Raw genomic sequence first — 241,294 nt, 5'->3', positions numbered from 1 at the left:
TCCCAAGCAGATAGCTGTAATTTCACTTGCTTACTTTGTTTTTTGTAAAATGTAGATTTACTGAGCTAGAGCGGGTTGCATAATCGACTTTTCCTCTACCCATCTTTTCACATGTAAAATGCAGATTCACTAAGCGGTAATCAAAGCCTCATTGCCTCCTGTCTCTCCAGCTATTTTTCCCTTCCTCCTTCCCCTCCTTTTTGCTTATCCCCCTTAAAATTGTTTTAATTCTTTCTCTCTCTTTTTTTTTTGAGACTGAGGAGTCTTGCTCTGTCACCCAGGCTGACATGCAATGGTGCAATCTCTGTTCATTGCAACCTCTGCCTCCCAGGTTCAAGGGATTCTCGTACCTGAGCCCCCCAAGTAGCTGGGATTACTGGCGGGTGCTGAGATGAAATCTCACTCTGTCACCAGGCTGGAGTATAATGGTGCAATCTTGGTTCACTGCAACCTCCATCTCCTGAGTTCAAGTGATTCCTTTGCCTCAGCCTCCAGAGTATCTGGGATTCCAGGCACGCGCCACCAAGCCCAGCTAGTTTTTGTATTTTTAGCAGAGACAGTTTCATCATGTTGGTCAGGCTGGTCTCAAACTCCTGACCTCATGATCTGCCAGCCTCAGTCTCCCGAAGTGTTGGAATTACAGACATCAGCCACTGTGCCCAGCCTGAACATGTTCTTTTGCCACTTGCTTTGTTATCTCAACTGGAGGTTTTACACTGTGACATGGTAAAAAGCCCCACCGAACTGCATACCTCAACCACACCTCAGCTTTCTGTTGAAACTGCTCTCTAACCCAAATGTGAATAAGTCATTAAGGACGGTGATCACCACCCTACCCAGACGATGTGTAAACGATACTAATCTTGACTTTTGTGAACCACTTAAGTAACAACCAGAATGTCAAAAAGTCCCCTGGCCCTCGGAGAGTCCGGAGCCCCTCACCCTCATCTCCGCCCAGAAGGTGATTTGCAGAATCCACTACCCCTCGGAATGTCTGAAGCCCCTCACCCCCACCCCCGCCCCTCACCCTCACTCCCAAGTGATTTTTACGGGTATAAAAGGTCTTGACACCCTCCTTTCAGGGCCACGGGTTGGAGAAACTCGAGTCCTCCGTGGCTGCCGGCAATAAAGATACTGCAATCTGGCATACTTTTGTGTTGGTGTTGACTTCTATGCTCAGGCCAGTACAACATCTCCTTGTAAATACAAGTATTTCTCTGTCTCCTCTCTCTCTTTCTCTCTCTCTCTCTCTCAGACAGAGTCTTGCTCTGTTGCCCAGGCTAAAGTGCAGTGGTGCAATCATAGCTCACTGCAGCCTTCAACTCCTGGGCTCAAGTGATCCTCCCACCTCAGTCTCCCAAGTAGAAAGCGCAAATCACGAGTAGTACTTTCCGGCGCTGTTGACCTTATTTCCCGTGCTGCACTGCAGCTCCTTTCTCTTCCGGTCCTAGGAGCTTCGGGAACCGCGGCTTGGGTGCAGACATGGCCAAGTCCAAGAACCACACCACACACAACCAGTCCCGAAAATGGCAGAGAAATGGTATCAAGAAACCCCGATCACAAAGATACGAGTCTCTTAAGGGGGTGGACCCCAAGTTCCTGAGGAACATGTGCTTTGCCAAGAAGCACAACAAGAAGGGCCTAAAGAAGATGCAGGCCAACAATGCCAAGGCCATGAGTGCACGTGCCGAGGCCATCAAGGCCCTCGTAAAGCCCAAGGAGGTTAAGCCCAAGATCCCAAAGGGTGTCAGCCGCAAGCTCGATCGACTTGCCTACATTGCCCACCCCAAGCTTGGGAAGCGTGCTCGGGCACGCATTGCCAAGGGGCTCAGGCTCTGCCGGCCAAAGGTCAAGGTCAAGGCCAAGGCCCAGGATCAAACCAAGGCCCAGGCTTCAGCTCCAGTTTCAGTTCCAGTTCAGGCTCTCAAAGGTGCCCAGGCCCCTACAAAGGCTTCAGAATAGATATCTTTGTCTGCCAATGTGAGGACAGAAGGACTGGTGTAACTCCCCTGGGGCTGCCATCTGCATGGGGCTGGGGTCCTCCTGTGCTATTTGTACAAATAAACCTGAGGCCGGAAAAAAAAAAAAAAAAAAGAAAGCGCAAATCACCACGCCCAGCTGATTTTTCTGTTTGTTTGGTTGGTTTTGTTGTTGTTGTTGTTGTTGAGACGGAGTTTCGCTCTTGTTGCCCAGGCTGGAGTACAGTGGCACCATCTCCATTCACCGAAACCTTTGCCTCCTGGGTTTAAGTGATTCTCCTGCCTCAGACTCCTGAGTAGCTGGGATTGCAGGCATGAGCCACTGCACCCGGCCACTGACCGTGTCTTTTGCGCACATAGATAAATGTCTCTAGGGTGTATAGGTTGCTAAGAATGGAAATTCTGGGTTATGGGGGAAGCACATGTTCAGCTATCCTGGGTGTGGATTTCGTGCGGGTCAGCCAGACCTCACCCTGTCCCTTTCCTCTCACCACTCTCCCAAGGCTTCCCTGTGGACCCTAAGTAAACCCAAGTCCTCCAACATAGAAACTTAGGCCTCCCTTGTCACCATCTCTCACCAGGTGACATCACCCTCTGAACCTTGCAGCCCTGGGGCATTTGTACTGGGTCTTCTCACTGCCCACCGAGCCCTGCTAGCTCCTCCACATCCTTCAGGTGTCAGTGTCTGCCCCGATGCCAAACAACCCAGGCTACATCAGGACCTCCCATACGTGCCCAGAGAACCTCATCTACTCGTGCTCACACCACACTCTTGATTCTAAGTTATTTGAGGATGGGGCTGGCTTTCTCTCTCTCTCTCTTTCGAGACAGAATCTAGCTCTGTCACCCAGGCTGGCATGCAATGGTGCAATCTCGGCTCACTGCAACCTCCGCCTCCTGGGTTCAAGCAACTCTCCTGCCACAGCCTCCCAAGTAGCTGGGTCTACAGGCGCCCACCACCATGCCTGGCTAATTTTTGTATTTTTAGTAGAGATGGGATTTCACTGTCTTGGCCAGGGTGGTCTCAAACTCCTGACCTTGAGATATGCCTGCCTTAGCCTCCCAAAGTGCTGGGATTACAAGCCTGAGCCACTGTGCCTGGCTCCCTCTTCCCTCTCCCCTCTCCCCTCCTCTCCCCTCTCCCCTCCTCTCCCCTCTCCCCTCCTCTCCCCTCTCTCCTCCTCTCCCCTCTCCCCTCTCCCCTTCTCTCTCTCTCTCTCTTTGGTGGAGTCTCACTCTGTTTCCCAGGCTGGAGTGCAGTGGCGTGATCTCAGCTCACTGCAACACCAACTCCCTGGATTCAAGTGATTCTCGTGCCTCACCCTCCCAAGTAGCTGGGATTACAGGCACCTGCCACCACTCCTGGCTAATTGTTTGCATTTTTAGTAGATATGGGGTTTCATCATGTTGACCAGGCTGGTCTCAAACTCCTGGCCTCAAGTGATCCATCTGTCTTGGCCTCCCAAAGTGCTGGAATTACAGGCAAGAGCCACCGTGCCCGGCTGGAGCTGGCTTTTTCATAGCCATAAATCCAGTGCAGCTGGGCCAGACATCAGTGCTTGATCTTTACCTGCAGCTTAAATGGAGGGGTCTTTGCCTCTACCACGGGATGGGAAAGGAGGCTGCACAGAGAGATGGGCTTGAACCCTAGCTCCTACATGTCCTTGCTGTGTGACCTCGGGCAAGCTGCTTCACCTTTCTGAATGTCACCTTCCTCCCTTATGAAGCCCTTCCCAGGATAGCCCAGGAGGTCGAGGCTGCAGTGAGCTATGACTGCACCACTGCACTCCAGACAAGGCAACAGAGCAAGACCCTGTCAAAACAAAAAAAGGTCAGGCCGGGCGCGGTGGCTCATGCCTGTAATCCCAGCACTTTGGGAGGCTGAGGAGGGTGGATCACGAGGTCAAGAGATCGAGACCATCCTGGTCAACATGGTGAAACCCTGTCTCTACTAAAAATACAAAAATTAGCTGGGCATGGTGGCGCAGGCCTGTAATCCCAGCTACTCAGGAGGCTGAGGCAGGAGAATTGCCTGAACCCAGGAGGCGGAGGTTGCGGTGAGCCGAGATCGCGCCATTGCACTCCAGCCTGGGTAGCAAGAGCGAAACTCCGTCTCAAAAACAAGAAAAAAGGTCAAGAGGGGTGGCTCATGCCTGTAATCCCAACATTCTGGGAGGTCAAGGTGAGTTATCACTTGAGCCCAGGAGTTCAAGACCAGCCCAGCCTGGGCAACATGGTGAAACCCTATCTCTCTTATTTTTGTTTTGAGATGGAGCCTCACTCTGTCACCCAAGTTGGAGTGCAATGGTGTAATCTTGGCTCACTGCAACCTCCGACCCCAGGTTCAGGCAATTTTCCTGCCTCAGCCTCCTGAGTAGCTGGGACTACAGGCATGCACCACCATGTCCAGCTAATTTTTTGTATTTTTAGTAGAGATGGGGTTTCACCATGTTAGCCAGTATGGTCTTAGTCTCCTGACCTTGTGATACCCCTGCCTCGGCCTCCCAAAGTGCTGGGATTACAGGCATCAGCCACCATACCAGGCTTGAAACCTCATCTCTACAAAAAATGCAAAAGTTAGCTGTGCGTGGTAGTGGTATGCAGCTGTGGTACCAGCTACTCAGGCTGAGGTAGGAGGATCACCTGAGCCTGGGAATGTTGAGGCTACAATGAGCTGTGATCGTGCTACTGTACTTCAGCCTGGGTGACAGAGTAAGACCCTGTCTCTAAAAAAGAAAGGGTCTGGGCTCAGTGACTCACAGCACTTTGGGAGGCTGAGGCAGGCTGATCACTTGAAGTCAGGAGTTCGAGACCAACCTGGCCAACAGGAGAAAACCCGTCTCTACTAAAAATACAAAAATTAGCTGGGCATGGTGGTGGGTGCCTATAATCCCAGCTACTCAGGAGGCTGAGGCAAGAGAATTGCTTGAACCCAGGAGGCGGAGGTTGCAGTGAGCCGAGATCATGCCACTGCATTTTAGCCTGGGCGACAGAGCAAGTCTCCATCTTAACCAAAAAAAGAAAAAGAAAACAAAAGAAAGGAAAGGAAGAAAAGGAGGAAGGAAGGAGGGAGAGAGAGGAAAGAAGGAAGGAAGGAGGGGAAAAAGAAAGAAGCCCTCTCCAGGACTATGGGGGTTGAAACGAGCACCCCCGCTGGGCCTGGCTTGGGGCAGATGACTCTGCCTTAGGAACGGCTGGCTGCAGTTCTGAGCCAAGTTCCGGCCGCATAGCTCAGATCAGGGCCTTGCTCCTTCCTGCTTTGCTAAGGCTGGGAAGCGTTCCTGGGTCTCCTTGTCCCGCCAGCTCCTGCCTCAATTCCCAGGCTCCTAATGGGAACCAAATGCGCTGGATGCCTGCCCTCCTCCTTCCCTCCTCCTCCTCCCCCAGAGAGGCCTCCTGAGTCATCCCCTCCACCTCACTCCCTCCTCATAGCCTCATTCCCACGCTGCCCTGGCCTGGCGTCCTCGTGTCAGAGGAGGGTTGCGTCCTGGGTCCCCACGGGTTTGTTAGTTTATGTGAACTCTCCGCCTCTACCGTGCCTCTGTGGGCGTGACTCCGTGTCTGAGTTATGGATCAGACACTGTGACTGTGCTTTGTATATATTCTGTGCTTCTGTGCGTGTCTGTGCAACAGTGTGTTGGCATGCGAACTGCCTGCCTGTTTTGTGTGATTGTATTGTGGGTGTTTGCGTAAACGGATGTCTAAATATGTCTACACTGGGGACCTGCGTGTGAGCTGTGTGTTTGAATTGCGGGTTTTGTGTGTATGTGTGTATTTTCTTTCTTTCTCTCTGTCTTTCCTTTCTTCCTTCTTTCCTCTTTCTCCCTTCCTCCCTCCCTTCTCCTCTCTCCTTTTCTTTCTTCTTTCTCTCTTTCTTTCTTTTGTCTTGCTCTGTCACCCAGCTGGAGTATAGTGATCTCAGCTCCCTGAAACCTCCACCTCCAGAGTTCAAGCAATTCTCCTGCCCCAACCTCCCAAGTGGCTGGGATTACAGGCACGCACCACCATGCCCAGCTAATTTGTGTATTTTTAGTAGAGACGGGGGTTCACTGTGTTGGCCCGGCTAGTCTCGAACTTCTGACCTCAAGTGATCCACTCGCTTTTGCCTCCCAAAGTGCTGGGATTACAGGCGTGAGCCACCACGTCCAGCCCTTTTCTTTCTTTCTTTTTTGAGACAAGGTCTCACTCTATTGCCAAGGCTGGAGTACAGTGGTGCAGTCAGCTCACTGCAGCCTCAATCTCTCAGGCTCAAGCAATCCTTGTGCTTCAGCCTCCAAAGTAGGTGGGACTACAGGCACAAGGCACCATGCTCAGAAAATTTTTTATTTTTAGTGGAGACAGGCTCTCGTTAATTGAAAGAATTAGCTGGGCAAGACCCCAACTACTTTCCTTTTATTTTTCTTTTGAAAAAAAGAAAAGAGACAAGGTCTTACTTGGTCACCCAAGCTGGAGTATGGTGGCACCATCACAGGTCACTGCAGCTTAGAACTCCTGGGCTCAAGTGATCCTTCCACCTTGGCCTCCCAAAGTGTTGGGAATACAGGTGCAAACCACTGCACCTGGCCAATAGCTTGGCTTTGAGTCAGATAGAGCTGAGTCTGAATCCTGTGTCTGCCCTTTATAGCTGGGTGACCCTGGGCAAATTACTTAACTTCTCTGAGCCTCAAACTTTTCATTTATTTATTTATTAGAGACAGGGTCTCACAGCTCACTGCAGCCTCGACCCCGTGGGCTCAAATGATCCTCCCTTCTCAGCCTCCCAAGTAGCTGGTACTAAAGGCACAAGCCACCATGGCTGGCTACTTTTTGTATTTGTTGTAGAGACGGGTTTCGCCATGTTGCCAGGCTGGTCTCAAACTCCTGAGCTCGAGTGATTCTGCACTCCTCCACCTCCCAAAGTACAGGGATTACAAGTATGAACCACTGCACCTGGCCTGCATTTTTAAATGGAGGATAATAATGCATACCCTATCGGGTTTTTTTGTTTTGTTTTGTTTTTATTTTGAGACGGAGTTTCGCTCTTGTTACCCAGGCTGGAGTGCAATGGTGTGATCTCGGCTCACCGCAACCTCCGCCTCCCGGGTTCAGGCAATTCTCCTGCCTCAGCCTCCTGAGTAGCTGGGATTACAGGCACGCGCCACCATGCCCAGCTAATTTTTGTATCTTTAGTAGAGATGGGGTTTCACCATATTGACCAGGATGTTCTCGATCTCTTGACCTCGTGATCCACCCTCCTCGGCCTCCCAAAGTGCTGGGATTACAGGCTTGAGCCACCACGCCCAGCCCTATAGGGTTGTTGTAAGAACTCAAGGAAGTAGCCTGGCGTGGTGGCTCATGCCTGTAATTCCAGCACTTTGGGAGGCCAAGGTGGGCAAATCACGAGCTCAGGAGTTCGAGGGCCAACATGGTGAAACCCCGTTTCTATTAAAGCTACAAAAGAATTAGCCAGGCGTGGTGGTGGCTGCCTATAATCCCAGGTACTCAGGAGGCAGGAGAATCACTTGAACCCAAGAGGTGGAGGTTGCAGTGAGCTGAGATCACGCCATTGCCCTCAGACTGGGTGACAAAGTGAGACTCCATCTCAAAAAAAAAAAAAAAAATTAAAAATAACTCAAGGAAGTAATCTATGGAGAGGATGTATCCCAGCGTTGAGTGCTTCATTGGAGCTCAGTGAGTCAGGAGGATTGGTGTTAAAGAGGTTTCCAGCATGGTCTGGGAGGGAGTATTGAGTAGGTAGGTCACGAGTAGCTTGGAGTATTAGGGCTTCGTGAACTATGAGGTTCTCTTCAGTCAGATAAGAGGAATGAACCCTCCAAGCACATATCAACCTGGGTTTAGCTGCAGGAAAGGAGAACCAAAACCAGGGAACTTGGTGCTTACACAACCAAGGCTGGAGGATAGGCATCTAGGGAAAGCCTACAGAGTGACCTGCTATAAAACATCACTTCCCGGCCGCGCACAATGGCTCATGCCTGTAATCCTATCCCTTTGGGAGGCCAAGGCAGGAAGATCACTTGAAGTCAGAAGTTCAAGACCAGCCTGGCCAACATGGTGAAACCTCATCTATACTAAAAATATAAAAAATTAGCTGGATGTGGTGGCACAAGCCTGTAATTCCAGTTACTGAGGAGGCTGAAGCAGAAGAATAGCCTGAATCCAGGAGGCAGAGGTTGTAGTGAGCTGAGATTGCACCCTGCACTCCAGCCTGGGCAACAGAGCAAGACTCCATTTCAAAACAAAAACAAAACCATCACATCCCAGCTCCTCCATGCAGGAGCTTCTGCCTCTATTATTAGCAGGAAGGTGGGGAATTGTCCTCTGGAGTGGGGATCTCTGACCTTAAGACTACATCTCCGGCTGCATGCAATGGCTCACACCCATAATCCTAGCACTTTGGGGGGCTGAGGCCAGCAGATCACCTGAGGTCAGGAGTTCAAAACCAGCCTGATCAACACAGAGAAACCCTGTCTCTACTAAAAATATAAAATTATCTGGGTGTGGTGGTGCATGCCTGTAATCGCAGCTACTTGGGAGGCTGAGGCAGGAGAATAGCTTGAACCCAGGAGGCAGAGGTTGTGGTGAGCTGAGATCATGCCATTGCACTCCAGCCTGGGCAACAAGAGTGAAACTCCATCTCAAAAAAAAAGACTACATCATCTTAATTAGTGAACAAAATATGGGATATCCATACAATGGAATATTATCCAGCCATAAAAAGGAACAACATGGCCGGGTGAGGTGGCTCATGTCTGTAATCCTAACACTTTGGAAGGCCAAGGTGGATGGACCCCTTAAGCCCAGGAGTTTGAGACAAGCTAAGGCAGATGGAGAGACTCTATCTCTACAGAAAATACAAAAAAAAATTAGCCAGGTGTGGTGGCATGTAACTGTAGTCCCACTTACTCGGGTGGGCTGAGATGGAAGGATTGCTGAGCCTGGGAGCGGGAGGTTGCAGTGAGCAAAGATCCCATCCCTTCACTCCAGCCTTCCAGCCTGGGTGACACAGTAAGACTCTGTCTCAAAAACAAAAACAAGCCGGGCACGTGACTCACGCCTGTAATCTCAGCACTTTGGGAAGCCAAGGCGGGTGGATCACCAGGTCAAGAGATCAAGACCATCCTGGTCAACATGGTGAAACCCCGTCTCTACGAAAAATACAAAAAATTAGCTGGGCACAGTGGCGCGTGCCTGTAATCCCAGCTACTTGGGAGGCTGAGGCAGGAGAATTGCCTGAACCCAGGAGGCAGAGGTTGTGGTGAGCCGAGATTGCGCCATTGCACTCCAGCCTCCAGCCTGGGTAACGAGCGAAACTCTGTCTCAAAAAACGAAAACAAAACTACAACAGCAGCAACAAAACAAACAATTAAAACACCAGTAAAGTTGCAATTTAGAGACACAGAGGCTGCTATCATTGTTACTGCAATGGCCTGTCAACAAAAGCTGGTGGTTGCTGACAACTGGAAACAGGAACATCCCAGCAGGAAAGTGTAATGTCTCCCAATTGTGCTTAGCAGCTGCCTCTACCAGCAGAGCAGGAAGATTAATTCCACCCTCTTCCACCACCCACTTCTCTTGCTTCTAATGGGTGAAATCTAATTGGCACACAGAAATTTAGCTGCAAGGGAGTCTAGAAGTATTCCAGCTTTGCAGTATTCCAGCTTTGCAGGCTGTGCAATAAGAAATGCATACTAGGAGGTTGAAATGGTACCGAGAGTCACCCCCAACTCTATATTTTAGTTTTGCTTGTACAGTGTCCTTTCTCTCTTTTAATGATCAACATTCTATAGCCCCCTTTACCTCCCATTTCCTATCCAATGTAGGCTGAATAAGGCTCACTGCACTCTCTGGCTGCTTGGGGGTGATCTGTGAGCCAGATCTAGTCAAGGCACACAGTCAAGTCCTCTGAACACATCATTGGTTCAGGATGGGCCAATAATAACCATAATTATTTTGCTGATGCTGATGAGTTTGGAAGAGAGAAGCTACTCGAAACCAGCTTTGTCATCTCTTGGCTAAAAGTGAATCCTTCCCAGAAGACAGCATGGAATGAGAAATGAGAGATGAATAATACAGACAGAATCCTGATGATGTAACAGAACTCCTGGATCCAACCATGCCTGAATTCCACTACCCTCATTTTAATTTTAGTTATATAAGCCAATATATATTTTTTCTTAATCCAGTTCAACTTGAGTTTCACTAATTTTTTTTTTTTTTTTTGAGAAGGAGTTTCGCTGTTGTTACCCAGACTGGAGTGCAATGGCACAATCTCAGCTCACCGCAACTTCTGCCTTCTGGGTTCAAGCAATTCTCCTGCCTCAGCCTGCCGAGTAACTGGGACTACAGGCGTGCAACACCATGCCCAGCTAATTTTTGTATTTTTAGTAGAGATGGGGTTTCACCTCGTTGACCAGGATGATCTCGATCTCTTGACCTCGTGATCCACCCGCCTTGGTCTCCCAAAGTGCTGGGATTATAGGCGTGAGCCACCGCGCCCGGCTGAGTTTCACTAATTTTTACCAAAGGACCTCCCTCTAAGTAATATATCCCAGGATTAGCAAGAGCAAAGGCATAGGTCAACAGGCATCCACTCCTTGATCATTTTCTCTATGAAGGGCGTGGTGCAGGGTGTGGGGAAACAAAGGTGTGGGCTGTGTCCCTCTCTGGCTGGAAACAAGAAAGGGTGACAGAAGAGCAGAACACACGGCTGTCCAAGTGCTAATTGGAAAAACCCAATGGCAGGCCAGGTGCAGTGGCTCACACCTGTAATCCCAGCGCTTTGGGAGGCCAATTCAGGTGGATCACAAGGTCAGGAGTTTGAGACCAGCCTGGCCAACATGGTGAAACCCCGTCTCTACAAAAAATATAAAAATTAGCTGGGAGTGGTGGTGGGTGCCTGTATTCCCAGCTACTTGGGAAGCTGAGGCAGGAGAATCACTTGAACCCAGGAGGTAGAGGTTGCAGTGACCCAAGATCATGCCATTACCCTCCAGCCTGGACAACAAGAGAAAAACTCCATCAAAAAAAAAAAGAAAAACCCAATGGCCAGATGGCAAGATCCAGTGCCCTGCCTCTCTGCTTCCTACGTGTCATGGAAAATGACCTGTGCCCAGTGCCAGACCCTGAGTCCCCAGTTCATCCATTTTGCCACAACAGGTCCTTGAGAAGCAGATCAGGATCTCTCTGCAATGATGGCCCACAATTCATTCTTTCTTTTTTTTTTTTTTTTTTTTTTTTTTTGAGATGCAGTTTCTCTCTTGTTACCCAGGCTGGAGTGCAATGGCACGATCTCGGCTTACTGCAACCTCCACCTCCTGGGTTCAGGCAATTCTCCTGTCTCAGCCTCCCGAGTAGCTGGGAATACAGGCTGCGCCACCATGCCCAGCTAAATTTTGTATTTTTAGTAGAGACGGGGTTTCACCATGTTGACCAGGATGGTCTTGATCTCTTGACCTAGTGATCCACCCGCCTCGGCCTCAGCATCAGGACACCCAGAGGGCCGCTAACCATACCTGCCAATGGCTAATGCCATTGAATGCATTAGCTCGGGTCCCATCAGAAAAACAACCCACTCCAGGAAATTCAATAGAGAGAATTTAATATGGGGAATTAGCCACACACAGAGGTATTAGGTAGTTTTTAATCACCATTTGTTTGTTTTTTTTTTTTGAGACAGGGTCTCACTCTGTTGCCAAGGCTTGAGTGCAGTGGAGTAATCGTAGCTGACTGCAGCCTCAGCCTCCCAGTCTCAGGTGATCCTCCCACCTCAGACTCCTGAGTTGCTGAGACTACAGGGGTGCACCACCCTGCCTGGCTCATTTTTATATTTTTGGTAGAGATGGGTCTACACCATGTTGACCAGGATGGTCTTGAACTCCTTGGTTCAAACAACCCACCTGCCTTGGCCTCCCAAATGTTGGGATTAGAAGTGTTAGCCCTGGAAACCCAGCCGACGTTAGGTAGGGTTTTTTTGTTTTTGTGCTTTTCTTTTTTGAGACGGAGTTTTGCTCTTGTTGCCCAGGCTGGCGTGCAGTGGTGCAGTCTCGGCTCACTGCAACCTCCGCTTTCCAGGTTCAAGTGATTCTCCTGCCTCAGCCTCCTGAGTAGCTGGGATTAGAGGTGCCTGCTAACATCCCTGGCTAATTTTTTGTATTTTTAATAGAGACGGGGTTTTGCCATGTTGGCCAGGCTGGTCTCAAACACCTGACCTCAGGTGATCCAATCACCTCAGTCTCCCAAAGTGCTGGGATTACAGGCATGAGCCACCACACCATGCCCTATTAGGTAGGTTTTAAGAGCAAACTGGAAAAGGTGAATCAACTCTAATTGCTAGCTATCATCTTTGCAAGGATTGAAACAACAAAGGGAGGTGGTAGTTACCTGAATCCAGGAGCTTCAGTCACCTAGCCAGTCACCTGCCCCCCCTCCACCACCATGGTGGGGGCTACCTAATGGGACTGAGACCACAGAGGAGGCACAGCAGCCATCCTAGAGACACTCAAAGGGGAGGGGGAGAAATTCTCTGGTTTCTCCTTTCTTGGCACCCTCCAATCTCCCTCCAGACCTCCTACTGGCTGAGCCTAACCAGATGCAAGGAAGCTTGGGAGATGTAGTTTGCAGAGAACATGGGAAACCATTTGTAGGGGCCATTGCCCCAATACAGAGGGGAGCAGGGGAAAAGTGGGGAATAGATCTAAGTGTGTATTGACCAAATTCCAACCATACAACACAGGCCGTAGCTTAGCTGTCACCGTGACCAACTCAGTGACCAGAGCCCAAGGAGGACACTGTTCATGGTCCTGAAATGCAGCACTCATGGGGCAAGCATCATGAGACCCACTCTTGGTCAAGGGCTTGTGGGTTTCACCAAGCAATGTCCTCCTTCTATGCAATGCCAACTGCAGGCTTGGCCTGAGGGGCCCACAAAGGACCATCTCCCATTTGGGAAAAGGAGATAGAAGAAAAGCCTGGGTGTGGTGGCTCATGCCTGTAATCCTTGCACTTTAGGAGGGTGAGGCAGGCGGATCACCTGAGTTTGGGAGCTCGAGATCAGCCTGGCCAATGATGAAACTCTGTCTCTACTGAAAATACAAAAAATTAGCCAGGCATGGTGGTAGGTGCCTGTAATCCCGGCTACTTGAAAGGCTGAGGCAGGAGAATCCCTGGAACCCGGAAGGTGGAGGTTGCAGTGAGCCAAGATTGAGCCACTGCAAAAAAAAAAAAAAAAAAAAAAAAAGAGAGAGAGAGAGAGAGAGAGAGAGAGAAGAATAAATGGGATGTCTTCCTAGGCTCGGACTCTATTTTATGTCCATATCCCATGATGAATGTCCTCAATCCAGCACATGGTTGGTTGTTGCAATGCATGCTGGGGAGTGAGTGCTGGCTAGGTGCTCTCTTTGCTTAGAGTCACAGATGTCTCCCAATAACTGCAGAAAACAGGGCTTCTAAGAGAGGGAAAGCCTTTTCCCTGAGGTCACATGGCCAAGAAGTGGCAGCACCAGGGTTGAACCGAGGTCTGTGGGACACCAAGCGCTTTCTCATTGACCTGACAAAACCATCAATAACATCTTTTATCCGAGACAGGAATGATACAGGCTGTCACAGGCAGCCATTTCACATGACCAGAGGCTATGGGCTGATAAGACACTGAAAACCAGGTGTGGACCAAGCTGGCCAAGACCTACTGGACCCAATATGGTGCTGGGTTCTACCTAGGTTTCACCTAGGATCTCATTATGAATTCATTAGAATACTAAATTACCCACCCACCAGCACCTGTGACAGTTCCAGGGACACCCAAATTGGGTGTAAAGATGGGTGGCACCACACTCCACCTATTTTTCCAGTTTTCATGAATATTCTGTCCCTTGGCTAAAGGGACACCTACAGGTGGCACCCCCAAACCACCTTGCACATCTCTCTCTTGAGTACGCCCACTCCCTTTTCTTTTCTTTCTTTCTTTTTTTTTTTGGAGACAGAATTTTGCTCTTGTTGCCCAGGCTGGAGTGCAATGGCGAGATCTCGGCTCACCACAACCTCCACCTTGTTCAAGTGATTCTCCTGTCTCAGCCTCCCGTGTAGCTGGGATTACAGGCGTGAGCCACCACATCCAGCTAATTTTGTATTTTTAGTAGAGACAGGATTTCTCCATGTTGGTCAGGCTGGTCTCACACTCCCGACCTTAGGTGATATGCCCACCTCGGCCTCCCAAAGTGCTGGGATTACAGGCGTGAGCCACCACGCCCAGCCTCCCTTTTCTTAAGTGTAGACTTTTTCCTTAACAAAAAATCTCCGATCTTTCATTGTTTTCTGATTCCTCCTTGAATTCATTCTTGCGACGGTATCAAGAGCCTAGACATCAGCTGGGGTCGAGGTCTCACCAGCGTCTGGGGAGACCTCTCCTAGCCCACTGGTATCAGGGTCACAAAATTGCCAGGCTTCCCGTCTCGCATATTTTGTGCTCGATTTCCTTCTAATCTGACTTACTTGTCCTCCACCCCGCCCCCCCAACACATCCGAATGCCAGGAGGGGTTATGGGAAGGAAGACGACTAGGGACACTTTTGGAGGAGTGAGAGGCAGAGAAAGGCTGGAAAGCCTCCGGAAAGAGAGGCAAGACAAGGACGCCCTTCATATGCAAATGGCTTAGCGTGGAGGCGGTGTTAATATTTTGATTCTCTCAGGGGATGTGGTCTTTCATCTTGGGCTATTGAAACAGGAGCGAGGAGAAACTCTTCCAGGTGTGGCGGAGGCGGGGAGGCTTCCAGCAGGAGGGCCGATGGGGGAATGGGGCGCCCGGGGAAAGTGAAAAGGAGACGCCCACTTTGGGGGCCAGGCCCACCCACGTGGCCATCTCTATCTGCCTCTTGTCTGTTTCTCGGTCTCCTGTTCCCACAACCCCAATTTTTTCCTCTTATTCCCGGTCTCCATCTCTGCCCCGCCCCTCTTGTCCTGGCATTGACTCCTCCTCCAACTTCCAAGTTCAGACCCTGCCTCAGTTTCCCTGTTGACTCTTGAGTTTCTAGGGAGGGGGCGTTCTTCATTTCTCTTCTCTGCTACCAGGCCTTCCTCCTACTCTTCTCTCCCAACCATTCATCCCCCTCCCTCCTGCAAGGTGGGAAATGCCCCCTGGAGGGTGAAATTTACAAACACGTGACGGGCACCCCTCCCCCACCTCCGCGACCCGCTCCCGGAATGGCCTGGGGGTTGGGGGGCGCTGCCGAGTGTTGTCCTCAGGTCCCCTCGCCGGTAGTGGCTCCCCCACTTCCCCGTCCCGCGGCCCCCCCAACCCGACCCTGCTGGAGCTGCTCCTGAGGAGGAGCTGGGGGCGGGGCGGGGGGCGGAGCCCGCAACAAAGACTCCGAGCGAGCTAGGGGGCGGGGGTGGGGCGGAATCCCGGCCGCCGGCTAGGCGGGGGGAGGCGGCGGCTCAGGGTCGCCCCGGCCGGGCGGGCGGGGTCGCGCCTAGTGGCGGTCCCCGCGCCGAGGCGCCGCTAGGGCGGGCGGGGGTCGGGACGCCGGGCCGGGGGCGCGTCATGTGGCCGCTCACGGTCCCCCCGCCGCTGCTGCTGCTGCTGTGCTCAGGCCTGGCCGGACAGGTAGGGGCCCGGCGGGCAGGTGCGGGCGCGGGCGGCTCCGGGAGGGAGGGGGGCGCGGAGGGTTCCAGGAGAAACGGGGTCGGGAGGCTCCACGAGCCCCCCAGCTGCTGGGCGGCGAGGGTCCGGGGTCGCAGCGGGGGAGGGGCCGCGACGTGCACTCTCTGGCTTGGGAGAGGACAAGGGGGGCTTCAAATCCAGCCTCAAGCTGAGCTGCCTTGAGGGGGTGGCATCTTTGGGGTTCTCAACCCCTCCATGACCTGGAGCCCCCACCCCGCCATCTCACTGGAGCTGAATGGGGTTGGGAGGGAAACTTCGGGGGGCCCTGGAGCGGGGTGGTCGCTTACCCTTGACTTTCTCATCGGGGCCGAGACGCCCAGTTTCCGAAGCCCCCCACTCCTCGCCTGCCCCCCCAGTGTGGGGCTGGGGGCGGGACTCACGTGAGGGTGACTGACGGGGACTAGTGTGAAATGCTGTGGGGGTGCAGGGTAAACGTGTGTGTCTTTGTGTCGTGGTTGGGTGTGACGGCGGGGCGGGGGGAGTTTGTGTGTGTGGCCGTAGCCGGGGGGAGGGGGTTGTCCAACTAGTGCATGAGTTGGGGTGTGATCGGTACGTGAGACAGAGTCTGTGTGTGACCGTGTCCTCATGACTGACTCCAGATGACTGGGTGTTGTACAATACGTGTGTGGCCAGGTGTGTGGCTGTGTGAAATCCTTGGAGTGAGCATGTGCTATTCTGTGCCTTTGGGTAAATCACTCTAAAAGGGTGTGTGTGTGTGTGTGTGTGTGTGTGTGCAAGCGCTGTGTGTGCAAACGTGTTCATCCATGCACGTGTGTGTGTGTCTCTTGGTGCCTCAAACACACCATTCATGCCCTTACAGAAGCAGGTCTCTCTCCACATGGCACCCCTCTCTTGGGCACGTTCAGGGAGCCTTGCAAAATGTGGGGCATCCAGGCTCTCTTTTGCTATTGGAAAGCCCCTCTCCTCCTCCATCTTGGGGTTGAGAGCACCCCCAAGTTCTCAGATCTGTAGGAGTTCACAGGGAAGCTGGGATCAAAAATAATAAAATAGTCATTATAACAGTGATCATTCATGCTTATGTGAGGGGTGCTGTTTCAACCACACAGCACCCCTCACATAGACATTTAACACTAAGGCATTTAACCCCCTCTGCCTCCTCTCTACTAGGATACCCTCGTTTTATAGATGGGGAAACTGAGGCACAGAAAGTTAAATCACTTGCTCAAGCTCTAGAGTGACAGAGGTGGGACTGAACCAAGGCAGTCTGGCTCCTGAGCCCACACGATTACCCTCTTGTTAAACAATCCACTCCATACGTGTGGAGAGCGTCCGTGAAGGCTCTGGTTTTTTAGGTAGATACAAAGAAGAAAGGCAATCTGGGCACCTTCCCTTTCCTCAATCAAGAAAAGAATCAGACCCTTGTACTCATCCGGAGGGGGATGTTAGGAGGAATGGAGGTTAGACTCCAGATAGAAGGATTTCCAGGCCACGAGGAGAGGTTGTGGGGTCGCCTTCCTCGCTCCTCCGTTTCCCCACGAATCTCAGCACCCACGCACTGGGTGGGATAGGGAGTGTACCCAGCGCCAGGCATCAGGCCGCACACAGTAGGTACTCAATGGATGTGTGAGCCCGAGAGAAGCAAAGAGACACAGCTGAGAGAGACAAGAGAGCAAAAGAGGCATACACTCGAGAAACCTCTGGAAAAAAAAATGAACCAGGAATCAGGTTGAATTATCCTTGGAGCCACCTCCCTGGGGTTTCTCTCCTCCACCCCCTGCTAGGGGGACCCTAGATTTTCTGCCTTCTCACCAACATTGGCTAGGGTGCCAGAGTTTGCAGCCAGAGGTGCAATTGGAGAGTGAATCCTACAGCCCCCCAGGGCTGGGCGGAGTTGCTTGGGGGCGGGGCTAGCAAGGTCATTGGAGGCGGGGCTAAAGGATAACGGGGGCGTGGCCAAATGAGGTAATCCATTAGGGCGGGGCTGGTGGAATCCTGCTGCAGGCTGCAGTGTCTCCAGGCGGCTACCGCGGGAACTACATTGTTGTGAAACAGCGCCGGCGCCCCATACACCCCCTTGGTGTTGGCCCACCCAGCCTGGCACCCCAGGGAAAGAAGGGATCTGCAGAAAGAATGCTCTGCCCCCTCTTCGCGACCTCCATCCCTTTCCAAAGACTTCTTCCCTGTCCCTGATGGGCCCGGGGATTCTTCCTAGAAATCACTCACTAATCCATTCAGTGAACAGATATGATTATGCACTGGTCATACAGCCACCGACCGAGTCAAATATCTGCTCTTCCGGAGTTGACCTAGCAGAGGAGACGGAAAATAACAGAATAACTGTGTGATAGTGTCAACGACTAAATACACATATAATACAATGCAGGTGGCATGAAGAATAACAGTTAAGGTATAGAAGATTAGGCCAGGCGTGGTAGCTCACCCCTGTAATCCCAGCACTTTGGGAGGCCGAGGCAGGCGGATCATGAGGTCAGGATTTCCAGACCAGCCTGACCAAAATGGTGAAACCCCATCTCTACTAAAAATACAAAGTTAGCCGGGTGTGGTTGTGTATGCCTGTAATCCCAGCTACTTTGGAGGCTGAGGCAGGAGAATCCCTTGAACTCAGGAGGCAGAGGTTGTGGTGAGCCAAGTTCATGCCACTGCACTCCAGCCTGGGCAACAAGAGCAAAACTCCGTCTCAAAAAAAAAAAAGATTAGAGTGATAGCAGCCAGGCACAGAGGCTCATGCTTATAATCCCAGAACTTTGGGAGACCGAAGTGGGTGGATTGCTTGAGGTCAGGAGTTTGAGACCAGCCTGGCCAATGTGGTGAAACCCCGTCTCTACTAAAAATACAAAAATTAACTGGGCATGGTGCACCCCTGTAGTCCTAGCTACTCGGGAGGCTGAGGCAGGAGAATTGCTTGAACTCAGGAGGTGGAGCTTGCAGCGAGCTGAGGTTATGCCACTGCACTCCAGCCTGGGCAACAGATCAAGACTGTCTCAAACAAACACACAAACAAATAAATAAATAAAATAAGAGCGTGGGGGCTATTTGAGCTGGTGTGGTCAGAGAATGTGTATCTAAGGAGGTGACATCTGAAGGAGGTAAGAGAGAGCCTTGTGAGTGTCCAGGGGAAGAGCATTCAAGGTGGGAGGAACAGAAGTTGCAAAGACCCTGAGGTAAGAATAAGCTTGGTGAGTTTCAGGAGCAGTGTGGATGCTGGTGTGCCTGGAGAGGAGTGAGTAATGAGGAGGTGGGGGGAGATGAGACCGGGGAACCCAGACCACTTAGGAACTTGTAAGCTGTAGGCAGAAGTTTGGATTTGACCCAGAGAGCAGGAAAGCAGGGCCTGTCAGAGGCATTGTCCATCCATCCAGGGTCTATCCAAAATGTTCTCGGTTCTGGCCTGGGAGACACTTGGGGTTACGAGAGAGCTTGATAGTTCTAAGCCCCACTATTTTCCTTACGGAAAAGATGCCTTCCTGATCCCTGGGAAGTCCTCCCTCAGATCTAGCTACATCATTGGCACTATCTGGGTTTGGGGCCAACTCTTTCCTGGGGCCTGCAGAGGATGGGGAGAGGGAATAATTCAGTTCAGATAATGTGCCTCAGGGAGTGTTGCAGGAAGAGGGAACATCAAGTTCGAAGTTCCCTCTTCCTGCAACACTGTTCCCCCCAGTAACTATCTCTGATTTCTGCTTAAATGTCACCTCCAAGAGGCCCATCCTGGACAGCTAGGTAAAATAGTCCCCTTCTGCCCCTCTCTGAGGGCTTACTCCATGTTATTTTTCTTTTCTTTCTTCTTTTTTTTTTTTTTTTTTTGCTTGCATTTTTTGATACTGAGTCTCACTCTGTGCCCAGGCTGGAGTGCAGTGGCATGATCTCGGCTCACTGCAACCTTTGCCTCACGGGTTCAAGCGATTCTCCTGCCTCATCCTCCTGAGTAGCTGAGACTACAGGCACATGCCACCCCATGCCTGGCTAGTTTTTTTGTATTTTTAGTAGATGGGATTTCACCACGTTGGCCAGGCTGGTCTCCTGATCTCAGGTGATCTGCTGCCCAACGTGCTGGGATTACAGGTGTGAGCCACCGTGCCCAGCCATATTTTTCTTTCCACATTTCTATACCCTCGTTTCCACATTTCTATGATTCTTCTATTCAGTCATTGTCTTATTTCCCCACTAGAGCGGCAGTTTATCAGGGTTCAGCCAGCTTTGTTGTTTCTCCAGTGTCTAGAACAGAGGCTGACACATGTAAATGCTCAAGAAATACCTGCTGAATGAATGGATGGACCCCATCACACACACAGAGTGTCTTTCTTTCTCAAACCACATGATTCTTCTATCAAGAGAGTATCAGAGGAACACTTGCTCCTGGATCAAAGGCACCAAGAAAACCTATTCTTCAGGCCAGGTGTGATGGTTGACACCTGTGATCCCAGCATTTTGGGAGACCAAAGCCAGAGGGTCTCTTGAGGCCAGGAGTTTGAGACCAGCCTTAGCAATACAGCAAGATCCCATCTCTACAATAACTTTCTCTTTCTTTTTTTTTTTATTTTTGAGATGGAGTCTTGTTCTGTCACCCATGCGGAGTATAGAGGTGTGATTATTTCAGCTCACTGTAACCTCTGCCTCCCAGGATCACAAGATTCTTGTGCCTCAGCCTCCCCAGTAGCTGGGACTACAGGGGTGAGCCACCACATCCAGCTAATTTTTGTATTTTTAGTAGAGATAGGGTTTCACCATGTTGACCAGACTGGTCTCGAACTCCTGACCTCAAGTGGTCCACTTGCCTCAGCCTCCTAAAGTGCTGGGATTACAGGTGTGAGCCCCCGTGCCCGGTTTTTACAGTAACTTTGTAAAAAGTTGGCCAGGCTGGTAGTTCTACTCAGGAGGATGAGGTATGAGGATCACTTGAGCCTGGGAGTTCAAGGCTGCCGTGAGCTATGATTGCACCACTGCACTCCAGCTTGGGTAACACAGTGAGACCCTGTCTCCATAAAAAAACAAAGAAAGAAAACCCATCTTCTTTACCCGTGCCTGAAATTCCACCCTGATAGGGCACTGCTATTTAGGGGCAAGACGCTGTTCACCTGGGGCTCCTTTAGAGCATGTAAATGTTCCAGGGGAGGGAAGTAAAAGGAGATTTAAAGACTGAGTTAGTGTAACACGTGGGGGCTGTGTTTAATATTGTGGAGCTTGAGCGCCATCTAGTGGTAGAATGAGGTTTGTTCAGGGACGCTGTGCGTCTCTGTGACTAAGGTGGGTGAAGGTATGTGGTTTTGCACCTGTGGGTTTGCATGTGAGTATGTGGGATGGGGGTGCCCAGGTCAGGGTAAAACAGGTGAGATGCTCGCCGTGGGTGCAAACATGCTTAAAATTTGATGATGATGATGATGATGATGATGATGAGTTTTTGGAGATGGAGTGTTGTTGCTGTGCTGCCCAGACTGGAGGTCAGTGGTGCAATCTCAGCTCACTGTAATCTTTGCCTCTTGGATTCAAGTGATTCTCCTGCCTCAGCCTCCCAAGTAGCTGGAATTACAGGCGTGCATCACCACGCCTGGCTAATTTTTATTTATTTATTTGTATTTTTAGTAGAGACAGGGTTTCACCGCGTTGGCCAGGCTGGTCCCGAACTCCTGACCTCAGATGATCCGCCTACCTTGGCCTCCCAAAGTGCTGGGATTACAGGCATGAAGCACTGTGCCCGGCCTATTTCTGTGACGGGGTATGCATGCTGGAGTGCAGTGGTGTAATCAGACCTCACTGGAGCCTCCAACTCCTGGGCTCACGTGATTCTTCTGCCTTAGCCTCCTGAATAGCTAGAATGACAGGTACATGGTACAGTATTCAGCTATCGTGCAAAAAAAAATTTTTTTTTAAATGGGGTTTCACCATGATGGCCAGGCTGGTCTTGAACTCCTGACCTCAGGTGATCCACCCACCTCAGCCTCCCAAAGTGCTAGGATTACAGGCGTGAGCCACCTCGCCCAGCTTTTTTTTAGACGGAGTTTTAGCTCTTGCTACCCAGGCTGGAGTGCAATGGCGCGATCTCGGCTCACTGCAACCTCCACCTCCTGGGTTCAGGCAATTCTCCTGCCTTGGCCTCCTAAGTAACAGGAATTACAGGCACGTGCCACCATGCCCGGCTAATTTTTTGTATTTTTAGTAAAGACGGGGTTTCACCATGTTGACCAGGATGGTCTCGATCTTTTGACCTCGTGATCCACCCGCCTCGGCCTCCCAAAGTGCTGGGATTACAGGCTTGAGCCACCCCGCCCGGCCTATCATGCAAAATTTAAGGGGATGCAAAAAAAAAAAAAAAAAACCCAGTAACTAAAATATTTTAATGGAACATTTTAAGAAAGTCTAAATTAATGCAAAAGAAATCCATGATGAACAAAATCAAAATTTTAAATAAATGTGGCTCCACCTCTGCACTTGCACAATTCTACTCACTCTAATTTTGTCCCCAGGCATGTGTCTGTGGCGTCGTGTGTGTGTGTATGTTTCGTGGCTGTGTGCATGTTCAGGGACCATGAGCAGAGGGACATGCTTGTGTCATCATCACACCAGTGACTGTATCCATGTAGGCCAACCATATGGGTATGTGTGGATTTCTGATGAGCCTAATGGCCGGTGTGAGTAGTGACTTTGTAGCTCCAGGATTCAGTGTCAACGCTTGGGAGGCATTAATGTGCTGTTTTCATGTGTTTATTTTATTTTTTATTATTTTTATATTTATTTTTATTTATTTTATTTATTTTTTTTTTGAGACGGAGTTTCGCACTTGTTACTCAGGCTGGAGTGCAATGGCATGATCTTGGCTCACCGCAACCTCCACCTCCTGGGTTCAGGCAATTCTCCTGCCTCAGCCTCCTGAGTAGCCAGGATTACAGGCACGCGCCACCATGCCCAGCTAATTTTTTGTATTTTTCGTAGAGACGGGGTTTCACCATGTTGGCCAGGCTGGTCTCAAACTCCTGACCTCGTGATCTGCCTGCCTTGGGCTACCATAGTGCTGGGATTACAGGCATCAGCCACCATGCACAGCCCTATCTATTTATTTTTAGAGATTCATTCTTGCCCTGTTGCTCAGGCTGGAGTGCAGTGGTGTGGTCACAACTCACTGCAGCCTCAAACTCCTGTGTTCAGGCAATCCTCCCACCCCAGCCACCTGAGTCACTGGGACCACAGGCATGTGCCACCATGCCCACATAATTTTTAAAAATTTTTTCTAGAGACAGGGTCTCACTGTATTGTCCAGGCTGGTCTTGAACTCCTTGGCTCATAAGGTCTCCCTCCTCAGCCTCCCAAAGTGCTGGGATTAGAGGCAGGAGCCACTGCACTTGGCCTAGAATTTATTGAGCTGGTAATAGTGACTCACAGAAGAGGGTGTGTGTTTAAATGGAAGACTTTAAAAATTTTTAATTGTGGTAAAATATACATAATATAAAATGTATCACCTTAGTCATTTTTTAGGTGTACAGTTCAGTAATGTTAAATACACTAACATCGTTATGCAACTTGCAAAACTGAAACTCCGCCCCCATGAAACACTAACTCCCCACACCCCTCCCTCAGCCCCTGGCACCCACCATTCTACTTTCTGTCTCTATGAACCTGATGGCTCTAGGGACCTCATGAGTGGAACCACACAGTATTTGTCTTTATCGTGTCTGGTATATACCTCTTAGCATAATGTCCTCAAGATTCATCCATGTCGTAGCATGTGTCAGAATTTCCATCCTTTTTTTTTTTTTTTTGAGACAGGCTCGCTCTGTCGCCCAGGCTGGAGTGCAGTGGGATAATCTCGGCTCACTGCAACCTCCGCCTCCTGGGTTCAAGCAATCCTGCCTCGGCCTCCCAAGTAGCTGACAGGCACGTGCCACCATACCTGGCTAATTTTTTTTCGTATTTTTAGTATAGACAGGGTTTCACCATGTTGGCCCGGCTGGTTTTGAACTCCTGACCTCAAGTGATCCTCCTACCTCAACCTTACAAAGTGATAGGATTATAGGTGTGAGCCACCACACCCAGCCTAGAATTTCTGTCCTTTTTTTTTTTTTTGAGATGGAGTTTCGCTGTTGTTACCCAGGCTGGAGAGCAATGGCACGATCTCGGCTCACCACAACCTCCGCCTCCTGGGTTCAAGCAATTCTCCTGCCTCAGCCTCCTGAGTAGCTGGGATTACAGGCACGCGCCACCATGCCCAGCTAATTTTTTGTATTTTTAGTAGAGACGGAGTTTCACCTTGTTGACCAGGATGGTCTGGATCTCTTGACCTCGTGATCCACCTGCCTCGGCCTCCCAAAGTGCTGGGATTATAGGCGTGAGCCACCACGCCCGGCAAATTTCTGTCCTTTTAAAGGCTGAATCATATTCCATTTTATGGATATACTACATTTTATTTATCCTTTATTCATCAATAGATAGACACTGGGTTGTTTTCACCTTTAAAAAAAAAGTTTTGGGCTGGGCACGGTGGCTCATGCCTGTAATCCAAACACTTTGGGAGGCCAAAGCGGGTGGATCACCTAAGGTCAGGAGTTCAAGACCAGCCTGGCCAACATGGTGAAACCCCATTTCTATTTTTTTTTTTTTTTTTTTTTTTTTGAGACAGTTTCGCTGTTGTTACCCAGACTGGAGTGCAATGGCACAATCTCGGCTCACTGCACCTTCCGCCTTCTGGGTTCAAGCAATTCTCCTGCCTCAGCCTCCCGAGTAGCTGGGACTACAGGCGCACACCACCATGCCCAGCTAATTTTTGTATTTTTAGTAGAGACGGGGTTTCACCTTGTTGACCAAGATGGTCTCGATCTCTTGACCTTGTGATCCACCCGCCTCGGCCTCCCAAAGTGCTGGGATTATAGGCATGAGCCACCACGCCAGCCTCTATTTTATATATATTAAAAATTTTAATTTTAGAGATGAGGTATCTTTCTGTCACTCAGGCTGGAGTGCGATGGCACCATCATAGCTCACTGTGGCCTTGATCTGCTGAGCTCAAGGAATCGTGTCACCTCAGCCTCCCGAGTAGCTGGGACTACAGGTGCATGCCATCACACCTGGCTAATTCTTACATTTTTTTTTAAATTTTCTTTTTTTCAATTTTTTTAACTTTTTATTTATTTATTTTTTTAAGATGGGGTATGTTGGTCAGGCTGGTCTTGAACTCCTGACCTCAGGTGATCTGCCCACCTTGGCCTCCAAAGTACTTGGATTATAGGCGTGAGCCACCACGCCTGGCCACAAATTTTTTTTTTTTTTTTCTTTTGAGACAGGGTCTCCCTCTGTTGCCCAGGTTGGAGTGCAGTGGCACAATCTCTGCTCACTGCAACCTCTGCTTCCTGAGTTCAAGCAGTTCTCTGCCCCAGCCTCCTAAGTAGCTTGGATTACAGGTGGCCACCACTATGCCTGGCTATTTTTTTGTATTTTTAGTCAAAATAGGGATTCACCATCTTGGCCAGGCTGGTCTTGAACTCCTGATGTCGTGATCCATCCACCTGGGCCTCCCAAAGTGCTAGGATTTCAGGTGTGAGCCACTGTGCCCAGTCGCTCATTTGTTTTGTAGAGATGGGGTCTTGTCATCTTGCTCAAGCAGGTCTTGAATTCATGGCCTGAAGCAATCCCCCTCACGTCAGCCTCTCAAAGTGCTGGGATTACAGGTGTGAGCCCCCACACATGGCCTGTTTGTTTTCACCTTTAGGCTTTTTTGAATGATACTGCTATGATCATGGCTGTACAAATATCTCTTTGAGACACTGGATTCAATTCTTTTGTGTACATATTCAGAAGTGGTGTTGCTGGGCCAGGCATGGCGGCTCACACCTGTAATCCCAGCAATTAGGAGGCTGAGGTGGGCGGATTGCTCGAGCCCAGGAGTTTGAGACCAGCTTTAGCAACATGGCGAACCCTGTCTCCACAACAAATACAAGAATTAGCTGTGCTTGTGGTCCCAGGTACTTGGGAGGCTGAGGTGGGAGGATCACTTGAGCCCGGGAGGTCAGGGCTACAGTGAGCCATGATTATACCACTGCCTGAGTGACAGGGTAAGATCCTGTCTCAAAAACAAAAGTAACTCTGCTTTAAGTTTTTGAGGAAGTACAATAATATTTTCCACAGCAGGTGCACTATTTTACAAAGGGTTCCTATTTTTCCATTTCCTCACCAACACCTGTTATTTCTGTCTGAAAGCTTCTGACCACAACGTTTTTGGCAACTGAATAATATATAACTTGTTTTGTTTTGTTTTGTTTTGTTCAAACAGGGTCTCACCCTGTCAGCCAGGCTAGAGTGCAGTGGTGTGATCTCGGCTCACTGCAGCCTCCGCCTTCTGGACCCAAGCCATTCTCCCACCTCAGCCTCCCAAAACCCCTAGTAGCTGGGAATACACATGGCCACGCCTGGTGAATTTTTTGTAGAGATGGGGATTTCACTGTGTTGCCCAGGCTGGTCTCGAATTCCTGGGCTCAAACCACCCGCCTGCCTCAGCCTCGCAAAGTGCTGGGATTACAGGCATAAGCCATGGCGCCCAGCCATAACTTTGTGTTATGTGTGTTTCTGGAGTATCATATGTATATATATAAATCAGATATATATATACCATATATATTTTTTTTGATTCATTAACATTGAACTCCCGGCCAATAGCACTAGATCTGATGCCTGAACGAAGCTTCTCTAACACGTTTTTTTCTCCATGAGACACATCACAGCCTTCTTGCACTTTGAAACACTAGACTACACTTTGGCACCATGCGTGGGGGCCACTGAAGATAGCAAAGTCATCAACAAACAGCACAAAAATATGAAAAGCTTGGCACTAAATGGAGCGTAAAAAAGACGCTTGCGTGTAGTTTCAGAGCTGAAGCAAGAACAGCGCATCTCATTGGACCTCAGCGGGGAAGGTGCGTGTCCGGTAACTAAAGTATGTTGTCAGGCTGGGTGCAGTGGCTCACGCCTGTAATCCTGGTACATTGGGTGGCCAGGGTGGAAGGATGGCTTCAGCCCAGGCCCATCTCTACAAAAAAGAAAAAAGACAGAGATGGTGTCTCACTCTGTCTCCTAGGCTGGAATTGAGTGGTGTGATCTTGGTTCACTGCAACCTCCGCCTCCCGGGTTCAAGCGATTCTTGTGCGTCAGCCTCCTGAGAAGCTGGGACTGTAGGCACATGCCACCACGCCCAGCTAATTTTTATATTTTTAGTAGAGATGGGGTTTCGGCATATTGGCCAGACTGGTCTTGAACTCCTGACCTCAGGTGATCCTCCCGCCTCAGCCTCCCAAAGTGCTGGGATTACAGGTGTGAGCCACTGCACTCAGCCAGGATTTCTTAATTTTAATGTGGTTCAAATCATTTTTTCTTTTATGGCTAGTGCTTGTTCGTGTCCTGTTTTAAAAATCTTTGCCTAGCTGGGCGCAGTGGCCCACGCGCCTATCTTCCCAGCATTGTAGAAAGCTGAGACAAGGGGATGGCTTGAGCCCAGAAGTTCGAGACCAACCTGGGCAATGTGGCAACAATGTGTCTACCAAAAATAAATATAAAAAAAAAATTAGCCAAGTATGGTGGCATGTGCTGTAGTTCCCAGCTACTTGGGAGTTTGAGGCAGGACGATCTCAAGCCGGGGAGGTTGAGGCTGCAGTCTAGCCTGGGTGACAGGGTAGGCAAAACCCTGTTTCAAAACAACAACAAAGAAAACCCCAAAACAAACAAGAGGGAATTATAGTTCTGTCTGTTGCATAGGGGTATTCTGAGGGTTAAATGAGTTATGACACGTACTTTGCTGCCAATGGTGTCTGGCACAGGATAGTGCTAAATCTCAGCAATTATTGATATTTTTCCTACAGTTATGAAATTTTTACCTCCTGGGAATTTCAAGGGAAATTTTTTTTTTTGTGGGTATGGAGTCTCACTGTGTCATCCAGGCTGGAATGCAGTGGTGTGACCTCTGCAACCTCCATCTCCCAGGTGCAAATGATTCTCCTGCCTCAGCCTTCCAAGTAGCTGAGATTGCAGGCATGCACCACGCCCAGCTAAATTTCTTTTTTTTTTTTTAGACTGAGTTTCTCTCTTGTTGCCCGGGCTAGAATGCAATGGCATGATCTTGGCTCACTGCAACATCTGCCTCCCGGGTTCAAGTGATTCTCCTGCTTCAGCCTCCTGAGTAGCTGGGACTACAGGCACTTGCCACCACGCCCAGCTAAGTTTTTTGTATTTTTAGTAGAGATGCGGTTTCACCGTGTTGGCCAGGATGGTCTGGATCTCTTGACCTTGTGATCCACCCACCTCAGCCTCCCAAAGTGCTGGGATTACAGGCATGAGCCACCGCACCTGGTCCCAGAAGAAACTTTTTTCAGTGGCTTATTAGTGTGATGCCTACAGTGAAGATGATGGGGAAGAGGGTCACTTTCTTGAGATATTTCTGCATCAGGATTAGCTGGCTGTGGTGCTGGTTTGGATAGGGAAGGGGGGGGTGAAAAGTAAATAATCTCTCATTTCTGACCATGGGTACATCATTGATAGGACCAGGGTGATGTAAGGAAGGAATCTTGGGCTCAAAATTTAAGGAGACACTTACTCTCGTGTTAGTACAGTGCAGGGCACCTCAAAAAGGGAGCTTGCAAGGAAAGTTTAAAAATGCCTCCCCCAGCTGTGCACCATGGCTCACGCCTGTAATCCCAGCACTTTGAGAGGCCGAGGTGGGCGGATCATCTGATGTTGGGAGTTTAATACCAGCCTGACCAACATGGAGAAACCCCATCTCTACTAAAAATACAAAATTAGGGCTGGGCATGGTGGCTCACGGCTGTAATCCCAGCACTTTGGGAGGCCGAGGCCGGTGGATTACGAGGTCAAGAGATCCAGACCATCTTGGTCAACATGGTGAAATCCCGTCTCTACTAAAATACAAAAAATTAGCTGGGCACGGTGGCACGTGCCTGTAATCCCAGCTACTCAGGAGGCTGAGGCAGGAGAATTGCCTGAACCCAGGAGGCGGAGGTTGCGGTGAGCCGAGATCGCGCCATTGCACTCCAGCCTGGGTAACAAGAGCGAAACTCTGTCTCAAAAAAAAAAAAAAAATTAGCCAGGTGTGGTGGTGCATGCCTGTAATCCCAGCTACTCAAGAGACTGACTTCTTGAAGTAATGGGGCGGGGGGCGGGAAAGGAGGCTGAGGCAGGAGAATTGCTTTTTTTTGGTGAGCCAAGAGCACGCCATTGCACTCCAGCCTAGGCAACAAGAGTGAAACTCCGTCTCAAAAACAAAAAATGCCTCCCCCTTTGGTAGAGACAGGGTCTTGGTCTGTTGCCCAGGCTGGAGCGCAGTGGTGCCATCATTGCTCATCGCAACCTCCAACTCTTGGGCTTAAGCAATCCTCCCTCCTTAGCCTTTCAAGTAGCTGGGACTACAAAGACATGCCACCATGCCCAGCTACTTAAAAAAAATTGGGAGGTAGGGCCAGGTGCGGTGGCTCATACTTGTAATCAAAATCCCAGCACTTTGGGAAGCGGAAGCAGAGGTGGGCAGATCACCTGAGGTCAGGAGTTTGAGACCAGCCTGGCCAATAAGGCAAAACCCTGTCTCTACTAAAAAAGATAATACAAAAATTAGCCTGGCATGGTGGCACAAATATCTGTAATCTCAGCTACTCAGGAGGCTGAGGCACCAGAATCACTTAAACCCTGGAGGCAGAGGTTGCAGTGAGCCAAGATCTTGCCATTGCACTCCAACCTACACGACAGAGCAAGACTCTGTCTCAGAAAAAAGATTTTTTTTTTTTTTTTTTTTTTTTGGGCAGGGGCCAGGTGTGGTGGTTCATGCCTGTAATTCCAGCACTTTGGGAGGCTGAGGCAGGTGGATCACCTGAGGTCAGGAGTTCGAGACCAGCCTGGCCAACATAGCAAAACCCTGTCTCTACTAAAAATACAAAAATTAGCCAGGCGAGGTGGTGCGTGCCTGTAATCCCAGCTACTAGGGAGGCTGAGGCAAGGGAATCACTTGAACTGGGAGGGGAAGGTTGCAATGAGCCGAGATGGGGCCACTGAACTCCAGCCTGAGTGACAGAGCAAGACTCTGTCTCAAAAACAAACAAACAAAAAAATTGGAAGAGAAGAGGTCTCACTGTGTTGCCCAGGTTGGTCTCGAACTCTTGGCTTCAAGCAATTCTCCCACTTCAGCAGCCCAAAGTGCTGGGATGACAGGCATGAGCTACCACACCTGGTGGATCTCCTCTTTTTAGCAGTTTTATGGCGGTATAATTTACAGGCCATGAAATTCACCTGTGTAAGCGTGCAATTCAGTGACTTTTCGTAAGTTTACAGAGTTGTGCAGCCATCACCCTGATCCAATATCAGAACATTTTCATCACCCCCAGAACGTCCCCATGCCCATTTGCATTCCATCTTCACTGCCACCCCCAGTTCCAGGCAATCTCTCGTCTACTTTCTGTCTGTATTGATTTCCTCTCCCTGGACATTTTGTATAAATAGAATTATAAGCTAGGTGGCCTTTTGTGTCTGGCTCCTTTTACTTAGCAAAACGTTTCTGGGGATTGTCCACATTGTGGCATATATCAGGAGCATGTTCTTTTTTATGGCTGAAGGGCATTCCGTTGTATGGATGTACCGCATTTGTATTTATTCATTCACCAGTTGATGGGTATTGGGATTGTTCATTATGACAAATGCTGCTATGAATATTCATGTGTAGGTCTTTTCCCGGACATATGCTTTGGTTTCTCTTGGGTAGATGGAATTGTTGGGTCTTTACAAAAAGCTTTTAGGCTCTGGTGTGGTGGCTCATGTGTACAATCCCAGCGTTTTGAGCGGTTGAGGCAGGTGGATTGCCTGAGCCCAAGAGTTTGAGACCAGCCTGGGCAACATAGTGAGACTCCGTCTTTACAGAAAACTTAAAAAATTAGCTGGGCAAGGTGGTGTGCCTCTGTAATCTCAGCTATTCTGGAGGCTGAAGTGGGAGGATCACTTGAGCCCAGGAGTTTGAAGTTACAGTGACCTATGATTGCACCACTGTACTCCAGCCTGGGCAACAGAGTGAGACACTCTCTAGCCCCCCAGCCTTAAAAAATAAAAAATGATGAAAGAACTAAAGTGGCCAGGCAAGGTGGCTCACACCTGTAATCCCAGCACTTTGGGAAGCCGAGGTGGGCGGATCTCTAGAGGTCAGGAGTTCGAGACCAGCCTGACCAATATGGTGAAATCTCATCTCTGCTAAAAATACAAAAATTAGCCAGGCATGGTGGCATGTGCCTGTAAACCCAGCTACTCAGGAGGCTGAGGGGTGAGAATCACTGGAACCCAGGAGATGGAGGTAGCAGTGAGCAGAGATTGTGCCACTGCACTCCAACATGGGCAACAGAGCAAGACCCTATCTCAAAACAAAACCAGTAAAAAAAGAACTAAAGTAGGGTAAGTGACCGAGTGGTGGGGGGCTCCAATTGTAGATGAGGTGACCAGGGACGGTCTTTTAGATAAGATCGCCATATCACTGAGGGTCTTGTTAGGGAAACAAACCACTCTACATGTTTCAGAGAAGGGGGATTTATTTTTATGTATGTATGTATGTATGTATTTTTATTTATTTATTTTTTGAGACGGAGTCTCACTCTGTCGCTCAGGCTGGAGTGCAATGGCATGCTTTCGGTTCACTGCAAACTCTGCCTCCTGGGTTCAAGCAATTCTCCTGCCTCAGCCTCCCAAGTAGCTGGGATTACAGGTGTGCACCACCACATCCTGCTAATTTTTATATTTTTAAGTAGAGACGAGGTTTTACATGTTTACAGGGTTCTAGTTTAGAACCCCTGACCTTGTGATCTGCCCGCTTCAGCCTCCCAAAGTGCTGGGGTTACAGGAATGAGCCACTGCACTCGGCTGTATTTATTTATATTTTGAGACAAATTTTTGCTCTTGTTGCCCAGACTAGAGTGCAGTGGCGCAATCTCGCCTTACTGCAACCTCTGCTTCCTGAATTCAAGCCATTCTCCTGCCTCAGCCTCCCAAGTAGCTGGGATTATAGGCATGTGCCACCACTCCTGGCTAATTTGTGTATTTTTTTTTTTTTTTGAGACGGAGTTTTGCTCTTGTTACCCAGGGTGGAGTACAATGGCGAGATCTTGGCTCACCGCAACCTCCGCCTCCTGGGTTCAGGCAATTCTCCTGCCTCAGCCTCCTGAGTAGCTGGGATTACAGGCACGCGCCACCATGCCCAGCTAATTTTTTTTTTTTTTTGTATTTTTAGTAGAGACGGGGTTTCACCATGTTGACCAGGATGGTCTGGATCTCTTGACCTCGTGATCCACCTGCCTCGGCCTCCCAAATTGCTGGGATTACAGGCTTGAGCCACCGCGCCCGGCCCAATTTGTGTATTTTTAGTGGAGATGGAGTTTCATCATGTTGGCCAGGCTGGTCTCAAACTCCTGACCCTCAAGTGATCCACCCGCCTCAGCCTCCCAAAGTGCTACAATTACAGGCATGAGCCACCACACCCGGCTGAGGGGGAATTGAACACAGAGAATTGGTTAAGTGGGAGAACAAAGAGTTGAGAAGCCACGTGGGATGATGATGAAATCCAGAATAAGCTACAGCAGAAAGCTATAGGAGGGACATGGCAAAGAGGGCATGTGATGAGGAAGGGACCCTTGGGTGGGAACTGGGATGATGGAGGAGGCGTAGCCACTGTCGGGAAACACCCTCCACCCCAAGCAGTAACAGAGGGGAGAAACATCCTGGCTTCTCCCTTCCTCTCCAACCTCCGATCTCCCTCCGTTGTCTCCCATTGGATAAACTGAATAGGCAGCCAGTATGCAGTGAAATCTGGGAAATGTAGTTTTCTGGGGGAAGGACAGGGCATGGCTCTGACCCACACCGTGACAGAGCAGAGATATAAATTAAATAAAGGGCTGGGAGTGGTGGTTTGCAACTGTAATCCCAGCTACTAGGGAGGCTGAGGTGGGAGGATGACTTCAGCCTAGGAGTTAAAGGCTGCATTGAGCTATGATTGAAACACTGCACTCCAGCCTGGGTGACAGAGCAAGACCCTACCCCTTAAAAATACATTCATTAGGCAGGGCACGGTGGCTCATGCCTATAATCTCAGCACTTTGGGAGGCTGAGGTGGGTGGATCACCTGAGGGTCAGGAATTCAAGACCAGCCTGACCAACAAGGTGAAACCCCATCTCTATTAAAAATACAAAAATTAGCTGGGCGTGGTTGTGTGCACCTGTAGTCCCAGCTACTCAGGAAGGTGAAGTAGGAGGATTGCTTGAACCCAGGAGGCGGAGGTTGTAGTGAGCCGAGATCGTGGCACTGCACTCCAGCCTGGCGACAGATCAAGACTCAGTCTCAAAAAAGAAAAAAAAAAAAAAAAAAGTAGAGGAACAAGCTGTGTGGGCATCCTTGGTAATAGTGTTTTGGGCAGAGGGAACAGGAAGTTCAAAGGTCCTGAGGTAGGAGTGTCCCAGGTGGAGCCAAAACATTGAGAGTGGGTATGGTGGTCCAGGCAAATGAAAGGGGCAGGGAACCTAGGACAAAGCCCTGAGAGTTACAGACTTTTAGGGAGCAGTAGCAGACAGAGTAGCAGACAGCCACGGCACGGCCAGAGAGGTGGATGCAGAACTGGGAAGTGATACGTTGTCTCTGAAAGTCAAGGGAAAAAGGAATTTCAAGAAGGTGATGGTGTGCTGAGACCGCCTTACTATAAGAATGACCTAATGAGGACTGGCATGAGGGTGGGCACCTGGCAAATTGGCACCTTTGGTGAGAGGAGTTTTGGAAACATGGGGGAGGTGGCAGGCGAGGAATTAAATGCAAGCAAGTGCAAACTCACACTCCTTGGATAAGCTTGGGTGCACTGAACTAAGGCAGTTTCCCACAGCACCCGTGGCCAGAGGGTGAGAAAGTATCTCTGGGGTCCAAATTGTCTAAGCCAGGAGGCCGGGAGCTTAGTTGGTCTTGGGGTCTGAAATCAGACAGACCTGGGTTCAAAACCTGGGTCCCCACTTCCCTGCTAGGTTCCCTTGAACTGGGCACCTCTCCTCTCTGAGCTGTTTCCTCACCTGGAAATAGGGGTGTCTCTGTACTGTTCATGGATGTTGCAGCAGCAGTTAACCATGCATCTGCAAAGTGTTCAGCACTCATCAATGAAAGCTTTGGAACGAGCTGGCAAAAGCTCATCTTTTTCTTTTTTTTTTTTTTGGAGTCAGGGTCTCACTCTGTCTGTTGCCCAGGTTGGAATGCAGTGGCTTGATCTTGGCTCACTGCAACCTCCACCACCCGGGTTCAAGTGATTCTCCCGCCTCAACCTCCCGAGTATCTGGGACTACAGGCATGTGCCGTCATACCTGACTAATTATTGTATTTTTAGTAGAGATGGGGGTTTCATCATGTTGGCCAGGCTGGTCTCAAACTCCTGGCCTCAAGTGATCCACCTGCCTCAGCCTCCCAAAGTGCTGGGATTATAGGTGTGAGCTACTCTGCCCGGCTTCAAATAACAACAATGGCAGCTACTATTTGAAAAACCCACCACGTCCCAGACACTCCTCAAGTATTTTACAAACATCATCATCCTTTATCCTCCCCTGGCTCACTCCAGCCTCCTCGGCCTCCTCCTGGTCCTCGAGCACTCCTGCTTCAGGGCCTTTGCACTTGCTGTTCCTGTTGCCTGGAACTCTCTTTCCCCAGAATCCGGATGGTTCCCGTCCTCAGTTTCTTCAGGTCTCTGCTTAAACGCACCTTTCTCCAATCACCCTGTTTAAAGTTTACTTCCCCCTCCTCCTAATATCCTAAGTACTTAACCCTTTCCCTCTATTTCTTGACTGTCTCACCCCCTAGAATATTCATCTTTACATCTGGCCTGAAGGCTCACTCCTGGAATCCCAACATTTTGGGAGGACAAGGTGGGAGGATCGATTGAGGCCGGGAGTCCAAGACCAGCCTGGGCAACATAGCGAGATGCCCATCTCTACCTTAAAAAAAAAAAAAAGAAAAAGCGCTAACGCCCTTTTCTGCCTTAGCCCACCTGCACCCAGGTGAATAAAAAGAAAAAGAATATTCAATTTCACACAGATGGGCATTTTCGTCTGTTGTTCACAGTGCCTGGGACGTAGTAGATGCTCAGTAAATTACCTGATTGTCAGGATAACCAAATCCTTTACAGGTGTTAGGTTTCCATTACCCACTTGGCAGATGGGGAAACTGAGGCAGAGGCGAACCGGCATCACTGTAGGTTACACCTGCATCTTCGTGTTGTCCAGCTCAGAAAAAAAGACGGTTCCGGATCCCCTGCCCCACACCCCACTCGTGTTTGGCGCTTCTCCCGAGCCCTAGCCCTCAGCCCGGGGCCACCGCCTGGAAAGGCCTGAGTCATCGCCGCCTCCAGACGGCGGCGGCCGGGGGCTGAGGGCGACGGCGGCGGCGGCGCGAGGTGATGCGGGGACGCCAGGAGGGGGCGTGAGTGCAGGCAAAACAGAGGAAATTAAAACCCGCCAGGCGCTCCTCTCCGCTGCCCCACAGCCGCCGCCGCCGGCTGGTGCGTGGGCGGACGGGTGGGCGGCGAGGGCACTGCGCTTCCCGCTCCCCCGAGCGGGCGGGCCCGGAGCGGGTCCCCGGGGTCGCGAGGAAGGTCCGAAGTGTGAGTGCCCCGCCCCTACCCCAAGTTCAAGTTGCGACTCTACACCCGCCCGGGACTCGCCTCCTTAAAGCTGCGTGCTGGGTCTCCGCGGTCCCTGGGTAGGAAGCTGCCCTTGGTAGTCGTGGGAACTCCTCCCCCGGCTGAAATGACCCCACGACCGCACCTGCACCCAAGCAATTGCGTCTGCTGGCCCTGGATCACGCCACCCTGGGGGCCCGAAATGACCGAGGGATCCCTAGAGTGATAGCGGTGCCGGGAAGGAAGCCCCTTCCCCCAGCTAAAGGAGACCCTTGGAGACCCGATTCATGGGAGCGCACGAGCGTGTCGCTCCCCACGCCCCCCAGTGCCGGCTCTCCGAGGTTTCAGGGAGTCAGGGTGGGTGTCCCAACAGTAGGTGGGTGGGGACTTGCGACTCCGGCCCCCTGACAGCGTTGGGTGGGCCAAGTGCGTCTTTATTCTTGGGGTCCGCGGCTGGGGCTCGGAGAGGGGCTGCGCGCGGGAGGGGCCCGGGAACACCGCCTAGAGGGAGGGGGGCGGGAATACCGCTGGGGGGCGGGACTGGGGATGCCACCGCGGTGGGTGTGGGGCGCTTGGGAAATGCCACCGGGGGATGTCCCCCACCCCTTGAGCGGTCCCCGGCGAGGGGCGGGCGAGGCCGCCGGGTTGGGGGTGAGGGCACTCTGGGCGCCCCCCACCCCCCGCCGGGCTCCAGGCCGGAGCCGTGACGTCACGGCGGCTGGAAGTGCCCGGCACGGAGGCGCGGGAGGGGGCGGGGGGCCGAGCCGGCGCTTTATAAGAGGAGCCCGCCAGGCGCGCGGAGCCGCAGCCCGCGTCCCCTAGCCCCCCCCGGTCCCGGCCCGGACCCGCCCCCCGCCCCGCAGCTCGCGCTCGGGCCCCCTCTCCCAAGTCCCCCGGGGCGTCTGGGTGGCTAGGGCCGGAGCGCCCCGCGGCGGGCCGGAGCAGGGACGAGCGGCGGGCGGCCGCGGGGCATGAGGCGGGGGCGCGATGTCGGTGCCGCTGCTCAAGATCGGGGCCGTGCTGAGCACCATGGCCATGGTCACCAACTGGATGTCGCAGACGCTGCCCTCGCTCGTGGGGCTCAACGGCACCGTGTCCCGTGCGGGTGCCTCCGAGAAAATCGTGAGTAGCCGCCGCGAGAGGGGCGCTCCCGGGGGGCGTGGTGCCGGCGCCAAAACGCTGCCGCCGCCGCAGCCCCCTGGGGCCCCCACCTGTTCCCCCCCAACCTCCGTGCTCCCCACGACCCTGCCCTGCGCGCCTGGGTAGGGGACGCCCTCTCGGGGCTCCATGGTCTGACGTGGAGGCAGAAGGAGCCCCGGGACCCCCGGCCACCTCCGCGCCATTTAGCATGGTTCTTGCTGTTATTATTGATTATTATTATTAGTGAGCAATGTCTGAGCGCCAACGTCGTACCAGGCTCGCTCCGGCCCCAGGGCGGAGGCGACAAGGGCTGCGGAATTGAGCCGGGTCCGGGCTGAACGGGGTGCATCGGAAGAGTGAGACACAAGGGACCCTGGCTCTGAAAGAGGGGAGGATCCACGGGTCTCCGAGTGTTTCCACCTTCAGGGTCTCTGCCTGGCTGCGTCTTGGCGTCTCTGAGTAGTTCTCTCTCTATTCATTTCCCCTGCTTTGCGTCTCTGGGTCTCTTTCTATAAATATTTCTGTCTCTGCCTCTGGCTCTGGCTCTGTGGCACTGTCTGAGAGTTTGTATCTCTTTTTGTCTTTTTCTCTCCCCTGCATCCCCGCCTCCATTCTTGCCTCGCCATGTGCTGAATATTTATCCCCATAACTCACCCTCCCTGGGAGGTAGACTGGGCACAGACTGGGGCCGGAGCTGATGCTGCCTCCAGGAGCTCCGGGATTGCGCCTTCCCATCCCATCCCCCTTTGTGGCTTTATCTTCCAGCTTCCCCACCTCAGAACTTCCCTGGGTCTGGGGAGAAGGAGAGAACTCTGTCGGGTTCATGTTGGTGTCCTGGGGAGAGAGGGGAGGGGCTTCCTTCATTGCAAACTTTCCTGGGCCTCCTCCAGATATGCCCCTCCCCTCCCACTCCACCACCCTCTGGCAGCCACACTCCCCTTCCAACTGTTTGGGGGGCTCCTCCCAAATCGTCCCCCAAACCCAGGCTGGGATGCCTGGGGCTCCCTTTCTTTAGCTCCAACTTCACCAGCCCTCCCTTGCTTAGCCCCAAATGGTCATCATGAAGCTTCTTTCTCTCTCTTTGCTAGGGGCAAAGAAGAATTTGCTCCCTAGGGTCGTGTGTGGTGGTGGTGGGGACATCTGAGAAGGCTTTGTCCAACCCCTGGTTGGGGTGGTATTAGGCTTGACACAGGTGAGAGCTTTCAGGCCAGATTCTCAGACTTGCAGCCGAAGTGTGAAGCGGTGTGTTTCTGTGTGTCTGTCACATCAAGTGCTGTTTTTTGGGTATGTCCTGGTGTGTCTATATGTACGTGTTTCTGTGTGTATATTGGGGGAATGGGAGTGGAGAAAGTTGATGTGCATTGCCGGCATGGGGTCTGGATATGTCTTCTTGTGTGTGAGGGTACATCCCAGAGTGAGTGTGGGTGTGTCCCAGAGTGACTGTGCTTGGGTGTGGACATATCTGTGTGTGTATCTGTGTGCATATTTGCATTGTTACAAGATTGCGTGTGTGCATATGACTTATTATACATGAGTATGACACAGGCTTCTTGCTGTTGTCATCTGAGAAGGGAGAGAGATGGTATCTCATTGAAATCCGAAGCTAAATTCCCCGCCACCACCATCGAAAGCGTGTGTCTGTGTACATGTGCTCTGTGCAGGTGTGTGTAAATGTGTGTATATGGTGTGTCTGCAGAATGTATACATAACTGTGTAAGCATGTCTGTGAGTTATGGTTTTGTGTGTGTATACGTACCTGTGCAGACGTGTGTGTGCAAGTATCTTTGTGTGCATATGTGTGGACAGATAGGTCTTTGTAAGTGTGTGCATATAAGTGCAAACGTGTATTTATGAATGTGTGTGTGCGCCTGCCTTGTAGGCATGCGGGTAGGATGCTCTGCGTGCTGCATGTTTTCCATAAGCGTGTATACGTCTGCCCAAACAGACCTGATCTCTACTCTGGCCCATTTGTAGCTAACAGCACCTTCATCCAATGCTTCCATGAATTCACCTGCTGAAAGCCAGTGGCTCTCCCATCCCCGATTCCACCCCATCCCTCAGTCTTATTATACTTTGTCAAAAGGGAACTGGGAAGTGAGATGTTAAGGTACTCAGGGTGAGGGCTGGGAGGGGACTGTGACATAAGAATGTCTATCTTGAGAGTCTGATAGACCTACGTTGAAATCTAGATTTTGTCCCCAACTTACTCTATGACTCTGGCCAGTGACTTTGTCACTCTGAGCTATTGTTTTCTCATCTATAAATGCGAATGATGTCTCACCTCACAGAATTGTTGTGGGTAGCAGAGATCTGCTGTTCAAATCCCCATCCTTTCACCCTTCCATGTATCTCTTCATCCATCCATCCTTCCATCTGTTATTTCATCTATCCATCTAACCCTTCTATATCTCTTCATCCATCTATCCTTCCATCTATTATTTCATCTATCCATCTAACCCTTCCATATATCTCTTCATCCATCCATGCTTCCATCCGTTATTTCATCTATCCATTAACCCTTCCATATATCTCTTCATCCATCCATCCTTCCATCCGTTATTTCATCTCTCCATTAACCCTTCCATATATCTCTTCATCCATCCATTCTTCCATCCGTTATTTCATCTATCCATCTAACCCTTCCATATATCTCTTCATCCATCCATCCTTCCATCTATTATTTCATCTATCTATCTACTTTTACGTACATCCTTCCATCTGTCTTGCTATCCATCTCCATTCATTCATTCATCCACCCACCTATTATTCCATCAGTCCATCCATCCATCCATTATTTCATCTACCCATCCATTTTCATGCCCATCCTTCCATCTCCCTTGCTCTCCATCTCTCTATCCATTCACTCATACACCCACCCATTATTCCATCTATCCGTCTGTCTGTACATCCATCCTTTCACACATCCATCCCTTTATCCTTCCACACCTCTTTTTCCATCTTTCCATGATTCATCATTTGTCTCTCTGTCCTTGCATGGATTCATTCTTCTATCTATCCATCTCTCTATCCATGCATTCATCAATCCCTCCACTGACCAATTATTTATCATCTAACCATCTCTATTTCTATATTCTATGCATCCATCCTTCCACCATCCATCTAACCTCTCCATCCATTCATCTGTCCTTCCATCCATTTTATTTATTCCACAAAACTATTTTCTTTAAGAGATGAAGGCTCACCATGTTTGCCCAGGCTGGTCTTGAACTCCTAGACTCAAGGGATCCTCCAACCTCAGCCTCCCAAAATGCTGGGATTGCCGGCAGGAGCCACCAGCACCTGGCCTAGTCCACCAGACTGTCAAGTGCCATACATAAAAATGCTTTCGGTGGTTTTCATACATAAAAATGTCAAGCATTTTTATGTTTGAAAACCCCCAGCTCAGTGCCTAAGATAACAGATGCTCAGTTAGCAATAAGATGTTGAGTTAAACATATCGATGGGTTTGAATTCTGACACTTTAATTTACTAGCTGTGTGACTTTAATTTCTCTAAGCCCCAGTTTCCTTACTGTGATGATGATGATGATGATGATGATTATTATTATTTTTAGAGAAAGAGTCTCACTCTGTCACCCAGGCTGGAGTGCAATGGTATAATCACAGCTCACTGAAATCTGGAACTCCTGGACTTAAGTCATTCTCCGGTCTTAGCCTCCTGAGAAACTGGGATTCTATTTCCTTGTTAGTCAGGAGGAATTTAGAGTCTTCATGAGACCGTAAGATCCTTGAAGATGTCTGTGTTTTGCTCACTACTGAACCCTAAGGCATGACACATAGTAGGCCTACAATAAGTATTTGTCAAATGACTGAATCTACAATCAAACTTTCATAAGGATTTGTGGATTCCTCCTCCAAACGAAAACAAACAAATAAAGGGCACATAGTAGGTGTTTAGTAAGGAGGGGTTGTTTCGTTTGCCCTTTAGCCACACCTGGAATAAATGTTTCTCAAGTGTCTAAATCAATTTCACCTTCCTCTCGACTGGGGAGAACAAATGGGAGGTGACCAGGCACATAGTAGGTGCTCAGTTAGGAGGAGATGTCAGAAGGTGAGCGCACCAACATTGGGGAGGCTGAGGGGTTCAGGAAACGAAGCAGTGTGGATTCCCAAAGTCAGGAGGGTTGGATGCTGGTGTCTGGCTTTGAAAAGGACCCAGTGGTGTGGTGGGGGTGAGCCTAGAGCCTCGGAGGTCCTGCTTCTCTCTGGCTTCCTCCTCCTGAATTGCAGAAGCAGCTTAGCATTCCTGTGGTTACAGACCATCTCTGGAAGCTGCCGCTACAACCTTTGGCCAACTCCCAGCCGTAAACCATCCCTGTGAGACGGGAGCCTTGGGCGGAATGGCTCCTCACCTGGGGATCATAAATCCAGGACCAGACTAAGAGCTGTCAGCTGTATTGCCAGCCGTGGCCATCATTTCGGGGCTTGAAGTGAAATACCTGAATCTTGCATGTTATACCCTTAACCATCCCGTCCTCCTGGAGAGAAGGAAGAGGTGATGGGGAGGAGTGTGCTATTTTAGCAGGACCTTTTGCTTCATGGGAAGAATAGGGAGGGGCTGAGCAGCTCTCAGCAAAAAGCACTTAGAGTGACACCAGGGCTCATGCCTGTAATTCTCAAGCTTTGGGAGGCAGGAGTGGGAAGATTGCTGAGGCCAAGAGTTCGAAACCAGCCGGGGCAACATAGCAAGATCCTGTTTCTACAAAAAAATTAAAATAGGCCTAGCACAGTGGCTCACATGTGAAACCCCAGCACTTTGGGGGGTCTAGGTGGGAAGATTGCTTAAGGCCAGGAGTTCAAGACCAGCCTGGGCAATATAACAAGACCTCATCTCTACACAAAAAGAAAATCAATTTTTAGCTGGGTACAGTGGCTCACGCCTGTAATCCCAGCACTTTGGGAGGCTGAGGTAGGTGGATCACCTGAGGTTGGGAGTTCAAGACCAGCCTGGCCAACATGGTGAAACTCAGTCTCTACTAGAAATACAAAAATTAGCCAGGCATGGGGGTGGAAGCCACCTGTAATCCCAGCTACTCAGTAGGGTGAGGCAGGGGAATTCAGGAGTCAGAAGTTGTACTGAGCCAAGATCCAGCCATTGCACTCCAGCTTGGGTAACAAGAGCAAAACTCCATCGAAAGAAATACATAAATAAAAAGAAAAAGAATTAGCTGGGCATCCTGGTACCCACCTGTAGTCGCAGCCACTCAGGAGGGTGAAGCATGAGGTTTGCTTGAAACCAGGAGTTGGAGGCTGCAGCGAGCTAGGATTGCACCTGCTCTTCAGCCTGGGTGGCAGAGTGAAATTCTGTCTCAACAACAATAGCAACAACAATAGGCTGGGTGCGGTGGCTCACGCCTGCAATCCCAGCACTTTGGGACGCCAAGGTGGGTGGGCACCTGAGGTCAGGGAGTTCGAGACCAGCCTGACTAACATGGAGAAACCCCATCTCTAAAATACAAAATTAACTGGGCGTGGTGGCACAGGCCTGTAATCCCAGCTGCTTGGGAGGTTGAGGCAAGAGAATCTCTTGAACCCAGGAGACGGAGGTTGCGGAGAGCCAAGATCGTGCCATTGCACGCCAGCCTGCACCCAGGAACTTCATCTCAAAAAAAAAAGAATAAGAGAAGAATTAGATAGAGTGGCCTCTCTGAGGAAGTAACATATATGCAAGAGATGAAAGGCTGGGACAGGGGAGAGAGGGAGGATTTGGGGAGGCAGAGAGTTACATGTGGAGGGAACAGCCCTGTAAAGGCCCTGAGGCAAGACCTTGCCTGGCGTATGGAAGGAACAGGGAGGAGGCCCATGTCTGGAGCATAGTGAGCAAGGGGAAGAGAGAGAGGAGGTGAGAGAAGGGAGGTGATGAGAGCCATATCGTGTCAAGGGCAGAGGGATCTTGCAGGGACTTTAGATGTTTTTTAATTTTAATTTTTTTTTTTTTTTTGAGACAGAGTCTCGCTCTGTCGCCCAGGCTGGAGTACAGTGATACAGTCTTTGCTCACTGCAACCTCTGCCTCCTGGGTTCAAGTGCTTCTCCTGCCTCAGCCTCCCAAGTAGCTGGGATTACAGGCGTCTGCCACCAAAATTAGCCAGGGTAATTTTTTTGTATTTTTTAGTAGAGACAGGATTTCGCCATGTTGGCCAGGCTGGTCTCAAACTCCTGACCTCAGGTGCCCACCCACCTTGGCGTCCCAAAGTGCTGGGATTACAGGCGTGAGCCACCATGCATATATCTGTCTCTTTATCTCTTTCGTGTCTGTCTCTCTGCATTTGTCTGTCTCTGTCTCTGTCTCTGGGATTCTGTTTCCATCTCACCACAGGACCCCGACAGGGACAATGGGAAACAGAATTCTTGGACCAGAGAGACTCTAGGGCTAGGACCTGTGCTGGATGTTAAGAAGGATTTGGTGATAGAGGCCGGATGACCCAGACTACTTCTCTCATTCATTCATTCATTTATTTTGAGATGGAATCTCATTCTCACCCAGGTTGGAGTGTACTGGCAAGATCTTGGCTCAATGCAACCTCACTCAGTTGCCTCCCAGGTTCAAGTGATTCTCTTGCCTCAGCCTCCGGGGTAGCTGGGACTACAGGCGTACGCCACCATGCCTGGCTAATTATTGTATTTTTAGTAGAAACGGGGTTTCAACCATGTTGGCCAGGCTGGTCTCAAACATCTGACCTCAAGTGATCTGCCCACCTCAGTCTCCCAGAGTGCTGAGATTACAGGTGCTAGCTACCATGCCTGGCCTCAGACCACCGCTCTTGAAGGCCCCAGAGAGAGGTATTGGGGGTGTCTGGACCCCCAGGTATGCTGGTGATGGGGCTAAGCATTGACTGGAGATGGAGGTGGGCTCCCGCAATCCATGTGACCCCTTACCTCCACTGCCCCCCCAGCACCATTCCCTCTCCCCTGCTGCCACTCAGGAGGGTGTCCCTCTAGGACCCAGCCACCGGGCCCAGTACTGGCTCCAAGATGGAACAGCTGTCTGGGCTGCAGCTGCAGAAGCTCATTTTGAACAAGGGAGATGATTGCAGGAGTGATTGGGGGAGGGAGAGGGAAGGGGAGGGTAGCTAGGGCCAAAAGGAATCAGGCCTGATTGTTACCGCTGCCACTGCAGAGAATGGATTGCCCAGGAGATGGGGGAGGCCAAGCCAGGCAGGAAAAGGCAGAGGAGAGGTTTGTCTGCCCAGCCTTGCGTCCATCTGTCCCTGCTCTGGTCCTCCCAGTTGCAAAGTTTCTCTGCCTGCGTCTCTGTCTTCCTGCATCTCAGAGTCTGCGTCTCTGACTCTGCAGTTCAGTTTGTATTTCCGCATCTCCCTTTGCCTCATCTCTCTGTCCCTCCGCCTGGATCTCTGTGAATCTCTGAGCCTTCCTGCCTGTCCCTCGGTGCCACTGTCATGATCAGAAACACAGCTAAGATTCCAGCAGCTCTTGGGAGCACTCTTTCTTGTCTTGTCATTTATTTCTGTGATACTCCGGGGCCGGAGACACATAGAGGTGACAAATTCCCAGGAAACGGATGGAATGGTGTCCTTCAATAAAGGGATATTTGCAAAGATATCTCAATTAGGACTAATTAATTAAGCGAGCCACTTCCCCTGCCCTCTCCCCCCACCCTGCGTGCCCGCAGCCTCCTGGGAGGGAACCATCCAATGAGTGGATGGCGGAGCCTGGTGCTCAGACAGTGTCTCAATGTTTAATTTATAGCAGCCTTCTCCCCGCCGCCCCATCAATCCATCTGGAAGGGCAAGGTGGCCACTGGTGTGGAGACTCTGGCAGAGGCTGGAGACCTGCCTGGCCTCCGCAAAAGCGTGCTTGGGAGTCTGTGCACACCCCTGCGTGTCAGAGCATGTCATAGCATGTTTGAGTGTGTCTTCATGGTGAGCATGCCTCATGTAAGGGGAATCTGATGGCCATCGGCTGTGTCTGGACCCAAGGGACGTGTTGGCGTAGATTAGAGCGTGTCTTGTGTGTGAGATGTCTGAGTGTGGCAAAGGCAGGTCTGACTGTGTGGAGGTGCCAGTGGGGTGTGTGGTACACATCTGAGGATGTGGCATGTGTTGGGGCTGCTCAGGGTATAGTTCCTGTGCCAGGCTGCCAAGGCCTGTACTTGCAGGTAAAGTATCTCTTCTCAAGAGCATGGCAAGGTAGGTTTTTGGCAGGGGCTCCTGGGAGGAGCAGCAGAGACAGGACAAGGATCTACCACTTCTAAGAGGAACCAGTCTGAATCTTTCCAGCCCCTTTAGCACTAGGGCTTAGGAAGGTTGAGTTTCAACTTTTTTTTTTTTTCTCCCAAGACAGGGTCTCACTCTGTTACCTAGACTGGAGTGAGAGGGCATGATCATAGCTCACTGTGGCCTGGACGTCCTGTACTCAAGCGATCCTCCTGCCTGAGCCTCCCAAATAGCTGGGACTACAGGTGTGCACCACCACACTATGCTAATTTTTTTTTTTAGACAGAGTTTTGCTCTTGTTGCCTAGGCTGCAGTGCAATGACGTGATTTCAGCTCATTGCAACCTCTGCCTCCCGGGTTCAAGTGATTCTCCAGTCTCAGCCTCCTGAGTATCTGGGATTAAAGGCACCGACTACTATGCCTGGCTAATTTTTGGTATTTTTAGTAGAGACAGGTTTTCACCACATTGGCCAGGCTGGTCTTGAACTCCTGATCTTAGGTGATCCACCCGCCTCGGCCTCCCAAAGTGCTGGGCCACCTGGTTATGCCTGGCCACCTGGCTAATTTTTAAAATTTGTATTGAGATAGAGCTCATATGTGGCCCAGGCTGGTCTCAAATTCCTGTCCTCAAGTGATCCTCCCGCCTTGGCCTCCCAAAGTGTTGGGATTACATGTGTGAGCCAACATACCTGGCCAGAATTCCAACTCTTGATGTAATAGTTGCTTTTCTGTCCTCTAGCTTCCCTCCCCCAGTGTGTGGCTTCAGAATCCCCAGTTTTCCTCATCTCTCTAGTTCTCACAGGCCCCCCAGAGTCACTTCTCAACCCCACTTCTGCTTGCCCCTTCACACCCCACACAGGGGAGCTACCAGTGCTGAGGGAAAGTGTTGCCTCTTAAGTGTAGTTTTCTAGTTATGAAGCCCTCAATATAATACTCATCCTGGGCTGGGCACAGTTTCTCATGCCTGTAATCCCAGCACTTTGGGAGGCCAACATGGGTGGCTCACCTGAGGTCAGGAGTTCAAGACCAACCTGGCCAACATGGTGAAACCCCTTTTCTACTAAAAATACAAAAATGAGCTGGACATGGTGGTGCATACCTGTAATCCTAGCTACATAGGAGACTGAGGCAGGAGAATTGCTTGAACCAAGGTGACGGAGGTTGCATTGAGCCAAGATTGTGCTACTGCACTCCAGCCTGGGTGACACAGCAAGACTCCATCTCAAAAACAAAACAAAACACACACACACACAATAAGGGTAGTTCAGGCAGGTCTGATGATGCAGCCCTCAGTGTAGTGCCCATCATAGTGATGTGAGCTTCAGTATAATGACAAGTCTGGTAATGCAGCCCTCAGTGTAGTGCCCATCATAGTGATGTGGGCTTCAGTATAATGACAAGTCTAGTAATCAGCCCTCAGTGAATTACCCATCAGAGTAATGCAACTTTCAGTAGAATAACAAGTAGATATAGCCTTTAGTGTGATGCCAGGATGGTATTGGGGCCAAAAACGTATCTCGAAATGTGACTTTGTTTCTGCAGATAGATGCTGGCTGGGGCACTTGGTGCAGTGAGGAGAAAAGGAAATTTGTTTATTCTTGGGAGTGCATTCTCTGGCTATTCCAGGAGTCCAGGGTTCCCTAAACCTGCTGGCCAAGGCTGGCTCCATTAGCCGTTGCAAGTGCCATGTGACCTCAGCAGGACATCAGGCTTATTAGGAGAGCAGAGTTCTGCAGGAATATTTCAGGTCCCACTGTAATGCTAATGAGTTCGTTGGGGAGATGGCAGCTGACAGATGCATACAGATGCCAGTTCCTCCTGAAAGGAGCGTAGGAATGTTCATGGATACAGGCAGCTGGACACAGATGAGTGGAGAGTTATGCATGGAAGGGCACAGTTGTTACTTGAATGGACCCAAGCGTGTGGCTTCTGGGTGGATGGATAACACATTAGTGAATGACATGTGTGTAGCTCCCGGTGGGCATATATGTATGTACCTGGCTGTTCAGGAGAGCACAGAGAGGGCCATGGGTGTTCCTAGGGAGGCGTTCACCTGCGTGATGGGCTCACACACTGGCACCCGTGGCAGAGCTAGTTGTGCATATGGGTATGTGCACTTCTGTGCATGGCTGCAGAGTGGCACAAGTCCACGAATTATCAAGGATAGAAGCAATGTCCGGGTGCAGTGGCATATACCTGTAATCCCAGCTCTTAGAGAGGCCAAGGTGGGAGGATTGCTTGAGCCCAGGAGTTCAAGACCAGCCTGGGCAACATAGTGAGATCCTGTCTCTACAACAAAATATGTAAACATTAGCCAGGCATGGTGGTGCATGCCTATAATCCCAGCTACTCGGGAAATTGGGGCTCTCTGTACGAAAAGTACAAAAATCAATGGGGTGTGGTGGTACATACCTTTGGTCCCAGCTACCTGGGAGGCCAAGGCGGGTGGATCACGAGGTCAACAGATAGAGACCATCCTGGTCAAAATGGTGAAACCCCGTCTCTACTAAAGATACAAAAAATTAGCTGGGCATGGTGGTGCGTGCCTGTAATCCCAGCTACTCAGGAGGCTGAGGCAGGAGAACTGCCTGAACCCAGGAGGCGGAGGTTGTGGTGAGCCTAGATCGCGCCATTGCACTCCAGCCTGGGTAACAAGAGTGAAACTCCATCTCAAAAAAAAAAAACAAAAAACAAAAAAAACCCCACACAAACAAACAAAGAAACAAAAACAAAAAAGGCTGGGCGATCCTCCCACCTGGTCTTGAAGTTCTGGGCTCACACCTGTAATCCTAGCACTTTGGGAGGCCACGGCGGGCAGATCACTTGAGGTCAGGAGTTGAAGAGCAGCCTGGCCAACATGGTGAAAACCTGTCTCTACTAAAAAACAAAAATTACCCGGGTATGGTAGTGGGCACCTGTAATTCCAGCTACTCGGGAGGCTGAGGCAGGAGAATCGCTTGAACCCAAAAGGTGGAGGTTGCAGTGAGCCGAGATCATGCTGTTGCACTCCAGCCTGGATGACAGAGAAAGACTCCATCTCAAAAAAAAGGATAAAGGCAAGTAAACACAAATATATCCAGTGTACTCAATATAGAATCAGTGTATAAAGTCATTACGCAGGTTGACTTGTGGGCTCGTGAACTGTACACAGAAACTGTGGAAATAGAACGGTCGTGAACACCTATGAACACAAGGAATGTTTATTGCTGCCGGCAACAGCGCACAGACACACATCTCCTCTAATGCACAACAGCATGTTCCTGGATTCCACTGATGCGCACGTATGTACATGGCTAGTCACAGGCATGTCCAGATACCCCACGTGTGCCCTGAGCGGGGAATTCACAGGCGCCTGTGGATAAACATCACAGGCATCCCTAGCTGGTTGCAGAATCCCTGCGCGCTTGAATGCTACATGCTACTCTTTTGGGACACGAATAACCATATCTCCAGAAATTCTCTGAACTTCTGGCAAAGCGAGATCTCAAAGCCAACAAAGGTGGCCTCAGAAGCGCCCTCAGGCTCTTTTCAAAAGAGCACAGAGGAAGTTTAGAGTCAGGTGCATGTCTGGGTAGTCAGCCGTCCTGGATAGTGAGTCAGGAACACAGAGCCCCGAGCATAGCCTTGCTCACCACACCAACTGTTAGTACATATACAGTTTCACTCTCCCCCAGGCTGGAGTATAGTGATGTGATCTCAGCTCAGGGCAACCTCCACCTTCCAGGCTCAAGCAATTCTAAGGCCTCAGCCTCCCAAGTAGTTGGAATTACAGGCACAGGCCACTGTTCCCAGCTTCCTTCCTTCTTTCCTTCTTTCCTTCTTTCCTTCTTTCCTTCTTTCCTTCCTTCCTTCCTTCCTTCCTTCCTTCCTTCCTTCCTTCCTTCCTTTTTTCCCCTTTCTTTCCTTCTTTCCTACTCTCCTTTCCTCCTTCCCTCCCTCTCTTTCTTTTTCTTTCTTTCTCTCTCCTTCCTTCTCTCCTTTCCTCCCTTCCTTCCTTCCCTCCCTCCCTCCCCTCCCCTTCCCTTTCCTCCCCTCTCTCCCTCCCCTCCCCTTCCCTTTCCTCCCCTCTCTCCCTCCCCTCCCCTTCCCTTTCCTCCCCTCTCTCCCTCCCCTCCCCTTCCCTTTCCTCCCCTCTCCTCTCTTGAAACAAGGTCTTGCTCTGTCACCCAGGCTGTGATGCAGTGGTGCAGTCATAGCTCACTGCAGCCTCAACCTCCTGGGCTCAAGCCATCCTCCTACCCTCAGCCTCCTGAATAGTTGGGACTATAGGCATGCACCACCATACTCTACTCAGCTAATTTTTAATTTTTTGTAGAGACAGGGTTTTACTATGTTGTCCAAACTGCACTCAAACTCCCAGGCTCAAGTGATCCTCCTGCCTGAGCCACCGAAAGTGCTTCCCCAGCCTTTCTTAGGTTCCCCTCCTCACCCCTGTCACATTTCACACCTTCCCTCCACCCTGTCACAGGGGCCAGTTCATAGAAAGGTGCCTGGTGCGCCGTGCAGGGTAGAGAGCGTGATTTTCATTGAGTCGAATCCTGATTGCTATCATGAATATTCTCCATCAGTGCAGTGCAGACATCCCAGCCCTTTTCTGTCTCATCTTCCAGGCTTTATCACACCTCTGCCTGTGCCTGCATCCACCTCGATGATGCCCCAGCCTCGCAGCTCCATCAGTTTCTCTCCTTCCCTGCTCCAGCTGGAGGAGGTCCATCCTTTCAAGTCGTCCCCTCCTCCCCTTCCCAGGTTTCCTCTCTCAGCAGTTAGCTCTTTCTTGACACTTCTCTTCATTTTCATTTGCCTCCTCTCGGCCAGGGGGTGGGTGGGAGGGAATCAGAGAGTCTGTTTGGAATTGAAAGCCTCCTAACCGGCCCAGGGAAATAGGAGCTTTATGTAAGGAATACAGGGAGTCTCACAAAACCCAGTAGCTCAGACTCCAGGGACTCAGAAAGCCATTATTATGCACCTACTATGGGCCAGGTGGACATGTGAGACAAGGGCACTTGCTCTTGTGAAACTGGCATTGTTGTGGGAGGAGACCAATAGCAAACCAATAAATAGGAAACTATCGCTGGGCGCCGTGGCTCACTGAAGCCCAGTGCTTTGGGAGGCTGAAGTGGACAGAACACTTGAGGCCAGGGGTTCGAGACCAGCCTGGCTAACATGGCAAAACCCTGTCTCTACTAAAAATAGAAAATTTAGCCAGGTGTGGTGGCAGACACCTATAATCCTAGCTACTCGGGAGGCTGAGGCACAGGAAATGCTTGAACCCAGGAGGTGGAGGCTGCAGTGAGCCGAGATCACACCACTGCACTCCAGCCTGGGTGAGCCATAGTGAGACTCTGTCTCAAAAACAAACAAGCAAACAAACAAAAAATCCCCAAAAACCCAATAGCTAGGGTTCCAGGGACTTCGAAAACCATCATTCACTCATTTATCAATTCAGTTAACAAATATTTATTATGCGCCTACTACGTGCCAGGGGGACACGTGAGACAATTAGTCAGGCATGTGGTGTGCACCTGTAGTCCCACCTACTTGGGAGGCTGAAATGGGAGGATCGCTGGAGCCCAGGAGGCCAAGGCTGCAGTGAGCCATGGTTGTACCACTGTACTCCTGCCTGGGTGAGAGAGCAAGCCTCTGTCTCAAAGAAGAAAAGAGAAGAACACAACAGGTAGATGGGAGTGAGTATGAGTTGGGGAGCCCCATTATGTCAGGTCACTGGGGTAAGCTCTTTTGTTTTTTTTCCTTGAGATGGGAATCTTTGCTCTGGCACCCAGGCTGGAGTGCAGTGGCATGATCTCGGCTCACTGCAGCCTCTACCTCCTGGGTTCCAGTGATTCTCCTGCCTCAGCCTCCCAAGTAGCTTGGATTACAGGTGGCTGCCACTATGCCTGGCTAATTTTTGTATTTTAGTAGAGATGGGGTTTTGCCATGTTTGCCAGGCTGGTCTTGAACTCCTGACCTCAAGTGATCCACCCACCTTGGCTTCCCAAAGCTGTTGGTTTTTATTCTAAATGCAGTGAGAAGCTACTGGACAATTTGCAGTGGGGAGGAGGGACTGGATCTGATTCACATTATTTAAAGATCTCTCTAGCCGCTGGATTGGGTAATGGATTCCTGGGGGTGAGAGTGGAAGCAGAAGGACCGAGCAAACCCAGTGTTGTCTGAACCAGAACAGTGGCAGCCGGAATGGTGAGTAGTGGGCAGATTGCTACAGCTCAGAAGTAGAGCCATCAACACATGCTGATGGATCAGATGTGACGAAGTGGGGAAAGAGAGGAACACAGGAATGGTGTGGTGGCTGGGGAGACATAAGTGATTCACCGCACCCAGCCCCGGCTAATATTTTAAAACAGATTTTTTTTGCCAGGAGCGGTGGCTCATACCTGTAATCCCAGCACTTTGGGAGGCTAAGGCAGGTGAATCACTAGAAGTCCAGAGTTCCAAAACAGCCTGACCAACCTGGTGAAACCCCATCTCTACTAAAAACAGAAAAAATTAGCCAGGTGTGGTGATGGGCACCTGTAATCCCAGCTACTTGGGAGGCTGAGGCAGGAAAATTGCTTGAACCTGGGAGACGGAGTTTGCAGTGAGCCGAGATGGCACCATTGCACTTCAGCCTGGGCAAGAAGAGCCAAACTTTGTCTCCAAAAAAAAAAAAGTTAGCTGGGCACAGTAGCATGCATCTATAGTCTCAGCTACTTGGAAGGCTGAGGTGTGGGAGGACTGCTTGTGCTCAGGAGGCCAAGGTTGCAGCCTCGGTGACAGAGCAAGACCCTGTCTAAAAATAAAAAGAAAATAAAAGACAAGGAGAATCAAGGCAGAACAGACATCAGACAGGTTAATAGCCAGGAAGTAGCAATGATCTGAACTCCCTTGCATGCTCCGTGGAAAGAAAGCTAGCGTCTCCCCCAAGATTTACGTGGAGGGTCCTGAATTGCCTTGCTCACTGTTCTTCTGACTTCCTACTTTTGCTGAATTATTATTCCCCACCTGACATCTCATGCCCTTGGGTTTTTGCTCTGACCTTTACCAAGACCGGGAGGGAGCGAAGCCCCGAGTTCATGGAGAGCCTCAAATGCCAGGCCAAGTCACTCAGACTAGATCCTGAAAACAGTGGAGCTGTTTATCCATCCGTGTGTTTATTTATTCAACAAGTATTTTGTCTTTATTTTATTTTTATTTCATTTTATTTTTGAGACAGGGTCTCATTCTGTCATCCAGGCTGGAGTGCAGTGGCGCCATGCCAGCTCTCTGCAGCCTCGATCTCCCCAGGTTCAGGCGATCCTCGCCCCTCAGCCCCTCAAGTAGCTGGGACTACAGGCTCACACCATCATGCCCTCTAGTTTTTGTTTTTTTTGAGATGACGTCTCAGTCTATCACCTAGCCTGGAGTGCAGTGGCGCCATCTTGGCTCACTGTAACCTCCGCCTCTGGGTTCAAGCAATTCTCCTCCCTCAGCCTCCCGAGTAGCTGAGCTTACAGGTACACACCTCCATGCCTGGTTAATTTTTGCATTTTTAGTAGAGATGGGGTTTTACCATGTTGACCAGGCTGGTCTCGAACTCCTGACCTCAGGTGATCCACTTATCTTGGCCTCCCAAAGTTCTGGGATTATAGGCGTGAACCACTGCGCCTGGCCCACATCCTCTAATTTTTTGTAGAGACAGGGTCTCACTATGTTTCCCAGGCTGGTCTTGATCTCCTGGCTCAAGCGATCCCCCCATGTCAGCCTCCCAAACTGCTGGGATTACAGGCATGAGCCACTGCACCCTCAACAAGTATTTCTGAGAATTTCTTATGTGCTTTTAAGGGAGAAATTATGTTCAAACAAACAGACGTGGATTTGTGGCGTTTCCTGCAAAACAGGGAGGTAGGTGATGATTATGTACTTGCAAATAAATATAATTAGCAGCTGTGATAACGGCTTTGAAGGAAAGATTCTTGGTGCTCTAGGAGCTTCTAATAAGGAGATTTGATGTAATTTAGAAGTCAGAGGAAGCAAGAGCTGAGATCTGATGCAGAGGAAAGGATGCTCTGGGCAGAGGGAATTTCTTATGCAAAGGCCCTGGGGTGAGAGGAAGGGTGGAAAACGTGATGGACTAAAGCAGGCCTTGCAAGGCCAGGTGAGGTGGCTCACGCCTGTAATCCCAGCACTTTGGGAGGCCAAGGCCAGAGGATCACAAGGTCAGGAGTTGAAGACTAGCCTGGCCAATATGGTGAAACCCAGTCTAACTAAAAATACAAAAATTAGCCAGGCATGGTGGCAGGTGCCTGTATTCCTAGCCACTCAGGAGGCTGAGGCAGGAGAATCGCTTGAACCTGGAGGCTGAGGTTTTGGTGAGCCGAGATCGTGCTACTGCACTCCAGTCTGGGCGACAGAGTGAGACGTTGTCTCAAAAATATATATATATTAAAACAAAATAAAGTAAAGAAGGCCTGGGAGCAAGGGGACAGTACCAGATGAAAGCAGAGAATAAGTGAAGTGCAGACCCACAGGCTCTTGTTAAGGAGTTTTATCTCTATCCTCAGAATAAAAGGAATCCACCAATGTGGTTTTAGCTGGGAGGATAATATGATCATACCTGCATTGTGACGTTTCCTGACTTTCGGAGGCCAGGGCGGGTGATCACCTGAGATCAGGAGTTCGAGACCAGCCTGGCTAACATGGCGAAACCCCGTCTCTACTAAACATACAAAAATTAGCTAGGTGTAGTGGCAGGTGCCTGTAACCCCAGCTACTCGGGAGGCTGAGGCAGGAGAATCACTTGAACCTGAGAGACGGAGGTTGCAGTGAGCTGAGATCATGCCCCTGCACTCCAGCCTAGGTGACAGAGCAAGATTCCATCTATAAAAAATAAATAAATAATAAAAATAAATAAAATTTCCCAGAAGCTCCCATGTGTAGAGTTATTGACAAGAAAAAAGGTAGATCGAGGTAGACCAAATAGACTTTCTTTTATTTTTATTCAAATTTTGTGTCATATTTTACAATTATTTATTTACTTGTTTTTGAGACAGGGTCTCAGTGTGTCACCCAGGCCGGAGTGTGGTTGTGTGATCACGGCTCAAATGATCCACCCGCCTCAGCCTCCCTAGTAGCTGGGACTATAGGCATTTGCCACCACATCCATCTAATTAAAAAAAATTTTTTTTTGTAAAAGTTGGGGTCCTAGTATGTTGCACAGGCTGGTCTCAAACTCCTGGGATCAAGCAATCCTCCCACCTCTGCCTCCCAAAGTGCTGGGATTACAGGCATGAGCCACCATGCACCACCTAGACTTGCCGAATTGTCAAAGTGGCTCGGACCATTGTGTGGTGACAGAGATGAAGAGGAATGCATGAATTCTAAAGATACCTAGGCATTAAGGTCGGCAGGATTTGGTGAAGGATAAAATGAGGGTGAGGATAATGCCTGGGTGTCTGACCCACCGACCCAGGGGTGGGGAGGATGGAGATGGTGGCATAAGGAGTATCGGATAAGAACTAGTTTTGGGAGGGAAGTCTGTGCACTTCAGTTTGAGCACGTTGTGTTTGAGATGCCTTAAAGATATGTGGGGCGGGGGAGTGGTCAAGGAGTCAGATGATGAATACCTGCATTGGAGCTCTAAGGACATATATACACGCAGGTGTCGATGGACGCTTTGGTAAGGGTAAGACTCCTTAGAGAAAGATAAAGAGAAAACGCAAGGCTAAGTCTAGAGCTGTGGTTCTCAACTGGGGAGAGGGAATTGATCTTATTTTATTATTTTATTATTATTTTCAAGAGAGACTCTCACTTTGTTGGCCAGGCTGGAGCACAGTGGCATGATCTTGGTTTCACTGCAGCCTCAACCTCCCTGGTCTCAGGTGATGGTAGGTTTTTTGTTTTTTTGAGACAGAGTTTCACTCTGTCACCCAGGCTGGAGTGCGGTGGAGCGATCTCGGCTCACCACAACCTCCACCTCCCAGGTTCAAGCGATTCTCCTGCCTCAGCCTCCCGAGTAGCTTGGACTACAGGTGTGCACCACTATGCCTGGCTACTTTTTGTATTTTTAGTAGAGACAGGGTTTTATCATGTTGGCCAGGCTGGTCTCGAACTCCTGGCCTCAATTGATCCACCTGCATCAACCTTCCAAAGTCGCTGGGATTACAGGAGTGAGCCACCGTGCCTAACCAAGAAAACCCTCTTGAATGCTCTCTCCTGAACTCCTGACCTGAGATTTGGCATCTGAGGCTGGGGAGATCTCAGATAGAGAAATGTCCAACTCTAGTATCTATGAGGTGACACTCAGGATGGGTTCTTGTAAAGTCTTGAAACCTCTTGAAGATTTATTCTGTGTGTAATAGCTCATCAAGAAACCCTGGTAATAATCCTTGAAATAGACTTGTGAAATCCGCTTTAATGAATTTTACATGATGGCATTGGAGAAATGAAATCCCGTTACCCTCATTAATCCTGAGACACAGCAATCATTTGCAGTAGGCGTTCACCCAAGAGGCCCTGAGCACTTTAAGAGAAGTGCTCCACATGTGAGAAAGGGCCCAGGAAGAGGAAACATCTATGAAATTCCCACCTGATTGTGAACTTTCTACCCAGGCAAGGTGCACCCAGGTACTGAGACAGAACAGGCTCAGCTCAGGCTCCAAGATGGGATTCATTCAAGTCCTGGAACAGAACAGGGATATATTCCTGAGCTTTTAAGATGCTCCATGGTTGGCCGGGCATAGTGGCTCACACCTGTAATCCCAGCACTTTGGGAGGTGGAGATAGGAGTATCACCTGAGGTTGGGAGTTCGAGACCAGCCTGCCCAACATGGTGAAACCCAGTCTCTATTAAAGATACAAAAATTAGCTGCACATGGTGGTGGGCGCCTGTAATCCAAGCTACTCAGGAGGCTGAGACAGGAGAATTGCTTTAACCCAGGAGGTGGATGCTGCGTGAGTTGAGATTGTGCCATTGCACTCCAGCCTGGGCAACAGAGCGAGACTCTGTCTCAAAAAAAAAAAGGATGCTTCATGGTTTGACTCTATGACAAACTAGAGTCAAGCCAAGCTGTGGACAGACAAAAGTTAAACTGGGATCTAGGGAGAGACCAAAGAGAAACTTGGTTCTAGGAGATGAAGGAGACCAGGACCAAATCTGAGTCCTGGGTAGATCAGGGCTACACTGTGGACTTGAGATAGACAAGACCAAACCCAGGACTGAGGTCGACCGGAGTTTAACTTGAATTCTGAGATAGACCAGGGCTGAACCCACATCCTGAGACGGACCAGGGCTGAACCCACATCCTGAGACGGACCAGGGCTGAACCCACATCCTGAGAAGGACCAGGGCTGAAACCACATCCTGAGACGGACCAGGGCTGAACCCACATCCTGAGACGGACCAGGGCTGAACCCACATCCTGAGAAGGACCAGGGCTGAACCCACATCCTGAGAAGGACCAGGGCTGAACCCACATCCTGAGAAGGACCAGGGCTGAACCCACATCCTGAGACGGACCAGGGCTGAACCCACATCCTGAGACGGACCAGGGCTGAACCCACATCCTGAGAAGGACCAGGGCTGAACCCCCATCCTGAGAAGGACCAGGGCTGAACCCCCATCCTGAGAAGGACCAGGGCTGAACCCACATCCTGAGAAGGACCAGGGCTGAACCCACATCCTGAGAAGGACCAGGGCTGAACCCACATCCTGAGAAGGACCAGGGCTGAACCCACATCCTGAGACGGACCAGGGCTGAACCCACATCCTGAGACGGACCAGGGCTGAACCCACATCCTGAGAAGGACCAGGGCTGAACCCCCATCCTGAGACGGACCAGGGCTGAACCCACATCCTGAGACGGACCAGGGCTGAACCCACATCCTGAGATAGACCAGAACCTCCTGAGGATAGAACCAGAAAATGGGCTTATCTTAGAGAAGTTGTGGAACAGCTTTGCTCTCCCTACTTGCTGAGCCGAGTCACCCAAACTGTAGAGTGCCTCTGGGATGAATGGCCACTGCAGATGACTCAGAATGTCCCAAGACTCATGAGGGAAAGAGAATTTTATTTTTATTTTATCATTTTATTTGGCACAGTGTCTAACTCTGTCACCCAGGCTGGAGTGCAGAGGTGCCATCTTGGTTCTCTGCAACCTCTGCCACCAGCCAACTGGCACACTCAGATGTAGCCTTCCCTCCTATGCCAGTTTCACATCTGCAATAGCGCACGACTCCAGGGTCACGGTGTTCTCGGAGAACAGGTCCCTGGAGTTTTCTCACTCACATATACCATCTGACACCATCCTATTTTATACATTCTTATGCATTGTTTTATACACTTAAGCCTCACACAAGCCTGTAGATGACTACATGCTCATGTGTGTTCTTGATCACATAAACACAGACCTCAGTCTCACTCAGTCACTGGCTCTGTGCCATTCAGCATAGGCTAGGTTTTGCTGTGTAACAAAACAGCCCCCAAGTCTCAGAAGGTAAGTACAACCAGATGAGATTTTGCTCATGATACATGAGGGTTGACAGGGTCTCTGCCTAGTCTGGCCATTCGGGGACCCCCACCCAGTGATGGAGGCTTCATACCAACATGACCAACATGCACTTTTTTTTTGAGACAGAGTCTCACTCTGTTGCCCAGGCTGGAGTGCAGTGGTGCCATCTCAACTCACTGCAACTTCTGCCTCCTGGTTCAAGCGATACTCCTGCCTCAGCCTCCCAAGTAGCTGGGACTATAGGCATGTGCCACCACACCTGGCTAATTTTTGCATTTTTAGTAGAGACAGCGTTTCGCCATGTTGGCCGGGCTAGTCTTGAGTTCCTGACCTCAAGAGTGATCAACCCACCTCGGCCTCCCAAAGTGCTGGGATTACAGGTGTGATCCACCATGCCCAGTCCCAACATGCACTTTTGGTTTTTTTTAGACAGAGTCTGACTCCCATCGCCCAGGCTGGAGTGCAGTGGCACAATCTCAGCTCACTGCAACCTCTGCCTCCCAGGTTCAAGTGATTCCCCTGCTTCAGCCCTCCAGGTAGCTGGAATTACAGGTGCCTGCCACCAGGCCCGGCTAATTTTTCTATTTTTAGTACAGACTGGGTTTCACCATGTTGGCCAGGTGGTCTTGAACTCCTGACCTCAGGTGACCTGTGTCCCTCAGTCCCCTAAAGTGCTGGGATTACAGGCATGAGCCAACATGCACGTGCGCAGTTGCTGAGGGAAGACTGTGGCATTGCACACTGGCTTCACTTTTCTTTTCTTCATTTTTTCAGGGACAGGGTCTTGCTCTGTGCCCAGGCTGGAGTGCAGTGGTGTGATCGCAGCTCACTGCTGCCTCCAGGTCCTGGGCTTAAACAATCCTCCTGCCTCAGCCTCCTGAGTAGCTGGAAATACAGTGGTCCCCCTCCATGCCCGATAAATTTTTAAAATATTTTGTAGAATGTGGGTCTTGCTATGTTGCCCAGGCTGGTCGCAAATTCCTGGCCTAAAGTATTTCTCCTGCTATGGCTTCCCCAAGTGCTGGGGTTACAGATGTGAGCCACCACACCTGGTCCACACTGGCTCTTAAAGTATTCACCTGGAAGTCACTGCTGCTTACATGGGGTTGACTAAAGGAAGTCATGTGTCACACTGGGGAAGTCCTACAGACACATCATGTGCCTAAGAGAAAAGAACTAGAAAATTTGTCAACAATTCTATTGACTACTGCAGTCTCTTACACGTTCCAAGAGTTACTCACTCCTGTGGATACGTCCACACACACACACACTTTATTCCTTCTCACGGGCGCCCATTCTCACGACCTGTTTCCTTCTTTGAGGCAGGGCAGGAGCCACAGTGCTCCCGCCTAGAGTATTCCTTTAGCTCCAGATACATCAGAGGGATCTCCCTGTCCTTGCTGAGCTGGGGGTCCCAGAGGTAATGATTCCAAGCTGCAGCTAGAGCTGGAGCTGAGAAAACAGTGCAGACACCTCCTCTGCCCCCAGAGTGGGTGGTATTTTTCCACAGACACTGGGGAAGAATAATAATAGGCACTGGTAGATCTCTCTATCAGCCAAGTGCCTTCCCATCTTGCCAGCTGCAGCTTGGAAAGGGGGAGCCAAGAGAAGAGAAGGCAAAGCTGGAGGGGCCCCTGTTGGCCTGACCCACATGATCTCCCGGTGCCACTGGGGACCCTTCGTCTTCCCCTCTCCTCCCCACTCCTTCTGACTACTCAAATATTCCAAGGCAGGAAACTCATGAATATTTATAGGGGCCTGGCAGTGAGGGAGATAAAAAAAAATTTTTTTGGAATTTATGAACCAGGATTCGTCTATAAATAACAGGCCTGTGGCTGGTGGGGTTCTTCCCTCACCCACAACATTGCTTCAACTGCGGCTCCAGCCCCATCCAAGGCTCGCAGAGCCTCCCCTTCACACACATACACACAGCTTCACTGTGGATGCACAATTTCCCATCCCTGCATTGGCACACACACGCATTCATGCCCAACCGAACACACAGACACGTGTTCACACCTGCCTGGGTCTGGCCCACTGCCTCCCTTCCACTCACAGACATCCCGATGCAAAGGGAACCTGAACACTTCCTCCTTTGTCCACATTCGGGCCAATGCAGCCACTCACACTGCATCTGCACAAAACACACAGGCGGGCTGGGCGAAGTGGCACATGCCAGTAATCCCAACATTTTGGGAGGCAGAGGCAGGAGGATCGCTTAAGCCCAGGAGTTCAAGACCAGCCTGGGCAACATAGTGAGACCCCTTCTCTTAAAAAAAAAAAAAACAAAAACAGATGTTTGGCATGGTGGCTTACGCCTGTAATCCCAACACTTTGGGAGGCCAAGGCGGGTGTATCACAAGGTCAGGAGTTCGAGACCAACCTGACTAAAATGGAGAAACCCCGTCTCTACTAAAAATACAAAAATTAGCTGGGCAAAAATTAGTTACTCAGGAGGCTGAGGCAGAAGAATTGCTTGGAGGCAGGAGAATTGCTTGAACCTAGGAGGTAGAGGTTGCAGTGAGCTGAGATGGCGCCACTGCACTCCAGCCTGGGCGACAGAGCGAGACTCCATCTCAAAAAAAAAAAAAAAATTCAAATGTTTGCTGGGCATGTGGCTGTACCTGTACTCCTGGCTACTTGGCTGAGGTGGGAGGATTGCTTGATCCTGGGAGATCGAGACTGCTGTGAGCTGTGATCATGCCACTGCTCTCCAGCCTGGGCGACAGAGCAAGAGCCTATCTCAAAAACAAAAAACAAAACCAAAAAAACACAGTTTCATACATACACACAGTGGAGAGACACATGGCCACAGCTCACTCCCTGACCCACGACCCAAGCATGGCGCCTCCCATCTCCGGGCCTCAGTTTCCTCACCCACATAACGGGCACACCAAGAGTTCCTACCTCATGTCGTGGTTGTGTAGAGTTTTAAAAATAACAAATGGATACCAGGTGCTTGTTGTGTGCAAGATGATCTATTTTAAGTGCTGGCAACACAGCAGTGAACAAAAACAGGTAAAAACTCCCGCCTGACATTCTGGAGGGGAAGAAAGATGATTTGCAAAATTAATGCGTAAATGATGTGGCGGAAGCGGATGGAGTAGGGAAGTGGATGAGGGATGCTGGGGCACTTGTAGTTCTGGGGGGGGGGGTAGGGGGATCAGGAAAGGCTCTTGTTTTTGTTGTTGCTGCTGTTGTCATTTTTTGAGACAGGGTCTCCCTCTGTCACCCAGGCTGGAGTGCAGTGGCATGATCTCAGCTCACCTCAGCCTCCGCCTCCCAGGCTCAAGCAATTCTCCCACCTCAGCCTCCCGAGTAGCTGGGATTACAGGTGCCCACCATCACACCTGGCTAATTTTTGTATTTTTAGTAGAGACAAGGTTTCACCATGTTGGCCAGGCAGGTCTCAAACTTCTGACCTCAAGTGATCCACCCACCTCGGCCTCCCAAAGTGCTGGGATTACAGGTGTGAGCCACCACACCTGGCCACCAGGGAAGGTCTTTTGAAAGAACGACATTTCAGTAAGGATCTGAAGGAGGTGGAAGGACATTCTAGGCAGAGGGAGCAGCCAGTGCCAAGAGGTGGTATAAAAGAAGCATGTTTGGCGTTTTGTAGGAGCAGTGTGGCTGGAACAGAGTGAGCAAGAGGGAGAGTGGAGGGAAGTGGGGGCAAGGAGGTGATGGGGCAGATTGTGCAGGATTGACGTTCCTTGGGGAGAACTCTACTAAAGAAAAAACTTTTTCTTCTTTTTCCTTTTTGAGACAAGGAGAGATCATGGCTAACCACAGCCTCAACCTCCCAGGCTCAAGAGATCCTCCTGCTTCAGCCTCCTGTGTAGCAGGGACTACAGGCACATGCTACCACGTCCAGATAATTTTTATATTTTTCTTAGAGATCGGATCTCACTATGTTGCCTAGGCTGGTCTCAAACTCCTGGGTTTAATTGATCCTCCTGCCTGTCTCAAAATACTGGGATTGCAGGTGTGAGCTACTGCGCTCAGCTGAGGAGTTGGGCTTTTAACCCCAGGGGAGATGGGAGCCATGGAGGGCTCTCAGCACAGGAGAGACTCATCATGATTCAGGTGTTCACAGGTGCTCTCTGGCTGCTGTGGGGAAAGCAGACTGGGGGCAAGTAGAGGGAACTGGGAGACCACGGCAGGGATGAACTATGCTGGTTCAGGTGAGCAATGCCAGGGGCTTGACCGCAGAGATGGTCATCAAGAGGGTGGAGCAATTGGTAGATTTTAAAGCTAAGGCTGATGCATTGGTGTAAGAGAAAGAGAGGGTGAGCTGGGCGCAGTGGCTCATGCCTGTAATCTCAGTACATTGGGAGGCCAAGTGGGGGTGGATCACTTGAGGTCTGGAGTTTGAGACCAGCCTGGCCAACATGGTGAAATTTTATCTCTACTAAAAATACAAAAATTAGCTAGGCGTGGAGGCAGGCACCTGTAATCCTGGCTACTTGGGAGGCTGAGTCAGGAGAATCGCTTGAACCTGGGAGGCAGAGGTTGCAGTGACCCAAGACGGTGCCATTGCACTTCAGCCTGGTCAACAAGAGCGAAACTCTGTCTCAAGAAAAAAAAATACAAAACTTAACCGGGGTGGTGGCGCACTCCTGTAATCTCAGCTACTGGGGAGGCGCACGCCTGTAATCTCAGCTATAGGAGAATCGCTTGAACCCTTGAGGCAGAGGTTTCAGTGGGCTGAGATTAAAAAAAGAAAAAGAAACAAGATGAATGTAAGGTGGGGCAGGGAGCGTGATGAGTCTCACGCAGAAAAATGCATCAGGGCTGGCTGTGGAGCATGACAGGGCCTGCGCATGTAGACGAAGTGGACCGGGCAGAACTGGGGATCCATTTTGGAGCAAGGACTGCTCTCAGGGTTGCGAGGGATGGATTGCCTATTTAAATGGAAATAGGATGGATTGCCAATTTAGGTGGAAATGACAGAACTCGGCGCCAGGTGTGAATGTGAGCCTGAAGGGACACCAACATAAATACTCTCAGGTTGAATGTTCATCGTTTCCCCCCTCTTAGGTTGGGTTCCTGAGAACCAGAACTAGAGATGTATGTTTCCAGCACATGATTTTTTTTCTTTTTTTGAGACAGGATCTTGCTCTGTTGCCTGGTCTTGAACTCCTGGGCTCAAGCGATCCTCCTGTCTTGGCCTCCCAAAGTGCTGGGATTACAGGCGTAAGCCACCCTGCCTGACCTTGGAGCACATAATTGAAAGTGGGGGCAGGGGCAAGGGGAGCAGGACCTGGAAGAGAATGGATTGAGCAAAGATGAGATCCTCAGTAAAGTCCTGGCTTGGCTTGATCCAAAAGGGTCGAGGGCACTGTGGATTTATCCCACCATGAGACAGGCGGTGGACTTTTCACCACTGCATCAGTCATTAGCTGCCTGGGGGTAGGTGACACATCCCAAGCATCTCCAAGGCGGTCTCAAAAGCCATGGGCAGGTCTCCAGAGAAGATCACAGCTGCTAGCAATGAGCCTCCGTGCTCAGCAGCTGCAGGGTGGGTACATCTAGGCAGTCAGGAGCTCTGGGCAGAGCCCCAAAAACATCTCCCACACCCCTGCCCCTAAAGAGGGGGGTCATAGGAGCACCAGGCATTTATGCGAATCACAGCGTGGATGTCTGACACCAGACCCTGTTCTCAGCTCTCTCGAGATGAAAACCAGGCCAACTTGGCACTGAGGCGTCTCTGACACAGCTGAGATTTTTTCCGGATTCATTAACTGCCGGAGACTCAGCCCTCTGTCTCCCACTCTGGGAATTGCAGAAGGGAGCAAAAGGAAGAGACATTGCTTCTAAACAGGTCAGAATCACTCAACAGTAAGGTGCCACTATCAGTCCCATTTTGCAGGTGAGGAAAGTGAGGCACAGAGAGGGTAAGTCACTTGCCCAAGGTCACACAGCTAGAAAGAGAAGCCGGCATTTGAATTTCAAGTTGTCAGCCTCTGGGGTCCATGTGCTGCAGAGCTACACTCAACTACCTTTGACCCCATGACCTCTTCAAAACCCAGAGCCCCTATATCTACCCTGTGAGGGGAGAAGGAGGAAGAGAGCAGACAGAAGGTGTTGGGGAGTCGGGGAGGGAGGGGCCACATGGAAAGTTTGGAGTGTACGGGAAGCATTCATTCATTCATGCCTTGATGCCTGTCCATTCTCTGCAGCATCTGCTGGTGTTGGGGCCATAGCAGAGAATAAGAAAGACTCAGCCCTGCCCTTTTGGAGCTCACATCCTAATGGGGCGGGCAGATACCCACCAGGCAAGGAAATGAATAAAATATAAGGATCTTGTAAGAGGGAAGGGACAGGGAGCTGTGGAGACATGCACAGGAAGGAACATAGACCTAAGAGGATGGAGAAGGCTTCCTGGAGGTGGTGATGTTTGTTACAAGCCTTGAAGAATGCCTAGAACTGGGGAGTCCTAGCTGTAGAAACACCAGTATCTCTGCAGTTCCATAGACCTGGGGCTGGACTGCAGTAGCATGATCTCGGCTCACTGCAACCTCCACCTCCTGGGTTCAAGTGATGCTCCTGTATCAGCCTCCTGAGTAGCTGGGATTACAACCATGCACCACCACGCCTGGCTAATTTTTTTGTATTTTTTTAGAGACAGGGTTTTGCCATGTTGGCCAGTCTGGTCTCGAACTCCCGACCTCAGGTGATCCGCCCACCTTGACCTCCCAAAGTGCTGGGATTACAGGTGTAAGCCACCACTCCTGGCCTCTATCATTTAATATATAAGGCAAACAACATTGCCTCAAGGTTAGAAAAATTATATAAATATTTATTGAGCATCTACTATGTATGGGATTACAGGCATGAGCCACCTCACCTGGCCATCCTAAGGAGTTTGTGGCTAGGGTTTTTAAGGGTTTTGGAGGGGGCCGAAGAGTGGAGATCATGGATTAGTGAGAGTGCCAGGTGAAGTCAGAGGACAGGGAGAGGAAGAAGGTGTATTTTCATGCTGATCCTATTCCTCCTTGAGGGTCTTCAAACTGGTCGCCCAGACTAGAGTGCAGTGACATGATCACAGCTCACTGCAGAGTCCACCTCCCCATGTCAGGTGATCCTCCTCCATCAGCCTCCCAAGTAGCCGGGATTACAGGTGCACACCACCACACCTGGCTAATCTATGTATTTTTGGTAGAGGTGGAGGTCTCACTATGTTACCCAGGGTGGTCTCAAATTCCTGGGCTCAAGCCATCCTTTTGCCCCAGCTTCCCAAAGTGCTGCCATTATGGCCACCGTGCCCAGCCAAGACTGATTTTAAGCTGTGTGTGTGTGTGCAGGCATTCATTCAACCTCTGCGACCGCCCTAAGAGGTGGATGCTGCTGTTTGCCTCGTTTTACAGATAGGTAAACTGGCATACCATGAGGTTCAAGTCGCTTATCTGAGGTCACAGCCAGGCGGTGGCGCGTGAGATCCCCCATGCACACATCCTGCATGCAAAATGCCTGGCACACAGGCAGTGCTTGGCTAGGCTGGTGAAGATATTACTATGTGCTGGATGGTGCTCTTTGGTGAATGCCGTGGCTAGAGGTGATACTGAAGTGCGTGCTCAGCCGGGGATGGATACAGGCGCTGGCGGGTACAATGCAGGCTGATTGAAGGCCCGCTGAGTCCTGCCACCTGGCAGAACAGACCTCAGCCTCCTCTGGCTCCACTCCCAGCCCTGGAGGGGCTGGAGGGCCAAGGGCCTCTCTCTGGCAGCTTTGGCTGGGAGCAGCTGCTCAGTGCTTAGCCAGGATTGATTTTCTTTCAAGTGGCCCATTCTCACTAACAAAGGGCTCTGGTGACCCAGGTGGCCGCCACTGCCCCCTCCCCTCCAAAGAGAGGATCTGCCTGCCTCCAGGCTGGAGCTGTTTTCTGCCTCTGAGATTGATTCCTTTGAAAGTCTTGGAATTACTGAGAGGGATGGGATGAGTTAGCCTGGATATGCGTACCTGGAATTCGTTGGATTTCTCTGCCTGTATTTTGCCCTGGCTGGTTCACCTTTCATGGTCTCCTTCTTGGCCACATTCTCTTTTTTTTTTTTTTTTTTAGACGGAGTCTCACTCAGGCTGGCGTGCAGAGTGCAGTGGCATGATCTTGGCTCACGGTAACCTCCACCCCCGGGTTCAAGTGATTCTCCTGCCTCAGCCTCCTGAGTAGCTGGGACTACAGGCACTTGCTACCATGCCTGGCTAACTTTTTTTTTAGTAGAGATGGAGTTTTCCCATGCTGGCCAGGCTGGTCTCAAACTCCTAACCTCATGTGATCCACCTACCTTGGCCTCCCAAAGTGGTGGGATTACAGGTGTGAGCCACCGTGCCCGGCTTTTTTTTTTTTTTTTTTTTTTTAACAGACAGGGTCTTGCTCTGTTGCCCAGGGTAGAATGCAGTAGCACAATCATAGCTCACCCCTGAGCTCAAGCAATCCTCCCACCTCAGCCTCCCGAGTTGCTGAGGCCACAGGCGTGCACCACCATGCCCAGCTAATTTTTTTTATTTTTTGTAGAGATGGCGTTTCACTCTCACTATGTTACCCAGGCTGGTCTCAAACTCCTGAGCTCAAGTGATCCACCCACCTCGGCCTCCCAAAGTGTTGAGATTACGACTGTGAGCCACTGCCCAGTCCCTGACCACATTCTTACCCCACTTAACACACAGCCATGAGCTGAATTGTGTGCTTCTGCTCCCCCAAAATTAATGTATTTTCTTTTTTTTATTTAAAGGAAAGAAAACCATCGTGATTTATTTTTTATTTTTATTTATTTATTTATTTTTTAAGACAGGGTTTCACCATGTTGGTCAGGCTGGTCTTGAACTCCCAACCTCAGGTGATCCGCCCACCTCAGCCTCCAAAATGCTACGATTACAGGCGTGAGCCACCACGCCCGGCCTATTTTATTTTTTGAGACAGGGTCTCACTCTGTCGCCCGGGCTGGAGTGCAGTGGTGTGCTGACGGCTCATTGTAGCCTTGACCTCCTTGAACTGAGGTGATCCTCCCTTCTCAGCCTCTGGAGTAGCTGGGACTACTGGTGCAAGCACCATGCCTGGCTAAGTTTTGTATTCTTGTAGAGATGAGGTTCTGCCATGTTGCCCAGGCTGGTCTCAAGCAATTGCCTGGGCTCACGCCATCCACCCGCCTCGGCGTCCTCCCACAGTGTTGGGATTACAGGCGTGAGCCACCACGCCAGCCCATATGTTTAATTCTTAACACCCAGCACCTCACAATGAATGTGACTATATTTGGAGATGGGTTTTTTTTTTTCTTAAGAGGTGATTAAATTAAAATGAGGTCCTTGGAATGGGCCCTAATCCAACATGACTCATGGCCATATAAGAAAAGATTAGGTCTGGGTACAATGGCTCACACCTGTCATCCCAGCACTTTGGGAGGCTGAAGTGGGAGGATCACTTGACACCAGGAGTTCAAGACCAGCCTGGGCCACAAGACCCCCAACTGTAAAAAAAAAAAAAAAAAAGAATTAAAAATTAGTGGGAAATGGTGGCATGCACCTGTAGTCCCAGCTACTCAGGAGGCTGAGCTGAGAAGATCCCTTCAGTCCAAGAGGTCAAGGCTCCAGTGCGTGGACCTCTTACTTCCAGCCTTCAGAACTGTGAGACAATGCATTTTGGTTGTGTATGCCACCCAGCCTGGGATACTCAGCAAAGGCAGCCCGAGCAATCTCATATACATGCCCTTGGAAGTTTCCTACCCCTGAGTCCACCTCTCAGTAGCCCTGCCTGGCCAGGCTCCTGCCCAGCATCACTGGATCAGGCAGGGTCCCAGGAAAAAGCATAGTACCTTCAAAAAGGATTCCAGAGGAGAATTCAATGAAATGACTATTTTCAGAGATGTGGGCAGGGTTAAGAGAAGGAACAAGGACAGGCTCGGGGGCTCACATCTATAATCCCAGCACTTGTAGAGGCTGAGGCGGGTGGATCACTTGAGGTCAGGAGTTTGAGGCCAGCCTGGCCAACATGGCAAAACCTCATCTCTAGTAAAAATACAAAAATTAGCCGGGTGTGGGAGCAGGTGCCTGTAATCTCAGCTGCTTGGGAGGCTGAGGCAGGAGAATTGCTTGAACCTGGGAGGCAGAGGCTGCAGTGAGCCGACATCAAGTCACTGCACTCCAGCCTGAGTGACAGCACAGGACTGTCTCAGAAAATCCCTTGGGTCTGCAGCTGAGAGGAGCTATTGCTACCCCCAGGCCACAGAGAGAGGGCCGAAGCTGCAGGAAGCTGTATGCGATCGCTAGGTCTGCTGTCATGCGGTGCTTCGGGCTAGGTGGCTTAAGCAGCAGAAATTTAATTTCTCATACTCTTAGAAGCGTGAATTCTGAAATCAAGGCATGGGCAGCGTTGGTTTCTTTTGAGGCCTCTCTCATTGGCTTGCAGGTGGCCACTTTCTTATCGTATCTTCATATAGTCTTTTCCTATGTGTCTATGTGTATCTGTGGCTTCATCTCTCTTTTTTTTTTTTGAGACAGAGTCCCACTGTATCGCCCAGGCTGGAGTGCAGTGGCACAATCTCGGCTCACTGCAACCTTCGCCTCCCAGGTTCAAGCGATTCTCCTGCCTCAGCTTCCCGAGTAGCTGAGACGACAGGCACCCACCACCATGCCCCGCTAATTTTTAAATTTAAAATTTTTTTTTGTTTTTAGTAGAGATGGGGTTTTGCTTGTCTTGAAATCCTGACTTCATGATCTGCCCACCTTGACCTCCCAAAGTGCTGGCATGACAGGCGTGAGCCACCGCGCCCGGCCCTCGTCTCCTCTTTTATTTATTTGTATTATTTATTATTATTTTTTTTTTTTAATTTTTTTTTGAGACGGAGTTTCGCTCTTGTTACCCAGGCTGGAGTGCAATGGCGCGATCTCGGCTCACTGCAACCTCCGCCTCCTGGGTTCAGGCAATTCTCCTGCCTCAGCCTCCTGAGTAGCTGGGATTACAGGCACGCACCACCATGCCCAGCTAATTTTTGTATTTTTAGTAGAGACGGGGTTTCACCATGTTGACCAGGATGGTCTCGATCTCTTGACCTCGTGATCCACCCGCCTTGGCCTCCCAAAGTGCTGGGTTTACAGCTGTGAGCCACCGCGCCCGGCCCTTATTTATTTATTTTTAGAGATGGGGTCTCACTCTGTTGCCCAGGCTGGAGTGCAGTGGTGTGATCACAGCTCACTGCAGCCTCACTCCCGGTAGAAAGCGATCCTCCCACCTCAGCCTCCTAAAGTGCTGGGATTACAGATGTGCCCCACCACACCTTGCCTGAACTCCTCATTGAACAACTTTCAGGTCCCCCATTTGCTGTTCCCCTTCCTACTAAAGCAAAAGTTTTATGAGGGTGGGGATGTCTGCTGGTCTCCTAGACAGTAGTGACCCCAATGCCTAGAACAGTGCCTGGCACGTAGCAGGTGCTCAGTAAATATTTCCGGGATGAACGGATGCTTTGCCCTCCCTGCCTTTGCCCATGCTGACTCTCGCTCCTACATTCATAGGCTTATCTATTGCTTCTTCCAGAAGGCCATTGCTCCACCCTCAAAACCAGGCTCTGGGCCAGACATGGCTCACACCTGTAATTCAGGCACTTTGGGAGGCAGGGGTGGGAGGATCACTTGAGCTCAAGAGTTCAAGACCAGGGTGGGCATGGTGGCTTATACCTGTAACCCCAGCACTTTGGGAGGCCAAGTTGGGCAGATCACCTGAGGTCAGGAGTTCGAGACCAGTCTGGCCAACATGATGAAACTCCATCTCTACTAAAAATATAAAAATTAGTCATGCATGGTGGTGTGCACCTGTAGTCCCAGCTACTCGAGATGCTGAGCCAGAAGAATCACTTGAACGCAGGAGGCTAAGGTTGCGGTGAGCTGAGATTGGCAACAGAGCAAGACTCCACCTCAAAAAACAAACAAAAGAAAGAGTTGAAGACCAGCCTCAGCAACATAGCCCAGGCTCTTAAAATTTAGATTTAACATTTTTAAATTGAAAAACCTTAGCCAGGCTTGGCGGCGCACACCTGAAGCCCCGGGTATTAGTTCATTCTCAGTCTACCCTAAAGAAATACCTGATACTGGGCAATTCATAAATAAAAGAGGCTTGATTGGTTCACAGTTCCACAGGCTGTACAGGAACCATAGCTGGGGAGGCCTCAGGAAACTGACATTCATGGCAGAGGGCAAAAGGGAAGCCGGGGGTCTTACACGGGAACAAGAGAGAGAAGTGGGAGGTGCTACACACTTTTATTTCATTTTATTTTATTTATTTTTTTGACGAAGTCTCACTCTGTTGCCCAGGCTAGAGTGCAGTGATGCAATCTCAGCTCACTGCAACCTCCACTTCCTGGGTTCAAGTGATTCTCCTGCCTCAGCTTCCAAGTAGAGGGAATACAGGCACGTGTCATCATGCCCAGCTAATTTTTGTATTTTTAGTAGAGACGGGCATTTCATTATGTTGGCCAGGCTGGTCTTGAACTCCTGACCTTGTGATCTGCCCACCTCAGCCTCCCAAAGTGCTGGGATTACAGGCATGAGCCACCGTGTCCTGGGCTACACACTTAAACAATGAGATCTCATGAGAACTCACTCCCTATCACAAGAACAGCAAGGGGAAAATCTGGCCCCATGATCCAGTCACCTCCCACCAGGCCCCTCTGGGAATTACAATTTGGCATGAGATTTGGACAGGGACATAGATCCAAACCGTATCACCCAGCCACTCAGGAGGCTGAGGTGGGAGGATCGCTTGAGCCCAGGAGGTTGAGGCTGCAGTGAGCCATGACTGCACCACTGTGCTCCAGCCTGGGCTACTGAGTCACAAACAAAAAACCCAGGCTCTCTGGAGCCGGCTCTGCTCTTCCAGCCTTGTCTGCTTCCCCGGCAAGGCCACACTTGTCACACCCTGTTAGAATTACCTCTTCCCTTTTCTTTCTTCCTTGCTTATCTGTGTGGGGAAGCCCTGGAGGGTGCTGTCCTGTCTGCCCTTGCAAGGAAAACAGCCGCTGGCATTTCCTGAGCAGTCTCTCAGAACCGCACTTTCTGTGTATTAGCTCGCTGGACCCTCAAAAGCCAACAGGTTCATCTCATCACCTACTGCCAGTTTCCCTGTTAGGGAAATGAAACTGATGCCAGGTGCAGTGTGGCTCACACCTGTAATCCCAGCCACTCTGGAGGCTGAGACGGGAGAATCGCTTGAACTTGGGAGGTGCAGGTTGCAGTGAGCTGAGATCGAGTCATTGCACTCCAGGCTGGGCAACGAGAGTGAAACTTTGTCTCAAACAAAGAACAACAAAAAAAGAAATGAAACTGAGGCTCAGAGAGAGTCACTTGCCTGGGGTAACGCAGAGCCAGTTTTGAAGCTGACAGTCCGGCCCACCCTTTTGTGTTTCCAGTCAGCACCCATTTGCTTATTTTTATTCCATAAGCAATTCTGTCACACTCCCTCGAATATCACATTGCGTTATGTGTCCCAGCCTGTTTGCTGTGACTATAACAGACTACCACAGATTGAGTAATTTATAAAGAGCTGGGCGTGGTGGCTCACGCCTGTAATCCCAGCACTTAGCCAAGGTGGGAGGGTTGCTTGAGCCCAGGAGTTTCAAGACCAGCCTGGGCAATGTGGCCAGACCCCATGTCTACATAGTTTTTAAAATTTTAGCCAGATGTGGTGGCATGTGCCTGTAGTCCCAGCTACTCAGGAGGCTGAGGCAGGAGGATCAGTTGAGCCTGAAATGTGGAGACTGCAGTGAGTCAGGACTGCAGGCTGAAGACCAGCCTGGACAACAGAGCCAGACCTCATCTGTAAAATACTCCATCAGTTTATCAATTAATTTTTCTTATCAAACAAAAAGAAATTTATTTCTCCAGTTCTGGAGACTGGGAAGTCCAAGAACATGCACCAGCCTCTGGCAAAGGTCATCCCATGGCCAAAGGGCTGAAGGTGGAAGTGACACAGAGAAAGGAAATTGAGCTAAATTTATTCTTTTTATCCATATCCCACTCCGATGATAACTAACCCACAGCCCTTATAATGGTTTTGATTCATCCTAACTTCCTCTTTAAAGGTCCTACCTCTCAACACTGTTAATTTTTTTTTTTTTTTTTTGAGACAGAGTCTTACTCTGTCACCAAGGCTGGAATATAGTGGCATGATCCTGGCTCACTGCAACCTTTGCCTCCTGGTTCAGGCCATTCTCATGCCTAAACCTCTCAAGTAGCTGGGATTACAAGCCCCCGCCATCATGCCTGGCTAATTTTTGTATTTTAACTAGAGACAAGATTTTGCCATGTTAGCCAGGCTGGTCTTGAACTCCTGGCCTTAAGTGATCTGCCCGCCTTGACCTTCCAAAGTGTTGGGATTACAGGTATGAGCCACCATATCCAGCCTCTGAAGTAGCTATTCTTCTGTTTCTTTTTTCTTTTTAGTTTTTTTCAGGGGAGACAGAGTCTTGCTCTGTCGCCCAGGCTGGAGTGCAATGGCACAATCTTGGCTCACTGCAACCTCCACCTCCTGGTTCAAGCAATTCTCCTGCCTCAGCCTTCCAAGTAGCCGGGACTACAGGTGCACCCTGCCACACGCAGCTAATCTTTTTTTTGTATTTTAGTAGAGATGAAGTTTTACCATGTTGCCCAGGCTGGTCTTCAATCTTGAGCTCAGGCAATCTGCCTTCCTCTGCCTCCCAAAGTGCTGGGATGACAGGCAGGAGCCACAACGCCCGGTCTGTTTCTTTACTTCTCTAATAAACTTGCTTTCACTTTAAAAATAAATAAAATGGATTAATTTTCCAACACATGAATTTTAGGGGGACACATTCACATCATAACATGATGTAAAGCCATTCTAGTTATATTAACAACCCCCTCATGACATCAGTACTATTGTTAGCCATATATTCTAACTGGGGGAACGAAGGCACAGGATGGCTAAGTCACTAGCCCAGGGTCACACAGCAGAACTGAGGCGGAACCTAGGAGACCCTTACTGACCACATCCTCCCATCACCACTGGGGGCACGGAATGCCTTTGAGAATCATTTCGTGGAAACCCTGGCATGTGTGCTGGAGGTGTAGCCAAGGGACAAAAGGTTTGGACCCAGAGTGGACTTGCCACACCCAGGGGCACACAGGGAACCAGCAGGAAGGAGCCCTTGGAAGTGGGTTTTCGGGAGTCAGGGTACCTGGCTGTCATTGTTATTAGCAGGCAGGTTGATCAATGTCACCTCCTGGCTGTGCTGACCAGCCTTTGAGGCCTCCTTCCAGCCTGGAAGCCTTGCAGCTAACACCCCCATCTTGTGCAGGGGTGTCCCTGGCTATTGGGGCGAAACGCCTCAGCCAGCCACGGAAGATAAATTTCCCCCATGACGACCTTTTCCATGCGCTGACAGATTGATTTCAAAAATCCATCCTCCACCAACGCGCCCGGCCCCAGCCCCTACCGTGGGCGCTGATGGCTGCAAATTTATATCCAGGCCAGAAACTGAATTCCTGTGAGTAGAAGGAAGAATCTGAAAAGCTCACCCAGGCTCATTTTTACATTTGAAAACCTTCAGGCCAGAGATTAAATTGGGGCCACCGTGTCTCTCAGCAACAGAGACCTTGGTGGCGGGGAGATGACCTCGCTCAGGACAGCTTCTTTAGATTCTCTGCCTTCAGCTTGGCCTCCCGGGGCTGAGAAATAAAAAGCAGTGAGACCTGCAGGCCTGTGTGGCTAAAGGGATTCCCACTTCTGACCAGCTAATGCTAGAAAAGGGACATGCTCTGTGTACCCAAAGGCAGGCTTTTGGTCCCCGTGGTAACTATTGAGCTATTCAGAGGGACAGGAAAGAAAACTGCTAACTTGGGCCGCGTGCGGTGGCTCATGCCCGTAATCCCAGCACGTCTGGGAGGCCGAGGTGGGAGGATCGCTTGAGCTCAGGAGTTTAAGACCAATCCAGGTAACACAATGAGACCCTGTCTCTACTAAAAAAAAATAATAAAATAACCAACCAGGTGTGGTGGTAAGTGCCTGTGGTTCCAGCTACCTGGGAGGCTGAGGTGGGAGGATCACCTGAGCTGGGGAGGTCGAAGCTGCAGTGAGCCATGACCACACCACTGCACTCCAGCCTGTCTCAAAAAAAAAAAAAAAAAAAAAGCTGCTAATTCATCTTCATCCCCAGCCAGGCTCCTGCACCAGCATCTAAGGCAGCCTTAGTCCTGGCGACTTGGCGAGGTTCTAATTAAGCTTCCTTGGGCTGTGGCAGAGAGGACATCAGAGTCTGTGGATCATTCCAGAACCCTCACTCCTCCCCGCCCCCTGCCAGAGGCCCAAAGGCTGGAGAAGGAGAAGCAGATAAATCAAGTGACAGCTCCGTGAAGGAAGAAACCCTGTCTAGCTAGAAAGATCTCTCTCTCCTGCCTTGAAAAAAATGAGACTGATGCAAATGCGGCTGCTTCTCTTTGGTACAAAAGCCCTTAAATATTAAAGAAATGAATCCTTGATGTGTACAAAGAAAGGATCAAAAACGAATCTTTCTGAAAGGAGAAGAGCTTTTATTTCTCCGTGAACTCATCCAGATCTAGCCTCTGGCACGGATGCCTGCTGAACTGGGAGGACAGGAAGATAAAGCTCTCAGTGATGGCCATTCAATATTTGTTCATTTAGGAAGTGTCTGAAGCAGCTACTGCATTGGGCTAGAGCCTGGGGAAATGGCCAGCGAAGTAAGGCCCCAGTTCCTGCCCTCAAAAGCCAGTAGGGGATGGGCTCAGTAGCTTGTGCCTGTGATCCCATCACTTTGGGAGTCCGAGGCATGAGGATCACTTGAGCTCAGGAGTTTAAGACCAGTCTGGGCAACACAGCAAGACTCTGTCTCTTGCTGTGTCAAGAGACAGAATAAAAGGCTGAGTGCAGTGGATCACGCCTGTCATTGCAGCACTTTGGGAGGCCAAGATGGGCAGATCACTTGAGGTCAGGAGTTTGAGAACAGCCTGGCCAACATGATGAAACCCCATGTTTACTAAAAATACAAAAATTAGCCAGGCATGGTGATATACACCTGTAGTCCCAGCTACTTGGGGAGGCTGAGGCAGGAGAATCGCTTGAACCCAGAAGGAAGAGGTTGCAGTGAGCCAAGATGGCACCACTGCACTCCAGCCTGGGCAACAGAGTGAGACTCTTGCTCAAAAATAAATAAACAAACAAATAAATAAAAGCCAATGGTGGCTGGGCATGATGGCTCACATCTGTAATCCCACCACTTTGGAAGGCTTACACGGGAGGATCATTTGAGGCCAGGAGTGTGAGTCCAGCCTGGGCAACATAGTGAGACCCCATCTCAAAAAAAAAAAAGGCCAGTGGGGCATTGTCTAAAACTCCCTGGACAGTAATGCTCAAAACTGTCAAGGTCAGAAAAAACAAGACAGAAACAGTCATAGACCAGAGGAGTCTACGTACATGTGGTGAGTCAGTGCAACGTGGGATCCTGGATTAGATTCTGGACCAGAAAAAGGACTCAAGTGGGAAAACTGGGGAATCTGAATAGAGTCTGGAGTCTAGTTAATAGTAATGAATGCATGGATGTTGATTTCTTAGTTGTGGCAAGTGTGCCGTGGTTACGTAAGCTGTAATAGCAGGGAAGACAGGATGAGGGGGCATGCAGGAGCTCTCTGTATTATCTTTGTAACTTTCCTATAAATCTAAATTTAGTCCAAAAGTAAAAGTTGATTAGGTGGGTACGGTGGCTCACACCTGTCATTTCAGCACTTTGGGAGACCGAGATGGGAGGATTGCTTGAGGCCAGAAGTTTGATACGAGCCTGGGCAACATAGCGAGATCCTGTGTTAAAAATTTAGCAGGTAGATCTGTGGTGTTTGCTCTCTGTCCCACTGGTCCAAAAAAAATTAGCCAGGCGTGATAGTGCACATCAGTAGTCCCAGCTACTTGGGAGGCTGAGATGAAAGGATTGCTTGAGTCTGGGAGGTTGATGCTGCAGTGAGCCATGGTCACACCAATGGAGGGCACAGCCTGAGGACAGAGCAAGACCTTGTCTCAAAACAAAAATTAAAAAAATGTATCAAGGTGTCAGGGTGTGGTGACACACATCTGTGGTCCCAGCTAGTCAGCAGGCTGAAGCAAGAGACTTGCCTGAGCCTGGGAAGCCGAAGATGCAGTGAGCTATGGTCATCCCACTGCACTCCAGCTTGGGCAACCGCTTGAGACCTTGCCTCTTAAAAAAACAAAAATGCCAGCTAACACCCTTTTTGGAGTTAGCCCACCTGCACCCAGGTGAATTAAAAAAAAAAAAATGGTCAGCCAGGTGTGCTGTAAACCCAGCACTCTGGGAGGCTGAGGCAGGTGGATCCCTTGAACCCAGGAGTTCAAGACCAGCCTGGGCAACATGATGAAACCCCGTCTCTAAAATAAATACAAAAATTAGCCCGGAATGGTGGTGTGCACCTGTAGTCCCAGCTACTCACGAGGCTGAAATGAGAGGATGGCTTGAGCCTGGGAGGTGGAGGTTGCAGTGAGCAGTGATCGCACCATGATTACACCACTGCACTCCAGCCTGCGAGACAGAATGAGACCCTGAAGGAAGTGACTCTTGTCCTCCCAACATAGTGGCTGAGAGTCTGATAGGCTGGCATCCAAATCCCAGCTCTGTGAGTTTGGGCAACTTGACCTTTCTCTATCTCAGTTTTCCCGTCTGCAGAATGGAGCTAGTGTTAATACATTCCATGAGACGGGGCTCTAAGAATCAAATATTGGTAATATTTGTAAGGCAGCTTAGAAGAGTGCACTGTATATGTGTTAAGTTAAATATGAAATTCAGAATGGGAGAAGAACTTGCGGATGGATGGATGGGCAGATGAATGAATGGATGGATGGATAGATGGATGGTTGGTTGAATGAATATGAGTGAATGGATGGTTGGCTGGGTGGATGAATGAATGAATGGGTAAATAGATAAATGATGGGCAGATGAATGAATGAATGGATGGATAGATGGTTGGCTCTATGAATAAATGAGTAAATGGATGATTGGCTAGATGAATGGGTGGAAAGATGAATTAATGGATGGATGAATGAATGAATGAAAGAATGTGTGGACTCACAGCTACTTTCTATCCTGACCCCTCCCCCAGCCACAAGACTCTTCTAGGCAAAACCCCAGCTTCTCAGGCTGAGGGAGGCCCCTGGTGGCTCCCAGAATTCCAGCATGGCACAGGCAAGCTGATAACTTTTTTTTTTTTGAGACAGATTCTTGCTGTGTCACCCAGTTGGAGTGCAGTGAACTCAGCTCACTACAACCTTTGCCTCCCAACACTCAGGCGATCCCCCCTCCTCAGCCTCCGGAGGAGCTGGGACCACACCCGGCTAAATTATTTCGTATTTTTGGTAGAGACGGGGTCTCACCATGTTGCCCAGGTGGTCTCGAACTCCTCAGCTCAAGACATCCGCCCACCTTGGCCTCCAGAAGGGCTGGGATTGCAGGCATGAGCCACAGCACCTGGCTGATATCTTCTTTAAGGCCTGTCAAGCTTATCGCTCAAGGGAGATTTGCCCAATACCTCAAGGTTTGACAAGAGCAGGCTGCTATTATCTCAAGCTTTCCAAAGGGACATGGCCCCCTGTCATGCTCAGACGTAGCAGACAGGCGTATCCTTCATCATTCTTCACAGCCCTCCTGCCATCCCCACAGACAGAGAGAAGCCACAGCCCCTGCCTAGCCTACTGGGCACCTGTCTGCAGCCTAATCTCAGGTGCCCCTTCCCCAGAAAAAACAACAGAAGGCAGCTCCGTGGCAGAAAGGGGAAATTCACGGTAGATCTGCGAAGATGATTGCTCTCTGTCCCACTGGTCCATACGCATCTTCATTCAACAAACGCTCCTCGTGCCAGATTCTGGGGATCAGGGATGAATTGTTTGCAAAGCAAACAAAACTCATGCCTCCCTGCCGTTTCCTGAACCAGGGCAGAGGCAGGCTGGAGCCAGCGTTCCCGCCAGTGAGGCCCTCTTCATGGTGGCTGTGATCAGGGCTTGGAGGAGAAGGACAGGAGTCGTGCCGCAAGCCAGTGTAGACTGTGGAGCCAGATGGCCTGTGTTCAGATTCCATCTACACCACTTACAAGCAGTGATGCTTTGGCAAAGAGGCTTTTTTTTTTTTCTTTTGAGACGGAGTTTCACAATTGTTACCCATGCTGGAGTGCAATGGCGCGATCTCGGCTCACCACAACCTCTGCCTCCTGGGTTCAGGCAATTCTCCTGCCTCAGCCTCCTGAGTAGCTGGGATTACAGGCACATGCCACCATGCCCAGCTAATTTTTTTTGTATTTTTGGTAGAGACGGAGTTTCACCATGTTGACCAGGATGGTCTCGATCTCTTGACCTCGTGATCCACCCGCCTCGGCCTCCCAAAATGCTGGGATTATAGGCGTGAGCCACCACGCCCGGCCCCCTTTTCTCTTTTTTTTTAAGCTTTATTTGAGATAGAGTCTTACTCTATTGCCCAGGCTAGAGTGCGATGGCATGATCTCAGCTCACTGCAACCTCCGCCTCCTGGGTTCAAGCGATTCTCCTGCCTCAGATGCATACCACCATGCCCAGCTAATTTTTCTGTATTTTCAGTAGAGACAGGATTTCACCATGTTGGTCATAGTGGTCTCGAACTCCTGACCTCATGATCTGCCTGCCTCAGCCTCCCAAAGTGCTGGGTTTACAGGTGTGAGCCACTGCGCCCAGCCTTGTTTTTTTTTTTTTCTTTTTTTTTTCTCAGATAAGGTCTTGCTCTGTCACCCAGGCTGGAGTGCAGTGGCACCATCTCAGCTCACTATAACCTCTACCTCCCAAGTTCAAGCTATTCTCTTGTCTCAGCCTCCCAAGTAGCTGAGATTATAGACACTCACCACCATGCCCAACTAATTATCTGTATTTTCAGTAGAGATGGGGTTTTGCCATGTTGGCCAGGCTGGTGTCGAACTCCTGACCTCAAGTGATCTGTCCAACATGACCTCCCAAAGTGCTGGGATTACAGGCGTGAGCCACCACACCTGGCAAAGAACCAGGACCTCTCTGTTCCCTAGTTTCTTCACCTGTCAAAATGAGATAATGATAGTGCCTTCCTCCCAGCCTTTCACTATAAGGAGTAAGGGCATGGTGGCTCATGCCTGTAATCACAGCACTTTGGGAGGCTGAGAGGGGAGGATCCCTTGAGGCCAGGAATCCGAGGCTGCAGTAAGTCATGATCATGCCGCTGCACTAGCCTGGGCAACATAATGAGAGCCCACCTCTACAAAAAAATAATTAAAAAAATTAACCAGGTGCAGTGGTGCATGCCTATAATCCTAGCCTTTTGGGAGGCCGAGAATGGAGGATTGCTTGAGGCCAGGAGTCCAAGACCAGCCTGGGCAACACAGTAAGATCCTGTCTCTACCCAAAAAAAATTTTTTTAATTAACCAGGTGCAGTGGTACATGTCTGTAATCCCAGCATTTTGGGAGGCTGAGGCTGAAGGAACTGGCTGAGGCCACGAGTTCAAGACCAGCTTGGTCAATATAGTGAGACTCCCATCTTTACAAAAAACAAAAAATTACCTGGGTGTGGTGGCACACACCTGTAGTCCCAGCTGCTCAGGAGGCTGATGACCAGAGGATCACTTGAAGTCAGGAGTTCAAGGCTGAAGTGAGCCATAATTGTGCCACTGCACTCCAGCCTGGATGACAGCGTGAGACCCTGTCTCTTAAAAAATGAAAATAATAATATTAGCAGACACTTGTGTAGGTCTTACTACACTTGTGTAGGTCTTACTACATGCAGACGACTATTCTGATTGCTCTTGTATATATTATTGAATTCATTCGACCCTCCCAGCAACCCTGAGAAGTAGGTAGTCATCATGTCCATTGTACAAATGAAAAAACTAAGAAGCTGGGCGTGGTGACTCATGCCTGTAATCGTAACACTTTGGGAGGCTGAGGCGGGCAGATCACCTGAGGTCAGGAGTTCAAGACCAGCCTGACCAACATGGAGAAACCCCATCTCTACTAAAAATGCAAAATTAGCTGGGCATGGTGGCACATGCCTGTAATCCCAGCTACTCGGGAGGCTGAGGCAGGAGAATTGCTTGAACCCAGGAGGCAGAGGTTGCGGTGAGCGGAGATCATGCCATTGCACTCCAGCCTGGGCAACAAGAGTGAAACTTTGTCTCAAAAAAAAAAAAAAAAAAGAAAAAACTAAGAAAGACACAGAGAAGTTAAGCCACTTGCTGCCGTCACACAGCAAGTGGAATGGTGAAGGTAGAACTTAAACCTAGGCAGCCTGACTCCAGGACCCTGCTCTTACCAGTCGGCCCTACTCTACCATCCCAGGAGGAATAAGAAACATCTAGAGGAAGCTAGTCACTTCTATCGTAAGGATATTGCCCAGAGAGATGCTGGTGACATCACGTGGAATCCTTTTTGGGAGGACTGTGGGAGAAATCCCTGCCAAAAATAATTGAGCTTTCTCCTGAGCATCTGGTGTACTTTTGTTTCAGGACACTGAGAACCGCATAAATGACCAGCTTTCCCTTTTTGAGTTGGCTGCTAAGGAGCTTGGAGCCAAACTTATGGCCCGGCCATATGCTGATTGTTCAGGTTTTTAAGGGATGAGTTTTTCTTAGCCTCGTTTCTGGCTCTGTCTTATGTCCCTGCTTTTGTTTTTCTTCTTTTTCTCCCTTGCCCCCCCCAAAAAAAAAATTTTAAAGGACTTAAAAAAAATTTTTTTTTTTCTTTTGAGACAGGGTCTCACTTTGTCACCCAGGCTGGAGTATAGTGGCGCCTTCATAGCTAAGCAGCCTTGAACTCCTGGACTCAAGTGATCCTCCTACTTCAGCTTCCAGAGTAGCTGGGACTGTAGGCATGTGCCATCAAGCTCAGCCAAATTTTAAATTTTCTGTAGAGATGGGGTTTTACTGTGTTGCCCAGGCTGGTCTCAAACTCCTGGGCTCAAGTGATTCTCCTGTCTTGGCTTCCCAAAGTGTTGAGATTACAAGCGTGAGCCACAGCACCGGCCCTAAAAATCTTTATAAGAACAATATATGGGCCAGGCACGGTGGCTCACACCTGCAATCCCAGCATTTTGGGAGGCTGAGATGGGTGGATCACCTGAGGTTGGGAGTTTGAGACCAGCCTGAACAACATGGAAACCCCATGTCTACTAAAAATACAAAATTAGCCAGGCATGGTGGTACATGCCTGTAATCCCAGCTACTCAAGAGGCTGAGGCAGGAGAATCACTTGAACCCAGGAGGCAGAGGTTGTGGTGAGCTGAGATAGTGCCATTGCACTCCAGCCTGGGCAGAAGAGTGAAACTCCATCTCAAAAAAAGAGCAATACATGTTTGTTGTAGAAAACTTGGAAAATAAGATAAATTGAAAGATGATGATTAAAATCTCCATTAATCCCTACTTTTTAATGACTGCACAGTATCCCATTCTGTAGATGTATCATAAATTTGTAAATTGGCTGGGCACCATGCCTCACACCTGCAATCCCAATACTTTGGGAGGCCAAGGCAGGAGACTCACTTGAGCCCAGGAATTTGAGACCAGCCTGGGAAACATAGCCAGACCCTGTCTCTACAAAAAATATTTTTAAAAACTAGCCTGGGCTGGGAGCAGTGGCTCACACCTGTAATCCCAACACTTTGTTCCCAAATCACCTTAGGTCAGGAGTTGAAGACCAGCCTGACCAACATGGTGAAAACCCCATCTCTACAAAAATACAAAAAATTAGCCAGGCATAATGGCAGGTGTCTGTAATCCCAGCTACTGGGGAGGCTGAGGCAGGAGAATCACTTGAACCCTGGAGGCAGAGGTTGCAGTGAGCCAAGATCACGCCATTGCACTCCAGCCTGGGCAACAGAGCAAGACTCTGTCTCAAAAAAAAAAAATAGATTAGCCTGGTGTAGTGGCTCACACCTGTAGTCCAAGCTACTCAGGAGACTGAGGTGGGAGGATAGCTTCAGACCTAGGACATCAAGGCCACGGTGAACTATGATCGTGCCACTGTACTCCAGCCTGGGTGATAGAGCAAGACCCCGTCTCAAAAAAAAAATCTTTTTTTCTTTTTCTAGCGTGTGTAATAGCTTTTGATCAAAATAATTTCTAATTGTCCAATTTTAAACAATGCTTAATGAACCTCCCTTGTGTTGTACCTGAGCAAGTCAAGGAATGAGCCACACTCTGAGAATGAATGAACCCTTTATTAAGCCGGCGACTGAGAGTGGCAACGCCCAAAATTCTCTCGGCCCCAAAGAAAAAGTTAGGTGGTCTTTTATACACTAGTTTTAACAGGAAGGAGGGAACCTAGCTGAAACAAAGTTTTCACAGAGGCAGAGTAAGCAAAAAGTTTAAAACTGGTACATAAGAAAGAAAACAGTGCCAGGTGTGAGGAGTAGAGCTGTCATCAAAGACATACATTTTACAGATAAGGCGGGCTCTGGGCGCTCACTGCAGCTGCACTTCCAGGCTCTGCTGACACCGCTTCACTCCGCCTCTTATCAACAAAGGCATTTCTGGGCTCCCAGAGTCAGTCTGACCTTGCTTTATACTATAGTTACTTAAAGGGGAGAAGGTTACTAAAATGAAGAAGCCAAGATGGAGTCTGTTAGCTCAAAAAGGCTCACATAGAGCCTGAACAGCTTTTAGTCGGGGAAAAGGAGAGTTGGTTTTAGCTGGCAAAAAGCAGGATATCACACTTGTAGCAATCAGATGCTCATCCACACAGTGTCCATGGGCTGAGTCTTAGCTATGGACTGGCCGAATAACATCCAAATTGCAGGAACTGTAAAGGCTTGGCTGTGGACTGGCAGGCTGCCCTCCAAAAATATCTAATCCCTGCTCTCATATTTAATTGGCGCTATCTTATGGTATTTTACATATCCTTGTAAACCACTTAGAGTCCTCTCTGGAACAAGGCAGGGCACAAATAAATATGTAAGCCCCGAGCTACCTTGGCTTCCTGATTAAATTATCCAGCCTCAAACACAATAATAAGCCTCATTTTATTAAGAGGCAGGCGCTTGCTCTCTTCCTGTTGGCCACTTCCTGATAGCACATGCTCCTGCTGTCCCCAGGGCCCTGTAGCAATGCCTCTGTCCCCAGAGAAGCACCAGGAATTGTTTTTTTGTTTTGTTTTGTTGAGATGGAGTCTCGCTCTGTCGCCCAGGCTAGAGTTCAATGGCACCTGCCACGACACCCGGCTAATTTTTTGTATTTTTAGTAGAGAAGAGGTTTTACCATGTTGGCCAGGCTGGTCTCGAACTCCTAACCTCAGGTAATCCACCCACCCGCCTCAGCCTGTGTTGGGATTATAGGCGTGAGCCACCGCACCCGTCCATCAGGAATTGTTTTTTAACCAAGATACAGGTGGTGGAGTGGTAGGAGACAATGACCCCTGTTCCCAACAGCAAGAAAAACTTTTCCTGCGTGTGTCCTACTCAGTTAGTCCTGGACCTGTTTTAGAGGCTGGTGTTTAATTGGGGCAGGCTCAGCAAAAGTGTTTGAAAGATTTCATCCAGAAAAGACGATTTGAGGAAACTTGAGTGCATAGGTTCACTCTTAAAGCCCAATAGCAGGAATATTAAACCCTGAACCAAGAGCTCAGCAAAGAGAGAGCAGGTTGGCAGGGCTGGCGCTCTGTAATCCCAGCACTTTGGGAGGCTAAGGCAGGCGGATCTCTTTAGCCCAGGAGTTCAAGACCAGCCTAGGAAACATAGTGAGACCCTCCCCATGTCTCTACAAAAAAATGGCCAGTCGTGACGTACACGCCTGTAGTCCCAGCTACTCTGGAGGCTGAGGTGGGAGGATTGCTTGAGTAAGGGAAGTGGAGGCTGCAGTGAGCCAAGATCATGCCATTGCACTCCAGCCTGGGCAGCAGGCAAGACCCTATCTAAAAAAAAACAAAAACAAAAGAGTGGGTTGGCTTCTTTAGTACATCTGCCAAGTCCGGGGTGAGACAGGATGCTAGACCACAGCTTTCTAAGCTGGAAAATGCCTGTGTTCTTAGACCTGCTGTCATACGCACTTCCCTTAGAGTAGGACACTCTCTGTTCCTCCCTTGTCTTCTGACTGCCAAGAGCTCCTGACTTTGTTTCCAATCTAGACCCAGTCTGGAAGAGCTAGCACATCGAACCGTCCAGAACATTCCATTGGTTCCTAGGGACATGCATTGACTGCATATCTGAACTTAAACCCAATGGGCAAAACTCGGGACCTCTGCATGCTGAGATCTGGCAGCCAAAACCCAGGCATTTAATTACTCTGCTGCAGAGAACACTCCGGTGAGATGCGTCCAACGCAGACAATTATTTTAGGAAAGCCATGGAGGCCTTCTTTCTGCACCACTTAAATCTTGCTTCTCTTTTACAATTCAATGTTTCCTCTGTCTAGAGAAAATGGCTTGTTTGCTTCAAAGGACACGCTAGGAAATGTAGGAAGATGTTAATTACGTTGAACTGGACGCTTTGTCTCTGCACAAAAGATATTCCTTGGGGGGTTCTGTCTAAATTGCTTGGGGAGCAGAGCCAGGGGAGGAGGGGCAGGGATGCTTGGGCTCCTGTTTGATGTTTTTCTTTGTTGTTTCTTTTTTAAGAATTGGGTTTATCAAGAAGGGAGGTCCGGGCTTGTTGGTTTATGCCTGTAATACCAGCACTTTGGGAGGCTGAGGTGGGTGGATCACTTGAGGTCAGCAGTTCGAGACCAGCCTGGCCAACATGGTGAAATCCTGTCTCTATGAAAAATACAAAAACTGCTGGGCACGGTGGCTCACGCCTACAATCCCAGCACTTTGGGAGGCCGAGGGGGGTGGATCACGAGGTCAAGAGATCGAGACCATCCTGGTTAATGAGGTGAAACCCCATCTCTACTAAAAATACAAAAATTAGCTGGGCATGGTGGTGCACGCCTGTAGTCCCAGCTACTCGGGAGGCTGAGGCAGGAGAATTGCTTGAACCTAGGAGGTGGAGGTTGCAGTGAGCCGAGATCGCACCACTATACTCCAGCCTGGGTGACACAGCAAGAGTCCATTTCAAAAATAAAAAAAATAATAATAAAGTAAATAAATAGAAGTAATGAGCAGGTTGCTGCTGTGGTTGACTGGGGTCACCAATTAATGGTTTCCCTTGGGAGGTTTCATGGAACACACACCTTTGAGTTCTTTTCCACCAGGGCAGCGAGAGGGCTGGTATTGATCACTAACACTTGTGGGTCATCGTTGAGGGTTGCTGGGTGTATTTTCTGCTGGCACCATGCAAGGGCAGGGTGGGCTCTGACTATCAGAGAAAGCCCTTAGCTGTGGCCAATCCTGGGCGCACCTGCAGTGAATGCTAGTTCCATCCAGCTCCTCCTACCTGAGTAAAAGGAAGGCGGAGAAAGTGAGTTACTGTGCTCCACTGCCAGGCCTGAGGATGTAAAGAAGGGGTTCCCCCCATTTAGGAAGGGCGTACTAAGGCTCAAAGAATGACTATAATAGTTTCAGCTGGTGTTTATGAATGGCTTGTTTTCCTTATAGATTAGTGGGGGAGTCAAGCTCATCTGTACAATTTGTACAATTATATCATTTGCTCACATTCCAATAACGCTTAAAAAAAAAAGACTTGATTGAGTGGAAGAGAAAAAGGTGGGCTAATAGTTGGAGTCCCCGGGATTGCTCATAATTCACAGCTTGGTTTATCTGTGCTGCAGCTCACGGCACCAGTTCTGCTGGGAGATCTGGTAACGGCTGTGCAAATGATCAATAATTGTGGTGCTTTGTTTCTCTTTAAAACATTGTTTTTTTTATTTTTATGAGAATGTCTTCCATGCCTGTAAGAATGCATCCTGGAACACGACCAGGATCTTCCATTTGTTCTACCTCTATGGCCACTACCCATCATTGCCTGCCTGGATCTGTGCAGTCACCCCTGCCCTGGCCTTCCTCCCTCACCCCTAGAGCATCCAGAGGTCACTGCAAAGAACACCCAAGTAACGCACATCCCGCCTCTGCTCAGAACCCTCCATGGCTCCTGCTTCCTCAGAGCAGAACCCGAAGCCCTCACTGCTTCCCACAAGACCTTGCCCCCATCACCTCCCTTCCCTCATCTGCCTCCACTTACTCCTTAATCATTCTGCTCCAGGCACATGGGCCTCCTCCTTGTTTCACAAACACACCAGGCATAGTCCTGCCCCAGATACTTTCCACTTGTTCTCTCTGCCTGGAACCCCTTCCCCAAACATCCAAATGGCTCCTCCCTCACTTCCTTCAGGTCTTGAACAAATACTTCAGCTTTTGAACAAGTGACACCTAGGTTTGCAAACCCAAGCCAGTCACCCCACAACCCTCACATCCACCTACATCCTCTTTTTTTTTTTTTTGAGACGGAGTTTTGCTCTCTTGCCCAGGCTGGAGTGAAGTGGCGCCATCTCGGCTCACTGCAACCTCCACCCCCACTGCCCCAGCTTCAAGCGATTCTCCTCCCAAGTAGCTGGGATTACAGGCATCCACCACCATGCCTGGCTAATTGTTGTATTTTTAGTAGAGATGGGATTTCACCATGTTGGCCAAGCTGGTCTCGAACTCCTGACCTCAGGTGATCCACTCTCCTTGGCCTCCCAAAGTGCTAGGGTTACAGGCATGAGCCACTGGATTATCTGAGCATTTTGTCTCACTTTGGCCATTACCTTACCTGGGCGGCTCCAGGTGGGGTGGGGGCATAGCAGGGTTGCACTTAACATTTAGTGGCCCTGATGGCTGGGCGCTGTGGCTCATGCCTGTAATGCCAACAGTTTGGGAGGCTGAGGGGGGCGGATCACCTGAGATCAGACCCATTTTTTTCCTCTTGACACAGTCTCACTCTGTTACCCAGGCTGGAGTGGAGGCCAGGTGTTGGAGACCAGCCTGGCCAACATGGTAAAACTCCACCACTCCTAAAAATACAAAAATTAGCCAGGCGTAGTGGCAGGCGCCTGTAATTCCTGCTATTCGGGAGGCTGGGGCAGGAGAATCACTTGAACTCTGGAGGCAGAGGTTACAGGGAGCCAAGATGGCACCACTGCACTCCAGCCTGGGCAACAGGGCAAGACTATGTCCCAAAAACAAACAACAACAACAAAACATTACATGGTCCCAAGATAGCTCCAAAGCCTATATGTCACGGTGGGCTGGGGAAGCAGAGAGGTGGTCCAGGTTTGGGGGTTATTTGAGTGGATCTCTAACAGCAGTGATGGAGACAGTGTTGTGTGTGTACGAATCTGTGTGAGAGAATGAAATCTGGTCTGGGAGAAGGGTTGAGGCCTCCAATTCCTTGCTGTGTTCCTTAGTCCCTCTGCACCTCAGTCTTGCCATCTGTAAAATGAGGCTCTTTAAGGAGGGACTGAGACCACACACAGCAGGCGCTGGCATAAGCCTGGAGCCCCGCAAAGGGGCTCCTCAGGCCCCCTTCCTGTCCCAGTGAGGGTGAGGCGAGACGCTTATTGGGATCCTACTCTCTGACCACCCCCACACCTCTCTGCAGACTCTCTTCCAGAGCCCAGAAGAGGGCTGGCAGCTGTACACCTCGGCCCAGGCCCCCGATGGGAAATGCATCTGCACAGCCGTGATCCCGGCGCAGAGTACCTGCTCTCGAGACGGCAGGAGTCGGGAGCTGCGGCAACTGATGGAGAAGGTGAGAACCTTCCAGGTGCCCTGGGGGAAGCTGGGGAAATGTCCCAGTTTTCATCCCACCCTCTGGACCCATCCAGGTCAGCCAGTGGCCATATTCAGCTATGCAGATTATTCAGAGCTGGCTGATAATCCAGCTCCTCTCCAAGCAGATCCTTCTTCTTTTTTTTTTTTTTTTCATTTTGACACGGTCTCACTCTGGTACCCAGGCCACAGTGCAGTGACACGATCAACTCACTGAAACCTCAAACTTCTGGGATCAAGCAATCCCAACTCCTCAGCCTCTGAGTAACTAGGACTATAGGCATACACTACCACGTGTTGCTAATTTTTGTATTTTTTATAGAGATGGGATCTCCCTATGTTGCCCAGACTAGTCTCAATCTCCTGGGCTCAAGTGATCCTCCTGTCTCAGCCTCCCAAAGTGCTGGGATTATAGGTGTGAGCCCCCGTGCCCAAATGGATACTTTATCCAATATCTGTTCAATGCTTTTTTTTTTTTTGAGATGTAGTCACACTCTGTCACCCCAGGTGCTGGAGTGCAGTGGTGCAATCTCAGCTCACTGCAACCTCCACCTCTCGGATTCAAGAGATTCTCCTGCCTCAGCCTCCCTTGTAGCTGGGATTACAGGCGTGTGCCACCACACCCAGCTAATTTTTGTATTTTTAGTAGAGACAGGGTTTCACCATGTTGGTCAGGCTGGTCTTGAACTCCTGACCTCAGGTGATCCACCCACCTTGGCCTCCCTAAGTGCTGCGATTATAGGCATGAGTCACCATGTCCAGCCTGTTCAAGGGTTCCTACAAAAGCATCCTTCTACCTCTGATCATGGTCAATAGGAAACAGTTCCCTGGGCCAGCACGTGGTGGCTCACACCTGTAATCCCAGCACTTTGGGAGGCCAAGGCAGGTGAATCACTTGAGGTCAGAAGTTCGAGACCAACCTCTACTAAAAATACAAAAATTAGCCGGGCATGGTGGCACGTGCCAATAGTCCCAGCTACTCGGGAGGCCGAGGCAGGAGAATCGCTTAAACCCGGGAGGTGGAGGTTTCAGTGAGCTGAGATGGTGACACTGCACTCTAGCCTGGGTGACACAACAAGACTCTGTGTCAAATAAATAAATAAATAAATCTTACAAAATGTTTATTTATGGAATTTCCCACTTAATATTTTTGGACTGCGGTTGGCCTCAGGTAGCTAAAAGGTGGAAAGTGAAACTGTGGAGAAGGGAGACTACTGTAAACATGTTTTGTGGCATCCAGGGTGGGTATCAGGCTGCCAGGCTTCTGAGAGCTTCCAAGTGTCATGTGAATAATTGTACAGGAAAGTCTGTATTTCAGTAAGCATCCAGTGGTGACTCTGATGGAGTTTACCTTAGCCAGGTGGAGTCCACTTTAGTCAGGTGAAGCTGGTGGGAATCTACCTTAGCCAGGTGAGAGTCTACTTAAGGCAGATGGAGTTCACCTTAACAAGGTGGCTGCCTTAGCCAAATGATCACCTTAGTCAGGTGGAGTTCACCTTAACCAGGTGGGAGTCTGCCTTAGCCAAGTATGGTGTTCACCTTAGCCAGGTGGAGTCTACCTTAGCCGGGTAAAGTTCACCTTAGCCAAGTGAGTCTGCCTTAGCCAGGGGAGTTCACCTTATTCAGGTGAAATTCACCGTAGCCAGGTGGAGGTGGGAGCTGGGGGCCCTCAGTTTGGGTGAGGAGAGGCCAGCATAAGGGAAGTTTATTTTACTCATTCAGGCCAGTGCTGGGCACTGGAGATTAAGTTGTGGACAAGCCGGATGCAGCCTCTGTCTCTGAGGGTCCCACTTGAAGGAGGCAGATGGATGAGAATGTTCTCCATAGTCACAGCTGGGAAGGAAATGACCAGGCAAGAGGAGAGTGAGTGAGTGGCTACCTGGGACAGGGTGGTTAGGGAAGGATGCTTTGAGGCAGGGACGCTGGACCAGAACCCTGAAAGGTAAGAAGGAGCCAGTCATGAGAACGTGCGGGCAACAGCACTCCAGGTAGAGCGACCAGCAAGTGCAAAGACCTGCAGAGAGAAGGAGCTTAGAGTCTGTGAGATGAAGAGAGACAAAGTGGGTGGGCGGGGGCAGGACCAGCCAGCGCAGGATCTGTGGAGGAGGAAGGTGATCTAATCTCTGTTTTGAAAGTTCCTTCTGTCTGCTGTGTGGAGAATTGACTACAAGGGATGAAGGTGGAACTGGGAGACTAGGGAGGAGGTGAGAGGTGGTGGTGGGTGGACCAGATGGGAGCCAGTAGGTAGGAGGGAGGGATGGATGGATGGTTTGGGCAGGTGATTGGGAAGCTGCTGGTAAGCTCAGGGGAGGAGAAGGTGGCCTCGTTGGTCTGGTGTTTGTGCAGCCTCTGGTCCCACCAGCTCTTATCTGTAACATCTCTGGGTTGAGGTTTGGGGAAGGAGGTCTGGTCCCTTCAGTTGTCCCCATTCCTAGGTCCAGAACGTCTCCCAGTCCATGGAAGTCCTTGAGTTGCGGACATATCGTGACCTCCAGTATGTACGCGGCATGGAGACCCTCATGCGGAGCTTGGATGCGCGGCTCAGGGCGGCTGATGGGTCCCTCTCAGCCAAGAGCTTCCAGGTGGGTCCTCCTGGGTCCAGGCCAGAGATCAAAGGAATGATTGGCATTTGCTATCCATTAGTTTCTACAGTGGGGTTGTGTCTGGGAAGAATCTAGGGTCCAGTCTGAACCAAATGTCAAGGGCCAGGTGTGTATCAAAGACAAAGGGTGAAGTCATGAGTCGGAGGTTGGGGTTATGTCTGGGTCAAAGGCCAGGGGGCAGGTGTGGCCATGGTTCCATCTTGGGGCACAGGAGCTGAAGGACAGGATGACGGAGCTGTTGCCCCTGAGCTCGGTCCTGGAGCAGTACAAGACAGACACGCGGACCATTGTACGCTTGCGGGAGGAGGTGAGGAATCTCTCCGGCAGCCTGGCGGCCATCCAGGAGGAGATGGGTGCCTACGGGTACGAGGACCTGCAGCAGCGGGTGATGGCCCTGGAGGCCCGGCTCCACGCCTGCGCCCAGAAGCTGGGTATGCCTTGGCCCTTGACCCTGACCCCTGACCTATGATTGCCACACCCAACTCCAATATCATCTGTTTGTGCCTAGAAGCTGGGCACAGTTTTGACCTCTAACTTCTAAACCTCAACCCTTGAACTTCCTACCTAAGGCCACACCTGAGCCCAGAAGCTGGAAATGGCCCTGGCCCTTGGCCTCCAACCCCTCACTCGAAATTCAACAACATATTGGGACCAGATTTTTAAATTTTCCCTCACCCCCAGTCCCAGCTCTCCCCAACTTGATCATAACACTTCATCTTTGTCCAGCCTCTCTTGGGCTGTTCCCTTTCCCATCCTCATTCCCCCTGTTCTTGCCTCACAGGCTGTGGGAAGCTGACCGGGGTCAGTAACCCCATCACTGTTCGGGCCATGGGATCCCGCTTTGGCTCCTGGATGACTGACACGATGGCCCCCAGTGCGGATAGCCGGGTGAGTGACTGTGCCCACCCCTGGGGTCAGGGCTGGGGAGAGACAGAGCCTCTGACTGCCTGTAGGTGCCCAGGGAGTCCACACTGGTGACTGTCTTGTAGCCCAAAGTGTTCTGGATCCCCCAGGGCCATTGGACCTCCCTGTCTAGTAAGCCCTGAGTGACCAAGGGCTTTTCAGCCCTATGAATCCCAAAGTCTGTTGACCTCCAGTTACTAACGATTACTGAGTTCTACTGACCAGTTCTCAGGGACTATTGATGTCCAATGACCCAATGACCAGTGCCTTCCCAAGGACAAGAGATCTCCACCAAACACTGCTCAGTGACATTTAGACTTCTAGTGGCTTCCACGGTCATGACTGCCCATCACCTAGACACACAAGAACCATCCATGAGGCCGGGTGTGGTGGCTCATGCCTGTAATCCAAGCACTTTGGGAGGCCAAGATGGGCGGATCACTCGAGGTCAGGAGTTCAAGACCAGCCTGGCCAACATGTTGAAACCCCATCCCTACTAAAAATACAACAAAAATAGCTTAGCATGATGGTGGATGCCTGTAATCCCAGCTACTCAGGAGGCTGAGGCAGGAGAATCGCTTGAACCTGAGAGGTGGAGGTTGCAGTGAGCCAAGATCGCGCCACTGCACTCCAGCCTGCGTTATAACAGTGAGTCTCGAAAAACAAAAATTAAAAAAAAGAACCATCCATGAACTTGCCCAGTGATGATCCTGCAACAGTGACCTTCCCAGTGACTGCTATTGGTTTCCAGGTGGCCACTGGGTGTCAGAGATTACAAGTAGTAACTAGCCACCATCCTACCACAATCGCTGGCCCCTAAGGGAGTATGGGAATTCAACCAAGTGGCTGGTTTGGGAATCAGATTTAGATTTCCATTCCAGTTCCACCGCTTAGCTAGGGAAATCTGGGCAGGTGTCTTAACATCTCTGAGCCTCAATTTCCTTATCTTCAAAATGGGTCAGGATAATATCAGCCTTGCAATTTTTAAGATTCTTAGCTCGAGGCCGGGTGCGGTGGCTCACGCCTGTAATCCCAGCACTTTGGGAGGCTGAGGTGGGTGGATCACGAGGTCAAGAGATCGAGACCATCCTGGTCAACATGGTGAAACCCCATCTCTACTAAAAATTCAAAAAATTAGCTGGACATGGTGGCGCGTGCCTGTAATCCCGGCTAGTCAGGAGGCTTAGGCAGGAGAATTGCCTGAACCCAGGAGGCAGAGGTTGCGGTGAGCCGAGATCACGCCATTGCACTCCAGCCTGGGTAACAAGAGCGAAACTCTGTCTCAAAAAAAAAAACAAAACATTCTTAGCTCGATAGCCAGCACTAGTAAGGGCACTCACAAATGCTAGTTAACAGCCAGGCATGGTGGCTCATGCCTGTAATCCCAACACTTTGGGAGGCCAAGGCGGGCGGATCACCCGAGGTCAGGAGTTCGAGACCAGCCTGACCAACATGGAGAAACCCTGTCTCTACTAAAAATAGAAAATTAGCCCATTGTGGCGGGTGGATCACGAGGTCAAGAGATCGAGACCATCCTGGCCAACATGGTGAAACCCTGTCTCTACTAAAAATACCAAAAATTAGCTGGGCATGGTGGCGCATGCCTGTAATCCCAGCTACTCAGGAGGCTGAGGCAGGAGAATTGCCTGAACCCAGGAGGCGGAGGTTGCGGTGAGCCGAGATCGCACCATTGCACTCCAGCCTGGGTAACAAGAGCGAATCTCCGTCTCAAAAAAAAAAAAAAAAGAAAATTAGCCCATTGTGGTGGCTCATGCTGTAATCCCAGCTACTTGGGAGGCTGAGGCAGGAGAATCACTTGAACCCTGGAGGCAGGGGTTGCAGTGAGCCATCATTGCACTCCAACCTGGGCATCAAGAGCGAAACTCCATTTCCAAAATAAAACCAAAAAATCCGCAGGCACTTTCTCACAAAACAAAACAAAAACAAAAAATGACAACTATGATGATAATGAAAATGGTGATGACACACCTGGTCACCTCGTGGTGACAGGGTTAACCATGCAATGAATTCAAGTGATGTCTTATATCATTCAATGGCTGTCCGGTGACCACTAACCATCCAGTATCCAATGACCAGGGAATTCCTGGGTCCAGTGAGTCCCCAGGGGCTGCAGTGATGTCTGGGTCCTTTGGGATGAAGTGTTGTCCACTTAGAGGCTATTTTAAGACCAGTAGTGGCCGTGTGTAGTAGCTCACACCTGTAATCCCAGCACTTTAGGAGGCCAAGGCAGGCAGATTGCTTGAGCTCAGGAGTTTGAGACCAGCCTGGGCAACATTGTGAGACCTGGTCTCTACTAAAGATAGAAAAAATTAGGCAGACCTGGTGACATACCCACTCTTCAAGGGGCTGAGGTGGGAGAATTGCTTGAGTCTGGGAGGTTGAGGCTGCAGTGAGCCGTGATTGTGCCACTGCACTCCAGCCTGGGAAACAGAGTGAGACCTTGTCTAAAAAAAAAAAAGACCGATAGCACTCACTGGGATTGTGGTCCCAGTGGGCCCATGCAGTTCCCCGAGGAACCACAACCCCTGGGGACTCACTGAGCCCAGGAATTCCCTGGATATTGGATGGTTAGTGGTCACTGGACAGCCACTGAGTGATAAGACATCTCTTGAATTCATTGCCTATGATTAATGCTGCCACCATGAGATGATAATGGTCCCACTAGAGCCATAATTGGTCATGAATGGTCAACAGAATTCCTATGACTAATGACCACTTAGTGATTGTTGATCTCTAATGGCTGTGGCTAGTGCTGGGACCCTTGGGTCATTGGTGGTGGTACCCCCAGTGACCAGCAGCTGCTCCACAGGTCTGGTACATGGATGGCTATTACAAGGGACGCCGGGTCCTGGAGTTCCGCACCCTGGGAGACTTCATCAAAGGCCAGAACTTTATCCAGCACCTGCTGCCCCAGCCATGGGCAGGCACAGGCCACGTGGTCTACAACGGCTCCCTGTTCTATAACAAGTACCAGAGCAACGTGGTGGTCAAATACCACTTCCGCTCACGCTCCGTGCTGGTGCAAAGGAGCCTTCCAGGTGCCGGTTACAACAACACCTTCCCCTACTCCTGGGGCGGCTTCTCCGACATGGACTTCATGGTGGACGAGAGTGGGCTCTGGGCCGTGTACACCACCAACCAGAATGCAGGCAACATCGTGGTCAGCCGGCTGGACCCGCACACCCTTGAGGTCATGCGGTCCTGGGACACCGGCTACCCCAAGCGCAGTGCTGGCGAGGCCTTCATGATCTGCGGTGTGCTCTACGTGACCAACTCCCACCTGGCCGGGGCCAAGGTCTACTTCGCCTATTTCACCAACACGTCCAGTTATGAATACACGGACGTGCCCTTCCACAACCAGTATTCCCACATCTCAATGCTGGATTACAATCCCCGGGAGCGCGCCCTCTATACCTGGAACAACGGCCACCAGGTGCTCTACAACGTCACCCTGTTCCACGTCATCAGCACCTCTGGGGACCCCTGAGCCACTGCTATGGCTCAGGCTACTGCCTGGGGGGCCTCTGGGGGCGGCGGGCCCCTTTCATTCTGCCTGTATCCCTCAAGGGTGATCTCTCTCTCTCCCCCCCACACTTTTTGCTGGGCTTTTGTTCTCTGCCTGTGTATTTCTATTTTCTCAATATCCCCTCTTCTCCTTTCTTGATCTCTGCTTTTAAAACATCACTTCCTTTCTGCCTTTTTGTGGATGTCTTTTTCTTTTTATGGCTCTGGTTCTCCAGTTCTCTTTCCCTGTCTCTGCCTCTCTCACTGTCCTTCCATCCCTCCCTCCTTGCTTCCCTCCCATTCCTCATCCCTCACTCCACACCCCCACCTCCAGGAGTTGAGTGCATGGATCTGTTTCTTTTTTTATTTACACTTTTTCTTTCCGGTTTGCCGGAATAAACGGGACCTTTGACATTTGATGCTTCAGTGGCTCTCTGTGTCCAACAGGGGCAGAGGTAGAGGTGGCCATGAAGTCCAAGCCTGGAGATCCCTCTCCATTGAGGACCCCCTTATTCCATGACCCAAGCTTAAGCAAATTGGGGGCAAGGGGTTCCCCAGGGGCAGCCCTTTGGGGAGATGGGTGAGGAGACTCAATCCAAAGTTGTTTTGATCAAAAGCAATTCATTTAAAAGCAGTTTGGTCAAAACAATGGAGAATTCTAGCACAACGGTGAAAATTAGCCTCAAATGAGTATTCTCCTGTCACTGGATTGCCACTTGATGCATTACTAAGTGGTCTGGACATTTTGTCTTTTTTGAGACAGTCTAGCTCTGTCACCCAGGCTGGAGTGCAGTGGCATGGTCTCAGCTCACTGCAATCTCCGCTTCCCAGGTTCAAGTGATTCTTATGCCTCAGCCTCCCGAGTAGCGGTGATTACAGGTGTGCACCACCACACCAGGCTAATTTTTCTATTTTTGGTAGAGATTGGGGTTTCACCATGTTGTCCAGGCTGGTCTTGAACTCCTGGGCTCAAGTGGTCCGCCCACCTCGGCTTCCCAAAGTGTTGGGATTACAGGCGTGAGTCACTGTGCCCAGCCAGTCTGGCAATTTTGTAATTTTTTTTTTTTTGAGATGGAGTTTTGCTCTCGTTGCCCAGGAGGGCAGTGGCGCCAACTTGGCTCACCACCACCTCTGCCTCCCAGGTTCAAGCAATTCTCCTGCCTCAGCCTCCCGAGTAGCTGGGATTACAGGCGTCCACCACCACACCCAGCTAATTATGTATTTTTAGTAGAGATGGGGTTTCTCCACGTTAGCCAGGCTGGTCTCAAACTCCTGGCCTTTTAATGGATTTTTAACAGTTGGGCTGGCTTTTAAGAAGCTGAGTATAAAAGAGTGGGGGCTCCACTGAATTGAATGAAAAGATACTGGAAAAAAAAAAAGTAGGGGCCAGCTGAATTTTTCCTTTTTTTTCTCTTGTTTTGTAATTTCAAAATTTGCTTTTAAACAAATCACATCTGTGCTGAGTTAACTAATCACGAAAAAGCTAGAAACAGCCTAAAGGGGCACTCAGGCGTGCCTTCAGTTGAACACACTCACACCCTACACTTGGAGCCCATTTGCCTGGAAGAGGGATTGGGCAGGGAGAGCCCTTATTGGGGGACCAGAACTCTTGGAGGGGAAGAAGAGGAAAAGAAAGGAAGTTTTGGGGCCGGGCGCGGTGGCTCACGCCTATAATCCCAGCACTTTGGGAGGCTGAGGAGGGTGGATCACGAGGTCAAGAGATCGAGACCATCCTGGTCAACAAGGGGAAAACCCATCTCTACTAAAAATACAAAAATTAGCTGGGCATGTTGGTGCATGCCTGGAGTCCCAGCTACTCGGGAGGCCGAGGCAGGAGAATTGCTTGAACCCAGGAGGACGAGGTTGCGGTGAACCGAGATCATGCCACTGCATTCTGGTCTGGGTAACAACAGCGAAACTCGAGGCAGGAAAGAAGAGTATGGAGGAGGAGACAGGGAGGGATTAAACCAGGAGTGGCCAGATACAGCAGCTCGTGTGTGTCATCTCAGCACTTTGGGAGACTGAGGTGAAAGGACTGCTTGAGCTCAGGAATTCAAGACCAGGCAACATAGCAAGACCCCATCTCTTAAAAAAAATTTACAAAATTAGCCAGGTGTGGTGGTGTGCACCTACAGTCTCAGCTACTTGGGAGGCTGAGGTGGGAGGATTTCTTGAGCCCAGGAATTCAAGGCTGCAGTGAACCATGAGTGACACTGCATTGCACTCTGGGCCACAGAGTGAGACCTTATCTCAATTTAAAAAATAAAAAAGGAGAAGCTAAGTCCTCAGCAGCCTTAGAGTTCTGGCTAAAGGCAGGGGAGAAGTCACAGAAGATCAGGGCTTTACGTGAGCTAGGTCTGTCTGAAGGCCTGTGTGAGGTGTGCCTAAGGGGTACAGCCAGGCTAGTTGGGAGGGGTACAGAAAGGTGAGGAGCACCTTGGTGGCTCACGCCTGTAATCCCAGCACTTTGGGAGGCCGAGGTGGTTGGATCGCTTGAGGTCGGGAATTCGAGACCAGCCTGACCAACATGGAAAACCACTAAAAATACAAAATTAGCAGGCATGGTGGCACATGCCTGTAATCCCAGCTATTCCGGAGGCTGAGGCAAGAGGTAAAGGTTACAGTGAGCTGAGATCTCACCATTGCACTCCAGCCTGGGCAACAAGAGGGAAATTCCGTCTCAAAAAAACAGAAAAGGAAGGTGAGGGGCATCATCCTTAGGGCTAAGTGACCAAGAATGAAGGTAGGGGGTGCTGCCCAGGTGATCCTGCCCCATGTTGACCCCAGTGGGTGGTCCCTATTGAATCCAGAGCAGAAACATCATTTAAAAGAGTCCCACTGGCCCAGACCCCTACTCCGATGAGCCCGCAGAGGGGGCACTCCCCACTCCTCCCAGGAGAGGCTCTCCCCATCTCTAATTAATGGCTTCCCTGATTAAATTATCTCCAATCTGTGCTGGCATCTCCGGGAACTCGGATACTGGGGCCATATTGGGAATGAAACCAATGAATAATAAATGGGACTGCCTAATGTACTCGTTTAAAACCAATTTTTAGAGAAATCCTCAAGAAAAGCAATTAATTTCCATTTAAACGAATATGTTTGACATCAGAAAAAGGATTCATTCCCGGATTAGCATGTGGAGAGGCACTTTACTCTGTACCTGCTGAAAAAAATGAAAAGCAGCACAAAGCTGGACATCTAGAACATCTGTATACCCCCAACTCCCACCCCAATTTACATTTATTTGGAGGCAGAGGGTCTCCACAGGGAGGGGACAAAGTGGTTTATTGACCTTAGATACTGGATTCTCCCAAAGAAAGGTGGAGAAACAAGGCTGCACAATCTTTGTCCACGATATACTGAGTGTTGGGGAGACACACTCTCATACTGAGATTGGGGCTGGGTGTTGTGTCCATCATATCAGGTCCTCAGAGAGATCTCTCTCTCTCTCTCTCTCTCTCACACACACACACACACACACACACACACACACACACGCTCAGTGCTCCTTTTGAGTTTGTGGCTTTGTTCCAAACAAGGATGGGCAGGCTAACATTTCCCAGGCCAGGATCAATCTGTGTGCGTGTGCGCGTCTTTGGCTGTCCACTGTTAACTCATTGACTTTCCCTCCCGTCACAAACATGGGCACAGGGAAGCCAACTCCAATCCTGGAGCAGTAACCCCGTTTCCCCCAAGGTGACCTGCTCCAGCCCTTCCCAGCAGCCACAGAAGTCTGGGGCACGTGGAGATTGGCCCCCTGGGGTGGGTCTGGCCTGGGAGGTGCCTGTAAAAGATGGCACTAGAGAAGACTACACTGTCGCCAACTAAAGGCCTGGGATTTATGCTCGTGTTCCAGGCAGGAGGGGGTGGGTGGGAGATGAGGGAATGCGAAGCTGCTTAATAATGAATCACTGGCCCAGAAGTGGGCTCTGGTGGCATGTTTACCTAACAGTGACATTCTCATTTGGGTTTTGGCCACTGCACAGACAAGTGCGGGAGGGCCTGGAGGGGCAGGTGGTCACACCAAGACGGGGACTCCTGGAATCACACAGGACAGACACAGGGACAACCAGTCACATATCCCCACACAATCTTGGGCAAACACACACACACAGGTGTGGGGGCAGCGGCTCTCACACAGGATGATGCACAGCCTTCCCTGGACCCTGCTGCTGACAGTGAGGACACAAAGCACATTTTTCACCTTGGAGTAGAACTCAGCAAACCCCCTGGGCCCCAGCCACTAATTTCCGATCCTTCCAGACCCAGGGCCTCCACTGTTCCAGAAGGGGTGTAGTCACTTCCCCAACCCTACATCTGACTGTTGGTGTGAATGGTGAGGCTGCTGCCTCACCCTCTACCCCACTCCACCAGGCAAGGATGGGAGAACATTCTGCCTGGTGGTGTAGCCATGCAGCTGGTCTCCCCCTGCCCTCTGTAGCTGAAAGGAAACCCATTAAACCTTCTTAATGACAAACGCTCCAGCAGGCAGGCAGCAGGCAAGTGAGCGATTGCTCCTGAAGCCAGCCAGATGGGAGCAGGCGCAGGTGATTGTTTATGAGGCTCAGCCTTTATTAGAAACTCAGCACTTGGGGGAGGGGAGGTCCCCTGGGGCTGAGCTTTAGTTGCTCAGGTCCCTAAGCAATGCCAGCCAGGCACCCCTGCAATCTGGGCTGGTCCTCATCAAGTGAGGGGGGGGTAGGGTATGCAGGCATAACCACTTCTCCATCCAACAGACCCACAGCTGACTGAACAGGGATGGGGATCAGGCAGGCCACACCCACAGCCCCAACACTGGTGGGGGACCCCATCTCCTCACCACCCACCCCAGGATCCCCTGTCCCACTTCAGGCACTGGAAGCTGTGTCTGCTCCCATCCCCCTCCCTGCAGGAGCCCCCTCCAGTCCCGGAGGGCCCTGTTGTCATGGTAACCACAGCTGCAGTGGGTGCTGGGCTGGACCCATGAACCTTCCAGAAGCACCTGAGATGCCAGGGAAGCAGGTATCAGGGTGCTGGGTGGCTGAACAGTGCCCACGTCCCTGAGAGCCAGCTGCTGGGACTCCCCCTGGCCCAGGGCAAGGGGGAGCCTCTTGAGGGTAAACGCATAGCTGGGACCCTTAGGATGGGGGATTGTGATCCCCTCCCAGTGACATGGTGCCCCCTATGCTTCCCTAAAGAGAAATGAGACATAAGAGAGCGGAGTAGTGGTTCTAGGTGTTTAATTGGGGTAAAAGGGTACTGCACGGTTGCTCAGAGGGCCCACTGCTGGGCCGCACGAGTGTTTGCTTTTGCAACTGAACAGAGGAGCGTGGCCTAACTAGAAACAACTCGGCCCTCGAGTCTGCCTCCAGGACCTGGGGAAGACACGGGGCGGCTCTGCTGACCAGGCCTTCTCTTTGGAACACCCCTCCCACCACACTGCCCTGGTTCTGGGCACCTTCCACCCCTGCTGAAGTCAATTCCTTAAGGGAGAGCCTGGCAGTCGCAGCCCCAACTGGGAATGGACGGGGAGTGGGGACTCTAGGGCCCCCAATCTGGAAGGGCCCCCTCCCAGCCATTTTGGGAACAATAAATACTGTTTGACGGTGGCAGGGAGTAGGGGGTTTGACCACTGGCCGGCAGGCAGTGGGGGAGCTGGCGGGCCCAGCCGCCCTGCCCCACCCAGAGGCCAGGCCTGGGCTCCCCACCCTCACTCTGTGCGGAGAATGATGTGGATGCCAGAATCCGTGAACACGGGCCCGCTCATCTCTCCCGTCCGCAGCGCAAATGAGGCATCTTCAAATGGCTTCTGCATCTGACCTGGGAGCCGGGAGGGATGGTGGGGTGTCAAGGCAGGGTTGTCAGAGGCCAGGATAAGGCAGGGCGGGTGGCAGCCACAATAGATGGGGCTCCTGACTGCGCTGAGCCTCACACTCGTCCACACTCATCCGTCACCATGTTTATTGCCGGTGCTGAGTGGTGGCCCAGCTGGGGGCGGCAGGGCCATTAAAGAGGCCCCAGGAAGCCCGAGGACAGCATGAAGGATGGCAGGCAGGGCTGCAGCCGCTGCTGCGCGTTTAGGGGTCGCTTCGGTAGTGAACTCATCTCCCTGGGCCTGGTTCCCAGCCCTGCCAGGTCATCTGTCCCACCAGCCTCCTCGGAGCAGGGGGGAAGCTGCTGGCCCCATTATGGACCCCCAACCCCCTCAGATGCATGCACCCCACACCCCAGCCTGGCCTCTCCCTGTTTGCAGACCCTGAGAAGGAAAAGGAGGATGCTTGGTCCTCTCTGCCCCTGATTTCCACTGTCCTGGCCAGACAGGCCTAAACTCAGGGCCACCTCCCCCCACCCAGAGGGATTCTGGGGAACATTCCCTGGGATTCTCAGGGAACCCAGCCTTAAACCCCCAAAGGAAGAGGCAGAGGACAGGACGCACCTGCCTTGGTGGGCCCGGGATAGAGACGATGCCAGGAAGAAAGCTCTGCAGCCCCCACCCTGTGTGGCCCCCGCCCTGCCCAGCAGAGCAGACTCTGAAGCCTGAGGAAGGGGCTGTGCTGCCACCTGCTGGACCCTGAAGGGCCATGTGGCACCCCGGATCCCAGTGCCCAGACCCTCCCAGCCTCTACCCCTTAGGGAGGAGAGGGTCCCCAGACCTGGTGAAGCCCATTCCTTGCGCACCTCTGCTGAAGGCGCCCAGGTCTCCCCTGGCCTTGGCTGAGCTGCAGTCGCTGAATTGTGAGGCCAGAGACTCAAAGTCCTCCTCTCCTGACTTGATCTTCTGGATGTAGCCTGCAGACATGGAATGGAATGGGAGTGCCAGGTCAGGGGCAGGGGCACCTGACCAAACGGGATGGAGGGCTCCAGAGCTGGGTGGGAGGGGGGCAGCACTTCACTTGGAAAACCTCCCCCTACAAGTGCACATGCGCCCCACAACCCTTCTCCTCACACACACTTGCACCCAGTCACACCTGTCCTCACCCAAGAAGATGCACCTTCATGTGCATCAGCACTTGGTGCACCCCACCAGTCATCCATGAGTCCTGCCACCCTGTGAGTCTCACACCCCTGCTCCCGCTGTCACTCTCACCATGTGCACGCACGCACGCGCGCGTGCACACACACGCGCGCGTGCACACACACACACACACACACACACACTTGAGGGAAAATCTATATCCAAGCTGGACAGGCCAGAGTGGGAGGCAGGGAGAGGCTGACCCAGGCAGGGGGCTGGGCCCCCGGGGTCCTCTGGGCAGAGGTAGGAGAGCTGTCCAGGGAGGGCCCAACACTGCCACAGCAGCCCTCCCATGCTGTTCCATCTGGGAAGAACAGCCTGGCACTGGGAAAGGCCTCCGAGGCACCCTGGTGGGCTTTGCAAGGGACACTCGAAGACTGTGGGTCCCAGGGTCCCAGAGGCAGGCGACAAAGCTCTTCTCCCAGCTTCCTACCTACAGTCTGCATGCTGGCAGAACTCAGGATGGCCCCTCCCTGTGTGGCCCAAACCAGCCCATCAGGTCTGAATCTCCAGGAGGAAGGGAAGGCCAGGGCTGGTGGAGGAAGGAGGAACAGGGCTGCCAGCAGAGGGGGCAAGATGGCAACACAGTAGCATCTGAGTGACTCGTTTTGACAGCCAAGTGGGGAAGGCTGAGTGTGTGTGCACGTGGTGTGTGGGGTGTGAATGTGTGTGAGCAACTGTGTGTATGCACACTTGTGCATGTGCCAGGAGAGGAGGAACGGCCTGCCACCTTCCTGACTTCAGGCTGCCACCGGGCAGGTGATCATGGGCCAAAGCCTGCCCTACCCCCAATCCTTTTGCTCTGACATGAATGGGTGTCCCTTCCAGTGTCCTCCCTAGGCCAGCAGTGCAAAGCCCCAGCAAGTCAGGGCAGCCCTCTGGGTGACCTGCACCCACCCTGTATACCCAATGGCCTGACAGTGGCAGGGACCCCAGTTCTCTCCAGTGTGAGGGTCAACCTGACACATTCGGTAGGGGGTTTCTTAATGTCACCCTGACTTCTACCCATTGCTCCTCTGACCTAAATGAGGCTGTGAAACACCTGCTGGCTGACCTGCCCAGGACACACAGCTGACACACCCGCCTGGAGCCTGCTGAAGGCCACGGGGACACTGCTGGGTGACCTAGCCAGTGCTGGGAGGCCTGGACACCCAGTCGTGGCATCTGCTGATCATAATGAACTCATCCAAGTGTCCCCAGGGCCCCTCAGCCTCACACTCTGACCTGCTTGGGACTGCAGTGGAAATGGTACCACCGTGAGCGCACAGCCTTAGCTCCCTGTTGGGCTGCATGTCATGGCAGCCACCAGTGTCCCGGTATGAGCTGCACGTCACCAGGACCTGCCATGCCCACCGGACATCCCTTTGACCCTCAGCCTGACAGTCAGTCTTGTGCCAGCAGCTGGGACACACAGCACAGTGCCCAGCACCAAGCAAGACCCTGAAAAACATCCCTTGCTGTCATTATTCTTCCCTCTGTAGGAACTACATCCCAGGGATGACGCAGCCTCTACTACTCTGCTCCCCCATCCCTGGCCCTCACAGCCCACGTGTCCTGGTCAGATCTGGCCACCACTGTGGGGCACTGTGTGGTGCCTATCCGACAGGGACATCGATGTCATACAGGGTCCCAGCTTCTCTTGGGATGACACATTGCAGTGGCTTCTGCCCATGATGCCACTTCCACGGCTGCCAGGGGGTACCCCTGTGTGCCAGATATATCCACAGGTGGCTCCAAACTGAACCAGATGTTGCTAGGACCCCCTCCTACCCCTATTCTCCCTGGATTTCTAGGCATCTCCGTGGCCTTAGGCACACAGCACTGGAGTCCCCTGCCCCTCTTCTGTCTGGACAACTAAGCCAGCCAGGGGATCCTGACTGCATGATACCCCCGGGGGTACCCACCTGCCTTGGGGAAGCAGGACTTCCTGCAGGCCCTGAGCATCTAAGGAGCCAGGCCCTGAACAAGCATCACCTTGCCACAGCCCCCAGCAGCCACGAATGGGGGCACGACCACAGGGATCCCTGAAATTGGACAGCCCACCCAAAGTTGTTCTTTCTAACCCACACAGTGTATAAGCCATACTGCTAAACAAATAAAAGCCACACTTTGGCGCCCCCATAGCTCACACCACCCAGATCTGCCTCTGACCTGCCAGCTCTCTCTGCTTTGATGGGAGCCTACAATGACTGTTTTTGTTTTCCTTTTGCAGAAATGGGGTCTCACTATATTGCCCAGGCTGGCCTCGAACCCCTGGGCTCCAGCAATCCTCCTGCGTCAGCCTCCCAAGTAGCTGAGATGACTTTAAAAAAAGCACTCTTGAACCCAGGAGTACACTCCAGCCTGGGCAACAAGAGCAAAATTCCATCTCAAAAAGAAAAAAAAAGAAAAGCACTTTCTTCCTGAATTCCTTCTCTCGGAGGCTGACCTTGAGGGGGTCCTGCGTGTCTTGTTAGCTCAGCCTGTACCCGACGCCCAAACAATGATGTCCTCCTACTCACACCCTGCTCCCCTGCCTCTCAGGCCTTGGTTTAAACCTCATGTCCTGCCTGAAACTCACCAGCTATCCTCTGGTCCCCCGCCAAAGCCTCCCCTAAGTCCCCATTGTGTGGGTCCTACGCTTAACACAGTCCTATTGGTGGGTTGCTTGACCGCCTCACAGTGTAGGAATGAAGGCTGCCAGGTTGGCCTTGTTCATTGCTGTACCCCCAGCACCCAGCACTGTGCACAAAACAGGTGTTCAGGAATGTTCGAGAAGTTCATGAATAAATGAGACAGAAATAGGTCATGGGAAAGGAGGGAGACAGGGACCCACCACAGGGCTTGAAGCAGAAATGCTGGAGTTTCATGCCGTCTGCCTGAAACTCAGGCTGCAACCCTAAGGCCACACTTCAGGGCCTCCTCCAGGACATGTCCCAGCCTTGCATGACAGCACCAAAACCCATGACATTTAATAGGTGCTGTTGGGTGCTGGAGCCCCATCCTGATTCAATGTGGCTCAGCTTAAAACCACATAGACACAGGGCAGCCTCTCCAGGAGCTCTCAGTCTGGAGCAGTGACCTCCATCTGCTTCAAGGTGATCAGGACCCCTGAAATTGTATGCAAAACAGAACGGCCCCTGTCTGTGCTGGCAGACCCCATTCGGTCTGCTTACAGTGTATCTATCCCCAAAGCCCAGGAGGATACGTTGCAAGTGCCGAGTCCGGACTCTGCAGGTTCAGATCCTAGCTCTGCCACTCCTGAACAATGAGAGTCTGGCAGGTGACTTTACCTCTTGGAGTCTCACTCGATTGGCCTGTAAAATGGGATATCGGCTACTCCCACGTTGGAGGCTGTTCCACGTAGTGAATCAGTGACTACTCAAGCAGTGGCTGGTGCAGAGCAGGTCCCTGACAGATCCAAGCTGCCCAACCATTATGGACTCAATGTTTGTGTCACCCCAAATTAATGTGTTAAAGCCCTAACCCCCAGTGTGGCTGCATTTGGAGATGGAGACTTCAGGAAAGTAACTAGGGTTAAATGAGGTCATAAGGGTGGGGCCCTGATCCAATAGGATTAGCATCCCTTTTTTTTTTTTTGAGACAGGGTAAGTTCTGTCACCCAGGTTGGGGTGCAGTGGTGCAATCTTGGCTTACTTCAACCTCCTCCTCCCAGGTTCAAGCGATCCTCCTGCCTCAGCCTCCCGAGTAGCTGGGATTACAGGCATGTGTCACAACATCTGGCTACTTTTATTTTTTAGTATTTTTAGTAGAGACAGGGTTTTGTCACATTGGCCAGGCTGGTCTTTAACTCCTGACCTCAGGTGATGCACCCACCTCAGTCTCCCAAAGTGCTGGGATTACAGGCATGAGCCACCACACCTGGCCAGGATTAGTGTCCTTATAAGAAGAGACACCAAAGAGCTCGTGTTTCTTCACTCCATGCACATGCGCCTGGAGAACGCCATGTGAGCACACAGTGAGAGGGGAGCCGTCTAGAAGCCAGGAAGGGGGTTCTCGCCAGGAACAGAATCTGAGGGTACCTGGATTATGGACTTCTGGCCTCTGGAGGAACTGTGATAAGCAAAATAACACAGACTGTTGTTTAAGTCACATAGTCTGTGGTATTTTGTTACAACAGTCCAAGCTAATGTACTGCAGTGACCTAGGTGGGAGGGAACAAATGGGGTGGTCCTTGACCCCAAAAAGGTTTCGAGACGTGCGCTCTCCTCTGCCTTGCCAGATCAGTACCCTGCTTCCAGCGTACCTCCCTGAGGCTGCCCAGGCACCACAGGGGAAGGTGTCTGGTCGGGGAAAGAGGTGACAGGGTCAGGTTTGAGACCAAAATCCAGCAGGAGGGGCTAGAGGCTGGCTAGAGGCTGGCCAGAGCCCAGCAGACCTGGATGCTGGGATGGGTATGTGGGTAGGATGGCTGCTCAGTCTCAGCCTCCCTGGGACCCTCCAGGCCCTGGGCATGTGAGGGGTGGAGAGCAGGCAGAGAGGGCTTCTCCATGGCCCATCCTCCTTAGACAAGGACAGTGGCAATGACTCTCTCAGATCCCTGACAGCCTTTGGCTGCAGCCCAGCAGCTGCAGAGGAGCCAATGCTGGGAAAAGGAGTCTCAGAAGAAAACATGGAGGCCCTGGCTCTCACTGTGGGCAGCCTGTCCCTTCAAGGCAAAGGCGGAGCACCAGATCTAAATGGGCAATGATGAGACTCAGCCCTGTTGCCAGCTGGGGAGTGAGCTGCCCAAATCATGATCTCCTGATCACCTAGCACAAGCCCAAGGCAGGGGGAGAACATCCACTTCATGCAAGAGAAAACAAGGCCCAGGTGCCCAATGCCCCACTGATGCCACACATGAGTATCTGTTACCGAGTACACCTCAGCCAGCGCCACCTCACTGTACCCTCCTAATGACCCCTGAGGGGATCTGCCCCAGCCCTTTCTTAGGCAGGAGGATACCCAGGCCAGGAGAGGGAGGTTGGGGGCCAAGGTTATCTGTGTAATGAGTCCACCAGGCCTCCTGTGGTCCTATCCAGAACTCTTTCTATGGGCTGTGAGGTGGCAGCAGGAACTGCCCTGTGAGCAGAGGCCTTGACTTGACTTCTGCTCCCCCACCATACACACCCGAATGACTGGTGTTGAGGCTCCACCACACAGAATGCACCAGCCACTGAGCCCATCACTCCTGGATCCTCATAGCCACCCTCTAACCATTCTACAGATGAGGCAACTGAGGCGCAGGGAATGAAGACCACACAGCTGGCACTGGAATTCAGAGGTGTACAAGCCCAGGGTGGGCCATGCTATTCTGCCCTGACCCTCTCCCAGGCACCCCACCCCTGCCCACCTAATCCATTACCCAGTCCTCTCCATCCTGCCTCCTTCATCTCTCTAGGTCTGCTCCCTCTCACTTCTTCCTCTACTCCCAGCCGCCAAGTTCAAGTCACACCGCCTCTTGTTGCAATTCCTTCCACAGCTTCCACCAGGTGCACAGGTGGGGCTCCTGCTGACATTCTCTAATCTGCAGGTACCTACGGCGAGGCCCCAGGGCCTGGCTGCTTATCAGGCACACCTGTCCAATCCAGAGATGGGGGAGATGCTCTCGACTACCACACCCAGACCCATGCCCTCCTCACTGTCCTCACTGCCCCCATTGGCCTCAGCCTTCTGCCAGCTCTCACCAGGATCGCCCAGAGCAGCTCTGTCCTGTGCCTGGCTACTCTGCTGACCCCCAGGAGCCCACCTCATGCCTCTTCATCCCCAAATGCCATGCCCTCCTGCTCACTCTTACTGGGTCCAGAAGCCTCAGAACAGAGACCGCTAGAGCTATGGAGACCCAAGGGATCATGTTGCGATTCTCTCCTGGCTTCTCCCCAACTTCTACCTCTTGCCCTGGGGCAGCCAGAACCTTCTGGGCCTTCCAGCTTCCCTGCCCCTTGACATTCTAGCTTCACAGATCATTCCTGAAAGCAGAGCACTGCTCGGTTCCTCTCCTCATGCCACATGGCCACATTATGTCCTCCTGCCTCCAGGAAAGAACCCAACCTCCTCATCTGACAAGGACCCTCCCTCAACTCAGCTAAGATCTGCGCCACCCTAGCTCCCTGCAAAGCCATCCCCAGAGTCCTGGCTACACCCTAGCTCTAGGCATTTATTTCTGCCCTATCCTCTGTCAGGAATCCTTCTTGCTTCCTACTGGCTCACAAAACAAGGCCGGGAGACTGACTCCGGGCCAGGCTTTGTGTGGCAGGATGGGAATACAGAGGAAAGAGTTCAAGTCCCTGCCCTCAGAGGTCAGGAGCCTGGCTCTTTAATCAGTCTTCAAGACTGTGTGCAAGAACTCGGCTTCTCTCTACTGTACTTACATATAAAGCTAACAGGTGCCACTTATTGTGCTAGATGCCACATTGGGGTTACGTGTATGAAGTAACATCCTAAAGGCCAGGACTGAACCAAGTGATGAAAGTAAAACCACAGCCAACACTGACCGAGTAAACACTCTGCCAGGCCCTGTGCTACCACAGCCACCGCTAACAATGACAGAACATTTACCGATGCCAGGAGCCGTTATTCACGTTTTACTGTCTTAGCTAGGAGCCCTCACAACAACCCTGTGAGGTGGGTCCTATTATTCTAATTCTAATTTTATAAATCAAAAAGACTGACAGCCAGGCAGGTGGCTCATGCCTGTCATCCCAGCACTTTAGGAGGCTGAGGTGGAAGGCTCACTTGAATCCAGGAGTTTGAGACCAGCCTGGGCAACAGGGTGAAATCCTGTCTCTACTGAAAATACAAAAATTGGCCAAGTGCGGCGGCTCAGGTCTGTAATCCCAGGACTTTTGAGAGGCCAAGGTGGGTGGATAACCTGAGGTCAGGAGTTCGAGACTAGCCTGGCCAACATGGGGAAACCCTGTCTCTACTAAAAAATACAAAAAATTAGCTGGGCATGGTGGTGGGCGCCTGTAATCCCAGCTACTCAGGAGGCTAAGACAGGATAATTGCTTGAACCTGGGAGGTGGAGGTTGCAGTGAGCCAAGATCGTACCACAGCACTCTAGCTTGGGTGACAGAGCCAGACTCTGTCCAAAAAAAAAAAACAAAATAAATAAATTAGCGAGGTGTGGTGTTATGAGCCCACAGTCCCAGCTATTTGGAAGGCTGAAGTGGGAGGATCACCTGACCCCAGGAATGTCAAGGCTGCAGCGAGGTATGATCACTGCACTCCAGCCTGGGTGACAGAGCATGACCCTGTCTCAAAAGAAGGAGAAAAAGATTGAGGTCCAGAGATATTAAGTAACTTACTCAAGATCCCATAGCCAGGACCTGGCAGAGCTGCATAGGAACCCAGGCTGTCTGGACATGGTTGAGAGACGGGTTGTTTGAAGCAGGGACAGCCCAAGAGGGTTCTGGAAACTCTGAGAAAGGCTGTCAGACACAACTTGCTGCAAGAATGGAAATTTTTTTGGTTTTTTTGTTTGTTTGTTTTTGGGGGACGGAGTTTCGCTCTTGTTACCCAGGCTGGAGTGCAATGGCTCGATCTCGGCTCACCTCAACCTCTGCCTCCTGGGTTCAGGCAATTCTCCCGCCTCAGCCTCCTGAATAGCGGGGATTACAGGCACACGCCACCATGCCCAGCTAATAAGAATGGAAATGTTTTATATTCCCGCTGTCCAAGATGCCGGCCAGCAGCTAAAGTATGACCAGTGTAACTGAGAAACAGTTTTTGATATTCTTATTTAAGAGAGGGTGTTGCTCTGTCACCCTGGCTGGAGCGGGATAGCACGATCTCAGCTCGCTACAATCTCTGCCTCCTGGGCTCAAGAAATCCTCTCACCTGTCTCCTGAGTAGCTGGTACTACAGGTGTGTACCAACACGTCCAGATAATTTTTGTATTTTTCAGGCTCAAGTGATCCTCCTGTATTGGCCTCCCAAAGTGCTGGGATCACAGGTGTGAACCACTGCATCTGAGCAGTAATACTACTTTATTTTAATTAATTTACACAGAAATAGCACATGTGGGGAGTGGCAGCCAAACTGGACAGCTTTAGACAGGGTTCTGCAAATGACAGACTGCAGGCCAAATCCTGCCTGATTTGGTAAATAATAAAGTTTTCTTGGCACACAGCCATGACCATGTGCTTGGTTATATATTGGTTATGGCTGCTATCCAGTTACAAAGCAGAACTGACAGAGACTGCATGGCCCACAAAACCTAAAATATTTATCATCTGGCCTTCAAAGTTTACCACCCCAGTGCCAGACTGCAGAAGAAAGACAGAACAGAGAAGGGAATAGCTTCCTTCCTTAGGTCAGAATTAACTCACTAGTTCTGCTGGCATTCACTACCCTTCTTTTTTCTTTCTTTCTTTTTTGAGATGGAGTCTCACTGTTGCCCAGGCTGGAGTGGAGTGGTGCAATCTCAGCTCACTGCAACCTCCACCTCCCAGCTTCAAGTGAAGCTGCCTTAGCCTCCCTAGCAGCTGGGATTATAGGCATGCACAATGACGTCCAGCTCATTTTTATATTTTCAGTAGAGACGGGGTTTTGCCATGTTGGCCAGGCCTGACCTCAGGTGATCTGCCCTCCAAGACCTCCCAAAGTGCTGGGATTACAGGCGTGAGCCACACGCCCTGTATGCAGTCACTACCTTTCTGACAGCTCTCTCTGGATCTATCTACGTATATGACTCAGTCCCCTATTGGATATTACTACTGACAACAGTTCCCACAGCCTGAGGGTCCACTGTGCAAAATGCATTGCCTTATTCCCTGGAACTTTCACAGTGGTCCTCAGAAGATGCCCATTTTACAGAGAAAGTTAAGTCTAGGGGAGGTGACATGAGTCCCCCCTCAAAGGTCATAGAATTCACAGAGGCACACTACTACCTGAACCGGGGTCTGCCAGCCCCCAGGCTGGGTCCTCTGCCCTTACCTGGCTCACCCTCAAATGCCAGATGGAAGGGAAAGAGAACGGCTGCTGTGAAGGTCAGGGTCACGTACTGGCATTTTTGTGTTGGCCAACACCACTCCTGGTAGCTGAGCAAGCTGGGGTGAAGGGTCTGGTGTGACTTCTACAAAGGCCCACCTGGAACAAGACCTCCTCCCAAGCCCCTGCCCTTGCCCTGCTCACCGTTGATAAGCTCCAGGGCCTCCTCCTTAGTCCGGGTGATCTTCTCCTGCCGCCAGGACGAGGGCCGCCTTGACTGGCTGTGCTTCACCAGCAGGTGTGAGCAGCGGACCCTGGCGGGCTCCCCCTGCCCGTTTTTGCCACCACTGCTGCTGTTGCCACTGGGCCGCTCCCACTGGCTGGCGTTAGTGATGTGGTTGAAGTAGTACACTCGGCCTGGAGGGGAGGGCAGGCAGGAATTCAGCTGGGGCTGTGCTCACAGGACACTACCTAGGCCCACAGCCAGAAGCCAGGGTAAGGGCCTGGCCTGGGGTAGTGCCTTCATTTAGTAAATCCATGGCGTGTCCACCACGTGCCACAGGCTCTTCAGCTATGGGCCAGTGTGGCAGGACATAGTCACTGCCCTTAGAGTTAACATTCTAGGTAAGAGCAGACAGGCACTAAACAAGTAAACGAAACACAGGATAATTTCAATCACTGACAACCTCAAGGAGGAAAATAACCCAGGGTGATGGAAGAGAGGAAGCTAGGGGAGAGGGAGTGACTCCAAGCATGGACTCAGCAGCCAGACCGCCTGAGTTCAAATCTGAACCTGGGTTCAAATGTGATCTACCTTCCCTGAGCCTCAGTTTTCTCACCTGTCAAATGGAGACAACAGTTCCTACCTTAGGATCATTGAAATAACTAAATAATAATGTTTTAACATTTTAAAAAGGTCTAAGTACGATGGCTCTTGCCTGTAATCCCAGCACTTCGGGAGGCCAAAGTGGGGTGAATAACCTGAGATCAGGAGATTGAGACCTCCCTGGCCAACATGGCGTAACCCCATCTCTACTAAAAATACAAACATTGGCCGGGCACAGTGACTTTTACCTGTACCAGCACTTTGGGAGGCTGAGGCGGGTTAATCATCTGAGGTCAGGAGTTTGAGACCAGCCTAGCCAAGAAAGTGAAACCCTGTCTCCACTAAAAATACAAAAAAATCAGCCAGGCATGGTGGCAGGCGCCTGTAATCCCAGCTACTGGGAGGCTGAAGCAGGAGAATTGCTTCAACTCAGGAGGCAGAAGTTGCAGTGAGCTGATATTGTGTCACTGCGCTCCAGCCTGGGCAAAAAGAGGGAAACTCCGCATCTCAAACAAACAAACAAACGTTAGCCGGGTATGGTGATGTATGCCTGTAATCCCAGCTATTTGAGAAGCTGAGGCAGGAGAATCGCCTGAATCTAAAAGGCAGAGGCTACAGTGGGCCAAGATCATGCCACTGCACTCTAGCCTGGGTGATAGAGTGAGACTTTGTCTCAAAAAAAAAAAAACAAAAAAACAGGCTGGCCAGAGTGGCTCATGCCTGTAATCCCAGCACTTTGAGAGGTTGAGGCAGCTGAATCACCTAAAGTCAGGAGTTAGAAATCAGCCTGGTCAACATAGTGAAACCTCATCTCTACTAAAAATATAAAAATTAGGTGGGCATGTTGGCAGGCGCCTGCAATCCCAGCTACTCAGGAGGTTGAGGCAGGAGAATCGCTTGAACCCAGGAGGCAGAGGTTGCAGTGAGCCAAGATCACGCCACTGTACTCCATCCTGGGCAACAGAGTGAAACTCTGTCTATAAATATATAAACAAATTAAAAATTGGGCCAGGTGCTGCCACAGTGGCTCATGCCTGTAATCCCAGCACTTTGGAAGGCTGAGGCAGGTGGATCACCTGATGTCAGGAGTTCAAGACCAGCCTGACCAACATGGAGAAACCGTGTCTTTACTTAAAATACAAAATTAGCTGAGCGCCAGGGCTCATGCCTGTAATCCCAGTACTCTGGGAAGCTGAGGCGGGCAGATCACGAGGTCAGTTTGAGACCTGCCTGCCCAGCATAGTGAAACACTGTCTCTACTAAAAATATAAAAATTAGCTGGGTGTGGTGGTGTTCACTTGTGATCCCAGCTGCTCAGGAGGCTGAGGCAGGAAAACAGCTTGAACCCAAGAGGTGGAGGTTGCAGTGAGCTGAGATCGTGCCATTGCACTTCAGCCTGGGCAACAAGAGTGAAAACTCTGTCTCCAAAAAGGAAAAAAAAAGGGGGGCATGGTGGCTCACACCTATAATCCCAGCACTTTGGGAGGCTGTGGCAGGTAGATCAGGAAGTCAGGAGTTCAAGACCAACCTGGCCAACATGGTGAAATCTGGTCTCTACTAAAGATACAAAAAATTGGCCGGGCACAGTGGCTGACACCTATAATCCCAGCACTTTGGGAGGCCAAGGCAGGTGGATCACGAGGTCAAGAGATCGAGACCATCCTGGTCAACAAGGTGAAACCCCATCTCTACTAAAAATACAAAAATTAGCTGGGCATGGTGGTGCACGCCTGTAGTCCTAGCTACTCGGGAGGCTGAGACAGGAGAATCGCTTGAACCCAGGAGGCAGAGGTTGCAGTGACTGAGATCGTGCCATTGAACCCGGGAGGCAGAGGTTGCAGGGACTGAGATCGTGCCATTGCACTCCAGCCTGGGTGATGGCGAGACATCATCTCAAAATAAATAAATAAAATAAATTATCCATGCATGGTGGTGTGCGCCTGTGCTCCAGCTATTTGAAAGGCTAAGGTGGGAGGATTTTTTAAGTCTGGGAGTCAGAGGCTGCACTGCAGCCTGAGCCACTGAGTGAGATCGTCTCCAAAAAATAACAGTAAGAATAAAGTACTAAATTAGCTCACACATCTGCAAAATGGCTAGGATAGAAACTGGCACACATTAAGAGTGGGATAGGTTTTATTATCTTCACTGTATAGGCGACAAAATGGAGGCCTCACCTTTTGCATCTCTGGGAATGGCATCAATGGGTATAGCTTCCTGAGTGTTTACTCTGCTCCAGGCACACACAGGGGGAGACAGGAACTGTACTCAGGTACGTCACACCCCAAAGCTCTGCTCTTAAGTTACTACCCAGTGCACGGTGTTGCAGAGCTAGAAACCAGCATTATTGGTGTCGAGATGTTACCCAGGGAGTGAGGGGTTCAAAGGAGTGAAGGGTATGAACAAGAAGCTGGAAGTAAGGACCCGATTGGGTGTCATTCCAAAGGCTGAGAGTTCGCCTGGGTGACATGGAGCGTCACCCATAAAGGAAGCCATCTGAGCAGAAATAGCAGAAAGGGGCCCAGAGCATCCAGTTTATGCTGGAGGTCCCAGCCACAAGCCAGGGCTAGACAAGAGCAGAGTGGGTGAGAGCACGGATTCCAGGGGCAAATGCAGCTGAGCTACTGACTCACTCAAAAACCTTGGCAATGGGCTCTATCTCCCTGCACTTCAGTTTTCCCATCTGAAAAATGGGGATGAGAAAATAAGGTGATCAAACATCATGGGGTTAATAGGAGAGTCCATGTTTGCAAAGCATTCACCAGAACCTGGCACTCAACCAAGGAGAATTATTACTGCAAATGTGATTGCTATGGGCTCTGGAGGCAGCAGACTGACTCGGGTCCTGCTCACGGATACTAGGTCTGCTCCTCAGGAGTTTGCAGTGACATGGGCAGGGGAATCTGGAAGTAAACTGCCTAGGTCCTAATTCAACCCCAGGCCCCTGACGAGTTCCTTCAGTGTTTTGACCTCAGTTTCCTAACTGGTAAGATGGAAATAATAACTACCTGGCTCCCAGAGTTGTGGTAATTCAGAACTAAAAGCGCCTGACATAGAGACAAACGTGCCCGGTTGCCGGCAATATCATTGTGGCTAACTCTTAAATCGGGATGAGCACAGGGGCCATCGTCTGGCAGAATGTCACCGGCGATATCGCAGACTCAGCATTAGGTGTACACGGTAGGGGTGTTAGCAGTGGTAGGATGACGGACCCGAGGCTGGGCAACAACCCACGCCCTATGCAGGGTACTGGGGTGTCCCCTTCCCAGAGGTGCCCCCAGGCCCGCAAGTGCAGAGACATCCCCCCGGGCGTCAGGTGCGTTAGGCCGAGAAGTATCAGCCGGGCCGGCAGGACCAAGGCCATCGCCCCGGCCTCCCCGGGCCCTCACCCGCCCAACCCCCTGCCTTAATTTCCTGTGGCTTCCCGGCGGCTTCAGAGGCTCGCAGCCCCCATTAACAGGGCGGGCCGGGGCCGTTACTCCCGGGACGACGCGGAGGAGCCAGGACCCCACGGGAGGGAGGCAGCGCTGCCGCCGCGCCTGAGGGGCGAGCTCGAGCCCTGCCTACGCGGGCCCGCGCGGTCCCGCCCCAGCCCCGACCCCCGCGGCACCTGAGCTGCGGCTCATGCGCTTCTCCCAGCCGGGCGGCAGCTTCTCCTCGTCCGCCATCTTCCCTCCTGCCGCAGCGCCTGCTCCGCCTCAGCCGCACCGCCCGTCGCCCGTGCCCGCCCGCCGCCGCCGCCGATTGGCTAGGCGCGCTCCGCAACGGGGCCTGGCGGCGACGCCCATTGGATGCCACAACCGTCTGGATTGGCTTTCTGGCCCTCTATTGGGTAGAAGAGGAACTGGGCGGACCCTCCCACGTTACCCCCCCCCGAGCCCCACCCCCGGGCAGCCTCAGCGCAGCCCCGCCCACTCGCTCTCCCGGCTCCTGAGTGGTTCGAAGCGAAGCGGGCCCGCCCTTCTCAACGCCCTTTGGCGAGCGCCAAAAAACTCCCGACCCCTTCTTGGCGCGTCTCGCCGCAGAGCCCACTCAGGCGGAATATAACTTACGGATTGGCTAATGCAGCAGCAATTCCCGCCTTGCTGAGCTGTTCCCGGAGCTCCCCAAGCCGCAAGCCCTCCCTTGCGGCAGCGTCTGGCTGGTGCAGAGGTTACGGCGGCCGAGGAGGCACTTGGGCGGGGCAGTGCTGCCTCTGCTGTTGCCATAGCAATGCAGTTGTCTTGGAGATGAGCACCTAAGTGCCCGAAGCTTAAATTTGGCTCCTCCATCCTCCCTCTTCCCACCTGTTTCCCCCAGATGTCCAAAGCTAACCCAGCCCCTTTTATATTTTGCAGGGCTAACGTTTTCCCTATGATCTGGACCCAAACGCCTTCCACGTCCTTTGAAACTTGTTTACTTCCCTTATTCCCTCGCAGTCTGGCTCCTTCCTCCATCCTGGGTGACCGATGGGTGCAGACATTGACATTCATATAAGAACACGGAGGAGGTGCAGGTGGGAGGAGATGAGCTCAGTTTTAGCCAACTTAAAATAGAGTCTGCAGAGCCTGGGGGACACAGAGGAGGTATTTGGGGACCCAGAGTTGGGGAACTATGGGTAGATACGGGATTGGAAGACACTGACAGTGAAGAGTTCAACTACAGTTCACGTAGCATAGACCCCTATGTGACCGTTAAACAGAATGAGGTTCAGTGAAGTGAACTCAGAGGGAAAGCTGCCCACAACAAATGAGACGAAGGCTGTAGAAGGCTGAGAGAAGTCTGGAGCCAGACGGGTTTAAAGCCTGGCACTGCCACTTGCTATGTGACCTTGAACTGATTACTTAACGTTACTTTGTACTTTGGTTTCCCCATCTGCAAAGTGGAGATAAGCAATAATACATACTTCTGTTTAACGTGAAGATTAAATTAATCCACATAAAGCACTCAAGCCAGACTTGGTGGCTCACTTCTATAATACCAACACTTTGGGAGGCTGAGGCAGGAGGTTCACTTGAGCCTAAGTTTGAGACCAGCCTGGGCAACAGAGCAAGACCTTGTCTCTACCAAAAAAAAATTTTTTTTTTAATTAGCTGGGTGTGTCGGGGCAGTGGCTCACACCTGTAATCTCAGCACTTTGGGAGGTGGGCGGATCACTTTAAGTCAGGAGTTTGAGACCAGCCTGGCCAACATGGTGAAACCCTGTGTCTACTAAAAATACAAATATTAGCTGGGCATGGTGGTGGGAGCCTATAATCTCAGCTATTCAGGAGGCCCAGGCAGGAGAATTGCTTAAATCCAGGAGGCAGAGGTTGCAGTGAGCCGAGATTGCACCACTGCACTTCAGTCTGGGTGATGAGTGAAACTCTTGTCTCAAAAAATAAAAAATAAAAAGTAAGTTTTTTTTTTATAGTGGTTCATGCCTGTAATCCCAGCACTTTGGGAGGCTGAGGCAGGGGGATCACCTGAGGTCGGGAGTTTGAGATCAGCCTGACCAACATGGAGAAACCTCATCTCTACTTAAAATACAAAATTAGCTGGGCCTGGTAGCACATGCCTGTAATCCCAGCTATTCGGGATTACAGGAGAATTGCTTGAACCCAGGAGATGGAGGTTGCAGTGAGCCAAGATCGTGTGGCTGCAATACAGACTAGGCAAGAATGAAACTCCGTCCCCCTCCCCCAACAAAAGTAAGTTTTAATAGAACATTTTGAGTGTTTTACAAGCTTGCATTAGCATAATAATAGATACTTTTTTAAAAAGATAATTTTAGACATGGGGGAGTTGCAAAGCAGTAGGATTTTCATGTTCCCTTCACTCAGCCTTCCCTAATATTGGCAACTAAATAACAGAACAAAGTTCTCAATTAGTAGCAATTTTGTTTCCCAAGGGACTTTTGGCAACATCTTGATATATTTTTGGTTGTTACAACAAACTCAGACAATTTCAAGCAGGAGACGCTACTGGCTACTGGCATCCAGTATTAGATGCCAAGGATGCTGCTAACATCCTTCAAGGCACAGCCCCCATAGAATTATTCAATGCAAGGGCTGGCAGTGGTGGCTCACACCTGTAATCCAGGGCTTTAGGAGGCCAAGGCAGGAGGATCACTTGAGCCCAGAGTTTGAGACCAGCCTTAGCAACATGGCAAGACCTCATCTCTACAAAAATTCAGTGGGTGTGGTGGCCGGTACCTGTAATCCCAACTACTTGGGAGGCTGAGGTGGGATGATCTTTTGAGTCTAGGAGTTAAGAGGCTGCAATTAGCTGTGATCTTGCCACTGCATTCCAGCCTAGGGGACAGAGCAAGAATCTGTCTCAAAAAAAAAAAAAAAAATCCAACCCAAAGTATCAACAATGCCAAAGCTCAGAAACCTTGCCGTAAAATATAAAATAAGTATAGACACTGAGAAACCAATATCAGGCTAGGGGCAGTGGCTCACACCTGTAATCCAGGAACTTTGGGAGGCCAAGGCGGGTGGATCACGAGGTCGCGAGTTTAAGACCAGCCTGGCCAAGATGGTGAAACCCCGTCTCTAATAAAAAAAAAATATATATATATATATATAAATTAGCTGAGTGCGGTGGCAGGCACCTGGTCTCTACAACACAAAAATTGGCTGGTGCAGTGGCAGGTGCCTGTAATCCCAGCTACTTCGGAGGTTGAGGCAGAAGAATGACTTGGACCTGGGCGGCAGGGGTTGCAGTGAGCCAAGACTGCATCACTGCATTCCAGCCTGGGTGATAGTGAGACTCCATTTAAAAAACTAAATAAACAAATAATAAATAAATAAAACAGGACAGAAGCAAGGCTGACACAAAGAACTGTTGCCAGGGGAACAGAGGAGGTACAACTGGTCTCATCTACCACACCTAAAGAAAGAATACAGTGAATAACATTCTGTGCCAGGCATGCTGCTATTCTAATTGCATGATCTCATTGCGATGTGGGTGCCATGGTAGTGCTCCTTTTTAGAGGAAACTGAGGGTGTCAGGGCCTGAATCCCATTGCTAAGGATCAATCAAAATTCAAATCTAGATGGTCCAACTCTTGAGGCTGGGCTCATATAGTCACATTTACAGTGCCACACTGCCTCACTGTCTACTAGGACCTTACTTTTGTCTTGATGGCTCACGCTTATAATCTCAGTACTTTGGGAGGCCAAGGCTGGAGGATCATCTCAGGCCAGGAGTTCAAGACTGTCCTGGGCAACATAGGGAAACCCTCTACAAAAGAATTTTAAAATGCCAAGTGAGGTGGCTCACACCTGTAATCCCAGCACTTTAGGAGGACAAGTTGGTTGGATGACTTGAGGTCAGGAGTTTGAGACCAGCCTTACCAACATGATGAAACCCCATCTCTGCCGGGCGCGGTGGCTCACACTTATAATTCCAATAATTTGGGAGGCTGAGGTGGGCAGATCACCTGAGGTCGGGAGTTCAAGACCAGCCTGACCAACAAGGAGAAACCTCGTCTCAACTAAAAATATAAAATTAGCTGGGCGTGATGGCTCCCAGCTACTTGGGAGGCTGAGGCAGGAGAATCGCTTGAATGCTGCAGGCAGAGGTTGTGGTGAGCTGAGATCATACCACTGCACTCCAGCATGGGCGACAGAACAAGACTGTCTCAAAAAAAAATTAAAAATTAGCAGGCACGGCCAGGCATGGTGGCTAATGCCTATAATCCCAGCATTTTGGGAGGCTGAAGAAAGTATATCATGAGGTCAAGAAATGGAGACCAACCTGGCCACCATGGTGAAAACCCCGTCTCTACTCAAAATACAAAAATTAGCTGGGTGTGGAGGTATGGGCCTGTAGTCCCAGCTACTCAGGAGGCAGAGGCAGGAGAAACGCTTGAACCTGGGAGGCGGAGGTTGCAGTGAGCCAAGATCACACCACTGCACTCCAGCGTGGATAACAGAGGAAGACTACATCACAAAAGAAAAAAAACGATTAGCAGGCTCCCAGCTACTTGGGAGGCTGATTCAGCAGCACTGTGAGTCCAGTTCAGGGCTGCAGTGAGCTATGATCGAGCCACTGTATTCCATCCTGGGTGACAGAGTAAGACCCTCAAAACAAAACAAAACAAAAGGTGCCAGGAACTGTGGATGCTTAAACATGCTTTCCAGCTCATCTACACCTCCTCACAATATGCCAGTGAAAGCAGACGTGCCTAGGGTCATTCAGCTGTTTGGTGGCAGAGTTGACATTCCACACATGGTCTGTGTGATTTCAGAATCTGTATTCTTAACAATTACATCTATTGTCATTACCTGGAGGCTCTTTGATCTATTAGGGTAACTATAATCCTAGGGCCTGTTGACCTTCGCACACCCACAGCAAAGCCCAGAGCTCTCTTTGGGCTCCCTCAGACTCCCGGCCTGCTGATCTACTCTGCCTTCATGGATCCAGTTGATTTGGAACCCTTATTTTAGCAGATGCACATTGATGATACAGAAATGACCAAAGAGCGACCAATCTACCCATCACTAGACAGCTCTCATGTAAAGAGACAACAAAGAACATCTAAGTCTTTATTAAGGTGAGTTTTTACAAACAAGCATCTATCCCAGTGTGGGGGGTGAGGATGGGAGGGGAGAGTGGGGCAGCAGGAAGATGAGAATTCTCATCTATTGATAATAAAGCTCCAGGTTCATCCCATCGTGGATTTCATCTGAAGGAAAGGTGTTAAGGAATCTTGACTCTGTGTTCCATCCCCACTCCTTTCATTCATTCACAACTGGGTCAGGGTGGCCTAAGGTCTCAGCCCAGGGCTAAAAAAGACCATTTTGGACTGGGTCATTTTTATTTGGAGAGAACTGAAACTTTACAAAAAAATTTCTGGGCCGGGCATGGTGGTTCACACCTGTAATCCAAGCACTTTGGAGGCCAAGGTGGGCGGATCACCTGAGGTTGGGAGTTCAACACCAGCCTGACCAACACAGTGAAACCCCATCTCTACTAAAAATACAAAAAATCAGCTGGGCGTGGTGGCAGGTGCCTGTAATACCAGCTACTCAGGAGGCTGAGACAAGAGAATTTCTTGAACCCAGGAAGTAAAGGCTGCAGTAAGCCAAGATTGTGCCTCTGCACTCCAGCCTGGGGAACAAGATCGAAACTCTGTCTCAAAAAAAAAAAAAAAAAAAGTTTCTGTTCCTTCTAGGCCAGACCCAATAGCTCATACCTACAATCCCAGCAATTTGGGAGGCCAAAGCGGGAGGATCACTTGAGGCCAAACATGGTGGAACCCCATTTCTACTAAAAATACAAAAACTAGCAGGGAGTGGTGGCACATGCCTGTAATCCCAGCTTCTTGGGAGGATGAGGCAGAATTGCTTGAACCCAGAAGGTGGAGGTTGCAATGAGCCAAGATCGCACCACTACACTCCAGGCTGTCTCAAAACACTAAATAAATAAAATAAGGTGGCTGGTGTGGTGGCTCATGCCTGTAATCCAAGCACTTTGGAGGCCAAGGTGGGCAGATCACCTGAGGTTGGGAGTTCAAGACCAGCCTGACCAACATGGTGAAACCCTGTCTTAAAAAAATTTTTTTAAATAAATAAATAATAATAAGGTTCTGTACCTTCTGTACAATAGATATGCCTGAGTCTCACTCCACCTTGACCTACTGTCCAGCACTCAGGTGGAGCTCAAAAATAAGTATTTTGAACTTGAAGTCAAACTATTTCACCAGTCAACCACCCTCCTCCCCAACCAAATAATTACCTAGCTCCTCCTATTTTCTAAGTGCTCACCATGTGCCACATAGTAAGTTAAACACTTAATATGCATAATCTCATGCAGACTTTAATTTCGAACAAAGATAACCGAGGCTGGGTATGTAGATGCTGCCTCAAAAAGTCACACAAAGGATACAGTCCCCCAGAGACACGTGGTCCTTAAAAATCGTGTACCTAAGGAAAAGAAACCTTTAAGAGACAAGGCTAAAGGGGCTCTTCAGCCTGGAGGCAGACTGAGGGTAGCAAAGAGCTGCCTGCTGCGCTCCCACAACCAAAACCTTCAGGCCTAGACCAGTCCACCTCGTGGCTCTACCACTGCACTCACCACTTCTTCAGAACAATCTTGTTCCAACGGGTGCCAGTTTGGGCTGCAATCAACTTCTTAAGGTCCCCGATGGTATCATCCGTGCTGGGCGCAGAGGAATTAAGGCAAATGGGAGCGGTAGAACACGGAAGAGGACATTCTGGGGCTGCACACCATTTGCCAGAACCCTATCCCCTCTTCTCCCCATTTTTTGTTGTTTTTTTTTTGGAATGCAGTGGCAGGATCTCCGCTCACTGCAAACTCCGCCTCCCGGGTTCAAGCGATTTTCCTGTCTCAGCCTCCCAAGTAGCTGGGACTACAGGTGTCCGCCAACAGGCCCAGCTAATTTTTGTATTTTTAGTAGAGACTAAAAATACCATGTTGGCCAGAATGGTCTCAATCTGTTAACCCCGTGATCAGCCCGCCTCGGCCTACCGAAGTGCTGGGATTACAGGGGTGAACCACCGCGCTCGGCCTCTCCCGGGTTTAACTAAAGCCCTCCGACAACACAGATTGAGTTACCCGCCTCACGTCAAGCACCCCTGCGGGTACCACTGCCTCTCGGCTGCCAGTGGATACTTGCATTTAACGCGGACCTTCTTCCCCAGACGGTCATTGCAAACAACCTCGATCATCCTAGCTGGAGCTACACAGGAGCGCGGGGGTGGGAGGCAACAGAGTTAGACTTTCAGGGGTCTCCCAGGCCAAGAAGAACCAGCTTACAAGTCTCCCAATCCCAGGCCCTAAAAATCCCTATTACTGAGCCTTCCATTCTGCCCTCAACCCCCCGGACTCGAATACTCCCAGGCCCCAAATCCCGCGTCCCAAGACCGCGAACCCCAGGCAGCCGCGCCTCCACTTCTCGCCGCCAGAAGGCCCGGCCACAAAACTCTATGGTCTCACCTGCCACTGACCCCAGACCCTGGGTGGCGGGGGCGCGACAGCTTTCCCCGACTGCGGGCCTCTCCGCTTGACCCCCTCACCTCGAATCGCCTCGAACCTGCCGACGCCACTAGGTCCTCGTACGAGCGCTGAACCCCGGCCGCAGTTAACGCTGGGAACCGGAAGCGGAAGTAAAAGTGAGGAGCCGGAAGCCCCGCCCCTGGCCAGGGGGTGTGGTCAACACTGGGTTAAGTTCTTCCGTGTTTGCGGTAGGGAGTGTGCTTGCTCTTCCCAGGTACGGTTTCGGTGTCCCAAGCACGGCTTGGCACGCGGACGCCTGTGGTAGGCACACGGGGTAGAACCGGGGGCTTCGGCGGATGTGGGGACGGGGAAGGGGTGTGGAACGAGAGCCAGAGGTCGGTGCCGGCTCCCAGCTCGTTTGAAGCCATTGTTCATTGCGGGGAGATTCGGTCGCATGGTGAGGACGCCAGAAGGTCCCGGGGTTCGGGATGAGCTCCTTCTGATCCTGAGCCCGAAGCCTCTTGCTGCAACTACGAGGAGCGAGGGCGGAGGGTGGGAGATGCGAGTCCTGCAGTTATCCCTTCTGACCCCTTGGGTTCATTCAGGGCAGGGCCTCGTGAGCATTCTGCTCACCTCTGCCCTCTGGCCGTCGCGTCCCCCGGGGATGTGGACTCCAGTCAGTAGGCGAAGCCTGATCCTGGACTAGACTCCACGCTGCCCAATAGCTGCTGTTACCTTATGGTGCCTCACAGTTCCAGGCTCTTGGTGTCCCGAACAAGATTTGGATGAGACACACAGCGATAGCAAAGCAGCAACCTTAGTAAGCACAGTATTCCAGTCGAAGTGGGAGAGCAGACTGACCTCTGCGAGATGAGATCACCCCCAGCTTGGTGTAGTTTGGTTCTTTTTATGTGTTTTTTTTTTCTTTTCTTCCCAAGGCTGCCTAATCTCTAGCCAGTGTCTGCCTTTTTGATTGATATGTGTGTTGCTTAGTTACTTTGACCTCTGTGCGCTTGAGGGCCGCCTCCATGCGTTAATTTTAAGTTCTTGCGTGATATACCCTCCATATGCATGAGCGCTAATGAGCTGATTATCATCCTTATGTTAAGGGTACTTTTTGTCTTTAATGCACTTAACTATCCCTGAAGAGCTGCCCCTTATTAGTTTGGTCTGGATTTTGCCGACCATGGGATCCTTGCTCAGTTTTTTATTTTCCTTTTGTTTTGCTGCTCGGCTTCTGCCTTTTATCTTCCTTTTTTCTCACCCTCCCCTTCACCTTGCTTCTGCTCTCGACTTATTTTGCCCTTTATCCAGCTTTTAATTCCCTTTGCTATTCTTATGCCTTATTTTCCATATTCTCCTGCCTCACTACCAGTCACCAACCTTAAATGCCCGCGAGGAAGCTGGAAACATTGCACAATTACACAGTATCCTGCATCTATATCTTCAGGGAGCACTTTGTACCAGATTCTGGGTTCGTGAGAGCCGGTGGGGACAAGGACACTCCTCCCTCAATTCAGTCAAACAATTCATAAGCCAAAAAGTATCTGAAACAGGTCTCAGTAAATTGAGAGGTTTATGTAGACAATGTTAAGGACATGCCTGGAAAAAAAAGGAACACAAAACCCCAGGAACAATCTGTGATCCATGCTTTTTCCCAATATGATTTTGAGGGCTTCAGTATTTAAAGGAGAAAAGAGGGCTGGAGGGGAAAGATGGAGAGTATAGTCACATTACTGAATCCACATGAAGAATAGTCCATTCTGTATTCAGTTGGCACTCAGTAAATCCGCACTTTCCATAACATAAAGTAACCATACAGTAGCTACCTGTGGCAATATCTGGCCTTGTTTTTTTTTTTTTTTTTTTTTTTTTGAGACAGAGTCTTACTCTGTCGCCAGGCTGGAGTGCAGTGGCGCAATCTCGGCTCACTGCAACCTCCGCCTGGGTTCAAGTGATTCTTCCGCCTCAGCCTCCCAAGTAGCTGGGACCACAGGCTGGCTAATTTTTTTTTTTTTTTGTATTTTTAGTAGAGACGGGGTTTCACCGTGGCCAGGATGGTCTCGATCTCTTGACCTCGTGATCCACCCACCTTGGCCTCCCAAAGTGCTGGGATTACAGGCGAGAGCCACCGCGCCCAGCCAGTATCTGGCCTTTTAAAAAAATTTTTTGTTTGAGACAGAGTCTCACTCGTTTACCCAGGCTCAAGTGCAGTGGCGCTATCTCAGCTCACGGCAACGTCCACCTCCTGGGTTCAAGAGATATTCCTGCCTCAACCTCCCGAGTAGCTGGGATTACAGGTGCTCACCACCACAACTGACTAATTTGTGTGTGTGGTTTTCTTTTTTGGAGGGGGCAGAGTTTTCCTCTATCATCCAGGCTGGAGTACATTGGCAGGTTCTTGTCTCACTGAAACCTCCGCTTCCTGGGTTCAAGCGATTCTTCTGCCTCAGCCTGTCTGAGTAGCTGGAATTACAGGCATGCACTACCACACCCAGCTAATTTTTGTATTTTTAGTAGAAATGGGGTTTCACCATATTGGCCAGGCTGGTTTCAAACTCCTGACTTTGTAAGCCGCGCTCCTTGGCCTCCCAAAGTGCTGGGATTACAGGTGTAAGCCACCACCCCCAGCTTAATTTTTTTAGTAGAGATGAGGTTTCACCGTGTTGGCCAGGCTGATCTCCAACTCCTGACCTCAGATGTACCCGTCTCAGCCTCCCAAAGTGCTGGGATTACAGGAGTGAGCCACTGCACCCAGCCAAAAAAAATTTTTTGACACAGTCTCGCTCTGTTGCCCAGAATGGAGTGCAGTGGCATGATATCAGTTCACTGCAATCTCTACCTCCCGGGTTCAAGGGGTTCTCCTGCCTCAGCCTCCTAAGTAGCTGGGATTACAGGCACACGCCACCACACCTAGGTAATTTTTGTATTTTTAGTAGAGATGGGGTTTTACCATGTTGTCCAGGCTGGTCTCAAACTCCTGACATCAAGTGATCCTCCCGACTCGACCTCCCAATGTGCTGGGATTACAGGCATGAGCCACCCTGGCCTATTATTTGCTTTTGAATGGCAGGATCCAGAAACTAAAACCTTTTAGTATTGTTGAAGTATACTGCTACAGTGGTTTAAGAATTCTCCAACCCTCCCTCCACCTCCTGCCGGGGGCAGTGGCTCACGCCTGTAATTCTAGCACTTTGGGAGGCTGAGGCAGGTAGATCACCTGAGGTCCGGAGTTCAAGACCAGCCTGGCCAACATGGTGAAAACCCTGTCTCTAGTAAAAAAAAAAAAAAAAAAAACCACACATAGGGGCCTGCACCCATAAATCCAGCTACTTGGGAGGCTGAGGCATGAGAATCTCTTGAACCTGGGAGGTGGAGGTTACAGTGAGCTGAAATCCCACCCTTGCACTCCAACCTGGGTGACAAGAGTGTGACTCTGGCCTCAAAAAAACAAAACCCTAGGTCATCACACCCCTCTGCTACAGGAGGTAGAGAACTGGGTTTTTAGCCTATTCTGGATACCTTCTGGAATTAAATCTCTCTACTTATGAAAGTTAGGGCTACCTGTATTACTAGTTATTATTGGAATCTACCTTGGGGTTAAGCTAAACAATTTGTAACAAGTGCCCTTAATCCTGCCTCCCCCTAGAAAAGGGACCTAAACATTACACACTCTGTCATATTCATCTTTTTCATTCCACAATTCCTAGTCAATGCCTCCATCGAGCAGGAAGTAACCAGACTGGAGTCAGCACCCCATTTTCCCTAGAAATTGAATGAAAAATTGACAGTGAGGAAATCTGTAATTGAAAATGTTAGTCCATGTTGAGAAACAATCACTCTCTTCTGTTTTTCTTTTCTTTCTTTTTTTTTTTTGGATGGAGTTTTGCTCTTGTTACCTAGGCTGGAGTGCAATGGTGCGATCTCAGCTCACTGCAACCTCTGCCTCCTGGGTTCAAGCAATTCTCATGCCTCAGCCATCCCAGTAGCTGGGATTACAGGTATGCGCCACCATGCCCAGCTAATTTTGTATTTTTGGTAGATGGGATTTCTCCATGTTGGTCAGGTTGGTCTCAAAGTCCCAACCTCAGGTGATCTGCTAGCCTCGACCTCCCAAAATATTTTTTGTATTTTAGTAGAGAAGGTTTTATTGTGTTGCCCAGGCTGGTCTCAAACTCCTGAGCTCAGGTAATCCTCCTGCTTCAGCCTCCCAAAGTGCCAGGGTTACAGGCTTGAGCCACTGCGCCCAATCTCTCTTCTGTTTTTTTATGCTGAGCTCTCATAATGCTTAACCTGTGTACTTTGCTTAAGAATTCCAAGCCGGGCGCGGTGGTTCAAGCCTGTAATCCCAGCACTTTGGGAGGCCGAGGCGGGTGGATCACGAGGTCAAGAGATCGAGACCATCCTGGTCAACATGGTGAAACCCAGTCTCTACTAAAAATACAAAAAATTAGCTGGGCATGGTGGCGCATACCTGTAATCCCAGCTACTCAGGAGGCCGAGGCAGGAGAATTGCCTGAACCCAGGAGGCGGAGGTTGCGGTGAGCCAAGATCGCGCCATTGCATTCCAGCCTAGGTAACAAGAGCGAAACTCCGTCTCAAAAAAAAAAAAAAAAGAATTCCAGAAACTGGGGTGGTCAACAAGGTGAAACCCCGTCTCTACTAAAAATACAAAAATTAGCTGGGCATGGTGGTGCGCACCTGCTACTCGGGAGGCTGAGGCAGGAGAATTGCTTGAACCCAGGAGGCGGAGGTTGCTGTGAGCCGAGATCGTGCCATTGCACTCCAGCCTGGGTAATGAGCAAAACTCCGTCTCAAAATAAAATAAAATAAAATAATTCCAGAAACTGTCCTTGAAAATCTAAATATAGGCTGGGCATGGTAACTCACACTTGTAATTCTGGCACATTGGGAGGCTGAGACAGGATGATTACCTGAGCTCAGGAGTTTGAGACCAGCCTGGGCAACACGGTGAAACCTCATCTCTACTAAAATACAAAAAATTATCTGGGTGTGGTGGTGTGTGCTTGTAGTCCGAACTACTTGGGAGGCTGAGGCAGGAGAATTGCTTGAACCCAGGAGGCAGAGGTTGCAGTGAGCCCAGATCACGCCACTGTACTCCAGCCTGGGTGACAGAGCGAGACTCCATCTCTAAAAAAAAAAAACCAACAGCAATAACAACGAAGATCTAAAGATAGGACCAAGGTTGTGGAACGTCCAGTCCCAGGGAAAGATTCCACATTCCTGTTTTGGTCAAGCTGACATCCACCAGACAAGTAGGTGGTCCATTACTCAAAATAGTAAGGGAATCCAGACATGCTGACCTGTGCATCTAAACTCTGTGTCCTGACCCCTTACCCGCAGCTCTAAGCTTGGTAGAACACTCCTTTTCTTTCCTGTCTGTCTGGATGATTGTTGGAGCACTCTGTAAGTTTCCCTAATAAATGCTTTGGACTGATTGCTCTGGTAATTAGTGTTTCCTTGAAATTCCCACTGGCCCCATCTGGGGATGATTTGAGTTCCTTTGTGGGAACCCCCCTGCCTCTGCTTTTGGGGAGACTCTAGCCAGGATAAAACAGATTGGAAGGTCAAAAGTGAGCTGAGGGGCTGATGTGCCTGAGGAAGTTTAGAAGCAGCACATTTTTGCATTCTCTTAGAAATACTAGGTCACAGCCAGGCACAGTGACTCACACCTGTAATCCCAGCACTTTGGGAGACCAAGTCGGGCGGATCACTTGAGATCAAGAGTTCAAGACCAGCCTGACCAATTGGTGAAACCCCATCTCTACTAAAAATACAAAAATTAGTTGGGCGTGGAGGTGGGCATCTGTAATCCCAGCTATTTGGGATGCTGAGGCAGGAGAATTGTCTGAACCTGGGAGGCAGAGGTTGCAGTGAACTCAGATCGCACCACTGCACTCCAGCCTGGGTAACAGAGTGAGACTTCGTTTAAAAACAAAGAAATACCTGGGTCACACAAGCATTTGCTATACTTACCACTGTCTGGCAGGATTACTAGAGTCTCATTCGAGTCAGTGTCTTACTCTGTCACAGGCTGGAGTGCAGTGGCATGATCATAGCTTACTGCAGCCTCCAACTTCCGGACTCAAGAGATCTTCCTTCCTTTGCCTCCCAAGTAGCTAGGAGGCATGCACCACCACGCATGGCTGATTTTTTTACTTTTAGGAGAGACACTGCCTCACTATGTTGCCCAGGCTGGTCTCAAACTCCCCGCCTCAAGTGATCCCTCCAAGTACTAGAATTACAGGCATGAGCCACCACACCCGGCCTTATTTTCCCTCTTAGTGGTGTTTTTCCAGATTTCCGACATTGAACATATGTTACTTTTGTAATCAGCGGGGGTGGAAAAGGAAACGTTCTTTTTTTGAAAAAAGTTCTAATCTCTCAGTGCTTGATTCAACGATCGCCCAAGCACAGGGTCTTGGTGCTGAGCTGTGGGGTGAGGAGTGCTGCTCAAAGAGGAAAAGGGGGCCTCGCTCCCTCCAGCCACGCCTTCCGGACTTGGTTCTCCTCTCTAGTCCCGCCCCTGGGCCTCGCCCACCCACGCCTTCCGGGCTTGGTTCTCGTCTCAAACCCAGCTTCCATCCTTCCACCACCCCAGCCATGCCTTCCAAACTTGGTCCTAGTCTCTAGCTCCGCCCCCAAGCTTTGCCTCACTCCAGGCCCGCCTTCCAGATTTGGTCTTAGTTCCCAATCCAGGCCAAATCACGCCTCGGCCACGTCCCCCAGGCCTCTCACTGCCTCAGCCACGCTTTCCAGGCCGGGTTCTGGTCCCCATTCGCAGCTGGAACCGGTCCGCATTCGCGGATGCGGCTGGTCCTGCCCTAGGACCCAAACACTTCCCAACGAGAGGAAAGTCAAATTTCTCAGAGGGTTACGGGGAGGTTGCGGCCGCCGCCTTGTCAACCCCACCTCGGCGGCCCCAGGAGGACCCCTCGGGGGTCTCCCTAACCGGAAGCGGAAGTGCGCGTTGGCGGGATCATGGCGACTTTGGTCGAACTGCCGGACTCGGTCCTACTCGAAATCTTCTCTTACCTCCCGGTACGGGACCGGATCCGCATCTCCAGGTGCGGGGGGGAAGGGCCGGGCGGAGGGTGAACCTGGCACCTGGAGGTGCGGATGTGGCCCGGGGAGATGCGGATCGTTCTAACCATGGGTCCCCTCCCGCAGGGTCTGTCACCGCTGGAAGAGGCTGGTGGACGACCGGTGGCTGTGGCGACATGTCGACTTGACGCTCTACACGGTACGCGGGGCTGGCCGGTCGGGCCTGGGCTGTGGTTGCGGTGCCCGGACCCCGAAGACCACCTCTCCCACCCTAGGACAGTGTGTAGGGGCCCAGGTTGGGGATTTAGAGTCAGACGGTCCGGGGCCCATCCCAGCATCATCTGCTACCTCCCCCTCTTCAACCTCGGGGCCTCAATTTCTGCATCCCTGCAATGGGGATAATGTTGTGAGACTTCACTGAGATCATGCAGGGAAAGGGCTTAGAACAGTCTGGCACATATTTATCATTCGATAAATGCTAATTTATTACTATGTTATCAAGTGGGGTTTTTTGTTGTTGTTTTTTCTGAGATGGAGTCACCCAGGCTCTGTCACCCAGGCTGGAGTGCAGTGGCGCGATCTCGGCTCACTACAACCTCCGCCTCCCGGGTTCAAGCAATTTTCCTGCCTCAGCCTCCCGAGTAGCTGGGACTACAGGTGCGGGCCTCCACCGCCAGGCTAATTTTTGTATTTTTAGTAGAGACGGGGTTTCACCATATTGGCCAGGCTGGTCTTGAACTCCTGACCTCGTGACCCGCCTGCCTTGGCCTCCCAAAGTGCTTGGATTACAGGCGTGAGGCACCGCACCCTGCCAAATTTTTGTTTTGTATTGTTTTCGAGATAGGGTCTCGCTCTGCTGTGTAAGCTGAAGTGCAGTGGTGCGATTGCATCCTCAACCTCCCAAGCCCAAGCGATCCTCTCGTGTCAGCCTCCTGAGTAGCTGGGACCATAGGCACCAACCACTACACCCGCTAATTTTTTTTATATTTTGTGTAGACAAAGTCTCACTATGTTGTTCAGTCTGGTCTCGAACTCCTGGGCTCAAGTAATACTTCCAACTTAGCCTCCCAAAGTGCTCAGATTACAGGTATGAGCCACTGCAACTGGCCCAAAACATTTATAGATATATTTGTTGCCCTTTTTGAAATCGTGTTCATAGATAACTGCTATTGTAAAGTGGATTTGCACCCTTCCTTTTACCTTCATATGTGTGTGTCCGTAAACAATTACAGTATTATTAATGTGTTTCTAAACTTCAGTAATGCTGTTCTACTCTATAGATAGTATTCTACTATTTAGACTATTTTCCTGTATATATCCATCTATAACTCCCTTTCATACAACATTGCTTTTGAGGTTCTTTTCTTAAGGACAGAGTCTTGCTATGTTATCCAGGATGATCTCAAACTCCTGGTCTCAAGTTGTTCCCCTACAGTCTCCTAAAGAGCTGGGATTACAGGTATGAGCCCCAGAACCTGGACTGATGTTATGAAACTCGAAGAGTATTCTCAGTTGTTGGTTTTGTGAGGAAAAGTTGATTTATACATTGGTTTTGTATGCATTTAAAATTTTATCAACTTTAACTGTTACCCTTGTGAGTTATCATTCAGTGGCCACGGTATTAGTCAATTTCCCCTAACCTACACAAGTCTAAATTTGGCCAGGAAGATTTGATTCCTCTGTCAAAAGTAGCCCATAACATTTATGCTCTGCAGTTTATCTTTTTCTAATTTATTTTTTTGAGATGGGATCTCACTGTCACCCAGGTTGTGGGGTATAGTGGCAAAATCATAGCTCGCTGCAGCCTCAGTCTCCTGGGCTCACACGATCTTTCTGCCTCAGCCTCCTGAAAAGATTCATTAGAACATGTTTCTTTCTGTCTTAGTTCATAATATGGTTTGACTGTGTCCCCACCCAAATCTCAACTTAAATTTTATCTCCCAGAATTCCCTCATGTTGTGGGAGGGACCCAGAGGGAAGTAATTGAATCCTGAGGGCCTGTCTTTCTCATGCTATGTAGGCTCCAGCCCTACAGGGTTCTGTGAGCCCCTCCCTGCTGGCGTGGAGGTGAGAAATTGTAGGAATAAAAGACACAACACACAGAGATAGAGAAAAGAGAGGTCTGGCCCTGTGGTCCACTGCCAACCAAAGGGCAGAGTCTGGCAGTAGCCCCGAATGCCTGGACGCTCTCACTTTTATTGAGTTGCAAATCTGTGGGCAGGGTTGGTAGGGCGCAGGTTGGGCATGGCCTTGGTGGTCTACAATTGGGGGCAGGGTGAATAGGGCGTGGCAGTGATAGGCTCAAGTACATCACATGTCTTACAGGTAGGGGCTCAAGATTTTCAGGTAGCCGAGATGAGGTAAGGAGCATAATGCATCAGCACTTTTCCATACTTGTTAAGAAAGAACAGGCCGGGGGCAGTGGCTCATGCCTGTAATACACTTTGGGAGGCCGAGGCAGGTGGATCACAAGGTCAGGAGATCAAGACCTTCCTGGCCAACATGGTGAGACTCCGTCTTTACTAAAATACAAAAAAATTAGCCAGGCGTGGTGGCACGCACCTGTAATCCCAGCTACTGAGGAGGCCGAGGCAGGGGAATTGCCTGAACCTGGGATGTAGGGGTTGCAGTGAGACGAGATTGTGCCACTGCACTCCAGCCTGGGCAACAGAACAAGACTCTGTCTCAAAAAAAAATAAAAGAATAAAGACAGTAAGATTTATATTACTTTTACTGATTATCTCTTCTAAGAAAAAAAGGAACCAGAAGCAGAACATGAGAGTGGACATGGAGCGTGACCACTGAAGCACAGCATCACATAGAGACAGTTAAGCCCCTGGATGTCTGCGGGCCTACCTGGCCGCATCAGGCCCACTACAAGAGCTATTTTAGACGTCTTCTTCCCTAGCTGACTAAACTGCGGGCACTTTCCCGGCACTGGCACTGCCACTCAGCCAAGGAACCCTCCAGCAGCCCTTAGGCAGGCATGACAGAGGGCTTAAATCGTCTTGCCTTAGAGTCATTCATTTCACAATGTCGCCCCAGGTTCACACTTCTGACCTGGGAGGCATTAGTAAAAGAATTAAAATTACCTATGAATAACTAAGATCGCCTATGAATAACTAATAACTACCGTGGTTATATCTCTTGTTACTTTCTTCTTCATTATTATTATTTTTTTTGGTGGGGGGCGGGAGGAAGGCAGGAAGGGATGAAGGAAGGAAGGAAAGAAGGAAGGAAGGAAGGGAGGGAGGGAGGGAGGGAGGAAGGAAGGAAGGAAGGGAGGAAGCGGCGAGGGAGGGAGGGAGGGAGGGAAGGGAAGGAAGGAAATCAAGCAATGAGAGAGACATTGCCGACCTGGATCTAGAGGTTTGCAAGTTGATTTCTTTTTTTTTGAGAGAAGGAAAGAAAAAAAAAATAAGTAAAGGAGAGGAAGAAAGAGGAAGAGAAAGAGGGAGAGTAAATGGAAATATTGCTTTATTTTGAAAAAAATTGGGTATTAATGATGGCCAATCAATGTTTCATTTAAGCTTATGGGTAGGTGTGATGTGGTATTGACAAGAATGTATATTTTGTGTATTTGAAGTGAAGAGCTCTATAAATATTTATTAAGTTTACTTGTTCCGGATCTGAGTTCGAGTCCTTGATATTCTTATTAATTTTCTGTCTCATTGTGTCTAAGTCTCTATGTATCTGGGTGTTAGGATCGTTAGCTCTTGTTGTTGCATTGATCCTTTTACCACTATATCTTTGTTGCTTTAAAATCTATTTTATCCGATACGAGAATTGCAACTCCTGGTTTTTATTTATTTATTATTTATTTTTGCTCTCCATTTGGTTGGTAAATCTTTCTCCATCCCTTTGTTTTGAGTCTTTGTGTATCCTTGCATGTGAAACAGGTCTGGATGTAACATGCCGTTGGGTTTTGGCTGTGTCTTTTGATTGGGGGATTTAGTCAATTTAAATTTAGGGTTACTGCCATTTGATGTTGACTGGCTGTTTTATCCATTCGCTGGTGTAAATTCTTCTTTATGTTGGTGCTCTTTACTTTTTGGTGTATTTTTAGAGAGGCTAATACTGGTTGTTTCTTTCTGTGTGTAATGCTTCTTTCAGAAGCTCTTGTAAAGCAGGCCTGGTGGTAATAAAATCTCTGAGTTCTTGCTTGTTCATAAAAGATTTTATTTTTCCTTCAGTTGTGAAGCTTAGTTTGGCTGGATATGAAATTCTGGGCTGAAGGTTCTGTTCTTTGAGGATGTTGAATATTGGCCCCCACTCTCTTCTGGCTTGTAGAGTTTCTGCTGAGAGATCTGCTGTAAGTCTGATAGGCTTCCCTTTGTGGGTAACCTGACCTTTCTCTCTGGCTGCCCTCAGTATTTTCTCCTTCGTTTCAACCCTGGTGAATCTAACGATTATGTGCCTTGGGGTTGCTCTTCTTGAGGAATATCTTTGTGGTGTTCTCTGTATTACCTGGGGTTGAATGTTGACCTGCTTTGCTAGTTTAGGAAAATTTTCCTGAATAATTTCCTGAAGGGTATTTTCCATCTTGGATTCATTCTCTCCGTCGCATTCAGGGACACCTATCAAACATAGATTTGGTCTTTTCACATAGTCCCACATTTCTTGGAGACTTTGCTCATTCCTTTTTATCCTTTTTTCTCTAATCTTTTCTTGGCGTTTTATTTCATTAAGTTGGACTTTGACCTCTGATATCCCTTCTTCTGCTTGAACAATTCGAGTGTTTAAACCTGTGCATACTTCTCGGAGTTCCTGTATTGTATTCTTCAGTTCCATTAATTCACTCATACTCCTCTCTAAGTTGTCTATTCTCAGTAGAATTTCATCAAACCTTTTTTCAAAGTTCCTAGTTTCTTTACATTGGGCTACAACATGTTCTTTTAACTCACCGAAGTTTGTTATTATCCATTCCTTGAAGAGTGATTCTGTCATCAGGAGGCGCTCGTTCTCCATCAAGCCTTGTTCCATTGTTGATGTGGAACTGTGATCATCTTTAGAGGGAGAGGCATTCTGACTTTCAGTATTCTCAGCTTTTTTACGCTGGTTTCTTCCCGTCATTGTAAATTTATCCTCCTGTCGTCTTTGAAATTACCAACTTTCAGATTAGGTCTCTTGAGTGGATGTCCAGGTTGTTAGTTCCCAGGGCCAGAGCAGCGGCATTAAAACTGATGGTGCTTTTCTGCCCAGGATTCTCCTGTCTGGCTTCCTTCTTGTTTCCGTAGTAGGTGACTCTGCCTTCCCGGGGCTCCAAACCTCAGTCAGAAGGGGGAACCGGTCCCGTTTACTCTGCGCCGAGCGCTGACACACCGAGGTGCTGTCGCAGCCGCTGCACCGGGCTCTGGTGTCCTGCTGGGGGCCGGTGCTCGTCCTCCGAACCTGTTTACTCTGCTCCGAGAGCTGCCGCGCCGAGGTGCTGGCGGAACCGCTGAGCCAGCCATGAGAGTCGCGCTGGCCACCCGTGTATTTCCTCCACTGGGGGTTCTTCTGCTCCGTGAGCGACCAGAATTTGTCTGAAAGTGTGGCGTCCTCTAGTTCTCCGCACCTTCCCTGAGAGCTGCAATCCCGGGATGTTAGCGATCGGCCATCTTGGATCGTTCTTCTCTTCTTCATTATTTACATACAAATAGGCTGAGGCCTTTGACTCCTGCCTTGACACATGGGATCTCCCCCCTTCAGTGCTATTCTTGTGATAGTGAGTCTCACAAGATCTGATGGGTTTATCAGAGGTTTTGCTTTTGCTTCTTTTGCATTTTCTCTTGCCGCTGCCATGTAAGAAGTGCCTTTCCCCTCCTGCCATGATTTTGAGATTGCCCCAGCCATGTGGAACTGTGAGTCCACTTAAACCTCTTTTTCTTCCCAGTCTCAGATATGTCTTTGTCAGCAGTGTGAAAACAGACTGATACAGTAAATTGGTACCAGTAGAGTGGGGCATTGCTGAAAAGATACCCAAAAATGTGGAATCAACTTTGGAACTGGGTAACAGTCAGAGGTTGAAACATTTTGGAGGGCTCAGAAGGAGACAGGAAAATGTGGGAAAGTTTAGAACTTCCTAGAGACTTGTTGAATGCTTTCCCCAAAATGCTGATAGTGATATGGACAATAAGGTCCAGGCTAAGGTAGTCTCAGATGGAGACAAGAACTTGTTGGGAACTAGAGTAAAGGTGACTCTTGTTATGTTTTAGCAAAGAGACTGATGGCATTTTGCCTCTACCCTAGAGATTTGTGGAACTTTTAACTAAAGAAAGATGATTTAGGGTATCTGGTGGAAGAAATTTCTTTTTTTTTTTTTTTTTTTTTTGAGACACTGTCTCACTCAGCCACCCATGCTAGAAGGAGTGACGCGATTTCGGCTCACTGCAACCACCATCTCCCCAGTTCAAGCAATTCTCCTGTCTCAGGCTCCTGAGTAGCTGGGATTAAAAGTACCCGCCATCATGCCTGGCTATTTTTTGTATTTTAGTAGAGACAGGGTTTCACCGTGTTGGCCAGGCTGGTCTTGAACTTCTGACTTCAGGTGATCGAACCACCTCGGCCTCTCAAAGTGCTGGGATTACAGGCATGGGCCACTGTGCCTGGCCTCTGGTGGAAGAAATTTCTAAGCAGCAAAGCATTCAAGAAATGACTTGGGTACTGTTAAAGGCATTCAGTTTTAAAAGGGAAGCAGAGCAGAAATGTTGGGGGAAGCAGCAATGGAGGAAGGGTTTACAGCATGCATACATAAACTGGTTATAAGTAATGTATAAAAGAGCAATAAACTGCAGAAGGCCACAGGAGGCCTCTGGGGAGGAAGGCCGCTCTATTGCCAGCATGTTCCCAGGTACAGAGTGACCTAAGCTCTGATATTTTAAACATAGTGCCCAAGGACATAACACTCCCTTGAAGCACTGGAATGCAATCAGACATGTAGGCTCCTTGCTAAGCCTGCTCCCACCAGCTGCATTGTCTACAGATAAGCATATGCTTTTAGCTCTTGAGAAACTTGAATAAATTGCCACTGCTATCAATCTTATGTTTGACGCACAGCCTCCCTTTCACCAATTCACCCCACCATCTGCACTGTAAGTGACTGTATTCAATAAATACTGTGGAAAACCAGAGCTCGGGGTCCTTTGCAGCCTCCAGTTTTGCAGTCTATTGTTCCTGGCCCCCGGTCCCACTTCATGCATTCTTAACCTGTCTTTTTCTCATTCCTTTGTCACTTCTGAACTCAGGGTATCCTGTGGGTGGTGTGTGGGGGCTGGCACCCTACACAGAAAAGTTTGGAAAATTTGCAGCCTGACTATGTGATAGAAAAGAAAAACCTATTTTCTGGGGGAAAATTTAAGCTGGTTACAGAAATTTGCATGACTTGCAAGGAGCCTAATGGATCATGGGGAAAGTGTCTCCAGGCCATGTCCGAGACCTTCACAGCAGCCCCTCCCATCACAAGCCTGGAAGCCCAGGAGGAAAAAATGGTTTCATGGGCTGGGCCCAGGTTCCCCTGCTGCATGCAGCCAGGAACTTGGTGCCTTGTGTCCCATCCGCTCCAGCCATGGCTAAAAGGGGCCAACGTATGCCTTGGGCTGTGGCTTCAGAGGGTGGAAGCCCTAAGCCTTGGTATATTCCACGTGGTCTTGAGCCTGCTGGTGTACAGAAGTCAAGAATTGAGGTTTGGGGCCATGCGCAGTGGCTCATGCCTGTAATCCCAGCACTTTGGGAGGCCAAGGTGGACAGATCACTTAAGGTCAAGAGTTTGAGACAAGCCTGGCCAACATGGTGAAACCCCATCTCTACTAAAAATATAAAAAAATGCATGGTGGCACATGCTTATAATCCCACGTACTCAGGAGGCTGAGGCAGGAGAATTGCTTGAACTCAGGAGGTAGAGATTGCAGTGATGAGATTGTGCCATTGCACTTCAGCCTGGGTGACAAGAACGAAACTCCGTCTCAGAAAAAAAAAAGAATCGAGGTTGGGAACCTCTGTCTAGATTTCAGATGTATGGAAATGCCTGAATGTTCAGGCAAAAGTTTGCTACAGGGGTGCGGCCCTCATGGAGAACTTCTGCTAGGGCAGTGTGGAAGGGAAATGTGGGGTCAGAGCCCCCACACACAGTCCCTACTGGGACCCTGCCTAGTGCCTGCTGGACACTGCTTAGAGCTGTGAGAAGAGGGCTACTGTGCTCCAGACTCCAGAAAGGTAGATCCACCCACGGCTTGCACCATGCATCTGGAAAGCTTCAGACACTCAACACCAACCTGTGAAAGCAGCTGGGAGGGAGACCGTACCCTGTAAAGCCACAAGGGGTAGAGCTGCCCAAGACCATGGGAACACACCTCTTGCATCAGCATGACCTGGATGGGGGACCTGGAATCAAAGGAGATCATTTTAGAGCTTTAAAATTTGGCTGCCCTGCTGGATTTCAGACTTGCATGAGCCCTGTAACCCTTTTGTTTTGGCCAATTTCTTCCATTTGGAATGGCTGTATTTGCCCAATACCTGTACCCCCATTGTATCTAGGAAGTAATTAGCTAGCTTTTGATTTCATGGGCTAATAGGTGGAAGGGACTTGTCCTGTCTCAGATGAGACTTTGGACTGTGGACTTTTGGGTTAATACTGAAATGAGTTAAGACCTTGGGGGACTATTGGAAAGGCATGATTGGTTGTGAAATGTGAGGACATGAGGCGTGGAGGGGCCAGGGGTGGGATGATATGGTTTGGCTGCGTCTCCACCCAAATCTCAACTTGAATTGTATCTCCCAGAATTTCCACATGTTGTGAGAGGGACCCAGGGGGAGGTATTGAAATCTCGGGGGCTGGTCTTTCTCATGCTATTCTTGTGATAGTGAATCTCATGAGATCTGATAGGTTTATCAGGAGTTTCCACTTTCACTTCTTTTTAATTTCCTTTTTTTTTTGTTGAGACGGAGTCTTGCTCTTTTTCGAGGCTGGAGTGCAGTGGCATGATCTTGGCTTACTGCAACCTACGCCTCCCAGGTTCAAGTGATTCCCCTGCCTCAGCCTCCTGAGTAGCCGGGACTACAGATGTGCCACCACACCCAGCTAATTTTTTGTATTTTAGTAGAGACAGGGTTTCACCATGTTGGCCAGGACAGTGTTGATCTCCTGACCTTGTGATCCACCCACCTTGGTGTCCCAAAGTGCTGGGATTACAGGCGTGAGCCACCATGCCCAGCCTTCTTTCTCATTTCTCTTGCTGCCGCCATGTAAGAAGTACCTTTCACCTCCCACCATGATTTTGAGGTCTCCCCAGCCATGTGAAACTGTAAGTCCAATTAAACCTGTTTTTCTTCCAAGTCTCAGGTATGTCTTTATCAGCAGTGTGGAAACAGACTGATACAGTTCATATTACACAGGTTTACATATGCATGTATAAAAGGCAAATGTAAGCATGCTTTCTTAAGGATTGATCATAAGCTGTTTTCTTTCAGTGAATGGAAGAGTTTAATGTAGAAACACCTTTGTAAGCACACGTGAAGAATATGTTATTTGACAATTTTCCTTTTTCTGTTAGATCCTATGATGCCTAGTAGAGAAATCCAGCAATAAAAGGCATATGTAAGCCTGCTAATTTTTTCTTTTTAAGATAAAATGTACTGATAATGATAAGCCCAGTGCTATCAATTATATATATATATATTTATTTATTTATTTATTTTATTTTTTTTTTTTTTGAGACGGAGTTTCGCTCTTGTTACCCAGGCTGGAGTGCAATGGCGCAATCTCGGCTCACCGCAACCTCCGCCCCCTGGGTTCAGGCAATTCTCCTGCCTCAGCCTCCTGAGTAGCTGGGATTACAGGCACGCGCCACCATGCCCAGCTAATTTTTTTTTGTAATTTTTAGTAGAGACAGGGTTTCACCATGTTGACCAGGATGGTCTCGATCTCTTGACCTCGTGATCCACCCGCCTCGGCCTCCCAAAGTGCTGGGATTACAGGCTTGAGCCACCGCGCCCGGCCTTATATTTATTTTTTTCCCTACTAAGTCTGACTTCCCAGGGTTGATTTTTGTAGCTTTCACTATACCAGGTTGTGATTTTTTTTCCTTTTTTTTTAGACAAAGTTTCACTTCATTCTTGTTGCCCAGTCTGGTGCAATGGTACGATCTCAGCTCATTGCCACCTCTACCTTCCGGGTTCAAGCGATTTTCCTGCCTCAACCTTCCGAGTAGTTGGGATCACAGGCATGTGCCACCATGCCCAGCTAATTTTGTATTTTTAGTAGAAATAGGGTTTCTCCTTGTTGGTCAGGCTAGTCTTGAACTCCTGACCTCAGGTGATCTGCTTGCCTCAGCCTCCCAAAGTGCTGGGATTACAGGTGTGAGCTACTGTGCTTGGCAGTGATTTTTTTTTTTTTTTTTTTGAGACGGAGTTTCGCTCTTGTTACCCAGGCTGGAGTGCAATGGCACGACCTCGGCTCACTGCAACCTCCACCTCCTGGGTTCAGGCAATTTTCCTGCCTCAGCCTCCTGAGTAGCTGGGATTACAGGCACGCACCACCATGCCCAGCTAATTTTTTATATTTGTAGTAGAGACGGGGTTTCACCACGTTGACCAGGATGGTCTCAATCTCTTGACCTCGTGATCCACCCGCCTCAGCCTCCCAAAGTGCTGGGATTACAGGCATGAGCCACCACGCCTGGCTTTTTTTTTTTTTTTTTTTTTTTTTTTGAGGCAGTCTCACCCTGTTGCCCAGGCAGGAGTGCAGTGGTATGATCTCAGCTCACTGCAGCCACTGCTTCCCAGAGGTGGTTCTCATGCCGCCACCGTGCCTGGCTATTATTTTTAGTTATATTTTTTGAATTTATTTTTTGAGACGGAGTTTCACTCTTGTCACCCAAGCTGGAGTGCAATGGTGCAATCTTGGCTCACTGCAATCTCTGCTTCCCAGATTCAATCAATTCTCCTGCCTCAGCCTCCCAAGTAGCTGGGATTTCAGGCACCCACCATACCCAGCTAATTTTTGTATTTTAAGTAGAGATGAGGTTTCACTGTGTTGAACAGGCTGGTCTTGAACTCCTGACCTCAAGTGATCCACCTGCCTCAGCCTTCCAAAGTACTGGGATTACAGGCGTAATGAGCCTGTAATGCCTGGCTTTTATTTATTTTTAGTAGAGACAGGGTTTTTGCCATGTTGCCCAGGGTGGTCTTGAACTCCTGAGCTCAGGCAGTCCACCCACCTCAGCCTCCCAAAGTGCTAGGATAACAAGCGTGAGCCACCATACCTGGCCTTTTTATTTGTTGTTTTGTTTTTTTAGCATAGACTTAATTTACTCTGAGTAGTTTTTACCTTTTAAAATTTTTATTCTGTGTTGCTTATTTCTACTGGTAAACATTAAGAAAGGGGTAAAACAGGCTGGGCACGGTAGCTCACGTCTGTAATCCCAGCACTTTGAGAGGCCGAGGTGGGTGGATCACGAGGTCAGGAGTTCAAGACCAGCCTGACCAAGATGGTGAAACCCCATCTCTACTAAAAATACAAAAAAACTAGGCAGGCACCTATAATCCCTGCTACTCAGGAAGCTGAGGCAGGAGAATCGCTTGAACTCCAGGGTGTGGAGGTTGCAGTGAACTGAGATCATGCCACTGCACTCCAGCCTTGGGCGACAAAGTGAGACTCCATCTCAGAAAAAAAAAAGGGGGGGTAAAATATCAGTGGGTTGCTTTGCTTTCTTTCTTAGTCCAGAAAAACAATAAGAGAATGTATTGCTAAAGGTAGAGTCTGTTAGTATCTTTCTTTGCCCTACCAGATTTATTCTAATTGGCCGAGTGCAGTGACTCACGCCTGCAGATCTAGCACTTTGAGGGGCTGAGGCAGGAGGATCATTTGAATCCAGGTATTGGAGACTAGCCTGGGCAACATATCAAGACCGTGTCTCTACTAAAAATAACAAAAATTAGCTGGGCATGTGTCAGTAGTCCCAGCCACTTGGGAAGCTGAAGTGGGAGAATCACTTGAGCCCAGGAGGTCCAGGCTGCCTTGAGCCATCATCTCATCACTGCACTCTAGCCTGGGTGACAGAGCAAGACCTGTCTCCAAAAAAAAAGATCTAGCAGGCAAGATGGTGCACTGAAACTGTCTTGTTGAACCTGAGGAGGAGACTGTCTAGGGAAGGGCAGAAGCTCAGCAAGGTACCGGAATCCTCCACCCCAGGGATGTCTGTCTTCAGCCCGACAGGGGCCTTGGAAGCTCCATACCTCTCACCCTGTCACCCCAATCTCTGGCTCTTACAGATGCGACCTAAAGTCATGTGGCACCTCCTTCGAAGGTACATGGGATCCCGACTCCATTCCCTGCGAATGGGTGGTTACCTGTTCTCCGGCTCCCAGGCCCCCCAGTTGTCCCCTGCCCTGTTGAGAGCCCTGGGCCAGAAGTGCCCCAACCTGCAGCGGCTCTGCCTGCACGTGGCCGACCTGAGCATGGTGCCCATCACCAGCCTGCCTAGCACCCTGAGGACCCTGGAGCTGCACAGCTGTGAGATCTCCATGGCCTGGCTCCTCAAGCAGCAGGACCCCACTGTGCTGCCCCTGCTCGAATGCATCGTGCTGGACCGTGTCCCTGCCTTCCGTGACGAGCACCTGCAGGGCCTGACGCGCTTCCGGGCCTTGCGTTCACTGGTGCTGGGTGGTACCTACCGTGTAACCGAGACAGGGCTGGATGCCAGCCTGCAGGAGCTCAGCTACCTGCAGAGGCTCGAGGTGGTGGGCTGCACCCTGTCTGCTGACAGCACCCTACTGGCCATCAGCCGCCACCTCCGAGATGTGCGGAAGATCCGGCTGACCGTGAGGGGCCTCTCTGCCCCTGGTCTGGCTGTCTTGGAGGGGATGCCAGCCCTGGAGAGTCTGTGCCTGCAGGGTCCTCTTGTCACCCCAGAAATGCCAACCCCCACTGAAATCCTCTCCTCCTGCCTCACCATGCCCAAGCTCAGAGTGCTTGAGCTGCAGGGGCTGGGGTGGGAGGGTCAGGAGGCTGAGAAGATCCTGTGTAAGGGGCTGCCCCACTGTATGGTCATCGTCAGGGCTTGCCCCAAAGAGTCCATGGACTGGTGGATGTAACTGCTCCACCGTCTCTAGGACCCATCCCAGCTTTCATTGTTGAGCCCCAGCCCCTCTGAGCAGCACTTTGAAGAGGGCAGATAATCAGACTTGAGGAAACTGAAAGCCCCAGATTTAGAGGACAGAGGCCCAGGGACTTCCAGACCATTGGAATCACTGTTTGCCAGCCGTATGGCCTTGGTCATCTCATCAGCCTCTCAGAAGCCTACACATCCTGAAATAAGGACAATCACAGCTACCTCATTACGTTGTAAAGCCTTACTCTAAAAGCTCTCAGCCTCCAGAGGCTCTCGATGAAGAGTCACCTTCAGGGTCGTCCTCAGGAACAGGATGGATGAGGAAGGGGTGAGGTTAAGATTTACGGGCACCCAATGGGCCCCCTTAAGAGGTCCCAAGAAGTACTGTCTATGTATGCATACCCACATGCCTATATACCATTTATATACCTACACGCACGCAAGAGATGCTGAGAGACGGCAATGGAGAATCACGATTTGATTATTGAAATGCTTATAAAAGTTCTCAATTCTATTTTCTGTATTTTGTATGCTGTATTTTCCAAGACATATATTATTTTGCTATTAAATAAAATTTTTTTTTTTTCCCAAAAAGTATTCAGTTTATTTATTCAACCAGTGTGTCTTGAGCTCTGCCTATTTTGCAGGCACTGTTCTAGGTTCTGGGAAACTGGGGCCACAGCAATGAACAAACTGACAAGACCCTGCCCTCATAGATCTCATAGAGAAGACAGGACAACAAACAGGTAAACTGATCCATATCTTAATTTTTTGGGGGGGGATGGAGTCCCACTCTGTCACCTAAGCTGGAGTGCAATGCTGTAATCTTGGCTCTCTACAACTTCTGCCTCCTGGGTTCAAGTAATTCTTCTGCCTCAGCCTCCCAAGTAGCTGGGATTACAGGTGCCTGCCACTACACCTGGCTAATTTTTTGGATTTTTAGTAGAGACGGGGTTTCGCCATATTGCCCAGGTTGGTCTCAAACTCCTGACCGCAGGTGATTCGCCTGCCTCAGCCTCCCAAATTGCTGGAATTACAGGCATGAGCCACCACGCCCAGCCACCATGTTGTAATTTTGGAGACTCTGGGACAATACTCCAGGGTCACATGATGGAGGCACACTCACATGGTTGAGTGAGCAGGGCAGGCCTCTGGGCTGAGATCTGAGAGGTGAAAAAAAAAGCGAACATCAGAAGAGCTAGGGGAGAAGAGGAAAGGCCAACACTGCTAAGATAAGAATGAACTTGGCATTTTCCAGAAACAGAAAGAAGGAGGTAGGTGTGGCAGAGGGAAGAGCCGTTGAAAGTGAGGTTGAGGCCAGGCATGGTGGCTCACGTCTGTAATCCCAGCACTTCAGGAAGCCAAGGTGGTTGGATCACTTGAGCCCAGGAGTTCAAGACCAGCCTGGGGCATCTGAGGCAGGTGAATCACTTTGCATTCAGGAGTTTGAGACCAGCTTGGGCAACATGGTGAAAACCCATCTCTACAAAAAAAAATTAGCCAGACCTGGTGGTGTGTACCTATCCAGCTACTCCCTGCTATCCCAGCTATTCTGGAGGCTGAGGTGGGGGGATCGCTTGAGCTTGGACTCAGAGGTTTCAGTGAGCTATGATCACCACTGCACTCCACCTGGGCGACAGAGTGAGAACCTGTCTCAAAAAAAAATAAACAAAAGGAGATAATGGGGACAAGAGTGGGCAGGGCCTTGCAGATGGCTCAGGTTTTAGGGGTTCAGTAAGTAACAACTCCTTTTCCTGCCTTTTGAGCCTGAGCCACTTGAAAGATGCAGGTGTCAGACTGTAATCAGGAGCGACCATCCGTGAGATGAACGTTGTGTGTGGCTAAGCCCCAGCTCTGTGGGCTCGCCACCTGCTCAGCAGGCCAGGGTGCTTCCTCTGGTGGTTACCGCCAGGTTGGAGAAGAGGGCTGAGCTGAGTGCACTTTGTTTCTTATTCTAAGCTCACTCATCAGAGAAGAAGAACTGGAGATGTTTCTCCCATGCTCTTCCCACTCAGAGTTGTGGGTTGCAGTAGAAATTCCTTCTCTTGCTCTCTTTCTCTCTCTCGCTCTTTTTTAATAGAGACAGAGGCCGGGCACAGTGTCTCATGTTTGTACACCCAGCACTTTGGGACACGAGGCAGGAAGATCACCTGAGGTCAGGAGTTAGAGACCAACCTCACCAACATGGTGAAACCCCTTCTCTACTAAAAATACAAAAATTGCCGGGTGCGGTGGCTCACGCCTATAATCCCAGCACTTTGGGAGGCCGGGGCGGGTGGATCACGAGGTCAAGAGATCGAGACCATCCTGGTCAACATGGTGAAACCCCGCCTCTACTAAAAATACAAAAAATTAGCTGGGCATGGTGGCACGTGCCTGTAATCCCAGCTACTCAGCAGGCTGAGGCAGGAGAGTTGCCTGAACCTGGGAGGCGGAGGTTGCGGTGAGCTGAGATCACGCCATTGCACTCCAGCCTGGGTAACGAGCGAAACTCCGTCTCAAAAAAAAAAAAAAAAAAAAAAAAATTAGCTGGGCATGGTGGCGTGTGCCTGTAATTCCAGCTCCTCAGGAGGCTGAGGCAGGAGAATTGCCTGAACCTGGGAGGCGGAGGTTGCGGTGAGCCAAGATCGTGCCGTTGTACTCCAGTCTGGGTAACAACAGCAAAACTCTGTCTCAAAAAAAAAAATACAAAAATTAGCCAGACCTGATGGCATATGCCTGTAATCTCAGCTACTTGGGAGGCTGAAGCAGGAGAATTGCTTGAACCCTGGAGCGGGAGGTTGCAGAGAGCTGAGATCACGTCACTGCACTCCAGCCTTGGCAACAGAGTGAGACTGTTTCAAAAATAAATAAATACATACATAAATAGAGCCGGGGGTCTCCTTATGTTGCCCAGGCTGGTCTCAAATTCCTGGGCTCAAGCCATCCTACTTCAGCCTGCCAAGTATCTGGGACCACAGGAGTGTGTCACCACACCTGGCTAATTTTTTATTTTTTGTAGTGATGGGGTCTCACCATTTTGCCCAGGCTGGTCTATAACTTCTGAGTGCAAATGATTCTCCTGCCTTGGCCTCCCAAAGTCCTGGGATTACAGGCATGAGCCACCTCACCTGAAATTCCTTCTCCATTTGGACATGAGGACTAGGGTATGAGTGTGCCCCTAATGTGGCCCTAGTCAGGATCTGATTGTCCAGTGCTGTGACCAACCCTGGTCGCTTCAGCCCAGGACAGCTGGGGTCTGGGTTGAATCAGTTAGAAACATAGAGATTGGACAAGTCTCAAAGTGTCTGGAGAGCTGGGGTCAGTTTGGGAGAGTATGATGGGTGACTGAACACCAGCACTGTGCTGGACTCTGCAGGTGGTTCTGGAAGTGCACTGCTGATGCCCCAGTCTGAAAGAACTCCAGGGGAAAAAAGCTGCGTTCTCCTCCCTTTCTTGCTCCTCCCTGCCTTTTCAGTAGAAAGGGAGCACCAGGTACTAATTTTAGTGTTTTTGTTAGTTTTTTGGAGATGGAGTCTCACTGTCACCCAGGCTGGAGTGCAGTGGTGCGATCTCAGCTCACTGCAAGCCCTGCCTCCCAGGTTTAAGCCTCAGCCTGCCTCAGCCTCCTGAGTAGCTGGGATTACAGGCACATGCCACCACACCCAGCTAATTTTTGTGTTTTTAGGAGACAGCATTTCACATATTGGCCAGGCTGGTCTCAAACTCGTGGCCTCAAGAGATCCGCCTGCCTTGGCCTCTCCAAGTGCTGGGATTACAGGTGTGAGTCACTGCAACTAGCCAGCAGACATTAATTTTGAAGCAAGTAAGTGTTTACGGACAGTGCTAGCAGGTGGGGGAGGAAGGCCCTGATCTGTCATATTTGCCAATTACTACGGTGTAAACAGTCTCATCACAGCTGGTTTCAAGCTACCAACAGTTTAACGACTGGCTCACAAAATAATTGAAGATTCAGCATTTGGCTCTCCTGAGCTTCGGTACACTGCCAATTTGGTACACTTCCTCCTGGGCTCAGCCTATCCAGAACCCATTCTGCCTTAATGATTTCTAACATGGGCTTTGCCTCAAGGGGTGACGGGGTGATAGAACATCAGACAGAGATGCTCTCCTTTTGAGACCTCCGTGCCCCTGATTATTGCCTTCTCCCAGATAAGGGTCTGGGGGCTTCAGGGCTGCCCTCTAATGAAGGCAAACCGTAATCACAATAGCTGACATTTATTGTTTATTATGTTATTATTTTATATTTATTTATTTTATTTATTTTGAGACATGGTCTTACATCATCGCCCAGACTGGAGTGCAGTGGCATGACAGGCATGAGCCACTGTGCCCAGTCATGTCTGTTAATTTCCGAGGAAAGACAGAACAGCAAGTACAAGGGCCCTGAGGCAGGAGAATGCTTCTGCAACAGCAGAAGCCAGTGTCTGAAATGGTTTAAGTGAGCTGGACAGGATGGAGACTAGCAGGAAGGAAGTCAGAGAATTAGCAGTCAGATGAAACGGGGCCATGAGAACAACTAAAAATTTTGGGTTTTACTATGAGTGCAATGCAAAGTCACAGGAGAGCCTCAGTTACTGGAGCAATATTCTCTGATGTACGTTTTAATAATATCTATCTGTCATTTGTACAACTCTTGTGAATCAAAGGTAGAATCGGGGCAAAATTGGAAAGTTAAGGCAATAATCCTGATGAGAGGAAAGTGGTTTGAAAGGTAGTAGGAAAGGGTCGGGTGCGGTGGCCCATGCCTATAATCCCAGCACTTTGGGAGACCAAGGCGGGTGGATCATGAGGTCAGGAGTTCAAGACCAATCTGGCCAATATGATGAAACCCCATCTCTATTAAAAATACAAAAATTAGGCCGGGCGTGGTGGCTCATGCCTTAATCCCAACACTTTGGGAGGCTGAGGCAGGTGGATCACCAGGTCAAGAGATCGAGACCATCCTGGCCAACATGGTGAAACCCCATCTCTACTAAAAAAATACAAAAATTAGCTGGGCATGGTTGTGTGCGCCTGTAGTCCCAGCTACTCGGGAGGCTGAGACAGGAGAATTGCTTGAACCCGGGAGGTGGAGATTACAGTGAGCTGAGATTGTGCCACTGCACTCCAGCCTGGGCAACAGAGTGAGACTCCATCTCAAAAAAGAAAGAAAGTAAGTTGGTAGGAGAGGAGAACAGAGGAGTTGTGGAATGGTCTGAGGCTAAAGTGAAGGCAGATCCAAGAGCTATCTGCTGATGGATTTTCTTTCTTTTTTTCTTTTTCTTTTTTTTTGGAGAGAATCTTGCTCTTTCGCCCAGACTAGTGTGCAATGGCACAATTATAGCACACTTTAGTCTGAAATTCCTGGACTCAAGCGATTCTTTCACCTCAGCCTCCTGAGTAGCTGGGACTACAGGCACCCACCACCACACGCAGCTAAGTTTTTTGTTTTGTTTTGTTTTGTAGAGATGGGACGTCACTATGTTGCCCAAGCTGGTCTCCAACTCCTGGTCTCAGTTAATCCTCCCTCCATGGGCTCCCAAAGTGCAGGGATTATAGGCATGAGTTACCAAACTTGTAACTGAGTAACTGCTTACAGTTGATTTATCAAATAGACAAAGAGTTTAATTCATGCAGAACCAGCTTTGTTGTACAGGTCGCCAAAGTTTTTGTTTGTTTTTGAGACGGAATCTCACTCTGTCACCCAGGCTGGAGTGCAATGGCATGATCTTGGCTCACTGCAACCTCCGCCTCCCGGGTTCAACCAATTTTCCCGCCCCAGCCTCCTGAGTGGCTGGGATTACAGAAATGTAGTCCCACCACATCCAGCTAATTTTTTTTGTATTTTTAGTAGAGACGGGATTTCACTGGTCTGGAACTCCTGACCTCACAATCCACCCACCTCAGCCTCCCAAAGTGCTGGGATCACAGGAATGAGCCACCGTGCTAGACCCAAAGTTTTACCTTTTTTTTTTTTTTTTTTGAGACCGGGTTTCGCTCTTGTTACCCAAGCTGGAGTGCAATGGTGTGATCTCCACTCACTACAGCCTCCACCTCCCGGGTTCAAATGATTCTCCTGCCTCAGCCTCCCATAGCTGGGATTTCAGATGGCTGCCACCACACTCAGCTAATTTTTGTATTTTTTTAGTAGAGACAGGGTTTCAGGCCAGGCGCGGTGGCTCACGCCTATAATCCCAGCACTTTGGGAGGCCGAGGCGGATGGATCACGAGGTCAAGAGATCGAGACCATCCTGGTCAACAAGGTGAAACCCCGTCTCTACTAAAAAAAATACAAAAATTTAGCTGGGCATGGTGGTGCATGCCTGTAATCCCAGCTACTCAGGAGGCTAAGGCAGGAGAATTGCTTGAACCCAGGAGATGGAGGTTGCGGTGAGCCGAGATCGTGCCATTGCACTCCAGTCTGGGTAACAACAGCGAAACTCCGCCTCAAAAAAAAAAAATTACCATTTTAGTGTTGTGCAGCCATCAGCTCTTTTTAGTTTCAAAGCATGTCTTTCTTTCTTTCTTTTTGAGACAGGGTCTTTCTCTGTTGCCCAGGATGGAGTCCCAGTGGCGCCATCTCAGCTCACTTTAACCTCCCATCAGCTTCCTGAGTTCAAGTGATTCTCCCACCTCAGCCTCCTCACTAGCGAGGACAATAGGCATATGCCACCACACCTGGCTAATGTTTGTGTTTTTTGGTAGAGACGGAATTTCACCATGTTGGCCAGGCTGATCTCAAACTCCTGACCTCAAGCGATCCACCTGCCTCCACCTCCTAAAGCGTTGGGTTTATAGGCATGAGCCACCGTGCTTGGCCTAGTTTCTAAGCATTACCATCACACCGAAAGGAAAGTATGTACCCATCAAGCAGTTACTCCTCACTTACCCTGCAAATATTAACTTGCTTTCTCTCTCTATGGATTTACCCTTTCTGTATATCTGGTATAAATGGAATCATATGATATAACCTTTTCTGTCTGGCTTCTTTCACTTAGCATAATATTTTTTTTTCTTTTTTTTTTTTGGACACAGAGTCTCACTCTCTCACCCAGGCTGGAGTACAGTGGCATGATCTTGGCTCACTGCAACCTCTGCCTCCTGGGGTTCAAGCAATTCTCGTGACTCAGCCACTTGAGTAGCTGGGATTACAGGTGCACGCCACCATGCCTGGCCAATTTTTGTATTTTTAGTAGAAACAGCACTTCACAGTGTTTGCCAGTCTGGTCTCAAACTCCTGGCCTCAAGTAATCTGCCTGCCTCAGCCTCGCACAAGGGCTGTGATTACAGGCATGAGCCACCTTGCTTGGCCCAGCACAGTTGATTCTGATAGCTTTTCTGAACCTATTAGTTGTACTGTGGTAGGAAGAACCCCTGGAGTTCTGCATTCTGCCACAATTGATTATGCTAGTTCTGTTCCATAGGCTTTTTTTCTTTTTTTGAGACTGAGTCTCACTCTGTCACCCAGGCTGGAGTACAGTGGCGTGATCTCGGTTCACTGCAACCTCTGTCTCCAGGGTTCAAGCTGATTGTCCTGCCTCAGCCTCCTGAGTAGCTGGGATTACAGGCCTGTGCTACCACACCTGGCTGCTTTTTGTAGTTTTAGTAGAGAGGAGGTTTAACTATGTTGGCCAGGCTGATCTCGAACTCCTGTCCTCAAGTGATCCACCTGCCTCAGCCTCTCAAAGTGCTAGGATTACAGGCATGAACCACTGTGCCCAAACCCATAGGCTTCTTAATGACTTTATTCCACAATTTTTCTCACAAGCTGCATTTTTCACTTCATTTCAGAATTGGATTTGCAGCTCAAAACCAAATGCTCCCCACTACTGCAAGATGTTTCTGCAGAAAGATCACCAAATGGAATACAACTGGTAAGATTTCCACGGGATTAAATCTTCCACTGTAGCAAGGAGGATAATATTAACGAGAATTACATGAGGAAAATGGCATTTACCCAAAGAAAACAGACTCTGAAGAGATTCTCTGAATATCATGAATATGGGAAGCACTCTAAACTTACTACAAACATGTTTCTTTTTTTTTTTTTTGAGACCAAGTTTCGCTCTTGTTACCCAGGCTGGAGTGCAGTGGCACGATCTCGGCTCACCACAACCTCTGCCTCCTGGGTTCAGGCAATTGTCCTGCCTCAGCCTCCTGAGTAGCTGGGATTACAGGCACGCGCCACCATGCCCAGCTAATTTTTTGTATTTTTAGTAGAGACGGGGTTTCACCATGTTGACTAGGATGGTCTCGATCTCTTGACCTTGTGATCCACCCAACTCAGCCTCCCAAAGTTCTGGGATTACAGGCGTGAGCCACTGCACCCGGCCTACAAACATGTTTATTCTCAGAGATCTCACAAATAAACATCCACAAACAAACGACTCAGCTATTCATTTTTTGGTGCATAATTTATTTTATTTATTTATTTTTTGAGACGGAGTTTCGCTGTTGTTACCCAGGCTGGAGTGCAATGGCACGATCTCGGCTCACGGCAACCTCCGCCTCCTGGGTTCAAGCAATTCTCCTGCCTCAGCCTCCTGAGTAGCTGGGACTACAGGCGCGCACCACCATGCCCAGCTAATTTTTGTATTTTTAGTAGAGACGGGTTTTCACCTTGTTGACCAGGATGGTCTCAATCTCTTGACCTCGTGATCCACCTGCCTCAGCCTCCCAAAGTGCTGGGATTATAGGCGTGAGCCACCGCGCCCGACCCAGATAATTTATTTTACTAGCTGGGACTACAGGTGTGAGACACCATGCCTGGCTGATTTTTTTGTTTTTTTTTTGAGATGGGGTTTCACCATGTTGCCCAGGCTAGTCTCAAACTCCTGAGCTCAAAGCAATCCACGTGCCTTGGCATCCCAAAGTGCTGGGGTTACAGTATGAACCACTGTGTCCAGCCTATAATTTAGTCTAAATAATCTTAGACATAATGTGGCTTATGCCTGTAATCCCAGCACTTTGAGAAGCCAAGGCAGGCAAATCACTGAAGGCCAGGAGTTGGAGACCAGCCTGGCCAACATAGCAAAAATCTGTATCTACTAAAAATAGAAAAATTGGCCGGGCATAGTGGCACATGCATGTAATCCCAGTTGCTTGGGAGGCTGAAGCATGAGAATCCCTTGAACCAGGGAGGCAGAGTTTACTGTGAGTCGAGACTGTGCCACTGCTCTCCAGCCTGGGTGACAGAGTGAAAGTCTGTCTCAAAAAAAGAAAAAAATATATATACACATATACACACACATATATACACACACACACACACATATATATGTGTGTGTCTGTGTGTCATCAGGCTGAGTAGCTCTGTGAACACAGAATATAGGCAGGCTGCTTGCCTCGTCCTATTATTCAACTTAAAAATGGGACTGGAACTCTGTACATATAATGGGAGTGTTAAAATGTTTAAATACGACATTTCCAATGCATAAATGTTGTGAATAGGGAGAAATTCTCTTACCATACTGAATGTGAGAAAGTCTTTATTAATCTTTTATATCTCAACAGGAGAGAAGCAATACTGCAGAGAAACTCTATGACTCTAACCATTGTGGAAAAGTCTTTAGTGAACACCCTTTTCTTATGGCTCACATGAGAACTCACATTGGAGCGAAAACTTCTGAGAATAATCAGAGTGGAAAAGCCTTAAGAAAGAACTTTCCTCATATTTTTTATAAGAAAACTCACGTTGAGGGGAAAACGCCTAAGTATGTTAAACATAAAAAAGCCTTCAGCCAGCCGGGCGCGGTGGCTCACACCTGTAATCCCAGCACTTTGGGAGGCCGAGGTGGGTGGATCACGAGGTCAACAGATCGAGACCATCTTGGTCAACATGGTGAAACCCCGTCTCTACTAAAATTACAAAAAATTAGCTGGGCACAGTGGTGCGTGCCTGTAATCCCAGCTGCTCGGGAGGCTGAGGCAGGAGAATTGCCTGAACCCAGGAGGCGGAGATTGCAGTGAGCCGAGATCGTGCCATTGCACTCCAGCCTGGGTAACAAGAGCGAAACTCCGTCTCAAAAACAAAAAAAAAAAGCCTTCAGCCAATTTCCAAATCTTACTAGGCAGAATGAAACTCATATACAAGAGAAATTTTGTGAATGCAAAGATTGTTGGAGAACTTTTCTGAATCAGTCATCCCTTAAGATACATATAAGATCTCACAACGGAGACAAACATGTATGTAAGGAATGTGGGAAAGCCTTCAGTAATTCCTCATACCTTATAGGACATGGAAGAATTCACAGTGGAGAGAATCCCTATATCTGTAAAGAATGTGGGAAAGCTTTGACTCAATCCACAGGACTTAAATTACACATTAGAACTCATACTGGAGAAAAACCATATAAATGTATGGAGTGTGGGAAAGCCTTCACCCATTTTTCATCCCTTACTGATCATACAAGAATTCACAGTGGAAAGAAGCCCTATGTATGTATGGAATGTGGAAACGCCTTCACTCGCTCCACAGGACTTATTTTACATGTACGAATTCACACTGGAGAAAAGCCATGTGAATGTAAGGAGTGTGGAAAAGCTTTTATTCATTCCTCATACCTTACAAAACATATAAGGATTCACAGTGGCGAGAAGCCATATTTATGTAAAGAATGTGGGAAAGCTTTTACTCGTTCCTCAGGACTTGTTTTACACATGAGAACATACACTGGAGAAAAGCCCTATGAGTGTGAAGAATGTGGGAAAGCCTTTAATAATTCCTCAATGCTTAGTCAACATGTAACGACTCACACCGGAGAGAAGCCATATGAATGCAAAGAATGTGGGAAAGCTTTTGCTCAATCCTCAGGCCTTAGTACTCATTTAAGAACTCACACTGGAGAAAAGGCCTATGAATGTAAGGAAAGCGGTAAAGCATTTGCTCGTTCCACAAATCTTAATATGCACATGCGAACACACACCGGAGAAAAGCCTTATGCATGTAAAGAATGTGGGAAAGCCTTCAGATATTCCACATGCCTTAATGTTCACATGCGCACTCAGACTGGAGCAAAACCATACGAATGTAAAGAAAGTGGGAAAAACTTCAATCTTCAGCACTTTCTAAACATCAAAGAACTAAGTCATGTGGAAAAAACCTGAAGTCAGATCTTAGTATTTACATCTAAACTCTTCTGGAAAAAATCATATGAAGGTAAAGAACATGAAGAACCTTCACTGAACTTCAATTTCTTATATAATAGAAATGAATTTAACATGGACACAAGTCCTAGTAATACAAGAAATAGGGGAGAGCAGTTCTTTACCTTATAAAGTGTAAGAACTCACCTTTGGGAGAAAAATCTGGTTCTAAGATGTGATAAAGCCTTTGTTTCTTTCACTATTTTTTTTCTTTTTTTTTTTATGCAGAGTCTCGCTCTATTGCCCAGGCTGGAGTGCAGTGGTAAAATCTCAGCTTACTGCAGCCTCTGCCTCCTGGGTTCAGGCAATTCTCCAGCCTCAGCCTCCAGAGTAGCTGGGACTACAGGCACATGTCACCACGCCCAGCTAACTTTTTGTATTTTTAGTAGAGATGGGGTTTTACTGTGTTAGCCAGGGTGGTCTCAATCTCCTGACCTCATGATCTTTCTGCCTTGTAATCTCCCAAAGTGTTGGGATTACAGGCCTGAGCCACCATGCCCGGCATAATATTTTTCATGTCAAAAAGTACTGTAAAAGCCAATTGAAGGTAAGAATGAGAGATAGCCTTAAAATACTTCACAAGCCTTAATAGCACTTCATAACACACACTGCAGAAAAAACTGTATGTAAAGAATGTGGTAAAGGCCGGGCGCGGTGGCTCAAACCTGTAATCCCAGCACTTTGGGAGGCCGAGGCGGGTGGATCACGAGGTCAACAGATCGAGACCATCCTGGTCAACATGGTGAAACCCCGTCTCTACTAAAAATACAAAAAATTAGCTGGGCATGGTGGCGCATGCCTGTAATCCCAGCTACTCGGGAGGCTGAGGCAGGAGAATTGCCTGAACTCAGGAGGCGGAGGTTGCGGTGAGCCGAGATCGCGCCATTGCACTCCAGCCTGGGTAACAAGAGCGAAACTCCGTCTCAAAAAAAAAAAAAAAAAAAAAAAAAAGAATGTGGTAAAATCTTTACTTAGTGCTCAGGACTTAGTATCCACATGAGAATTCACAGTGGATGAAATCCTACAAATGTAAAGGCTACAGGAAGATCTTCATTTCCTTCTTTTTTCTTCTTTTCTTTTCTCTTCCTTTTTTTCTTCACTTCCTTCTTTTTTTTTTTTTTTTTTTTTTTGAGCAAACAATTTGTTATAATGAACCAGAAATACAAGATTCCACTGAAACTGGGACAGTTACAATTGGTTGAACTTAAACTTTCAAGGGAAATAAGGGTGAGATAAAGCTAGTGAGTGGAAAAGTCCGAGATTGGTTTGGGATAAACATGAGGATAATTACATTTTAGCATGGATATTTTCTGACCTCTTCCAGCACTTCATCTGCCATCATTCTCCATTCTGACACACCTACCAAATCAAATGGCTTTTTCCTCTGTATTATTTATAGGTATAAACCAACCCTATAGTACCCTTCTGGATACAAAGCCAAGAGAAAGTGTGTAAATCTCACAGAATGGTGGAAATCTAGTACAACTCAACCCAGCATGCTGGTTATACATGGTGTCAATGTACATGGTAGCAACCCTGACCAAATCAGAGCTGCTACCACATGTAAGCAACCTCTTATGCTGCCCTGTTGTGATGTCAATGTGCTCAATTTACTAAATTATCAATGTGGAAGAATGCATCTTTGAGCTCCAGACTTTCTTAACATTTTAAAGAGGCTTTTGAAGAGGATGTAACAGAACCCTACCTCAGAAATCTAAGCATCAGGGAGGAACACTTTTTTTTTCTGGGACCTTTCTGTGGGGGCAACAGAGATCAACAAAAGAAATGTTAGCATGTCAGAGCATCTGACAAGTGAGGGAAGGCAGAGGTAGGAAGAGGGTGTTCTAGCCACAAGGCTAATGCATTTGTGTTCAAAGAGAAGTCTGGGTACAGGAGGGGAAAATACCCCACCCCCGAAAAAGAAAACAAAAACAAAAAACCAAATCAAAGGACAAAAGGACTTCATACAATACAGTATCCAAAAGTAAAAGGAACACACTAAATGCACAAGCTGGTGGCAAGTAAGTCCATAGCCTATTGTGATAGGTCCATCCAGCATCAATCAGATTTCTTCTCATCTGTTATCTCAAGGCTATTTACAGACGTGTGGACTAACAAGAGTCTCTCACAGCAGGGTGGGCAGGCTTCAATCATTGGTTTCGGGATCTGTCTGCGCCATGTAGGCATCCAACTCAGCATCCAGGTGTCCTTTTGTTTTCGACATGGGTTGTCCAGCTGCTCCTTGGTCAATACAGGGCGAGCAAGGGCACCTCTCCCTCGTCCACGGCCTCGGCCTCGGCCTCCAAAGCCCCCTCTTCCCCGACCTATCATACCCCGACCTCCACCACCGATTCTGCCGCGACCCACAGCTCCACGCCCTAGGCCCCCTCTCCCAGGACCTCCACGACCTCGAACACCACCTCTTCTTAAGCCCATTCGGGGAGCTACGGCTCGTCCACCTCGGAGCAGGTTTTGACCTCGGAGCGACATCCCGCCCCTAAGCAGGGTTCTGGTGGCACGTCCCCCACGTAGTCCTCCTCTGGGCAAGTCTCTCTGGATTATGGGTAGGCCTCGTCCTCCGATTGCTCCCCTGGCCAGGGCCCCTGTGGGTCGGCCTAACCGTGCCTGGATGTTACTCTTACCCAGGCGCCGCTTTCAGCTCTGCTTCAGTTTTAATGCTGCCTGGACAGAGGGTCTATTCTCCATCTGCTGGGCCAGGCTTCTGTTTCTGGCACCGGCTAGCTGCTGTTGTTGCTGCATGGAAGCCCGAAATTGTTCTTCAGCATATTAGTGAAGCGCTCATTTAGAGACATCTTGGTGGTGCTTTTTAGCACAACTTTCGGCGCCGGGGACCGGCCGAACCCGGCCTGCCCTTTCCTGACTTTCGTCTGCAGCGGCCGCCAGCTCCGTCTCAGTGTCCAAAACCCTTCACTTCCTTCTTATACCTTTTAGTAACTCAACATTAGAGAACTCACAGTGGGCAGGTAGCCTATATATGTAAGAAATCTGGGACAGCCTTCAGAAATTTCTGACAGTTTCAGGTATAAGAAACCTCATGAATTTAAGATAATGTTAAAAATTCTTCCAGTGTTACCAAGTCACTCAACGTGCATTGGAGAGAAACCCTGTGAAGGTCAGATGTGGGAAAGCTTTACTTCTGCCTCACGTGTTAATACTTCACAATTTGAAAGAGGCCAAAAGCATTATGAATGTTAGAAATATGAGAATGCCTGGCTGGGCGCCGGGGCTCATGCCTGTAATCAATCACCTGAGATCGGGAGTTCGAGACCAGACTGACCAACAAGGAGAAACCCCATCCCTACTAAAAATACAAAATTTAATCCCAGCTACTTGAGAGGCTGAGGCAGGAGAATCGCTTGATCCCAGGAGGCGGAGGTTGCTGTGAGCCGAGATTGCACCATTGCACTCCAGCCTAGGCAACAAGCGAAACTCCGTCTCAAAAAAAATATTCAAATGCCTTCTCATGTGTGTATATATACACACACACACACACACACACAAACACACATTCACACTGGAGAGAAATCTTGATAATACAGAATTAGGGAAATATTGCGTCCGTTTTACAAGTCTTACTATACATGTGAAAATCCACACTGCAAAGAAACTGTATGAATGTAAATATATGGGAATGTGCTGGGTGTGGTGGCTCATTTCTATTATCCCAGCACTCTGGGAGGTTGAGGTGGGCAGCTGACTTGAGGTCAGGAGTTTTGAGACCAGCCTGCCAACGTGGAAAAACCTTGTCTCTACTAAAAATATAAAAATTACCAAGCATGGTAGCAGGTGCCTATAATCCCAGCTACTGGGAAGACTGAGGCAGGAGAATTGTGTGAATCTAGGAGGCAGAGGTTGCAGTGAGCTGAGATCACACCACTGCACTCCAGCCTGGGTGACAGAGCAAGACTCCATCTCAAAGAAAACAAACAAAAACCTGGGAATATTTTTAGCAATACGTATTTCTTAGGTGACTCAGAAAATACTCGCTGGAAGAATAAACTATGAATCTGAGGTGTTATGGAAAGTTTTCATATATTATTGTTTTTATACACAAGATAATTCATACTAGAGGAGAAACTGAAATAAATGACATGAAATTGAGATTGCCATTTTTTTTTGTTTTTAGATGGAGTCTCACTTTGTCACCCGGGCTGGAGTGCAGTTGCGTGATCTCCGCTCACTGCAATCTCTTTCTCCCAGGTTCAAGTGATTCTCCTCCCTCAGCCTCCCAAGTAGCTGGGATTACAGACATGTGCCACCACACCCAGCTAATTTTTTGTATTTAATTTCCTTTAAGCTTCCTTGCTTTTTGCTAGTAACTCTTTGTTAAGCCCTATGTAGCCGTTAAATATAGTAAGAAAATAAGTACATTCCTTGTACTTTAACCAAGTTATTTTTTTATTATTTTTTTTCTGAGACGGAGTTTCACTCTTGTTACCCAGACTGGAGTGCAATGGCACAATCTCGGCTCACCGCTACCTCCGCCTTCTGGGTTCAAGCAATTCTCCTGCCTCAGCCTCCCGAGTAGCTGGGACTACAGGCGCGCACCACCATGCCCAGCTAATTTTTGTATTTTTAGTAGAGACGGGGTTTTATCTTGTTGACCAGGATGGTCTCAATCTCTTGACCTCGTGATCCACCCGCCTCGGCCTCCCAAAGTGCTGGGATTACAGGCTTGAGCCACCGCGCCAGGCCGAGAGCTTTTAAACTGGAAGATAATGCTGCCAGGCTGCTGAGCATCGTCACTTAGTCATATAAGCCCCCTTTCATTCCCTTTCTCCTCTGGGAGTTTCCCTTCCTTTCCACTCTTTCTGAGCAACAACCCTCCAGTAGAAGCCTGTGGATACTCTCCTGCTGTTCGCTACCTCCTGCCACTGCTAACCTTTCAAAGCACGTCCCTAATAAAGCTTGTGTGCTATTGCCACCTTGTGGTCACATCCTTTTCCTTACTCAGCCAAGAAAGCACCTGAACACCCTACATATGGGTGTGGTTTTATTTTTCACATTTAGATCCCTAGTCCATTTGGAGTTTATTCTTGTATATGCTGTGATGTATAGTTTTAATTTCATCTTTTCTCAAATGGCTAACCACCTATATTAGACCTTTCAAATGACATTTTTTGCCCCATCAATCTGAGACATCACTTTTTTTTTTTGTTTGAGAGTTTCACTCTTACCCAGCCTGGAGTGCAATGGCATGATCTTGGCTCATGGCAAACTCTGCCTCCCAGGTTCAAGTGATTCTCCTGCTTCAGCCTCTTGAATAGCTGGGATTATAGGCATCCGCCATCACAGCCAGCTAATTTTGTATTTTTAGTAGAGACAAGGTTTCTTCATGTTGGTCAGGCTGGTCTGGAACTCCCGACCTCAGGTGATTCATCTGCCTTGGCCTCCCAAAGTGCTGGTATTACAGGTGTAAGCCACCATACCCAGACAATTTTTTGTATTTTTAGTAGAGATGGGGTTTCACTATGTTGGCCAGGCTGGTTTTGAGCTCTTGAATTCAAGTGATCTTCCCACCTCGGCTTCCCAAAATGCTAGGATTACAGGCGTGAGCCACCACACCTGGCAAAATACCACATTTACACATGAAAGTTCTACATGTTCATGAGTCTATTTTTAGATATTTTATTAGTCTGTTTCTGCTTCATGTGCTAGTACCACATAGTTTTAATTATAGAGGCTTTGTAGTATGTTTATTTTTATTTTACAATAATTTAATTCTTTCCGTTGTGTGAAAGCTGCCAACAGTATGTTTTAATATCTGTTATTCATTATTTGTTTTTCTTTTGTTTCTGTTTTTCTTTTTTGACACAAGGTCTCCATCTGTCCCCAGAATGGAGTGCAATGGCACAATCTTGGTTCACTGCAACCTCTGCCTCCTGGGTTCAAGTGATTCTCCTGCCTCAGCCTCCCAAGTAGCTGGGACTACAAGTGCATGCCACCACACCCAGCTAATTTCTGTATTTTTAGTAGCGACGTGGTTTCATCATGTTGGCCAGGATGGTCTCCATCTCCTGACCTCATGATCCATCCACCTCAGCCTCCCAAAGTACTGGGATTACATGTGTGAGCCACCGCACCCAGTCTTGTTTTATTTTTCTTGGTTATTATCAGATTTTGTTCTTCCACATCAACTTTTAGTATCAATGTACCTAACTCCAGAAAAAACTTTTGGTATTTTTATTGGGATTATGTTACATATCTGAATAAACATGGGGAGTATGTCTGGGATCAGTGCTATTTTAAAACATACAAAATGTGGTGCTGGCCCATGTGGTAAGATCAGAAAAATAACAATAGAAATACAAATTTGTGGCTGGGCACAGTGGCTCATGCCTGTAATCCCAGCACTTTGGGAGGCTGAGGCAAGAGGATCACCAGTTTAGGAGTTCGAGAGCAGTCTGGCCAATATGGTGAAACCCTGTCTCTACTAAAAATACAAAAATTAGCTGGGCCTGTAGTCCCAGCTACTCGGGAGGCTGAGGCAGAAGAATCGGAAGAATCGCTTGAACCTGGAAGCAGAGGCTACAGTGAGACAAGATCTCGTCACTGCACTTGAGCCTGGGCGACAGTGAGATTCTGTCTCAAAAAAAAAAAATTAAAAACATTTTTTTTTTAATAGAGATGGTGTCTTCCTATGTGCCCAGACTATTCTAAAAATCCTGGCCTCAAATGATCCTCCCACCTTGGCCTCCCAAAGTGCTGGAATTACTGGCATGAGGCACCGTGCCCAGCCAGAAATACTTGATGAAGACAAAATAAATAAAGATTTATAGAAATACTGAAAACGTGACCTGGCATAGTGGCTCATCCCTATAATCCCACCATTTTGGGAGGCCGAGATGGGTGAATCACGAGGTCAGGAGTTACAGATGAACCTGGCTAACATGGTGAAGCCCATCTCTACTAAAAATACAAAAAATTAGCTAGGTGTAGTGGCAGGTGACTGTAATCCCAGCTACTTGTGAGGCTGAGGCAGGAGAATCACTTGAACCTAGGAGCGTTTTATATATATATATACTTTTTTTTTTTTTTAATAGAGACAGGATCGGGCTGGTGCGGTGGCCTGGCCGTGTGTGTGTGTGTGTTTTAAAGAGTCAGGTCAGGCTGGGCATGTAGTTGTAATCCCAGCACTTTGGGAGGCCCAGGCGGGTGGATCACCGGAGGTTTAGGAGTTCGAGACCAGCCTGGCCAACATGGTGAAATCCCATCACTACTAAAAATACCAAAATTAGCCAGGCATGGTGGCGCGTGCCTGTAATCCCAGCTACTGGGGATGGGGCGGGGCAGGGGGGGCTGAGGCAGGAGGATCGATTGAACCTGGGAGGCAGAGGTTGCAGTGAGCCAAGATTGCGCCATTGCACTCTAGCCTGGGCAACAGAGCTAGACTCCGTCTCAAGAAAAAAAAAGAAAGAAATAGGAGCTTGCTATTTTGCTCAGGCTGGTCTCGAACTCTTGGACTCAAGGTATCCACCTGCCTATTCTCCCACAGAGCTGGAATTACAGGCGTGAACCACTGCGCCCGCCCGGGAAAAGCTTTGGAGGAGCATCTTCTGGGGTGCGTCCCAGGCCACATCCTGGCCCTCCAGCCCATCTGGCCACTTGAGCCGCGGGCTAGGCCGGGTCACACCTCTAAACCGCTCCCGAGTAGGGGGCCCCGACCCACACTTCCGTCCAGAGACCCGGTTCTAACTTCATCTTTTTCTCTGAACTTGTTTCTGCATCCCGCTCTGCGAGCCAACTCGAGGCCCCGTCCGCACCCACCCGGGAAAAAACTAGGATAAAAATTCCGTGTTCGACCGGGTCGTAGGTGGTAGAAACTCCAGCCCCGGAGCCCCGCCTGGCCCGAAGCTCAGAAGGGAAGTGACGTCAGCGCGCCACCGCCGTCTTTTCCGGCGCTGGCTCTGAGTGTTCTGTGCTATTTCGCTTTTATGGTGCTGGAGTTCACCCGGCTGTGGTGAGTTCTGCCTGCTTCGGGGTCGCGGAGGTAGCAGCGGGGAGGCAAAGGAAGCATTGGGCCTGGTCGCCCCGGAGCCTCTCGGATCCAGCTCGTTTCACTTGCTTCTCCAGGGGCTGTCTTTCCTCCCGGCGCGGCCACTTCCGATAGTAGGCACACTCGGTCGGTCCCTGTCAGGAGCCGGGTTGGGAAGTGTGTTTGTCCCGCTTCCGCGGGGTGTTTTCTGGAGTGCTTCCATCCTCTGTGCTCCCCTCTTCAAAAGCTTGGAAAGCAGCCTTTGTGAATTTTTTCTTTCCGAAAGGAAGAGAATTTCACTGTCTTTCTTGCGAGATTGGCTCCGGCCGCGCATCCTCCTGCCTCAGGAACCTGGCGATTCCGGCGTGTTCCTGGTGAGCACCGGCAGAAGACTGGTTTCAGGAGAGGTCTGACTTCCATTCTTTGCTAAAAATGTCTCATCTGAGAATCTGGCGTTGTTTGATGTCGTTTACTTATTTTTGACACATTACATTCGGATGGAAAAAATACAGTTGTTTAGGGTGTGCGTGTTTTTGTATGTATTATGAACGTGTAGACTGTAAGCCTTTAGTTTTTCATTTTCATTTTCTTGGACTTCATTTTCCCCCCAGTTGTTACCAGCTCCAAGCCTTTCTACTAAAGAAAGGCAGGCTGGGCACGGTGGCTCACGCCTGTAATCACAGCACTTTGGGAGCCAAGGCGGCGTATCACCTGAGGGCAGGAGTCCCAGACCAACCTGGCCAACGTGGTGAAACCCTGTCTCTAGTAAAAATACAAAAACTAGCAAGGCGTGGTGGCGGGGCCCATGTAATCCCAGCTGTTGGAGATAAATAAAATGCTCGGTGCTGCAAAGTGAAATCAGCATTCAGGCAAAAGTTTTCCAAGCAAGGCATTTCTACAGAAGGGTGCGTTTTGCGGATGGAGCATTGGCGGGAGCACACCGGGGAAGGGAAGGTAAGGGGTTTTATCTCTGAGGCAGGATTCCTACCTCCCTGTCACTCCCCCAAGAGTTGGGGTCGGACTGCAGACTATTGGCTATTTGTGAATATTTTCCCCAAATAAGGAAGGGAAGGGGGATGTGTGAGTCACAATGTTGGGACATGCGGTTTTGAACGGTGGAATAGTTGTAGAGTGGGTAGCCAAAGGAACAGATGTGAGTTATCGATTAGGGAAGGTTGTTTATAGTAACTAGAGGCAAGGAGGCATGGAGAACAAGAAAGTTGAGTTTGAGAATAAAGACCTGGGAAGTTAACAGGCTGAACTTTTGAAGATAAATTCAGAGAACTATATTATATCTTACACAGCTACTCCGAAGGCTGAGGCAGGAGAATCGCTTGAACCCTGGGGGCGGAAGTTTCAGTGAGCCGAGATCCCGACACTGCACTCCAGCCTAGGCTACAAGAGCAAAACTCTGTCTCAAAAAACAAAGAAAAAAGAAAGGCAATAATACTCAGGTGTTCTCTTAATGTGAAGTTGCCTTCAATAGGGGCCTCAAGGAAGAAAGGATGGAGGTTTGATTACACTGATACTAGGATTATTTATTGTTATAATTAGATACTAGGATTATTTATTATTATAATTAGAATATTATTCTAGTATTAGTGTAATAAAGTAGTATCTACAGAATTTATTCTTCTTAACAGCATGTTTGGTCTAAGTGTCGTTTTTACATTTTTTCCGAAAAATTTGATCCTAAGGAAAACTTGAACATCTGACACACCCAGTTTAGTATATTTATTTATTTTTTTTTAGCATTGTGCTTGTTTTCTTTCTCCTCAAGTAAATAAATCTTATGGTGAACAATTTGAGTGTAAACTGAGCATGAATTGCACACGTCATACTTGACCTTTAAATACTTGGTAATGTGTCTCCTAAAAAAAAGGCATTGTCATACTAAAACCACAGTACTACTATTTCACTTAAATAAAAAATAATGTCATGAAATGTTGACTTTGTGTAATAACTAAAATTCTCCTCATTGATGCAACATATGCTCTTAGGTGTTTTTGGATCTAAGATCCATTCAGGATTTTTGCATTGTAATTTCTAGTGTCTTCAGTGTCTGTTTACCTAGAACAGTTATTGTCTAGTATGTTGACTTTCACAGAGTCACATTCTCTCTCTTTTTTGTTTTTAAAGATGGGGTTTCTCCATGATGGCCAGGCTGGTCTTGAACTCCTGATCTCAGGTGATCCACCCACCTCGGCCTCCCAAAGTGCTAGGATTACAGGTGTGAGCCACGGTACCCAGCCGTCACATTCTCTTAGAAAGTCATACAATCAAATATTTCTTTGGATTCTCATGGTGTGTATAAATATTCCTTTATTTCATGGGATTTCCTACAAACCTGCAATTGGATCCAGAGGAGGAGCTGACAACCTGTGTTTGACAAGGGCTGACAGTATGTACTTCATGCTTTGGAGACCATAAAGTCTCAAGTTACTCAGTTTTGTCTTAGTGACTTGATGTCCCATGATTTGTTGTTCATTCTCTGTCACGGTGCTAGTGACAAACCACAAAAGAAAAAGTTAATCTGCATAAGAGGCATGGATTGACTCTGGAATACCAGAGGGCTGTACTCTACATCTTCTGTTGGTGCCTGCCAGAGGCTTCCAATAAATAGATGATATTTAACGTGGACACGTTGAGTATCATTGGGTCTGCTGGATCAAGTGCACCAAGTGCTTTGGAAGCCTGCACTGCAGCCTGAAATTGCTCTGGTGTACAGTTGAAACTAGAATCCCTACAGGCAAGTGTGTGGGTGTAAAAGCACCTGTAACTGTAAATGTTGCCTCCAAAATTCAAGAGGCCTACAGATGGTATTTCTATTGATAGTTCTATTTTTAGTTTTTCTTTTCTTTTTTTTTTTTTTTTTGAGACAGTCTCACTCTGTCGCCCAGGCTGGACTGCAGGTGACGAAATCTCGGCTCACTGCAACCTCTGCCTCCCAGGTTCAAGCAGTTCTCTGCCTTAGTCTCCCAAGTGGCTGGGATTACAGGCACCTGCCACCATGCCCTGCTAATTTCAGTATTTTTAGTAGAGACAGGGTTTTACCCCCTTGGCCATGCTGAGTCTTGAACTCCTGACCATGTGAGCCACCATGCCTGGCCTATTTTTAGTTATTTGAGATCAGAGATATTGCTAGTGATAATTTTACAGGCATGAGCCACTGCGCCTGAATATTGTTCTTTATAGTGGCTGTACTAATTTACGTTCCCACCAATTTCATACAAGGATTTTCTTTTCACCACATCCTCATCAGCATTTATGATTCCCTGTCTTTTTTTTATAAAAGCCTCTAAATGAGGTGAGATAATACCTCATTGTGGTATGTGTGATTTGTATTTCTCTGATGATTAATGATGTTGAGCATTTTTTCATATAACTGTTGGCTATTTGTATGTCTTTTTGAGAAACATCTATTCTGACCTTTTGCTAATTTTTTTTGGATCAGATTTTTTTTTTTTGCTATCAAGTTGTTTGAGTTCCTTATCTATTCTGATTATTAATCCTTTGTCAGGTGGATAGTTTATATTTTCCTCCATACTGTAGATTGTCTCTTCACTTTTTTGATGTGTTTCTTTTGCCGTGGAAAAGCTTTTTAGCTTGATGTAATCTCATGTGTTTATTTTTGCTCTCGTTGCCTGTGCTGTTTTTTCTAACCAAAAATCTTTACCCAGATCAATGTCCTGGATGTTTCCCCATTGTTTCTAGTAACTAGATTGTTACTGGTCTTCCTCTAGTAATAATTTTATAGGTTTTTTATTTTTATTTTTTTGAGACGGAGTCTTGCCAGTCACCAGGCTGGAGTGCCAGTTTTGTGATTGCAGCTCACTGCAACCTCCACCTCCCGGATTCAAGCGATTCTCCTGCCTTAGCCTCCTGAGTAGTTTGGACTGCAGGCGCCCACTACCATGTCCAGCTAATTTTTGTGTTTCTAGTAGAGATGGGGTTTCACCATGTTGGTCAGGAAGGTCTCAATCTCCTGACCTTGTGATCCACCCACCTGGGCCTCCTAAAGTGATGGAATTACAGGCATGAGCCACTGCGCCCAGCGTTTTGTTGTTGTGGTTTGTTTGTTTTTTGAGATGGAGTTTTTTTCTTGTTGCCCAGGCTGTAGTGCAATGGCGTGATCTCGGCTCACCGCAACTTCCACTTCCGGGGTTGAAGCCATTCTCTTGCCTCAGCCTCCTGAGTAGCTGGGATTCCAGGCATGCACCACTATGCCCGGCTAATTTTGTTTTTTTAGTAGAGACAGAGTTTCTACATGTTGGTCAGGCTGGTCTCGCACTCCCGACCTCAGGTGATCCACCTGCCTTGGCCTCTCAAAGTGCTAGGATTACAGGTGTGAGTCACTGTGCCCAGCCACTTAGATTATTTTTAATTTACCTTTTGATTTTTTTTTTTTTTTTTAAGAGACAAGGTCTGTCTCTGTCACCCAGGCTGGAATACACTGGTGTCATGGCTTACTGCAGCCTCTACCTAGGCTGAAGCAGTCCTCCAACCTCAGCCTCCTGAGTAGGTGACGTGTATACCACCACACCTGGCTACTCTTTGTGCTTTTTATTAGAGATGGATTTTCATCATGTTGCCCAGGCTGGTCTTAAACTCCTGAGTTTGTCAAGCAATCTGGCTGTGTTTGCCTCCCAAAGTGATTTTCTTTCTTTAAAATTTTTCTAGGTCACTGCCTTCTTTTCAGCACTAGATGGAATCTTACACCTAGATTATTTAGATGGTGTTGTCATCTGAACAATATTATCTATCAGGGGGCTGAGGCAGGAGAATTGCCTGAACCCAGGAAGTGGAGGTTGCGGTGAGCTGAGATCACGCCATTGCACTCCAGCCTGGGTAACAAGAGCGAAACTGTCTCAAAAAAGAAAGCAGGGAACTCATTTCAGCAATGGTATTTGTTGCAGTCATACCTGTCCTATGAAGAATACTAGCACAGCTGTTTGAGGATTACGATACTCCTCTCCTCTCTCAATAACCTTTGTGAAGAGAGTGTCTTCTGCATTCTCAACAGAGGACAGGGAAGTGGATACAGATGACACATAGTAAATCCAGTGACACTCCTGTCTCTAGGATTCCCTCTTTCTCATTTTGCCAGGGAAGCTCTGGCATACGAGTCTCATTAATTATAACAATTTCAGCTCTGAGAACATAAGAAATAGCTTTATTTCAGGGGTGTTCTAAAGAAGCTCTCTGATTCTTTTTTTTTTGAGACGGACTCACTCTGTTGCCCAGGCTGGAGTGCAGTGGGGTGATCTTTGCTCACTGCAGCCTCCGCCTCCTGAGTTCAAGTGATTCTCCTCCCTCGGCCTCCTGAGAAGTTGGGACTACAGGCACATGCCACAACACCTGGTTAATGTTTGCATCACCTGAAACAGGTTGGGCGGTGACAGGTTTTAGTGAGTTAAGATTGTGCCACTGTAACTCCAGCCTACAACAGAACAAAAATCCATCTCAAAAAAAAAAGAGGGAGAGAGGGATACAATACACCCATGGTATGTCAAAAGCTCCAAAAGAGAAAATATTCAAACTTTTGACAATACTGTGAAAAAAGTAATGATCTCAGCCCAGCATGGTGGCTCAAGCCAGTAATCCCAGCACTTTGGGAGGCCGAGGTGGGTGGACCACCTGAGGTCAGGACCAGCCTGGGCAACATGGTGAATCTCCCCTTCTCTACAAAAATACAAAAACATTTAGGCAGGCGTGATGGTGGGTGCCTGTATTATCAGCTGCTCAGGAGGCTGAGTTGGGAGAATCACTCGGACCCGGGAGGTGGAGGTTGCAGTGAGCCAAGATCTCGCCATTGCATTCCAGCCTGGGCAACAGAGTGAGACTGTCTCAAAACAAGCAAACAAAATAATGATTTCACTTTGCACTTGCATTATTTCCTATTTGAATGAAAGTTTTAATGGTTTTTATTTTAATTTTTTGGATACAGGGCCTCACTCTATCATATAGGCTGGAGTACAGTGGTGTAGTCATGCTTCTTGCAGCCTCAGCCTCCCCAGGCTCAGGTGATTTTTTTAAATCAACCAAAGAGCTGGGATTACAGGCATTAGCCACTGTGCCCACTCTTTACTGGTTTTTAAATGTGTATTTAAGCCTGAATGATGGCTATAGGGTCAGAGATAACCAATCTCCTCAGGGCACAAATGAGATACATGAAATTTGAGCTCTTTTAAACTAGCCTCACTGCTCTCTTTAGGAATACGGTTATTTTTTCTTGGATAGATTTGTCATCTCTTGCGTAAGCCTCTTCCATTGGTGTATCTTTCCATCTGCACAGGACCTGTTCAAACGCAGTCTGTGTCTTGACTGGAGGACGAGGAGGAAAGTCGAGCACATCGCCGATAGGAGTTCTCCAAGGTGAGTGTGAAGAACACCTGGTCAGTGAGAAGTTCAGTGTGTTTGGAAGCATAATGAAGACATTTGAAAGATGTACTTTGTCACAGAACGTGGGGCCTTTGGACTTGGAAGTTTTAGGGTATCTTCAACGTTCCATATTCCTCTCTTTTTCATCCAACCCAGACTTTCATATGATTTTGCAAACAATCTGCTCTTTTTTCTTTTTATGATTTTTTTTTTTTTTGAGATGGAGTTTTGCTCTTATTACCCAGGCTAGAGTGCAATGGCGTGATCTCGGCTCACCGCAACCTCCGCCTCCTGGGTTCAAACAATTCTCCTACCTCAGCCTCCTGAGTAGCTGGGACTACAGGCTGCGCCACCATGCCCAGCTAAGTTTTTGTATTTTTTTTAGTAGAGACGGGGTTTCACGATGTTGACTAGGATGGTCTTATCTTCTGACCTAGTGATCCACTCACCTTGGCCTCCCAAAGTGCTGGGATTATAGGCATGAGCCACTGCGCCCATGATTTTAATGTGTGCTTTTCATCCAGATTGTTCCTACTTTTCTTTCCTAATAATACCACTTCTGTTCACTATCATTTAATTTCCACAGAATAAATTGTTTAAAAAAATTACTAAATTGCCAGGCACAGTGGCTCATACCTGTAATCCCAGCACTTTAGGAGGCTAAGGCAGGCAGATCACTTGAGATCAGGAGGTGAAGACCAGCCTGGCCAACGTGGTGAAACCCTGTCTCTACTAAAAATACAAAACTTAGCCGGGTGTGGTGGCACTCGCTTGTAGTCCAGCTACTCGGGAGGCTGAGGCAGGAGAATCTCTTGAACCCAGGAGGCGGAGACTGCAGTCAGCCAAGATCATACCACTGCACTCGATTGGGCAACAGAGTGAGACTGTCTTGGGAGTGGGGGTGGAAAGAACAGCTACAACTTGGGTGACCATGTGATTAAGTTTATGGTAGTTTAGTCATTCTCCAAGATCAAAGTGACTTCTGCACAGGGCAGAGTAGTATGTTTATTTAATGAGAATGAGGAAGTAGTAAGTATCATAACCACTGGTCCTTATGGTGGCATTATTCTTTGCAGTTCCCCAAGATATATTACTTCTAGTTTATTGTATTAGCGGATAGGTAATTTGTAGTGCCTCCAGTTTGCTTTTTCTACCGAAATGGTCCTCACCTTACCGATCAGAGAGCCAATTTTAGGGATGCTGTTAGTTCCCAGAAATTCCTGTCTTCTGATTATATATTCAGGAACTGGGGAAATAATGATGGAATAGGTCCATAGTTCAAGTGGGCCCTCGATAAGTACTTAAGACACTATCTATCACCGAACTACCGTAAGTCTTCACTTTGGTAGTGGCCCACAGTGGTCTTTTGGGTCCCCAGAATGTGGTTTCAGCTCAGGGCCACTTTGTTAATTGTCTATATTTTCTTTTTTTCTCAGATGGAGCCTCACTCTGTTGCCCGGGCTGGAGTCCAGTGACGTGATCTCAGCTTGATGCCTCCTGGAATCAAGCAATTCTCCTGCCTAGCCCATAGAGAGCTGTGATTGTGCCACTGTACTTCAACCTAGGCAACAGAATAAGACCCTGTCTCAATACACAGATAGATACATAGATACACAGAGTTATTGATAGCTATTGGGAAAGATGGTTATGATAATTACGTGAGCATGTATATATAAAGCTACTAGAGCTTCTTCTGACATACTAGTCCTCAGTAAATGTTAGTCACCGTTAATACTGTCGTTAACTGAGTGACAATATTGAGTGGATATTTTGGTGGCTTTCACATCTGTCACCTGCAGAGAGAAAGCTCATGTATAATGTTCGATGACTGATGTTTGATGCTTGCTGTTTGATGATTGATATGAACAGGACCACAAATAACCCTGTACAAAGAGGAATGGAGATTGCCTCTCTCCACCTAGGTTCATAAGCTTCCCTGAGGCGATCTTGGCATGAAGGAAGAGAGAGCATTGAGGCACATCTCACCATCAGCTTCAGAGGATGGCAGCTATTGATTTGTCCTGTGGTAAGTCCTCGTTGATGCTCTTTTTCAGAGATTCTGCATTAGGTTGCCCTCCACAACATAAGAGTTCAGTGAGCTGGGCCTGAGCAGGCATGCCGCAGTTTCTCTTTTTTTGTTTCGTTTTGTTTTTTTTTTTGAGACAGAGTTTTGGACTTGTTGCCCACTCTGGAGTGCAATGGCTGGATCTCAGCGCACCACAACCTCTGCCTACAGGGTTCAAGCAATTCTCCTGCCTCCCAAGTAGCTGAGATTACTGGCATGCACCACCATGTCTGGCCAATATTGTATTTTTAGTAGACATTGGGTTTTTTCATGTTGGTCAGGCTGGTCTCGAACTCCTGACTTCAGGTGATCCGCCCACCTCAGTCTCCCAAAGGGCTGGGATTACAGGTGTGAACTACCATGCTCAGCCACCACTGGTTCTTCTGGAGGAATTGAAGTGAGACACAGAATGCTGGTTTTAAAATTAATTAATTTATTTATTTTTTGAGATGGAATCTTCTGTGTCGCCCAGGCTGGAGTGCAGTGGCATGATCTCAGCTCACTGCAACCTCCACTTCACGGGTTCAAGCAATTCTCTGCCTCAGCCTTCTGAAATTTTTTTTTTCCTCTGTAGAGACGGGATTTCACCATGTTGGCTAGGCTGGTCTCAAATTCCTCACCTCAAGTGATTTGCCTGCCTTGGTTTCCCAAAGTGTTGGGATTACAGGCAGGAGCCACTGTGCCTAGCCAGAATGCTGTTTTAGAATTCAGCCCTGGTTTGTGTGCCTTAGGAAATGCTACATAAGCTTCATGAATTTTACTAGTATGGGCAGATAGTCACATTTTTCAGGGTGTAAGTTTTCTTGTAAAATGAAACTATTACCCTTTACCCAACAGGCAGCTCAGCCCACATCTGCTTTTCTGAGTCTAGGTGACAAGGACTACTATGGCATTTCGTGGGAGTGTTGTCTGTCTGCAGTTTTCTTGTGTGTGCAGGAGTATATGGGAATTTCAAACTGGGAAGGACTTCTAGGCATATGAATGTGGGAAGTACAGGTAGCTCTGGCTTCTCATGCCTTCTTACTTTTCCACTAGGGTTTTTTCCCAGGGAAGCAATCTGCCCTCTTGAAGAAAAGACAAAGGTAGAAAGGACGGTGGTGGACTACCTGGCAAATGGTTATCAGGTAAAGTGAAAATGTACTGTTGTACAAAATGTCATACTTACATCCAGTAGGTGGACACATTTCCTTCTAGACAGACTCATCTCCAGAGTTCTCTTAGAGCAAATGAAGCCTCACTGAAGGACTGAGTCCCCAGATGAATTTCTCTAGGGAATGAAATCTCTTATAGATAAAGTGTTAACTTGAAAATCATCCCATGATCTCAGTAATAACTTAATTAAGCTTGACCTTCATGGTGCCAGGTTCATCTTTGTTTGATTGCTGGGTGCTGTGACAGATGATGAGGCAGATGAAAGTGTCCTTTTATCAAATAATTTATTCATGCATCAGCATTTATCAGATATCTGCAGTGTGCTGAGGAGTGTGCCGCATAGAGACAGATGGTATAGGAAGAGCTTCTAGCCTGGTGGTGATTGTGCTGAGATAAAGTGTAAGCTGTGGGCAGTGGCTCATGCCTGTAATTCCAGCTACTCGGGAGGCAGAGGTCAGAGGAGCACTGCAGCCCAGGAGATTGAAGCTTCAGTCAGTCACCAGTGATTGTGTCTGGGTGACACAGTGGGACCCTGTCATTATATATAAATAAATACAGATTAGATGGATGGATGGATAGGTGGATAGCTGCTAGATAGGTAAAAATTGATGTTTAGGAAGTGCTGTTCTAATCAAAATAAAAATAAGAATTTAAAATTTAAAAATTAAAAATATTTACAAATTTAAAATAAACAGATTTAAAAAACAATTAAAAAAATTTTTTAAAACGTGCTGTTTGACTGGTCACAGTGGCTCATGCCTGGAATCCCAGCACTTTGGGAAGCTGAGGCTGGCAGATTACCTAAGATCAGGAGTTCAAGACCAGCCTGGCCAACATGGTGAAACCCCATCTCTACTAAAAATAAAAAATTACCCAGGTGTGGTGGCACATATGCCTATAGTCCCAGCTACTCGGGAGGCTGAGGCAGGAGAATCCCTTGAACCCGGGAGGCAGAGGTTGCAGTGAGCCGAGATGGCACTACTGCACTCCAGCCTGGGTGACAGTGATACTCCCTCTCAAAAAAAAAAAAAAAAGTGCTGTTCAAGGTACATGCCTATAGGAGGTCATCTTTGAGTGTTTAGACACAACAGCTCCTGAGACATTAAACCCTGGAGTAGATGTTGGGAGATCTCAGAACCACATATAAATGAGTAGGTTCCCCTTCCTCATTCTCCAGTGAACATTGGTGGAAGTGTTCATTGGCTCAAACCATCATGTGTGTGATGACTTAGGATTCAGTGACCTTTGATGATGTTGCTGTGGAGTTCACCCCAGAGGAGTGGGCTTTACTGGACACAACTCAGAAATACCTCTACAGAGATGTGATGCTGGAGAACTACAAGAACCTGGCCTCTATGGGTAAGAGTCACATCATTTTGCTGGGCATGGTGGCCTGCACCTTTAGTCCCAGATACTTGGGAGGCTGAGGTGGGAGAATTGTTTTAGCCTGAGAGTTTGAGACTAGCATGGGCAACATTGTGAGACCTCGTTTCTAAAAAAAAGATTAAAAAAAAAAAAGACTAGGCTGGGTGCAGTTGCTCATGCCTGTAATTCCAGCACTTTGGAAGGCCAATATGGGCAAATCATCTGAGGTCAGGATTTTGAGACCAGCCTGGCCAAAATATTGAAACCCTTTCTCTACTAAAAATACAAAAAACTAGCCAGCTGTGGTGGCGGGTGCCTGTAAACCCAGCTATTAGTTTGGGACCAAAAAACTGCTTGAACCCAGGAGGTGGAGGTTGTAGTGAGCTGAGATTGCGCCAAGGAACTCCAGCTGGGGCGACAGAGGGAGACTTTGTCTCAAAAAATAAATAAAGACTAGCAGACGGGCACAGTGGCTCATGCCTGTAATCCTGGCACTTTGGGAGGCCAAGGAGGGCAGATAATGAGGTCAGGAGTTCAAGACCAACCTGGCCAACATAGTGAAACTCAGTCTTTCCTAACAATACAAAAATTAGCTGGTCATGGTGGCACATCCCTGTAGTCCCAGCTACTCCAGAGGCTGAGGCAGGAGAATCCCTTGAACCCAAAGGCAGAGGTTGAGGTGAACTGAGATCATGCCACTGTATTCCAGCCTGGGCTGACAGAGTAAGACTCTGTCTGAAAAAAAAAAAAAAAAAAAAAGACTAGCATCATCTCTTATAGCCTGTTATAGAACACAAGTATAGTGAAACCCCGTCTCTACTAAAAATACAAAAAACTAGCTGGGCATGGTGGCGCGTGCCTGTAATCCCAGCTACTCGGGAGGCTGAGGCAGGAGAATTGCCTGAACCCTGGAGGCAGAGGTTGCGGTGAGCCGATATCGCGCCACTGCACTCCAGCCTGGGTAACGAGCGAAACTCCGTCTCAAAAAAAAAAAAAAGAGAGAGAGAACACAAGTATGTTACATCCTTGCTTGTCAATTCTGAATACAGTGGGGAATAACAGAGAATGTCCCAAATAACAGTCCCTGCTGTAATAGGTTTTCATTTACTGTGGTAACTCTTGAAACATCATCAACTGCATCTGTATCATGCTGTTAGAAATGTCCATCTTCGTGGGGTGTGGAGGGTGGGGAGCGATAACAGGCAGAGAAATGCCAGATATAGTATGCACCAAAAGTAAAATAAATTAAAAAGAAAAAGAATGCTGCTCAGGGGATTAGATAAGATGATTTAAAACTCAAAATAAAAACTACCAGCCAGTATATTGTAATGAGGTAGATAAAACTATTTCTGGAAAACAGTGGCCATACAACTTCCCTGTGAAAAATTTCAAAAAATAAAAAAATGCCCAGTTACCCTGAGATAATTCATAAGGGATGCCAAGGTCCAAGCTGACCATCAACTCCAAAGCTGAAGAGAGGGAAAAGAGATCTGTATTATAGAAGTGGTAGAAGAATTTGGCATTGGGTAAAATCCAAAGTCAGGGCTGAGAAAAAGATACTAGCAGCACAATAGGACCAATGTGCTTGTCCTTTAGTCTGCTAAGAGTTATTATGATTTATTTGAGATACTTGTTTACAGTTTTTTAACATTAGTTTGGGGGTATAGATGGTATGTTGGTTTGCATGGCCTATTATGACAAATTTTGTCTGATGTAATGTAAAAAAAAAAAAAAATTTACATTTTTTTTTTTTGGAGACAGAGTCTCGTTCTGTTGCCAGGCGCCAGGCTGGAGTACAATGGCTTGATCTTGGCTCACTGCAACCTCCATCTTCCAGGTTCAAGCAGTTCTCCTGCCTCAGCTTCCCAAGTAGCTGGGACTACAGGGGCATGACACCATGCCCAGCCAATTTTTGTATTTTTTTAGTAGAGATGGGGTTTCACCATGTTGGCCAGGATGGTCTCGATCTCTTGACCTCATGATCCGCCCGCTTCAGCCTCCCAAAGTGCTGGGATTACAGGCGTGAGCCACCATGCCCGGCCAGAAATGTGCATCTTCATTCCCATGTCTTTGACTAATAAATTGGAAACTTCAGGGTTTGGGCCCAGTCATCTGTGTTTTTAGAATCCCTAAAGATGAATCTAATATACTGCCGTGTTTGAGATTCAGTGGCAGAGTTGTTTAGCCATGAGAGCAAGCATCTTTTTCTTGTACTTACTTTTTTTTTTTTTTTGAGACAGAGTCTCGCCCCATCGCCCAGGCTGGAGTACAATGACATGATCTTGGTTCACCCTGCAACCTCAGCCTCCCAAGTAGCTGGGATTACAGGCACCCGCCACTGTGCCCCACTAAGTTTTTTAAATTTATTTTTATTTTTAGTAGAGACAGGGTTTCACCATCTTGGCCAGGCTGAATCTTGAACTCCTGACCTTGTGATCCAGCTGCCTCAGCCTCCCAAAGTGCTGGATGAGCCATCGTGCCTAGCTTACTTACATGTAAAAGTTTGGCCAGGTGTGGTGGCTCACTCTTGTAATCCCAGCACTTTGGAGGCCCAGGTGGGTGGATCACCTTACGTCAGGAGTTCAAGACCAGGCTAGTCAGCATGGCGAAACTTCGTCACTAGTAAAAATACAAAAATTAGCTGGGCATGGTGGGGTGTGCCAATAGTCCCAGCTACTTAGGAGATTGAGGCAGGAAAATCGCTTCAACCTGGGAGGTGGAGGTTGCAGTGAGTCAGGATTGCAACACTGCACTCCATCCTGGTGACAGAATGAGACTATGTTTCAAAAAAAAAACATACAGAAAAAGAAATAAAAGTTTTAGTGCTTTGTAAATGTGTACGTCAGCCTGAATTTGGGTTTAATTGGTCGAGATAACCAATTTTGGGGGGCACAGAAATGCAGATCTTTGCTTGTTTAGCCCCCCCCCTTTTAAAAGCCCTTTTGTTTTAATTACATTGCTTTTATTAGAAATATATCTCCTGGCTGAGCGCTGTGCCTCATCCCTGTAATCCCAGCACTTTGGGAGGCTGAGGTGGGCGGATCACCTGAGGTTAGGAGACCAGCCTGGCCAACATGGTGAAACCCCATATCTACTAAAAGTACAAAAAAAATTAACCAGCCGTGGTGGCAGGTGCCTGTAATCCCAGCTACTCAGGAGGCTGAGGCAGGAGAATCACTTAAACCCAAGAGGCTGAGGTTGTAGTGAGTCAAGATTGCACCACTGCACTCCAGCCTGGGAGACAAGTAAGAGATTCTATCTCAAAAAAAAAAGAAGGTAGAAATAAATCTCCTAAATCATAGGAAGGTTTGTCATTTCTTGCATGAGCCACTTCGTTTAATGTCTTTCCACCTGCACAGGTTGTCAGCTGTTCATACCCAACCTGACCTCTTGGTTAAAACAAGAAGAGTTGAAGACAATGGAGAGTGGAGTTCTTCAGCGTGAGTATTTGTAAAACAGAACTCTAATGAGAAGTTCCGTATGTTTTTGCAAATAAAAAAAAGGAGATTTTTAGGCCAGGCGCAGTGGCTTATGCCTGTAATCCCAGCACTTTGGGAGGCTGAGGCAGGTGGATCGCCTGAAGCAAAATTTGACTGGGTGCAGTGGCTCACACTTGTAATCCCAGCACTTTGGGAGGCCGAAGCAGGGGGAATCATGAGTTCAGGAGATTGAGACCATCCTGGCTAACATGGTGAAACCCAGTCTCTACTAAAAATGCGAAAAATTAGCCGGACATGGTGGCACATGCCTGTAGTCAAAGCTACTTGGAAGGCTGAGGCAGTAGAATTGCTTGAACCCAGGAGGCAGAGGTTGCAGTGAGCCGAGATTGCGCCACTGCACTTCACCCTGTGCAAGGAGTAAGACTGTTCTAAAAAAACAAATAAAAGATTTTTAAAGATGCATTTGGGCCGGGCGCGGTGGCTCAAGCCTGTAATCCCAGCACTTTGGGAGACCGAGGCAGGTGGATCACGAGGTCAAGAGATCGACCATCCTGGTCAACATGGTGAAACCCTGTCTCTACTAAAAATACAAAAAAGTAGCTGGGCATGGTGGTGCGTGTCTGTAATCCCAGCTACTCGGGAAGCTGAGGCAGGAGAATTGCCTGAACCCAGGAGGTGGAGGTTGCGGTGAGCCGAGATCGCGCCATTGCACTCCAGCCTGGGTAACAAGAGCGAAACTCCGTCTCAAAAAAAAAGAGGCACTTGGCCTCAGAAGATTTAAGCTATTTTTATCAGAATTTCAGATATCTCTGACTTATTTTCTATCTAGTCACAAATTCCTATGATCTAACAAAACTACCTGTTCTCGTTTTTTGTTGATTTTATCATTTTAATATATGCTCTTTATCCAGATCTTCCTGCTTTCCCTTCCTGATAATCTCTTCCTGTTCACCATTGGTTTTAGTTTTCACAGAAGCAGTGTGTAATAAACTACCTAAACTTCTCAGTTGTGTAATAAACCGTACATCCTTATAGCCAAAGCTTTGCTGTAATACCAAATCCTCAAGGTTCCCTGGCTTTTATTTTGTTACTGTGTTTAATTTGAAAGCAAGTACTAATGACTCATTATTTTAAACCACTTAAGTATAACATTTCTTCTCTAAACCCTCACATTACTTTTTCTGCTTAACTTCAGAATGGGAAATACAACCTAGAACCCAAGGGTTATCACTTCAGCAGAGATTTTTGAAGAATGAAATCTTCAATGGGATACAAATGGTAAGATTAATGAGGGATGTTTCTTAGTTTCTTCTCTCAGAAAAGATTGAGAATTCCATTCTAGAAAATTAGCATAGTCAGAGCTGTGGCTTACATCTGTAATCCCAGCTACTTGGGAGGCTAAGATGGATCATTTGAGACCAGCCTGGGCAATATAGCAAGATCACATCTCTGATTTTAAAAAGAGGCTGGATATGGTGGTTCATGCCTGTAGTACCAACACTTTGGGATGCCAAGGTGCGTGGCTCACTTGAGGTCAGGAGTTTGAGACCAGCCTGGCCAACATGGTGAAACTCTGTCTCTACTAAAGATACAAAATTAGCCAGGCATGGTGGTGGACACCTGTCATCACAGTTACTTGAGAGGCTGAGGCAGGAGAATTGCTCGACCCAGAGGCGAAGGTTGTAGTGAGCCAAGATGGCACCACTGTATTCCAGCCTGGGTGATGGAGTGAGACTCCGCTTCAAAAAAAAAGAAACTGAGTCTGTAATCCCAGGAGGCCGAGGTGGGTGGATCACTTAAGGTTAGCACTTCGAGACCAGTCTGGCCAACGTGGTAAAACTATCTCTACTAAAAATACAAAATTAGCCAGATGTGGTGATGGGCACTTGTAATCCCAGTTACTTGAGAGGCTGAGGCAGAATTGCTTAAACCCGGGAAGTAGAGTTTGCAATGAAAAAAAAAAAAAAAAAAACAGCACAAATGAGAAATACTTCAGAGAATTAGAGAAGTAGCCTACACTCGAGGGAATAGGGTCTCTGGAGAGATACTCTGAATGTGATAAGTTTTCTGATGTTCTAAACCTGTATAACTTGTCACTTTAGAATACCCAGAAGTATACATTCCCACATATGTAACTAGTCATTGAGGATTTAAACAGTTTCATGAATATCTACACAATTTGGCTGTGTGCAATGGCTGATGCCTGTAATCCCAGCACTTTGAGAAGCTGAGGCAGGAGAATTGCTTGAATCTGGGAGTTCAAAACCAGCCTGGGCAACAGGGAGACCCTGTCTCTGCAAAAAATTAAAAATGAGCCAGGCGTTTTGGCATACGACTTTAGTCCAAGCTCCTTGGGGGACTGAGGCAGGATGATGGCTTGAGCCTGGGAGATTAACGCTGCAGTGAGCTATGACTGTGCCATTGTACCTAGCCTGGATGACAGAGTGAGATCTTGTCTCAAACCACCCCCCCAAAATTAAAATATACAGTTTTCTGGCCGGGCGTGGTGGCTCACGCCTATAATCCCAGCACTTTGGGAGGCTGAGGCAGGTGGATCATGAGGTCAAGAGATCGAGACCATCCTGGTCAACAAGGTGAAATCCGTCTCTACTAAAAATACAAAAATTAGCTGGACATGGTGGCGTGCGCCTGTAATCCCAGCTACTTGGGAGGCTGAGGCAGGAGAATTGCTTGAACCCAGTGGGGGGGTTATGGTGAGCCGAGATCGTGCCATTGCACCCCAGCCTGGGTAACAAGAGGGAAACTCCGTCTCAAAAAATAAAATAAAATAAAATATAGAGGTTTTTTTTTTTTTTTTTTTTTTTTTTTTTTTAAAACAATTAGAGCCAGTGGCATAGAATTCTAGCAAAAGGTCCCATTATTCACTCTGGAAGAAATCAAGAGTTCAGGAAATGAAACCATGAAAGAAAAATTATAAAAATTGTAGTTATGAAACTAGGCTGCCATGGTAGCTCATCGCCGTAATCCCAGCACTTTGGGAGGCTGAGGCAGCTTGAAGAGATTGAGACCAGCCTAGGCTACATAGCAAGACACTGTCTCTACAAAATTAAATTGAGGCTGGGTGCAGTGGCTCATGCTTGTAATCCCAGCAATTATGGAGGCCAAGGTGGGTGGATCACAAAGTCAGGAGTTCGAGACTAGCCTAGCCAACATGGTGAAACTCCATTTCTGCTAAAATTGCAAAAATCATCTGGGTGTGGTGGCATGTGCCTATAATCCCAGCTACTCAGGAGTCTGAGGCACAAGAATCTCTTGAACTGAGGAAGTGGAGATTGCAGTGAGCCAAGATTGCGCCACTGTACTCCAGACAGAGCGAGACTCCATTGCATAAATAAATAGAAAGTTTGGCCAGGCATGATGGTGCGTGCTGAAAGTTTTACCTACACAGGAAGCTAACGCAGGATGATCACTTGAACACAACCAGGAGTTTGAGGTTACAGTGAGCCATGATCACACCAGTGCACTATACCCCAGGCAATGGAGCAAAACGCTAATTTTGAAAAAAGTGAAACGTACTGGACATGGTGTAATCTTACCACTTTGGGAGGCCAAGGCAGGCAGATCACCTGAACTCAGGAGTTTGAGACCAGCCTGGGCAACGTGGCAAAACCCTGTCTCTAAAAAAAAAAAAAAAAAAAAATAGAAAACTTGCTGGGTGCGGTGGCTCAAGCCTGTAATCCCAGCACTGTGGGAGGGCGAGGCAAGTGGATTACGAGGTCAAGAGATAGAGACCATCCTGGTCAACATGGTGAAACCCCATCTCTACGAAAAATACAAAAAATTAGTTGGGCATAGTGGCGCGTGCCTGTAATCCCAGCTACTCAGGAGGCTGAGGCAGGAGAATTGCCTGAACCCAGGAGGCGGAGGTTGCGGTGAGCCGAGATCGCGCCATTGCACTCCAGCCTGGGTAACGAGAGCAAAACTCCGTCTCCAAAAAAAAAAAAAAAAAAAAAAATAGAAAACTTAGCTAGGTGCATTAGCATGCACCTGTATTCCCAGCTGCCCCAGCTACGAGGAAGGAGATTCACTTGAGCCTGGGAGGTGGAGGTTGCAGTTGGCTAAGATTGTGCCACTAACACTTCAGACTGGGAGATAGAACAAGACTCTGTGTCAAAAAAAAAAAAAAGGGGCGGGGCAGTAAAAAGTAAAATAATAATTGTCATCAAAATGTTTCTGTCTTTAGGTGAGTGAAATCTCTTAATATGTCTGAAAATGTTTTAAATCCTTTATCTGTTCATCAGCAGACAAGCTACAGTGGATGGAAACTCTGTAAGAATTGTGGAGAGGTCTTCAGTGAACAGTTTTGCCTTAAGACACACATGAGACCTCAGAATGGAGGGAACACTTCTGAGTGTAATTGTTATGGAAAAGACGTCCTCACTGTGCACAGGGAACCGTCTGTTGGATGGGAACTTTCCAAATTTAATCCATGTGGAAAAGTCTTCACCCTAACTCCAGGCCTTGCCGTACATCTTCAAATTCTCAATGCAAGAAAGCCCTACAAATGTAAGGAATGTGGAAAAGGCTTTAAGTATTTTGCGAGCCTTGATAATCACATGGGAATCCACACTGGAGTGAAGCTCTGTGAATTTCGGGAATGTGGGGGAGCCATCACAGCTTCCTCACATGTAAAGCAGTGTGCAACAGTTCATACTGGAAAGAAATCCAAAGAGACTGAGAAATGTGGGAAACCCTTCACTAATTGTTCTCAACTTTCTGCACATGGGAAAACTCATAAAGGAGAGAAGTCCTTTGAATGTAAAGAATATGGAAGATCCTTTAGAAATTCCTCATTCCTTAACGATAACATTCAAATTCACACTGGAATAAAACCACACAAATGTACGGAATGTGGGAAAACATTCACTAGATCAACTCACCTTACTCAACATGTAAGAACGCACACTGGAATAAAACCCTATGAATGTAAGGAATGTGGGCAAGCCTTCACTCAGTACACGGGTCTTGCTATACACATTCGAAATCACAGTGGAGAGAAACCCTATCAGTGTAAGGAATGTGGGAAAGCCTTCAATAGATCTGCAACCCTTACCCAACATAAAAGAATTCACACAGGAGAGAAGCCTTATGAATGCATTGAATGTGGAAAAACTTTCATTACTTCTTCGCATCGTAGTAAACATTTGAGAACTCATACTGGAGAAAAGCCCTTTATATGCAAGGTATGTGGGAAAGCATTTATGTTTTCCTCAGCCCTTAAAGTACACCTGCGAAATCATACTGGAGAGAAACCTTTTGTATGTAAGGAATGTGGGAAAGCATTTGCTGTTTCCTCACGCCTAAGTACCCATGAAAGAATTCACACTGGGCAGAAACCCTATGAATGTAAGGGTATGAATGTTACCATTTAGCCCATCAGTTGCCATTTTTAATTATTGGCAGTGACACCAAAGATCATCATATTTGTCTAAATGCCTTGCGAAGGTTTGTAATGGCTCATGGAGTGGCCTTAGATGCCATCCCGAGGGTCTGAAATTAAACCTACAGATTCTAAATACAACTTCTTCATGGTTACCTGAGTCCGGGCATCTGTAAAGAAGGGTCATGGATACTGAGGTCAGTACTGCAGGCTCCCTCACCTTGGTGATTAGATTCCTAGGACCATGGTATTAACAAGTTCTGAATGAGATAAATCATGCAGGTTTGTTTTATCCCCTGTTGGTTAGTGACTGCCAGTGTAGCACATTCATGTCAAAATTTACCAGAAGCCAAGGTGATGTAGGCCCAGAGGTGAACTGTTGAAAGATGTTCTTCCAAGGGTCTCTTCTGTTTCTATGGATCCTGCAGAGCATGGCAGAAATTAAACCATCCTTAACTGCCAGTGCACTTTCACAGCTGATTATTACTGTGTCGTCTTATAAAATCTAAGAAGTGTGACAGCCTTGCCTGTTCTGTTCTGCCTTCTCTCCATTTTAGGTGGCACAATCTAAGTGGCAATGCCACCTCTGGTATAATCCAGTCTCCTCACTTCTGTTAAGATGGCTAATACAGTCCATGAATCCCACTCATGATCTCTGTGCACAAACTAAATGGCTTACAAATTCATTTAACTTTAAATGAAGTTAAAAACACAAAATTTATATTCTCACATTTCTGGATGTTAGAAGTCTGAGATCAGAGTGCCAGCATGGTCAGTTTCTTGTGAGAGCTCTCTTTCTGGCATGCAAATGCCTACTTCCACATGTCTTCACATGATGGAGACCAAGAAATCAATTTATTGGTCTCTCTCTTTCCCACCCTCCTTCACTTCCTCCCCCTCTCCCCACAAACACTGCCATTTCTCTACATCATTTAATGATACTTCCTAAAGATCCTATTTTCACATACAGTCACATTGGGGTTTGGAGCTTCAACATAAGAATTTTGGAGGTCATCGTTCAGTCTGGGTAACAACAGCAAAACTCCATCTCAAAAAAAAAATTAAATGTGTAAAGGAATAAAGTACCAAGCACAGTGGCTCATGCCTGTAATTCCAGCAATGTGGGAGGCCAAGGAGGGAGGATCACTTGATCTCAGGAGTTCAAGAGCAGCCTGGGCAACAGAGAGAGATCTCTTCTCTACAAACATTATTTTTAAAAATTAGCTGTATGTGGTGGTGCACATATGTAGTCCCTGGTACTTGGGCAGGAGGATTGCTTGAGCCCAGGAGGTAAAGGCTGCAGTGAGCCATGAAATGCCACTACACTTCAGCCTGTGAGATGGAGTGAAACTGTGTTAATAAACAACAAAAATGAGTGTGATCTCCGCACACTGCAACCTCCACCTCCCGGACTGAAGCAATTCTCCTGCCTCAGCCTCCGGAGTAGCTGGGATTATAGGGATGCACCACCACACCCAGCTAATTTTTGAATTTTTAGTAAAGACAGGTTTTCGGCCCAGCCCAGTGGCCGCCCACCTCAGCCTCCCAAAGTGCTGGGATTAAGGTGTGAGCCACCACTCCGGGCCCATTTTAAGTGTTTTCAACAGAAAAAAAGGTAACTGGGCTGGGCACGGTGGCTCACGCCTGTAATCCCAGCACTTTGGGAGGCTGAGGCAGAGGCAGGCGGAACGCAAGGTCAGGAGTTTGAGATCAGGCTGACCAATATGGTGAAACCCTGTCTCTACAAAAAAAAAAAAAATTAGTCGGGTGGTGTGGCATGCAGCTGTAGTCCCAGCTACTTGGTAGGCTGAGGCAGGAGAATTGCTGGAAACTGGGAGGCAGAGGTTGAGTGAGCCGAAATCAGCCACTGCACTCCAGCCTGGGTAACAGTGAGACTCCATCTCAAAAAAAATTAACTGTGAAGTGATGGATGCATAAATTAGTATCATAGTGGTAATCATTTTACAGTGTTTACCTATACAAAACATCACATTATACACTTAAGTATATATAGTTTTTATTTGTCAATCATGCATCAATAAAGATTGTGGTGGGGATGGGGGGAAGTGGTAGTAGAAATACAGGATATGGACATGTGTAAGAATGGATTTGGAACCTAGTGTTATACAATCCATAAAAATGTACTTACAGTGGATCGGTGCTGGGCGCGGTGGCTCATGCCTGTAATCCCAGCACTTTAGGAGGCTGAGGCGCACAGATCTCAAGGTTAGGAGTTTGAGACCAGCCTGGCCAATATGATGAAACCCCGTCTCTAATGAAAATACAAAAATTAGCTGGACATGGTGGCGAGCACTTGTAGTCCCAGCTACTCGAGAGGCTGAGGCAGGAGAATCAACTGAACCTGGGAAGCAGAGGGAGGCTGCAGTGAGCTGAGATCATGCCACTGTACTTCAGCCTGGGCAACACAGCAAGACTCCATTTGAAAAAAAAAAAAAAAAAGGATCAAGGTCGGGTGTGGTGGCTCAGCCTGTAATCCCAGCACTTTAGAAGTCAGAGGCATGCTGTCAAGAGTTCAAGACCAGCTTGGCCAACATAGTGCCACCCCATTTCTACTAAAAATACAAAAGATAGCTAGGCATGGTGGCTTGTGCCTGTTGTCCCAGCTACTCAGGATGCTGAGGCAGGACAATTGCTTGAACCCAGGAGGCAGAGGTTGCAGTGAGCTGAGATGGCACCATTGCACTCCAGCCTGGGCAACAGCGAGACTGAAAAAAAAAAGGATTAAAAGCTCTTTCCTTGCCTAATATAGCCATGACTTGTGGTCCCAAGAAGCATCTGAAGGGGTTAGCAGTTCCAAACATTGAATTTTGGATAAATTGACCAGTGTATTTGCTCGTTGTCCATCCACCAGTCCCCACAACTTGAGAGAATGTCTCCCCCTCATCAGTTTCGTAAGGAACAGACTTAATTATGTCTTGACAGGAGATGAAGTAAAGATTTTCTTTTCTTTTTTTTTTTTTTGAGACGGAGTCTTGCTGTTGTTACCCAGACTGGAGTGCAATGGCATGATCTCGGCTCACCACAACCTCCGCCTCCTGGGTTCAAGCAATTCTCCTGCCTCAGCCTCCCAAGTAGCTGGGACTACAGGTGTGTACCACCATGCCCAGCTAATTTTTGAATTTTTAGTAGAGACGGGGTTTCACCATGTTGACCAGGATGGTCTCGATCTCTTGACCTTGTGATCCACCCACCTCAGCCTCCCAAAGTGCTGGGATTATAGGCGTGAGCCACCACGCCCAGCCTAGTAAAGATTTTCATGCAGCAGTTCATTAAGATCAATGGCAAGGTCCGAACTGATATCACCTACCCTGCCAGAATCATGGATGTCATCAACATTGACAAGACAGGAGAGAATTTGTCTGATATCTGACACAAGGTTCGCTTTGCTGTACATCATATTACACCTGAGGAGGACAAGTACAAGTTGTGCAAACTGAGAAAAATCTTTGTAGGCACAAAAGGAATCCCTTATCTGGTGACTCATGATTGCACCATCTGCTACCCTGATCCCCTTATCAAAGTGAATGATCCCATTCAGATTGGATACTGGCAAGATTACTGATTTCATCAAGTTTGACACTGGTAACCTGTGTATGGTGACTGGAAGTGCTAACCTGGGAAGAATTGGTGTGATCACCAAGAGAAGTAGGCACCCTCAATCTTCCGCCATGGTTCATGTGGAAGATGCCATGACAACAGCTTTGCCACTTAACTTTCCAACATTTTTGTTATTGATAAGGGCAAGAGACCATGGATTTCTCCTCCCTGAGGAAAGGGTATCCACTTCACCACTGCCGAAGAGAGAGACAAAATACTGGTGGCCAAACAGAGCAGTGGGTGAAATGGTCCCTGGGTGACATGTTAAATCTTTGTACGTAAGTAAAAATAATGTGGCATGCTTTAAAAAAAATGGATCAAAAACCTAAATGTAAGAGCTAGAACTAGAAAAAAAAAAAAAAAAGAACGACTAAACAGAATTGCCAGATGATCCAGATATTCCACTTTAGCATGTATATCCAAGTGTTGAGAACAGGGATTCAAAGAGATATTTGTATTCCGGTGTTCATCCCACTAGTATTCACAACAGCCCACCCTCCCAAACTGAAATTTTAACACACGTGATTGAAGCATAGCCTGAACAAGCCTATTTTTATCCATTTTGAGTTTGCCTGCTTTGTATTCTCTCAGCCTCCTGAATAGCTGGGATTACAGGTGCATGCCACCAAGCCCAACTAAGTTTTGTATTTTTAGTAGAGTCGGGGTTTTACCACGTTAGACGGGATGGTCTCAAACTCCTGACCTTGTGATTAGCCCACCTTGTCCTCCTAAAGTGCTAGGAATATTAACATGAGCCACCTAGCCCGGCCCTTCAGCACTTTTAAAATGGAAGATACACTGCCAGGGTGCTGAGCATCATCACCTAGTCATATAAGCCCCCTCTTTCATGACCTTCTCCTCTTGGAGTCTCTCTTCCTTTCCACCCTTTCTGAACAGTGAGCCTCCAGTAGAAGCCTGTGTATACTCCTGCTGTTTGCTACCTCCCACCACTGCTAACCTGTCAAAGCACATCCCAAATAAAGCTTGTATGCTACTGCTGCCTTGTGGTCACAGCTTTTTCCTTACGCAGCCAAGAAATCACTTGAACACCCTACATGTGGGTATGGTTTATTTTTCACATTTACATCCCTAGTCCATTTGGAGTTTATTCTTACATATGCTGTGAAGTATAGATTTAAATTCATCTTTTTTCACATGGTTAACCAGCTGTCTTAGACCTTCCATTACAAATGGCATTTTTTTCCCCATTGATCTGAAATATTTTTTTTTTGAGACAGTCTTGCTCTTGTTGCCCAAGCTAGAGTGCAATGGCATGATCTCAGCTCACTGCAACCTCTGCCTTCCAGGTTTGAGAGATTCTCCTGCCTTAGTATTCTGAGTAACTGGGATTACAGGTGCCCGCCACCACGCTTGGCTAATTTTTTTGGTATTTTTGGTAGAGATGGGCTTCCACCATGTTGGCCAGGCCGGTTTCTAATTCTTGACCTCAAGTGATCCTCCCACCTCCGCCTCCCAAAGTGCTAGGATTACAGGCGTGAGCCACCACGCTCAGCAAAATACCAGATTTTTTTTTTTCTTTTTGAGACGGAGTTTCGCTCTTGTTACCCAGGCTGGAGTGCAATGGCGCGATCTCCGCTCACCGCAACCTCCGCCTCCTGGGTTCAGGCAATTCTCCTGCCTCAGCCTCCTGAGTAGCTGGGATTACAAGCACGCGCCACAATTCCCAGCTAATTTTTTGTATTTTTAATAGAGAAGGGGTTTCATCACGTTGACCAGGATGGTCTCGATCTCTTGACCTCGTGATCCACCCGCCTCGGCCTCCCAAAGTGCTGGGATTACAGGCGTGAGTCACTGCGCCCGGTGCCTCTCTCTCTCGCTTTCAAGACGGAGTTTCCTTCTGTCACCATGTTCGAGTGCAATAATCTTGGCTCACTGCAACCTCTGCCTCCTGGGTTGAAGCAGTTCTTCTGCCTCAGTGTTTCGAGTAGCTGGGATTACCGGCACACACAACCACGCCAATTTTTGTATTTTTAGTATAGATGGGTTTTCACCATGTTGGCCATGATGGGTCTCAATCTCCTGATCTCGTGATCCACCCGCCTCAGCCTCCCAAAGTGATGGGATTACAGACCTGAGCCACCGCACCCGGCCTCCTTTTGTTTTCTTGGTTATTAGCAGATGTTTATGCTGCCACACAAACTTTTAGTATCAATGTATGTAACTCCAGAAAACCTTCTGGTATTTTTATTGGGATTACGTTACATTTCTGAATAAACTTGGGGAGAATGGTATCAGTGCTATTTTATTTTATTTGTTTTATTTTTTTATTTTTTTTGAGACGGAGTTTCACTCTTGTTACCCATGCTGGAGTGCAATGGCACGATCTCGGCTCACCGCAACCTCCGCCTCTTGGGTTCAGGCAATTCTCCTGCCTCAGCCTCCCGAGTACCTGGGATTACAGGCACGCGCCACCATGCCCAGCTAATTTTTTGTATTTTTAATAGAGATGGGGTCTCACCATGTTGACCAGGATGGTCTCGATCTCCTGACCTCGTGATCCACCCGCCTTGGCCTCCCAAAGTGCTGGAATTACAGGTGTGAGCCACCGCGCCCGGCCCAGTGCTATTTTATAATCAAGTCCTGGCCCATGTGGTAAGATCAGAAAAATAATAAATAGAAATACCTATTTTTAGCCAGGTGCAGTGGCTCAGGCCTGTAATCCCAGCACTTTGGGAGGCCGAGGTGGGCGATCACTTGAGGTCAGGAGTTTGAGAACAGCTTGGCCAATATGGTAAAACCCCATCTCTACTAAAAATACAAAAATTAGCTAGGTGTGGTGGTGTGCGCCTGTACTCCCAGCTACTTCGGAGGGTGAGGCAGGAGAATCACTTAAACCCAGGAGAAGTTGCAGTGGGCTGAGATGTCACCACTGCACTCCAGCCTGGGTGACAGAGTGAGACTCCATCTCAGGAAAAAAAAAAAGAGAAAAAAATTTTTTTTTAATCTTATTTTTTTTATAGACGGGGTGGCTTGCTATATTGCCCAGGCTGGTCTCAAACTCCTGGCCTCAAATGGTCCTCCCACCTTGGGCTCCCAAAGTGCTGGAATTACAGGCATGAGCCACTGTGCCCAGCCAGAAATACGTATTTGATGAAGATAAAAAAGAAATCGCCGGGCGCAGTGGCTCACACCTATAATCCCAGCACTTTGGGAGGCCAAGGCGGGTGGATCACGAGGTCAAGAGATCGAGACCATCCTGGTCAACAAAGTGAAACCCCGTCTCTACTAAAAATACAAAAATTAGCTGGGCACGGTGGTGCGCACCTGTAGTCCCAGCTACCCGCAAGGCTGAGGCAAGAGAATTGCTTGAACCCGGGAGGTGGAGGCTGCAGTGAGCCGAGATCGTGCCATTGCACTCCAGTCTGGGTAACAACAGCAAAACTCCATTTCAAAAAAAAAAAAAAGTCAAGATTTATAGAAAATATTATTATATTGAAAATGTGGCCAGGCAGTGGCTCATGCCTATAATCCCAGCACTTTCAGAGGCTGAGACGGGTAAATAACAAGGTCAGTAGTTCAATACCAACCTGATCAACGTGGTGAAACCTCGTCCCTATGAATATAAGGTCCAGCCCTATAAATATGAGCCCCTCCCTGTTGGCCCTGAAACAAGAAACTGTAGAAATAAAAGACACGGAGATAGAGAAAAGAAGAGTTTGGGCTCAGGGGTCCTGTGCCAACCAAAGTGCACAGACCTGCAGTGGCCTTGAGTGCCTGGACACTCTTTTATTGAGTACAAAGCAGGGGACAGGGAACATAGGGTGGGGTAATGGTGGACAGTGATAGGGTCACGTAAATCATGTGTCTTGAAGATATGGGGCCCAAGACTTTGAAGTAGCCACGGCGAGGTAAAAGCTAATGCATCAGTACTCTTCGCATATTTGTTAGAAATATCAAGGACATGCTGAGCGCGGTGGCTCACGCCTGTAATCCCAGCACTTTGGGAGGCCGAGGTGGGTGGATCATGAGGTCAAGAGAACGAGACCATCCTGGTCAATGTGGTAAAACCCCGTCTCTACTAAAAATACAAAAAATTAGCTGGGCATGGTGGCGCGCACCTGTAATCCCAGCTACTCAGGAGGCTGAGGCAGGAGAAGTGCCTGAACCCAGGAGGCGAAGGTTGTGGTGAGCCGAGATCGTGCCATTGCACTCCAGCCTGGGTAACAAGAGCGAAACCCGTCTCAAAAAAAAAAAAAAAGAAAAAAGAAATATCAAGGACACTAAGATTATGTTACTATTTTTAATTTTTATCTTTTAAGAAAAAGAGAAACCGGTGCAGAAGCAGGGTGTGAGAGTAGACATGGAACGTGACCACTGAACGAGATGTCTGTGGGCTTCCCTGACAGCTGTCAGGCCTTGCCACAAGAGCTTGGAGAAGCGGAGTTTTCTCCTAACTCCTCCAGGAAGGAGATGTCTTGGTTACTTTGGAGATCTCCTTCCCTAGCTGGCTAAACAGCAGGCACTTTCACAGCACTGACGCTGCATATAGGCGAGGTGCCCTCCAGTACTCTTATGTGGGCGTGACAGAGGGCTTAGAGCATCTTTCGTTAGGATCACTTTGTTTACAGTGTCACCTCAGTTGCATGCTTCATAACCCGATAGTCATTAGTAAAATTAAAGATTATATTGAGTATATATCTTTATGATTAGAAGTAACTAAAAGATTATATATGGTTATATAAAGGAATAACTATGTGCCTACATTTCTAATTCTTTTCTAAATCAATATTTATATGGGAACAGGCTGAGGCTTCAGACCCTTGCCACAGCCCTTGCGGGGTTTCCCCCCTACAATAAAAAAAAAAAAAAAATTAGCTGAGCATAGTGGCTGGCACCTGCAATCCCAGCTACTCGTAAGATTGAGGCAGGAGAACCGCTTGAACCTGGGAGACAGAGGTTGCTGTGAGCTGAGCTTGCGCCACTGCACTCCAGCCTGGTAGACAGATAAGACTCCATTTCAAAAAAGAAAAAAGGAAACGGGAAAGAAAAAAAAAAAACGCAATGGAATCAGCAGGTTCTGAAAAATAACGAGCGAAGAAATAAAGGGCTACTGAAAGCCTGAATGAATGGAAGAGATAGACCATGCCACTCACTGGCAGGTTTATCAATATGGAATAATCATGGAAAGGCTCTAGGAACATGAGGGGAGGCATACGGAAAAGCTTTACACACACACACACACACACACACACACAATCACGAGGTCAGGAGATCGAGACCAGCCTGACCAATATGGTGAAACCCCCGTTTCTACGGAAAATACAAAATTTAGCCAGGCATGGTGGCACACACCTGTAATACCAGCTACTGAGAAGGCTGCAGCAGGACAATCGCTTCAATCAGGGAAGCGGAGGTTGTAATGAGCCGAGATCTCGCCACTGCACTCCAGCCTGGGCTACAAAGCGAGACTCTGTAAAATAAACAAAAAACAACAAGCCAGGTGTGGTGGCGCACACCTGTAATCCCAGCTACTCGGGAGGGTAAGGCAGGAAAATGGCTTGAACCCGGGAGGTGGAGTTTGCGGTAAGCCGAGATCGTGCCATTGCACTCCAGCCTGGGCAACAAGAGCGAAACTCCGTCTCCAAAAGAAGAAGAAGAAGGGATTGCTATTTTGCTCTGGCTGGTCTCGAACTCTTGGACTCAAGCTATCCACCTGCCTTAGACTTACCAAAGTGCTGACATTACAAGCGTGAGCCACTGCGCCCTCCGGGGAAAAGCTCCGGAGAATTTCCTGGCGTGCATCCCATCCTGCATCTCGGCCCTTTAGCCCGCCCGGCCATCTGAACCGTGGGCTAGGCCGGGTCACCTCTAAACTGCCCCGGAGTACTGGCCCACCCCTCGCCCACAGTTCCGTCCAGAGGCCGGGTTCTATCTTCACCTTTTTCTCTAGACCTGTTTCTGCATCCCCCTCTCTGAGCCAAACTCAGGCCCCGTCCGCACCCATCAGGAAGAGAGGTAGAATGACTACGTTCCAGCGGGTCCTAAGCCGCTGAAGTTCCAGCCCAGGGGCCCCGCCCGGCACGAAGCTCGGAGCGGAAGTGACGTCAGCGCGCCGCCGCCATCTTTTTCGGCGCTGGCTCCGCACAGTCTATGTTGTTTCGCCTTAATCGTGGTAGGGTATGTCTCTGCTGTGGTGAGTTCCACCTGCTTGGGGGAGCCGGGAGACAGCAGGGGGGCGGCAAAGGAAGGATTGGGCGCGATTGCCCAGGAGCCTCTCGGATCGGGCTCGTTTCACTTGTTTCTCCAGGGGCTGTCGGCCCTCCCAGCGCAGCCAGTTCCGAGAGGCCGCACGCTCGGTCCGTCCCCGTCAGGAGCCGGGTCGGGAAGTGTGTTTGTCCCGCCTCCGCGGGGTGTTTTCTAGAATGCTTCCATCCGCTGTGCTCCCTTCTTCAAAAGCTTAGAAAGCAGCCTTTGTGATTTTTTTTTTTTCCTTCCGAAAGGAAAAGGCTTTTTGCTGTTCTAATGAGGTTGGCTCCGCCCCGCATCCTCCCGCCTCAGGAACCTGGCGATTCCGGCGTATTCCTGGTGAGCACTGGCAGAAAACTGGTTTCAAGAGGGCTCTGACTTCCATTTCTTTGCCAAGAAATGTCTCATCTGAGAACCTGGCGTTGTCGTTTACAGAATTTTTGACACATTACATTCGAGTTGAAAAAACATAGTTTTTAAGGTTGTACCTATTTCTGTATGTAAATATGAACACGTGTAGACTGTAAGCCTTTATTCTTAAATTTTTATTTTCTTGGACCTTATTTTTTCTTCCAGTTTTACCAGCTACAAGCCTCTCTACTAAAAGGCAGGCTGGGCACGGTGGCTCACGGCCTGTAATCCCAGTATTTTGGGAGGCCGAGGCAGGTGGATCACCTTAGGTCAGGAGTTCGAGACCAACCTGACCAACGTGGTGAAACACTGTCTCTACTAAAATACAAAAATATGCTGGTCGTGGTGGCGCGCCCCTGTAGTACCAGCTACTCGGGAGGCTGAGGCAGGAGAATTGCTTGAACCCGGGAGGCGGAGGTTGCAGTGAGCCGAGACTGCGCCTCTGCACTCCAGCCTGACGACAGAGCGAGACTCTGTCAAAAAAAGAAAAAGAAAAAAAATTAGCAGCGTGTGGTGGTGAGTCCCAGTAATCCCAGCTGTTGGAGATAAAAAAATAAAATCCTGGGTGCCGTAAAGTGAAACTGGTACTCAAGCAAAATTTTCTCAGCAAGGCTATTTACTTCTATAGAAGGGTATGTCTCGAGGATGGAGCAGTTAGCACACCTATACGGAAGGCAAAGGCGTTTCTCTCTCTTTTTTTTTTTGAGACGGAGGTTTGCTCCTGCTGCCCGGACTGGAGTGCAATGGTGATCTCGGCTCACCACAATCTCCGCCTCTCGGGTTCAAACTGTTCTGCTCTATCCTCCCTAGTAGCTGGGATCACAGGTGCCTACCACCACACCCAGCTAATTTTGTATTATTAGTATAGATGGGTTTCTATTTGTTGGTCAGGCTGGTCTCAAACTCTGGTGATCCCCTGTCTCTGCCTCCCAAAGTGCTGGGATTACAGGTGTGAGCCACCATGTCCATCCAGGGGTTTTTCTCTCTATTGCAGGGTCCCTACCTCTGTGTCACTCCTCCATGAGTTGGGTTCCAACCGCAGAGTGTAAACTGACCCTATTGACTGAATATTTTCCCCAAATAAGGAAGGGAAGGGGGATGTGTGAGTGAGTCACTGATGTGCGGTTTTGAAGGGGAAGGAGAATGTGAGTCACAATAGGGGGATGTGTGGTTTCGAAGGGTGGAATAGATGCAGAGTGGGCAGCCAAGGGAACAGATGTGAGTTATTGATTAGAGCTAATGGGAAGGTTTTTTATATTAACTAGAGGCAAGGAGGCATGGAGCACAGGAAAGTTGAGTTTGAGAACAAAGAACAGGGAAGTTAACTGGCTGAACTTTTTTATTTTTATTTTTTATTTTTTGAGACGGAGTTTCGCTCTTGTTACCCAGGCTGGAGTGCAATGGTGCGATCTCGGCTCACTGCAACATCTGCCTCCTGGGTTCAGGCACTTCTCCTGCCTCAGCCTCCGAAGTAGCTGGGATTACAGGCACGCGCCACCATGCCCAGCTAATTTTTGTATTTTTAGTAGAGATGGGGTTTCACCATGTTGACCAGGATGGTCTACATCTCTTGACCTCGTGATCCACCCGTATTTTTATGTTGCTTTATACCAGGTTGCCTTACCTATTCGTGTTTTTGATGGGTTTTTCTTTTAAGCTTTACACTAGAAGTATGAGTGGGTTAAACACAGTTACAGTATGGGAATATTCTGAGGTTCCTTTGTGCTTAAATGCATCAGTGGGTTTCTTCTTTAAAATGTTTGTTTTTGCACATTAATATTTTTTACTTTCAGATTGAAAAACCAAGTCGAATGGTCATGAATTATTTCAGCTTTTGTCTGGGAAACATTTTTATTATTATTTTTTCATATTTGAAGGATAGTTTTGCTGAATATGGTGTTCTTAGATGTCAATTTTTTTCTTCTAGCACTTTGAAGTTTCATCCCATAGTCAGGCAAGGTGGCCCGTGCCTGTAATTCCAGCACTTTGTGAGGTTGAGGTGGGGGGATTGCTTGAGCTCAGGAGTTTGAGACCAGCCTGGGCAACATGGTGAAACCCCATCTCTACAAAAAAATAGAAAGATTAGCCAGGCATGGTGTTGCTTTTTTGTAGTACTAGTTACTTGGGTAGCTGATGTGGGAGTATGGCTTTAGCCTTGGAGATCGAGGTTGCATTGAGCCATGATTATGCCACTGTACTCCAGCCTTGTCTCACAAAAAAAGAAAGAAAGAAAATGTCATCCTATCCCCTTCTGGCCTTGTGGTTTCCGTTGAGAAATCCTGTTGCCAGAACAGTTGGGGTCCTTTACATGTTATTTGCTTCTTCTTCTTTTTTTTTTTTTTTTTTTTAAAGATGGGGTTTCATCATCATGGCCCAGCTGGTCTTGAACTCCTGACCTCATGTGATCCACCCACCTCAGCCTCCCAAAGTGCTAGGATTACAGGCATGAGCCACTGCGCCCAGCTCCTCTTACTGCTTTTAAGGTCCTGTCTTTGTCCGTGACCTTTGAGAGTCTGATTATTGTATGCTTTATAGTAGTTTTATTTGGGTTGAATCTGTTTGGTGTCCTCCTACCTTCATGTGCCTGGATATTTATATTTTTCTCAATTTTTGGAAATTTTTTTATGTCTTGAATAAGTTTGCAAAGCTTACCCCTTGCACTTGCTCCTTTCCCTCTTGAACACCAATGATTCTTAGGTTTTGTCTTTCAAGGTAATTTTCTGTATCTTGCAGACAATCTTAGTTCCTTTTCATTCTTCTGTTGGTATACTTTCAAATGGCCTTTCTTCAAGCTCACTGATTCTTTCCTCTGATTCGTTTTGCTGTTGAGAGCCTCTATTATGAACTTTTGAGTTCAGTATATGTATTTCTCAGTTGTAAGATTTCTCTTTTTTTGTTGTTAATATCTTCTAATATTTTTTCTGATACATTTCTAAATTGTTCTTCTGTGTTGTCTTGGAGATCACTGAATTTCCTTAGAACTGTTATTTTCAGGTCTTAGAGAGCTCACATACTGTCATTTCATTAGGTCAGTCACTAGTATTTTTTTTGTTTATTTTGAGAGGTCATGGTTCCTCTTTTCTTATCCTTTTTTTTTTTTAGAGATGGGGTTTCACCATATTGGTCAGGCTGGTCTGGAATTCCTGACCTCAGTTGATCCACCTGCCTCGGCTTCCCACAGTGCTGAGATTATAAGCATGAGCCACTGCGCCCAGCCGTTTTTTTTTTGTTGTTTTTTTTTTTTTTGAGACGGAGTCTTGCTCTATAAACCAGGCTGGAGTGCAATGGTGTGATCTCGGCTCGCTGCAAGCTTCACCTCTCCAATTCCAGTTTAAGCAATTTTCCTGCATCAGCCTCCCAAGCAGCTGGGATTATAGGCACGTGCCACTATGCACAGCTAATTTTTGTGTTTTTAGTAGAGACGAGGTTTCACCATATTGGCCAGGCTGGTCTTCAACTCCTGACCTTGCGGTACTCCCGCCTTGGCCCCTCAAAGTGCTTTGATTACAGGCGTGAGCCACCATGCCCAGCCTTATTTTATTTTCAGATAGACTTTCGCTCTTGTTGTCCAGGCTGGAGTGCAGTGGGACGATCTCAGCTTACCCTAACCTGCCTCCCAGGTTCAAGCAATTCTCCTGCCTCAGCCTCCTGAGTAGCTAGGATACAGTTGCCTGCTAACACATGCAGTTAATTTGTTTGTATTTTTAGTAGAGACAAGGTTTCACCATGTTGGCCAAGCTGGTCTCGAACTTTTGACCTCAGCTGATCTGCCCGCCTGGGCCTCCCAAAATTCTGTGATTACAGGTATGAGCCACCGTGCCCAGCCTAGTTTCTTATTTGCTGTTTCTTGCGGATGTACATCTGTGTCTATGCATTGAAAGATTAGTTATTTATTACAGTGTTTATCTTGCTTGTGATTTTTATTGGGAATGTTTTCTTAGGTTTTTTTTTTTTTTTTTTTTGAGTCATTGTTTTGCCCTTGTTGCCCAGGCTGGAGTGCAACAATCTCGACTCACTGCAACCTCCACCTCCTGGGTTCAAGTGATTCTCCTGCCTCAGCCTCCCGAGTAGCTGGGATTACAGGCATGCACCACCATGTTTGGCTACTTTTGTATTTTTAGTAGAGACAGGGCTTCTCTGTGTTGGTCAGGCTGGGTCTCAGACTCCTGGTCTCAGGTGATCCGCCGCCTCAACCTCCCAAAGTGCTGGAATTACAGGCATGAGCCACTGCACCCAGCCTCTTAGATTCTTTTTAATTTACCTGATGATTTTTTTTTTTAAGACGAGGTTTTCCTGTTACCCAGGTTGGAGTGCAGCGGTGTGATCATGGAATATTGCAGCCTCTACCTCCCAAACTGAACCAGTCCTCCCACCTCAGCCTCCTGAATAGGTGAGGTGCAACCCACCACACCTGGTTACTTTTTCTACTTTTTAGCAGAGATGGGTTTTCATCATGTTGCCAAGGCTGGTCTTGAACACCTGAGCTCAAGTGATCTGCCTGTCTCAGCCTCCCAAAGTGATTTTCTTTAAAATATCCCTCGGTCACTATCTCCTTTTCAACACTAGATGGAATCTTAAACCCACAGTTTTACCTCTTATCTAGCAAACTATCAAGAGTACTGCCCATCAGCTGGGTGTGGTGACTCACGCCTGTAATCCCAGCACTTTGGGAGCCTGAGGTGGGTGGATCATGAGGTTAGGAGATTGAGACCATTCTGGATAACACGGTGAAACTCCGTTTCTACTAAGAAAAGTACAAAAAATTAGCTGGGCTTGGTGGCATGCGCCTGTAGTTTCAGCTACTTGGGAGGCGGAGGTTGCAGTGAGCCTAGATCATGCCATTACAGTCAAGTCCAGTGGACAAATTTTGGTGGCTTTCACATCTGTCACCTGCAGAGAGAAAGTTCATAATGTTCCGTGACTGATGTTTTATGTTTGTTGTTTGATGATTGATATGAACAAGACCAAACATAACCCTGTACACAGAGGAATGGAGATTGCCTTTCTCCACCTAGGTTCGTAAGCTTCCCTGAGGCGATCTTGGCATGAAGGAAGAGAGAGCATTGAGGCACATCCCACCATCAGCTTCAGAGAATGGCAGCCATCGATTTGTCCTGCGGTAAGTCCTTGTTAATGCTCTTTTTCAGAGATTCTGCTTTGGATCGCCCTCCACACCATAAGGGTACAGTGAGCTGGCCTGAACAGTCACCGCTGTTTTTTTTTTTTTTTTTTTTTTGGAGACAAAGTTTCACACTTGTTGTCCAGGCTAGAGTGCAATGGCACCATCTCAGGTCACAATCACCTCTGCCTTCTGGGTTCAAGTAATTCTCCTGCCTCAGCCTCCCGAGTAGGTGGGATTACAGGAATGTACCACCTTCACTACACCTGGCAGATTTTATATTTTTAGTAGAGATGTGGTTTCTCCGTGTTGGTCACGCTGTCTCAAACTCCTGACCTCAGATGATCTGCCTGCCTCAGCTTCCCAAAGTGCTGGGATTACAGACATGAGCCGTCACACCTGGTCTCCCCTGGTTCTTACAGGAGTAACTGAAGCGAGAAACAGAGTGTTGTTTGTTTGTTTGTTTATTTATTTATTTATTTATTTTGAGGCAGAATCTTGCTCTGTGACCCAGGCTGAGTGCAGTGGTGCAATACCTCTGCCTCCCAGGTTCAAGCGATTCTCTTGCCTCAGCCTCCCAAGTAGCTGGAACCACAAGCACGTGCCTCCGGGCCTAGCTTATTTGCTTATTTATTAATTTAGAGACTGAGTCTTGTTCTGCCACCCAGGCTGGAGGGTAGTGGCATGATTTTGGCTCATTGTAACCTCTGCTTCCCTGGTTGAAGCAATTCTTTGCCTCAGCCTTTTGTAATTGTTTTGTTTTATTTTTTTTACTAGAGATCAGGTTTTGCCATGTTGGCCAGTCTGGTCTCAAATTCCTCACCTCAAGTGATTTGCCTGCCTTGGTTTCCCAAAGTGTTGGGATTACAGGCATGAGCCACTGTGCCTAGCCAGAATGCTGTTTTAGAATTCAGCCCTGGTTTGTGTGCCTTAGGAAATGCTACATAAGCTTCATGAATTTTACTAGTATGGGCAGATAGTCACATTTTTCAGGGTGTAAGTTTTCTTGTAAAATGAAACTATTACCCTTTACCCAACAGGCAGCTCAGCCCACATCTGCTTTTCTGAGTCTAGGTGACAAGGACTACTATGGCATTTTGTGGGAGTGTTGTCTGTCTGCAGTTTTCTTGTGTGTGCAGGAGTATATGGGAATTTCAAACTGCGATGGAATGACTTCTAGGCATATGAATGTGGGAAGTACAGGTAGCTCTGGCTTCTCATGCCTTCTTACTTTTCCACTAGGGTTTTTTCCCAGGGAAGCAATCTGCCCTCTTGAAGAAAAGACAAAGGTAGAAAGGACGGTGGTGGACTACCTGGCAAATGGTTATCAGGTAAAGTGAAAATGTACTGTTGTACAAAATGTCATACTTACATCCAGTAGGTGGACACATTTCCTTCTAGACAGACTCATCTCCAGAGTTCTCTTAGAGCAAATGAAGCCTCACTGAAGGACTGAGTCCCCAGATGAATTTCTCTAGGGAATGAAATCTCTTATAGATAAAGTGTTAACTTGAAAATCATCCCATGATCTCAGTAATAACTAATTAAGCTTGACCTTCATGGTGCCAGGTTCATCTTTGTTTGATTGCTGGGTGTTGTGACAGATGATGAGGCAGATGAAAGTGTCCTTTTATCAAATAATTTATTCATGCATCAGCATTTATCAGTATCTGCAGTGTGCTGAGGAGTGTGCCGCATAGTGACAGATGGTATAGGAAGAGCTTCTAGCCTGGTGGTGATTGTGCTGAGATAAAGTGTAAGCTGTGGGCAGTGGCTCATGCCTGTAATTCCAGCTACTCGGGAGGCAGAGGTCAGAGGAGCACTGCAGCCCAGGAGATTGAAGCTGCAGTCACCAGCAATTTTTCCTGGGTGACACAGTCGGACCTGTCTTTATATATAAATTAATAAACAGATTAGATGGATAGATAGATGAATAGATGCTAGATAAAAATTTATGTTGCCCAGGCTTGGTGGCTCACGCCTCTAATCCTAGCACTTTGGGAGGCCGAGGTGGGTAGATCACCTGAGGTTAGGAGTTCACAACCAGCCTGGCCATCATGGTGAAACCCCATCACTTAAAAAAAAAAGAAAGAAAGAAAGAAAAAAAAAATTATGTTAAGGAAATATTTTAATTAAAACTTCAAAAACTTTTAAATTTTAAAATAAAAATGTTTAAAAATTAAAAATAAATCAGGAAAATATTTTTCAAAAAATTTTAAAAAGTGCTGTTCAAGGCATATGTCTGTAGGAGGTCACCTTTGAGTGTTTAGACACAACAGCTCCTGAGACATTAAACCCTGGAGTAGATGTTGGGAGATCTCAGAACCACATATAAATGAGTAGGTTCCCCTTCCTCATTCTCCAGTGAACATTGGTGGAAGTGTTCATTGGTTCAAACCAGCATGTGTGTGATGACTTAGGATTCAGTGACCTTTGATGATGTTGCTGTGGAGTTCACCCCAGAGGAGTGGGCTTTACTGGACACAACTCAGAAATACCTCTACAGAGATGTGATGCTGGAGAACTACAAGAACCTGGCCTCTGTGGGTAAGAGTCACATCATTTTAGGGGTTATGGTGGCCTGCACCTTTAGTCCCAGATACTTGGGAGGCTGAGGTGGGCGAATTGTTTTAGCCTGAGAGTTTGAGACTAGCATGGGCAACATTGTGAGACCTCGTCTCTAAAAAGAAATCATAGGGCCGGGCGCGGTGGCTCACACCTGTAATCCCAGCCCTTTGGGAGGCCGAGGCGGGTGGATCACAAAGTCAAGAGATCGAGACCATCCTGGTCAACATGGTGAAACCCCGTCTCTACTAAAAATACAAAAAATTAGCTGGGCATGGTGGCACGTGCCTGTAATCCCAGCTACTCAGCAGGCTGAGGCAGGAGAATTGGCTGAACCCAGGAGGCGGAGGTTGTGGTGAGCCGAGATTGCGCCATTACACTCCAGCCTCGGTAACAAGAGCAAAACTCCGTCTCAAAAAGAAAAAAAGAAAGACTATATCCGGTGCAGTGACTCACGTCTATAATCCCAGCACATAAGGAGGCCAAGTCATGCAGATTACCTGAGGTCAGGAGTTTTGAGAAAAGCCTGGCCAACATAGTGAAACCTCCGGAAGCTGATGCAGAGCTACAGAATTGCTTGAACCCAGGAGGTGGAGATTGCAGGGAGCCACTCCACTCCAGCTTGGGCGACAGAGCAAGATTTTGTCTCAAAAAAAAAGAAAGAAATATACATCTTCCTTCCCCTCTCTTTGATGTACTAAATTGGAAACCAGCGTTTGGACCCAGTCATCTGTATTTTCAGAATCCCTGAAGATGAATTTAATGTACTATCATGTTTCATGTCTTATGGCAAGGATCTTTATGTTGTACTTACTTTATTTCTTTTTTTTTCCTTTCTCTTTTTTAAGATAAGAGTCTTGCTTTGTCACCCAGGCTGGAATGAAATGGTCCAGTCTTGGGCTCACTGCAACCTTACACCTCAGCATCCCAAGTAGCTAGGATTACATGCACCTGCCACTGCACCCAGCTAATGTTTTTAAAAATTATTTGTAGTAGAGATGGATATTGGCCATGTTGGCCAGCCTGGTATCAAACTCCTGATATCAGGTATCCACCAGCCTTGACCTCCCAAAGTGCTGGGATTACAAGTGTGAGCCACAGCACCTGGCCTTATCTGCAGGGCCAGACTTTGATTTCATTAAGAAATAAAGTAATTAGGCTGGGTGCTATGGCTCACACTTGTAATCCCAGCACTCTGGAAGGCCAAGGTGGGTGGATCACGAGGTCAGGAGATTGAGACCATCCTGGCTAACATGGTGAAACCTCATCTCTACTAAAAATAGAAAAATTAATCAGTGTGGTGGCTCGTACCTGTAATCGCAGCTACTCAGGAGGCTGAGGCAGGAGAATGGCTTGAACCCGGGAGGTGGAGATTGCAGTGAGCCAAGATTGTGCCGCTACACTCCACCCAGGGCGACAGAGCAAGACTTTTTCTCTTAAATAAATAAATAAATAAATAAATAAAATAAGATGAATAAACACTCCACCCAGGGCGACAGAGCAAGACTTTTTCTCTAAAATAAATAAATAAATAAATAAATAAGTCCCGGTGCGGTGGCGTGGCTCACGCGTGTAATCTCAGTTCTTTGGGAGGCCAAGGTGTGGCCTTGGCCTTCACCTTCACCATGAGGTGAAGAAATCAAGACCATCCTGGCCAACATGGTGAAACCCTGTCTGTACTAAAAATACACACAAAAAAAATAGCCAGGTGTGGTGGCACATGCCTGTGGTCCCAGCTACTCGGGAGGCTGAGGTCAAAGAATCACTTGAACCTGGGAGGCAGAAGTTGCAGTGAGCCGAGATTGTACCACTGCACTCCAGCCTGGTGACAGAGCTAGACTCCATCTCAAAAAGAAAAAAAATTTTTTTTAAAGATGCACTTTGCCTCAGAAGATTTAAGCTATTTTTCTCAGAATTTCAGATATCTCTGACTTTTATTTTCCATTTAGTCACACTTTTCTACCACCTAACAAAAGTACCATTCTGTTGTTTGGTTAAGTTATCATTTTGATATATGCTCTTTATCCAGATCTTTCCTACTTTCCCTTTCTGATAATCTTCTCTTACTTTTCATCATCAGTGTGTTTTCACAGAAGCAGTTTATTTTTTATTTGTTTTTTTTTTTTTTTTTTGAGACGGAGTTTCGCTGTTGTTACCCAGACTGGAGTGCAATGGCACGATCTCGGCTCACCACAACCTCCGCCTTCTGGGTTCAAGCAATTCTCCTGCCTCAGCCTCCCAAGTAGCTGGGACTACAGACATGCACCACCATGCCCAGCTATTTTTGTATTTTTAGTAGAGACAGGGTTTCACCTCGTCGACCAGGATGGTCTTGATCTCTTGACCTTGTGATCCACCCGCATCGGCCTCCCAAAGTGCTGAGATTATAGGCCTGAGCCACTGTGCCCGGCCTGAAGCAGTTTATAATAAGCTATCTAAACACATCAGCTGTGTAATAAACCGCACATCCTTGTAGCCAACTTTTTGCTATACCAAAATCCTCAAGGTTCTCTGTTTTTTATTTTGTTACTGTGATTAATTTGAAAACAAGTACAAATGATTCATCATTTTAAACTATTTCAATGTAACATTTCCTTTCTAAACCCTTACTTTCTTTTTCTGCTTAACTTCAGAATGGGAAATACAACCTAGATCCCAAGGGCCATCACATCAGCAGGGTTTTTTGAAGAATGAAATATTCAGTGGGCTACAAATGGTAAGATTGATGAGGGATATTTCTTAGTTTCCCCACTCAAAAAAGATTGAGAATTTCATTCTAGAAAATCAGCTCAGTCAGAGCTGTGGCTTACATCTGTAATTACTGCTACTTGGATGGCTGAGGTGGGAGGATCATTTGAGTCCAGGAGTTTGAGACCAACCTAGCCAATATATCAACATCCCATCTCTGATTTAGAAAAGACACTGAATATGGTGGCTCATGCCTGTAATCCCGACACTTTGGGATGCAAAGGTGGATGGATGATTAGAGGTCAGGAGTTGGAGACCAGCCTGGCCATCATGGTGAAACTCCATCTTTACTAAAAATACAAATTAGCTAGGTGTGGTGGTGGGCATCCGTCATCCAAGTTACTCAGAAGCCTGAGGCAGGAGAATTGCTTGAACTCAGAGGTGGAACCCAAGATTGCATCACTGCATTCCAGCCTGGGGGACCCAGTGAGATTCTGTCTCAAAAACAAAAAAAGATAGTAAAGAAACTGAGTCTGTAATCCCAGCACTTTGGGAAACCAAGGTGGGTGGATCACTTGAGGTTAGTACTTCGAGACCAGCGTGGCCAACATGGTGAAACTCTGTCTCTACTAAAAATACAAAAATAGCTAGGCATGATAGCAGGCACCTGTAATCCTAGTTACTTGAGAAGCTGAGGCAGAAGAATTGCTTAAACCTGGGAAGTAGAGTTTGCAGTGAAAAAGAGCACAAATTTGAGATACTTGGGAGAATTAGAGAAGTAGCCTGCACTGTTGAGGGAGCAGGGACTCCAGAGAGAGAATCTGAATATGATGAATTTTGTGATGTTCCATAGCTGTATAACTTGTCATTTGAAAATACCCACAAGTACACAGTCCCACATATGTAAGTAGACATAGAGGATTTAAACAGTTTCATGACAATCCACAGAATTTGCCTGGGTGCCATGGCTGACACCTGTAATCCCAGAACTTTAGGAAGCTGACACAGGAGAATTGATTGAGTCTAGGATTTTAAGACCAGCCTGGGAAACAGGGTGACCCTGTCTCTACAAAAAATAAAAAATGAGCCAGACATGTTGGCATGCACCTTTAGTGCAAGCTCCTTAGGGGACTGAGGCAGGATGATGGCTTAAGCCTTGGAGATTAAGGCTGCAGTGAGCTGTGATTGTGCCATGGTACCCAGCCTGGGTGACAGATTCAGAACTTGTCTCAAACTACCCCTCACAATAATAAAAAAAGAACTACAGTGTTTTGTTTTAAACAATTAGAGCCAGTGGCATAGAATTCTAGCAAAAGATTCCATCATTCAAAATGGAAGAAATGAAGAGGTCAGGAAATGAAACTATAGAAGAAAAATTGTAAGAATTATACTTATCAAAGTAGGCTGCCATGGTAGCTCATGGCTATAATCCCAGCACTTTGGAAGGTTGAGACGGGGCGGGCAGTTGCTTGAAGAGTTTGAGACTAGCCTAGGCTACCTAGCATGACCCTGTCTCTATAAACATAAATTGAGGCCAGGTGCAGTGGCTCATACCTGCAATCCTAGCACTTTGGGAGGTGGAGGTGGGTGGATCATGAGGTCAGGAGTTCGAGACCAGCTTGGCCAACATGGTGAAACCCTGTCTCTACTAAAAATACAAAAATTATCCGGGTGTGGTGGCATGTGCCTATAATTCCAGCTACTCGGGAGACTGAGGCACAAGAATCACTTGAACCCAGGGGGCAGAGGTTGCAGTGAGCCGAGATGGGGCCCACTGTATGCCAGCCTGGAGACAGAGTGAGACTGTGTCTCAAAAAAATAAATAAATTGAAATGTTGGCCAGGCTTGATGGTGCATGCCTATGGTCCTAGCTACACAGGAAGGTAAGGTAAAATGATCACTTGAACTGAGGAGTTTGAGGTTACAGTAAGCTATGATTACACCAGTGCACTATAGCCCAGGCAATGGAGCAAAATCACAGCTCTTTAAAATACACTGGGGATGGGTCACGCCTGTAGTTTCACCATTTTGGGAGGCCAAGCCAGGCAGATAACCTGAATTCAGTAGTTTGAGACCAGCCTGGGCAACTTGGCAAAATGCTGGCTCTTACAAAAATAGAATTTTTTTTTGAGGTGGAGTCTTGCTCTGTCATCCACACTAAAGTGCAGTAGGTTGATCTTGGCTCACTGCAACCTCTGCCTCCCAGGCTTAAGCAATTATCCTGCCTCAGCCTCCTGAGTAGCTGGGATTACAGGTGTGAGCCACCACACCCAGCTAATTTTTGTATTTTTAGTAGAGACGGGGTTTCACTGTGTTGGTTAGGATGGTCTTGATCTCCTGACCTCATGAGCAACTATCCCCATCCAAAAAAATAGAAAAATTTGCCGGGTGCAGTAGAGCACAACTATTCCTAGCTGCTTGGGAATCTGAGGCAGGAGAATTGCTTGAGCATGGGAGGTGGAAGTTGCAGTTAGCCAAGATTGTGCCACTGTACTCCAGACACTGTCTCAAAAAAAAAAAAACTAAAAACTAAACATTAAAAAGGTAAAATAATGAAATAATCGTCATCAAAACAATGCTTCTGTGTTCAGATGGGTGAAATCTCTTAATATGTCTGAAAATGTTTTAAATCCTTTATTCCCTCATCAACAGGAAAGAAGCTACAGGTTAGGGAAACTCTGTGACTGTAAGAATTGTGGAGAGGTCTTCAGTGAATGGTTTTTCTTCGAGACACTCATGAGAGCTCAGAATGGAGGGAACACTTCTGAGTATAATTGTTATGGAAACGATGTCCTCTCTGTGCAGAAGAAAACCTCTATTGGACAGGAACTTTCCAAACTTAATCCATGTAGCAAAGTCTTCACCCTAACTCCAGGCCTTGCTGTACATCTTCAAATTCTCAATGCAAGAAAACCCTACAAATGTAAGGCATGTGGAAAAGGCTTTAAGTATTTTGCGAGTCTTGATAATCACATGGGAATCCACACTGGAGTGAAGCTCTGTGAATTTCAGGAATGTGGAGGAGCCATCACAGCTTCCTCACAGCTAAAGCAGTGTGTAACAGTTCATACTGGAAAGAAATCCAAAAAGACTAAGAAATGCGGGAAATCCTTCACTAATTTTTCTCAACTTTCTGCACATGGGAAAAATTATAAAGGAGAGAAGTCCTTTGAATGTAAAGAATGTGGAAGATCCTTTAGAAATTCCTCCTGTCTTTATGATCACATTCAAATTCATACTGGAATAAAACCACACAAATGTACGGAATGTGGGAAAGCATTTACTAGATCAACTCAACTTACTGAACATATAAGAACTCACACTGGAATAAAACCCTATAAATGTAAGGAATGTGGGCAAGCCTTCACTCAGTACTCAGGCCTTGCTATACACAAAGGACGTCACAGTGCAGAGAAACCCTACCAGTGTAAGGAATGTGGGAAGGGCTTCACTACATCTACAAGCCTTACTCAACATACAAGAATTCACACAGGAGAGAAGCCTTATATATGTGGTGAATGTGGAAGAACCTTCATTACTTCTTCCCATCGTGCTAAACATTTGAGAACTCATACTGGAGAAAGGCGCTATGTATGCAAGATATGTGGGAAAGCATTTATGTATTCCTCAGGCTTTAATGTTCACCTACGAACTCATACTGGAGAGAAACCCTTTGTATGTAAAGAATGTGGGAAAGCATTTGCTTCTTCCTCACTCCTAAGTAGACATGGAACAATTCATAGCCGGGCACAGTTGCTCACACCTGTAATCCCAACACTTTGGGAAGCCGAGGCAGTGGATCATGAGGTCAGGAGATCTAGCGTAACAGGATCGCAAAGTAAGATCGTGGCTAACATGGTGAAACCCCATCTCCACTAAAAATACAAAAAATTAGCTGGGTGTGGTGGCACCCACCTGCAGTCCCAGATACTTAGGAGGCTGACTCAGGAGAATTGCTTGAACCCATCAGGCAGAGGTTGCAACAAGCTGGCATGGCACCATTGCACTCCAGCCTGGGCAAGACAGTGAGACTCTGTCCCCCCATGCCAAAAAAAAATTCAAACTGGGGAGAAATCCTAGGAATGTGAGGGTATGAGTGTTAACATTTAGCCCATCGGTTGCCATCTTTAGTTATTGGCAGTGACACCAAAGATCGTCAGATATGTCCTAAATGCCTTGTGGGGGTTGTAATGGCTTATGGATTGGCCTTAGGTAACCTCCCAAGTGTTTGAAATTAAACCTACTGGTTCTGAATACAATTTCCCCATGGTTGCCTGAGTCTGGGCATCTCTTGAGTCTGGGATGCCGAGGTCAGTACTGCATGCTGCCTCACCTTGGTGATTACATTCATAGGATCATAGCATTAACAAGTTCTGTAGGAGATAAATCATGCAGATTGGTCCCAGACCCTGTTGGTTAGTGGCTGCCAGTGTGGCACATTCATGTTAAAATTTACCAGAAGCCAAGATGATGTAGGCCTCAGAGGCGGGTTGTTGAGAGATGCTCCTCGAAGAATCTCTTCTGTTCCCACAGATCCTGGAGAGTGTGGCAAGAATTAAAGCATCCTTAACTGTCAGTGCACTTTCATAGCTGATTCCTGTGAAATCTAAGAAGAGTGACAGCCATGTTGTTTTTTTCTGCCTTCTCTGTTCATTTTAGGTGGCACCATCTAAGTGGTGGTATCTCTTCTAGTGTAATCTAGTCTGTCTCCTGTTTTTTTTTTTTTTTTAAAGATGGGGTTTCACCATGACAGCCAGGCTGGTCTTGAACTCCTGACCTCAGGTGATCCACCCACCTCGGCCTCCCAAAGTGCTAGGATTACAGGTGTGAGCCACCGCACCCAGCCTTTCTCCTCATTTTTGATAAGATAGCTGATAAGGTCCCACTCATGATCTCTTTATCAAATGATTCTTTAGCCACACTTTAAGGATTCTCTTTAGTATAAGTTTTCTAACATTTGGAGTATGGATAGGCTGAGAACATTCCAAATCTCCAAGTTCTGGTTCCTTTTTCTTTTCCTTAACAATTTCTTCTACAATTCAGGGATTTTTTTTTTTCGTGAGACAGTTTTGCTCTTGTAGCCCAGGCTAGAGGGCAGTGGCATGACCTCGGCTCACTGCAACCTCTGCCTCTGCCTGCCGAGTAGCTGGGATTACAGCATGCACCACCACCCTCCGCTAATTTTGTATTTTTGGTAGAGACAGGGTTTCTCCATGTTGGTCAGGCTGGTCTTGAACTCCCAACCTCAAAGGATCAACCTGCCTTGGCCTTCCAAAGTGCTGTGGTTACAGGCATGAGCCACTGTGCATGGCCAAAAAAACAGTGGGAGACTCCATCTCAAAAATAAACAAAACAAAAAACAAAACAGTAGTAGTTGGATTGAAGAAAAAGATCACCGTTTTTTTTTTGAGGCAGAGTCTCCCTTTGTGGCCCAGGCTGGAGTGCAGTAGCGTGATCTTGGCTCACTGGAACTTACACCTCCCGGGTTTAAGCGATTCTCTTGCCTCAGCCCCCTGAGTTGCTGGGACTCCAGGCACCCAACACCACACTCAGCTAATCTTTGGGAGGCCAAGGTGGGAGGATGAGCATCATAGTGAGACCCCGTCTACAAAAAAAATAAAATTGGGTAAGCAAGGTGTTCCTGTAGTCACAACTACTTGGGAGGATGACTCGGGAGGATTGCTTGAGTCTAGGAAGTTGAGGCTGTAGTGGGCTCTGATTGGGCCACTGCAGACTAGGCTAGACAGCCCTATCTCTAGAAAAAAATATGAAAAGTGGTAAATGGCCCTGCATGACAGACTATATCACAGTGTTCTGGTCGCATCCATCAAGGTCTCCATACTCAATACCCAATATTATTTGGATTACTGATTCTCTTCACTCAACAACAGATAAATAATTTGCCCTTGTAGATTGGTGTGAGGGTTAATGCTGAGTGTCGACTGGATTGAAGGACACAAAGTATGGATCCTGGGTGTGTCTGAGGGTGTTGCCATAGGAGATTAACATTTGAGTCAGTGCGCTGGGAAAGGTAGACCCACCTTTAATCTGGGTGGGCACAATCTAATCAGCTGCCAGGGAGTCTAGAATATAAGCAGGCAGAAAAATGTGAGAGAGACTGACTTAGCCTCCCAGCCTACATCTTTCTCCTGTGCTGGATGCTTCCTGCCCTTGAACATCTGACTCCAGATTCTTCACTTTTGCATCTCGAACTGGCTCTCCTTGCTCCTCAGCCTGCAGACAGTATTGTGGGACCTTCTGATCATGTGAGTTAATAATAAAGATATACACACACACACACATGTTCCATTAGTTCTGTCTCTCTAGAGAACCCTAATACAATTGGCTAATATATTCTGTTCAGTGCCGTCTCAGTAGCTTCTCAGCCACAATTTGGTTCCGCCTCCGAAGGGATACGACATACTTTTTCCTGATACCCGTGGTGTACCTTAAACAGGTGAGTCATCGTGCACAACCTTTGCAGAGAAGATCTTGATAACATCCACACCTTTCTCCGGAAATGACATTACATTAATAACGCCCTTCTCCAAGGAGATTCACCAGTACACTTACTGAAAACACTTAAGTCCAATAGCTCCAAGTACCTTTTGAATTCTGGTAGCAACATACTCCTTATTTGCAAATTTTACTTTCTGGCCAGGTTCGGTGGCTTATGCCATTAATCCCAACTTTTGGAGGTTGAGGTGGGTGGATCTCAAAATCAGGCATTTGAGACCAGCCTGGCCAACACAGTGAAACCCCATCTCTATTAATAGAAAAACAGCCGATCATGGTGGTGGGTGCCTGTAATTTTAGCTACTGGGGAGGCTAAGGAGAATCACTTGAATCTCAGAGGCAGAGGCTGCAGTAAACCAAGATAATGCCACTGCACTCCAGCCTGGGCAGTAGGAGTGAAAATCCATTATCAAATAAAATAGAAAGGCAAAAATTAGCTAGGCATGGTGGCACATGCCTGTGATCCCAGCTACTTGGGAGGAAGGACAGAACCCAAGAAACAATATGCTCTGCCATATATTCAGCAACTTTTGACACTGGATGCCCTAGTCGAACTTACGGTCCCGTCTTCATGTTTATTATACAGAACTGAGGCATTACCTAAAAATTGTCCCCATAATGTAAAAAAGAAGAAAAAGAAAAAACTGAATCCCTTTTCTAACATATACCCAAAATATAGATCAAAATAACATTGCCACATATACTGAGGCCAAGTATCAGCCTTTGCCAGGCCACTCCATTCCCTTTGGAGCAACAGGCATTGCTGGTGGTAACAAGACACACATTTCCCTTATTAAAATATACAGTGCTCTTCAAAAAGTCATTCACTGGCCAGATGCAGTGCCTCATGACTGTAATCCCAACACTTTGGGAGGCCGAGGCGGGACTATCACAAGGTCAAGAGATGGAGACCGTCCTGGTCAAAAAGGTGAAACCCTGTCTCTACTTTAAAAATACAGAAATTAGCTGGGCATGGTGGTGCATGCCTGTAGTCGCAGCTACTCGGGAGGCTGAGGCAGGAGAATTGCTTCAACCCAGAAGGCAGAGGTTGCGGTGAGCCGAGATCGTGCCATTGCACTCCAGTCTGGGTAACAACAGCGAAATTCCATCTAAAAAAAAATTAGTTGGGTGTGGTGGTGTGTGCCCATAGTCCCAACTTGGGAGACTGAGGCAGGAGAATTGCTTGAACCTGGGAGGCGGAGGTTGCACTGAGTCAATATCGTGCCACTGCACTCCAGCCTGGCAACAGAGCAAGACTGTCTCAAAAAAAGTCATTCAAGCAAAATTTTATGTTCCTGACAGGTTCAAAATAGACAATTAAACTGAGAGACATAATGAAGTCTTCAAACAGTTCCTTTTCAGATTTCAGTCAGGCAAATAAAACCCTACATAAGTTTATATTTTGCCCCAGGTTTTAATCAATCTTAATAAATTTTTAACTTTGCGCCAACATCTCAAGGGTTAGAGACCAGAGTGAGGGTATGTGCTTGCCTTTTTTTTCCCTCTCAGAGTCTCATTATATTGCCAGGCTGGAGTGCTATGGCACTGTCTTGGCCCACTGCAACCTCCGCCTCCCAGGTTCAAGCGATTCTCCTGCCTCAGCCTCCCTTGTAGCAGGGACTACAATGTGCCACGACGCCCAGCTAATTTTTTTATTTTTAGTAGAGATAATATTTTCACCATGTTGGACAGTATGCCTTGGCCTCCCAAAGTGCTGGGGTTTTAAAGGTGTGAGCCACTGCACCCAGAGGGTATATTTTCTTTGGACTCTAACTATAGATTGTCCCACAGGCAGGGTAGCTGATCATCTGATAATGGGAGTTATTTTATTATTTCATTTTATTTTATTTGCATTTATTTTTTTGAGATGGAATCTCGCTGTTGTTGCTCTGGCTGGGGGTGCAATGGCACAATCTCGGCTCACTGCAACCTCCGCCTCCCAGGCTCAAGCAATTCTGCCTTAGCTTCCCATGTAGCTGGAATTACAGGCATGCACCACCACACCCAGCTAATTTTTTGTAGTTTTAGTAGAGACAGGGTTTCGACAGGTTGGCCAGGCTTATCTCAAACTCCTGACCTCAGGTGCTCCACCCGCCTCAGCCTCCAGAAGTGCAGGGATTACAGGGAATTTTTGGATTTTTTTATAGTAGAGATGGGGTTTTACCATGTTGGTCAGGCTAGTCTCGAACTCCTGACCTCATTATCCTTCCCCCTCAGCCTCCCAAAATTTGTGATTACAGGTGTGAGCCACTGTGCCCAGCCACAAGACGCATTTAAAAGTAAATGTTTGGCCAGGTGTGGTGTCTCACAGTACTTTGGGAGGCCCTGGTAGGACGATTGCTTGAAGCCAAGAGTTCAAGACCACCCCTAGCAACATAGTGAGACCCCCATCTCTACAAAAAAAATGAAAAATGAACTGTGTATGGTAGCATTCGCCTGTAGTCTCAGCTACTCAGGAGCTGAGTAGGGAGAATCCCTTGAATCCAGGGAGTCAAGGCTTCAGTGAGATATGACTGCACGACTGCACTCTATCGTGGGCAATAGAATGAGACCCTGTGTCAAAAACCCCAAAACAGAGCTAAATTTAGACACACACACAGGCAGGGCACAGCTGCACACCATTCTGTTGACTGTTGTGGTATTACTATTAGTTTCTGTACTTCACTGGTTTTCTCTCTGGAGGTCCACATCAACTCAAGTGAGTACCCAGGTAAAAGGAGCCCTCACGCTGGGTGTGATGGCTCATGCCTGTAATCCCTACACTTTGCGAGTCCAAGGCAGACGAATCACTTGGGGACGAGTTCAAGGCCAGCCTGGCCAACATGGAAAACTGTCTACTAAAAATACAAAAATTATCCTGGCATAGCAGCATGTGCCTGTAATCCCAGTTACTGGGGAGGCTGAGGCATGAGAATAGCTTGAACCTGGAAGGCAGAGGTTGCAGTGAGTTGAGATAATGCCACTGAACTGCAGCCTGGGCAACAGAGGGAGACTCCCATCTCAAATGAATTTTAAAAAAGGACTCCCCAGTTCCACATCCCAGATGATACCATGACATCACTCTGAGCCCAAATTTCACTGTCTGACATGACATTGCCTCAGAAAATATTGCCCAACCAAGAATTTTCCATCCAAGATAAGTTTGACCCTTGTGCTAACAACTATACATCTCTTACCCAAAACTCTCCACCCAGCGATGCTTGTAGACTACCTTTCCTAAAGTACAAAATGGACACTGAATATTTTTTGGCTTTTCACCTCAGCTCTGCTTAGCCTATGACACTCCTATACTAACTCTCTGCTACTGTAGAACCCTATACTTCCATGCCTAAAGAAGAATCTAAGGCCGAGCGCAGTGCTCACGCCTGAATTCCAGCACTTTGGGAGGTGGAGGCGGATGGATTACCTGAGGTCAAGAGTTGGAGACCAGCCTGGTTAATATGGTGAAACCCCATCTCTATTAAAATACAATTAGCTGGGTGGGGTGGCGGGCCTGTAATCCCAGCTACTCAGGAGGCTGAGACAAGAGAATCACTTGAACTCGGGAGTCAGAGGTTGCAGTGAGTCGAGATCGCGCCATTGCACTCCAATCTGGGCAACAAGAGCGAAACTCCTACTCAAAAAAATAATAATTTAAAAAACCACCTTCCTCCCCGTCCCTGAGTGTGGGAGTGAGTCTCTCTCCCTGAGAGACTCCCCTCGACCCTCTCCCTCGCAGCTTCACCCACAGGCTTCAGTTCAACATGGTTCTCTGTGCCTGGGGCACAAGCCTCATCTGAGTCCTCAGCGAGGCCCAGCTGCACTCACGCGGGAGGAAACTAGAATTGCTCGGGTGAAGTCTTCCAATAGGGCTGAAGCAAGAGCCGCGGACTGACTCCCACCGGAGGCTGCAAGCGGAAGTGACGCCAGGAGGCGCCGCCTTCTCTTCCAGGACCGCCGCTGGGCGCCCGAGCGACGTTTTCCCGTGGTTGTCTTTGGTCTAGGATGCGTCAAGTGGACCGGTGGCGGAGCCGGTGGTGAGAGTTCGAGTTTGCCCCAGGCTTCTTCTCAGAGAGGCTTGGCCCGCTCTGCTCGCGTCAGGTGGGTACCGAGGCCGCTCGGGCAGTCGGTCCTCACGAAGGTCACGGTCGATAATTGCCGCGCTCACCCACTATGCTCCCTTGAAAAGCCTCCAGAAAGACTATTATTGTGAGGTTTTTTTCTGCGAGGAAAAGAACTTCCTCCGCTTGAGCCACGTTAATTCAGCCCCCAGGGTCCTCCCGCCCTACGAATCCTGCGATTCCCGCGCGCTCGGGTGAGCAATGCATGAAGGATGCTTCCAGGGGGCATCTTGTTACACGAACGAATGTTTCACTTGAGAATGTTTCTTTGTTTATGCGTCATAAACTTAGTTTTGACGCCTTACATTTTGTTAAAAGACACTTTTTTTTTTTTTTTTTTTTTGAGACGGAGTTTCGCTCTTGTTACCCAGGCTGGAGTGCAATGGCGCGATCTCGGCTCACCACAATCTCCGCCTTCTGGGTTCAAGCAGTTCTCCTGCCTCAGACTCCCGAGTAGCTGGGATTACAGGCACGCGCCTGTAATTTTTTTTGGTATTTTTAGTAGAGATGGTGTTTCAACTCGTTGACCAGGATGGTCTCGATCTCTTGACCTCGTGATCCACCCGCCTCGGCCTCCCAAAGTGCTGGGATTATAGGCGTGAGCCACCGTACGCGGCCAAAAAGACACTTTAATAGATGTTTAGGGGGTGCATATTTCTCCATGGAAATATAAAATTACGTAGACCACAAGCAGGTCTTTCTTTTTTGTTTTTTTTTTTCCTTACCGGCTGTCAAGAAACAAACAGGTCTTTCTACTGGAAAAAAAATGAGAAAGCTAAGCTATTTTGATCTGTCCTTCCTAGGCCTGGACCACCCTACAGACTCTAAAAACGGGGGCGTGGCCAGGCAGCAGCAGATCACTACCATAATCCCAGCACTTAGAGAGGCTGAGGCGGGCAGATCACCTGAGGTCAGGAGTTTGAGACCAGCCTGGGTAACATGGAGAACCCCTGTCTCTACTAAAACTACAAAAATTTAGTGGGGCGTGTTGGCGCAGGTCGGTAATCACAATTACTTGAGAGGCTGAGTCAGGAGAACTTGAATTGCTTGAACCCAGGAGACGGACGTTGCAGTGAGTCGAGATCACACCGCTGCACTCCAGTCTGAGCGACAGAGTGAGACTCTGTCTCCAAAAAAAAGACCCAAGCAAACAAAAAACCAGGGGCCCACCCGAGGATATGAGACCAACCTGGGCAACAGAGCGAGACTCCATCTCAAACATAAATTTTAAAAACGAATTCCCCAGTTCCACATCCCAGATGACATCATGACATCACTCTAGGCCCAAATTTCACTGCCTGACATGACATTGCCTCAGAAAACATCTTCCAACCAGGAATTCTCCGTCAGAGATGAGTTTTACCCTTGTGCTGGAAACTATACATTTCTTAGCCAAAAATCTCCATCCAGCAATGCTCATAGACTACCTTTCCTAAAGCACAAGATAGACACAGAATATTTTTGGTTTTCCACCTCGGCTCTGCTTAGCCCATGATACTCCTATACTGACTCTTTGCTACTACAGACCCCTATACTTCCACGCCTAAAGAAAATCTGAGGCCGGGCGCAGTGGCTCACGCCTGTAATTCCAGCACTTTGGGAGGCCGAGGCGGGTGGATTACCTGATGTCAGGAGTTGGAGACTAGCCTGGCTAACATGGTGAAACCCCATTTGTCTTAAAAATACAAAAAAAAAAAAAATTATCTGGGTGGGGTGCCACCTCTTCTTCGGGTCTTCCAGTAGTGACCAGACTGACCAACAAGGTAAAACCCCGTCTCTACTAAAACAAATACAAAAACTACCCGGAGGGTGGGTACGGTGGCTCACACCTCTAATCCCAACACTTTGGGAGGCCAAGGCAAGCAGATCACGAGGTCAGGAGGTTGCTGTGAGCCAAGATCATGCCACTGCACTCCAGCCTAGGCAACAAGAGCAAGACTTTCTCTCCAAAAAAAAAAAAAAAAAAAAAAATCTCTTCGATAATAGGAAGGTTTGTCATTTCTTTCATGAGCCACTTCCTTTAATGTCTTTCCACCTGCACAAGGTGTCAGCTCTTCATACGTAGCCTGACTTCTTGGTTAAAACAAGAAGAGTTGAAGACATTGCAGAGTAGAGTTCTTCTATGTGTTTGTCAAAGAGAACTCTAATTAGAAGTTCAGTATATGTTTGCAACTGGAAAAAAGATATTTTTGCCTGGATGCGGTGGATCACACCTGTAATCCCAGCAGTTTAGGAGGCCAAGGTGGGCAGATCACGAGGTCAAGAGATTGAGACCATTCTGGCCAACATGGTGAAACATTGTCTCCACTAAAAAGACAAAAATTATGCAAATCAACAGGAAGAAAAAAAAAAAGAAAAATAAAGACAGAAAATAAATGGGCCTGGTGTGCGCCTCTAGTTTCAGCTACTCAGGAGATGTAGGTTGCATTGAGCCAAGATCACACCACTGTACTCCATTCTGGCAACAGCATGAGACTCTGTCTCAAAAAAAACAAAACAAAACAAAAAAAAGCATTTTCAAGCTGGGCACAGTGGCTCACTCCTGTAATCCCACCTCAGCACTTTGGGAGGCTGAAGTGGGTGGATTGCCTGAGGCCAGAAATTTTAGAGCAGCCTGGCCAACACAGTGAAACTCCCTATCTACTAAAAATACACAAACTTAGCCAGGTGTGGTGGCACACACCTGTAGTCCTAGCTAACTTGGGAGACTGAGGCAGGAGAATCACCTTGAACCTGGTAGACAGAGGTTGCAGTGAGCCAAGATTGCACCACTGCACTCCAGCCTGGGCGACAAGAGCAAGATTCCATCTCAAAAAACAACAGGCAAGGAGGGAGGGAGGCAGTATAAGAAAAAATAATAAATAAAAATAAAGAAAACAGCAACAAAACATAAGATTTTTACAGTGCACTTTGCCTCCAAAGATTTAAGCTAGTCAAACATTCCTTTGAACTAACAAAATTACCTGTTTTTACTTTGTTAAGTTCATATTTTGATATATACTCGTTATCTCGATCTTTTCTACTTTCCTTTTCTGATAATATTCTCTTCCTGTTCACCATCAGTTTTAATGTTCTTTTCTTTTTGGGGGGGTTTTTTGTTTTTTTGTTTTTGTTTTTTCTGAGATGAAGTCTTGCTCTGTCGCCCAGCCTGGAGTGCAGTGGCATCATCTCAGCTCACTGCAACCTCCATCTCCTGGGTTCACATGATTCTCCTGTCTCAGTCTCCGGAGTGTAGGCCACCAGGCCTGGCTAATTTTATTGTATTTTTATAGAGACAGGGTTTCACCATGTTGGCCAGGCTCATCTCAAACTCCTGACCTCAAGTGATCCACTTGCCTCAGCCTCTCAAAGTGCTGGATTACAGGTGTGAGCCACAGCACCTGGCAGTCTTAATTTTCACAGAAGCAGTTTTTAATAAACTATCTAAACACATCAGTTGTGTAATAAACCACATATCCTTATAGGCAAATTTTTGCCATACCAAAATCCTCAAGTTCTCTGGCTTTTCTTTTCTTACCATGTTTAATTTGAAAACGAGTACTAATGACTGATCATTTTAAACTACTTCAATATAACATTTCTTTTCTAAACCCTCACATTTCTTTTTCTGATTAACTTCCGAATGAGAAATACAACCTAAGAACGAAAGGTTATCATGTCAGCAGGGTTTTTTGAAGAACCAAATATTCATTGGGATACAAATAGTAAGATTCATGAGAGATAGTTCTTTTTCCCTTTTAGAAAAGATATTTCTTTCCTCTCTCAGAAAAGATTGAGAATTCCATTCTAGATAACCAAATATTCATTGGGATACAAATAGTAAGATTCATGAGAGATACTTCTTTTTTCCTTTTAGAAAAGACATTTCTTTCCCCTCTCAGAAAAGATTGAGAATTCCATTCTAGAAAATTAGCACAGTCAGAGCTGTGGCTTACATCTATAATCCCAGCTACTTGGGAGGCCAAGGTGGGAGGATCATTTGAGCCCAGGAGTTCGAGACCAGCCTAGGCAATATAGCAAGATCCCATCTCTGATTTTAAAAAGAGGCTAAGGGCCAGGCACAGTGGCTCACGCCTGTAATCCCAACACTTTGGGAGGCCGAGGTGGGTGGATCACGAGGTCAAGAGATCAAGACCATCCTGGTTAACATGGTGAAACCCCGTCTCTACTAAAAATACAAAAAATTAGCTGGGCATGGTGGCGTGTGCCTGTAATCCCAGCTACTCAGGAGGCTGAGGCAGGAGAATTGCCTGAACCCAGGAGGCGGAGGTTGCGGTGAGCGCCATTGCACTCCAGCCTGGGTAACAAAAGCGAAACTCTGTCTCAAAAAAACAAACAAATAACAAAAACAATCATTTCTTTTAAATCTCTCCTGTTATTTTGATGGGCTGCAAAATTATTGACCCACTGTGGATCTTAAACTGGAAACTTTGTATCTGCTGCTGGGACATCCTGGCCTGGAGGATGATCAGGCTCCCAGGCTGTCAGATCATGTTTTGTTCCTCCCTTGAAAAAAAAGAATACTTAAAATGAACATTTGCCAGTCGCGGTGGCTCAAGCCTGTAATTTCAGCACTTTGGGAGGCCGAGGCAGGTGGATCACAAGGTCAAGAGATCGAGACCATCCTGGTCAACATGGTGAAACCCTGTCTCTACTGAAAATACAAAAAATTAGCTGGGCATGGTGGCTTGTGCCTGTAATCCCAGCTACTCAGGAGGCTGAGGCAGGAGAATTGCCTGAACCCAGGAAGCGGAGGTTGCGGTGAGCCGAGATCGCACCATTGAACTCCAGCCTGGGTAACAAGAGTGAAACTCCGTCTCAAAAAAAGAAAAATGAACTCTGTCCAAGTGTGTAACTGGGGACTTAACAACTGATCATTCTGTTCTGTTACTCTTATCAGGGTCATCTAGTAATGACATAAGTTCTCTTTTTCAGACTTCAGACCTCAGAAGTTGTCAAATTAGCATTTACAAAGATAATTGGGCCACCTCCTTGAGGCACTTCATTTAGAGGAAAAAGCTTTGACGCTGAAGCTAATTCCTTAGAGGAGAGAAAAGGAAAATTTTGGATGTCTCTTACACATTGTTGTATCTCCTGCTGAGGTGGTGCTGCAGTGGGCTCAGGAGCGGCAGAAACAGGAGGTGTGGGAGGAGGAAGAGTGGCTGTGGGTGCAAGAGCTGTGGGAACTGGGAGTGGAGGATCCGTGGGTGGGGGTGGGAACAAAGGAAGATGATCTGGGTGGGTCCCACTTATATGAGGGTTGCTCATGGACAAAAGCTTCACCTTTGTCAGACGAGGCTGCTCCTGACTTTGTTCTACTCTCTGGTTGTTTTCCCCCCTCCCTTAACTGGTAAAGGAGGATGGGCCCCTGCTGCCAACAGAGAGCATAATCTATCTCCTCTTATAAGACTGGGCTCTTAGTACTGATATATATTATCAGAATTTGACAGACCTAATCCTTATCTGACCTAAACTTTGGCCAGACAACCGCAGGCTTGAGGATACGTTCTTTGGTCCAAATAAAACAGCAGTATTTTGTCACATGTTGCTTTTTTCTTATGCTTAGTTCTTTCATTATCCCTCTAATATATTAGCATACACCTTAACACGCTGTCAGGAGGAATCTGATCACTGGAGTCAGCTTTACTCCCTGTTTTTGTTTTACTAGAAGTGTTACCCATATCGGGTACTGGTTGGGTTTAATCTCCTGAAACCAGCAGAAGGCCCAACCTCCTGATTAGGGATGTCTCGCCTTTCTGCCCCTGAATGCCCAACCCCTCAAACTAGGGATGTTTCACCTTTTCAGCCCTGGCAGGTTGATCTGTTCCCTTCCTTTTCCCTTCTGAAGGTCCCTTGCATACTCACACATACACACATTCAATCCTCTAGAAGTTAACCATCAAAGAAGTACTTTGTCACCCTCTTGCAATGTCTCCTACCTTGGCTTGTGCATGAGGTTGCCCTGCATTGCTGAGAATCCAGGTTTATTCCTTGCACAAGATGGGTCCCCTCAGGACAACACAATGAGGTGGGAGGGGTGAGAGAGGGTCGGAGACCACCCCAGAGGGGAATGCCTCCCCATATGGGCCACCAAATTGTTGGGAATAAGTTTTTATCTTCCAATGTTGCAGGGAAGAATCAGCATTCAGACAAATGATTTCTCAGCAAGGCTTTCTGTAACTTTCTTCAGAAAGGGCACTGCTCACCAGCAGCGTTGCCACGAGAGTTCACTGAAGAAAGGAAGAGCAGACGTATTTATGTCTAACACAACCAGCCTTATTGCTGTGTCCTGATTCCGTTGGCTGGAACTGAACCTCACATTCTAGGCTATTCCCTAACAACTTAACACTTTCTTAGAGAGACAAGGGCAGAGGAGAACAAAGGAAAAGAGGAAGTAGCTTATGGAATGCTGAGAGAAGCAAAAATACTTGTAAATAAGGAAAGAGGAAGAAGCTATGACTTCAGGCTTGCCCGGGCTTATCCAGGCATGTCAGGGCAAATATGTAGGCTAAAATGAGAACACAAAATACACTGATTTCTTTATTGTAGCTAGCAGATGTAACAAAGGCCTTTGAGTAGATTAATCTTGAGAAAGAGACTACTATCTATTCTTAATAGTCAAAAAGAATTTGAAGAGGAATCTTTATTTATAATTTCACTGGATGGGCCAGGTGTCGTGGCTTAGGCCTGTAATCACAGCCCTTTGGGAGGCTGAGGTGGGTAGATCACGAGGTCAAGAGATTGAGACCATCCTGGCCAACATGGTGAAACCCTGTCTCTACTAAAATACAAAAATTAGCTGGGCGTAGTGGTGTGTGCCTGTAGTCCCAGCTACTTGGGAGGTTGAGGCAGGGTAATCGTTTGAATCCAGGAGGCAGAAGTTGCAGTCAGCCTAAATTGTGCCACTGCACTCCAGCCTGGTGACAGAGTGAGCCTGTCTCAAAAAAAAAAAAGTAAATGAGCTGGATGTGGTGTGCACATATGTAGTCCCTGGAACTCAGGCAGGATTGCTTGAGCTCAGGAGATAAAGACTGCAGTGAGCCATGATAACACCACTACACTCCAGCCTGTGTAGTTTTACTCCAACAGAGTAAAACCCTGTCAAAACAAAAATAGAAGAAAAATGTAATTTTAAACATCAAAACTAAACAGAATGTTGTGCTCAGAGAGGTTTCCCTTTCCCTATCCTCTCCCATCTTTTTTTTTTTTTTAATTGAAAGAGAGTCTCTCTCTCTTGCCCAGGCTGGAGTGCAATGGTGCAATCTCGGCTCACTACAACCTTTGCCTTCTGGTTTCAGATGATTCTCCTGCCTCAGTCCCTTGAGTAGCTGGAACTACAGACATGCACCACTACACCTGGCTAATTTTTTATTTTTACTAGAGACGGAGTTTCATCTTGTCAGCCAGGATGGTCTTGATCTCTTGACTTTGCAATCCACCTGCCTTGACCTCCCAAAGTGCTCGGATTACAAGTATGAGCCAGCGTACCCAGCCTCCATCTTGTTCTTACCCCACCATTTTGTTCAAGATGTTCCCATCCATCCCTGATAGATTCTGAATCTTACTATTTTCAGAATAATCATAGCAATGTTTCCCTGTACTCAGAATGAACAGATAATTATATTTTCTATTTTTATTTTCATTTTTTATTTGTATTATTATTTTTTTGAGACTGAGTCTCACTCTGTTGCCCCGGCTGGAGTGCAGTGGTGCAATCTCAGCTCACTACAACCTCTGCTTCCTGGGTTCAAGTGATTCTCTTGCCCCAGTCTCCCAAGTAGCTGGGTTTATAGGTGCCCACCATCATGCTGAGCTAATTTTTTTGTATTTTTAGTAGAGACGGGTTTCAACATGTTGGCCAGGCTGGTCTCAAACTCCTGACCTCAATTGATCCACCACCTTGGCCTCCCAAAGTGCTGGAATTACAGGCATGAGCCACTGTGCCTGGCAACAGTTTGTATTTTCACTTAACAGTATACCTTGGAAATCACTCCATGTTAGAAATAAGTTCTCAGTGCTGCAGAGAGAGACTAGCACTTGAAAAAAAAGTTTCTCAGCAAGGCAGAGTTTACTTCTGTAGAAGGATGCTGCTCACACCTGAAGAAATCACAAGAGCACACCAGACGGAAGGAAAGGATTTTTAACCCTAATGCATCATAGCTTCTGCTTCTTTGTCCTTCCCTTATTGGCTGAGGGTTGCATCCCACAATCTAAGCTGATCCCTATTGGCTATTTCAAATAGAGGAGGGATACGGGTTACAGTGGCGGGGAAGGACAGTTTCAGTGGGAAGGGCAGTTTACAGAACAAAGAACAAGGAAGTTGGACCTTTGAAGAGGAACTCATTTGGTCTAACAATTTTCCCATTTTTGGTTTAGTAATCCTTCCTTTCAAATACTTCTGATAGTATCTGGCTTTGCTGCTCTTCTTGGTTGTTTAGAAATAAAAGTTGATCTGAATAGGGTGGGGGAGAGTTGGGGAAGTTCTTGTTAAGGGCTGTTTCTATGAGCTTTTGAACTAGTCCACAGACACAGGGTATATAATACAGCACCCAAAGAGAATGAGTACCCCATTACAATCACAAGGGAAGTGAGACTAGAGGCCATGAGTCCTTTCCATCTACCAAACCATTTTTTTTTCATTAAACATGTAAAGGAGTCATTTATTCCCATATTTTCAGCTAGTTTATTCACTAGGGTGGTGAGGCCTTGTAGAGCCTTAGTGATAGTTCTGTCAGGGGCTGTGTTACTGCAGATAAAGTTGCAACATTGGGCTCTGATCATGATACAAACCCCACCTTTCTCCACTAATACTTGTCAAGAGCTATTCTATTTTCCCAGGCCACTTGGCTGGTGGGCCCAATTGTTCAGCTCTTCCTTTAATGGTATCCCTGATATAAGTGACAAATCATTGTTGGTTATAGTATATGTAATTTGGCCGGGTGCGGTGGCTCACGCCTATAATCCCAGCACTTTGGGAGGCCAAGGCGGGTGGGTCACAAGGTCAAGAGATCAAGACCATCCTGGTCAACAAGGTGAAACCCCATCTCTACTAAAAATACAAAAATTAGCTGGGCATGGTGGTGCGCGCCTGTAGTCCCAGCTACTCGGGAGGCTGAGGCAGGAGAAGTGCTTGAACCCAGGAGGCAGAGGTTGCAGTGAGTCATGCTATTGCACTCCAGTCTGAGTAACAAGAGTAAAAGTCCATCTCAAAAAAATAAAAAAAAGTACATGTAATTTATGCAGTCTACATTTTTATTTACAGTAGGCCACCAGAACAGGACAAACGAATTCAGCAGCTATTTGGTTTCAAGCTTTGAATTCACCTGGTACCCCTCAAGGGATCCCGATAGCATCTGTGTAGACATGGGAGTCAAAGGGCCTTCAAGGGGCTTTCCTTTTTTTCCAGGTTAGTTAGTGTTTGGCTGATGAAATGCCAGGGTGAAAGGGATAGCCAAATGGATTAGAGCACAAGTGCTGCTCCAATTGCTTGGCAGCATACCCAGGAGAGTCCTCCGAATACCACCAAACATCTGCTTGTGGATAGGGCAGTCTGATTGGTCAGCTCTCAAAAAAGGCTTGGGTTCACTGCATCCACTAGATTCCTGAAGAATGCCAAGTTTTACCCCTGTCACAAGAGACACGATGTAAAATTGGCATCAGAGGCTGGGAGCCCAGTGGCCCTTGGGCACTGACCCACAGGGCGGTCTTTGACTTACAGGAAAAGCAATGAGAGAGTGCTGCATAACTACCCCAGGCTGTGGGGTGATGGAAGAGAGCTACCATTCAGTGCATGCCCTGTTGGTTAGACCATCCAAGTGGAAAAGGGACTGTTTGGGTTTCTGGCCTACCCATTGCACACGCGTAACAGCTGCTTTTGTTTAGAGTACAAACTGAATATTTAATCTATTCCAGTCAAGCATTGGCATCCTGGTAACCAGTGTCAATGGCTAGGGTTTAAGTCTTTGACTTCCACCATGGCCACTTAGTTTTGTCATTAGGTAGTGGCAAGATAGTTTGATTTGGAGGAGGGTTTGGAGAGGAGTTACCCCTAGGAGGTGGGGAAGGGGTGATGAAGCACATTTCAAAGGACTCTATGGGATCTGCCCCAGCCACTTTGGCTCCTATGCCATAGAAACAACGTAAAGTGGGGTTAGGATTGATGGAGGTAGGGATAAGAATAGAAATTTGCACTGGGTTATACTGATGATGTTGGCAATTAGAGGGGGCATTTTTTTTTTTTTTTTGTAAAATGAAGATATGGTTTTAAAGAGGTGCAGCTTCCTCAGGAGGTCCACTTTGATGCCTAGTAGTCCGTAGTGCCGACTCTGACTGGCAGACTCTGTCCGAGCGACGGATGACAGAAGTACGCAGACACATGTTTTTGCCTGTGCAAGCACAGGTGGGGGACCCCACAGCTCACAGATCCCAAAGAGGGAGTAGGGGTAAGAAGTAAAGCCCCATATGCTGGAGATGCTCCACATTTATTTATTGCAGATTAAATGACAACGATCTTGAGCAAACACCATTAGTGGGTAATAACATTGCCAACCTGAGTGGAGAGCAGTTCTGGGTGTGGATGATCAAAGGTCAGAACAAGCTATTTAGATAAACTGCCTTACATTCCTTTGTACCTGCTCCCTGCCTAATTAATTGTTTCTGGTTAAGGACTGCCACCTTTGGCACATTCCTTCCTGAAGCATTGCCAAACCTCTCAGCCTTTCAGGGTTTTCATGTTTTATAATTGTTCCCACCACCCTTTCCAATCTCCTACATATAGGACATCATTCCAGGTGGAGCAGAACCTTTCCCGAAATGTACAGATTTCAGCTTCTACTAAGCAAGAGTTGCATGAATGTAGCAGGTTAAAATCTACCTTGGAAGGGCAGAGATATTCCTCTGAGGAGGCTAGCTGCCTCTGGTTTTGGAGGTCCCCACAGGGTATGGCAAGACACATGTCAAACGTGATTGTTTGAGGAGAGGGTGACCTGGTTACATTGATAATGAAGTGTCCTTGAGTAGTTAAGGGAAGAAGGAAAAGACAGATTAGACCCTTTTGAATATTAACTTGGAGGGCACTGGTCCTGGAGTGATGGCCCATGACTCTGCAGGGGCTGGGCCCTTTTTACTCAAGTGTTGTGGGTCCATCCTTTGTCAGCCATTTGGATTGCTGTTTCAGTAGTCAAGACTACCAGATAAGGTCCTCCCAAGCTGCTTAGAGTTTTCCCTCTTTTCAACTCTTGAGAACATGATCTCCGAGCTGGTATTGATGTGCTGGGAACTCCAGGGGTGGTGTTTGTGCTAGGAAGTCTTTGGTCCTGAGGGAAGTGAAAGTGGAAGATAGATTGAGTATATAGATTTTTGAGGAAGTGACCCTTTGTTTCAAATGTAGGAATGTCAGTAGTAGAGTATAGATAAGGCAACCCATACAGCATTTCATAGGGAGATAAGCCAACATCTCTCTGAGGGCACTTTGGACCCTTAATAAGGCAATGAAAATGCACTTAGTCCATAGTAACCAAGTTTCTAAAATTAGTTTGGTTAGGTGGCTTTTTGGAGTCTAATTCATCCTTTCTACTTTTCCTGATGAGGGTGGGTGCCAGGGAGCATGATATTCCCACTTTATTCCTAGTTCTTGGCCTAATCTCTTAATGACATGTGCAGTGAAATGGGTCCCATTGTCTGAATTAGTATTTTCTACCAGTTCAAACCTATATATAATATTTTCTACTAATGCCTTAACCACATTATTAGCAGTTGCACTTGAAAAGGGAATAGTCTCCACCCACTGAGTAAGGTGGTCCACTAATACTAGTGGGTGCTTTAGGCAGCCTATTGGGGGCATTTTGGTGCAGTCAATTTGGGCACTTTGGAATGGTCTTAATCGCAGCCTTCTTTACCCAAGAGGTGGTTTTCTTAGGATTTATTAGTTTTCTTACATATTAGGCAACCATTTGTAACTTGCTTTGCTAGGGTATAAACTCCTATATACCCATAAACCCTGAGAACTGCATCACACATAGCCTGAGGTCCCCAGTGAGTTCCTTGATGCAGTTGAGATAGCACTTTCCTCATTAGGAGTCTCAATAGCATTTCTCTTTGATCTGGTAACATCCATTTCCCTACTGAGTTTCCTTTGGCTCCTATTTTCCTTAATTTCTCTTTTTCAGTGGGAGAGAAGATGGGACTTGTAGTTGGGGAAGAAAGACAAGGGGTTAGGTGGAAAATGGGCATTTTGGGAGAAGAGGCAGCTTGTCTGGCTGTTTGATCTGCAAGATTATTTCCTTGACTTTCAAAAGATTTCTCTGGTGTCCTGGAACAGGGACAATTGCTGTCTCTTTGTGGTAGCTGGAGATTTTCCAATACTTGAGTGACTCCTTGTGGACAAGGTCCTGGCCTTTGCTATTTATGAGACCTCATTCAGTCTAGATCTTTCCAAAGGTATGGACCACCCGGAAGGCATATTTGGAGTTAGTGTAAATAGTTCCTTTACAGTTTTGCAAATGTTTTAAGGCTTGATTTAATGTGAACAATTCATGTTTGGGCAGACCAGTTATTGGGCGGTCTTCCGACTCTACCTCTTTGAGGGCTTCCTCATTGACTACTGAGTACCTATTGTGTTTTTCCCTTCAACCACCCAGGAGGAGCCGTCTAAACAGGTGTTGCCCTGTTTTGAATGGAGTCTTGCTTAGATTAAGCCTGACTTTAGTTTGGTAACGACTAGATCCAGACATTTATGTTTGGGGTCCTTGGGATTTGGATTTCCCATTAGGAAAGTGTTGGGGTTGAGTGTATTGTTTGTGGTTAGGGTTAAATCATCTTTTTCTAGTAAGATAGATTCATATTTTAAGATTCGTGAATTGGTAAGCCATCTACCCGCTTTTTGGTTTAGGATGGTTTTAACCTGATAGGTTGTGCTTACAATGAGATTTCCCCAAAAGGTTATTTTCCTACTTTCCTCTGTTAATAGGGCAGTTGCTGCAACATACTGAATTCATTCGGGCTACCCACAGATTACTGGGTCAAGACCTTTTGACAGAAAGGCTATAGGCTGTTGGTGGCCCCTGTGTTTGGGTGAGCACCCCTACAGCTATCCCTTTATTCACACTGGTGAAGAGGAGGGATGGCTGTTCTAGGGAAGGTAGAGCTAAGACTGGGGCAGTGATGAGCAGGTGTTTTAATTCTTCTACTTGTTGGACCTCCTGTGGTGTCCAAAAAGAGGGTCAGGTCCCTTTTTAAGTTTCAGGTTTAGAGGCTTTTTGTTTTTGTTTAATTATAATTTAGGTTCTGGGTACATGTGCACATCATGCAGGATTATTGCATAGGTACATACATGGCAAGTTGGTTTGCTGCCTTCATCCCCCCATCACCTATATCTGGAATTTCTCCCTTCATTATCCCTCCCCACCCTCCCCCCCACTGACCACTGTCCCTCCCCTACCCCTCCTCACCGACCACAGTGTGTGGTGCTCCCCTCCCTGTGTCCATGTGTTCTACTTGTTCATCACTCGCCTATGAGTGATAACATATGGTGTTTGGTTTTCTGTTCTTAGGTCAGTTTGCTGAGAATGATGGTTTCCAGATCCATGTCCCTATGAAGGACATGAACTCATCGTTTTTTATGGCTGCGTAGTATTCCATGGTGTATATGTGCCACATTTTCTTTATCCAGTCTACCGATGATGGACATTTGGGTTGGTTCCAGGTCTTTGCTATTGTAAACAGTGCCGCAGTGAACATACATATGCATGTGTCTTTATAAAAAAATATGGAACGCTTCACGAATTTGCGTGTCATCCTTGCACAGGGGCCATGCTAATCTTCTCTGTACCATTCCAATTTTAGTATGTGTGCTGCCAAAGCGAGCACTACAGGCTTTGTTTTTAAAGCTTAAAGTCAATCCATAAGCGATAGTATCCAATCAACCCCAAGAATTTCCTAAGCTCTTGTTTTGTTTCAGGCAAAGGTAGGGCTATGATTCCTTCGATTTGTTCAGGGCCTAATCTCTGTTTACCTTTGCTTATTAAGTGTCCTAGGTATTTTACCTCAGGTTCCAAAAACTGGGGTTTACTCCTTGAGACAAGCAATCCTTGCTCTCTCAGAAAATTTAGAAAGTAAATTGAGCTGGGCACGGTTGCTCAAGCCTGTAATCCCAGCACTTTAGGAGGCCGAGACGGGTGGATCACAAGGTCAAGAGATCAAGACCATCCTGGTCAACAAGGTGAAACCCCGTCTCTACTAAAAATACAAAAATTAGCTGGGCATGGTGGCGCATGCCTGTAATCCCAGCTACTCAGGAGGCCGAGGCAGGAGAATTGCCTGAACCCGGGAGGCGGAGGTTGTGGTGAGCCGAGATCGCGCCATTGCACTCTAGCCTGGGTAACAAGAGCGAAACTCCATCTCAAAAAAAAAAAAAAAAGAAAGTAAATTGATATTGTCGTTACCTGGGTCCTTGGTGTCACCTGAAATGAGTAGGTCATCCACATATTGGAGCAGACATATGGAAGAGGGGAGAGGGAAATTCTCTAGGACTTGTTTGGAATTTGACCAAATAGATTTGGGGAGTCCACAAACTCTGGGGCAGGACTGCCCATCGGTACCATTGCTTCCGACCGGAGTGAGGGCCCTCCCATTTTAAAGCAAACATGTCTTGGCTGTCCTCTGCTAAGGGGCAAGCCCAAAAAGCGTCTTTTAGTCTGTTACCATGAACCATTGGTGGTCATATGAGATTTTGCTGGTAATGTTATAAGGGTTGTGTTGTATCAGACCAAGCACAGAAAGTCAACACCAAGACAAAAGTATGCCAAATTGCAGGGTTTATTGCCGGCGACCACGGAGGACTCACATCTCTCCAACCCGTGGCAGAGAAAGAAGGATGACAAGACCTTTTTATACCCGCAAAACCACCCTGGGAGTGGGGGTGAAGAGCGGAGATGGGGATGAAAGGCTGTAAATCACCTCCTGGGCAGAGAGGAGGTTGAGGGGGGCTCCAGACATTCCAAGGGCCAGGGGACTTTTGTCATTCCGATTGCCACTTAAGTGGTTTACAGAAGTCAAAATAAACATTAGTTTATACATTATTTGGGCAGGTGTGGGGTCCACAGATTTTTTAGTTACTTAGCGCCAGGATGGAATTATCTGGGGGTGCTTATTCTGGTTAATACCGGTAAACAAAGGCCAGCAATTCTGGCAGTTACAGATAAGAGAAGGCATGCAGCTTTACCTCTCTTTGCATTTTGCAAAGTAAACTAGCAGTTTACAGAGGCCATGGCTAGCAGTCATTGTGAGGAGAATGGAAACAGTTTTGTCTCTTTATAAAATGGCATTGTACAGGTTCTAACTCTAGGCCAGCTATATCACAGTTGGGGACCACAGGGTGAGTAGTCTGGACTCTGGACTCTGGTTAATAGCCTGGAAATCTTGCACTAGCCAGTATGATGCATCTGACTTTTTTCACAGGCAATATTGGAGTGTTATAAGGAGACATACAGGTTCATGGACTCTGTCATGGATGAGACCTTCAATTACAGGTTTTAAACCCACTCTGCCTTCTAGGGGAATGGTGTATTGCTTTATTTTTACTGTTTCCCTGGAAGTTTTAGTTTTATATGAATTGGAGGAACTTGTTAACTTCCTAGATTTTCCTCATTTGACCATACATCAGGGTGGCTTTGGCTTTCTTCAGGGCAGTAAGCAAGTTTAAGAGAGTAAAGAATTTTCCCTAATTAACATATAGACTTGTGCCCAATTTTAACATTAAGTCCCTTCCTAACAAATGTCGTTCTTGCTTCAGGAATTCAATGGTGACTGATCTAGTCTTGTATTTAATTTGTTTCCTCCAGAATTTTTGTTCTAAACCTTTCCCCCTTTGCCCCCGAGATGAATGGCGTCTCTGCAGAGCAGGCTACATTTGATGGAAGGTAGCAAAGAGAGGAGTGAGTCATTCCTGAATCTATTTAAAATGTGATAATTTCTAGTTTGGGTCTCACCTATAGATTTACCAAGGGCTCTTGGTGGAACTTGAGATATGAGACAGAGCCCCTGACCCCCCTATTCTTCTTGAAAGGTCACAAGTGGGAGGATTTCTCTTTTTCCCATTCGACACACACTCCTTCTTAAAGTGTCCTGGTTTCCCACATCTTTTTTTTTTTTTTGAGACGGAGTTTTGCTCTTCTTACCCAGGCTGGAGTGCAATGGCACAATCCCGGCTCACCGCAACCTCCGCCTCCTGGGTTTAAGCAATTCTCCTGCCTCAGCCTCCCGAGTAGCTGGGGCTACAGGTGCACGCCACCATGCCCAGCTGATTTTTTGTATTTTTAGTAGAGATGGGGTTTCACCATGTTGACCAGGGTGGTCTCGATCTCTTGACCTCGTGATCCACCCGCCTCGGCCTCCCAAAGTGCTGGGATTACAGGCTTGAGCCACCGCGCCCAGCCCCTTCCAATACTTTAACATGAGACCCAGGGGGGCTGTCTGGAAGAATTTTATTATCTGTCTGGCTTTTTGTTCCTTCTGTTCTACTTGGAGTATTTCCCATCCTGGAGGTTTGGTGTGAGGTTCAATTTCTTGTCTTAGAGATTTCTTGCCTTCCCCTTCTCTAGAGGTTCAACCCCCTCACTGGAGGTTTCTTGCACTCTTTTGACAGTTGCTTCATTTTTCTCTGACTGCTTCCCTTGCGGGAATTTAGGTCCCTCTTAGCATTGGCAGGTCGGTATAATCCCCCAATAGGAAATCCGCCCTAAGCCGTATGATGTGACCATGGAAGCAGATCCAGACTCTACTTTTACTTTGCACCTAGTAGCGCATCTCATTCATAAACTTTCAACCTCTAAGATGTCCTGACCACCAAAGAAATACTTTGTCGCCCCTGCAACTTTTCTTATCTTGGTCTGTGCACAGAGGTACCTGCTCACTGTGGAATTTTTAGGATCCTCCCCGCCCATGTTGCTGAGAGTTCAAGTTTCTTTGTCATTTCAGGTGGGACCCAATCCTCCACTCCCAGGGCCATCACAATGAGGCAGTGGGATGTGTCTCCCAAAAGACAATCATCTCCCAAAATACAATATCTTAAAAGACAATCATGGGCACCTCCCAAAGGAGAACGGGATCTCAGATGAGCCCTGAATTGTTAGAAATAAGTTCTTAGTTCCACAGAGAGAGATCAGCACTCAAAAGAAAAGTTTCTCAGCAAGGAAAAGTTTGCTTCTGCAGAAGGGTGCTGCTCATACCTGTAGCAGTTGCAGGAGCACACCAGACAGGGAAAAGAAGGGATTTTTAACCCTAACGTATCATAGCTTCTGCCTCTGTGCCCTACCCTCATTGGCTGGGGGTTGGATGCACAATCTGAACTGATCCCAATTGGCTGTTTCAAATAGAGGAGGGGTATGAGTTACAGTGGTGGAGAAGGGCAGTTTCGGATGGAAGGAGATAGTTTCGACGGGAAGGACAGTTTACAGAACAAAAGTTACAGAACAAAGGACAAAGAAGTTGGAACTTTGAAGAGGAACTCATTTTGTCTAACACTCCATGTGAGTTCATAGAGATCTTCATTCATTTCTAGAGTTGCATCATACTCCATTGGTGGATGTACCATATATTCAGATAGTCTTAATACTTTGAGAGTATTTAAGGCATTCAAATTTGCAATTACGAACAGTGCTGCAATTAATGCTCTTGAATGTTTTTGAAATGTTAAAGGTTTACCTTCAAGGCAAGTTCTTAGAAGTTTAGACTGAACCCTGGACCTGATTAAAAAAAAAAAATTCTTAAAAGGATGATTGCAAAGCCAGGCACAGTGGTCCATGCTTGTAACCCCAGCATTTTGGGAGGCTGAGACAGCCAGATTGTTTGAGCACTTTAGTTCCAGACCAGCCTGGGTAACACGATCCTGTCGCCACAAAATATACAAAAATTAGCAGGGTATGGTGGCTCATGCTTGTAGTTCCCAGCTACTCTGGAGGGTCAGGTAGGAGAATCACTTGAACCTGGAAGGTGGAGGCTGCGGTGAGCCCAGATCGTGCCACTGCATACTCTAGCCTGGGTAACACACCAAGACTCTGTCTCAAAAAAGAAGGAAAGAAAAGAAAGAAAAAGAAAGAAAAAGGTCTGGTGTGGTTGCTCATGCTTGTAATCCCAGCACTTTGGGAGGCCAAGGCAGGTGGATCACCTCAGGTCAGGAGTTCAAGACCAGCATTTAGGTCTACTACAAAGAGATGGGGTTTCACCCAGGCATGATGGCACACACCTGTAATCCCAGCTACTTGAGTGACTGAGTCATAAGAATCACTTGAACCCGGGAGGTGGAGGCTGCAATGAGCAGAGATGTCACTGCTGCACTCCATCCTGAGTGACAGAGTGAGACTCTGTTTAAAAAAAAAAAAAAATTGCAATAATACAATTGTTTGGTTAGACGTCTACCCCTCCACTAGTTTACAGGTTCCTTAAGGGCAGCCTTAGGTGGGATTTTCTTTTTACATTATGCCTTAATGAACCATTAGCATTCAATACTTTATGGTAAACACAAAAAATGGAAGAAACATTTAAATACATCATAAAAATAGAATCAGAAATATTAAAATGTGTCTTTCTGAAGGAAATTGTAGTGCTTCAAAAAGCTGGTATGACAGAGAAACAATAGTGACTGCTCTAGGTTCAAAGATACTATAAGCCATAAACTTTAAATGGATCTTAGATCCCAAGGGCCTATTCTGGAACAATGAGAATTTCGTTTTTTTACGGTGTAGGTACTAGACGACCTTTTTTCTTTTCTTTTTTTGAGACAGTATATTTCTGCTGCCCAGGCTGCAATGCAGTAGTGTCATCTCAGCCCACTGTAAGCTCCACACCCTGAGTTAATACAATCCTCCTGTCTCAGCCAGTGGGGTTACCAGTGCTGGGTAATTTTTTTTTTTTAGTAGTAAAGATGGCGTTTGGCCATGTTGGCCAGTCTAGTCTCGAACCCCTGGCCTCAAGTGAGCTTCTGCCTCAGCCTTCCAAAGTGCTGGGATTACAGGTGTGAGCCACTGTGCTCAGCCTAAATGAAATTTTTATTTTAATTTTTCTTGGTTGAAATACAGATACTGTGGTTTTAGTGGACAAGTAGCCTTTATCTTTAGAAAATGCATTACAACTTTCCTGCAATTTTCTCCCTTTTTTTTTTAAAGACAGGGTTTCACCATGTTGGCCAGGCTGGTCTTGAACTTCTAACCTCAGGTGATCCACCTGCTTCAGCCTCCCAAAGTGCTGAGATTACAGGCATGAGCCACCATGCCCAGCCCTGCAATTTTCAACTTACCGTCAAAGAGCTCACCATAAAAGGCTCTGCATTTCCTGGGGAGAAGGTGAACGGTAAATTCCATTCTAAATACCAGTGTGATAAAGCTCCATCCTTTCCTCCTGGATTCAGGTTTTTGTCTTTTTGTTTAAGATCTGAGGTCTTGCTCTGTCACCCAGGCTGGAGTACAATGGCACGATCATAGCTCACTGTGGCCTCGCTGTGGCCTTGAATGCTCCATCTCATGTGATTCTCCCACCTCAGCCTTTGGAGTAGCTGGCATATACCACCACGTCTGGCTAGTTTTTATTTTTCTTTTTTTTAAAGATGGGGTCATCTCTGTGCCTCGCTGGCGCAGTGGCTCAAGCCTGTAATCCCAGCACTTTGGGAGGCCAAGGCAGGTAGATTACGAAGTCAAGAGATCGAGACCATCCTGGTCAACATGGTGAAACCCCGTCTCTACTAAAATAACAAAAAATTAGCTGGGCGTGGTGGCGCGTGCCTTTAATCCCAGCTACTCAGGAGGCTGAGGCAGGAGAATTGCCTGAACCCAGGAGGCAGAGGTTGCCGTGAGCCAAGGTCGCGCCATTGCACTCCAGCCTGGGTAACAAGAGCGAAACTCCATCTCAAAAAAAAAAAAAAAAAGGTGGAGTCTTGCCATGTTGCCCAGGCTGGTCTAGTACTCCTGGGTGGGCCCCTGGTTTTTTGTTTGCTTGGATCTTTTTTTTTTTTTTTTTAAGAAGGAGTCTGCCTCTGTCACCCATGCTGGAGCACAGTGGCAGAATCTCGGCTCACTGCAACCTCCGCCTCCCAGGTTCAAGTGATTCTCCTGCCTCAGCCTCCTGAGTAACTTTGATTACCGACGTGTGCCACCACGCCCGGCTAATGTTCTTGTATTTTTAGTAGAGACGGGTTCGCCATGTTGGCCAGGCTGGTCTCAAACTCCTGACCTTCGGTGACTTGGCCACCTCGGCCTCCCTAAGTGCTGAGCCACCGTGCACGGCCAGGCCCCTGTTTTTAAAGTCTGTGGGGAGGTCCAGACCTACGAAGTTCAGATCAAAATAGCTTGGTATTCTTATTTTTCTTCAGTAGAAAGACTTGTTTGTGGTCTTCGTAATTTCATATTTCCATAGAGAAATACGCACTCTGTAGCCACCTATTAAAATCTCTTTATATACATAGGTATATATGTGCCAAAAAAAGATTAAAAAATAAAAATAAAACTTTATAGAATATAAGGCATCAAAACTGTTTATGACGCATAAACAAAGAAACATTCCTAAGTGAAACATTTGTTCACATAAGGAGATGCCCCCTTGAACCATCCTTCACCCAGTGCTCACTGGATAGCGTGCAGGATCCGTAAGGGGGGACGACGCTGGGGGCCGAATTAAGGTGGCTCAAGCTGAGGAATTTCTTTTCCTCATAGAAAAAACTCACAATGGTCTTTCTGGAGGCTTTTGAAAAGAGTACAATGGGTAAGCGTGGCAATTAACCACCCAGACCTTCGCGAGGACCAGCAGCCTGTGCGGCCTCGCAGACCCTCCTGACATGAGCCGAGCAGGCCAAGCCTCTCTAAGGCGGCCCCTCAACAGCCTTGGACAAACTCGAACTCTCACCACCCGTTCCACTACCCGTCCACTCCCTCTATCCTGTACCAACAACAACCAAGGGTAAATGTCGCTCTGGCACAGAGCCAGTACTGGAAGACTGGAAGAGAAGGCAGTGCCTCGCTGGCGTCATTTTCCCTTACAGCCTCGGCCGGGAATCGTTCGGCAACTCGACCTTCAGCCCTACTGGAAGATTTCACGCCAAGCAATTCCAGTTTCCTTCCGCATGGGTACAGCTGGGCCTGGCTGGGAGGCTGGTGCCCCAGGCTCAGAGAACAAGGTTGAAGTTAGTCAGGCCTGTGGGCAGAGCTACGAACTTGAAGGCCGAGGGGCAGAGCCCACGCTCAGCAACGGGGAGAAAGGTTTTCTTGTTTGCTTGTTGGTTTTTTTTTTCTTTAAGGAATCAGTTTCGCTCTGGTTGCCCAGGTTGGAGTACAATGGTGCAAACTCAGCTCACTACAACCTCCGACTCCCGGGTTCAAGTTATTCTCTTGCCTCAGCCTCCTGAGTAGCTGGGATTACAGGCACCCACCACCCCACCCAGATAATTTTTTTTTTTTTTTTGAGACGGAGTTTCGCTGTTGTTACCCAGACGAGTGCAATGGCACAATCTCGGCTCACCGCAACTTCCGCCTTCTGGGTTCAAGCAATTCTCCTGCCTCAGCCTCCCGAGTAGCTGGGGCTACAGGCGCGCACCACCATGCCCAGCTAATTTTTTTATTTTTAGTAGAGACGGGGTTTCACCTTGTTGACCAGGATGGTCTTGATCTCTTGACCTTGTGATCCACCCACCTCGGCCTCCCAAAGCGCTGGGATTATAGGCGTGAGCCACTGCGCCCGGTCGATAATTTTTTTTTTAAGAGCTTCCCATCAGCAATTTTTGTTGTTGTTGTTATTGTTGTTGTTTTTGAGACAGAGTCTGGCTCAGTCGCCAGGCACCAGGCTGGAGTGCAGTGGCTCGATTTCGGCTCACTGCAACCGCCTCCTGGGTTCAAGCAGTTCTCCTGTAGTCCAAGCAGCTGGGACTACAGGCGCATGCCACCACACCCAGCTAATTTTTGTATTTTAATAGAGATGGGGTTTCACTATGGTAGCCAGGCTGGTCTCCAACTCCTGACATCAGGTAACCCACCCGCTTCCGCCTCCCAAAGTGCTGGAAATACAGGCATGAGCCACCGCACCTGGCCTCAGATTTTTCTTTAGGCATGGAAGTATAGGGTTCTACAGTAGCAGAGAGTTAGTATAGCAGTATCATGGGCTAGGCAGAGCTGAGGTGGAAAACCAAAAAATATTCTGTGTCCATTTTGTACTTTAGGAAAGATAGTCTATGAGCATCGTTGGGTGGAGATTTTTGGGTAAGAGATGTATAGTTTCTAGGACAAAGATCAGACTTGTCTCTGATGGAAAATTCTTGGTTGGGGCAGTGTTTTCTGAGGCAATGTCATGTCAGGCAGTGAAATTTGGGCCCAGAGTGATGTCATGATGTCATCTGGGATTTGGAACTGGGGAGTCCTTTTTTTAAATTTATTTTTGAGATGGAATCTCACTCTGTTGCCCAGGCTGGTCTCTTACCCCCAGGTGGGCCCCTGGGTTTTTGTTTGCTTGGGTCTTTTTTTTTTGAGATGGAGCCTCACTCTGTCACCCAGGCTGGAGTGCAGTGGCGTGATTTCCACTCACTAAAACCTCCGCCTCCCGTGTTCAAGCAATTCTGCCTCAGCTTCTCCAGTAACTGTGATTACCGATCTGCACCACCATGCCCGGCTAATTTTTTTGTATTTTTAGTAGATACAAAATGGGAGTTCGCCATGTTGGACAGGCTGGTCTCAAACTCCTGACCTCAGGTGATTTTGCCCGCCTTGGCCACTCTAAGTGCTAAGACGTATACACTATTTTCCACCATGGCTGTACTCTAGCACCATTTCTTGAAAAGACTGCCCTTAGGCTGGGCAACGGGGCTCACGCCTGTAATCCTAGCACTTTGGGAGGCCGAGGCAGGTGGGTCACTGGAGGTCAGGCGTTTGAGATCAGCCTGACCAACATAGTGAAACCCTGACTTTATTAAAAATCCAAAAAAATTAGCCGGGTGTGGTGGTACACTCCTGCAATCCTAGCTACTTGACAGGCTGAGGCAGGAAAAACATTTGAACCCAGGAGGTGGAGGTTACAGTGAGCTGAGATCGTGCCACTGCACTCCAGCCTGTAAGAGTAAAACTTAATCTAAAAAGAAGGAAGTCGAAATATTATTTCGACTTAACAAAAAGAAGGCAATCCTGTATAATCTCACATATATGTGGGCTCTAACATAGCCACATAGCCCATTACACATAGAGTCAAAGAGGAGAGGCCAGACACAGTGGCTCACATCTGTTATCCCAGCATTTTGGGAGGCTGAGGCAGGTGGATCACAAGGTCAGGAGTTCAAGACCAGCCTGGCCAACATGGTGAAACCCCGCCTCTACTGAAAATACAAAAATCTGTCAGGCATGGCGGTGGGCGCCTGTAATCCCAGCTACTCAAGAGGCTGAGGCAAAAGACTCACTTGAAGCTGGGAGTCAGAGGTTGCAGTGAGCCGAGATCATGCCTTTGCACTTCAACCTGGACAATAAGAGGGAAACTCCTACTCAAAAAAAAAAAAAAAAAAAAAAAATTAACACCTTCCTCCCCATCCCTGAGTGTGGGACCTGCTCCTCACCTCAGCTGAGGCCAGAGAATTACTTGAAGCCAGAAGGCAGAGGCTGCAATGAGCCAAGATGTCACCACTGCACTCCAGCCTGGGAGACAGAGTGAGACTCCGTCTCAAAAAAAAAAAAAAAAAAAAGGAGAATGTTGGTTGTCAGGGAGTGGAACAAAGGGGAGAGACTGGGGAGATGTTAGTCAAAGTGTATGAACTTGCAGTCACAAGATGAATAAATTCTGGGATTTTTTATTTTAATTTTTCATCTCTATACTAACGAGGAAAATTCTCGGATTTAATGTACACCATGGAGATTTTATTTAACAACACTGTATTTTATACTTGGAATTTGCTAAGAGAGACTTTAAGCGTTCTCAACACAAGAAAAAAGGTAACTGAAGTGATGGATGCATAAATTAGTATGATAGTGGTAATCGTTTCACAATGTTTACCTATACAAAACATCACATTGCACAATTTAAGTATATACAGTTTTAACTTGTCAATGACGCTTGTGGTGGAGAGTGGGGGAAACTGGTAGTAGAAAAACTGGATGTAGACATGCATAAGAATGGAGCTGGACCTTAACCTTATACCATATATAAAAATGTACTTACAAAGGATCAAGGCAGGCACAGTGGCTCATGCCTGTAATCCCAGCACTTTGGGAGACAGAGGAGGGCAGATCACAAGGTCAGGAGTTTGAAATCAGCCCAGCCAATATGGTGAAACCCTGTCTCTACTAAATATACGAAAATTAGCTGGGCGTGGTGATGGGCGCCTGTAGTCTCAGCTCCTTGGGAGGCTGAGGCAGGAGAATCGCTTGAGCCCAGGATGCAGAGGTTGCAGTGAACTGAGATAGCGCCACTGCACTCTAGCCTGGGTGACAGAGCAAGACTTTCTCAAAAAAAAAAAAAAAAAATCAAAAGCTGCTTCCTTGCCTAACATAGCCATGGCCTATGGTCCCAAGAAGCATCTGAAGGGGGTAGCAGCTCCAAAGCACTGGATATTGGGATGAATTGGCCAGTGTGTTTGCTCCTCATGCATCCACTGGTCCCCACAACTTGAGAGAATATGTCCCCCTCATAATTTTCCCAAGGAAGAGACTTAAGTATGCCCTGACAGGAGATGAAGTAACAAGATTTTCATGCAGCAGTTCATTAAGATCGATGGCAAGGTCCAAATGGATATAACCTACCCTGCCAGATTCATGGATATCATCAACATTGACAAGACAGGAGAGAATTTCCATCTGATCTATGACACCAAGGGTCACTTTGCTATATATCACACCTGAAGAGGCCAAGTACAAGTTGTGCAAACAGAAAAATCTTTGTGGGTACAAAACAAATCCCTCATCTGGTGACTCATGATGATTCACCATCTGCTACCCTGATCCCCTCATCAAGGTGAATGATCCCATTCAGAATGATTTGGGGACTGGCAAGATTACTGATTTCATCAAGTTTGACACTGGTAACCTGTGTATGATGACTGGAGGTGTTAACCTGGGGATAACTGACGTGATCACCAACAGCGATGGCAACCTGGATCTTTTGATGTGGTTCACATCAAAGATGCCAATGATGGACAGGTGCCGTGACTCTCGCCTGCAATATCAGCACTTTGGGAGGCTGGAGTTCACGAGGTCAGGAGGTCAAAACCAGCCTATCCAACATGGTGAAACCCCGCCCGTTTCTACTAAAAATACAAAAATTTTTCTATTTAATGTGTTTTAAAAATACAAAAATTAGCTAGGTGTGGTGATGGGTGACTGTAATCCCAGCTACTCGGGAGCCTGAGGCAGGAGAATCGCTTGAATCCAGATGGCAGAGGTTGCACTGAGCTGAGACTGAGCTGCTGCACTCATCTGGGCTACAGAGTAAGACTCTCTCAAAAAACAAAACAAAATTAGCTGGACATGGTGGTGGACACCTGCAATCCCAGCTACTTTGGGAGTCTGAGGCAGGAGAATTGCTTGAACCTGTGAGGCAGAAATTGCAGTGAGCTGAGATCATGCCATTGCACTCCAGCCTGGGCAACAAGAGTGAAACTCTGTCTCAAATAAATAAGAAAGATGTCAATAGCAACAGCTTTGCCACTTGATTTTCCAACATTTTTGTTATTGGCAAGGGTAACAAACCATGGATTTCTTTTTTCTGAGGAAAGGGTATCCACCTCACCATTGCTGAAGAGAGAGACAAAAGACTGGTGGCCAAACAGAGCAGTCAGTGGAATGGTCCCTGAGTGACATGTTAGAACTTTGTATGTAATTAAAAATAATGTGACATGATTTAAAAAAAAAAAAAAAAGGATAAAAAACCTAAGTGTAAGAGCTAGAGCTAGAAAACTATTAGAGAAAACATAGGTGAGAAAGCTTCATGACATTGGAATTGGAAATGTCTTTTTTTCTTTTTTCTTTTGTCCAGGCTGGACTGCAATGGTGTGATCTCAGCTCACCACAACCTCCCCCTCCCGGGTTCAAGCAATTCTCCTGCCTGAGCCTCCCAAAGTGCTAGGATTACAGGCATCAGCCACTGTGCTTGGCTTCTTTTTTTTTTTTTTGCCAATCAGTTTGAGCTTATGAAGTTGCTCAGGTTAGCCTTGAACTGATGACCTCGCCTTCGCAAGGGCCATGACCTCCGGCGGGAGCCACTTTGGACCCTGTGCCTGGCTTCTTAATCATGACATCAACCACACAGGCAATACAAGAAAAACGAGTTGAACCTCATCAATAGTACAAATTTTGTGCATCAAAGCATAATAATAAGAGAGTGAAAAGACAATCTACAAACAGGAGAAAATATTTGCAAGTCCTGTATCTGACTGGGGACAAATATGGAGAGCTTATTTTTATTTATTTATTTTTTAAACGGAGTCTCCCTCTATTGCCAGGCTGGAGTGCCAGCCTCCTGTGCCTGGCCTTTAAAAATTCTTAGAACTCACCAGGTGCAGTGGCTCACGCCTGTAATTCCAGCACTTTGGGAGGCCAAGGCAGGCAGATCATCTGAGGTTAGGAGTTTGAGACCAGCCTGGCCAAGATGAAAAAACCCCGTTTCTTCTAAAAGTACAAAAATTAGCTAGACGTGGTGGCGGGCACCTGTAATCTCAGCTACTCAGGAGGCTGAAGCAGGAGAATCGCTTGAACCCAGGAGGTGGTGGTTGCGGTGAGCTGAGATTGCACCACTGTACTCCAGCCTGGGCGACAAGAGTGACACTCCCTCATCTCAAAAAAAAAGAAGAAGAAAAGAAAGAAAGAACTTAAGATTAACAGCAATAAAAACCAATTCAAATACAGAAAAAAGACTTGAATAATATCACCAAAGAAGATATGCAGATGGCCAATAAATACATGAAAAGGTGCTCAGTATCACTAAACATCATGATAATGAAAATCACAATCAGGCTGGATGTGATGGCTCACGTTTGTGATCCCAGCACTTTGGGAGGGTGAGGCCAGGGGGATTCCTTGAGACTAGGAGTTCAAGACCAGCCAGGGCATATGGTAAAATTTCGTCTTTACAAAAGAAAGTTTAAATTCAGCCAAGCATGGTGGTGGCATGCACCTGTAATCTCTGCTACCTGAGAAGCTGAGGTGGGAGGATTAACTGAGCCCAGTAGGTTGTGGGCTGCAGTGAGCGATGATCATATCACTGCATTCCAGCCTAGACAGTAGAGTGAGACCCCATCTCAAAACACACACATACACACACACACACACACACACACACACAAAACAATTAAACAGAATTACCATATGATCCAGACATTCCACTTTGGCATATATATCCAAAAGTGTTGAGAGCAGAGACTCAAGAGATATTTGTACACCCAAGTTTATCCCAGTAGTATTCACAATAGCCCACCCCTACCAAACTGAAATTTTAACACACTTGTTTGAAGCATAGCCTGAACAAGCCTATTTTTAGTCATTTCGAGTGCGCCTGCTTTGTATTCTCTGAAATTATGTCCAGTATCTGCTAGCCATTGATAAGATAACTCCAGAGGCTAAGAAAACCCCACCCCCTGCTGTCCTTCAGAGCTTTTTTGTTTTGTTGTTGTTGTTTTTTCTTTTTTAATTTTTTATTGCATTTTAGGTTTTGGGGTACATGAGCAGAACATGCAAGACAGTTGCGTAGGTACACACATGGCAGTGTGTTTTGCTTCCTTTCTCCCCTTCACCCACATTTGGCATTTCTCCCCAGGCTATCCCTCCCCTTTGTTTTGTTTTTGATACGGGGTCTGGCTCTGTCACCCAGACTGGAGTGCACAGGCACAGTCTCAGCTCACTGAAGCCTCTGCTTCCCGGGTTTAAGTAATTCTCCTGCCTTGATGTCTCAAGTAACTGGGATTACAGCACTTGCCACCACACCCAGCTAATTTCTGTATTTTTAGTAGAGACGGAGTTTCACCAGACTTGTCCTTCAGAGCTTTTAAACTGGCAGGTCATGCTGCCAGGGTGCCGAGCATCACCATTTAGTCATATAAGCCCCCCTCTTTCATTCCCCTTCTCCTCTGGGAGTCTTCCTTTGCACCCTGTGGGTAACCCCTCCATATAGGCACCAAGGAATGAGAGCTAAGCAGAACCCTGGCACAGTTAGGGCCTGAGGAATATCTCAATTTATAGTGTTGCTACTCAGCTATTTTCTTTTATATAATCCTTTACATAATTATATATTAGTTTATAGAAATAGGGCCCCTTGCTGTGCACCGTCCACCTCCTGGCCCAGGTGACTTCATGGGGGTGGACCCCATGTTTTATTGCTTATAGAAATACGGGTTGATGGGCCGGGCGAGGTGGCTCACGCCTGTAATCCCAGCACTTTGGGAGGCCGAGGCGGGTGGATCACGAGGTCAAGAGATCGAGACCATCCTGGTCAACATGGTGAAACCCCATCTCTACTAAAAATACAAAAAATTAGCTGGGCATGGTGGCGCGTGCCTGTAATCCCAGCTACTCAGGAGGCTGAGGCAGGAGACTTGCCTGAACCCAGGAGGTGGAGGTTGCGGTGAGCCGAGATCGCGTCATTGCACTCCAGCATGGGTAACAAGAGCAAAACTCCGTCTCAATAAAAAAAAAGAAAGAAAGAAAGAAACAGGGGTTGAAGAATCCCTTTATATAATCCTCTATATATAACTGTATAATAGTTGATAGTATGAATGCCTAAAGGATATTTCCCTACATATATACCTATAATTATATCTTAGTTCATAATCAGAGGAATGCCTAGAGTGGACACAGTACAGAGCATGAATTACGGAATAAGCAGCTTATAATCAGAGGAATGCCTAGAGCAGAGACAGTGCAGAGCATGATTTAAGGGACAAACCGTTATACCAGGACAAGAATCCATGGCCCAGGTGGCAGCGTTCATTATCGTAAAGATACCCACTGTATGGCAGGCTTGGGGTGAGAGCCACTCCTCCTGATAAAGTAGCTGTAGGACCTTGCTCCAGTTCTTGTGGAAGGCTGCCCTCAGACCAGCAATCCACCTTGTGACTGTGAACTTTATCAGCTCTTGCTACTGTGCTGCTTGAAAAGCATCTTCCCATAGAACCCATTGGAAGCTGCCAGAAGGTAGCGGTAACCTTGACAGCTCTGTCACTGCAATGTGACTTAAAGCATCCTCTTATAAATCTTCTTAGAAGTAGTTTGCCCAGGGCCGGGCGCGGTGGCTCAAGCCTGTAATCCCAGCACTTTGGGAAGCCAAGGCAGGTGGATCACGAAGTCAAGAGATCGAGACCATCCTGGTCAACATGGTGAAACCCCGTCTCTACTAAAAATACAAAGAAAATTAGCTGGGCATGGTGGTGTGTGTCTGTAAGCCCAGCTACTCAGGAGGCTGAGGCAGGAGAATTGCCTGAACCCAGGAGGCGGAGGTTGCGGTGAGCGGAGATTGCGCCATTGCACTCCAGTCTGGGTAACAAGAGCGAAATTTGGTCTCAAAAAAAAAAGTAGTTTGCCCATAGACAGAAGTATTGCACACTGCACCCTCTTCA

At 48.1% G+C, this 241,294-nt stretch overlaps 7 protein-coding genes, 3 long non-coding RNA genes, 1 other non-coding gene and 1 pseudogene across 66 annotated transcripts; 5 read left to right on the top strand and 7 right to left on the bottom strand.

Moving 5' to 3' along the window:
- The first annotated feature begins 15,362 nt into the window (after positions 1-15,362).
- OLFM2 (olfactomedin 2) lies at positions 15,363-94,200 on the top strand. 6 transcript variants are annotated; one of them, XM_078360511.1, is made up of 6 exons: positions 15,363-15,575; positions 86,583-86,732; positions 89,194-89,334; positions 89,567-89,786; positions 90,137-90,243; positions 93,089-94,200. In XM_078360511.1, the coding sequence occupies exons 1-6, from the start codon at positions 15,513-15,515 to the stop codon at positions 93,764-93,766; spliced, it is 1,359 nt and encodes a 452-aa protein (XP_078216637.1). In that variant the 5' UTR covers positions 15,363-15,512; the 3' UTR covers positions 93,767-94,200. The 6 variants fall into 6 exon arrangements, with proteins under 6 accessions (XP_078216637.1, XP_002761763.1, XP_078216639.1 ...); XM_002761717.7 differs by having other exon boundaries at positions 89,188-89,334; XM_078360513.1 differs by lacking the exon at positions 15,363-15,575 and adding an exon at positions 35,119-35,245.
- A 4,788-nt stretch (positions 94,201-98,988) lies between these two features.
- Positions 98,989-114,196, bottom strand: PIN1 (peptidylprolyl cis/trans isomerase, NIMA-interacting 1). Of its 2 annotated transcripts, none has more exons than XM_035284146.3 (4): positions 114,124-114,196; positions 109,895-110,107; positions 100,419-100,554; positions 98,989-99,585 (listed from the first exon to the last, which is right to left on the bottom strand). In XM_035284146.3, exons 1-4 carry the CDS (start codon positions 114,179-114,181, stop codon positions 99,564-99,566), a joined length of 429 nt encoding a protein of 142 aa, XP_035140037.1. In that variant the 5' UTR covers positions 114,182-114,196; the 3' UTR covers positions 98,989-99,563. The 2 variants fall into 2 exon arrangements, with proteins under 2 accessions (XP_035140037.1, XP_017823273.1); XM_017967784.3 differs by having other exon boundaries at positions 100,444-100,554.
- Positions 114,197-114,927: 731 nt separating this feature from the next.
- LOC144580842 (uncharacterized) lies at positions 114,928-117,028 on the bottom strand. Its single transcript, XR_013531047.1, has 3 exons — positions 116,938-117,028; positions 116,687-116,785; positions 114,928-115,060 (listed from the first exon to the last, which is right to left on the bottom strand). It is a non-coding gene; the product is annotated as an uncharacterized LOC144580842 (long non-coding RNA).
- Positions 117,029-119,012: 1,984 nt separating this feature from the next.
- Positions 119,013-121,582, bottom strand: UBL5 (ubiquitin like 5). 2 transcript variants are annotated; one of them, XM_003735476.4, is made up of 5 exons: positions 121,440-121,582; positions 121,116-121,182; positions 120,558-120,641; positions 120,369-120,406; positions 119,013-119,166 (listed from the first exon to the last, which is right to left on the bottom strand). In XM_003735476.4, exons 2-5 carry the CDS (start codon positions 121,169-121,171, stop codon positions 119,123-119,125), a joined length of 222 nt encoding a protein of 73 aa, XP_003735524.1. In that variant the 5' UTR covers positions 121,172-121,182; positions 121,440-121,582; the 3' UTR covers positions 119,013-119,122. The 2 variants fall into 2 exon arrangements, with proteins under 2 accessions (XP_003735524.1, XP_002761756.1); XM_002761710.6 differs by having other exon boundaries at positions 121,520-121,582.
- An 81-nt stretch (positions 121,583-121,663) lies between these two features.
- Positions 121,664-142,186, top strand: FBXL12 (F-box and leucine rich repeat protein 12). Of its 3 annotated transcripts, none has more exons than XM_035284233.3 (3): positions 121,664-121,713; positions 128,631-128,703; positions 140,754-142,186. In XM_035284233.3, exon 3 carries the CDS (start codon positions 140,754-140,756, stop codon positions 141,573-141,575), a length of 822 nt encoding a protein of 273 aa, XP_035140124.1. In that variant the 5' UTR covers positions 121,664-121,713; positions 128,631-128,703; the 3' UTR covers positions 141,576-142,186. The 3 variants fall into 3 exon arrangements, with proteins under 3 accessions (XP_035140124.1, XP_002761755.1, XP_002761753.1); XM_002761709.7 differs by lacking the exon at positions 121,664-121,713 and adding an exon at positions 128,140-128,501; XM_002761707.6 differs by lacking the exon at positions 121,664-121,713 and adding an exon at positions 128,140-128,527.
- A 7,177-nt stretch (positions 142,187-149,363) lies between these two features.
- ZNF846 (zinc finger protein 846) lies at positions 149,364-152,829 on the top strand. Its single transcript, XM_078360515.1, is given in 4 exon segments — positions 149,364-149,445; positions 151,085-151,314; positions 151,621-152,621; positions 152,624-152,829. Coding segments are annotated over 3 exon segments (1,236 nt in total). The 5' UTR covers positions 149,364-149,445; positions 151,085-151,159; the 3' UTR covers positions 152,704-152,829.
- A 1,890-nt stretch (positions 152,830-154,719) lies between these two features.
- On the bottom strand, positions 154,720-163,126 carry LOC103789761 (chromatin target of PRMT1 protein pseudogene; annotated as a pseudogene).
- On the top strand, positions 160,658-180,989 carry LOC103787315 (uncharacterized). 31 transcript variants are annotated; one of them, XM_078360486.1, is made up of 11 exons: positions 160,658-161,119; positions 161,324-161,666; positions 162,852-162,942; positions 163,076-163,113; positions 167,008-167,087; positions 169,016-169,119; positions 170,194-170,282; positions 171,543-171,669; positions 175,035-175,115; positions 176,311-176,393; positions 179,381-180,657. In XM_078360486.1, exons 6-11 carry the CDS (start codon positions 169,095-169,097, stop codon positions 180,506-180,508), a joined length of 1,533 nt encoding a protein of 510 aa, XP_078216612.1. In that variant the 5' UTR covers positions 160,658-161,119; positions 161,324-161,666; positions 162,852-162,942; positions 163,076-163,113; positions 167,008-167,087; positions 169,016-169,094; the 3' UTR covers positions 180,509-180,657. The 31 variants fall into 31 exon arrangements, with proteins under 31 accessions (XP_078216612.1, XP_078216600.1, XP_078216603.1 ...); XM_078360474.1 differs by having other exon boundaries at positions 179,378-180,657; XM_078360477.1 differs by having other exon boundaries at positions 168,963-169,119; positions 179,378-180,657.
- LOC144580840 (uncharacterized) lies at positions 170,707-182,779 on the bottom strand. Its single transcript, XR_013531045.1, has 3 exons — positions 182,666-182,779; positions 180,860-180,938; positions 170,707-170,842 (listed from the first exon to the last, which is right to left on the bottom strand). It is a non-coding gene; the product is annotated as an uncharacterized LOC144580840 (long non-coding RNA).
- A 5,016-nt stretch (positions 182,780-187,795) lies between these two features.
- LOC144580841 (uncharacterized) lies at positions 187,796-190,177 on the bottom strand. Its single transcript, XR_013531046.1, has 2 exons — positions 190,034-190,177; positions 187,796-189,565 (listed from the first exon to the last, which is right to left on the bottom strand). It is a non-coding gene; the product is annotated as an uncharacterized LOC144580841 (long non-coding RNA).
- A 35-nt stretch (positions 190,178-190,212) lies between these two features.
- LOC103789759 (zinc finger protein 561) lies at positions 190,213-207,418 on the top strand. 17 transcript variants are annotated; one of them, XM_054250703.2, is made up of 8 exons: positions 190,213-190,267; positions 190,596-190,680; positions 194,461-194,556; positions 195,768-195,871; positions 197,114-197,202; positions 198,292-198,418; positions 201,070-201,152; positions 203,777-207,418. In XM_054250703.2, exons 4-8 carry the CDS (start codon positions 195,847-195,849, stop codon positions 205,001-205,003), a joined length of 1,551 nt encoding a protein of 516 aa, XP_054106678.1. In that variant the 5' UTR covers positions 190,213-190,267; positions 190,596-190,680; positions 194,461-194,556; positions 195,768-195,846; the 3' UTR covers positions 205,004-207,418. The 17 variants fall into 17 exon arrangements, with proteins under 17 accessions (XP_054106678.1, XP_078216592.1, XP_054106676.1 ...); XM_078360466.1 differs by having other exon boundaries at positions 193,105-194,556; XM_054250701.2 differs by having other exon boundaries at positions 190,213-190,272.
- Positions 207,419-225,499: 18,081 nt separating this feature from the next.
- Positions 225,500-225,606, bottom strand: LOC118150320 (U6 spliceosomal RNA). Its single transcript, XR_004738435.1, has one exon. It is a non-coding gene; the product is annotated as a U6 spliceosomal RNA (small nuclear RNA).
- Between the last annotated feature and the right edge of the window lie 15,688 nt (positions 225,607-241,294).

Source organism: Callithrix jacchus, chromosome 22, assembly GCF_049354715.1.
Source record: "Callithrix jacchus isolate 240 chromosome 22, calJac240_pri, whole genome shotgun sequence".
Classification (NCBI taxonomy): domain Eukaryota; kingdom Metazoa; phylum Chordata; class Mammalia; order Primates; family Cebidae; genus Callithrix; species Callithrix jacchus.
This window is presented reverse-complemented; position numbering and strand designations above follow the sequence as displayed.

Excerpts from the sequence above, each read along its gene's own strand:
- OLFM2 (XM_035283965.3), top strand. The coding sequence starts at position 36,251 with ATGTCGGTGCCGCTGCTCAAGATCGGGGCCGTGCTGAGCACCATGGCC. Across the intron at positions 89,335-89,566 it reads TCTCAGCCAAGAGCTTCCAG|GAGCTGAAGGACAGGATGAC; the intron begins GTGGGTCCTCCT and ends CTTGGGGCACAG. Across the intron at positions 89,787-90,136 it reads CGCCTGCGCCCAGAAGCTGG|GCTGTGGGAAGCTGACCGGG; the intron begins GTATGCCTTGGC and ends CTTGCCTCACAG.
- PIN1 (XM_017967784.3), bottom strand. The coding sequence starts at position 114,181 with ATGGCGGACGAGGAGAAGCTGCCGCCCGGCTGGGAGAAGCGCATGAGC. Across the intron at positions 100,555-109,894 it reads GGCCCTGGAGCTTATCAACG|GCTACATCCAGAAGATCAAG; the intron begins GTGAGCAGGGCA and ends CCATGTCTGCAG. Across the intron at positions 99,586-100,443 it reads CCTGGGCGCCTTCAGCAGAG|GTCAGATGCAGAAGCCATTT; the intron begins GTGCGCAAGGAA and ends CCCGGCTCCCAG.
- UBL5 (XM_003735476.4), bottom strand. The coding sequence starts at position 121,171 with ATGATCGAGGTTGTTTGCAATGACCGTCTGGGGAAGAAGGTCCGCGTT. Across the intron at positions 120,642-121,115 it reads AAGGTCCGCGTTAAATGCAA|CACGGATGATACCATCGGGG; the intron begins GTATCCACTGGC and ends CTCTGCGCCCAG. Across the intron at positions 119,167-120,368 it reads CCACGTGTCTCTGGGGGACT|ATGAAATCCACGATGGGATG; the intron begins GTATCCTTTGTG and ends CCTTTCCTTCAG.
- FBXL12 (XM_002761707.6), top strand. The coding sequence starts at position 128,442 with ATGGCGACTTTGGTCGAACTGCCGGACTCGGTCCTACTCGAAATCTTC. Across the intron at positions 128,528-128,630 it reads GACCGGATCCGCATCTCCAG|GGTCTGTCACCGCTGGAAGA; the intron begins GTGCGGGGGGGA and ends CCCCTCCCGCAG. Across the intron at positions 128,704-140,753 it reads TCGACTTGACGCTCTACACG|ATGCGACCTAAAGTCATGTG; the intron begins GTACGCGGGGCT and ends TGGCTCTTACAG.
- LOC103787315 (XM_035284472.3), top strand. The coding sequence starts at position 169,095 with ATGGCAGCTATTGATTTGTCCTGTG. Across the intron at positions 170,283-171,542 it reads ACCTGGCAAATGGTTATCAG|GATTCAGTGACCTTTGATGA; the intron begins GTAAAGTGAAAA and ends GTGATGACTTAG. Across the intron at positions 176,394-179,377 it reads TCTTCAATGGGATACAAATG|CAGACAAGCTACAGTGGATG; the intron begins GTAAGATTAATG and ends TCTGTTCATCAG.
- LOC103789759 (XM_035284467.3), top strand. The coding sequence starts at position 195,847 with ATGGCAGCCATCGATTTGTCCTGCG. Across the intron at positions 195,872-197,113 it reads AGCCATCGATTTGTCCTGCG|GGTTTTTTCCCAGGGAAGCA; the intron begins GTAAGTCCTTGT and ends CTTTTCCACTAG. Across the intron at positions 201,153-203,776 it reads TATTCAGTGGGCTACAAATG|GAAAGAAGCTACAGGTTAGG; the intron begins GTAAGATTGATG and ends CCTCATCAACAG.